The following is a 288358-nucleotide window of genomic DNA, read 5'->3' as shown; positions in this document are numbered from 1 at the left end:
ACTGCTCCTTTAAATTTTTTATGCATTTGAGGGAAGGATCCATGTCTAATTAAACTTTATAAACTCCACAACCTTTAGCCTAGCCTTAATTGGGGCTCAAAAATATTTAATCTGAATTTTTAAATTTTTATCAGTAATATCAGTTACAGTGTCTACCCTAGAAACCTGTTGCTCGAAGTGGATCTGCAGATGACCTGAATCAGAATCAGCTGGAGCACTGATTAAAATGGATCCATCTCAGGTCTAGTGTATCACATTCTCTGCCTGGGGCCTGGAAATTCATCCTTAATACACCTGAGTACTTCTTATATACATTAAAGTTTAAGAATCACTGTCTTATTTCTCCAAAGAAGACATGCAGATGGATAACAAACACATGAAAAGATGCTCAAGATCACTAATCATTAGAGAAATGCAAGTCAAAGGCACAATGAGGTATCAGCTCACACTGGTCAGAATGGCCATCATCAAAACATCTAGAAACAATAAATGCTGGAGAGGATGTGGAGAAAAGGGAACCCCCCTGCACTGTTGGTAGGAATGTAAATTGGTACAGCCACTATGGAAGACAGTATGGAGGTTCCTTAAAAAACTAAAAATAGAACTACCATATGACCCAGCAATCCCACTACTGGGCATATACCCATAGAAAACCATAATCCTTAAAGAAACATGTACCACAATGTTCACTGCAGCACTATTTATAATAGCCAGGACATGGAAGCAACCTAAATGCCCATCAACAGATGAATGGATAAAGAGGATGTGGTACATACATACAATGGAATATTACTCAGCCATAAAAAGGAATGAAGTTGAGTTATTTGTAGTGAAGTGGATGGACCCAGAGTCTGTCATACAGGGCCAAATAAGCCAGAAAGAGAAAAACAAATGCCGTATGCCAACTCATATATATGGAATCTAAAAAAAAATGGTACTGATAAACCCAGTGACAGGGCAAGAATAAAGATGCAGATGTGGAGAACAGTCTTGAGGACACAGGGTGCAGGGCGAAGGGGAAGCTGGGACCAAGTGAGAGAGTAGCATTGATGTATATACACTACCAAATGTAAAACAGATAGCTAGTAGGAAGCTGCTGTATAACACAGGGAGGTCAACTCGATGATGGGTGATGACTTAGAGGGCTGGGATAGGCAGGGTGGGAAGGAGTTGCAGGAGGGAGGGGATATGGGCATATATGTATAAATGCAGCTGATTCACTTTGTTGTACAGCAAAAACTGTCACAACAGTGTAAAGCAATTATACTCCAATAAAGAGCTAAAAAAAAAAGAAGAAGGACAAGAGGGGAGGAAGATTGGGTTAGATACCTTTAAAAATTTCTTCCAAACTTTGTTTTAATAAAAAGCTGTAAGGTGTATGGAAAAAAAAAATCACTGTTTTAGTCATAGAGAAGGGGGAGGGGGAGGGATGGATTGAGAGTTTGGGGTTAGCAGATGAAAACTATTACATATAGGATGGATAAACAACAAGGTCCTACTGTACAGCACAGGGAACAAAATTCAATATCCTGTGACAAACTGTAATGGAAAAGATTATGAAAAAGAATGTATACATCTGTACAACTGAATTAATTTGCTATACAGCAGAAATTAACACAACATTGTAAGTCAACTATACTTCAATAAATTAAAAAAAAAATCACTGTCTTAGAGAAGTGGCTTTTACAACATTTTGACCTCTATCCAAGGTAATAATTTTTACATCCCAATTGCACACACACATACATACATGTACACAAAGACAGATGACTGAAAAGACTATTTTGAGGAGAAAATACCTTAAGTTCAATAGACATTGTCTAATCAAGTTTTCTAAATGCTGATCAGTGACTCAGATGTATTTCATGACCCAATAATGTGCAATGACCTGGCTTTTGAAAATCAGAACATGCTTATAGTACATTTATTCAAACATTTTTGTTTCTTCTCCCATCTATACATAGCAAATATGTAATGTTTGTCCCTCCATGCTTAATAAATGCCTCTTTTTTATATAACGGAAAAGATTCACTTTCTCTTATGCAGGTCTCCTCACTTCTGGCCCCATCCAGATGAAGGAGCACACAATGAAACTTGGTGGTTTCTGTGCTGGAGGGAAGCACCTCTGAATGTCATGAAATAGTCAACCCTATAGGGATACATGTGACTTCCCCTCACAACTCACTGGCCAAAACTAGTCACGTGGCGACCACAGTGGGGTCAGGAAGTGCAATCTCACCAGGATCCTGGGAGACTGAGAGATGGAAACATACAGTGAATAGCACTAATGGCCGGTACAGTTTTCAACTTATCAGCATCTGGTTTCTATCCCAACTATGCCATGGATTTGTCACCACCAATGACAAATCAAGTGAACTATATAAATGCCTCTTCATAACAATTCACCTGAGATACTTGTTAAATCACAACTTTCTGAGCCCCACCCCCAGAGTTTCTGATTCAGCAAGACTGGGACAAGGCTAAGAAACTGCACTGCTAACAAGCTGGCACACTGATGCTGCTCCTCCAGTGACCAAGTTTGAGAACCACCGCCCTATGTATTCCAGTCTCTTTTATTTGGTCCACGAGCCTTAAGAAATCCCCAAGTTCCCTGGCTGGTTTTTATTACTGCTTTCTAACCACATTTGCCCCATTTCCTGATTGTTTTTTTACTACTGCTTTCCAACGACATTTGCTTCAGCTGGGTTTCCACTTGCTCAGATTTTGCTTGCATTGTGTAATGAACATATTAGATTCAGCTGGCGTTTCCCTAAAGCCTGCCAAGTGCACTCCAACCATTGTCTTACTGGCACGTTTCCTGACTGCAATTCTAAAGCTGTTCTTTTAGTTCCTCCGTTTCTTCAGAATGCACTAAGATGGCTCAAGTCCCAGTCTAGTAGTGCTGTTTGTTCTGTAAAGTTAGATTATTGTTGTCTCAGAGATAGGATATCAGTCTCTCAAGGATGTCATTCTGATACTATTAATCATTTCTTCCTCCAAGGGTCTGCTAGGTCTCAGCCTGAGTCTACTGGCCTGTGTTTATTACTGTGCCTTGTGCTATTGGAAATTTCACTACAGCAAGCAGAGAATGAAACATTTTTGGAAATTCTATATGTTTGGTGGGAATTGGACAAAGGAGCAAGTTATTATATTACCTTCTCTCACTGCAATGCATGAGTGTCAGTTTTGTTCTAGCCATTCTATCCAGTTTATTTTTTGGCTGTGAAGAAAGAGGAATGGGGATACAGATAAGTCTAGACCTCCCTGAAAATTCTATATTACCCATGGTAAGAATGGACCAGCTTTGAATGTTTTAATACATGGGGATAGGGGACTCATTCCTATTTTAAGAACCCTGCATTCTGGCCCCACTATATGCAGTTACCATCTCTTGGTAATTATAAGCTGATTAACACCTATGTCATGAATGCTTTCAAGGGAAAGATATCATCACATGTTTTCTCTCCCTCACCTGTGACCCAGACATTCCTCAGAGCCAGAAGGGTGCTATGATGCTCATGGCAGTTGACCCTAACACCTCCCTGTAAAACTTCCAAGGTCAAAATATCTCTCCTATATCCTATAATCTGTTTATTTGTGGAGTGGGTGGGATCTCTGAGTTCTCATGCAGGACTTAGAGCAGATTTTAAGTTCTTTTCTGAGAAAAACTTGGACTCTGTGTTCAAGACCATCTGAGGCCCATTTCCATTTAAAGGTAGGATGAAATGAATTTATTTACAAAACAGTCACAGATGTAGAAAACAATCTTATGGTTACGGGTGGGGGAGAGGAGGGAATGGGGGGAGGGATAAATTGGGAGATTGGGATTGACACATACACACTACTATATATAAAATAGGTAACTAATAAGAACCCGCTGTAGAGCACAGGGAACTCTACTCAGTGCTCTGTAATGGCCTATATGGGTAAAGAATCTAAAAAAGAGTGGGTATATGTGTATGTATAACAGATTTGCTTTGCTGTACACCTGAAACTAATACAACATTGCACATCAACTACACCCAATAAAAATTAAAAACAATAAAGGTATAATGACTTTTTAATCTAAGTGAGAATACAAACCAGGTTCTTTAATTTTCAAAAAAAAAGACATTTATTTAAACTTTCCACATAGTAATCTGAAAGCAAGAACATATGGGTCTTGAGCCACAGCTGCCCCCCACCTCTGCAGGCAATGCTCCAACACCAGCAGACTTAGTATTTGTTTAACCCAACACTCGGACATTAGTCTGGGTCTTGGATAGTCTTCTATAAACCCCTCTATCGCCGGGACAAGCAACCCCAGAAGTTTGGACAACCATGAGGAAACAAAGAAACACCATGCAGGCAAAGGAGCAGGAAAAAAACCCACAAGACCAAATAAATGAGGAGGAAATAGGAAAAATGCCTGAAAAAGAATTCAGAGTAATGATAGTAAAAATGATACAAAATCTCGATAACAAAATAGAGAAAGTACAAGAAACAGTTCATAAGAACTCAGAAAAACAAACAGCAATGGATAACAAAATAACTGAAATTAAAAATACTCTAGATGCTATAACCAGCAGAATGACTGAGGCAGAAGAATGAATAAGTGAGTTGGAAGATAGAATGGGGGAAATAACTGCCACAGAGCAGGAAAAAGAAAAAAGAATAAAAAGAATGGAAGACAGTCTCAGAGACCTCAGTGATAACATTAAGCATACCAACATTCACATTATAGGCATCCCAGAAGGAGAAGAAAACAAGAAAGGGTCTGAGAAAATATTTGAAGGGGTTATAGTGGAAAACTTCCCCAACATGGGAAAGGAAATAATTAACCAAGTCCAAGAAGCACAGAGAGTCCCATACAGAATAAACCCAAGGAGAAATACACCAAGACACATATTAATCAAACTAATGACAATTAAACACAAAGAAAAAATATTAAAAGCAGCAAGAGAAAAGCAACAAACAACATATAAGGGAAAACCCATCAGGATAACAGCTGACCTTTCTACAGAAACTCTGCAGGCCAGAAGGGAATGGCAGGATATACTGAAAGTCCTGAAAGAGAGAAACCTACAGCCAAGAATCCTCTACCCAGCAAGAAACTCATTCAGATTTGAGGGAGAAATCAAAAGCTTTCCAGACAAGCAAAAGTTAAGAGAATTCAGCACCACCAAACCAGCCTTACAACAAGTGCTTAAGGAACATCTCTAAGTAGGAAACACAAGAAAAGGAAAACACCTACAAATACAAACCCAAAACAATTAAGAAAATGGTAATAGAAACACACATGTCAATAATCACCTTAAATGTAAATGGATTAAATGCTCCAACCAAAAGACACAGACTGGCTGAATGGATCCAAAAACAAGACCCTTCTATATGCTGCCTACAAGAAACCCACTTCAGACCAAGGGATACATATAGACTGAAAGTAAAGGGATGGAAAAAGATATTCCATGCAAATGGAAGTCAAAAGAAAGCTGGAGTAGCAATACTCATATCAGACAAATTAGACTTGAAAGTAAAGATTATTAAAAGAGACAAGGAAGGACACTACATAATGATCAAGGGATCCATCCAAGAAGAACATATCACAATGGTAAATATCTATGCCCCCAACATAGGAGCACCTCAATACATAAGGCAAATGCTAACAGCCATAAAAGGGGACATCGACAGTAACACAATAATAGTGGGAGACTTGAACACCCCACTTATATCAATGGACAGATCATCCAAACAGAAAATAAAGACACACAAGCTTTAAATGACACATTAGACCATCTCGACTTAATTGATATTTATAGGACACTCCATCCAAAAACGACAGAATACACTCTCTTCTCAAGTGCACATGGAACATTTTCCAGGATAGATCATATCTTGGGTCACAAATCAAACCTCAGCAAATTCAAGAAAATTGAAATCATATCAAGCATCTTCTCAGACCACAATGCCATGAGACTAGATATCAATTACAGGAAAGAAACTGCAAAAAATACAAACACATGGAGGCTAAACAATTCACTCTTAAACAACCAAGAAATCACTAAAGAAATCAAAGAGGAAATCAAAAAATATCTAGAAACAAATGACAATGAAAACACAACAACCCAAAGCCTATGGGATGCATCAAAAGCAGTTCTAAGAGGGAAGTTTATAGCAATACAGTCCTACCCTAAGAAACAAGAAAAATATCGAACAAACAACCTAACCTTACACCTAAAACGACTAGAGAAAGAAGAACAAAGAAACCCCCAAGTGAGCATAAGGAAAGAAATCATAAAGATCAGAGCAGAAATAAATGAAAAAGAAAGGAAGGAAGCAATAGCAAAAATAAATAAAACTAAAAGCTGGTTCTTTGAGAAGATTAACAAAATTGATAAACCATTAGCCAGACTCATCAAGAAAAAAAGGGAGAAGATGCAAATCAACAGAATTAGAAATGAAAAAGGAGAAGTAACAACGGACACCTCAGAAATACAAAAGATCATGAGAGACTACTACAAGCAACTATATGCCAATCAATTGGATAACCTGGAAGAAATGGATACATTCTTAGAAAAATACAATCTTCCTAGACTGAACCAGGAAGAAATAGAAACTATGAACAGACCAATCACAAGTATGGAAATTGAGGCAGTGATTAAAAATCTCCCAACAAACAAAAGCCCAGGACCAGATGGGTTCACAGGCGAATTCTATCAAACATTTCGAGAAGAGCTAACACCCATCCTTCTCAAACTCTTCCAAAATATTGCAGAAGGAGGAACACTCCCAAACTCATTCTACGAGGCCACCCTGATACCAAAACCAGACAAAGATGTCACAAAAAAAGAAAACTACAGACCAATATCACTGATGAATATAGATGCAAAAATCCTCAACAAAATACTAGCTAACAGACTCCAACAGCACATTAAAAAAAATCATACACCATGATCAAGTGGGGTTTATCCCTGGGATGCAAGGATTCTTCAATATACGCAAATCAATCAATGTGATACATCATATCAACAAATTGAAGGATAAAAACTAGACGATAATCTCAATAGATGCAGAAAAAGCTTTTGACAAGGTTCAACATCCATTTATGATAAAAGCTCTCCAGAAAGTGGGCATAGAAGGAAATTACCTCAACATAATGAAAGCCGTATATGAGAAACCAAAAGCCAACATCGTTCTAAATGGGGAAAAGCTGAAAAAATTCCCTCTTAGAACAGGAACAAGACAAGGGTGTCCACTCTCACCATTATTATTCAACATAGTTTTGGAAGTTTTAGCCACAGCAATCAGAGAAGGAAAAGAAATAAAAGGAATCCAAATTGGAAAAGAAGAAGGAAAATTGTCACTCTTCGCAGATGACATGATATTATACATAGAAAACCCTAAGGACTCTACCAGAAAACTGCTAGCACTAATTGATGAGTTTAGTAAAGTAGCAGGATACAAAATTAATGCACAGAAATCTCTTGCATTCCTATACACGAACAACGGAAGAGCAGAAAGAGAAATTAAGGAAACTCTCCCATTCACCATTGCAACCAAAAGAATAAAATACCTAGGAATAAACTTGCCTAAGGAGGCAAAAGATCTGTATGCAGAAAACTTTAAGACATTGATGAAAGAAATCAAAGATGACACAAACAGATGGAGGGACATACCATGTTCCTGGATTGGAAGAATCAACATAGTGAAAATGACTGTACTACCCAAAGCAATTTACAGATTCAATGCAATCCCGATCAAATTACCAATGGCATTTTTCACAGAAGTAGAGCAAGAAACCTTACAATTTGTATGGAAATGCAAAAGACCCCAAATAGCCAAAGCAATCTTGAGAAGGAAAAATGGAGTTGGTGGAATCAGGCTTCCTGACTTCAAACTATACTACAAGGCCATAGTGATCAAAACAGTATGGTACTGGCACAAAAACAGAAAGGAAGATCAATGGAATAGAATAGAGAACTCAGAAGTAAGCCCAAACACATGTGGGCACCTTATCTTTGACAAAGGAGGCACGAATATACAATGGAAAAAAGACAGCCTCTTTAATAAGTGGTGCTGGGAAAATTGGACAGCTACATGTCAAAGAATGAAATTAGAACACTTCCAAACACCATTCACAAAAATAAACTCCAAATGGATTAAAGACCTACATGTAAGGCCAGACACTATAAAACTCCTAGAGGAAAACATAGGCAGAACACTCTATGACATCCATCAAAGCAACATCCTTGTTGACCCACCTCCTAGAATCATGGAAATAAAATCAAGAATAAACAAATGAGGCCTAATGAAATTTAAAAGCTTTTGCACAGCAAAAGAAACCATAAATAAGACAAGAAGGCAACCTTCAGAATGGGAAAAAATAGTTGCCAACGAAACAATGGACAAAGGATTAACCTCAAAAATAAACAAGCAGCTGCTGCAGCTTAATACCAAAAAAGGAAATGACCCAATCCACAAATGGGCAGAAGACCTAAATAGACGTCTCCAAAGAAGACATACAGATGGCCAAGAAGCACACGAAAAGATGTTCAACATCACTAATCACCAGAGAAATGCAAGTCAAAGCCACAATGAGATATCACCTCACACCAATCAGAATGGCCATCATCACAAAATCTGGAAACCACAAATGTTGGAGAGGGTGTGGAGAAAAGGGAACTCTCCTGCACTGTTGGTGGGAATGTAAGTTGGTACAGCCACTATGGAAAACAGTTTGGAAGTTCCTTAAAAAAATAAAAATAGAACTACCATATGATCCAGTCATCCCACTACTGGGCATATACCCAGAGAAAACCATAATCCCAAAAGAAACATGTACCATAATGTTCACTGCAGCACTATTTACAATAGCCAGGACATGGAAGCAACCTAAATGCCCATCAACAAATGAATGGATAAAGAAGATGTGGCATATATATACACAATGGAATATTACTCAGCTATAAAAAGGAATGAGATGGAGCTATATGTAATGAGGTGGATAGACGTAGAGTCTGTCATACAGAGGGAAGTAAGTCAGAAAGAGAAAGACAAATATTGTATGCTAACTCATATATATGGAATCTAAAAATGGTACTGATGAACTCAGTGACAAGACAAGAACTAGGACGCAGATGCAGAGAATGGACTGGAGAGCTCGAGGTTTGGGGGGGGTGGGGGGTGAAGAGGAAGCTGAGATGAAGTGAGAGAGTAGCATAGACATATATATACTACCAACTGTAAAATAGCCAGTGGGAAGTTGCTGTATAACAAAGGGAGTTCAAGTCGAGGATGGATGATGCCTTAGAGGACTGGGACTGCGAGGGTTGGGGGGAGTCGAGGGAGGGAGGCAATATGGGGATATGTGTATAAATACAGAAGATTGAACTTGGTGTACCTCAAAAAATTAATTAATTATTTAAACAAAGAACATATGGGTCTCATTTCTCTCAACAACATAAAGTATAAACATATCAGATGCCCATCGGAAAGTTTTTTTTTTACTGATATGCAGCTTTTGCCAAAATCATGATTGGGAAGAGTTAAACTTGCAAGAGATGGTCTAGGTTGTCCGCCAATAATTCTAGGATCTCTTGCTTCTAGCCTTGTGTTAAGTGTTAGATCCCCCGAAACCAATGAATTCAATAATATTATCTTCGCTACAGTAGAAATCCTTCTTCAGGACATCACCCCGCTCCCACTCAAAAGGTAAGAGCAGTCCCCCGGTAACCATTCTTTGTGATGTGGCCTTGGCTTCCTTTGCACAGTTGATTGGTTCAGACTTGAATCTGTGACTCAGAACTTCCCTGAAAATTTAGAATTGGGATTGAGATTCCAGTTTCCACCAGGACTGCTTATTTAAAATGAGGCAATATAAAACCATGAGTGTGGTGTGATCCTGTTTTACTCCATGTGGATTAAAGAGCAGGGAATTCCAGGGGGAGAAGAGAGAGACAGAAACTCAGAGAAAAAGAGAAAGAAATGAGGAAGACTTGTAGAGTGATGCAGAGATGAGAAAGAGACAGAATGCAGATGGTGTCTTAAGCCCTCATTCTAATCTATTCCCAAGACCTTTGGGGTCCATGTTATTGTATCTTAATAAATGGTGGCTTTTTAGTTTATACTAGTTTGCGTCCACTTGAGTCCATTTCTGCTATATATAGCCAAAGTTATTGTAAGTAGGACTAAAGCCTTCTCTGAACTACTGTCTCATGTTATCTCTCAACTTGTATCAGAATCCTTACAGAAAAGATATCCGTATTTTGTACAGAGATGTGGTTGAAGTAGCCTCTATTGTATTGCTAGTTGAGTGAAAAATACAGAGACATAACTTATTTGTGTGAATGTGTTTCTGTGTGCACATAATGTTACATTTTCTACATGAAACTGTTTACCTTCTTTCAGTCATCTGACAAATGTTTATTGAGTACCTACTATGTGTCAAGCGTTATGATAAGATCTGGTTTTTAAAAATGACAATTTCTTCTGTTAGGTGGTGACAGTTTTATGATCTATAATGTTTCCCTAACTATCTTGCCTACCAGGTAAAGTTACATGTCAGTTACGGTGACTATTTCATTATTTTATTTCTGTTATAGTCTCATGTTCCTTATATGATTCCTGACCACAATTTAAATTCTTTTGACTAGCCTGGATTCAACTGTCTATGCATTTTTATTTTAAGTTGACTCCAGTACTTTTTTGAGAAGGTGGGGCACAGGTTATTTGGAATTCGTACTGAGAAATTTCGTTCTATTTGGGTTGGACTTTGCCATAGAGATGATATTAACTCAGGAGTTGTCATGATATGGTTGTGTCACATGGACGAGGGAGGAGAGGATATCAGGAGAGAAAGATACAGACAGACAGAGAGAGACAGAGAGAGAGACAGAGAGAGAGAACATAAGAGAGAAGATAGAAGTTGGTATACAGGAAAACAGAGAGGCAAAGCGGAGGATGTAACAGTAAACTGGGCTTTCGACATTCACATTCATTCTTTCAATTATCCTCCAGAGATTTATCGGGTGCTTAGAAGGAAGTGTGCCGAGTGCTGAATATCAGAGACAGTTTGCTCTCAGTTTTTACACCACTGAGGGATCATCATTTAAAACCTTCTTTAAATGAATCAGATTTAATATTGCTATACCCAGGATGGCTTTTTTTGTTTGTTTCCAGACTAGTTTCTAACGGGTCTTCTGGCTTTATCTCTGATCTATGTTGCTGCATTCCACTTTTCACCTACTGGCCTAATTAATGCCGGGGTGGCCTCTCCTAGCCTTCACTAAGCCCTTGGTATTTACTGCACACTCCAAAGCCAGGGATAAGTCAGTATGAGGCCCACACCTGATGGTTTATCTCACTGAGGTCAATGGCAAGGCATGAGACGGGGACGAGCACTTGGTGTTGGCTGCTGGCAGTGCATGCAAGCTAGCAATTAGAGGGAAACTCCAGCTGCCTGGCCCCTGAGCTCCTTCACATTTTAACAATGCAGGTTTACTTGCCTGGGGAAGTGAGGCCTATGCAGAAAGATTAAAAGATAGAAAATCATCCAATCTTCATTATTAAAATTAAAGCTATGTTACTTCTCCCCACTGTATACTCTAATATGTTGATCTGGAGAGATTTTCCTTCATACTGTGACTGTAAATGAATTACATGAGATCCACAAAAATATCCTTATCATTTCAGGGCCTGAAGAATGATTACAATGTATGGGCATAAAAACAACACACACATACACATCCTCTTAGTGGTGAATTTTTCTTCCAATTCAATGAAATTTGGCCATATTTATAAGTCTGTGTTTTAGCCTACTCTCACATCTAAGAATGCACTGTAAATATTGCTTTGGAAAGCTGAAAGAAAAAAAAAGCAACTGTTTCCATTTTATAGAATTGAATACAATTAAAATGCTTATATATGCACACAATAGCAAGTAGGACTAACCATTTGGTTTAATTATACATTCCAGATTTTTTAAAATGTGCTTTAACTTTCAATTAGTATTCTAAAATCTGAGAGTATACTTCCTGTGAGAGTGAATGGGAGGAATTCCAGAATCCGAAGAAGCGTTTCTTGATGTCTCATCTCTAATCACAAAGAATACATAATGCTCAGTGAACACAATTATAAATTAATTTAGATAAAGAATGCCTAGGGAATTATTTATTGAAATTCAGTGTGCCCGGTTACAGTGGACAATACAGATTAGAAGTAGATGTATGTGTAATGAATTAGGTGAGATATTCCATTCACAGGCAACATTATCACACTATTTCTTTCGTCTCTGGAAATTTTCTAATCTGTTCACAAGATCGTTCAGAATCATGTTCTGCAAATTCTAATGTTCAGGCAACTGGGGTCTGGGGGCGGAGTGGGGGTGGTTAAGGAACGTTCATCTAAGCAAAAATCCTCTCAGTTTTGCTCATCAACTCTGGTTATAGGGCAATTGGCAAACATTTCTTTCAAATGCTTTTATAAGATCTCAGAGAGATGGCAAAGATAAAGCATGTAGAAGTCAGTAATGGACCATAGAAGAACTCACTGAAGGATAATTTCTAATTACAAAGATTATATTCATAAGTATAAAACACAGAACATCTCAGCTAAGTGTCCTAAAATTTAAGTTTCTAAAACTGATCATGCCATCAGCAGAGAGGGTTTTATCATCACCACCACCACCACCACCATCATTATCAGCGTTGTCATTACCATGGAGCATTTTTTTCTGTGCCAGGCATAAAGCTAAGCATTTTACTCTCAATAGCTCACTGAATACTTACAAAGACCCTATAAGGTAGATATTATTATTCTCCTTTTACATGGGAACAAACTAAGTCTTAGAGCAGCTAAATATATATCATTAAGTCCAAATTCTGCTCTCCATCCAGTTATCTGCCACTATGGAGTCAGCAATCTTAAATGCTTTTAATTTGGCATACTTCCTAAGATAACACATTTAAAGTTTGAAGCATGCAATAAACATTTGTAGACTGATGGGCAACCCTCTTCCAATATGGAGCATGAAAGAGACAGCCGAACATGACTTAAGATCCTTGTACCATTACGTGACTAGTCAAGAAGCAGCTATTTTTACATTATCATGACTCCTACTTTCCAAATTTGTAAAAGTGGTGCACAGACAGACCAGGGCATGAAATTAAAAAGTTCTCTCTTTTAACCCACCCTTTGTTACTACAATAAGTGGTAAAGTTGATTTTCCCACCTAGACATCAGAATGGCAGAAAAATGCAGAGGTTATAATGCAGATTCTGAAGCAGGACTGTTTGGATTCTTCCAGATCCTGGCTGTACCACTTGCTACCTGTATGCCTTGGGGAAGTTACTTAACCTGACTGTACCTTAACTTCCCTGACTGTAAAACAGTGATAAAAATAACACTCTGCTTCACAGGTTTGTAGTAAAGATGAGATGAGATGTTACATGGAACACACTTAGAACTATGCAAAAAATCTGAACTCGTATTATTATCTGGCTATAGCATTCATCTCTTATTCACTACCAAACTGTCCCCTGGAAGTGATCATTGGGCTTTTGCTGTTTTTAAAACTATTGGCTTCTAACTCTATCTCCCCATGATAATAAACTCCTTAATGGTGGGGGCCATTTTTTATCTCTTTATTCCTCCTAGTGCCTGGCACAATTGCTTTTTTATGAGTAGGAACTCCATAATGTCTTACTGCATCAAAAAAAAAGTGTGGGTGACAGGGAAGACCTTTTATTTTGTATCCTGATCTATCTTTACACTAGTTTTACAAGTTTCAAAAGCTAGAGTCATGACGGTATAAAAATAACTGCTGTACTTGACTGATGATGCAAATGGAAAAGGATCTTCAAATCACATTAAAGCATCTCTTACATACTTTGCATTACCTTGAAGGAAAGGTTTTGTTTCAACCTAGTCAATGTTTACCACTGATTAATGCCCTGTATTTTTTTATGTCTTAAAAAGAACACCAAGTCAAGAATACTTAAGGTTGCTGACCTTACGTTAGCAATTAACCCAACTGAATGTAGAGTAGAATTTGGGCATAATTGTATGAGCCCACAGGGATATGAGTGATGTTAGGTACAGAAGGCATCAGAGTGGCCCAGAGGGATGCAGTTCTTGACCAAGTCTTTTGGTTAGACATCTATTCTAAACCTCTCTTGGAGAGGAGAAAGCACGGTTTCTGTAGCAACCACACATTAATTTGGTGTTCATAATGTTAACCTGAAAACCAGTGTCTAGTCCTGACTTTGCAGACTGAGGTGTGGGGAGATACTGTGTCATGTTGGTCACAGGGTCTTTCATTTCTGAAACTCACCTAGTCAACGAGGTCATATCAAGACATCCATCTTAAAGGGCTGATGCAATCAGAAAAGCATTTGGAAAGCATCTCACTGGTCAGCAGCAGCAGCACAAAATGATGGTCAACTTGGTAAAAACCTAAGCTTTCTTCCAAGGAGCTCAAATGTTCTATTTATATCCAGATAACACAGAAATCTCAAAGCTCTCTACTGTAAACATTCACCCTCAGGCTTGTGCTAAAATAGCACTTAGTCTTAAAAAAATATCCTCTTGGAAGCCACATCGTTACAGCTACTCTTGTTTACTCTGATTATTTCCCAAGATGGGCATCATTGTCAGTGCCTATCAGATGCCAAAGAATCAAGGCTTATAGACAACACTCTTCCATCTCCACTCCATTATCAGGCAAGCATCGTCCAGGGTCACCACTTGAGTGTGAGGGTATCACTAGCTTTAAGGAACTATAGGATCTTAGAATCTGAACTGGGTTGTCCTTTATATCCATGTCCCATGAGGGAGACAGAGGCAGTATTTATTAAAGACATATACATACCAGGTCCCAAACCTGTACTAGGCACTATGCGTGTGTGTGTGTACTTTACATATATTCTGTGTATGTGAAATATACCTTGTACATGTACTGGACACTACATAATCTATCCTTATGATTGCTCAGCCAAAAGTCTTAATGTAACATTCTTTTTTTAAAACTGAAGTATACTTAATTTATAATGCACCAGTTTCAACTGTACAGCAAAGTGATTCAGTTATACATATATATATTTATATTGAACGTATATATATTCTCTTTCAGATTCTTTTCCATTATAGGTTATTACAAGATATTGAGTATAGTTCCCTGTGCTATACAGTAGGTCCCTGTTGTTTACCTACTTTATATATAGCAGTATGTATATGTTAATCCCAAATTCCTAATCTATCTCTCCCCACCTCCCCTTTGGTAACCACAAGTTTGTTTTCTAAGTCCAAGAGTCTTTTTGGTAAATAAGTTCATTTGTATCATTTTAAGAGTCCACATATAAGCAATATCATATGATATTTGTCTTTCTCTGACTTACTTCACTTAGTATGAGCATCTCTAGTTAATGCAAATGTTCATCTATCCATGTTGCTGCAAATGGCATTATTTCATTATTTTTTATTAATGTATCATTCTTGATACCTCTTTTCTTCTTTTGATGCCTCCTCTTCTGCCTCACAATGAATTCATCAGCAACTATGATCAGCTTGGTCTTCATAATATACCTGGAATCCGACCATATGCCACTACTTTTACTGCCTCCTCTCTGGTCTCACTTGCCATCTTCTCTCACCTGTTGCATTGCTCTCCCTGCTTCCACTCTTGCCTCACAAAAGTCTATTCTCAATTAAGCTCCAGAGCGATACTTTGAAGACATAAGCCAGGTCATGTCACTCCTTTGCTGAAAATCTTCCAGGGGCTTCCATCTCACTCCATGATCTGCCCCAGCAAGTACTTCTATGATTTCATCTCCTGCTCTTCTTTATGCCTCACTGGAGAGAATGTGAAGCATTCTGCTTTGAGTTTTAAAGTAAATGGAAGCAGGACTTCCCCGGTGGTCCAGTGGGTAAGACTCTGAGCTCCCAATGCAGGGGGCCTGGGTTCAATGCCTGGTCTGAGAACTAGATCCACATGCTGCAACTAAGAAGTCTGCATGCTGCAACTAAAGGTCCTGCATGCCACAATAAAGATCCCTCGTGCCACAACTAAGACCCAGCTCAGCCAAAAATAAATGTTAATAAATAAATAAAGTAAATGGAAGCATAGATAAATTATTATTTTCTGTCTGGCTGCTTTATTTCAACATTATAGTAATTAAGAGATGGCAGTATTGTCTCAGGGTTAGACAAACAGACTAAAGGAACAGAAGGGAGGGTCTGGAATTGTGCCCACAAATACACAGAGAGATGAAAAGATACTTGAAAAGATGAAGAGAGATGAAAGATACATGAAAAGAGAGGGCCTAGAACTGGCCAGCCTAAACAAGAGTTGGCATGGGAGATCAGTGAGTAAATAACCCATCTATTCAATAACTAATACTAGAATGAAGAGTTATAGCTATGGAAAGAAACGAATTTGTATCCCCATTTTATATCATAAACAAAATTAACTACAGATGAATAAAAGACTTAAAGGCAAACAAAACTAAAACATATAAGAGAAAGATGTTATAACCTCTGAGTGGGAAGGATTTGTTTTTTAAAGATAACACACGCACAAGTAAAGGAAATGTATACTAAATTTAAGTACATTAAAATTAAGAATTTCTGTTTAATAAATAGACCATAAAATAAAATGACAAGCCACAAATAGGGAGAAGATATTTGCAGTACACATGACTGGCAAAGGATTCATATCCAGAATATTTTTAAGATCCCACAAATCAATGAAAAAAAGAAAATAAGCAGGCATTTCAAAAGAAAAGCTATGAGAATGAAAATATCCCTGATCCCATTAATAATCTGGGTATGCTACTTAAGGATACAATGAAATGGTATTTTATGCCTACCAGATAAACAAAAATGAAAATGTCTGACAAAGATGATTATTGCCAAAATATGGACAACCAAGCACTTTTTGAACTACTGGTGGGTGTATAAATTGGTGCAGCCACTTTGCAAAACAACTTGGGATGACCTCGTAAAGCAAAAATATGTGTACTGTTCTTACCTAGCAGTTTGACTCCCAGGCATGTACCCTAAAGAGAGTCTTTCTTATCTGATCCTAGAAACCTGTGAAAAATATTCTAAGTATTTGTAACAGCAAGAAAATAGAAACAACACTATAACCATAGACTGGAGAAACTATAGTATATTAATACACTGGAGCACAGCACAAAAGAATACCTATTCTGTGCTTCCATTAAAGTGTGTCATTATAGTAATAAGAGCAGTGAAAATGACAGACAGCTCTATGCATGAAAAATGGGTGACTGATAAATATAATATTGTTTAAAAAAGCAGTCACCAAAGAATGCACTGTTTATCAAATGTCCAAAAACATGGGAAGTGAAACAAAATTTTGTTTAGGAATGCACAAAAATTTTGGTAAAAACATACCAAAAAACTAAGGAATGATGAACATAAAACTTAGGATAGTAATTACCTTTGGGGGTGGGATGGGTTACAAAGGGATCAGGCAGGGGCACTTGGGGAACTTCAGAGGTTTGGTAATATTCTTTCTTAGGAAGGGTTGAAGGTATGTGAATTATTTTAATATCATCTAAACTGTATATATTATGTATTCTTTTATGTCTATGATATATTTAATAAAAACACAGCAGCCATGAATGAAACAGTTCTTCTAGAACTGTGCTTTCCAATATGGTAGTCTAGACATATGTGGCTATTTATTTATTTATTTATTTTTAATTTATTATTTTTTTTGGGGGTACACCAAGTTCAATCATCTGTTTTTATACACATATCCCCGTATTCCCTCCCTTCCTTGACTCCCCCCCGTCGAGTCCCCCCCACCCTCCCCGCCCCAGTCCTCTAAGGCATCTTCCATCCTCGAGTTGGACTCCCTTTGTTATACAACAACTTCCCACTGACTATCTATTTTACAGTTGGTAGTATATATATGTCTGTGCTACTCTCTCGCTTCGTCTCAGACGTGTGGCTATTTAAAATTAAATTATTTAAAATGAAATAAAATTAAACATTCAATGCCTCAGCCATACTGTCACATTTCAAATGTTCAATAACCACATGTGGCTGCTAGCTACCATACTGGAAAGTACAGATTATTGGGCAGTGCTGTTCTAGATCATTCTTGTCTCCTTAGAGTTAGATACTGCTTTTATCCACTTTTTATAAAATCAAGCAATTCGTTGGTTTTCTGCAAAAAAAAAGAAAAAGCCTCCATAATTCTTTCAATAACAGCAGTAGGAGATGAAGCAAAGATTTACTTCCTATAGATTTTGTTTCTCCTCGTGATTGAAGGAAATTCCATGAACAAATTTGTCAGACTTCATACTTCAGTTCACTTAACTCATCAAATGCCAGCATGAGCCTGATTATTCTTCTGCTTCAGGAAGTCAAACTGTTTCCATGCAGTTTCTTGTGCCAATAGGAATGTGAGCAGAATTTCATCTGCCAAAAAATTTCATTGTGTGAAGATTTCCAAAGTTCTGTATCCTCCAGGGTAGAGTTCATCAGTCGACAGTGTTCTTCTAGTACTATTGGTACTATAGAGAAAGGAGATCTTTTTCTTCTTCCCATCTACTTTCTACGTTCTCCCCAAAGCATGTGTTGCTAATCTGAGTGGTTCAGGCTCTAATACTTTAGTGTGTGTTTCACCCTGTGTGTTAGAAGTTCAAATACAGGGGTGTATTTCTCTGTCTTGCCTCCGTGGAGCTGAATCTGGCCTTGGGCTCTGACTTCCTTTCCTTCTTTTCTATCTCACATACACTTGGATGTTCTAAATCTTAACCTTATATTTCTAATACAGTTTCCATAAGGGTGGTAAAATTTGAAAGTGGGCTTTGGGATTAGAGGAGGGTTGAGCTCTCACTCCTGCCCTGGGTCTAACCCATGGATTCTTTTCCAGTTGCCTAGAAAGGTCTGCACTGGAGTTTCAGGCACAGGCTCACTGAAAAGAAATAAAGCCTTTCTTCCCTTGACATTGTCCATTGTGGGCACAGTGACCTTGAGGACTTCAAGAAGAGAAGGGATGAACCAAGATAAGATTCAGGTGATGCTTTATCCTTAGCTAAAAATTCCATTTAATGGTACTTGAAGCCCCATCATCACTCCCAGAGATCCCAGGTGGGGATTCGTGATTCAGAGTTGAACGGGAAGGTAGAGAAGCAGCAGTCATGAGCCTGCTCTTAGCTGTAACACCACTCTGTGAGCAGCTGACATCTCTCTTTAAATAGGTGTTTCCCTCACCTTATAGGTGATCATTATTCCATCAACACTAGAGGTGGTATGAGAGGAGGCATCAAGTTACCTTCCATCCTTGTGCAGGGCACTTGGGACATTCCTATCCATCCTGGCAATGTTACGTCGCAAAGCCATGAATGTCTGCATGGCTTGTAGTCCTGAATCCCTGAAGACAGAACCATCTTTAAAAGCCATTTTAATAGCTAAAATCTACTTCTGAAGAAGACATTTCATCTGATTGCTCTACTAACACAGTTTACCCCAAAGCAACAAGTACCCCTAAATTCATCACAGATGTTCAGAGCAGTAACAAGAATTATCATAAAATAATTTCCCATTTACCAACCAAAGTAATTGTAACTTCAGACTCAGCAAAGAGATCTGTTTCTTTCTGTTTTACCAGTAAGTCCAGGTTTGTTTTTTCCCCCAATTATTTATTTTTTGGTATTTATTCATTTGCTTGTTTTTTTTAAAATAGCATTTATTGTCTAAGTCATTGGCTTCAAATCTATGCACTGCGGACACTCAGGAACTCTGAGCTCTATGTGAAAGGAGCTTTAAACCCTCTGCTCACCAAGTACTGGCTGCAAAATGTATAAAAATAGATCTTCCTATTTATGGACTGCTACTTTCAAATGTCTTCAGGTCTTGGGATTGATCAAATCATCATTTAAAATTGTTTTTGAAATGATAGTCACTTCTTTTCCTAGTACAAGTATTTGCTCAATCAACTAATACTAGAAACTTAGGTAAAATTATATGATGACTTAGAAATTTTCCTGCTGGTATAAAGGGGTCCTCAAACTCATAAGGATTAGGAAACTCTGGTCTAAGACATGCAAAGCCTGGCTCCCCCCACCCTGCATCGTGAATTAATGTTTGCAGACGGGCTTTCCAAATCCTTGAGCAACAGGAGCCACTGCTGATGCCTGACTACATTACAATATTGCTGGAGCAGAACCAGGACAGACGTATGGGACGTTAAAGGAAAATGAACAAAACCCTCTCACAACCAAAGAAAAAACCCTTGTGCTGATATTAAGTGATTGTTTCCTTCCGCTTTCTGAAAAAATCCTTTCACACCACAATTTCTTTCCAAACATAAGGTAAGAATAGCACCTAGAGGGAACATGATGAGAAATCAAGGGATCCCAGGCACCTGGCCATTGAGTCTCTCCCCGAGGCATGACTTCCCTAGGTGTTCCTGGATGGAGGCAGTGCCCGGTTAATGCATTAGTCAGCACCCTCACTTTTCAGATAATCTTCTACCTCCTTCTCAGGCTACTCATCTGCCTGAAATGCAAGCTGTAGGAAGATGAGTAGTTAGCTACGATTCCTCCAGAGGCAGCATGTGCAATGTGCCAAATATCTCTGTGGTTCTGGTTAAACAGTCAATATTCTTTAATAAGCTGCAATTGAAGTCCAGGTGGGGCAGAGTGAGGACTAAAACCAGTGATGCACCTGAGCTCCAGTCCCAAGATCAAGAGAGATGCGATGACTAATTCACTTCTACTGAATTTTTTCATAGAGAAATTAATTGGAAACACAGATACAAGTATATATGTCTTTTGCTTAAAATTTGAACAGCAGGGACAGACAATTCTCCAAAAAATAGATTCCTTCTGGATAATATCTTTTAGCTCATGTCCACACTTTACCCCTCAGATTTCAGTTCATCAGCTTGCAAAATGCGTGGTTTTTTTTGTATTAACTGAGAGGGGGGAGGATGAATCTTCATGGCCGGATGAAACAAAAAAACAAGGAAAGTTCTGTGTCCCTGATGCTAAATCTGTACTATCAGCTTCCTGTGGAAGAAAATATACCTTGATAAGGGGTGGGAAGATTGCAGAGGAGTAGAAGGAAAGTACAGGGGGAAAGAAGAAAACCTCATCATCTTCTATTGCCTACATGGGTTTTGGTGGACATTTTATAAGGCTAGCTTAGAATATTTCCAAATTGGTATAATGATGGCCGGCTTCAGCATGAAGCACACATTCTGCACATAATAAGCACCCAATAAATATTTATTAACAGCATCTGACCAATTCGAGACCAATTTAGAAGACTGCTTCTGTCTTTTTTGCCAGCTTCCTGGGCCACCTCTACTTGATTTGGCTCTCAGAATTCCTTTAACAAGGCTCAAGACTGAGAAGATAGTCCGAATTACTGTAAAACTTGCTCACTTTGCCCTGTCTTGTGCTCAGAAAATAACTTCTTTTTTGAGGGAAATACACCACCAATAGCTTTGCCTGTTTTTTCCTATTTTCTGAATATTATTTTTTAAAGTATGAATCATAAGGGAAATAAACTTTAAAAATTACTTTATGGTGGACATTTCCTCTAAAATTCTTCAAAAATACTTTACCTGCACTTCACAATAATATTTTGCCACCTATAACTGGAAAAGGAGGGCCACACACTCTCCTGTAAGCTGGCAGTTTTGTTCACTGCTATTATTGAAGTCATTTTAGTTCTTGTTTTAGGTTTAGGGAAGTCTGGTCCTAAAAGAGTACCAAATCAACACTCAGAAATTTGAAAATATTGGGAGAGGCATCTCATTTCCTCTTCTCGATTTTTAAATTCAGCTTTGTGATAAGCATAAATGAGTAAGCAGTGGTTCCTGAACTTCAGAATGCATGAGAATCCCGTGGAAAGCTTGTTAAGGTCCAGATTCTTGTGCCCACCACCAGAGATCTGATTCAGAAGGGGTTGCCTGAACACAGGAATTTCTAACAGCCTCCCAGGTGATGCTGATGCTGTTGGTCTGCAGACCATGCTTTGAATAGCACTATCCTCATGGCCTGGATGAGTTCATGGAGCCATTTGAAACACCTGACACCCTCCTAGAGGATTACATGTCGTTCACGTAATCCTGCCTAATAAGTGAGAATGGATATCAATATTTGGGCATCTTAAGACTTAAGCTTTGGCTATATTAGAAATAGTATGTTTTGAGACCAGCTCCAGTTTGACAAATAAGTTGTTGCCATATGACCCATGCCTACCAATTCTGTTGTTAAGGCAGCCTAACTGAGAAGTAGGGGAAAGCCTCCTTCCCTACCTTGAGAACCACTGGGTCAAATCAAACTTGAGGTCATTACAATAGAACTGTGAAAAGGAGAAAGCATCCAAGCAGATCCAGTTACTTTCTATGACAGCAGTTTAAAATACCATAGCCCAAGAGGAATGGGTGAACTTGCTTCTGTGGGAAGCAAAATGGGGGTGACAGTCACACAAGTGTGGGGTGTATTTTCAATGAACTCACACCAGTTCTTTTGCCCACTTGAATTTTGTAGGAGCTTATCATACAGAACAGCAGACTCTCAACAAACTGGCAGACATGATTCAAAACATGAGGTGTCCTTGAGTGTCGTTGTGATGCATTTATATCATCTGGAGTCCTCATGCTGTTAATGCTCCATTTATTTGCTGTGCTGGCTGTGAGACCAACAGAAAGCACATTCTCTGAGGCATATAATAAATTCAAAAGATATTGAGGACTTCTGGATCTGGATGAGATGGAGGAAGCACAATTCACCCTATCTTCCCACTAATTACAACTAAAAACCCCAGGACAAAATACAGAAAGTGACTATCTGAGAATTGCAAGTAAACACACAAAAGTACGTTCAACAACATTAGTCATTAGGGAAATGTACATGAAAACCACAATAAGAAATCACTACACAAGTATCAGAATGGCTTATAAAATAACCTGACAATACTAACTGCTGATGAGGATGCAGAGCAACTGGAACTCTAGTACATTCTGGATGGGAACTCAAAATGGAACAGTTATTCCAGAAAACAAATTTGCAGTTTCTTATAAAGGCCAACAAAACACCAAATAAACCAACATTCCCAAGTGATTATTCTAGAGAAATGAAACTTACATTCACACACAAACCTGTATGTAAATGTTTATAGTATCCTTAAAGAGAAAAAAAAGTCTTTCAACAGATGGATGAACTAACAAATTGTGATCCAAATAATGGAAAGCTACTCAGTAATAAAAAAGATTGAACTAAGTATACATAAACAACATAAATGAATCTCAAATATGTTGTGCTAAATAAATCAATCTAAAAGGGGTTACATACTGCATAATTCTGTTTATTAAAAAGAAACAAAAAGCAAAACTATAGAGAGTGATCAGTGGTTTGTCAGGGAAAAGTGTAGGTTAGGGTTTGACTATAAAGGGGCAGCAGGAGGGAATCTGGGGGGATTTTTTGCTGTTTAATACTGATTGTGGTGGTGGTTACAAAACTTTGCATTTGTCAAGATGCACAGAACTTCACACCAAAATAAAGGTGAATTTCACTGTATGCAAACTTAAAAATAAACAAAAAACAGTATCTACTAAGGTTGAACATATGCATATTCCAGGACCCAGCCATTCTATTTTTTTGGTTTATGTCCAACAGAAATGCACACATTTGTTCACCCAAAGACATGCATGAAAATGTTTGTAGTAATACTATTCACAATAGTCCAAATCTAAAAAAAAGACATAAATGAATTTATTTACAAAATAGATTCACAGACAAAGAAAACAAACTTACGGTTACCAAAGGGGAAAGAGAGGAGAGGAGGGATAAATTAGGAGTTTGGGATTAACATATACACACTGATATATATATATATATACACACACACACTGAGAGAGAGATATATATATGTATAAAATAGATACCCAACAAGGATCTACTGTATAGCACAAGAAACTATATTCAAAATCTCATAATAACCTATGATGGAAAAGAATCTGAAAAAGCATAGATTTTTATAGATATACACACACATAACTGAATCACTTTGCTGTACACCTGAAACTAACACAACATTATAAATCAACTATACTTCAAATTAATTAATTAATTTAAAAAAAGACCCAACAATGCAACGGATAAATAAAATGTGGTATGTTAATCTGGTGGGAATTAATGAACTGCAACTACACATAATAATGTGGTCTACTCTCAGAAAAATAATGTTGAATTTTAAAAAGTCAAATATTAAAGTGTGCATACTAGATGATTTCATTTATATGAAATTCAAAAGCAGGCAAACACTAAGGTGTTAGAAGTTGCAGTAACATTTGCCCTTGGTGGGCTAGTGACTGATAGGGGAAACAGAGGTCCTATGGGGGTGATGGTAATGCCCTATTTTTTTTTTTTTTTTTTTTGGTAATGCTCTGTTTTTGATCTGGGTGCTGTTGATATGGGTCTGTTCAGCTTGTTAAAATTTATCAAGCTATGACCTTTTGATTAGTATGCTTTATCTATGTTATACTTCAATATAATGTGAATATACCTAGATTTTTCTGGAAAGAGGTTCCACAGCTTTCATCAGTTTTCCAAAGGGGTTCCTGCCTCAAAAATTAAGTGTAACTATCAAATTGCAGAACAAAGAACAGATCTTGGATGTCATTAGGATTGTGGGTTAACTGCAAGTTTTTTCTGGATTTTCCTAAATTGAATGAGTCAGAGTCTTTGTTCTCCTTAAAGAAGTTGGTGGTCATGTGACATTTCCCACCCCTGGCTATATTTATTAGAAAGCTTGCGCTGTGCTTTCCCGGGAAAACTGCAGGGTTTCCCAGGACTAAGGACTTTCCCTGCTAAGCTGGGAAAGTCCTGGTAGTGGAAGAGACTGCTATTCTGCTTTTTTTTTTTTTTTTTGGAAAGAATAAATCTTAAAAGTCATTGGAGTCATGGGGCTTCGGGAATCACCTACTCCCATAGAAGCACCCAGGTGGATTTTTAGGGGAAACGGAGTGGAATTTCCAGCAGTTCCTGTGTTAGAAGAAAACTAACACGGGTCAGGGCAGCGTTTAGAATTTCCCTGGTATTCTGAGGACGAGGGCCGTCATAGCACCTGGTCTTTAATCAACGCTCTGTATGATTTCTCCTTTCATCTCTCACGCTAAGTGCGGGGACTTCGTTTCCTGTGTCACTTCGGCTGGGGCAATTTCAGCAGTGGTTTCAGGACAAGTGATTAAATCAATGTCTTTCGGAGCCCTTGCTGGTGGATCAGATTTAGCCATGGCAATCATGTGTCTCCATACAATGTGTTCCCTAAGCCCAGAGAGAAGACACAAATGGCTCAGGAGCCCTTGAGGGTTTTCAGTGTGCTGGTGTCTCTCTCCAGGATTGTGGGGTTTGATGTTTTTCTCATTTAACAGGTAAACACCGCTTAAAAATATTCTCTCTAAGACAATCAAAACTTGTCCCCTGAAGAGAGGACCAAGACTGACCTCCTTTTTTTTTTTAATAGATGGTTTCTTCGCCTTATTTCATAATCATGCTTTTTGCACTTGTGATTAACAAACGATCTCTGCATGGAGTGGAGAACAGACAAAGTGGCTGGATTCACTAAACGTTGTAGAAAATTATAATGTAGGCTAGTGGACATGTTTCACTTTTTAACATGGTTTTAAATCTCCTCTAAAGGAATACATCTACACATGGATTTTGTTAGGTGATATAGGGTCCAATTCTAGCCTCTAGAAAAGCTGCCATGATTGCTATGGGAGCTAGAAATAGGGCAGAGAGAGAATATAATCGATAACAAGCTTACTGAGCACTGAGTACTTATGAAATTTCTGACTGTGTATCTATATAGATATCTGACCATATACGTCTATTTCCATGTCTATACCTATATTATCCTTATGCCTATATACATGTATAAGGATATATGTGTACACACTTATTACACACATATATCCTTATTTAATCTTCTCAACAACCTTTGAGTATATTATGATCTGTTTTATAAATGATAATCTAAGAGAGATGAAGTAATTAGCCTTAAGTATGCACAGAAAACCACAGAGAAAGGATGTGAAGCCAGTTCTTATTGATGCCTGGTGATATATCAGGGGCTTTATGACCAATGTGTGCCTGGGAAATAAAACAAGCATTGATGTTTGCAGCTGTGAAGACTTCAGTGTGTTTGGGAGGAGAAGAAATAAACCAGCATGAGCAAAATGCAAGTTCTGCTTGGGGTAATGGTGAGGGGGAGAAAAGGAGATGCCCAGATTCCAGGAGGAGGAGAGCAGCTTGAGCCCCAGGTAAAGCAGGTTGGCTCAGGTGACACAATACGCCCCCTTGGCACTGAGCGAGGTGACTGAAACGCAAATGACACCATTTTACATTCTCTTGATGGTGCTATACACCTTTATCCTCAGTTTCTATTCTTTGAAGTGACAGACTTCTTTAAGATTAGCCAAATTAAATATGAGTAAATCCCACATTTGTGCATCGACCTCAGACATCATAACTCAGGTTGTTTCTGAACACTTGGATACGTTTTCCCTCAGTTTTCAATGTATTTATCACTACTTTCCATCCTTGAGATGTGTCCAAACAGTCATCTCAGCTAGAAGGCAAACAGGGAGGCTGATAATACTGTATTTGCTTTAGAATCTTGGAAATCAGTGTTTGAGCTGATCCTGCTTCCCAACATTATCTGCGTGGGAGCACCAAATTATTATAAGTCTAACATATTTCCCAAGTGCATTTAGTCTGAAGGATTCAAACTGTTTTCTGGATTCTTTATTAATCTTCACAGTATGTGCCAGAGGGACCTGCTGTCAAATGTCAAGCCCATTTTACAGATGGAGGATTTGAGCAGCTTAACCAATGATGTATCAGCCACATCCTCAAAGGAGTGTGGATCCAGCCCAGCCATGACCCTGGACCTGCTCATTCCTGGCTGTTGCTCTTCTTTATTACAGAATGTGGCTTCTCTGGGTTTCACTCTGGTGCTGGTCTTTGGCTGGTTACTAGGCAACTTGAGCTGTCACAGCCTTGCTGGTTCAAAATACCAGACCATCAAAGTCCTATAAAAATGAGGTGAAATCTTCTCATTGTACCCATGTTAAATTTAGTTTAGTGCAATGCCATTCCAGTGAGGACTGGCCAGGAAAAACAGAAAGCTTTGAGGGGCAACCAAACAGTGTGATTCTGATGGATTGGGTTAATTTTAGGCTGATAATTATTACAGGTGTCTTAGTGCACAGAAGAGAAAGAAAGTACAGCTGCTTGCTCAGGAGAGCATTGAGCCCAAGGCACTCAAATAAATACTTGTACCACATGGGAAGATGATGTAAAGGGGATGATGAGGGGTCAAGATGGAAGAGAGAAATCATCCGATAACCAGGGCAACTTGATCTTGGCTGCTTTGAGCTTGCCCAGTGATTTTAAAACAGGGAAGCAAAAAGGTGAAGGTGAAGGGAACAGCACTCCAGCTATTTATTTCTAAAGCATTAAAAAGAATGCCTCGTAAGAGTAAGAGGAGGAAAACGAGCTCTGTGCAGTCATTTACAATTCTCAGTGTGTGGATCCACATGGGCCCGGTTATAGGAAGCAGGTTTTGTCTTTGAGGAAAGAGGAGGGTATGAGATATGGTCCTGGGCCTTGTAAACAACAGTGCAGCCACAGGTCTGCAGCACAGTCCTTACACATAGGGAGGGAGGGGCTGACTGAGCCTCCGGCTTGCATCGGCCCCACATATGTTGCTGGGAGTGTTTTCACTCCATTCTGTTTAAAGAGGGGGCATTTTGACCAGACCTAACAAGTACAAAGTTCAAATTTCCTTAGTTTTTAAAAGTGTGGCCACTCAAGTCTTATTATAAAACTACACTAATCAAGACAATGTGATATGAGCAAAAACACAAAAAAACTATCAATGAAAAAGAATATAGATTCAAGAAATATACTTCAGACATGTATAGACAACTGATTTTCAACAGAGCAGCAAAAGCAATTCAGCAGAAAAAGGTAATCTTTTTCAACAAAAGCTGCTGAAACAATTGGATATCCAAATGCACATACATGAACTTTGAACCATGCCTCACACCATACCCCTAAATTCACACCAAATAGAGCATAGAGCTAAATGAAGAATCTAAAACTATGGAAGTGCTAGAAGAAAATATACAAGAAACATCTATGTGAGCATAGGTTCAACAAAGATTTCATAGATATGACACCAAAAACACAATTCTTAAAATAAAAATTAAATTTGACTACCAAAATTAAAAACTTCTGCTCTTATCATATGTCAACTATATCTCAATAAAGCTGTTTAAAATCATTTTTTAAAAAGCCAATTGTGTGGGACAATCTACCACTGGGATGTACTTCACACCCTGCCCCATGTGCTCCCTTCCTCTGCCCCACTCAACCTCACAGCTAGGCAGAAGAACTCTGTCAAAACATGTCCCTTAAAACCCCTCTGATTCCATGTGGTTCTGCCCGGGGAGGTGCTCTGACTTTGCAATATCATCCTGAATATGACAGACTGTAGAAGGGATTACAAAGTACCTGCTGTCACAATTACAACTCTAACATAAACACCAGCCAGTAGCTTATGCTCGCTCAAGAAAGAGATGCTGCTATTTTCACTTCCAAGTTCTAGCTAATGCAATACACCTTAAAAAGTAAAGAAGCTATGTAAATATTGGAAGAGAGTCATATTATCCTGATTTTCAAATGATACTATGGTTTCCTAGAAAAACGTTCAGGCACAATTAAAAGTAAATTATTAGATTACAAGTAAAATAATTTAGTAAGGTACCGGTTAACAGGAAAAATATTTTAAAGGTCAATTTATTTACTAGTAGAAACCAGATAGAGATGAAAATGGGGAAAAAAACCCCATACACATCCCATTAACAATAGAGACAAAAGCTACAAAATATATAGGGAAAAATTTAACAAAGAAAGTGTAAGATTTATTGGAGAGAGCTATAAATTTTATTGAGCAACATAAAACAAGACCTGAATAAATGTAGAGACATACCATGCTCCTCGATAGAAAGTTGTAATATAATAAAAATGTTAATCCTTTCCAAATAAATATTTCAATTTCATACAATTTCTATCAGAAACAAAACAGGCTTTCTTTTTAAATTTAAAATGATTTAAGGATGCATATAAGAAAAACAAAGCATGCAAAATTGCCAAGAATGTTTTTGAGAAGGTAGAAAATAAGGAGAGTAAAACTACTGTGTTCCAGAATCTTCCTCTCAGCGTCTGCTTCTGGGGAACCCAACATGACACAGTTATGAACAGTCTGTCATTCAACCATATTTTAATTCTGGGGATGCCAGAATTCAATTTCAACATTGGCTTTTATACAGAGAAAAGAGCATGAAAGGAAAGTGAGTTTAAGCTTTTAAAGCTATACATTATGGCCAATTGGGCCTCAGGTGGGCTATAGTTCCAGAAAGCAGTCCTCAAGATCACTTTCCCATTGTCTTCTGCCTGGGCTTTGCTTTTAAAACATTTGCCTTTGTGACCTGGTCCTCTTTCTTGGCTGGATCATTTGGCTTGTTTCTCATCCAGCACAACTCCTCCCCATTTTGCTTGTAATTCTGTGAGTTGGCACCCCTCCCGGTGCTTTGTTCTGGCTTGGCCACCTTTATGTTCCACTTGGCTTTGGCCCAAGATCCAGCATTTTTTCTCCCTTGCCCCATTCTTGCAGGCAGTTCCAGAATTCCAGATTTAGTCATAGCCTCGTTCCCAATTATACTGCTCCCTCCGTGGAGAAAACTGCCTCCAGTGGATTCTGACAAGTGGCTAGATTCTGAGGGATTTGGACTCTGAGGCCATGTCTTATTTAGCAGTCAGGCACTGATACTGTAGTTGTATTAGTTCGTTAGTACCACAGTCTAAGTGGCTTAAATAACGGAAATTTATTTTCTCACATTTTTGAAAGGTAGAAGTCTAAGATCAAGCTGTCAGATGGGATGGTTTCTTCGGAGGGCCTCGCTCCTTGGCTTGTAGATGGCCATCTTCTCGCTTTGTCTTCACATGGTCTTTCCTCTGTGCATGTCAGTGTCCTAATCTTCTCTTCTTATAAGGACACCAGTCATATTGGACTATGGCCAACCCCAATGATCTCATTTAGCCTTAATTACCTCTTTAAAGACGCTATCTCCAAATACAGTCCCATTCATAGTTTCTTCAGTAATGCTTACTGTCTAGCAGGTAGAGAGTGGTAGGGCGGTAAAAGAGGGGCTTAATGAATGACCTGCTGACTTAAGCAGTTGACAGGAATGCTCTGATTCCTTGAATCCTCTGGAAAGGAGAAGGATTCCAAGCATCTGCCTCCTAAAGGAGCTCCACCATCACTCCATTTGCTGAATGATTAGTATCATTTTCCAGAGGGTACCACAATCAGGGTAAGACCCTACTGAAGTCCAAGCTGAGCTATGTAGCACGTTAGAATGTCCTTGTGTGTCTTATGGCTCCCAGGAAATGCTTGCAGTTGACTTACATGGAACTAGCATTCTCCCTCTTACTCAATTCCTGGCTGCAACCCTTTCCCTCTCCTGTGTGGCTATAGCTCACTTACTTTCAGTGTTCTCTGCAATGCCAACAGCCAGCATTCTGCAAGGTGGCAGTAGAGGGGAGTGGACCCATCTCTGATCTGGGACTCACCTGGCCTTGCTCTACTCCATTCTGCCACTGAACTTTAAAACAGGGATTCTGGACATTGGCTGTGTGTGAAAACCACCTGGGGTGGGGGGGGAGGCTTTTTAGAAAACCATCAGTGTGATTCAATATCCACAAATCAATCAATGCAGCATACCACATTAGCAAAATGAAGGATGAAAATCATTTGATCAACTCAGATGCAGAAAAAGCATTTGACAAAATTCAACATCCATTTATGATAAAAACTATCAAAAAAGCGAACATAAAGGGAACACACCCCAACCTAATATAGGCCATATACGACAAACCCACAGCTAACGTAATACTCAAATATGAAAATCTTTTCCTCTAAGATCAGGAACAAGACAAAAACATCCACTATCGCCACTTTTATTCAACATAGTATTGGAAGACCTAGCCACAGCAATCAGACAGAGAGAGAGAGAGAAGGCATCCAAATTGGAAAGGAAGAAGTAAAATTGTCACTATTTGCAGATGACATTATACTTTATATAGAAAATCCTAAAGACTCCACCAAAAAGCTATCAGAACTAATAAATGAATTCAGTAAATCCAAATCAATATACAGAAATCTACTGCATTTCTATACACTAATAACAAACTATCAGAAATTAAGAAAACAATCACTTTTACAATTGCATCAAAAAGAACAAAATACCTAATAACTAGGGATAAGATATTTGCAAATGATATGTCCAATAAGGGGTTAATATCAAAAACATATAGAGAACTCATACAACTCAAAATCAAAAACCCAAACAATTCAATTAAAAATGGGCAGAGGACCTGAATAAACATTTTTCCAAGGAAGACATACAGACAGCCAACAGACACACAGAAAACATTCTTAACATCAGCAATCATCAGGAAAATGCAAATCAAAACCACAATGAGATATCATCTCACACCTGTGAGAATGGCTATTATAAAAAAGCCAAGAAATAACAAGTGTTGGAGAGGATGTGGAGAAAAGGGAACCCTCATGACCTGTTCCTGGGAATGTAAATTGGTGCAGCCGCTATAGAAAACAGTACGGTAGTTCCTCAAAAAATTAAAAATAGAACTACCATACAATCCAGCAGTTCCACTTCTGGGTATTTATCTGAAGAAAATGAAAACTATAATTCAAAAAGATGCAGGCACCCCTATATTCATAGCAGCACTATTTACAATAGCCAAGACATGGAAACAACCTAAATGTCCATCGACAGATGAGTGGATAAAGAAGATGTGGTGTATATATACAATGGAATACTACTCAGCCACAAAAAAGAATGAAATCTGGCCATTTGCAACAACATGGACTGACCTGGAGAGTATTACACTAAGTGAAATAATTCAGACATAAAAAAAACAAACATTGTGTGATTTCACTTAGATGTGGAATCTAAAAAACAAATAAACAAAGCAAAATAGAAACAGACTCACAGATACAGAGAACAAACTGGTGGTTTCCAGAGGGGAAGGGGGTGGGGGTTGGGCAAAATAGGCAAAGAGGCTTATGAGGTACAAACTTTCAGTTACAAAATAAGTCACAAGGATGTAATGTACAACAAAAGGAATATAGTCAATAATACTGTAATAACTTTGCATGGTGACAGATGGTTACTGGACCTATTGTGATCAATTTATAATGTATTTAAATGTCAAAATGCTATGTTGTACACCTGAAACGAATATAATATTGTATGTCAACTATACTTCAATCAAGTTTTTAAATTAATAATAAAAAATCATCAATGCCAAGCTCCATCCCTGACCAATGAGGTTGGCTCTGGAGGTGGGGCCCAGGCATCCCTATTTTCTAAAGCTCCCAGATAGATTTCATGTGCAGCAGCGTGGAGAACCATCACTTTGATCTGAGTCTCACTTTCCTCATCTATAGAAAAAGATGTTGGTATCTGATGAGTCCCAAGGCAGTGTGCTATGAACTACAATCCTAAATTCTATTTCAAAATTACCAGCGCACTTCCCCTCCAATATTTCTTCCATTGATGCAGCTACTAAGATTTTCTTCCCAATAGCATATTTACAACATCACTGATCTCTGTCTCACTATTTAAGTTTGGTAGGGAGTAAAGTGATTTTTCCCCTCCAAAGCAACTAAAAATGAAGGAGCAAAAATATAACTCAGTGTTTACTGAATGGAAAGAAAACTACCATGATCTTTCCCATGCTAGCTGAACTTGAACACTCTATGGCATGAATTTCAATGCCATTTCATGTCTCTAGTCGCATCCTTTGAGCACAGAGGTCTGAATACCATCACTGCAGCTGGACAGAGCAGGAGAGACATCGAGTTGAGCAAAATTGGTTTTTTGTTTTTGAAGAAGAACATGTCTGGGACTCAGAAAAATAGTTCATATCAGAATCTACCATGTACGCCTGGAATAGATTTGAGTGGGCAGATGAGCAGAGCAGAGGCCACAAGGTCTCCCCACAGGCCAAATGCCGAGTGAAGTAACAGGAGCACTGGCAGAGTTCTCATCAAATAAAATGCTAAAATTCCATGCTTGAGTTACTTAATAAAACCGTCCTTGGATGATATGCACCAGATCTTCTTAAGGTAAAACTAAGTGGTGAGAATAATTAAGATCTACTGATCAACAGTGGTCTAAATAGACTCTCTTCAGCTGTTTGATAAATGGAGTTTAAAAAAAATTATCCCCTGCTAATCTGATAGGTCCAGGCATTCAGGTCATGGACTGCATGAGGGATAAAATATATAGCTGACCTCTACCAGCCAAAATACAGTGTTTTCCAAAACTGTCAGTAGTGAAGAGAAAAGCTGATGGAAAGAAGCTCTGACGAAAGTCCAAATTTGGGTCTAGGACCTTCCAGAATGTACAAGAAGTTTGACAGGACTGATGAGGAAAATAGCTAGCAGTTGTTGCAATTTCCAAGGACAGCAAGTGACACTCAATGACAGCTTCAATGATTCCATGTGATCAGATCCCAGAGGAAAAAAAATCAAGCCTGGATAGAGGGTATTGTCCATGACACACAGAAGCAAGCAGACAGCAGGTAAGAATCAGAAACTTTGGGGTCAGAAGGCAGATTTGAGAAAGCCAAGCTCAAAGACTGGGCTCCAAAGGTTGAAGGACTCCGTGAGACTCTCAAGTGAGACAGAAACTTACTCAGGATTCCAGCAACAAAAACAGAGTGGTTAGTAAAGAAACATCTGGGAATCAGGGGCTTTCTGACAAGGTGACTGGGACTTTCTCAGTTTTAGCACTCAAAGTCCTACATCCAGGGCAACCTCTCAGACCTGGGAAAACAGGGACGGTAGAGTACCATATTGCTGTATAGTCCTGAGCCAAGAGCAGAGGTTTTCTGAGTGAGAGGACACCTATTCTAAAGGAGATTATAGAAGTACACAGCTGATTTCAAGGTGAATGCCATAGAGGGGCCAGGGAATCAAGAATGCTCCTTATAGCTACCATACCTGGCCAAGAGATCTTCTAAATGTCCTTTCACCTCTGGATTTCAGTTTCTTTATCTGCAAAATGATTACTTGGCGTTCAATCATTTTTATTTTCCTCTTTTAAGAGCAGGAGAATCCTTTCTTCAAATGAAATCTTAGCCAGAAAGGAATATATCCAGGAGCTAAAGCAGAGCCACTGGGTGGAAACCAGGTTGGGGGCCTATAGCCCAACCACTTTGCTCTACACTCAACCCTTCCCCATTCTGCCCCAGACAGCCCCTGAGACATCTGAACCTATACAGCTCTGAAGAACGGACTTTCAAAACCATCAACTGGATGAGCTTCAAGTTCTCTCTGGGTCAGAAATCCCATGATGCCTTGGCCATCTGCAGCACTATCACTATTTTTCAGAACTGGATTAGCTGCCCCTATTTTCAGAGTCCTGGCCTCAATATCTCTCTGTCTTTCCAACACATACACTACTCAAAACACAGTAAAGGAACCAGCTTGACTGGGCTTTGCTTACTCTCCAAGTCAAATAATGTATAGAAAACATACTGAAATAATCATCTCTGGATTGTGGGAATATGGGCGACTGATTTCTTGTTATGTGTGTGTGTGTGTGTGTGTTTATGAGTGCCTTTCTGTATTTTCTATAATTTGAATGTAATACTTATCTCTGGGGCTTGGACATGCTTTGGCCTCATCTATTACATTTGACCTACTACCTCCCTCTGCTTAGAGACTCTTTTCCCTTGGCTCCTCCCCTTTGTCTTGCATCCCTACTTTGACAGTGCACTTTCTTCAGTTTCTCCTGTATCATTTTCCATCTTGCATTTCTTCTTCCTACTTTAGCTTGCAATGTGAGTTTCTATTACTAGCTTTAATGTCCCTTGCTCTCAGGGGACTGATCCAGTCCTAAGACACCACATTTTGCTTCCAGTAGGTCTCCCTAGGTGCTAATTCCCTGGTGAAGTCCTCTTGTTTCCCTGCAAATAGCTTAGTAATCACTCTGTGGCCACCTACCAGCCTTAGGGGGTGACCTACTCCCAGTTCTGTTGTGCTTCCCTGTAAAGAGGATGTTCTGATGAAGAGGAGACAAGTTTTGAATTTGTTGACCCTGGATAGTACACTATGTGGTCTCCCTAAGGATAAAGAGCCTCCAATTGAGCCTCAAGTGGCACCAAAGGATGTGTCCTTCCCTTTGCCATGTACAGTATTACAGATAGATGTTGATGACCTTATCACCTTGAAAGAATCAGGACCACTGAGTTTTAGTGAGATCCAGATAGTACATTGGAAGGTGGTGGAAGAATCAGGTGACAGCTGTTAATAAGAATATCTTTGGTTGCTTTAGGAAAAAAAAGGATGCTTAAAAAAAGGAAAATCCTTTTTTCCAGTCTTTTACTGAGATAGTTGCTTATGAAGAACACTCCATAGCCTGGCAGCCAACTCAGTTTCAACCATTCTTATCTTCAATTACCTAGTACTTGACTCATGCCTGACCTGGTTCTCCTGGTCTTTTGCTTCCAGTATTAACTTATGACCTTGGCCTGTCAGATCCGATCTTTCCAGGTGTCATTATCTGTCAATAACCCTGCATATTACAAACTATCCAACCTTGCTACATGCTGATCCTTAAGGAGAGATGGTGGTGGACAGATGTGAGTCAGGAAGAAACATTCCACCAATGATTGATTTTGTGACTTTCAGCCTACAACCTAAACTTTCTAAACCTCATTTTCAATCTGCAAAACAAAAAGCAGAATTGCCTCACAGGATTATTGTGAAGACTAAATTATGATATTTATAAAATATTTGGCATAATGTCTGCCCATTAAAGGTGCTGCCTATTCTTTATATAAAACAAGGCTAATCAAAGTGCAGTTTATGGACCAGGTCTAGTTTTCCATTACTGGTCTGTGATGGAAAAAAGACTATAGAAATTGAGAGTAGCATTCAGAAACTTTTAGACTACAAATTTCCTTTTAAAAAATGAGTCAATCCCCCTACAATGAGGTATCACCTCACACCAGTTAGAATAGACATCATCAGAAAATCTACAAAAAATAAATGCTGGAGAGGGTGTGGAGAAAAGGGAACCCTCTTGCACTGTTGGTGGGAATGTAAATTGATACAGCCACTAGGGAGAACAGTATGGAGGTTTCTTGAAAAACTAAAGAGAGAGTTACCATATGACCCAGCAATCCCACTACTGGGCATATACCCAGAGAAGATCATAATTCAAAAAGACACATGCACCCCCATGGTCATTGCAGCACTATTTACAATAGCCAGGTCATGGAAGTAACCGAAATGTCAATCAACAGATGAATGGATAAACAAGATGTGGTACATATACACACTGGAATATTACTCAGCCATAAAAAGGAATGAAATTGGGACATTTGTAGAGACATGGATGGACCTAAAGACTGTCATACAGAGTAAAGAAAGTCAGAAAGAGAAAAACAAATATCATATATTAATGCATATATGCGGAATATAGAAAAATGCTACAGATCAACCAGTATGCAAGGCAGAAATAGAGACACAGATGTAGAGAACAAACATATGGACACCAAGGGGGAAAAGCGGTGGGAGGGGCAGGCGGGGGGTTGGGGTGGGATGAACTGGGAGATTGGGATTGCCATATATACATTACTAACAAGAAAAAAATATCAAATTGTACACTTTAAATATATGCAGTCTATTGTATGTCAATTACATCTCAATATAATTTCTTAAAAAAATATGAGTCAATACCCAAATATACCTAGAGAAGCACTGATATAAATGGGACTTCAGTTGAGGACATGTCTGATGTACAGCTTAGCATATGTCACCTGGAAAGACATTCTTAAGAAATATTACATGACCTCTCCCCTTTCTGCTGCCCAATTACCTTCATCGTATTGTTGACCCTTGAAAATCCTCCTGTCACACCATCATATTTGGGAAGGACCCTTTTCCCTTTTCTGCTCATCTGCTGGTGTCTGTCAAGAAAACACAAATGAATGTTAACATTTGTTCAAAACATAACTCAGGAAATCTGTTTCAAAAGCATGCAGGATGCACTCCAAGGCCAACTGGCATTTCTGATTTGTGTTACCCATGCCATTTTACAAAGCTGTCAGGGGATAATTAAAAGTCAGAGGGGAAAATTTAATTCTTTTCATGTTAAGGTATAGTGGCTGTAGTAGAGAGAAAGCATTAACATTTTCAGGGGAGGAGCACTTGATTAAATCCAAAGAAAACAATCAATTCTAGGCGTATGCTATGGTCACTTTATCCATTAGCTTCAGGACAAGAGCGGCATTTGGAGCACAGTCTTTTCAAGGCATTGGCACCAGGCCATTCCTGAAGCACACAGTCATTATGGAGACATTTAATTAGTGCATTTTGCATGGTTGCTTATGGACACGGGCAGGACAATGTGCCATCTAGCCCTTTTAGGGTCAATTGATGGCTGGAGAGGAGACCAGTCCACAAAGTCATGGTAAATTCAATGAGGTTAGGAACTCTGTATTATTTCCATTTTTAATATCCCCCATGCCCAGAATAGAGCCTGGAACATAGTAGGCACTCAGTAAAATATGAATGAATGAACTGATTGAATGAATACATGATTTCAAGGTCACCAAACCTAGAATCCCTCCAGAAACCTGGTGCCATCCAGCATGCCTGGTTCTTGTAAAGCACCAAACCAGGATTCGAACACAGCTCTGGAGTTCAAGATTCATTCTACTACAGCATGCTGCAGAGATGACATCAGAAACTATTGCCATGCCCTCCATAATTAGAGTGGCCCCAGAATGCCCCCCTCCCCAGACTCCATGGGGCTGAGGTACCCCTCACTGCTCTCACTCCTCCCTAAAAAGGGGTATAGAGTGATGCCTCTTAAACTTATCACCAGGAAAATAGAATTGGATCCTTCCACCATGAGCAAAGAAGCCCTCCCTCTCTCTATCATCCTCTACAGGATGTGTTCTGGCCATATCTTGAAGAACATAAGCTGGCCCTCGGAGGTACAAAAGGAGTCATCACTGTAATAGATTGAAGTACAAAGCCAAAGTGGAATCTGGTTCTAAAAATCCATTCCAGTCTCATCTTTATCCTCCCTGGTCCAACAGCCTTATGTACTATATGACCCTTGAGCATCTTTCACTTGAATTTTTAAAAATACAGTAAAAGAACTAACAACAGTGTTTAGTTTAAGTAAACATGAAAGCACTTTCCAAGTAAATTGACCTCCTTTCTTTGATCAGCCAAAAAAAAATGTTTAAGGTGAGCTCTGTGTTGTGCCCTGAAGGGTGAAAAATTCAGACTTTGTTACATTGAGAGAGCAAAGGACTTTCAGACTCATAAACTCAGTCCTTTGGTTTGTCATCACTAATCTAATTTAGTGGCTTTATAAAGGGATGCTCAGGACCTAAAGGGTTATAAGAATTGGGTCCAGGAGAAAAATAGGGATGAAGGCATGGGTTAAGCCTGGAAGAAAATAAGAAAGGCTGGAGAGGAAGAGAAGCAAATCAAGAAATAATGAGTTGAAATTTCAAATCTTGCTCCTAACTACTGACTCTTCCTGGACTAAAAGCTATGAGAAGTATAAAGAATGGATTTCTGTGTCATCTTTAGGTGAAGTATGTTTTACACTTAACTAAATAATTACATATGAATTTAAACCAAGTGCAAAATCATAATAGAGCATAGAAAATATGTGCTAGAGCTGATAAGGAAGAAGAGAAAGTAAAGTTGAATCACACCTTGCAAAACAGAGGTAAAGAAGAAAAGGAAAAGGGAGTTAAAGGTCAGAGAGAAGAGTTTGGACTTGATCTCATGGGCAATGCTGGCTTGTATGGGAAAGCATCCTGGCTGGGAACAGAGGGTGTACTCAAATGGGTTAACTGAAGAGGGTTTACTAAAAGGACTATTTACAAAGGCCTGTGGTCAGGATTAAAGGAAGCCAATTAGAAGCCAACAACAGCAGGTAGCTGTTACCATCTTAGGCCTGAAGGCACAAGGGGGGATTCATTACTAGAAACTGGAAAGAACTGTAGCTGTAAGAGAGTCCCACCTTCTAGGAACTCTGAGTGTGGTTGTGTGTGTGTGTGTGTGTGTGTGTGTGTGTGTGTGTGTGTCTTTTCTGTCTATGTACTTTAATTGATATAAATGATACATTTTTCATTTTTATTTTTTATGTTACAATTTTAGCTTTTAGTGTTTCTTTCCTTTTTTGTTTATCCATATTTTTTGTGTTTTGCTACAAGTTTGGTTTGCAACTTTTCTATCCATTTTCTATTGAGGTATACTTAACATACAACTATATTAGTTTCAGGTGTCCAACATCATGTTTCAATATTTGTGTACATTGAAATGGTCACCACAAGTCTAGTTAACATCTGTTACCATACATAGTTATAACTTTTTTTCTTGAGATTAAAATTTTTAAGATCTACTCCCTTAGCAACTTGCAATACAGTATTATTAGCAAATATGCAATACACTATTGTTAACTACAGTCACCATGCTGTACATTATGTCCCCGTGACTTCTTTATTTTATAACTGGAAGTTTGAACCTTTTGACCCCCTTCACCCATTTTGCCCCCCTTGTCTAGCAACCACCAATTCTCTGTATCCATGAGCTTGTTTTTTTTTAATTCCACATATAAGTGAGATCAGATGGCATTTGTCTTTCTCTGTCTGATTTATTTCACGTAGCATAATGCCCTCAAGGTCCATACATGTTGTTGTAAATGGTAAGATTTCATTCTTCTTTATGGCTGAATAATATTCCATTGTATATTTTCTATCCATTTTAAATTGAGATATAATTCACACATCATAAAACTCACCCTTTTGATATGCACAATTAAATGGTCTTAATATATTTGCAAAGTTTTGCAACTATCACCACTATCCAACTCAAGAGTATTTTTATCACTCACCAAAGCCCCATATGCATTAGCAATCTCTCCCCATTTTCCTCTCTCCCAAGTAGCTGGAAACCACCCATCTATTTTCTGTCTCCTTGAATTTGGCTTTCAACAGGAAAAAAAAGCCACTAGCAAATTTCTGCTCAGCTGGGAGGGAGATGATGGAATAAATATTCCAACTCTCTTTCCTCCCCAACTCTGATCTCCTGCTGGTGCCTCCTATTGGCTGAAGTCAACTGGAAATCAACTGGTTAATAAAGCCTAATTTGTGTGGCTCATTGACATCAGTCTCCAGAGGCTGGAGAGATGTACAGGGAAAAAAGAGTGCCCAAGGGCCGTACAGATTCTTGAGAAGATGCTAGGAAGGGAACGGATTGCCAGACAGAACTGGAAAGTAGAAGGGGTATGCAATCCTGGTGTAAGAAGCTGTGACTGCATGGTGAAAGGACATGTCCCTGGGGATAATGGGTCTATTCAACATAATGGAATCAAGGGGTCTGAAGACCACACTAAGATTGTTTTCATTGTCCTTATGTAACAAAAGATTAACCATGGCATCCTTTCATTTTAATTTTTAAGTGGCTTCTGGAGAAAATGATTCATCATCCATTATTCATATTTCATTTTCATTCTTACCTGTATCAGTGTGACTTTGTATACATGACATTGAGAATTGCATTTACCATTTCTTTATGGTATCCTGTAAATAAATAGAAAAGCTTATTTTCTAATTATATGATGGGAGCCTGTGCAACTAGATTTGTCTAGTATTTACTTAAAAACTTGTTTAGTTTTACAATATAATTTGGCCTTATCTTGAAAGCATTGCAAACCATAATAAAAATAGTTTTCCTTAAAAGGAGAAAGATGAATGGTTACTCAATTGTTTCCATCTCTTTAGTTGATTACATTTCTTGGTGCGCTAGTCAAGAAGCAAACACAACTCAATATTTTCCACAGAGTCACTCTTATGGTTACATTGAATTATCTCCAGCTCCCTTCAAGAATTTTTCTCTGACAAAAAAACCTTCCCTTTGTGTCAATTTAATTCTCCCCTCATTCATATTTCGCAATTTATCCAAGTCATTTTGCGTGATTATTCAACATACTTTTCATTATTAAAGTTAGGAACTTAAAAGTTGAATTAGGTTTTCTTTCCAGAATCTCATATGATAGTTTCCCATCTGAAAAATAATAGGATCTTGTTTTCTTCAACCATATATGTTTTGCATATACTATCCATCATCACTGAAAAATATATCTCTGATTTTTTTTTCATAAATTAATGTGAAATGTTGAATACAAATTATAATCCTCTCTGTAGAATTAAGTAAATGATTAAGGAAGCTATTATATAAATGGCCTCATGTGACTGTGATAATGAAAGCATTTATTCAAGAATAACAATAGCTTACATTTACTGGAGTCCTTGAAGTTTATATAGCCCTCTAATCCATGTCATTGGATCCTTGCTACAACCAGGGGTGGTAGACAAGGAAGGTGATGCATCTCCCATTTTATTGAAGGGAAACTGGAGCTCAGAGACTTAGTAATTTGTCTATGATTGCACAGCTAGTAAGCAGGAAATAGAACTTGGACATATTGATGCATCTCCTCAATTCTCAATATCATGATGCACAAGCCTGGAGGGAGATAAGTAGGTTTATGACAGACCCATATGTTTTTTTTTTTAAAGGCTCTCTTCATGGAAATTCCATTCATTTTTTCCTTGCCTGGTACAATAGTCAACCATTTGTCAGGAATTCCCACCATTTATGTATCCTAGACCCATGGCCCTTATATGGCTGTCCTGAAAGATGGAGATATGCATCTCTGGCATATTTTAGAAAATGGGCTTTATATTCTTGGGGGCAACAATTACATTGTCCTTTAACATTCTTATATGGAGTGAACTAATTCCACATCTTGGTCTCTGAGAACCTGGAGTTAAGGAGGGGAGGGGGAGGAAGAGAGAAGAAGGACGAGAAGGAGGGGGAAGGGGACAGGGAAAGGGGAAGGATAAGGAAGACAAGGAGTATGGGTTGTTTTCTATGTCTTACACCATATGTGGTTGCATAGAAATTTGTTTTATCATTATTATGTATATTTTATAAATATTTCCCATACATATTTTTATAAATATGTAATATTTCATAATAGACCATTTTCAAAAGGCAATTTAAGGTATTAATTACCAGTAGAGTTGATTAGAAATAGAGCATCAAAAAGAGAAGTCTGAGAGCTAAATCAAGTCCCAATCCAATGAATCAGTAATAAGAACAGATAATATAAATGTTCAGTTTCGCAAATGGGTATTATGAAGCTGGACATGGCTCTATCAGTCTATTTGAGATAGGTTCTACTCAACTTTTTCACATTTCAACTATACAGGCAGATCCTATAACTCTGATTTCATGTTTATCATGAAACCTTCCCAGGCAGAGTGCACCCAAGATGCTTACACATCACTCAGTCCACAGGGTTACTTGGCAGTGTGATAACTACATTTTCATTCTGGTTTATATGTCGTATAGTTAGTATGTCATATCCTTGATTGGTAACATATTTGGGGCACGGACAAGATTAATTTTGTGAACCTGCCAAGCTAAGAACCAGAGTTTAAACTGTGAAGAATCCATAGGTGAATGCCACATTTTGATGCTCTTTGGTGTCAGTAAGCTGATCTCCCCAGATGACACCCTGACCTAGAGTCCTGATTCCATAATATTTATTTTTCTTACCTTCACATATAGATCATAAGTCCTTAGAGGGCAGAAATAATGTCATATTACTTTGCCTCATCTTCAGAGAAATACACAGTACTGTGTAGATAGTAAATGTTCAATTAATGTTTGTTGACTGGTTGATTGACAGGACTGTTGATTACCTATGTCCTTTTCCGTTAGTATCTATGCTATGCTTTACAACAATAATAAAAATGCTGTCATTGAATATAATGAATGGAGCTCCACTTCAACTACCAAGCACTAGCTTACTTGCAAATGTAAAACTATTGCTATTGTCCAACTTAAAATAATTCACTTTCAAAATCAGCTTCTTTTTAGTCTTCTGTGAGCCAAGAAGAGACATTTCAAATGGAGAGAGCAGGGGCAAACATTATCAAGTCAATAATAAAAATTTAAAATCTGAGAACTCTCCAAAAGAAAATTTCAGCAAGAATATCATGATAACTAAAGTGATGTCGAGGCAATTTTCGTTTGCGTGTCAGTTGCAGAACCAAACCTAGGAGATTCTAAGACAAATGATGCTGTAGCAGTCAATGTTATTGTTATTCATTATTTTCATTTTGAGAATTGTAGCAAAGAAGGAACCTTTCCAATACATTCGAGTGGGATTATATTTGATTTATCCTCCAAATTATTGTTTGCCTACTTGATGTTTATGAAAAGAAATGCTGCATTTCTCACATTAGCCAACAGAGAAGCAATCACTTGTATGAATCATCACTGGAAATAGAAATTGTTTCAAGTGCTGGACGCATTTGTGGTCTGTGAACATTGAACACTAATAAGCAGATGAATTCCAATCCTAAAATGATTTTTCTGACTTCTAAGTCATTTAATCCAGAAATGCTCTGGACAGACATCCAACTGTCTGCATGGAACCTGGAAGAGCAGTGATTTCACATTTACACTTCATGGCCTTGAAACCTGCCTTTCTGCATGCGGAGCACCTTTATTCATTTTGCAAGATAAAGAAGAGAGAAGCAAGCTGGATTTCTAAAAATTTAAGAGAATAAATGCAGGGTGACGTCAGCTCTTTAGGCATCCTTGCTCTGTGGACAATGCTGGCCATTGAAAATAGCTTTAAATTCATTAGTACTAGTGCAGCCTGCACTTGCACAAATCAACATGCAGGAACTATGCCTCATTTTTTTACCTTCCTTTTAAACTTCCTGTCTTCCTATCAACTTATTTAATCCAATGGAGTGGGCTCCATAGTGCGCCTTTTATTTCTAATATAGCTACTGCAAGGAGATAAAGGACATATGGACCAGTGAGTGGCCTTGAAAGTTGAGAGCCAATTGTTGACTCTGCAGTGGTAAGCTTGCTTAGAGATCTGGGATTTAGGAAACAGACTCTCTACCTGATCCCTGAGATAGTCAAAAATGGCAATCACTAATCATTAATCTCACAAGCTACAGATTTTAACAATGTGTAAATGTTAATGAGGCCATGCAGCCTCATGTCAAAAGGTTTTCTCACCCAGAAATCCATTCTAACGTAGGGCCCTATAGTGAAAAGAGGGTCTGTTGGAGGCAAGAGAATTTCTCCTAAAATTCAGAAGGTGCATTTTGTCAAGATGAAATTGGCTTTATCGTTCTCTGTGAAGAAACATTCTCAAGCAACTGAAGATTTGGTAAAAACTTCTTGCCCTCTCTAAATTACCTCAAACCTCTACTACTCAGTTGGGGTCAATTATAAATTAATAAGTCCTTTCTTAATCTCTACTTCATCTTTTCAATGGAAGAAAGAATGCCCATATTTGAGGAGGACCATCTCTCTTCAGGAAGACCCATAAAAGTTCATGAGGAGACCTGATGCAGGATATTAGACATCTTTCAACTCTTTTCCTAAGGAAATTGACTTTGAGACTCTTAATAATGGGCTTTCCATTTGTCATTTGTGTGTATGAATTTAATGGAGACCAAAATTCCATCAAGAAAAGGGCACTTACTGCAATGGACTCATAAACATAGTTGTTAAAAATAGTTGTGGATATATAGTAGCTTCTCAGTGACTTGAAAAATATCAGCCACACATATGACAAGAAATAAGTCTGTTCCCTGGATAGGAAATACAGAAAGTATGACTTTGTCACTTAATAATCATGTGGACTTGGGAGAATTGATCAACTTACATGAGCTTTAAATTCCTCACTGGAAAAAATATAGTGATTAATCACTGTTCTGCCTACCACATAGTATGGGTATTCTGAAAACTACAAAGCATTATGTATATGTTAGAGATTTATCAGTGTCAGTAAATAATACTGATGTTCAGATGATACTGATGTTCATAAGAAATGTCTACTTGTTTACATCTATTTAGATTTTTTTAATCTGTAGCATAATATAGACCAAATATTGTGTATTGATCCTTACGATGTGATAGGATAGGTCAGAATCTTCTCATTTCTCTGATAAGAGTACAAAACGAGGGTGCCACACACCTCAGCTAGCTGTGATTTAGTGAATTAGAATCTTAGGTGAATTCAACTTCAGGATTCCATTGCATTGCAAATAAGACCTTTCCCAAGCTCCCGAGACTTACTGTCCTTGAAAGTGGAACTGCCCAAGGGACAGAATGAAAATATGAATTTTAGCAGTCAATAGATGCTAAGAGCTGAGATTAAGAGCCTAAAACAGTCAGCTATGATTTCATAAGACTTTCAAGAGTATTCCGTATTTTATGTAGCAACATTATCATCTGTATTTTATATATTATGACATTGGGGCTCAGTGGAATTAAATGACTTGCCCAAGCTCATATAATTGATCAGTGTTACATGTGGTACCTGAATTAAGGACATCAGATTAATAGTCTCCTACTTGTATTTTCACCTCATGGCATAGACTCTGAGCCACTGAGCTGGGTTTCCTTTCAAATAATCACAGTTCTTAACTTGTTAATTCCTTAACAAGTAATTTTTGGCAGAATGATACATATTTAAGTATATTAGTTTTTTTAAGCAGCACTTCTGGGTGCATTCAAAAAATTACATTCTAAACACCATCAATACCATTATGATTCCTGTCATTAACATTGAATGGATGGATATACCATGGTAGACAAAACCAGATGCTGTCCCTGTCCATTACAAAGCTCATTATCTAAGCAATTAATCATACACATGTACACTTACAATGGTGACAAACTCTTTGAATCAAAGTTGCTGAGTAGTAAGGGAGCCTGTAACAGACAGAGTCATGCAGGTCAGGGAAGTCCTTCTTGAGAAAAAAAAACACTTGAGAAGAGATTTGAAAAAGAAGCTGATGTTAACAAGACAAAATGGGAGGCATGAGCACTCTCTGGGATTAAGCGATATGGTAAGCATGAGGGACTAAAAAAAAGCCAGTATGGCTAGAGGAAAAGAAATGAGATGAGTAGGGAATGAGATGAAGGACAATGTAAGCATGGGCCAGACCATGTGGAACTTTTAGATCATGCTAAGTAGTTCCCTTGTTCTACCTAAAGATCAGCGGAGAGTCATCATGTTAATCAGAAGGTATGACAATCAGAATTTGAATTTTGAACAATCATTCTGGCTGCAGTGTAATAATGAGGTGGAGGAGGATCTGCTGTTGGTGCAGGTAGAGGAATTGCTGCCGTACAAACAAGAGAGCAGGAGAGCTCAGCTAGGGTCATGGAGGCTGAGAGGGAGAGGAGTGGACAGGCTTGGTAAATATTTGAGAGAGAAAATCAATAGGGCTTGGTAGAGAACTGAATATGATAGGTGAGGGAGAGGGAGTCTTAGAGTTGATGCTTTGGCTTTTGGCTGGTGATAATGAAACAGGCACAGCAGAACAGAATCGGGATTTACAGGAAGTAGTAAAAGTTTGGTTTTGCCTGTGGACTTTGTGGAGCCTTTGACACATTCAACAGGAATTGTTTAGGAAGCAGTTGGATGTGCAGGTCTGGATAGAAGTATATATTTGTGTGTTACTTGCATAAAAGGAAAATGCAAGTTATAGATGTGTATAATATTCTCTAAGAGAGTGTAGTATCAGAAGATAAGAGGACCTAGAATACAGACTTTAGAAAATCCAACTTTTATAGGCCAGGTAGAGGAAGATCTGCCTGCAAAGGAGACAGACTAGGAGGCAAGCCAGGAGGGTATTGTGTCACAGGGTCAAGGGAAGGAAGCCCTTCAAAGGAGCAGAATAGTGGCTGCTAGGGAGAAAGGACAGGGGGAAACGAGGAGCTGCTAATCAGTGCATATAGTTTCAGTGACGCAAGATGAATAAGTTCTAGAAATGCACTGTATGATATCAAGCTGATAGTTAACAACATTGTATTTTACACTTAAAAATCTGTTGAGAGAGTACATTTCAAGTTAAGTGTTCTTTCCACGATAAGACAAAAATAAATTTAAATAAAAGAAGGGAAAAGAGATCGATGATGTTAAGTGCCATGGAAATGTCAAGTAAGATGACAACAGCTAAAATATCCTTTGGACTCAGTTACGAGGAATTCATTGGCAGACAGTGAGAGCTGTTTCTGTAGATTGACAGAGCTGGAATCCAAATTGAGGAGAGCGAGAAGCAAAATGAGGAGGTTACACTACATCCTCTCTAAAGTTCCTTCCAGCTCTAAAATAATACATGCTTTGATTTCATGCTGCTAGCCAGAGCCTCCTTTTGTCACAGGTTTCCCTACTCATCCTACTCTTCGTTAATAACAAAACTCTGCTGTTGAAAGAAATGACTTGCAAAGACTATTATTTTAAGCATTATTACAACCTCAAAAGATTTTAGGACAAATCATTTTCATATACTTTTACATATATATTTTCTCTTTTGGAAAGAATCTTGAGCACAAAAAAATCTTGTATGAGTTTTCCATAGCACCAATTGAAGAAATATATTTCCAAGAATTGATTTTATTTTTTGGGTCAGGACTGCAGGGATAAAATCAGGTGTAGAGTTTCCATGTGGATGAATCTGGAAGTGAACAGATTCAAAGCTGCAGTCCAGGGATGCCTCACCCTACACTATACTGTTTTCCTTTTAAATTGAATCACTTTTTCTGGGCTTTGAGAGTTAAGAGAACACTTCCAAAGAATTGATTTTGTATGTAAGCAGAATGCTTGGGCACTGCTATTTTTCATCTAAAGAAAGGTGCTATATTCTCACTGTCTTGGTGGGATAGAAATCTGATAAAAGGGCATCCAGACCATTGCTACCCAAAATGTGATCACTGGACCAGCAGCATCAACCTCAGCTAGGAACTCGTTAGAAATGCAGAATCTCAGGCACCACCTCAGACCTACCAGATCAGAATCTGCATTTCAACAAAATCCTCAGGTGATTTATGTTAAGATTAAAAGGTGAAAAGAACGTGCATTTTTTTCTCAGAATCTACTTTTTAAAAGCATAGATTTCTCTGTTACTCTGCCATGATATTTAAACGTATCCATGGGCATATTAGTCATTTATGGACTAAAGATTAATCGTTTTGTTTTGTTTTAAAATTAAGACCTTCAGTGGAGTGCCAAGGTGACAAACAAGGTATATTTTATAGACAAAAAGTAGGTTACTCACCCAGCTCATGGCAGAACATGCATTTTTCATCTCCCCTTGCCAGAAGCTGATAATTACTTAGATTGAACTATTTACCCTTTCTCTTTTCTATTAATAACAACATTTGTATGGTTAATTTGAAAGAGCAAGGTTACCTGTCATGCTTTTGTACAGGATTTGTAAACTTTCACTATTTTCTGCCTCTCTAGCCAATTTAGGAGAAGAACATTTACACTTTATTACATGACCCCTCCCTGGTGATTAACATCTGGAATGGGCAGATGAAACTCAACCCGCAGTCTCACTCTTCCTTGCTTCAGCTCTTACTCGGAGCCCTACTCTAACCTTTAACCAGGCCAGGAAAAGATTGCTACTGCCCCCTGCCGGCCCATTGTATTTTTCATCTTCTACAAATCCGTGACTTGAAGAAGATGCCCAAGGATTTTTGAGTCGCTGAAGAAAGCTCAGCGAAGGGGCTTTCCCTAGTAAAGAAGTAGAGAGATCCTTTGGGAACAGGCAGGTAAAATCAAACGAAAACACTCAAGGGGCGAGGAAGGTATAGACGGCTTCTAAATTAAATCATCGATCCTCATCAACCATTTTCTGCATATGCGCTTCTCTACGCCAAGGAAATGCCCCTTCCTCTTCAGCACAGGATTCCTCTTTTGCCTCTAGGTTCCACTGATAAGCAGCAGACTACCGACTCCCCTATTATAATTTCAATTCTCTGGATCCTGTTCTCTGCTTCGTCCAATTTTCTTTTCCCACGCCTAGACCTTATTCCCTTCTCTTTTCTGCTTCAAACTCCCGTCCCGCCCACCCACCGACAGACTAGCATTTCCAGGAGCTCAGACCCTAGCCTCCTTCACCTTCTCCATTTACCCTGACCTCTGCTCTTCCCCGGTCATCACCGCACCCCTTCAGTACCCCTTCGCTGAACGGCCAGTCACTCTTTTCCTTCGAATAGCAGGCATGTCCGCTCTGGAATGCCTCTCCCCGACCCCCGCCCCAAGCGACTGAAAAAGGAAACATGCGCACTTCAGAGCTAGGAGCTGTCCGAGTGCTGAAATTTATAGGCTGGGTAAGATCACGTCTCCGTCTCTTTCTGTAGCCCTCATTCCAGCACAGGATCTCAGCAATTTTGCCCTCTTCTCCCTACCCACTCCAGCACGCAGAGTCCTTTCTTCTCCCTCATTTACAACTTCTTTTAAAAAGAGAACATTTTCTACAGAAATGAGATTTGCTAAATAGAAAGGACATAAAACAAAAGCCACAGCAACCTGACTTCTAGCATGGCATTGTCACCAGCCCCCTTTGCCTGGTGATGCGATTAAGGTAGCAGCATTTTTATTATTCAGGAAAATCAGCTGGGGGATCCATCAGTTCTAAGGCTTTGTCTTTCCTGGGCTAACTGATGGTCCTAAGCCCCCGTTTGACCTGACCATGATGCCTAGTACTGGCACTTTTTGCTTTTTCTCAGCAAACTATACAAACCCAAATCTCTTTTTGATTTTCAAGGAAACTAGATTCCTGCCAGATTTTGAGTCTGGACAATAAATAGATACTTTGTCCTAGCTTCTTTCTGGAATCATTTCGGGAATATTTTCCACAAGCATCACAGATACAGGAATGAACCGGCAGCTAGTGAACATTTTGACAGCCTTGTTTGCATTTTTCTTAGAGACAAACCACTTCAGGTAGGTGAAACGACTTTGCATGCTGATATTTTCCACATGAAAACTGTTTGAAAGAGAACGTGTCATGCAATTTTTATCTATTTTTCTATGCCCTAGACCATATTATGTTAATTTCATAAAGGAGAGTTAGAGTTCTTTTGTTCTTTTAAAAAGCTTTATTATGGTGGGAAGGTGGTAAATTTTCACAAAGGCAAGTTTTATGATGCATAACCCCACTCTATGCATTTCAATGCATTTTCACAGCCAATGTGATATTAAGATACTCTGATGAGTTTCATGCTCTTTACATTTCTATATAATGGTGATTTTTTTTTTTTTTTTTGCTTTCAAATTCTTCTGGAAGTCATTTAAAGGGATTATTGAATGCAATGCTTTTCCTATGGTGGAAGTGATTGAATTAATTTGCCAGGAGCATGCTCATTTTATATAAAATAAAAAAGAACTTAAATTCTTAGCCAAGTTGGGACTTCTATTGTATTTCAGCAACTAGATGCATACTATGAGAACTACAATTCAGGAGATTTCTTGAAACATCAAAAACATTTAAAATCTCATTTTACCACTGCAGTCTACCATTCAATACATTTAGAAATGTATTGCCTATCAAAACTGAATTAATAAGACATCCTTGAATTTATTCATGCATGAGAAATGGACTATACATAATTAAAATAAGTGAGAAATCATTATTTGCATGCTTGCATTTTCTACTTAATTTACAAATCATCTAATCAATTGATACTTCAAAATATCAGATTATTACCAGTAAGTGAAATAGCCATCCTAATGGCTAAGAGGTTTTAAGGCAAGATAAAGATAAGAGATGTTCATACAACAAAGTGTAGGACTCTTCATTTAATTTTCACCAAATTTTATGGTATTTTTTCACAGAACCAAGAGAAACGGAACATATAGCAATAATGCTATGAGTACTGGGAAAACCCACAATGTTCCTTTCAGGCTCATCCCTCCTACTACGATTAAGAAAAATTGTAGGCTGGGTTTTTTTAGAATCATCATCATAATCATCATCATCTTCATCACCACCACCATCACCATTATAATCAAATAACACTTGATTAATCAGATGAATCTGCATATGGGAATGTGAGTATTTCTAGGTGATTGTATTAATTTTTAACTCTTACCAAATGTTTATATCATCTTTGCACTTATATTTAATATTACTTCTTTGAAAAACTGGCAAGAATGTGGTATTTTTCTAGTGATAAGAATTAACAAGATTATTTGTTAAACTATTGAAAAGAAAGCTTGTAAAATACATACTTTATGGAAGAAATCAACATTCAGTCAACCACTGTGTATTGTGAAAGAATTCATTTCACTACAAACCAAATATGCTCTTTTTATAAGCCCTTTAAGGAAAATGAAAATCTGAGAAATTTTCCAATTACCATTTAGTGTTTTTGATAATGCAAAAGACAAAATGATTTAGAAGTTCTTTTTCATGAATACTTTACTGGAGAGTCAACAATTTAAATGCTAATATATAAATAACTACTGGTAAAATAATAGAAATACAGACATGCTCATTGTTGACCTATTTTAGAATGAAGTTAAATTTCCAAGTGAAGATTTTCTTTTAGACAACACATTGAAAATTATCAATAGCTGAAAGCTGGAAGAGAATCCAGCAGGTGACAAAATAAACAATGGGATACTTAGGTCATGATTAACTTTATTCTGCCCATCTTATTATATACATTTTTATAAAAAGTAGAGGGCTTATATTAAGGGCTGAAATACTGGAAGAATGTTTTGAAAGTCATGGGGAAATAATTTAAGACAATCACATAAATTTTAGAAATTATCTTCATTTCTCTGATGACACTAGAAAGAAATAGCTTTACATACCCATAAAACCTACAACCTAAAGCTATGCATGTTGTATCATCTTAAACATCTATGGCAAACTTTGGTACTTAGGAGATAGGACTCAGGATTTACACCTTTCATCAGTTAAAGTTAACTCTAGACCATGTGCAAGTTAGGAAGTTGACCAAAGAGTTTATAATTTTCTTTTCCTTCTTCTTAACATATCATATATTTACAAAACATGATGTCAAACATTCTGTGAGAATTAGTTAGTTCTCAGGTGATAAGAATGGAATTGTTGCTAAAAGAGTTAATGATGTGTTTAGGGCGGCTTTCTGCAAAGACCATGACTCCAGGTCTGGAAAACAACCTTCACAGACCCTATCTCCTTCAGACTTCTTGGACAAATTAATGGGAAGGACATCAGGATATGATGCAAGAATCAGGCCAAATTTTAAAGGTAGGTTCCACTTAAACTTATGTTAATTAAGCCTGTGGGAAACCTAGATGTTTGAATACTCTGAAAAAAAATTTTCAGGGCTTTTAATTATAAAATGAAAACAACAGGTATAGTATTCATATCATTTTGGCACTCTTCTGAACTAGTTGATTTAATAGCTAAAATTTTACATGTTGCTTGCCACTTTCAAAAACTTTCCTCATTTGTGTTATATTCCATAAAGAAAACTAACGTCAAAGATTATTGCCACATTCCCTGTGTTATCTTAAGTGGGAGTGTGACTGGAAATGAATGCAAGAGCAAATGATGGACTTGATTTGTATGAATGGTAACACCAAAATCTTTGGTTTGGGTTTTAAATACTTACTCCCAAAATGAAAGTTAAATCTCAATATACAACATGCCATTTTATACACTCTCAGGCCTCTCTCATTTTTAAACCTTCTGAGAAAAGTCTCTAATTGAACATATTACAAAGTTTTGGTTTCTTCTTCTTTAAACACTCTAATTCTTTATTTGAAGTTATTTATCTGAAATTAACAAAGAAGATCATAGAATTGTAAAGTGCATATGTCAAAGATGGTGGATACTTTCTTTGCTTAATTAGAAACAAACCAAAAAGTTTGGTGTTTTCTTATGTTTAACATTACAAAAATGTAATTAATAAAAATTACTTTTTATCTATTTGATTTATTTTTATTCTGATCCAGAAAAATACTGAAATAAAAAAGAACCAATTATTAATTGAATTATTTTTGGTTTTAATTTTTAAATACATATTTTAAATAAGTGCATTTTATCTTGTAATTTAATTTAAAATAATGCATTGTGAAGTGCTTAAAATGTTTTATAAAAGGATAAATCTATAATATTCTAGGAATTATGTCATAATTCATGCATTGCTTTGGTTTTGCTTATTAGCTATTTAATTGCATTGCTTTCCTTGAAGTTTGATTAATTTTTATTATTGGCAAATATGAGCATGAAAACTAAATTCTAAATTCCTTTCTTCTTTAAATGATGCACCTCTGAATATACCCAGCTAAGGGCACATTTCGTAAAGAATTTTGACCAAAGAGATGTTTTTGATTTATAGAGTATTTCCAAAAGAGACAACAAAACAGTTCAAAGCTCGATTTTCCTAAAAACAATTTTCATGTTCACCCCACCTCATGTTAATTTTGTGGTCATTGGAAGTCAGTATTTGAAATAAAATCCTATGAGTAACTAGTGGAGAATCAGATTTTTCAATGGGACTGCTCACTCATTCATTTATTCACTGAGCCATGCAATAACTTTTCAGTCTGAACTACATGCAAAATACTAACTCCTGCATGCTTTGAAAACTTCAGAGATGAAACAGATTTGGATGGTACCATCAAAAATTTCAGTGGAGAGAGTAGATGTTACATGAATAATTACATAGTGATACATAATACTAGATAGAAAAATGTTAAGTAGTTAATAGTTAAGTAACATTAGGAAGTACAGATAAAATACTACAGGATACCAATAAAAGGAGAAATGATTTCCTATTGAGCTATTCATGGAAAGCTTCATAGAGAAGGACCAGAAATGGAAAATTGTTTCAAGTGTGTGAACATCTCGTTTAATAGCAACTATTATTCATTACTTTCTAGAAATAATTTTTTAAAGGGAAGAAGAGTACAAAGAATAATAAAACACCCATGTTGCCAATGCTATTTTAAGTGACCACATAGAATGAGCAATAATTTCCACATATAGTTTTTTTTTTCTGGTTCTTCTGGGGGTGTCACCCTTTGGAAATGACATTTCTCATGATTCTAAAGACTAAATAAATGAGAAGAATATCAAGAATAGCAAAGCATGGCCATGTTTTTGAGATTGGTCCTAAAGACCTGAGTACAGGATGTTTTACAGATTTATAAAAGGGAAATGGGTGAATATAATTTAAGACTCTAACATTAATGAACTTTACTGACTTTTGTCTCCCTCTGGCTCTAACTCTCCACTTCAATGAACCCCGATATTTTTCATAAATTTTACTTACATGGGCCATTTATATCAGATCAATTACCTAACAGCTCTCACAATTCTCTTTACTGTGAGGGTCTTGGCTTTTCCTGGATGTAAAACATTCCCCATTACTTTAGACAAAAATGATTTTTCCTCCTTGGTGTTCCTATGGAACTTTGTATGTCTGATATAGTTCTTTTGCATATTTATGTTTTTTTAACTCACCCCCACACCACATCTGAGAGGACAGGGAGGTACCTTGTTTTTATATATATATTACACATATATATGTGTGTGTCTGTATATATATATCAGGGAAAAGAAGTCATTCTTTTCTCCAGAATAAGGAAATAAGGACCAAGAAAGAAAGGAAAATGCATATCAATTATGAAGATTAGTGCTTCCAATTAGTTGTAGTAGAAATTGAGAGTGGGAACTTTTTTTAAATTGAAGTATAGTTCATTTACAATATTGTGTTAGTTTCAGGTGTACAGCATAGTGATTCAGGGTTTTTTTTGCAGATTATATTTCATTACAGGTTATTACAAGATATTGGGAAGGGGTGGGAACTTATAAGGGACGAACCCGTGGTTAGAGTGGCTAGCAAAGATGATTTTAGCTGAGCTGAGGAGAAAGAAATAAAAGAAAGAGATAATAGGGAACTTGTAACAGCAAGGAGTGACTATAGTACTCACTGCAGTTGATTAACAATGTATCAATGAGAAGTTTTATATACTAGGTAGAAATGAAAGGTGATTAGGAAATGTGAGTGTAGCTGGAGCAGTGATAGGCTCCCTGTAAATGCCGAAAACCGAACTGACTGTGATAAAAATAAACTTGGTGATGATGATAATGATGCCAGAAACAACAATAACGGTGAGTAATAGGAAGACAAGAGGGCAAAATTTGACCACAAGATTATAAGCAAGAGACAAATATGGGCTGTTGAGATAAAGGGAATGGCTTTTCTAGAAGTCTTATTAAATATTAGCACATTTCTCTGTTTTCCTTAATGCCACGCATTGGCAAGGGAAAAGAAATGTATATGCACAACTTTTCTTACTGGAAGGAATTCTTCCTGCATACTTTCAAGTCAGTAAAATATTTCATGTGTATTCTATATGCCTGATGGGCTCTGAAAGATGTCATAATGGGCATATATACAAGAAGGAAGATGGATGTAGGCTAGAAAATGGAACCAGAAATGATTCAGACTTAGACTCTGTAATTGAGAGCCATTCTTAGAAACTATAGAAAAAAATAGCTTTTCTGATGTGCTGAAGCACAAGTGTATAAACAAAGCCATGAGTCAGAGTTGCCAATTGCATTCCATCTATGAGATCCATAGAGACTTGGGTCAGATCTCGTCAAAACATAAATTTTCAAAATCCTCAGTTCAGACAAAAACACAAGCTATACCCATTCACAATTACCTGTTTCTGAAACCATGGTAAATGTTGATTCTATGTCAACAGAGAAGCCTCTTTCCCCACTTGGGTGATTTGTCTCGTTGTCAGTTGATTTATCATGGTGTTACTCCATCATCCTATCAGATATTCCTTAGTCAGTATTATTGTATCTTGAAAATGCTACTTTAAACATTAAACTTTTAAAGAAGCCAAATGAAATGCTCAAACCTGGGCAAAATGCATTAGTTCTGATTCTCTCTCTTTGAAACAAAGCCTTTATCCATTTTAATGAAATTTTCTTTGAAAAGAAAATTAACTTAGAGTTATATCCTGTTTCATCCCAATGTGAATAAATACATTTCACCAGAACATTCATTTTGAGATAGGATCTGGAATAGATAATGCCAGGAGATAATTATTCCCTCCACTTCTTTGTGCATGCCATGCACACTCATTTTTTTTCCATATCTAGAGACCTAAATTTGAAAGTGTGATGTGTGACATTAAAACCTATATTTACATGCAATATGGCTTCCTTTATTTTCCAAGGACTTATCAGCTCAAAAGGTGTTTCAGATATAAATAAGAAACAGATCCACTTCCAAAAAACTAGAGGTCTTCAGGTTTCTCCCCTTAGAAAGTTTCTTGTCTATAGCCAAGCAGAGATCAAGCTCATGTGTTGTGCTTACCAGTCCCTTTAGGGGATGACTTGAGCACAGATGTCCAGCAGGGACACTTGGAAAGAGTGATTCTCTCAGTTGGTGATAATGCAGTCCTAGCAGGATCATTTCTTTGATCACCCTGGTAGAGGCAGGCATCAGATATTACCATGGATTCTGAGAAGAAGAATAGAATGCTTACAAGTATCAGAAGTATTTTTTTTCAGAAGTATTTGACTTGAGTGCAGGAAGTAGCAGAAACCTTCAGGCACCTGAAAGGGTACAGCCATTTTAGAACCAGACAATAGGAGATAAAGAGGGGGAAATTGTTACTGAAAGGAAAGGCTGAGTGTAACAAAGAGAAATTTATATATGACAGTTTTGTTCAGGGATGATGTTGATGAAGATTTTTAAATATCCAAAATCCACAGGCTGTGTCACAATTTATTTTAACTTTTGTGCGCTGTATGTATACCAACCAACACATTTGTGTATACTAGTCTGCTACGATGGGCCTGCAAGGTGCTTGTCAAAGATCTGAGGTAACATCAAGAAGGAGGCATCTACATCATTCTAACACACTCTGGCAAAGTCTGTTCCATAGTATAAGTTCATTTATTGGAGTATGTCTTCCATTCTATGGTGACAGAGTAATAGAGTGGGAGGGGCCTTGGACTTGGATCCAGAAAACCCAGGTTCATGTCCTTGTTCAGCCACTTTGGAGAAAAAATGTCTCCACCTCTCCATGACTCAGGTCTTCTTCTAACTTTGCCCACCTCATTTGGGTTTTTCTGAGCATCAGATGAGATCACACATCTGAATGATTTGCTTCCAACTATTAAAGTTATTACATATAATTTGAATTATTATTACTAGTCTTCCATTTCTCTTTGATAACTGACACTGGCTGCATATTCTCAAAGGTTACCCTTTATGGTGATTGGGTCCTTATAGTTGTTTGAATTTTTTTTAATGGAAAAAAACGAGTCAAAGAAGTTTTAGCATTTTAGAGTCCTACCACAGTAACCAGGATGTAGATGTCATATGTCTCAGCTGGTTCTCCTTTTATTAGTTCTGTGGGAAGCTTTCCAACCTGAAAGGGCTATGTCATATTCCTAAATATGAAACAGAGGGAGCCATTTGTGGGAAGGATTTATCTTTATCCATTCAAATCTTATCCTTGATTATTTTCGTAGACTCATTTTTTAAATGAACCAAGTAAAAGACATAGAACCAATTTCGCTTGGTCCTAGAAAGGACTAAATTTAATGGAAGATATGACTGTCATTTCTGATGTATTTTCTTGTCCAGTTACTGCAGTTGTAAGGGTCATTGCACAAACATGCTGAATTGATTTCTTATTTTAGAATAAGTATTTTAAAGAGAACATTTAGTCTCTACAACATGGCAGGTTAAAAGCACTGGAAATGGAAGCCCAAAATTTAGTTTTTGAGAATGTATTGCTCCTTGGTTGATTCTGGGTGACTTCATATTCTTAATTTTCATTATTCAAAGAGCCTAGACATCTTATCCTGAGTTCTATAGTGCTTTCTGTTACTCCCCATGCTGAAGAACAATTCAGTCCATTTTGCTGATAATCTGAGACTTCATTTAAAAAAATAATGGCATATATATCAGGGTATCTCAGTGCTTAGAGAGTGGACATTATAACGTGCCCAGTTGGTGTGATCAGGCTTAGAGAAAAAATAGTTATTAGCTTGTTCGTGGTGGTGTTGGATATTTTTCTTCATGTGCTGGATCAGACACGTTTGGAACAGGGTCTTAAAAATGAAAATATAGTTGATTAAGCCTCATAACAAGGTCTTTGAAAGCATTCTGTGTTCTCCTTGGAGTTAACACCTAAGAGTCTGTCTCAACTGTAGGATGCAGCATTTTCTCATTGACTTCTTTCTTGAGAGGGCTACTCCGAACACTTGTGACTGATTGCAGGTGCTTTTAGTCATGTGAAGCCCAGTAAAGGAAGGACATGAGCAAAAGGGATAGGTCTCTAACTGGTATCCTTAAGTGTGAAGGACCTGTAAGAATAAAGTCACTAGATTTCCATTTTGGAGTCTAGTCTGGCTAGCCAACCAAACATGGTCCGGGGGCAAATATAAGAGGGAAACTGGACACTCTCTCTGACTCATGCCCTGGCTTATGCATCCACCACTTCTGTTTTATTAACAAATCCAACCAACAGGGAAAAATAAAATCCTGCATCGAGTCAAAATGTGGAAACTCAATAGGCAGTTATCATGAATGTGACTGGATAAGTCTTATTTACTATTTTTCTATTTCTTCTTCTTCTTTTTTTTTCCTGTCGGGAGGTGGCTCATACTTTCTTGAGGAAAAATAAGCTACACTTACCCATGCATTGTCAAAGCAACAGAATAAATTTGCAGCAGGGGAGCATGTACGTGAGCACAAAAAAAATGTATAAACATGTAAAAGTTTTCCATCTTTATATTTGAATCTAAACACACAATTCAGTTGTTTATTCCTTTAATAAATAAGTAGTGAGAAGTGTCTATGTGCCAGACTCCATGTTCCTTGCTAAGTATACAGCGGTAAACAGAAATTTAAGCTTTTAAATGTCAGTTCTCACTTCGGTAAAAACTGGAATATAATTTGTAAGCTTAATGCTGTACCATCCAGGATCTTTGCAGGAAAGAAATGGCACACTCCAACAGGGTGTGGGAGGGTTTGGAAAAAACCAGTCCCTAAAGGGAGAACATAGTACTCCAGAACTGTCAACAGTAGACCTAAAGAGGCAAGGGAGGGAGTAGCTGCCAGAACCTAGTGAAAGTGGCTCTATAGAGAGGCCACCTCATGAGATTTATGGAGCAATGGAGTCAATCTGTGCTGGCCTAGCAGGGAGGAAGCTAGCAAATAAATATTCTGTACTCATTTTCCTCCTGCTTTCCATTCTCTTATGGGAACGTCTCATTGTCCAAATCCAACTGGAAGTTTGAGGGCAAGGGAGCTCAATGATGCAAACCTGGAAGGTCAGCGTCCCAGAGCACAGAGAAGAACAGAAAAGAGAAGAGGGAGTCTCTGGGGGGAAATGGGAGATAATCAGCACAGAGTCAATTTATGAGCAAAGCCACTCAGCCTTTGGCTGGTCGAGCAGACAGCTCCCAAACAGACGATCCGTTTAGTAAGCCTTCCTTTATCAGTCTCAGGAAAGCAGGGAAGTGGGAATGCAATATCCTCTGGATATGTTATCCCAATAGATAAAGGATACCTCCAAAAGCAGAGAAGAGAGAGGAAGATAGTGGAACGTGATAGTTCTGCTTCTTAAACAGACAAGTGAAAAAGGTGCAACCAATGGATGGGGGTAGGGGCAGGGAGGGAGGTAGAGAAAGGAGGAGGAAGAGATCTTCCTGTGGAATATACAAAAATAATTACTATAGTTTCATTTCTATCTGATTTAATATGTTTATATGTTTGCTAATATCATGCTTACCCCTCAGTAATCCCCTCCAGGGTCCCCATGCTGGGATGGGTTATGGGCTTAGATTTGAGCACAAGACTTAATGCCAAGTCTCTTGGGATAGCATTTCTGCGACACAGTCTTTCCTCCATGCTCTTCTGTCTATACAGAGCTGAAGAAGTGATAGAAGAAAAAGCCTGGGTGGGGGGTTAGAAGAGCATGAAGCCAAGGGGCAGAGTAGTGTGCGTTTTGAGGAAATGGCAGGTCTAAGGGATAGTTGCTTGTTTTCCATTCCTTGGTTGGTTTGATTACTGCACCTAAAATACAGCTACTCATCACGGCAATTCTGCTACTTTAGGAAAACCTCAGAACCATTTTACCACCTAATTTTTCTTTCACTTTTAAAACACAAGTGTACACAGAAGATAATATAATCTATCTTCTTCTGATTTATTTACATTTAAATACTTCAAGATGTTGATTTCTAAAAACCAATTCATGCCCAACAAGGCAGCTGAGATTTCTTTTATCAGGCTTTCTCTTAGAAATAGCATTCTTTACGCCCCTCCCCCTCAAATGAATTCAGAAAACAAGGGGTCTGTTTATTTAGCTTTGAACCTCCAAGTCTCTGAAAAGTGAAGGATACACACGTTTGGCAAACCACACTGTAACAACTCCAGTTAGATGATATGATTCAGGATAATTTACACATATACTGCAGTGCTCACAATGGATTTCTCATATTCTACTTTTTCCTTTGAATTAGTTGTAGTTTTCATACTTAAACGTTGTATAGAGTACGCCAAGTCAAAGGACTTAGGATTTAATGCTAAACCAAATTGGCAACCAACCAGGCATGTTTCTCAAACTATGCTTTTCAGAACAGCTGCTTTAGAGCCACCTGAGTCCTGTTAAAAAAGCATATATCTGGGTCCCACATTCCTCCCGCTCTATCTCTCCAGGATAGCTGAATGATGGGATCTTGAAATACTCACTTTAACAATCTCATTACCCCCTATACCTTAAGAACTACAGGACTAGAATGACAAATTTTTGCTCCTGTATCTGAAGAATAATATCTTCCTTATAGTATTTTTCCCAAGAAACTGTGGGCCAGTATTGCCTTACCAAATAAAGGCAGGGGAACATCCTACGAGAAAACAAGTCTAAACTGAGACTCATGAAGCCTTGTTTTAACTACAGTTTTCCCAGCTCTGACCTAGAGCATGCCACCTAACCTCTCTTGGATTAATTCTTTTCGTTTTCTTAATAAATTTATTTATTGGCTATGTTGGGTCTGTTGCTGTGTGAGGGCTTTCTCTAGTTGTGGTGAGTGGGGGCTACTCTGTTGTGGTGCGCAGGCTTCTCATTGTTGTGGCTTCTCTTGTTGCAGAGCACGGGCTCTAGTCGTGCAGGCTTCAGTAGTTGTGGCACACAGGCTCAACAGTTGTGGCCCACAGGCTCTAGAGCACAGGCTCAATAGTTGTGGCACATGGACTTAGTTGCTCCATGGCATGTGGAATCTTCCTGGCCCAGGGCTCGAACCTGAGTCCCCTGCATTGGCAGGCGAATTCTTAACCACTGCACCACCAGGGAAGTCCTTGGGATTAATTCTTGTCATCTCCAAAATAAAGGACTAGACCAAGATGTCTATGTCCAACTTTGATAGTCTCTAGTCTTTATAGTCTAAGTTAATATCTTTGAGTATGTCCTTTTGTAAATTACTGATTCACCCACAGAAGAGCTTGGATGCATCCAATCTTCCTAAAGAATTGGTCTCTGAGAAATTATTAATTCTGTCTAGAATTCTTTGCAGTTGCTTATATCTTATTTCGACTCCCAATATTTCAAGGATGATCATTTTTCTCTGGAAGACTCTGGAAACTTATGAGAGGATTACTGAAGAAAGCAGCCATTCACAACTTTTGTCTTGCTTTCAAAAGGTTTGGAGGTAGCAAATTCACGTACAGAGGCTGCTCTTAGGAAAAGTAGCTACCATGTTTCTTTAGTTCAGCATCTGGCTAAAGGTGTTTCTCAAAATGCTAGTCCCATGAAATGTTCTCAGATATAAGGTTTAAAATATGAAATAAGAATGGAAATTCTGCAGAACATCCTCTAAGAGACTCCCAATATTCATTAGCATATTAAAATGTTTTGAGAAAATCTGCAGTAAAAATATACAAATAACTAAATATTTTAAAAACATTTTTTACACAGGGGCTTATTCTCTACTTATTTAATCATAGATTCCTTAAATGAGTAACATTCTGGAGAACTGGTGTTTTATGAAATACACTTTGGAAAATGTGGTCTTGGTAAAATCCATAAATCTAAAAAAATTTTTTGCCATGAAAATAGGTGATGATGATGGGAAACCTACATAAACATGAAATAGAATGATCTGCTAGAAAGCTAACGTTCATGAGAGTGGGAAGGCCCCAGCATTCAGGAAATGTGGCTTTCATGTTGATACATGGTCAACATTAGCATTTTGATGCCACAAGAGAATTACTCTACAAGTTAGATTATTATCGCAGGCTATTTATCTCCTGCTTCATTTACATGAATAAATAAGCAAACAGTGGCATTTTGAAAAAACAAACATTGAAGACAAAAGAAAAGGCATTAGTCAGTACAGCAAAATACTTTGATGCGATAATCACCTTCCGTTTTAGTCTTTACAATTCTTGGATGCTGAGTGACAAATATACACTTAAACAAGTGACCTTTAACCTTTGAACTAAAGACATTTTTTCAGCAGAATATGACAAAATTTCATGCTTGTATGGAAAATTTCCTTTTGGATTGCTATTCTCTTTCAGGCAGTTTTCAAAGATGGATAAATCTCATACAATTTCATTCAACTGTTAGTTGAGAATGTTTCTCCCAAATACTTCCTTAAAATTTTAAAAAATTTGAATCCATACTGAAAAAAAAAACTTCATTTAACAATTGAAATTATACAATATTTATTTCAAATAACGTGTGGAGATTCAAGGTTAAAGTCTTCACTTATTAGTATTAAGATATATTCAAAGTTGATCTGCTCAAAATTGATGTTTCATATTGTTAGACATATAAATTCCCAGGAAAAACTATTGAAAATTGTTTTCAGTGAAGATGGAAGCAGAAAGAGAAATGTCTTTGAAATATCACTAAATGTCTTGGGAAAAGAGTTATCTATATATAAAACTTGTTCATTACTAGTTCTTGCTTCATATTTTCTCTGAGTTTGTTAAATAAGCAAATACGATTTTTTCTTCCTGTTTCTTACTCCAGGGTCTTAGTAAAATATAGAGAACAAAGTAGAGGCTGGGGAAATACTAAAGCTACCTTAGCCTTAGTGGCTCCTGATCCACGTCATTTACAGCTGACCCTTGAACAATGTGTGTGTTAGGGCACCGAATCCCAGCAGTTGAAAATCCACGTGTAACTTTACAATGGGCCTTCTGGTATTCACAGTTCTGCATGGGTGGATTCAACCACAGAGCAGACTGTATAGCACTAGTAGGTATTTACTGAAAAAATATTGCATATAAGTGACTTGTATAGTTCAAACCCATGTTGTTCAAGGGTCAACTGTATCTCATACAGTAGATGACACATTGATGATGAAGCCACTACACATTCTGTATCAAACAAGTCCTTTATTTGAAACATTGCTTTAAGGTATCCATGTGATGGCACTGGCGTTGCTGATATTCCACTGTACAACCCACAGATAATGGAATACCATTTTTTAAGCTTTTCTTGTAATTGAGGGTTGGCATACACTGGACCTTGAAGAGGAACTGCGTGAAGATTAACTATAAAGAAGTGATTTGGCATGTACACAGTTTGCTTACTCTGTCTTCAGATTTTGTATCATATAGCCCGGGTGCCTGACTCAGATTCCTTGTTATCATTTGCTTCCAGTATCACTGTGGCTTCTCCATTTCTAGGAGGCAGACAGTGGCATCATAGTGGGGGTTGGGGAGATGGCTTTGCTGAATCCTTAGTCATAGAAGTCATGGAATATGAACAAAAGGATAACATTTTCCCCAGCGTTTTCTGAGATTTGATTTTAAAATGAAGTATATGGTGTCTTCTCAAAATATAAAAATTTAAGAAAAGATCATCTCTGTTTGAAAAGAAATATCACACAGGCCCAATGCCATGCCTTGTGAAAACAAAAACCTGGCACCAAAATTTCTATTTTTTTCAGGAAGATTTTTTATACATAAAATGCCACTCTGCTTGTTCTAAGATTTGAGGTCATAGCTTATTAGCAACAAGGTTGCTATACTATTCAGTATTTACTTTCTCTGGAATATTCCTATGTTATTTTCTAGAGTTAGTGACCTCTCTGTGGCCAGTGTCATACTCGACCTGACCCTTGCCAGACTAATCCTATATTATTAGACATGTTTTCTCTAGTTCTCCAAAAATAGGAGGAATTATCCACAGTCTGGGATATGTATTCCTTTTATTTTCCCCAAGCACCTACATTTCCAATATTCACATTTGTTTATCGTACACATATGCCTCATTTAAGCTCATCCTTTATTCAAATCTTCGGAGCAAATATTCCCACTTAAAACTCAGCAGGCGGCTTCCTGTTCCATAGATCTCCTGATGCCAACCAAGTTTGTAACATGCAGGGCTTTCAGCAAAACATAAATTTCTGAGTTGGGGCAAATATCCCAAAGCCCATTAAAAAAAGGATTTCCTCAGCAAGAGAATACATTTATCTCAAGGAACAAATTCCACATTTCTACTTGTCAACAAGACTCTGCAAATAGCATAATCACAGGCACACTTTTTATTTCCTTTCTACTGGAAACTGGGCTTCTGTGAGCCCCTGGGTGAAAGGTCTTGTATAGCACCCACTTGTCCCAACTGAGTTCATTTAAGAGATGTCAGTGTACAATTAACAGCAATATAGCTTGTGTGAAGGAATCTTTGCGGAACTCAGTAGAAGTGGATGAACATGTGAAGCGTCCATGATTGAGCTGTTTGCCCTTCACCATGGGACCTTTCTTACTCCCCTATACATTGGAGGAGCATAAATATTATATACGAATCTGGAACCAGGTGTTAATAATATGTGCCATGATAACTGCATATGTAAAGTCTCAAGTAAGCAGGTATTCCCTCAGTGTCTAACTTTCCATATAAATGTCAGAATAAACTAACTGTTTCAGAGATGAGGGTATTAACAAAAAGTGTCCATCAGTGACATAGTGCAAAATGCCATATAAATCACAGAATAACGCCTCTGAAAACAGTTATTGACTTCTGAGGGGGGATGTGGCAGGTGCAAGCAAAGCAAAGAAATATAGCGTGGATAATAAATAGATCCTTAAGGAAAGCTAAGATCAGAAATAGACTCCTATACTTTTTTTAGAAAATCCATAGTGCAGCTGCTCTGGGGTGCCTGATTGGTTATGTCTTTATCTGAATGTGCAGGAAAATCAAGCTGAGCTGTCACCCAAGGGAGTGAAGAGCTCAAAATACTAGTATCCTTGAATTTCTAGACCCCCTCATGACTCTTGAAACTCTCCTGGGACTTCTCATCACTTTGGGATAAAGTCTATACACCTGTACGTGGCTTGCTGGGGTTTTCATGGTTAGGCTTTTGACTATATCTGTCTGAGGTTGGGTTTCTGAGAAGCAGATGTTATGTGGAAGTGATTTATTAAGGATAAGTGAGCAACGGAGACATAAGAGAGTGATGAAATCAGACAAGGACCGGGGGAAAGCCCAGTAAGGGTGTGATCTCAAGCAAAGTCCAACAGTGGGTGAGTTTGACCTGACTGCTCCGGGGAACCCTGCAAAGTAAGATACACCCCAGAATTGTCCTGACTGGAGGCAAGAGAGCTGACTTTTCATATCCCCCTCTGTTAGTTATTGGGTAAAGATGGCCCTCAGGGTGTGTATGGGGAGGTGGTGGGGAGAGTAAGTTCCCACATGCTTCTATCTCTTCCCAGGTAGGAAAAGTGAGCTCCAGTAGCTCTGGGCCAGTCCTCTGTGAAAAATCACATGTTCTGGCTATTGGAAGCAAAAGCGTGAAATGTTGCCATATGCAGCAACATGGATCCACTTGGAAGGTATTGTGCTAATTGAGATAAGTCATGAGATCACTTATATATGGAATCTAAAAAATACGACAAACTAGGGAATATAACAGAAAAAAAGCAGACTCAGATCTAGAGAACAAACTCGTCATTGCCAGTGTGAGGAGGGAAGGGGGGAGGGGCAATATAGGGGGAGGGGATTAAGAGGTAAAGACTATTATGTATAAAATAAGTTACAAGGATATATTGTACAACATGAGGAATACAGCCAATCTTTTATAACAACTATAGAGTATAAACTTTAAAAATTGTGGATCCCTATATTGTATACGTGTAACATATAATATTTTACGTCAACTATACTTCAATTAAAAAAAAGCATACTGAGGTAAGAGGCACAAAATGGTAAATGAGATCCAAGGAACTTGGGGGGAGCATGAGTATCGTCCTCTTCAACATTACCATTCCACATGTCCAGCCACACCCTCCCACTCTGTTCCAACCTCAATGCCTTGTTTCCTGTTCCTCAAGCCTTTTATTCTGGTACTTTGCACTTTCACTTCCTTTCACCATGCCTTCCTTTTCACCAGCCTAATTCCTGCTCATTCTACAGGCTTCAGCATCAATACCATTTCCTCTAGAAAGCTTCCCTTAAACTACTAAGTCCATCCTCTCCTACATGCTCTGTCTACTATCTCTCTTGTGATTGGCTGCTTCCCTGTCCCTTTCCCTCCTAGACCAGTTCCAGGAGGCCAGAGACTGGGCTTATTTCATTCTTCATTATACTTCCAACACCTGACAGTAGGTAGGGAGCCAATAAACACATATCAAATGAATATAAAAATGTGTAACACCAATCATTAATCCCAGAATCTGTACTAATGCAAAGGTGGGTGTGAGCAATTGAATTAAAATAATAAATTATTATCTAATATTTGTGATTCTTTCAAAATGCATGAAGTCTTTTCCCATGTATAATCTCATTTCACTCCTTATGCATTTTTCATAATGGAAAACAGCTGTAATTTTGCTTACCATTCTTGTTATTCAGGGGGGAGAGAAAGTTATCTTGTTGCCAGACAGGACTTAGACCAACACCAGCTCTCCAGATACATAAAGCCTAAGATGGAGAGGAGTGTAGGTCATCACTTAGAGAATGATGACAATGGCACTCATTCTCGATCTGCAATACTTTAACGAATGTGTTTTTAACATAGATGTCCCCCCTTTCTATTACAGGATGATTCTGATTCATCTTCAAAGTTGTGGGTTTTTGTGTACTTCCTGTCTTTGTAGGAGCTTAATAAAAATTTAATGTTGAATGAGATACAGATATATATCGAGCATTTATTATGCACATGGCACTGTGCTAGGCACCAAGTAGACGAGAATTAAAAGGCTAATGTTAATGTAATGTACCAGCATTCTAACCTCCAACCTTTCTATCCCACGCCCTCTACTTTACCACTATTCCAGGACCAACATCCCATATATAAAAAGCTTTATCTTCTCTGCCCAATACTGAACAGAGATTATGGTGGCATTAAGGATACCCAAATAGAATCCACTGGCCTGAGGCAACTCTCCTCTTCAGTGCTTGAAATGTTTGGTAAATAAAACCAATACACCTTAATGTTAATTTTGGATATACCCGAATTATCAGTAATTTCCAACTGCTAAAGTAATATCAGATTTACTTCATGGTTATAGCATTTAACTCCTTCCAACCAGTGAGCCTGCAGTTGATTCTCCTCTAGAACTCTCCTTTCGAGCCTTATCTTCCTTCTTCATAAAAAATTGAAAAGTGGTTCTCAAGCTACAGGATTCTCCCAGATTATAAATCAATGGACCAAAAATCTTTATAAAGCCTAGAAGGCCCAACTAAGGTAGCTACTACTAATAATAATGTTTATATTTCTCTGGAGGCCTTTACATGTGAAAGCTCAATCTACAGAGCAGTAAAAAAGTAGCTCTAGGCTTCATATAAAAGGTGATGTTTTAATTGGGTCTTGAGAGACACGTAGGTGTCCAAGGAATGGAAAAGGGAACTTCAGGTACGGAATTCTCATGTCTGGAAAGAATTTAGCTTGTTTGTGGGGTAACCAAAAATGCGTATACCTGAAGGCAGTAAAAGGATGTAAGTCATAAAAAATGAGGCTAGAGAGTAAAGTAAGTTAGGGCTAAAGTGCTAAGTTGATTATTAAGACATTAAGATCTAACCATAGGTAACAGGAAGGCAAATCAAAAATTTTAAGCAGAGAAGGGACATGATTAGATGCGGATTCTGAGAAGATAACTCCAGATGCCTTTAGAAGGATATACTAGAAAGATGAGGGATCAGGGTATCATGACAATCACTCACAAGAGAGCAATGATGAAGGTTTGGGCTTAGGCTCTGGGATTAGAAAGAAGAGGCTAAATTAACAAGATAAATTCAAGTCAAATTGCATTAGACAAGATCTAGAGGGTACAAGAGAAAGAATAATGTTTGACTTGAGATTCCAGGTTAGGCAAGTGAGCAGACGATGTTCTCATTTACTCAAAAAGGAGATGTTAGAGGAAGAAGGTGCTGAGAGAGGTGATGAGTTCAGCTTTGAGCATGCTTCTGAGATGACTGCCACAAATCCACATAGAGATGTCTAATCTGCTGTTGAAAATGTTAATCAGGAGCCAAAAAGAGATATCAGGGCTAGAAATGATGGTAGTATTCATTAAGATCACAGTGTAAAAGTGCAGAATGAAGAGAGGAGTAAGGATGAGAGTCCCACGAACATGAACATTAATGGAATGAGGGGAGAGAAGGACCCGACAAGGAATACAAAGGAGTGGTCAGAACATCTGGAAGAGAACCAGGAAAAGATGCAGTCATTGATGTCAAGGGAAGAGAGAGCTTTGTGAATGACAAAATCAAACCTGCCAAGTGCATCAGGGATGTTGAATAAAAAGAGGCAAAGACATTGAGGCATTTGGATTTGGTCAGTGGGACATTTTTGACCTTAGTGAGGGCCATGTCTCTAGAGCAGTGAAACCAAAGCCCAGATTGTAACTGACTGTAGAGTGAAGTGGGGGAAAGTGAGTATGTAGACTTCTCATTTAAAAGACTAATGCCAGGGAGAGAAAGGGAGATCAGATATTAGTTCACAAAGTTTGAGGGAATGGAGGTTTTTTGTTTTGTTTTTGTTTTTTATATTAAAATGGCCTCCATTCTCTTGGTGAAGTAGTGCCCTGTCATCTGCCACAGAGGGGCCACCGCCACCGCCTGGGCTACTCCTGGGTATAGTCACCATGAAGCTGGAAAAGAGCATTAGGATCTTGATGTTTTGTCTTGATGGCCTTCTTTACCATCAGGACAGACCACCCAGACACTCAGGAAAGATTTGTAAAATTTAAATACATCATAAAACAGAGTTTTCTACTAAAATACACTTCTCAGTAGGCTTATTGAGTAGGGAGAATTTCTTTTAATGCATTTTAAATGTAAGACCTAGAAGATGAAGCCAGATGCAATACTCAAACAGAAGATGAGGGGAAGTAAAGGGGCTCAAGGTCCAAGTTATCCATCATTTGCCTTCTTGGCCAACTCTTTATTCCTCACTGCATCCATCCACATATTTCACACCATTTTAATTGTAGCAGTTCAGAAAGCGTTAATAATGATAACATTATTTGTTTATATTATGAGTCCTTACCGTGTGTCAAGCATTCTTCTAAGTATTTCGCATATTAATTTATTTAATCCTCCCAATAACCTTACAGAGAAGTACATGCATGTTATTATTATCCCTATTTTACAGATAAAGAAACTGAGAAAAGAGGCCTGATGTGTTTGCTCATGGTTATATGGGTAGTAAGGGTGCAGAGCTAGCTTTCAATGCCAGGCAGTCTGGCAGGAGTCCATCCCGTTACCAATAGTAAACACCTAGAAGATTTGCGTTGATTTGCGTTGATTTGCGTTGTTGTACACCAAGTTCATGAGTTAGATTGTATCTGTTTCTTATTTACAGAGCTATGCTAGGGGTTGCAAGTCTGGAGGCCTGCAAGAGCCTTTGGAGCATTTTGCTTCAGAATCTGTTTATTATTCAAATTTGCATCCTCAGACTCTAGCACATTATTAATCCTCCATAAATGCTTGATGAATAATTAAATGAATGAGCAAAGCTGATTTCTCTCCAATCACCCAACAGCTTTCTGTTGGAAAGTATTGGAACCAGCTTGAAGATCATTTGCGGGGGTTGCGGGGGGCGGGGTTTGTGCAGGCAGTTAGTGACTGAGGAAAGGAGATGGGACACAGCAACTGCTACCTTCATGGGTTACAAATTCTGTGATTTTGTCTCTGACTAACAGCATTTTGTAGTCTTTTTTTTTTTAATTTTTTTTACGTTTTCTTTCAGTACAAATGTGTGATGTGTTTAAATATATTCCAGGAAAATGCTGACTATGACATACCAAAAGCATGCACTTCCATCTGGCATTTTCTCTAGTCCTATAGTCTGCTTCCTAGTGCAGTTTACTATCTGGGCTCCGGGAACATTTTCATTTAATAATCTCAGTCATTTGGGCGTAGTGGGAGAAAACGCTAAGTCTGAGACCCGAAATTTGCAATCTGATTCTCCTTATGATTACTTTCCAGCATATATGAGGAGCCCAAGCCTGCCAAGGGAACAGGGGAGGGAAGGTTTCGAGTGCTGCTTGCTTGTTGGGGTAGCATTCTTTAAGAATTGAGACTGCTCTCTGAAATAATGTATGTGGTGGTCGTTTCTTAAACAGAGGAAGTACTTAGTGCTTAGGTACAAAGTCAAGTTTACTTTGCAGCAAGGTACAAATGAGTCACAAAGTATTTGAGAGAAACTGATGTACTTAACTTATAGGGCCTTTGGGAACTTACTGAAAGCAAAATCAGACAACCCCTGTCCTTTAGCAATGCGACATCTTGCAGAGCAAATGAAATCTCCCATAGAAAACAAGTCTGAGCAACACAAGCTAACTCTTGTCTATGTAAACATGCAGCTACATAGGGAATGATGTCATGGAAACTAGGAGTTCTGAGTAAGGGGAGTTGATGATGGCTAAAGTATAAGGAAGAGGCAGAAAACAAGTGAGGACATGAAGTATAGGTGGGGTTTACAGAGACAATGCGTGCCTCATGACGTGCCAAGTAACATGTGAAGTGTGTTACATGCATAATCTCATTTATTCCCGACAAAATTGATAAGTACTCCTGTTACCAATTCCCTTTTTCTAAAACTAATGTTCAGAATCCTTACAGCAGCACAGCCGTGAAAGGCAGAGCAGCTGGTCAGATCCAGGCTATCTGGGGCTGGAGCCTCCACACTTACCCACCACACTGCTCCTTGCGGTGGTCCAGGCGAGCTACCAGTGTCTGTGTTTGCAAATGCACAGCACATCTGCCTGGAGGGAACATGTGGAGAGGTATCCGTTGACCGAGGCTAATCCCCAGAAAGAACTCTCTTAGCAAGATTCTTGCCTTTTAACTTGAAGGACGTGCTCCCCCTATTCCCTGAGAGTTTGAGAATGGGGCCATTTCTCCTCGAAGCATCTTCTGTGCTACAACGCTGCTCTATTGTGCTTGGTACTACACACAAAATTAGAGCCTTTTTAAAGCTTCAATGAGTCCTGTCTGTGGTGTGAAAGGATTATGAGTACAAACCGCATTCTGTTTGTACCCCATTCAAACTCCCATGTCCTCAAATTGCAAGCCTCTCAAGGTCCCAAGGTGATGATGCTGCCCCTTGTCATGAGCCCACAAGAAGTGACAGTGTCTCACAGGAGACGGGCATTCCCCACTTTAAGTATAAACTCAGCTGTGCTAAATGTGAGGAGGCCACTTAGCTTCTTGACTCTTGGAAGAACAGCTCTACTCAGCTCAGCATCAGAGATCCTGTCACAAAAAGATGGTGGTGGAAACATACGATATTCAAATACAGACATAGGAAAGTTTCTCCACAACTTTAAAAAATCTCTAACAATGGAAAATTGGGGGGACCTTCGAATTTCAAGGAAGATATGCAATACAAAGATCAATAATGCAGGTATAACTTTCAATTGCTGATTACACTTTGCCTAGTGATATGCACTTCTATAAAATAGAGCCATATCTCTCCCTTCCTCTGTATGTAAAGAAATACATCAATACTCCTACAAAGAATCTCTCCTCTCCTTTCCCTTTCTCCTTTTCCCAGGCACAATTCATTGCCTCCTCTGTTACATTCCCTTAAATTGTTAGACTTATCGTCATGTTACATTATAATTAGTCTAATTCATGTCTTTCTGCCATGATGAATTGTGAGTTTATTGAATTCAAGGATCGGGTACATTTTGGTATTCCCAGAGATGCCACCATCGGCATCCAACCCATACCCCCAATCCCTTACCACATCACTGCACCATTTGACTTCCAAACACCAGCACCTGCGTTTCTTTGCCTGAGGGCTTTCTCTGACCTGAGCCACTTTGCCCATCCTTGTGGCCGATCAGAAGTGAAGATGAATTAATGTCCCCTGAGAATACTCCCATCTAATGACTGCTGGGTGTTGATGCAGAACAGCTCAGAAGAGTGTGTCTTCCAGAGTTGCTACGGGATAAAGCTTCATGTGCCTTTGGGGGATAATGGAGTTGCTAAAGCACCTTTTCTTGGCTTCCTTCCCTACCCTGTACCTCTTCCCCACTTCCTAACTGGTGTATTATTCACCTTCTTAATAGACTACTTTCACCTGAACCTTTGATTCGAGGGTAACCCAAACTAAGTAAGCATCTAATATACAGAAGAAGTCCAATAAATGTCCTTTAATTAAACTGAGTTACAAAGTGGCTAGTGTAGCATAAGAGAGAGAAGATAAGATGAGATAAGGCCCCATAAATGCAAGGGGCCTATCAGTCAGACATGAGCACATGGAAACACAACAAGCACCATGATTTCAGGGTTTCCCTCTGCAGTAGGGAAGTGGCTGTCCTGGTTGTTAGTAGAGAAGAGTGCATGTCAGGAACGCTGGTTTCTATTTTTAGATATCTTGCTGACATAGAAAACTTCTGTTTCCTCCCAGTACACTGGTGACCTTCCTACCTTCTGAGAAATGGTGCAGAATGACTAATGAGGAAACAAGTTCCCACTTGTCGAAGCCACAGACGAACAGAGGAGGAATGTGAGAGCTTAGGTACTACTCACTGGCAGACATGGTGTTCTAAGATCTCTTTTGACTGTGGAACAGGAAGTGCTGGGTTGCCCAGCACTGTCATGGCCTTGAACAGGATGTAGGTCTTTAAGCTTCCACAGCCTGGCTCTGAGTCTAACAATTCCAAAGGGTAATAATTTCTTCTGAAAACTAGCATTAAAAGATAATTTTCAAAAAAAAAGATAAAATCACGACTCTCATGAAGATATAAAATGAATACGTGTTAAAGATTTTATTTAACTCATTAATCAATGAGGGAACCAGGCAGATGCCATAACAAGTTGAAAAGAAAATCTAAGAAACAGACACATTTATAGATCAAGAATATTGGCCTGAATGTGGAAATAGAGGCAAAACCAGCCTCTTCCACAGTGGGGAAGGGCAATCACGAACCTCTGTAGGACAGGACAAGACAGGATTTGTGTGTCTCTAAGCAAGAGATATTTCCCATTGCTATCAGTTATACAATTTAAGAGTTGTAAAACACCTCCCACAGAGTGAGAATCAGATGACATGGAGGGGTGTACTATAGACAATCCGGAGTTTTTTCTTGAAGCACAATTTTTCCCTACACTCATGATAGTTAGATTCAGTAATACACTCCTTCTCCAACAAGGAGATCTCTTTCTTTTTTGCTATAGCCTATTTAAAATCCAGGTATTTTTCTTAATACTGTGAGTAGGGGTGAGCATAATAAAATGTAGAGCAGAAATATGTTGCTTGAAAAAAGTATATCTGATTGTTAAGGGGAAAATCTCAAGCTTTAGGAGGAAGATTCTTCCTTGATAAAGGAAGGAGATGGTAAGAGAAAAGAAATAGGTGGCATTTCACACACACTATCACATTCAGTCCTCCCAATGAACCTGTGAATTGGGCAAAGATATTTCTTCTTTTGTAGATGAGGAAGCTAGAGCCTAGAGTGATTAAATAGCCTACAGAGAGTTACACAAACAGTACAAAGCAGAGCCAAGTTTTAAATCCAGTTCCAGCTCTGAAGTTTATGATTTTGTTCCCATTGTTCCATGCTGCACTGGTGAGGGATAATGTCAGGAGGGTGGGCAACATTCAAGAAGTTTCCCAACCCCCATCTCAAGCATGGCAGCTCAATAGCAGTTACAAAGGGCCATGTTGTAATGCTGCTCATTGGTAACTGTCATGTTCTTGTCATAACTTCTCATTCTGTTGAGTCCTTTGTATGGAGAGCAAACAGAATTCACTTTCTATTTCACAGGCTGAGATGAAATAATTGATTTAAATGAAGGACCTTTTGAATGAACTCCTCTTTGAAGCTGAAGGGATGGAGGCCAACTGATGGGGTTAAAATTCCTTGTATTTTTTCTAAGTACTTTTATTGAGATACAGTTAACATACAATAAACAGCATATATTGAGTGTACAATTTGGTATCCCAATCTCCCAATCCATTCCCCCCCAACCCTCCCTGCTTTCCCCGCTTGGTGTTCATATGTTTGTTCTCTAATCTGTGTCTCTATTTCCGCCTTGCAAACCAGTTGATTTGTACTGTTTATCTATAGTCCACATATATGTGTTAATATACGATATTTGTTTTTCTCTTTCTGACTCACTTCACTCTGTACGACAGTCTTTAGGTCCATCCATGTCTCTAGAAATGTCCCAGTTTCATTGCTTGTTACAGCTGAGTAATATTCCATTGTACATATGTACCACATCTTTTTTATCCATTCATCTGTTGACGGACATTTAGGTTGCTTCCATGTCCTGGCTATTGTAAACAGTGCTGCAATGAACATTAGAGTGCATGTGTCTTTTTGAATTATGGGGTTTTCTGGGTATATGCCCAGCAGTGGGATTGCTGGGTCATATGGTAACTTTATTTTTAGTTTTGCAAGGAACCTTCATACTGTTCTCCATAGTGGCCGTATCAATTTACATTCCCACCAAAAGTGCAAGAGCATTCCCTTTTCTCCACACCCTCTCCAGCATTTACTGTTTGTAGATTTTCTGATGATGCCCATTCTAAGCGGTGTGAGGTGATACCTCATTGCCGTTTGATTTGCATTTCTCTAATAATGACTGATGTTGAGCAGCTTTTCATGTGCCTCTTGGCCATCCGTATGTCGTCTTTGGAGAAATGCCTACTTAGGTCTTCTGCCCATTTTTTGATTGGGTTGCTTGTTTTTTGATATTGAGCTGGATGAACTGTTTATATATTTTGGAGATTAATCCTTTGTCTGTTGATTCATTTGCAAATATTTTCTCCCATTCTGAGGGTTGTCTTTTCGTCTTGCTTATAGTTTCCTTTGCTGCGCAGAAGATTTGAAGTTTCATTAGGTCCCACTTATTTATTTTTGTTTTTATTTCCATTATTCTAAGGGGTGGATCAAAAAAGATCTTGCTGTGATTTACGTCGAAGAGTGTTCTTCCTATGTTTTCCTCTAGGAGTTGTAAAGTGACTGGCCTTACATTTAGGTCTTTAATCCATTTGGAGTTTATTTTTGTGTATGGTGTTAAGGAGTGCTCTAATTGCATTCTTTTACATGTAGCTGTCCAGTTTTCCCAGGACAACTTACTGAAGAGGCTGTCTTTTCTCCATTGTATATCCTTGCCTCCTTTGTCATAGATTAGTTGACCATAGTCTATCTCTGGGCTTTCTATCCTGTTCCATTGATCTATATTTCTGTTTTTGTGCCAGTACCATACTGTCTTGATCACTGTAGCCTTGTAGTATAGCCTGAAGTCAGGAAGCCTGATTCCCCCAACTCCGTCTTTCCTTCTCAGGATTGCTTTGGCTATTCGGGGTCTTTTGCGTTTCCATACAAATCATAAGGTTTCTTGTTCTAGTTCTGTGAAAAATGCCATCGGTAATTTGATCAGGATTGCATTGAATCTGCAAATTACTTTGGATAGTAGAGTCATTTTCACAATGTTGATTCTTCCAATCCAAGAACATGGTATGTCCCTCCATCTGTTTGTGTCATCTTTGATTTCTTTCATTAGTGTCTTATAGTTTTCTGAGTACAGGTCTTTTACCTCCTTGGTTAGGTTTATTCCTAGGTATTTTATTCCTTTTGTTGCAATGGTGAATGGGATTGTTTCCTTAATTTCTCTTTCTGATCTTTCATTGTTAGTGTATAGAAATGCAAGAGATTTCTGTGTGTTAATTTTGTACCCTGCAACTTTACCAAATTAACTGATTAGCTCAAGCAGTTTTCTGGTGGCATCTTTAGGATTTTCTATGTATAATATCATGTCATCTGTGAACAGTGACAGTTTTACTTCTTCTTTTCCAATTTGGATTCCTTTTATTTCTTTTTCTTCTCTGATTGCTGTGGCAAGGACTTCCAAAACTATGTTGAATAGTAGTGGCGAGAGTGGACATCTCTGTCTTGTTGCTGATCTTAGAGGAAATGCTTCCAGTTTTTCACCATTGAGAATGATGTTTGCTGTGCGTTTGTCGTATATGGCCTTTATTATGTTGAGGTAGGTTCCCTCTATGCCCACCTTCTGGAGAGTTTTTATCATAAATGGGTGTTGAATTTTGTCAAAAGCTTTTCTGCATCTATTGAGATGATCATGTGGTTTTTATCCTTCAGTTTGGTAATATGGTGTATCACATTGATTGATTTGCATATATTGAAGAATCCTTGCATTCCAGGGATAAACCCCACTTGATCATGGAGTATGATCCTTTTAATGTGTTGTTGGATTCTGTTGGCTAGTATTTTGTTGAGGGTTTTTGGATCTAAATTCGTCAGTGATATTGGTCTGTAATTTTCTTTTTTTGTAGTATCTTTGTCTGGTTTTGGTATCAGGGTGATGGTGGCCTCGTAAAATGAGTTTGGGAGTGCTCCCTCCTCTGCAATGTCTTGGAAGAGCTTGAGAAGGATGGGTGTTAGCTCTTCTTTAAATGTTTGATAAAATTCACCTGTGAATCCATCTGGTCCTGGACTTTTGTTTGTTGGGAGATTTGTAATCACAGTTTCAATTTCATTACTTGTGATTGGTCTGCTCATATTTCCTATTTCTTCCTGATTCAGTCTTGGAAGGTTATACCTTTCTAAGAATCTGTCCATTTCATCCCGGTTGCCCATTTATTGGCATATAGTTGCTTGTAGTAGTCTCTTATGGTGCTTTTTATTTCTGCAGTGTCTGTTGCAACTTCTCCTGTTTCATTTCTAATTTTATTGATTTGAGTCCTCTCCCTCTTTTTCTTGATGAGTCTTGCTAGAGGTTTATCAATTGTATTTATCTTCTCAAAGAACCAGCTTTTAGTTTTAGTGATTTTTGCTATTGTTTCCTTTGTCTCTATTTCATTTCATTTCATTTCTTTCTTTCTTTCTTTCTTTCTTCCTTTCTTTCTTTATTTATTTTTTTTATTTATTTTATTTTATTTTATTTTTTTTGGGGGGTACATCAGGTTCAATCATCTGTTTTTATACACATATCCCCGTATTCCCTCCCTTCCTTGACTCCCCCCCCTCGAGTCCCCGCCACCCTCCCTGCCCCAGTCCTCTAAGGCATCTTCCATCCTCGAGTTGGACTCCCTTTGTTATACAACAACTTCCCACTGACTATTTTACAGTTGGTAGTATATATATGTCTGTGCTACTCTCTCGCTTCGTCTCAGCTTCCCCTTCACCCCCTGCCCCCTCCCATACCTCGAGTTCTCCAGTCCATTCTCTGTATCTGCATCCTTGTTCTTGTCACTGAGTTCATCAGTCCCATTTTTAGATTCCGTATATGTGAGTTAGCATACAATATTTGTCCTTCTCTTTCTGACTTACTTCACTATGTATGACAGATTGTAGTTCTATCCACCTCATTACATATAGCTCCATCTCATTCCTTTTTATAGCTGAGTAATATTCCATTGTATATATATGCCACATCTTCTGTATCCATTCATTTGTTGATGGGCATTTAGGTTGCTTCCATGTCCTGGCTATTGTAAATAGTGCTGCAATAAACATTATGGTACATGTTTCTTTTGGGATTATGGTTTTCTTTGGATATATGCCCAGGAGCAGGATGACTGGATCATATGGTAGTTCTATTTGTAGTTTTTTAAGGAACCTCCAAATTGTTTTCCATAGTGGCTGTACCAACTTACATTCCCACCAACAGTGCAGGAGAGTTCCCTTTTCTCCACACCCTCTCCAACATTTGTGGTTTCCAGACTTTGTGATGATGGCCATTCTGACTGGTGTGAGGTGATACCTCATTGTGGCTTTGACTTGCATTTCTCTGATGATTAGTTATGTTGAGCATCTTTTCATGTGTGTGTTGGCCATCTGTATGTCTTCTTTGGAGAAATGTCTATTTAGGTCTTCTGCCCATTTGTGGATTGGGTTATTTGCTTTTTTGGTGTTAAGCTTCATGAGCTGCTTGTATATTTTGGAGGTTAATCCTTTGTCCGTTGTTTCATAGGCAATTATTTTTTCCCATTCTGAGGGTTGCCTTTTAGTCTTGTTTATGGTTTCTTTCGCTGTGCAAAAGCTTTGAAGTTTCATGAGGTCCCATTCGTTTATTCTTGATTTTATTTCCATGATTCTAGGAGGTGGGTCAAAAAGGATGTTGCTTTGATGTATGTCATAGAATGTTCTGCCTATGTTTTCCTCTAGGAGTTTGATAGTGTCTGGCCTTACATGTAGGTCTTGAATCCATTTGGAGTTTATTTTTGTGTATGGTGTTAGGAAGTGTTCTAATTTCATTCTTTTGCATGTTGCTGCCCAGTTCTCCCAGCACCACTTATGGAAGAGGCTGTCTTTTTTCCATTGTATATTCTTGCCTCCTTTGTCAAAGATAAGGTGCCCATATGTGTTTGGGCTTACTTCTGAGTTCTCTATTCTATTCCATTGATCTTCCTTTCTATTTTTGTGCCAGTACCATACTGTCTTGATCACTATGGCCTTGTAGTATAGTTTGAAGTCAGGAAGCCTGATTCCACCAACTCCATTTTTCCTTCTCAAGATTGCTTTGGCTATTCGGGGTCTTTTGCGTTTCCATACAAATCGTAAGATTTCTTGCTCTAGTTCTGTGAAAAATGCCATTGGTAATTTGATCGGGATTGCATTGAATCTGTAAATTGCTTTGGGTAGTACAGACATTTTCACGATGTTGATTCTTCCAATCCAGGAACATGGTATGTCCCTCCATCTGTTTGTGTCGTCTTTGATTTCTTTCATCAATGTCTTAAAGTTTTCTGCATACAGATCTGTTGCCTCCTTAGGCAGGTTTATTCCTAGGTATTTTATTCTTTTGGTTGCAATGGTGAATGGGATTGTTTCCTTAATTTCTCTTTCTGCTCTTCCGTTGTTCGTGTATAGGAATGCAAGAGATTTCTGTGCATTAATTTTGTATCCTGCTACTTTACTAAACTCATCAATGAGTGCTAGCAGTTTTCTGGTAGAGTCTTTAGGGTTTTCTATATATAATATCATGTCATCTGCAAAGAGTGACAATTTTCCTTATTCTTTTCCAATTTGGATTCCTTTGATTTCTTTATCTTCTCTGATTGCTGTGGCTAAAACTTCCAAAACTATGTTGAATAATAGTGGTGAGAGTGGACACCCTTGTCTTGTTCCTGTTCTTAGAGGGAATTCTTCCAGTTTTTCCCCATTGAGAACGATGTTGGCTTTTGGTTTTTCATATATGGCTTTTATTATGTTGAGGTAATTTCCTTCTATGCCCATTTTCTGGAGAGCTTTTGTCATAAATGAATGTTGAACTTTGTCAAAAGCTTTTTCTGCATCTATTGGGATGATCATATGGTTTTTATCCTTCAATTTGTTGATATGATGTATCACGTTGATTGATTTGCGTATATTGAAGAATCCTTGCATCCCAGGGATAAACCCCACTTGATCATGGTGTATGATCTTTTTAATGTGCTGTTGCAGTCTGTTAGCTAGTATTTTGTTGAGGATTTTTGCATCTATATTCATCAGTGATATTGGTCTGTAGTTTTCTTTTTTTGTGACATCTTTGCCTGGTTTTGGTATCAGGGTGATGGTGGCCTCGTAGAATGAGTTTGGGAGTGTTCCGCCTTCTGCAATATTTTGGAAGAGTTTGAGAAGGATAGGTGTTAACTCTTCTCGAAATGTTTGATAGAATTCGCCCGTGAACCCATCTGGTCCTGGGCTTTTGTGTGTTGGGAGATTTTTAATCACTGCCTCAATTTCCGTACTTGTGATTGGTCTGTTCATGGTTTCTATTTCTTCCTGGTTCAGTCTTGGAAGATTGTATTTTTCTAAGAATGTATCCATTTCTTCCAGGTTATCCAATTGATTGGCATATAGTTGCTTGTAGTAGTCTCTCATGATCTTTTGTATTTCTGAGGTGTCCGTTGTGACTTCTCCTTTTTCATTTCTAATTCTGTTGATTTGCATCTTTTCCCTTTTTTTCTTGATGAATCTGGCTAATGGTTTATCAATTTTGTTAATCTTCTCAAAGAACCAACTTTTAGTTTTATTTATTTTTCTTATGGTTTCTTTCCTTTCTTTTTCATTTATTTCTGCTCTGATCTTTATGATTTCTCTCCGTCTACTCACTTTGGGTTTTGTTTGCTCTTCTTTCTGTAGTTTCTTTAGGTGTAAGGTTAGATTGTTTATTTGGGATTTTTCTTGTTTCCTGAGGTAGCATTGTATCGCTGTAAACTTCCCTCTTAGAACTGCTTTTGCTGCATCCCATAGGTTTTGGATCATTGTGTTTTCATTGTCATTTGTCTCTAGGTATTTTTTGATTTCCTCTTTGATTTCTTCAGTGATCTCTTGGTTATTTAGTAGCGTATTGTTTAGCCTCCATGTGTTTGTGTTTTTTACAGTTTTTTTTCCAGTAATTGATTTCTAGTCTCATAGCGTTGTGGTCAGAAAAGATGCTTGATATGATTTCAATTTTCTTGAATTTACCAAGGCTTGATTTGTGACCCAAGATGTGATCTATCCTGGAGAATGTTCCATGTGTACTTGAGAAGAATGTGTAATCTGCTGTTTTTGGATGTAATGTCCTATAGATATCTATTAAATCAAGCTGATTTATTGTGTCATTTAAAGCTTGTGTTTCCTTATTAATTTTCTGTGTGGATGATCTGTCCATTGGTGTAAGTGGGGTGTTAAAGTCCCCCACTATGATTGTGTTACTGTCGATTTCCTCTTTCATAAGTGTTAGCATTTGCCTCATGTATTGAGGTGCTCCTATATTGGGTGCATAGATATTTATAATTGTTATCTCTTCCTCTTGGATTGATCCCTTGATCTTTATGTAGTGTCCTTTCTTGTCCTTTGTAACATTTTTTATAAAATCCCTTGTATTGAAAGTTGCTCTGAAATGGAGTGGAAATGTGCAGATTTCTTGGCATGCCACTGGCATTTCCTTACACAAAAAGGGTTATATTCTGATCAATAGCATTCACTGAGCATTTATTGAATGCCTACTATGTGCTTACTACTATACAAATGCCTTGGGAAACATTACAGTGAATCAGGTCTGTATCATACCCCTGTCTATACCGTAGTAGAAAGAATTGGACAAACATGAAAAAAATGACTATTCTTCAACATGGCAAGGGTTATGGGGCTCTGGAAGTTCCAAGAAATATGATATTAAAGTGGAAAGAATCATGGGAAAATTCACTGAGTAGGTATTATTTGAAGAATGAGAAGATTTGAACATGGAAACATATACGTATATGTGTGTGAGTTGCACCCACCAATTTCATTATTATAACCTCAACCACAGCATAGTTCCTTCTTTAAAAATTACTAATGCAAAACAAATCTATTTTCAATTTGTCAGGCCCTAACAAGTTGATGAACTTGTTATTCATTTCATAAAGTAGTAGAGGATTCAATTAACATGAGAGAAAATCATCTTTAATTCTATTTTTGTTACTTGCTAAAATGAAAGGAAATATCATTTGGGTTCATGAGAAATTTTCAGATCTCTTCATTTCAAAACTAATTCCAAATGGCCTTTAAAATTGTCTTCTAAGGCTAAGTTGGCCTTTCTTTATTATCCACCCCAATCCCAAGATAGCAAGAATCTCATGTTTTCCAGCAATTCTCCATCCGATGACATTTTATTATAGCATAAATAAAAATATATGTAGATTACACTTACAAATTATTCCCAACACGAAGGTTTCCACTTAGTCTCAGAGATCTTTAAAATAGGAAATGAACCTTGTCACCACAAGCAAAGTGCCCTAAATCTCCCAGAACATAAACTGCTAGCTTTAAGGTCACTATGATCCTGCAAAGAACAAAAAAGCAGCAGTTCGCTTGTATTAGAAAGAGGCTCAACAAAAATGCCCTCTCCATGATGTTTGGTTGGGCAAACACTTTTTGTTTCATCTGACATTTCTTGTAGAATGACTCAAGGGCTTTTCAGCAAATTGTTTCTGACTTGTCCTTAATGCCTGATTTTCTTATATTTTATCCCACAATTCACCATCTAACTGTAAATGATAATTAATACAAGACCAGGCACATAATGGGTACTCAATAAATGTTTGCTGACTGAATGAATGACTGAAGATGTATAAGATGAAATGCACAGAATTCAGCAAATGCCTGCAAAGAGGCACCAAATTTAATTTCTTGACGAACAAACCCAACAAAGGAGTACAAGTTCCATAATACTGCCATGTATACATCCAAAGTATGTTTACATATTTTTAAAAATCCACATTCTTTGCTGAAACACATGAGAGAGATGACTTTCTTATCAGAAAGTCACATGACCAAAAATATTTTAACATGACCCTAGCATTTGTTTGGCTAAGCAGAAGAATACTCTGAAGCTCATTTCACTGTTACATAACATGTGATCCTTATTAAGTAGCCTTTCTACTCATCCTGCATTTTTACCTGCTTTTCTATAATTTAGTAGTTCTAAACCAGGAGTGATTTTTGTCCCCTGGGGGGGCATTTGGCAAGGTCTGGACATGTTTTTGGTTGTCACAGCAGGGTCTGTGGGAGGTGGGGTGCTACTGGTATCTAGTGACTAGAGACCAAGGATGCCACTCAGTATCCTACAATGCACAGGACAAACGCCCACAACACAGAATGATCTGACCCCAAATGCCAATAGTCCTTAGGCTGAGAAACCCTATTTTAAATAAAGAAACTAGCAGCAGTTATCTCAAACCCATGGTGCTACGTGGTGGTCCAGACATGAAGAATGTTTATGCGTAATTCCTGGAAGCAAGAAAGTTATACAAGATGGTTGGATCCTCCTAAAAATGTCTACAGAGCTGAGGAAAAAAACAGTTTATGGAGAGAAGAGAAAGGAAATTGGATGAGATGCGCATTATTTCAGGTAAAGCACAGCATAGAAAAAGTTAGGAAATCTAAGTTGTAGTCGCAACATTTCAGTTTACTCTATATTAAAATGGGTTTAACGATGTCCCTTCTGCAGAGGCATACTTTGACAACCCACTGAACTTGTACTAATGATAGTAATACTCCTACTATTACTATAAATAAGCTTCAATTTATTAAACAACTATTATGGGCTTTCCATACACTGCTACTAATTCTCACAACTAACATCAAGGCAAGCATCATTATTCCCATTCTATAGAGAGTTTCTATAATCTGTTTAAAATTCACAGGTGATAATAAGCAGAGGTAGTGGCAAAATTAAGACAGACTGGTAGTTACCATACTTCAAATATATCTTTGAGTAGCATGACCCCAAATCCAGGTTTCTCAGGACAGTACTGGTTTATACCTGGTGTTCTTATGTAATTATTAATAGCACCCACTTTCTCTCTTAAAAGTGATCATCTTGTATAAGATAATAGCCCCTGTCTTAGCCCTTCTTTTTGAATTATGGAGAAATCCACAGTATGCAAAGATAGAAAGTGGCCACCATTCTTGAAGCCCTCTGACATGGATCTGAGCCGTGTGCACATGTGTCCATTTGCTCATCCTTGTGTGAGAGCAGTTGACAACTGGTAGCCATTAATGGGAAGGACTCACAGAATCTGCTAATTGGTTCTCTATATTCAAGCTACCTTAGTTGCTAATTAATTGCTTTGTCTGGCAGTTTTATCATTTTATCAACATGGTGGTCCAAAGTGAATGGTTTCTCATCAGGCTGTGGGAATCAGTAAATATTCAACTTTTACTTATTGAATAGTTTGCCCTCTGCACAGACCTGCATGTCAGCAACTAAACTGAATGTTGTAGGACTGATAAAATCATTCTGACCATGTGTTGAGCAGAAGAATCAATAGCATATAATTTATTAGTGGTGAGTTTTCAAGAAGGTTTTTAAAAATGCAATAGGTTAGTTTGTGTGACCATTTCTAATTAATACCATGACATTAAAAAAAACTTTCTCCATTCTTTAAGATTAGATGCTTCAAATCACCCCTCACAAAGCAAGTGCCACCATGAAAAGCCATTCTCTCCCTTTGCAACCCTCTCATCCTCCAAGACTCTCTTTTATGGGCATCAAAGCACCATGCAACACAGGAAGCCATCATAAGAAACAGTGCTTCCCTATGTTCAAACAGCAAATCTCTGACCCTTAACTATACATCTTTTTCTCTATGTGCTTTATTTTTTCCCTTTATCTCTTGAGCTAATGGTGAGAATCTTTCTGCTAGATAAAAATCTTCTTATTCCAAAAGAAATATAATTTCTATATAAATTAAGCACATATAGTTACTATTCCATTCCCATCCAGGGGCCCCACACTAAATGAATTGTGATACTTGAGGACACATTAAATTATTGACAAGGAATAAAATGCAAAATCAAAATGTCATTCTTGTCTTTTTGTGACAAGGGAGAAAAAAACAACATTTTCATCTTAGAACTTAAAGAATGCCCTCTGCTCCCAAGTCTTTTGCCCTAAAATGATGCTTGAAAATAACATAACTGAGGCAAAACTAATGAATAGTGACTAGTTGTTTTGATGTTACATAGATCCTCTTCTCTTTACTAGTGCTTACTTTTATCTTTGCTTTGGCCCTCATTTAAATTTTTTCAAGGTTTATTGAGATATAATTGGCATATAACACTGTGTAAATCCAAGGTGTACAATGTGCTGAGCTACACACATATATTGCAACATTATTACCATGTAGCATTAGCTAACATCTCTATCGTGTCACATAATTACAATTTCTTTTTTTGTGGTAAGAACATTTAAGATTCATTCAGCAACTTTCAAGTATCTAATACAATAGTGTTAACTACAGTCACCATGCCATAGGTTAGATCCCCAGAACTTATTCAGCTTATAACTATAAGTATGTACCCTTTGACCAACACCCCATTTCCCCCATCCTCCAGTCCCTGGTAACTACCACTCTAATCTCTGTTTCTATGAGTTTGGCTCTTTTAGATTTTACAGATAAGTGACATCATACAGTATTGGTGTCTGGTGATTATTTTTAAATAGAATCCATCATGGAGCTTTAAAAATAGTATTTATTATTAATTTAGAAAGCTTTGGTCAATACAAACATATATAAGCTTGTTTTAATACAGCCACTATGAATAACAGATAAAATTTTCATCACCATGGTAGAAGTTATAAAAATCAGTTCCTTGTTTTAAATATGCAAGATACAGAATGCTTGTACCACTGATTCATTTTTATGAGCAAGCCTGAGTCATATTATTTGTTGTCCACGTTATCTGTCCTGGCCCCAGTTTTCTTCCATACTGCCTCCTAGCTCTTGTGATAGCATAGTGTGTGGATAGCACCACTAGGTGAAACCATCAAGTTTTCACCTGGGCCCACTACAGTGCAGCTGGCCCAAACGATATCATTTCCCATCCACCCTTTCTGCTGAAGTGGATTTTATTCATGCGACAAGGCACGGTATCAAACTCATTATAGGTAGTCCTACAGATAGTCCCTATGCTCCTCCATGTCCATGGCCAGTCCTCACTTTCACGTATGGCAAGATTATAGAATTCCAGAACAATTTCTGTTGTTCTCCAACCTCCAACTCTAAAAGTCCAGAGCAGGGCCCAGCAAACTTGACCCATGGCCAAATCTAGTCCACCACCTGTTTTGTAAATAAAGTTTTACAGTAACACAGCCACACTCATTTATTTACATACTGTCTATGGCTACTTTCACTACAAAGAATTGAACAATGTAACAGAGACCTTGTGGTCCACAAAGCCTAAAATATTTTCCGTCTGGCCCTTCACAAAAAATGTTGCTGACCTGTCATCTAGGCCACTGAGCTTTTAAGAGAACTCATCTAGGAATTAACACATTTATCAAATCTGATTACAAGCAGAGTTTGTGACTTGCATCCCTGAATTACATTCCTAGACTACAGGATCATTACATAATTTGAGAGTCTTAGACAAATAACTGGGAAAGGTTAAGCTGATCTTTATTGACTCTTTGTTCCTCTTCCATTACCTCCTCATCTCAGGTACCTACCCTGCAGCCCCCAATAAAACATTCCCTCCTTGGCAGGGTCACAGGGTTTGATAATACCATTATAATAGCCTTTAGTCATATTACTGTCATCTAATATATTTCTTGTTCAATAAGAACTTGTCAATTGAATTAATAAATGAATTAATGTAGATCAGCATTTTCAAAACTATGTTTTGAAGAATGCCTGCTATCTTTGAAATGTGCTCCATGAAAAGGATGGTCTATTTTACATAGAGAACACACTTGTGGTTGCCAAAGAGGAAGTGGGGCAGGGGAGGGTTGGATTAGGAGTTTGGCACTAGCAGATATAAACTATAATATAGAGAATGGATAAACAACAAGATGCTATTGTATAGCACAAGGAATTATATTCAATATCTTCTAGTAAACCATAATGGAAAAGAATATGAAAAAGAATATTTATGTATAACTGAATCACTTTGCTGTACAGCAGAAATAAACACAACATTGTAAAACAACTCTACTTCGTTTCTTTTTTAAAGGATGGTCTATTTCAAAAAACAAAACCAAAAAATTTCCTATGGTCAAATAAAGTTGGGAAACAACAACACATACTTTGTTCTCCTTTAGAAGCACCATAGTTCACATGACTATATTAAAGGTTTGGGGAGGAAAAGGTTGACATCAACAAAACAGCAGAGTAGGCAGCTCCAAGCTCTTATTCTCCCACCAAAACATCAAAGAGTAAATATAAACTGTCAGAACTAAGTTTGTCAGAATTCTGGAAAATATTCATAAGTCTACAGCAACCAAGAAACTACTGAATCAAGAAAAAGCTAACTTCAAAATGGCAGGAAAGTTTTGTGGTGTTTTTAATTGTCTTTGTTCCATCCCTCCCCTGTAGTGATTTTGGTTTTGAATCAGTGGCAGCCTACATCCCCAGTGTGGAACCCTGGTTCCTCATTCTGGAGGGGTCAAAGCAAACATTATTTACAAATTATTTTGTCTGTCTATTCTAACTTGTCTGTGTGTTACCAAAAGGACAGATGCAAAGCACTTGTATTAGTTTGCTAGGACTGTCATAACAAAATACCACAGACTAGGTGACTTAAGCAATAGAAATTTACTTTCTCACAATTCTTTAGGCTAGAAGTCCAAGATCTACATGATAACAGTATTGGTTTCTTCCAAGGACTCTCTCCCTGGCTTGCAGATGGCCACCTTCTCACTGTGTCCTCATATGGTCTTTCCTCTGCACACACAAATCCCTGATGTCTTCTTTCCCCTCATCTTTTAAGGACCCCATTTGTGTAAGATTAGGAACTACATTTATGACCTCATTTAACCTTAATCACATCTTTAAAGATCTTCTCTCCAAATACAGTTACATTCTGAGGTACTAGTGGTTAGCACTTCAACATAAATTCAACCCGTAACAGCACTCATCTTTGTTCCACCTAACCTGGTGGGACTCAGGATTTAAAAAGCAGTAGGTATTGATCAAAAACACTGCAAGAAACAGTAAAAACTTTCAGATGCCTGGGGTAAAAGACTACAGTTGAAATATACAGTAGACCATCTAAGGCCTGAGAATAAAAGCTGAGGAGAGTTTCTTATGGAAATTAGGAAATTCAAAATCAGCCATACATGCAGGAAAATTGAGAAAGCCTTATGCATTCTCAGGGCAAGATGCATGCTCAGAAAGGAGCTGAGCAGATCCTAAGATGTCACCTTGGGCTGATCCCTGGGTTCAGTTCAAGAGAGGCTAAGTATTGAAGGAGTACCCCAGAACAGAGACAATCCATAAAAACTGGGAGAGGTAGTGTTTGTTTGTTTGGTTGATTTTTTTTAGCCCTTGGTGTTCAAGAAAATTTCTGTCCAAACCCTAGTTGAACACAAGCTGAGAAACAGAGTCTATAATGGTCACACACAAGAAGGAAAATAAACTTTCCAAAAACAGTGTGGGAAAGTTACCAAACAGATGGCCCACAGTAGCTTTCAACAATAAAATCATCCAGCAAACTCTGGGCGAAGGGAGAGAATCTAATTACCCTCTTTCCCCTTACTTTCCCCCTGAGTTATCAGTTATAACAGTCAAATGTCTAATTATCAACAAAAATCACAAAGCATACAAAGAAACAGGAAAGTATGTCCTATTTGAAGGTAAAAAATAAATTTTCCCTCAGGAAGTCCAGACATTGCATTTACTAGATAAATCCTTTAAAATGACTGTCTTAAATATGCTTAAATTTCTAAAGGAGAACAAGGACAAACAATAAAAGGAAATCAAGAAATTGATGTATGAATAAAATGAGAGTATCAATAAAGAGCTAGAAATTATAAAAAGAAACCAAACAGAAGTTCTGGAGCTGAAGAGTGAAAAAACAGAAATGGAAAATTCACTAGAGGAGTTTAATAATAGATTTGAGCAGGGAGAAGAAAGAATCAGTGAACATGAAAATGGGGCAAGTGAATTACTGAGACTGAGGAGCATAAAAGAAAAAGAATAAAGAAAACTGAACAGAGTCTAAAAGACCAATGGGACACCATCAAAGAGACCAACATACACATTCTGAGAGTGAGAAAGGGGTGGGAAGAATCTTTGAATATTGGAATAGAATATTTGAAGAAATAATGGTGTCTCAAATTTGATGAAAGATATAAATCTACAAATCTAATACCTTCAATGAACTCCAAGTAGGAAAACCCAAAGAGATTCACACTGAGAAACTTTACATTCAAACTGTTGAAAGCCAAAGACAATGAGAGAATTTTTAAAACAGCAAGACAAAAGCAACTCATTACTTACATGAGATGCCCAATAACATCATTAGCCAGTCTCTCAGAAGAAGCCTTGGAGGCCAGAAGGCAAGGGATGATATATTTAAAGTGCTGAAAGAAAAAAAAATGTAGCTGAGAATTTACATCCAACAAAACTAACTTTCACAAATGAAAGATAAGTTAAGACATTCCCAGATAAACAAAAGCTGAGAGAGTTCATTACAACTAGACTTGCCCTACAGGAAATGATAAAGGGAGTCTTTCAAGTTGAAATGCAAGTATGCTAGACAGTAACTGAAAGCCTAATGAAGAAAAAAGATCTCTGCTAAAGGTAAATACACTGGCAAATATAAAAACAGTATTATGGTATTTTTGGTTTGTAACTCCACTTTTTATCTCCTACATGACTTAAAAGACAAATTCTTTAAAAAGTTATTAATCTATGCTATTGGATGTACAATAAATATATTATTTGTGATAAGAAAAACATAAAGGGAGGAGGATGTAGCTGTATAGGAGTGGAGTTTTTGTATGTTATAGACATTAAGTTGGTATCAATTCAAACTAGATGGTTATAAATTTAGGATGTTAAATGTAATCCCTACAATAACCACAAAGAAAATATCTAAAAAGTACACCTCTTTGAAATAAAAGAGAATCAAAATGGTTCACTACAAAAAAAATCAACTCAATAAAAAAGAGGGTAGTAATAGACAAAAGGAAAAACAAAGAAGCTGTAAAATATACAGAGATCAAATACCAAATGGCAGAAGTCATTCCTTATCAGTAATTACTTAAAGTGTAAATGAACTAAACTCTTCAATCAAAAGACATAGATAGGAAGAATGGATAAAACAAACTATGATCCAACTACATGCTGTCTACAAGAGATTCACTTTAGCTCCAAAGACACAAGTAGATTGACTGTGAAAGGATGGAAAAAGATAGTCTATGCAAATATTAACCAAAAGAGAGCTGAGATGGCTATCATAATGTAAGTCAAAATCTCTTAAAAGAGGCAAAGAATGACAATATATACTGATAAAAGAATCAAATCATCAGGATGATATAACAATCCTAAAAATACAAGCACCAAACAACAGAGCCCCCAAATATATGAAGCAAACCTTGATAAAATTAATGGAAGAAATAATACTTCTACAGTAATAGTTGGAGACTTTAATACACCATTCTCAGTAACAGAATATCAATACAGAGATCAGTAAGGAAATATAGGATATGAACAACACTGTAAACCAACTAGACCTAACAAACATAAAGAATGCTCCACCCAACAACAGCAGAATACATATTCTTCTCAAACGTACATGCAACATTCTCTAGGATAGACAATACATCAAGCTACAAAATAAATCTTAATAAAATTTAAAAGGTAAAAATTATAAAAAGTATCTTTTCCAAACATAGTAGAATGAAGCTAAAAATCAATAATTAAAGGGAAACCAGAAAATTCACAAATATTTGGAAAATAGCACACTCTTATACAACCAATGGGTCAAAGAAGAAATCATAAGGGAAATTAAAGAAGAATGAATACAAAAATACAACATACCAAAACTCATGGGATGTAGCGATAGCAGTGTTCAGAGGGAAATTTACAATGTAAATGCCTGCATTAAAAAAGAAGAAAGATCTCAAATCAATAATCTAGTATTACACCTTGAGGAACTAGAAAAAGAAGAGCAAACTAAACCCAAAGCTTGCAGAGGAAATAAATAATAAAGATCAAAGTAGAGAAAAATAAAAAAGAAAAGCAATTAGAGAATCAACAAAACCAAAAGCTGGCTCTCTTAAAAAATCAACCAAAATTACAAATCTTTAGCTAGACTGACAAAGAAAAGAAGAAGACTCAAATAACTAAAATCAGAAATGAAAGTGGGGACATTACTGCTGAACTTACAGAAGTAAAAAGAATTTTAAGAGAAGATTGTAAACAAATTAGATAATTTAGATAAAATGGACAAATACCTAGAAATACATAAATTACCTAAACTGACTCAAGATGAAATAGAAAAATCTTGGACCTGTAACAAGTAAAGAAATTGATTGAATAATCAAAAACCTTCCAATGAAGTTCAGGACTAGATGGCTTCACTGGTGAATTCTTACAAACATGTAAGGACGAATTAACACCAATCCTTCTCAAACTCTTCCAAGAAATAAAAGAGGAAAGAATACTTCCTAACTCATTCTACAAGGCCAACATTACCTTGACACCAAAGGCAGATAAATACACCACAAGAAAACAAGATCACAGACAAATAACCTTAGTGGATATAGATGCAAAAATCCACAACAAAATAATATCAGAACAAATCTAACAGTATAGTAAAAGGATTATATATCACGGCCAACTGAGATTTATCCCAGGAGTGCAAAGGCAGTTCAATATAACGAAACTGACCAGAGCAATACACTACATTAATAGAATGAAGGAAAGAAAACACATGATCATCTCATTTGATGCTGAAAAAGCAATTGACAAAGTCCAACATCTTTTCACAATAAACAAAGAAAACCACAAAGAAAGCTAGGAATAAAAGGGAATTTCTTCAACACGACAAAGGGTATTTATGAAAAATTCCCAGCTAACAACATAATCCGACTATATGCCTTCTACAACAGGCATACTAAATGGTGAAAGACAAAGCTCTCTGCCTAAGAGCAGGAACAAGACAAGGATGCCTGCTCGCACCACTGCTATTCAACGTTTTATTGTCAGTTTTTTCCAGAGCAATTAGATAAGAAATAATAGGCATCTAAATTTGAAAGGAAGAAGTAAAACTATCTCTATTTGCAGATGACATGGTCCTATATATTTAAAACCCAAATAATCCAAAAGAAAACTGCTAGAGCTAATAAATGAACTCAGTAAAATTGCAGCATACAAGATCAACACACAAAAATCAGTTGTGTTTCTGCACAACTGCAATGAAAACTCTGAAAATGAAGTGAATAAAACAATTCAATTTACAATATCATCTAAAAGAATAAAATACCTAGGAATAAATTAAACCAAGGAGTGAAAGATCTGTACAAAGAAAATCACAAAATGTGGCTGAAAGAAATTAAAGAAGCCTTTAAAAATTGGAAAGTCACACTATGTTCATGGGTAGAAGTACTTAATATTGACAAGGTGTCAATACTACACAAAGAAATCTATAATTCAATATAACTCCTATAATAATTCCAACAGCCTTTTTTTGTAGAATTTAAAAAGCCAATCCTCAAACTCATATGAAATTGCAAGAGGCCCTGGATAGCCAAAACAATATTGAAAGAGAAGAACAAAGAAGAAGGGTTCACAATTCCCGATTTCATAAATTACAACAAAGTTACAGTAATCAAAACACTGTTATACTGCCATTAGCATAAACATGTTGACCAATGGAATAGAACTGTGGGTCCATATACATCTATGGCCAATTGATTTTGACAAGGGTAGCAAGTCCATTCAATGAGGGAAATACCAGTCTTCAACAAATAGGGCTGGGACATCCGGATTTCTACATGCAAAAGAATGAAGTTGGACCTCTATCTCACACCATATATAAAAATTATCTCAAAATGAATCAATGGCTTAAATATAGGGGCTCAAACCATAAATCTCTTAAAAGAAAACAGGGGTAAATCTTTATGACCATGGATTTGGCAGTTGATTGTTTTTGATGACACAAAAGCATGAGCAACAAAGAAAAAATAGGTAAGTTGGACTTCATCAAAACTAAAACTTTTGGGTATCAAAGGACAGTATCAGGAAAGAGTAGAGACAATCTACAGAATGGGAGAAAATATTTACAAATTATATGTCTGATAAGGATTTAACATCCAGAATATATAAAGAACTCCTGCAATTCAACAACAGAAAGACAACCCACTCAATACAAAAATAGACTTTTCTCCAAAGAAGATAGCAAATAATCACATGAAAAGATGCTCAATGTCATTAGTCGTTAGGGAAATGAAATTCAAAACCACTTCACACCTACTAGGATAGCAATTATCAAAAAATGGAAAGTAAGCATAGGTGAAGACGTGGAAAAACTTGTGCCAATGTAAAATGGTGTAGCCAATGTGGAAAACAGCATGGCAGTTCCTTAAAAAGCTAAACATAGAATTAGCATATGACCCAGCAATTTCACTCCTAGGTATATACTCAAAAGAATTGAAAGCAGAACCTCAAATAAGTCATTGCAGCATTACTGACAATAGCTAAAAGTTGAAAACAACTCAAGTGTCCACCAACAGGAAAATAAAAAAACATGTAGTATATACATACAATGGGTTATTATTGAGCCATAAAAAAGAAGTTTTGATACATGCTACAACATGGATGAAACCTGAAAACATTATGCTAAGTGAAAGAAGCCAGACACAAAGGACAAATATTGTATGATTCTACTTATATGAAATATCTTGAATAGACAAATTCATAGAGACGCAAAGTAGATTAAAAGTTACCAGGGGCTGGAGAGAGGGGAGTATGGGGAGCTATTGCTTAATGGTTACAAAGTTTCTGTTTGAAGTGATGGAAAAGTTTTGGAAATAGATAGTGGTGATGGTTGCACAACTTTGGGGACACCTACATTAAAGAAATTTGCCTAACATTATTCAACAGAGTTTTCCAAACTTGTTTGACCTTATAAGATTTATTAATGGACTATAGTTAACATTTCAAGGAACACTCATGAAAGGCTGAATGAAACAAAGAAATGTTCTTGATCTTGAAAGGGAGAAAAAATGATCTGCAGGAACAAATACCCCTTGTTAAAGTGCAGACAACTTCAGCAGGACTTGAATGGGGCCTGAGTTTCTGGGACCAACAAGGTCCCGGGGGTGCTGATTCTGCTGATCTTCGAGCCCCAGTTTGAGTAGCAGGGATACAATAGTTAGTTGCACTATTTACAGTGATCCTGTTCCCTCCACAGCCAATTTGATCAATTGATCCAAAACTGAAGATGTTAATGAGCAATAATTAATAACTCTATTATCCCTCTCAAGTAGCATAACTGTAATTTTACTTGGGTTACCAAAACAAATGCCTTACTCCAAAGAAGATAATCTGAGAGAGATATATAGCAACAAAGAGGATCACTATGGGATGAGACTTATACTTTGTTATACTTTGTGCTGGGGGTCAGGGAGAGGAGCCATTTTTCCAAATACATATGAAGTATTCCAAATATACTTTTTACTTCCACTTATATATGAGTTACATACTTGAGTTATGGCAAGATTGTTCTTTCTCATAAGAATAAGGCAAAAATAAAGGGAGAGAGAGTGAGAAAGAAAGGGAAAGGGAGGGAGAGGGGGTGACGGGAGACAGGAAACAAGGAAGAAAGGGTGGGTGGGAGGGAGGAAGGGAGGGGAGGATAGTGATATGAGAGATTAGATGTCTACATAATTATTCTTCCCAGTCAAATTCTCAATCAATTCACTTTGGAATATCTTTGCTGATAAACCAATTTTTAGATGAGGTTAACTAGTGTTAACTCTTTCTGCGGTTTATAACACACATTCATTTGCTGGTGATCATATCTAAGAATGTGTCCTTGTTAATTAGAACACCTTAGTAGATTATTGGGCTAAAACACAGAGGGATGGTTGTGCTGGCACATGTCAGGATAACTCTTAAAAGTGGAAAACAATTCTATCATTCAACCCAAGGAACTTGCAGCCATAGTCCCATATTTAGGTAACTTCTATCCTTATGATAATTCTGTTGGCCTCAGGCATCTTATCCCTGTAGTTTAAAAAGGTGTCCCTAAAGCTAGGCAGTTTCTGCCTCTTACAAACTCTGTGACCTTGGGAAGATTAATGAATTTCCTTTGTGCCGCAGTTTCCTCATCTATAAAATGTGGGGCATGGTAACGTAATTACTGAAGAATGAAATAAGGCACTCATCGGCATGCAGCAAGGTTTTGATATATGTGGGCTCTCATGAGCATGTGCCAATCCTTTATCAAAAAAAGTTATGTTTTTTCTTTCCAAGGTTTTATATCCAAATGCAAATCAACCTCCAGGCAATACCCAAGATTGAAGCGATCAGATGTAAAGGATCAAATTATCCTAGAAATGTACAAACCAATGGGAAAAACCATGATTGGCAGGTCAGAGGATATTATGCAATGAATCCAGTGCCGCAACGTGGTTGAAAATTTAGGTTTTTGCAGTTAGAGTGATGAGACATTGAGTCTCAGCTTCTCTAATTACTGTGGCATGACTTTAAGCAAGTTACTTAACCTTTCAAACCCCCAGTTTCCTCATCTGAAAATATTTACTGGAGCAGCAAAACAATTTCTCTTTTGTGAGGATTAAACGAGATAATTTTTTTAAATGTGCTTAGTACAGTATATCAATTTTGTGGTAGCTTAAAAAAATATTTTGAATTCTAGCAATTTACTCACACTGCCATTTACTGGGAAGGATAAAAACAGACATATGATGGTATGACCAAGCCTTCTAATTGGTTCCAAACCAGTTGGAGAGGCCAGACAATCAGATAATATACAGTACAAGACAAACTACATTTGGATTTTCAAATTCTTCCTGTTAAGATGACATTTCTCTCTTTCCTGTTTCTTTTCCCACATCATTCATTTTCTATCTTGCATATAAAAATTCTTGAAAGTTTTCCATACTGAATTGGACCATCTAAAAGGAAATATTTTATTGTGAAGAGAGGAACGAAAGCAAAGATACACAATTTCTCATGAGTTGCCTCTACCTTGTCTAATTTCTTACTAGCAGAAAATATATTTGTTATAGAATAAAATTCTAAGGCCAAGAAAGAGACTCTTTTTTGTTTTTTGTTTTGCTTTGTTTTCATTGGTTTGTTTTGAGTAACCAAAACAGAAAAACAAAGAAATCAGAGTAGGAAGTGACCATGGAGAAGTCATCTTGGCAGATGCTGAATAACGGGATTAACTAAAAGACATGGAATATTTCAAAGATTCACATTGAAAAATGTGGTAATATGGTGGTGACTCTGATTCCATGCCTGCAAACACTTTTTAAAAAATAAACATAATTATTTTTTCATTAAAAACAGAAAAGTTAGTTATGTTAAAAAAAAAAAAAAAAGCTTAAACTCTTTTACCCAAACTCCTTGCTCCTTCTTTTACCAAAAGGCCTTGCCTGGGGATTTACATTAGTTTTTGAGCCCTTTTCCTTTCCTCACTTTGAGAACTCGACGTGGACTTGTAGAAGTAAACACATGGTGCTGAAGTGTGGCCACAGCTGTGTTTTACTACCAGCCTTTGAGGTAGGCCTCAGGCCAAAATCCTCCTCATTCAGATCCCCCTCGCTTGTTGGGTACAGAGCCAACTGAGGGGTAGCTTGCACCAGGGTGCTGAGCCTTTGTCGAGTGAAAAGAGACAAATTTCCATAATGGAAAGCAGTGAGTGATTAGATGGTTCATGGCAGTATGAACCATTTCTTATCTCAGAAAGCATTATGGGGAAACTACATGAGGGCAATAAACATATTGCCCAGCAAAACATGAAACTGGAACTCATCAGAAAGTGATTTATCTCTTGTCAAAGGGCAAAGAGTCTGTGGCCATACTCCTCGAACAGACCTAATTTTACCTGATCTCTGAAGCTAAGCAGAGTCAGGCCTGGTTAATGCTTGCATGAGAGACAAAGGGCAAGAGGAAAAGAGAGTTAGTCACTACGTCTCTGGAGGAAAAAGCAGGCTCTTTGTTCAAAGCACATCTACGATTAATAAAACTTGCTTTACATTATATTTATTGAGGCAACAATCTGGACGTTAAGTGATACAGCTGTGTTTATTTCTTTTTTTTTAAAGAACTTTTATTGAGATACAGTTAACATACAATAAACAGCATATATTTAGAGTGTACAATTTGGTATCCCAATCGCACAGTTCATTCCCCCCCAACCCTCCCCCTGCTTTCCCCACTTGGTATCCATATGCTTGTTCTCTACATCTGTGTCTCTATTTCTGCCTTGCAAACCAGTTGATTTGTACCATTTTTCTATACTCCACGTATGTGTGTTAATATACGATATTTGTTTTTCTCTTTCTGACTCACTTCACTCTGTATGACAGTCTCCAAGTCCATCCATGTCTCTACAAATGTCCCAGTTTCATTGCTTGTTACAGCTGAGTAATATTCCATTGTACATATGTACCACATCTTTTTTATCCATTCATCTGTTGATGGACATTTAGGTTGCTTCCATGTCCTGGCTATTGTAAATAGTGCTGCGGTGAACATTGGAGTGCATGTGTCTTTTTGAATTATGGTGTTCTCTGGGTATATGCCCAGCAGTGGGATTGCTGGGTCATATGGTAACTTTATTTTTAGTTTTGCAAGGAACCTTCATACTGTTCTCCATAGTGGCCGTATCAATTTACATTCCCACCAACAGTGCAAGAGCGTTCCCTTTTCTCCACACCCTCTCCAGCATTTACTGTTTGTAGATTTTCTGATGATGCCCATTCTAAGCGGTGTGAGGTGATACCTCATTGCCGTTTGATTTGCATTTCTCTAATAATGACTGATGTTGAGCAGCTTTTCATGTGCCTCTTGGCCATCCGTATGTCGTCTTTGGAGAAATGCCTACTTAGGTCTTCTGCCCATTTTTTGATTGGGTTGCTTGTTTTTTTGATATTGAGCTGGATGAACGGTTTATATATTTTGGAGATTAATCCTTTGTCTGTTGATTCATTTGCAAATATTTTCTCCCATTCTGAGGGTTGTCTTTTTGTCTTGCTTATAGTTTCCTTTGCTGCGCAGAAGATTTGAAGTTTCATTAGGTCCCACTTATTTATTTTTGTTTTTATTTCCATTATTCTAAGGGGTGGATCAAAAAAGATCTTGCTGTGATTTACGTCGAAGAGTGTTCTTCCTATGTTTTCCTCTAGGAGTTGTAAAGTGACTGGCCTTACATTTAGGTCTTTAATCCATTTGGAGTTTATTTTTGTGTATGGTGTTAAGGAGTGTTCTAATTGCATTCTTTTACATGTAGCTGTCCAGTTTTCCCAGGACAACTTACTGAAGAGGCTGTCTTTTCTCCATTGTATATCCTTGCCTCCTTTGTCATAGATTAGTTGACCATAGTCTATCTCTGGGCTTTCTATCCTGTTCCATTGATCTATATTTCTGTTTTTGTGCCAGTACCATACTGTCTTGATCACTGTAGCCTTGTAGTATAGCCTGAAGTCAGGAAGCCTGATTCCCCCAACTCCGTCTTTCCTTCTCAGGATTGCTTTGGCTATTCGGGGTCTTTTGCGTTTCCATACAAATCATAAGGTTTCTTGTTCTAGTTCTGTGAAAAATGCCATCGGTAATTTGATCAGGATTGCATTGAATCTGCAAATTACTTTGGATAGTAGAGTCATTTTCACAATGTTGATTCTTCCAATCCAAGAACATGGTATGTCCCTCCATCTGTTTGTGTCATCTTTGATTTCTTTCATTAGTGTCATAGTTTTCTGAGTACAGGTCTTTTACCTCCTTGGTTAGGTTTATTCCTAGGTATTTTATTCCTTTTGTTGCAATGGTGAATGGGATTGTTTCCTTAATTTCTCTTTCTGATCTTTCATTGTTAGTGTATAGAAATGCAAGAGATTTCTGTGTGTTAATTTTGTACCCTGCAACTTTACCAAATTAACTGATTAGCTCAAGCAGTTTTCTGGTGGCATCGTTAGGATTTTCTATGTATAATATCATGTCATCTGTGAACAGTGACAGTTTTACTTCTTCTTTTCCAATTTGGATTCCTTTTATTTCTTTTTCTTCTCTGATTGCTGTGGCAAGGACTTCCAAAACTATGTTGAATAGTAGTGGCGAGAGTGGACATCTCTGTCTTGTTGCTGATCTTAGAGGAAATGCTTCCAGTTTTTCACCATTGAGAATGATGTTTGCTGTGCGTTTGTCGTATATGGCCTTTATTATGTTGAGGTAGGTTCCCTCTATGCCCACCTTCTGGAGAGTTTTTATCATAAATGGGTGTTGAATTTTGTCAAAAGCTTTTCTGCATCTATTGAGATGATCATGTGGTTTTTATCCTTCAGTTTGGTAATATGGTGTATCACATTGATTGATTTGCATATATTGAAGAATCCTTGCATTCCAGGGATAAACCCCACTTGATCATGGAGTATGATCCTTTTAATGTGTTGTTGGATTCTGTTGGCTAGTATTTTGTTGAGGGTTTTTGGATCTAAATTCGTCAGTGATATTGGTCTGTAATTTTCTTTTTTTGTAGTATCTTTGTCTGGTTTTGGTATCAGGGTGATGGTGGCCTCGTAAAATGAGTTTGGGAGTGCTCCCTCCTCTGCAATGTCTTGGAAGAGCTTGAGAAGGATGGGTGTTAGCTCTTCTTTAAATGTTTGATAAAATTCACCTGTGAATCCATCTGGTCCTGGACTTTTGTTTGTTGGGAGATTTGTAATCACAGTTTCAATTTCATTACTTGTGATTGGTCTGCTCATATTTCCTATTTCTTCCTGATTCAGTCTTCGAAGGTTATACCTTTCTAAGAATCTGTCCATTTCATCCCGGTTGCCCATTTTATTGGCATATAGTTGCTTGTAGTAGTCTCTTATGGTGCTTTTTATTTCTGCAGTGTCTGTTGCAACTTCTCCTGTTTCATTTCTAATTTTATTGATTTGAGTCCTCTCCCTCTTTTTCTTGATGAGTTTTGCTAGAGGTTTATCAATTGTATTTATCTTCTCAAAGAACCAGCTTTTAGTTTTAGTGATTTTTGCTATTGTTTCCTTTGTCTCTATTTCATTTATTTCTGCTCTGATCTTTATGATTTCTCTCCGTCTACTCACTTTGGGTTTTGTTTGCTCTTCTTTCTGTAGTTTCTTTAGGTGTAAGGTTAGATTGTTTATTTGGGATTTTTCTTGTTTCCTGAGGTAGCATTGTATCGCTGTAAACTTCCCTCTTAGAACTGCTTTTGCTGCATCCCATAGGTTTTGGATCATTGTGTTTTCATTGTCATTTGTCTCTAGGTATTTTTTGATTTCCTCTTTGATTTCTTCAGTGATCTCTTGGTTATTTAGTAGCGTATTGTTTAGCCTCCATGTGTTTGTGTTTTTTACAGTTTTTTTCCAGTAATTGATTTCTAGTCTCATAGCGTTGTGGTCGGAAAAGATGCTTGATACAATTTCAATTTTCTTGAATTTACCAAGGCTTGATTTGTGACCCAAGATGTGATCTATCCTGGAGAAGGTTCCATGTGCACTTGAGAAAAACGTGTAACCTGCTGTTTTTGGATGTAATGTCCTATAGATATCTATTAAATCAAGCTGATTTATTGTGTCATTTAAAGCTTGTGTTTCCTTATTAATTTTCTGTGTGGATGATCTGTCCATTGGTGTAAGTGGGGTGTTAAAGTCCCCCACTATGATTGTGTTACTGTCAATTCCCTCTTTCATAGCTGTGAGCATTTACCTTATGTACTGAGGTGCTCATATATTGGGTGCATAGATATTTATAATTGTTATCTCTTCTTCTTGGATTGATCCCTTGATCTTTATGTAGTGTCCTTTCTTGTCTCTTGTAACATGTTTTATTTTAAAGTCTATTTTATCTGATATGAGTATCGCTACTCCAGCTTTCTTTTGATTTCCATTTGCATGGAATATCTTTTTCCATCCCCTCACTTTCTGTCTGTATGTGTCCCTAGGTCTGAAGTGGGTCTCTTGTAGACAGCATACATATGGGTCTTGTTTTTGTATCCATTCAGCCAGTCTGTGTCTTTTGGTTGGTGCATTTAGTCCATTTACATTCAAGGTAATTATTGATATGTATGTTCCTGTTACCATTTTCTTAATTGTTTTGTTTTTGTTTCTGTAGGTCCTTTTCTTCTCTTATGTTTCCCGCTTGGAGAAGTCTCTTTAGCATTTGTTGTAGGGCTGGTTTGGTGGTGCTGAATTGTCTTACCTCTTGCTTGTCTGTAAAGCTTTTGATTTCTCCATCAAATCTGAATAAGATCCTTGCTGGGTAGAGTATTCTTGGTTGTAGGTTCTTTCCTTTCATCACTTGAAATATATCATGCCACTCCCTTCTGGCTTGCAGAGTTTCTGCTGAGAAATCAACTATTAACCTTATGGGGGTTCCCTTGTATGTTATTGGTCGCTTTTCCCTTGTTGCTTTTAACAACTTTCCTCTGTCCTTAATTTTTGTGAATTTGACTACTCTGTGTCTTGGTGTGTTTCTCCTTGGGTTTATCCTGCCTGGGACTCTCTGCACTTCCAGCACTTGGGTAGCTATTTCCTTTCCCATGTTAGGGAAGTTTTCAACTATAATCTCTTCCAATATTTTCTTGGGTCCTTTCTCTCTCTATTCTCCTTCTGGGACCCCTATAATGCAAATGTTGGTGCGTTTAACATTGTCCCAGAGGTCTCTTAGGCTGTCTTCAGTTCTTTTCATTCTTTTTTCTTTATTCTTTTCCACATCAGTGATTATCACCATTCTGTCTTCCAGGTCACTTATTCACCCTTCTGCTTCAGTTAATCTGCTATTGGTTCCTTCTAATGTATTTTTCATTTTAGTTATTGTGTTGCATATCTCTATTTACTCTTTAATTCTTCTAGGTCTTTGGTAAACTCTTCGATCTTTGCATCCAGTCTTTTTTCAAAGTCCTGGATCATCTTCATCATCATTATTCTGAATTCTTTTTCTGGAAGGGTGCCTATCTCCTGTTCATTTAGTTGTTTTTCTGGGGTTTTAGCTTGTCTCTTCATCTGGTACAAAGTCTTTTGCCTTTTCATTTTTTCTATCTTTCTGTGGCTGTGGTTTTCAGTTCCACAAGATGAAATACAGCTGATACTGCTTGACGCTGCTGTCTGACCTCTTGTGGAGGAAGCTATCCAGGAGACTTGTGCATGCTTCCTGATAGGAGGGACTGATGGTGGGCAGGGCTCGGTGGGCAGAGCTCAGTAAGATTTTATTCCAATTCGGTGAGCAGAGCTCAGTAAAACTTTAATCTGCTTGTCTGCAAGTGGGTGGGGCTGTGTTCCCACCTTGTTGGATGTTTGGCCTGAGGCTACCTAGCACTGGAGCTTACAGGCTCTTTGGTGGGGCTAATGGTGGACTGACTCTGTGAAGGCTCACACCAATGAGCACTTCCCAGAACCCCTGCCGCCAGTGCCCCCATCTCTTTGGTGAGCCACAGCTGCCCCCCACCCCTGCAGGCAACCCCCCAACACCAGCAGGTAGGTCTGGTTCAGTCTCCTATGGGGTCACGCTCCTTCCCCCAGGGTCCTGGTGAGCACACTTTTTTGGATGCCCTCCAAGAGTGGAGTCTCTGTTTCCCCCAGTCCTGTGGAGGTCCTGCAATGAAATCCCGCTGGCTTTCAATGTCTGATCCTCTGGGGATTCCTCCTTCTGTTGCTGGACTCCCAGGTTGGGAAGCCTGATGTAGGGATCAGAACCCTCACTTTAGTGGATGGACTTCTGTGGTATAACTGTTCTCCAGTTTGTGAGTCACCCACCCAGCATTTATAGGATTTGATTTTTATGCGATTGCGCCCCTCCTACCATCTCATTGTGGCTTCTCCTTTGTCTCTGGATGTGGGGTGTCTTTCTTGGTGAGTTCCAGTGTCTTTCTGTCAATGATTGTTCAGCAGTTAGTTGTAATTCCGGTGCTCTTGCAAGAGGGAGTGAGCGCATGTCCCCCTAGTCCGCCATCTTGATCCTCTCTCTATTTCTTAAAATGAGCTGATTTTCTTTGGTTTTGCATCATTTTTCATTGGGGGGGTCACAGGTTATAAAGAAGGAATGGGGTAAATTCAGAGGTATCAAGAGAATCAGACTAGACCCACTGATTTGAAGGGTATCACACAAAAGGAGGTGGATATTCCTGACCCACCCACAGTTCAAAATGCAGCTCAATATGAACTCATGACCTGGACTATTTCATCACCATGGGCACCCACCATTGATAGCTATAATGTCGATGAGCCTAAGGTCAAAGAAAGCCACCCACCCAAAAGGCAATTTTGATAACAACTATTGACAATGAATTCTGTTTAATAGTCTTCAGCTTATATTTTCCAAATCCAAAACTCTTCAGGGTAAGTTATCATATTGCTTAACTGTCATTATTTAAAATGCTAGTGGGAATGTTATCACTGTGAACCTCTCTGGGGAAAACTTTTTTTTTTTTTTTGCAATCTCACCATCATTTTAATTTTGTTTACATCTCTAGTCTTTTGCACAGATGTTGATGGAGCTGTATTTTTGCTTCAATGTCTATTGCAACATTCTTATTGCGTTCTGCAGGTCCTCCAGTAAACGTTACTTGCAATATTTTTATCAACAGTTTTGGATCAGTCACAGAAACCACCATGGTAAGTGCTACAATGCCACCGGCAAGAGAAAAACGTGATTTAATTATGCTATGAACACAACCTGTCAATTTTTCTATTTATTGTTCAACTTGCAGGGCCTCCTGTAAATGTTACCTGCAACATATTTATCAACAGCTTTGGGTCAATAGCAGAAACTACAATGGTGAGTGGGACTGAGCATTGAAGCCATCGTGTGAAGGAATGGGCTATGCAATCAAAGAGCACAGTTGTATATTTGTGGGACATTTACTGAGTGCCAACTTCCAAGTTCATTCACCTCTGGAAAGCAATTAGTTATGCTCTTTCACCTTAGAAAGTCATTAGTCAAATATTCATTTACTTAAAATTCAACAATCTTTTATTCATCATGCCAGAGGAATTTTGGAAACACTTGGTGTTTGGTTAGATTTAGGTAGAATTATCAGTAATAAGCATGGTGTACAGTTAAGGATATTTAAATATTTGCATCTCCAGTGTTTCAGAAGTACAAATTTCAAAGTTTGGGAAATATTTTTCATTTAATGGGAAGTCTTAACATAATTAATTCTTGGATATGCTACATTTAAGATATAAGCCAAGGAGCTGACCTTACAATAAACACACACACACACACACAATTTGGTGGCAATATAAAGTTGTTCCAAGTTCACAGCAATTACATCACATGCATGGCTTTTCCAAAAAAAAGAAAATACCATAAACATAAAACTAATTAAAACCCATCATGCTCTAAGTGCAGACATGTTTCATGTACATGAAAAAGATTTCACATACTGTAAAATACACCAAGATTCCTTATCAATGTCAAGATGGTGTTGTTGCCTGTGATATAGCCTATTAGATCAGTAGCCTTATGGTGCTAGGCTATAGTGTGGAGAGTACATTTTGGGTGAAATATTTTCTTGGCCCCCATACAACTTAATTCCTACATCAATTGGCTGGTTCTAATTTTCATCACTATGTAAAGTATACAGCCATATGTATACTTTGGATGAGATCGAAATAAAATATAGTTGAGCTTGACTAAGTACTGTGATGGCTGATGTCCTACAAACACTCAAGAAGTGAAATAATGAGCATAATGCCATTGAGAAGTTGCCCTGTGTTTATGAATTCTCTCTTTTAGGCTACTAGGATTGCATTTAACAAATTACTGTATTTTGGTGTCCTTGATATTAGAAAAGAATAATTTACCTCTTACCACTCCTTTCCACTGGCAAGTTACATAATGCAACTCCAATACTATTTTAATATTATTCTTACAAAGCATTGTCCAGAAATGAGACTTTTGGGGCTTTGACAGTTTGTAGTGCATTAAGAATTTTACCCAACCAGGATAATTTTGATAGGGTTATTAAATGACTCATAAGAAAAGCTGAACATGGAAAGAAGGCTCCAACTCTGCACTTGGCATTCAGTTTCTGTCTCTCCCCTCTTGGTTTTATCCTGATAACAGAGGGGCAAATCTTCCAAGCTGCCCAAATCACTATCACCAGCTTTACACGATGGCATTCAATGACAATATTTGCACGACCTAATGCTGATTGCATTAATTAGACCCCTAAGTTGCTTTGATTAAATCTCCTCATTGCATTTTACCCTCAATCAAAAATGTTAATGTGCACCTTTTTGATGTTCATTAACGCAAGAAAAAGCTAAACATTTAAGGAGCTGAAAATGGAAACGATGGATATCCTTGTTTTCCTGTGTCTTTAAGAGCTACTAAAGGTGTTTAATAAATGGGCTGCTTAGGTGCTTCTTGGCAACTTATTAAGGTATCCTTTGCCATGTTTCCTATGAGAAAATTTGGAAATTGTTCCCCAAGTGTAATATCAACAGCCTGTCTATTCTGCTGTATGAGACGTACTGAATCGCATGATCAGAAGAATGATGCGTATTATGCTCCTTTTATTTTATTTCTTAGCTTCTGATGTAATGACAAACTGAATTTGGCTTTTAAAAAGTATCTTTTATTTTCTTCAATTATGGCTTTTGTGTAAAACTAAAAAAAAAATTTTGTTTTGAAACTCTACCATGCTTAAATCAAAGAATAAACCCTCATGTCATGTAGGGTAGGGACTGGCAAAATTTTTCTCTAAAAAGCCAGACAGTAAATACTTAAGATTTTGAAGACCAGAGAGTCTCTGTCACAACTACTTAATTCTGCCCTTTTGGCATAAAAGCAGCCATAAACAATAGTAAGCAAATGGGTGTGGTTGTATTTCAAAAAAACTTTACTTGTAAACATGGGCTGTGGCCAAATTTGGCCCAAAGTCCATAGGTTGCCAACTCCGGGATCTACGGCAACATTATTTAAATGGACATTATTCAGATGATCATAAGAACATGAGCACTGCTCCCACTTGAAAAGGTCTTACCTTCCCAGACCCCTTAGGCCCTGCCTGGGAATCTACCTGATGCACCCACAGAGTGTCATCACAGCCTGGGCTTCCCTTACCAAAACCCTGAGATTCTACTATCCATGAATATTCTAAAAAAAATGTGACTGCAAAAAACAGTCAAAAAAGTTAAATAGAAGCAGATTCTTCCTTGAACTGTCTTTAGTTGGAGTCAAGACATCAGACCCTTAGGTTTTATGCACAGTAATATATGTAGTCATTGGGGACGTTGATTAGTGCTATGGTGGGGGTGTTAATGGTTTTGCTTTCTCTATGTTTTCTGGATGTTTTTTCCCAAGAATGTCTCATAATTTTGAGTTTCTGAACATGTTGATTTCCCTCTCTTTCCTCATGTCCCACTCTTATCCCATGACCCTTGATAGCATTATTGAAGAATTTAGTTTGGATGTTTGTTTCTGCATAAGAGGCCATAATTATCCGTTTTAAGACTCAATATGACTTTCTTTTGGTGCTATCCAGTCTGGCCTCTTATGTTTGATAAGTCCCACTAAATTACTGTTGGACCTAACTTCCCACAAAGATTAGGCTCACTTACAGACCCAATATGGCCTCTTATTCCTTTGGTATGTTAGTGTTGAAGATGTGTGCTCACAGGACAACATATTTGTGTTACTCTAAGGAATATTTTTATGCATCATTATGATCATACACATTATTTCAAAATATATAGTTCTGTTCATTAAGAGTCACAGGGATCTGTTGATGGTCATTACTAGTTGACCCTGTGTTAAGAGTATTCAGTGGAACAATTTTTTTTTTTAATGATTCCAAAAGACTCAGAAGACCAGTAAGGAATGTATGATGAGACAGGTTATTTTTTGGTTTTGGAATGTCAGTTTACCATGTCCTTTTCTTTCTTTCCCCTTTTCTTTAGTTAGTTATAACAATTGAGTTTACAGGATGAGGAGTGTATTTGCAACCCCCCCCCCCAATATAAAGTCATAGTTTGGGAATATCAATAATGTCAGTAAAAGTCAAGAGTATTAGCATGTCATCTGCATACAGCTGTCCCCAAGGCTGGGCCATCAGAAAATGGAGAATAGATAGTCTCTTCGAAGCTTCCAAATGAGTGCCTGGAAGGATGTGGATGAACAGAGTATGATTTGGACCTGTCGGTGCCAGAACACTCCCCATGCCACCCTCATTTAATAGATTGCAACGGGGGTTGGGGGGGTAGAAAGTGCTGAAAGTGTGGACAAAATGTGTCCACTCAGAGAGCATCTCCAGAATATGATTCCAGCTCCCAAAATTCTTCTCCAAATTCCACATGCTCTGCTGGTTACCGCTGCAGGGTGAAGAGTTGTTTTATCTCCAATCTGAAATCATGTTCCTGAGAACTGGATAAGATGTAGGTAGCCCCTTAGGAGAATGCATGCTGTGCTGTAACTGCTGGAATGACATTACGGGCTCCCTTTCATTCTATAGCTGCATAAGCAACTCATAAGGAGATGCTAACTTACCAGGAATAGCAGGGAGCTACATTCCTTATTTCTGACCTCTTGAAGGAGAAACATGAATCTACCTAACGTTTTGTTAATCTGAGATATAAGGTGACCTTGGTCTCTAAATTAACAATACAATGTTAAAACCTGAATTCATCATAAAGCAACTGCCACTCCCCATAATTTCAAATTCAAAGCTAAATTCCCATATTCAAAGCTAGCACAGACTCAAGATGATGAAAACTTTACTTCAGTGTAGCTAGAAGTTACAACCAAAGTGCCATATAGGTCTGTGGGAAATCCACAAAGCATATCTGTGTCTCTGATAACTTTATAACATAATTGGATTGAAAAATATATACATTTAAAACTAAAAAGAGAACAGTAGTAAAGTTTAATAAGAATACGTATGAGACAGAGTGGCAATCTCTATGTACAAATGCTAGACTAAATATAATAGTATCAAAATAATTCAATTTAAGGAAACAATCTTAAGGCACCAAAAAAAGTAAAACTTTAGAAATTCTAAATTTGATATGAATTAATAGTATGGAAAATAGGTACTTGTATTTCCTGTGTTAAGAATATAATAAATACTCTATGACTTACACACAGCTTTTGAAAAAATAAAAGATATGTGTATGAATTTACATGCATACACATGTGCACACACGCACAAATATATATATACATACACACATTTTTTAATTTGAATGTGTCTGTTACCTAATCTAGTACCCAGAGAGTCAATCATAGGAAAACAAATTTTAATACAAGGAAATATGTCATTTATTTGAAGTAATATCTGTCTCTGGAGAGAGAAGGCAGTATAAAAGAAAATTCAGTCTGTGCTTAAACATGTCTCTCAATATTTACTTCTCTTTTAATATTTCATTAAACCTAGAAGCAAAAATAAAGACAAATAAAGGCTACAGAGCAATATAACTATCTCCCGTGGTTTGGAATATCTTGAGAGAACAAACCTATCTGTAAATAAACAGAGGTGATGCACAGATAAATCATGTCAAATTTGTACCCTACATTGAAAATGATAGTGAACTGAAGGAATGACAGAGACACAGCCCCAGAAAATCTTTTCTTTGGCTCTCTACTTCTCTATATCCTTGCATGTCCTTTTCTATTCTTAAAGGTTTTAAGGGTTGCCATTTATTTTGGAATAATGTATATTATCATGAACAAAATTATGGAAAATTTTAATTCCTATACATTATAAAGAACAAATACTTCCAAAAGATCTAATAAAAGTCTTATTTCATATAATTCCTGTCATTGTGGTATAAAATATACTTTCTCCTCCAACTCTTCCACTTATCCTTGTTTACGAATAGGCTGATTAATTTATTTTAAATTAACTCAGACATTTCATGGTTCTATCGTAATAAGACAGATTCATTGCTCTTTTTGAATTTCTGATATTGGGAGAATCTATTTTATATACATAAAATTCAAAATAGAAAAGCAGAAAACACTGGAGAAGAATACTTGTGGGAAAGACTTTAAAAAGATGTACATTAGCTGTGAACATTTTATTCAAAATTTTTTTAAAAAGTGTTTTCATATTGTATGTCACTAATGTAATATTCTCTAGAGTCTCTCAAAATGCATCTTTAGATCACTCTCAGCTTCAAAGGAGGACTGCAACGATGCTCTCCTGGTGATGCTTCTGCCCAATGCTCGCTATCTGGGTTTTCATGGCCTCAATGGCCTCCCAATGGCCTAAGAAATTTAACCAACTCACCACTGTTATTTCCAGCTGTCATTACTTCCTATACTTAGAGTTTCTCTACCTCCAGAACTGGCTAAGAGATGACATCCTCTTCTCTCCTACCTCCTACAGAAACAAGCTCATAGACCCCCCCACAAAAAAAATTTGTTAAGGATAACTGGTTCCCATCCTAAGGGAAATAAAAGGGGTAGATGTCACACAGTGGAGATACTACATTTTTTTCCTTCAGGAAATCTTAAGAAAATCTCATAGTTGATCTGTCTAGTGCCTATTTATATGTAAATTGAATTATTATATTTTCCAATATATATTGGATTATATATATTATAATATATTTAATATAATATATATATTATATAGTGCCCTGTTTTGATTTTCTACAAATCACACATTCCCACTCCTAACTCACACAAAACTCCAAAGCTTCCAGTCATTCTTGTTGTCAATGAAACACTGAACTGGTAATCTCTTTCCAGTTACCACCCTCTGGTCCCTTTGGACAATTCCAAAAATGCAAAATACGTGATGGGGAGAACTTTGAGGTTCTGCCATTCTCTTGGTTCACTCATGGAGAGGGGGGGCAGCCAGTGAGCAAATAGAATGGGATGGAAGCCTGGCTGGGCCCACAACAGCACCTTCTTAGGTTTGGGAATTTGCTGTGCAATCCTGGTATAATCCCAAATAAAAGTCAGCTGATAAAAATTTTCCAAGTCAGAAAGTCCTTATGTTGTACAATGGAGAAACATATGGTTATTTTTTTTAATATTTCAGCTTTTCCTAATAAGCTGGGTTTTGATGACTGACTTTCAGAAGTTAGTATCTATTTGATTATTAGCATTCTTTAAACCCACATTGGGCACTCTTTCTAAGACCTGCCACTTCCAAAATACTCTATCAGCCTGATCATCAGGATGGCTGTATTTGTGGAAAACAGTCATGGGAATTTGGGGAGTTCAGTAATAAGTAGGAGGAACTGGACTGAAGCTCTCTTTCATACACCCTCATCTTTATAACTTGGTTACAATTTTTCTCTTGGCTCTAAAGGGATTAACCTAAACTGACCATCCCAAGGTCTCCATTGTACCAGATAGAGTAACCAACCCTCCTAGGACTGAGTGGGTTTCCTGAATGTGGGACTTCTGAGGCTAAAACAGGAAAGTTCTCAGGCAAACCAGGACATGTTAGTTGTCATTAGAGAAAAGTAAACATTGATCCAAAATCCAGGTGCCAAAACAAACATGTGGAGACAAAGCAAATGAAGGTGAAAAAGGTAAAGGAAAGACAGTAAGATGGGATGAGTATATCTCACCCTTAAATGACCACAAGTGGTGGATGTGGACAACTGTTAGCTCTGAACCACAGTCCCACTTGACTAGGGAATACTGTTGAAGGCTTTATTGGGTCTGCTCTGTCAAGCAAAGCAACAGTTACCATGAACCTAAAGACCTTTGAGTAGAAATCCTCTGAAGAGAAGTTACTGCCCCAAGCTGATTCATTAGCACAGAAGAAAATTCCCAGGCCAAGTGGGAATGACAGGGTGTACCTAAGGCTCCTACTGGGATGAACACCTTTATCAAAAGGTGCTCAGATTAGGAAAACATGAAAAAGATTTCTGTTTTGATGAAGCATCAAGTTGACTACTGTAGATACAACCGATTCAGAGAAATGACAAAATATTTAAGAATTTCAAAAGTAAGTAGCTATAAGGGAATTATCTTGTCAACATGAACCATCTTAATATTTATGTTGATGAATTTAAAAAATATTGCCCCATCATGTCAGAGTTTTTTAATAAGATTTCCACTACCAAAATTACAGAGTATGTTTTCTTCTGCCCAGAGCATCTGAGCAGATTGAAAATAGAGATCATGTCATTTCTGATTTGGAAAATGAATCAGTTTTATTTGACAATCTGCTATCACAGACTGACTTCTGTACTTATCATTACCTTTTTCTACAGCAAAATCAGATTGAGTTAGTATTACTTTCTTCCAGAATAATTAAATTAAGCAAAAATTCAACCAACTCAACGTGTTCCATTAGTCTTCTGATTTGGTCCCCTCTGTTCCCACTCCTAATAGAATTGAGTGGTTTATTTTGACCAAGATATACACAGCCTGGTTTACTCAGATATCAACATTGCATGCATCAAATAAGGGGGAAGAGTGAGGGGAAAATACACCAGAGTGGGCGACACATAACTCTTATGCATGGCGTTTCTGTAGGACTACCGAGTGAATATTTTTCTGAGACAACAGTGGAATGATTCACGGCTGGCATATAGCGAGTACCCTGATGATTCTCTGGACTTGGACCCATCAATGCTGGACTCCATTTGGAAACCAGATTTGTTCTTTGCCAATGAGAAGGGGGCCAACTTCCATGATGTCACCACTGACAACAAATTGCTTCGCATTTCGAAAAATGGCAAAGTGCTCTACAGTATCAGGTAAGCTTCCTTTGGCTGCACCCTGCTCCCTTCTCCATTTTCTTCCTGACCTAGAGCTGCCTGATTCTGCAGGGCAAAAGATGTATATGAATATTATCCTTTGTGGTCTCTTGTTTATTATTTGAACTTAAAGTTGGTGAGAGTGCCAGTGGTTCCCATGGTCTCAGAAATGTAATTCTCCACAACGAAAATGTATTTGGTAGGATGGTGGATAGGTGATGGTATCATATAAATATCTGCACAAATATGTTTTTGATTGGTTCAATAAAGGAAGTGCAGGCCATTTAGCTCAATTACCATTGAGCATAACATACAAATTCTCATTTCAAATAAGTATGCCATTCTATAGCATTTAAGTGCGCACGCGCACACACACACAAAGATTTAGTGGCTCAGTACAGTCACTGACAGCATACTTTGAGCTCAGTGAATGGAAAGCTGGTTCTAATTCCAGCTCTACTTCTAACTAAACATGTGACCTTGATCTGTTAACTTTTCTTGGCTAGAGCTTGGGATAGAAAATTCCTCAGATGCTTTTGTATTAAAATATGATCTCCAGAATCTTTATCAGACTACGATCAAAATAATCTCTCTCTTTTCTGAACTCTAATAATAGTTTCTCTGTGAATCCCTAAGGCTCTGACTTCTTCCTACCTCATATTTTGGCTGTTTCTATACACAAATATAGCATAAGAACATAGATTTCTGGAATCAGACAAACCTAGAATCAAATCCAAGCTTTGACACTTGCTAAGTTACATAAGCTATAACTGTGTAATTTGGTTACCTTAATTGGAAAATGGGAAACACCATATTTATCTCTTTTCTTGTGAGAATGAATTATATACAGCAGAGGTCTGTAAATATTTTCTGTGAAGGGCAGATAGAAAGTATTTTAGCTTTCCAAGTCAGACCGTCTCAACTCTGTCACAGCTACTCAACTCTGCCACTATAGCACAAAACAGCCATAGACAATACTCAAACAATTAGGTGTGTCTGTGTTTCAATAAAACTTTATTTACAAAAACAGGTGATGGACTAGATTAAGCCCTTTGGCTATAGTTTGCCAACCCGTGATATAGAGTATATAAAAATACTTGCCACAGTTCCTGACACAGAGTATGTTCTCAATAAGTGAAATGATGGCTGTTTGTATTTTAAAGTTAACATTCTTTCTAAATAATAAGCTCTTTAAAGCCAAGATATTTGGATTTTGCATCTTTCATAACCCCTCCCAAAGGGCCAAGACAGTGTATTATATACGAGAGATATAGAATATATTGAATAAATATTAACATTGTAAAGATCCTTTATAGAATTCCCCCTTTCTCTCCAATCTTATTACCAAAAAAAAAAAAAAAAAAAAAGTGTACTAGTGTCTTTGCAAATGATTTTCACAAGTTTGCAGATTCCCACCACCAAAACCTTCTTTCACAACTCTATATAATATTTAGGTCTGTACTGTATATTTCATGCTTAACCTAGTAATTTCATAGCTTGCTAATGGCAGGTAGCTGTGACGTCTTTTGGAAGGAAAGAGGCTGCTCATCTGTGAAAAGTGGCAAAGTCACTGCTTCCACAAAGAGCCAGGGAAACTTCTCCCACTTTATTGTTAAGGAACTTTTATTTTTATAAAAACTTTTTAAGGAAACACAGAATATTCCACATGGTGATGTGTTTGGTGTAAGATATAGTATTGGGCACAACCTACGGTGACGTGACCTGATGAAATGGGACATATGTAGAGCATGGCGCTGGGAAGGAGAGTTATAAAAAGCAGCTCAGGTTATCAGCTGCTCCAGCTAACCCTCTGGGCCTTGGGTGGCATTTGCTCTAGTAAATACCTGGCATCGTGCACTGCTGAAATAAAACCAGGGTTTGTTTGTTTTTTTCCCTTCTATTCTATAAAGGGCCCTCCATTCTGGAACCATGAAGAATATATTGTTCCCTAGACTAGATCCAGAGGCAATTCTTCTATCTCTGGTTCCCAGTAGGCTCTGAAATATCCCTTCAATTGTTTTGGGTTGCATGGAGTTTCTCCTGTGGCAGGCTGGTTTAGAACGTTTCCTTCATTGTGGGTATTCTATGAAAACAGAGGAAAGACCCTTGGTGTAGGAGAACTGGGCATGCCCTTTTAGGGAAACACAGCTCTTGGCAGATTTGAACTGCAGGAATCTAATTATTTGCCTGGAAGAGTTTTCAATGAGCCAGACACTGTGCTAGGCCTAGAGATCTAGAGCCGAGTAAAATGTGGTCTCTGTCCTGAAAGGGCTCCAGTCTAACAAGGCAGGCAGACATAAGATAAATTAAGTAATAGGAATAAATAGGAACAAGGGAAACATAAGTGGCTCTAACTTTGCAAATGAATTCTGTGACTCAAATATTGTTAGAATTTAGGGATTGGCACCCACACTCTTGTTTACTTGAGTCACTGGACTCAATCTAACTAGAGGGTAAGGAGCAATTAGTGCTAATACACGCCCAGCTGCAGGTCCAACTCAAGTTTAAAATACAGTTTCTGGTGTCTTAAAGGTGCTGGGAAGTCCTTGCTGATATTCTATTAGGAAGGACTTTCCCTCAACTCTCAGGTTTACAATGCAAATACCCCAGGAGAGGGAATATGTTGTCCTCAAGTCATACTAAGCTATAAAGAGCTGATATGAAATTTTCTTTGATAGTAGGTTTAATGTCTGTGAAGAATAGTGAGAATGAGCATTCTGGATGCCTGAGAGGAAAAATCAGATAGGATGAAGAGAGTTAAGAAAGATACAAGGAAAGGATACAACAGAAGTATCAAAGATAAACTCATGAACTGCCTCCACCTGACACATTTTAATAAGTACTTCAACAGCGGTCCATATTAAAACAATAATGTTCTATGGTTATGTTTTGTATTTGAATTTTCCTGAAACCTAAAGCAAATGGATAGTAGCATTTCAGTCAGGAAAAATTCTATGCTTTCTTAGCTTTGTAGGAGCAGAGTAGACTTAACTCTGCATGGAAACCAAAGCCCAAGGCTTTGATGGCCAAACAAAACACAAAGAGAACTATGCAGCCTATTGACTTCAATAACAAGCAAGATCACACTTTCCAAAATGTAATATATATGTTTTCCAGAAGACAAAGGTTTTAAAAAAGGGAGTGACAGTAGACCAAAAATTCATAAGTGTCCTGCAGACTCAAACACCTGGGGTACTTGAGTAAAATTTAAACAAACCTTTTAAATAGGAACCAAAGGTCTTAGCTCAGTGTTAGAAAATTTCTATCCAGTGATGCAGGATGTAGTCTCTGCTGATGAAAAAGTGTCAAATCTATTTCTGCCCACTTATCCTCTGATTTCTTTTTTTAAAGTTATTCACTTCCCTTACATGTTTGATCTTACTCTTTTTTATCAAGTTTTTTGTTGACCTGCCCCATTAAGTATTGACCATCCTTGACCAAAGTGTAAACAAGGACACACATCTTGCTTTGTACACCCTCTTCAGAGACGGTCAAATTTTAAATTCATATTACTTACAAAGGCCTGAATCCACAGTGGAATAATGAGATGAGCCTAGAGTATCACACATACGTGTATTATTGCTCAAATAATATTTACTGAATCAAGTATAATGAATTGTAGTAGAAGTCAGGACATCATGGCATATGGTGTGCAATATAAAAGGAAAAATGAGAGGGTGAACATTTCTAAAGAGGAACAGCTGGTCTCAAATGTCCACAATGTCTTTGCTAATATTTGTTTTCTTCCCTACCTTCCCATTGCTTCTGAGAATTTTCTGCCAGAACTCTGACTTTTATAGAAACATAGGATTTTTTTTTTAATTTGAAGGTATTACCTTGAAAAATATCCTTGTTTTACTGATGAGGAAGTGACTTCTTTCAAAAGTTAGATGAGCTAAAATAATGGAGCCCATAAATAGGAAAGCTGGGACAAGAATCAAAGCTCTTGACTTCTATTTCAGAGCTATCATATCCTACCCCATATTAATTCTTCCTTTACTCCAACTCAAATCCAAAGACACAAACAAATACAATTCCAAAGACGTCATTTTGAGCCAACCTTTTGGGGATTCAATTTTCAAAGGACTATTGGAGGAAGAAGGTAAGATTTAAGATGAGAATATAAAGTATCTTCAAATTTTGCAAATGTCTAAAAAGACTGTTTAAATTCAAGATGCCACAATTGACTTTCAAACAGGAGGCTCATCTGATAGTTTAATATAGCATATATAGCTTATATAGCATATTTACTTTCTGAAAAATTTTACTATTCCAGGGATCAAAGGGCTGAAAAGACCCATTAAAGTTATTAAGTCAACTCCTTATGTTCAGGGAACCTGTTGAGAACTTACTCTATTTGTAAAGACCTTCAGAGAAGGAGATTTTATATTCTCTCCTTGGATCCTCTAATAAGTTACTCTAACATTGTGCAGAAACTTTTCCTTATATAATTTAAATCATACTTGCTACAACTTAAATCAGTCACTTTTTCCTACATTTGTTAACATGACAAACAAATGGCTACCATTTTTAGAAGGATGGAGGGATTACCTCACTGTTTTTGTTTCATTTTTGAAAATGAAATACATTTTCATCCCACCAGAGTTAGTGGACATATGTTTGGTCACCAACACTCTGTTGCTGGTTTAATTTTACAGTATGTAAAATCAGCACCAAGACATTCTTCATCTTGCAGTCTTCAGTTTGCTGCACTGTTTGGGGAGCCTACTCTGAACCTCATAATGTTGAATGTTATCCTGGTTACTTCTGATATTATACTAGACAGGGGTTTTAGAGTCAAACACCCTTGGGCTAGGGTCTCTGGCCTCAGAACTAGCTGTGTGGCCTAGGGAAAATTTGTTCTCTCCCTGAACCTCTATTTCCTCAGCTTAGGAAAAGAGATGATTTGATTAAGAGCTTTGGTAGAATACACTATGTGCTATATGCATAGACAGTCAAAAGTGGCATTGCCCTGTACTCTAGGGCCCTTGGGTATCTTCTTGCAATTTCATGATTGTGCTTTCTGTCCCAGTCTTTAAGACAAAGAGTAAACTGCCCAGGATAGATCCCTACAATCTCTGGACATTATTGTCTGCCTTCAGTGTCTTTTTATTTGACTGACCAGGTACCTGGGGGCCCTTTGCTACCTTGCCAACTGCACAGAGTTCTCCAAACAATAAATAGTTATGGGACTGGTCCTCCACAACAGCACCCCACATCACCAAGACATTTGTGTCCCTCATCATCAAACTTTAATCCGACCTGAAACAGATTCCTTTATGGCGTTAGAGGTGATTTGCTTGTTAATTCCTTTTGATTCAATTCACAATTGCAGGTGGTGATGATTCAGTATTCACCATCCCAGTAGTATCTGAGTTATCATAGAGAACTCTTGGGGGTTGACATGCCTTCTCCCTCTGATGACAGATTACAGGTACCACTGAGAGTAGATGGAGTGTAGATTCTAGATAGACCTCCAACAGGGCTCCTCAAATAATCCTGTCTAATGACCAACTCAGTCCATACACATAAAAGGCCAACTTTTCTAACATCGCCTCCCACCCTTGACTCATCCTACAGCCTGATGCAAGAACTTCAAAGATTCTAACTTTACTTATAGAATGATGTTTATGGCATAGGAAAAAAAGAACTTTCTTTATTTAGATGTCAGAGCTGAAAATAGAATGCACAGTGAACTAAGACCTGCCTAAATGTTGCCCGTGGTGATACTTTGATTATCTTACTCTCAGTTTTGATGAGACACGTAAGCCCATATTTTCTATTAGAAGACAGCTATGCAAAGCTGTGATTTCTTTTCTCTGTGCATATTTGGACCATGTTTATCTTTATATCCTATAATCCAGGCAAAATTACATTCTCATTTTCCAACTGTGTGTCCAAATCCTCATTAGTTTTGTGACTTGACTTAATGCAGTAATTAATGACTGTAACATAAGCGCCCACATCAGAATTAAGCAGTGAGGCTTCAGAGAAGTGCTGGGAAATACCATGGAAACCACGATTCCCTTCTTCCTAGAGGCAAGTAAGGTTGGGAGGGTGGGAGGCACTGGCATGCATATACGCTGGTGGCTTCAGCTGGAGCTGAGCTAAGTGGTGCAGAGGGGGCACTTTTGGAGAGTGCTCCTCAAGAAAAGGTGCGGCTAAGGATAGATGCATTGAGGTCTAGAAGGTGTGTTCTGTACATGACAGACTCCCTTAAAGCACTGGAAAGCTCTGTCGAGCTCCTGATTGGGTTCAGAAATACACACTCAGGGGCATAATACTGGTTCAAACACAACAGAGTAAGGATCTCACCCTTGTTTGAAGGAAAAGAGGGAATTATGCAATGAAATATACATGGCAGGTGGCATGACCACTTGTCCTTGACTGTTTACCTGATTGGACTAGCAATAGCAACCAGTAGGTTTTTCTCCTTTTGGAGGTAACTTTCCACTGCATTAACATTCATTAGAGTTTGCTCTGAAGGCGATGGTGCAAAGAACAGAATACCAAGAAGGTAGCTTAGGGTATCAGGAGCACCACACTTCCTTCCATCATTTACTGTATACTCTAGGCTCAAAGACCAGTCTCTCTAACCCCATCAATTTATCATTCTGAGTCTTGGTTTCCTTACTATAAAATGAAATTGAACCAGGAGATTACATGAAGTCTGAGGCTTCTTCTAGCTCTGTCATAAGTCTATAATAAGTCTCAAAATGATCTCCTCCTTCCCAAACCCCAAAATTCCTACTAGATGAAGAAATAAGAGTGGGTCCTTAATGTCCCTTAGGGCTTGGAAGTCAGCAAGAGGAGATTCTGAATTGTAAGGTGCCTATCTCAAACTACTTTTGGATCTTTGAACCTCTTTCTCCCAAACTGAATATCTGAGGAGAGGAACCTGATTTTGGAGTGGGGTAGGGAAGGTTGGACTACCTGAATAGAAGAGGCAGCCTTCTATTCAACATATAGTTTACACAGTGATGAATACTTAATACTGAGCTCCCTATTGAGAAATTCCCTAATCGCAAATTAGATCATTTGTACCCTCTGATTCAACCAGCAGGAGTATCCATGAGACATTATTTTACAATGTGTTCATGAATTATGGGTTTATATACTTTCAGACAATTATACAAAGATGGTTGGCTGGGATAATTATAAACTGGATATGTAGACTGAAGGAAATCACCTGGTAGATTTGAGCCAGCAGAGTTCAAGGGCTAGCCTGCCATTATTCATCACCTGAATTTTCTTGTGGCAGGAAGCCAAAGGAAATTCAGAGGTCCCAGTGAGCCTGCTCAACTTATGTTGACGTGGGCTTCTGCCTGGTCCATAGTGCTGCTTTTCAAAGGCTCCCTGGATGGCATTAATCCCAAAATAAACAACCATAATATCACCAAGGCTCTTATGAGACACATGAATTACTTTAGTGCATTCTCATAGCACATAATCCAAAGGAAAGTCGCTCCACTTTAAAATGGGAAAAAAATTGTCTATCCTTAAAGCCCAACAGTTTTTCCAATAAGTCTATCCTTGCTTGCAGCATTTAAAATTACAAACCAACATCTGATACAACATTTATCATTGGATAGTCATTGAAAGACAATTAAGGACATATATAACCATGTGAAGTTCTACACGTGACACATACTCAAAGCAAGGCCATCCCATATGGGATTGATCATCCCTTTCCAAGGACAACAGAACAAATGTTTTATTTGATGTTTCATTTTAGTAGGGATAGATATTTTGCTAAATTTGAGCAGTTGGATGAAAGAAAGCAAGAAGTGAGCTAAGGGATTAAAGACAGAATGCTGTGGGGGTGGGGCAATGTCAGTGCTGAAGTTCAGGAGGACTTGGGTTCAAGTCCAATCTTACTAAGTGACCATGAGAAGTCATTTAATCTTTCTTTGGTCTGCAGTTTTTCTCAGTCCCAGATTCATACTAAATGTTCAGTGAATGTCATAAACACCCTGGGTTGGCTGTAGGGTAAGGGGAGCGAATTGGGGACACAGTTCTCCCCATTCTTCCTAACCCATACATACGGACATTTCCTTACTCAGTACCTGTTACTCTCAGGCTCCACTCACCTTCCACAAGTCCCAAGCAGATGAATAGTCTCTATGCCTTGGGTTTCCTTCCTTTGGGAGCTATATAGCTGCTAACAGAAGTGACAACTGCATCATTTTTCAGATAATGGCTTGGGCCCCCTCTTTAGCTGTTTGTTAAGAGTCAACTAAGGGGATATGTGTATAAAAAACAGATGCTTGAACTTGGTGTACCCCCCAAAAAAATAATAATTAAAAAAAAAAGAATATGTAAACGAAAAAAAAAAATTCACATGTACTAATTAAGTTTTGCTGCTTAATAATACTCAGTTGGGTTTCTAAAAATAAAAAGTCTTTATTAAATGTTAAAAAAAAAAGAGTCAACTAAGGAACTGTGCTTGGTTTCGAAGTGTTATCTAATCAAGAATGGACCATCCTACCATCTGACCAAGACGCTGTTCTCTCTCCAAACTTTGCCACCAGAAACAGTGGCCGGCAACCCTCCACCAGTTACTACAACAGAAGTCTTAATGCAGCAAAATACCAGCAAAGTAATACAATTTCTCAGCTGTCAGCAGATGAAAAGTTACTTTGGTTTTCTTAAAAGCATATCTGCAGTTCACAAGCCCTTGTTCTTTTTCTCTTTCACCAAAAGTAAAATAATCCCAAATAACATATGAAGAGAATTGCTATACAGTGCTATTCCCTCGTTTTTCACCTCAGCATCACCATTAAATAGCTCTGAACTCAGACAATAGAGCGACCATGGACAAGTCAGTTCTCATTATTTTAATGTGCAAGCTAATGACCATTTATCTTCATGAATATTTGGGTGTATAAATAAATACTAGCTGTGAAATGACTGAAATTTAAAATGTAACTAAACTGTGGGCAGAATTGGTTATTTGAATCTTTGATAATTTGAGCCCTTCTTTCTGATGGTGTTCGATTTAGCCCTCTCCCATTCAACACCTTCAAAACATTCTCATTCAGGAAATATCAAATCATTTGGAAAAGTTTTAGCTGCAGATTTATCAGTCGCTCTCCAAGTTGAATCCAATCCATATCTGGACTTAATTCACATGGGCCCACCATATGCGTGCACATCTTCTGAAGGGACCAGGCACAGATGGGAGCAGATATTGTATTTTTGTCCTTCGCAGCTAGTATTGCTCAATGCATATGGGCATTTTCTGTGATGTCTTTATAATGTTTGGTAAACATGGACCTTCCTAGTCAGCCACTGGCAATTTAGTCAGGGGAGAGGAGTAGAACAGCTGATGAACCAGCAGTGTTGCCATTCATCTCCTGAAAATCCCAAGGTCAACATGTAAAAACAGGTCTTATACTTATTTGGAATTAACTAAGAGGATAGAGTCTAACCGCACAGCTTACGACCAACCTGGGATTTAGTTTCAGCCCTAGACAGTATTGAAAAATGATTTGTCTCTTGTGTCCTAGCCACATGGTTCTGAGCCCTGTTATCTATCTAGGTTCAACTTTCCGTTTGATACTCTCAGTATTAAAGTCTGCTCTTGGGGATATCAGTAGGGAACCTGAGAATCTATCAACTCATATACACAAAGGAGGAAATGACCAACAGTACTTGAAACACTATATTCTCCCTAGATTTGCATCTTAATAGTCATGGACGCCTTTAGCTAAATGTCTATTAGCTCATTATACTTGGCAGCTAAGAGTTGGAAGGTGTTTGAGCAAGAGCATGCATTAGGATCTTTCCAGAATTCCTAATAATTTCCACACCATGAATTTTCAACCTTTACTTATATAAAAAGCCTTCCCAGGCACAGCCACATCTGTGCCTGCCCATGGACCAGGGGAGCAGCTTAGGGCTGGAGTGAGCAGGACCATCTCTATGCTTTATTCGATGAGCAAGTTCAAAGCAGCCATTTAATTACAGAGCTTTCAGAAGGTGAATGTAAAAATTTCATGCCTTGCCTGCCTAGTCAAACTTGGACCAATTACTTTTGTTCTCTGTGGACAAAGATCTTTTCGTGGGTACCCTGCATTTTGATTCAGGATCATCAAATGATTATTGCAAGTCATACTTCCCTGACAGATCCAAAGGGCCCTCTCAGGATCCAGGTCTGTAAGGTTATCTGCTCTACCCAATCAGTGTGAGTGCTTATCTAGGCCCCAAGGGAGTAATGAAAAGCCTTTAACTTGATTTTTTTCAGCTATGTCTGATTTACCTACTCTGGAAGGGTTCTTTAAATGAGAATTTGAAAACCACTTTAAAAAGTTGAATAATAAATACACGACTATTGGGATAGACTCCATTAAAAGAATACATACACGTACACACACACACACACATACATATATTAATAATATATTAGTAATATTAAACTATGATCTCCTTCAAGAGAGAACCTGTTATTTCAAGTGTCTGATAAACGTGATTGCCCAACAAATGCTTGCCCCAAATTGCTGAATGGACATACTAGATTACAACCCAGATGCACTTCTGTTTAACACGGGTCGCTCCTCACTAAAGACCTGGAGGAAGCTGCTCTTTCTCCACACTCTGTCCTCATCCCTGACCAGTACCAGGAACTTTTGTAAATCTTTAGTTGGGGTTCAGCCAGTGCATGTTGCAGCCACCACCTCAACTTTCTTTGATATTTCTCAGTGGCTGATTTTCTAGGCAGAGACCAGAGACAGAGCCGTGATACACTGCTACCACCCTGAGGAGAGTTCCACTGCCTACCTGCGTACACTTGTGTGTATTAACAAGCATCTGGTTTGGGTTCCTCCCTGCTGTACCTTCTGCCCCTCTTAGCAGCTATCCCAGTTTTCTAGCCACACCTACCATACGTTTCGTTGTCAGTGAAGTGACCTTGTTTTCACTGCCTTGACCTTACCAGCATGCCTCTCCGTGGTGACTGAGGCTTGTGATTAACTCCCCTTGTATCACTATCCCTGGCCCAAACACTTAGAAGCCTGGTCATTGTCCAGACCTGGTTTTGAGTGGAAAGTCATTTTTTCCAAAGAGAGTCCTAGTGCTACTGAAAAATTGCAGACCCCTTTCTCAATCCCTTCCCATTTCCCTTTCAGATTTTTCTCCTTTTAGTCCATCACATGGATAGTAACTAAAGTCCTCCCTTGGGACATGCTGAAGTAGCACTTCTTAAAATGTGCTCCACAAGACCAGCATCAGTATTACCTGAGCTGCTTCTCAGGAGGGCCTGAGAATCTGCATTCCTACCAAGCCCCTCAGATGACACTTACACCCACTAGAGTTTGAAACCCACTGTGTTAAAGGAGATCTTGATCAAACAACCAGCCTGATGGTGTCTTTTAATCCAATGACCCCTCTGACTCTTCCCTCCCTCTCCCCATATGTGTGAGTTGCATAAATGATGCATGTTTAACTTGACTTCTAACTTGCCCCAGGCTAATTTCAGTTAAGGTGTAGGTAGGTTAGGAGGACACTCTTGTTTAATACATGATGCATTTGGAGATTGGGACTGCCATATATACATTACTAAGGAGAAAAAAAAATATCAAATTGTACACTTTAAATATATGCAATTTATTGTATGTCAATTGTATCTCAATAAAAGTTCTTAAAGAAAAAAAATACATGATGCATCCTGTCAAGTCTCCCTGACATTATTTTATCACATGGTTCAGAAATTTCTGGGTACACCTGAGAGGAAAGAGTCAACAGACCTACATTGTACACTAAGTCTGTCCTTATGTTCTTGGAGAAAGAGTGGATAGCGTTCTAGGATCTTGGATGACAAAGCCCTATGAGGGCAACAAATATTTCATCTATATACCCAGACTGTCAGAAAATTCCAATTTTAAGAAGCATTATTATTTGGAATTAAGGCTTTCATCATTTTCAAGAGTGGAAATTCACCTATAAGAGGAAATCTTTCAAGCTAGTCACCTTCACTTACAGTTTAGAATCCCAGAAATTTTGAGCAGGATGGGGTTGCGGGTGAGGAATGAGGCCCAGAGATATAGTTAAGGTCAAATTGCCCTTTCTCTGTAAGCCTGGTCCACCACCCAGGTCCCTAGATCCGCAGTCAATGATGCTTCTACTCTGTGAGGTGGCCAGGGGAGGCTGGAGGAGTTTTTAAAAGGAAAAGTCATGGGAAGTCTGGATGCCTGCAGAAAAAATGAGAGGGGTATCCCTCAGCAGGTACAAGGCAACTGAGATGTCTATGACCTATTCTGCTAACTTCACAGACAAAAGAGGATGATAAGCTTGCAAGAGACTCTTTTTCTAAGGAGGAAACATGGTAGAGTAGAAAATAATAAATAGATTTTGACATCAATTAAAGTTGGGCTCAGATCTGACTTTGGTTGCTTACTGGTTTTGTGACTTTGGGAAAAAAGGCTTAACCTCTCTGAGCTCCTATGTGCTTATCTCAAAGACAGAGAGAATGCTGTCTGCCTCGTGGGATGGTACTCTATGACTGCAAAATAATGCGAGCACCTGACCTACAGCAGGTGCTCAGAGAATGATTATCAATACTATCAAAATCCCTTGAATTTTTATGTTTCCTTATTAAGTATTTTAATCCTAAAAGAACACCATAGGTTCTATCCCCTCTGATATTTCCATGTACTGCTGAGGGTTTGCAGTGTGCTACACAGAGAGTGCTAAGTATGCTCCCTGACAGAGGGACAGCAGCAATATCCCTGAAATTCTTACTTTTCCTGAAACACAGAAGCATCCCCTTACCCTTCCTTTCCAAACAAGACAGGCTACTATAACTTTCAGAATTAACTCTCTCAAAATAGGATGTTGGCAATCTTTGCTTTAGGCAAGAAGATCCCTCATGACAATCTGTAATTCCACCTGGAAATTTGTTTTCTCTTTAGATGGCATTTTTTTCGCCTCAAGAATCTTTTACTGGGAATGGACTTCCACTTCTAATGCTGAGTTCCTTATAAACGAGTAGTTGCTTTATTAGTTAAGGAATCTTCTGTCCACCATGACGTTGTAAAGTTAAGTGATTAATTTGCATGCTTCTAGCAATATGAGTACAGTCCTAGCCATGGACCTAGCTACCTAAGTCTTAATGACAGGTGGACAGGGCTTCTGGGCTTTCTTTCAGCTTGATTTGCCTTATTTCTATAGTTCCCACTAGAAATGCTAGCAACTTACAGAAAGGGTGAGGCCAGCTTTCTGATTTCCTTTGCCAGTCTTGGAATTTGGCAACAACCTGTAGGCTCTGATGCCCCTCCTTCTCTTCTAAATCCTTTGTCCTTTCCCATTTCTGCTGAATAAAAGCCTTAAGTTCTCCCACAGAGCTTGAGGACACTGATTCATTCATTTGTTCAACAAATGTTTATTGAATACCTACTCTGTTCAAGGCATTATTTTAGATGGTAAAAAAGAAAGTTCTAGCCTTCGTGGTTCTTGCATAAGGGAAGAACATTGTGTAGGAGAGAAATAAGTAAATTAAAAAAATATTTGATTTTAAAAACTGTAACATTAACTCAGTTTACAATGTCTGCATCTATCAGTCATTCAAACTTTAAGTAAGGTATAAACCCAAGAGCTGGTTTGATGAGCAACGTGAACCGAATAGGAGAGTAGTAAGGAAGGGAAGGGAGGTTTGGAGGAAGCTGACTTCCTGTGCTTTGTCGTATCCTTTTGCCTTTAAAAGTGAAATGTTTGCTCAGCCTTCTTACTCTCTATAAAGAAGCAGGGCCTCTGTAAGGGAACTTTACTCTTCCCCTTGTGCAAACAGGAGCAGGAGTGCCCCGAACGTGTGCATGTTGCCACAACGACAGTGGGGGATGTGTGATAAGGCTTCAGGAAATGAGTTCTTTAAGAAAAATCAAATGGAAGATGGTCAGCCTCAGCTCACTGCCTTCAGATGCAGTGGCCTTAATATTTTAGATGGTGAGGAAGAGGAAAGCAAATTTGACATGCTGTAGGGAGTGTCTGCCAGCAAAAAGTATGACTTTCAATTAAAATACTTAATTCTCTGAGAGCCACCGAAAAAGATGGAGAGCCAGAGTAAAGGAGATAAAAATTGTTCACGTTTTAGTATATGTTGTATGTGTCAGTCCTATTTGGTGCAATTTCTGCATCCCTTATGTTTTTAAATGAAAAAACAGCTTTAAAAAAAAGCAGTGGTGGCTACTTTTGAAAGTTCTTGACTGAGAACAGAGCACAAGGGAATGTCCTGGGGTGATGGGAATATTCTAAATCTGAATCTGGATGCTTGTTAAACAGATGGATATAGACTTAAAAAGGTATCACGCTGTAACTTAAGATTTGCGTCTTTTTACTGTGTTTAATACATACTTCAATGAAAAAGGATAAAAATAATTAAAAGGCAAGTCTGAGTTTTAGGCCTGCAGATGTGTGGTAAACTAGACATCGTAAATTATGGGCTCTGTAGCCCATGAAAGAACTGATTAGGTCTTTCCAATCGCTTCCCATTTGCTCAGCCGATGACATGATTTAGCAAAGTGGGGAGCTGTTAACTTGCCTCCTTGTTATTGGCACCCATTGGGTTTCCAAGCAAAACCTACCTAGAAAGGAAATTAGAAAAACAACAATGACAGGAAATACCCACTGAGTTCTCAGCTGAGACAAAATTCAGAGAGAGTTTCATGTTGGGAATTTCTCTCAGTGGGGTTTTCCATGCTGTTAATAGTTCTGACCCCAAGAATTCTAGGTCCCTGTAGGATTGTTAGATCTGTCACACAGGCAGAAATATCGTGTCTGAAGCCTCTTCTCCCTAAATAAATGTGAAAAGTTCACTGCACAAAAGAATCGCATTCAGCAAACCTATGATTAAGAATAAATTGGGTTGTTTCCAATAGCAAACAAAATACAGCTGAATTCCTTGTTGCATGTTTTTAAGCTGTATTCATGTCTGCTATTATTATTTTCTAATTTCTCAAAAGTAAACTTTTCAAAACCATAATGGAATTTCCAAGTTTTCTGGTTTTAAGTCACTTAAACTATGCACATGACCTCTGATTATTTTATATGATGGACACTTTTTTTGATGAAAATGTTTCCTCTTTAAAAAATAGAAAATAGTAAATAGATTCTTACTGTGTTAATAACAATTTTAAACCCACCAATCCTTTTGAGATTGCCCCTCTTAATAAAGTGTCAAATTTTTTAAAATTTCTGATTACTAGAGATTTTCATTTTGATTATTTTACTCTTCCCTTACTTTAAAGAGTTCATTGATCTGAATAAAATAAAATCTCAAAAAATAGAGTCTTTATGTTGGGAAGAAATTTAAATATCTTTATATTGATATTTCTAAATGAGCTCCACAACTGATAAAACTTATTATTCCTGTCTAAGATGTTATTTTAACTCAGATATTTGGAACTCAAAACTATTGTTTTTCCTTTAGAAACACAGTATTTGTGTTCTCAGAATAGTTCACAGAAGGTAGGTAATTTATTTAGCAATGAAGGTGAAATACTGTACGTTCATGGCAAAATTTTAATAATATAATTATAATAATAGCAAAACATTACTGAATAAAATATAATTTAATAATTTCACCTTTCAGCTATTGTTTGAAGAAAGGCATGTTTAATTATATAAAGATGGACATCTTCAAATAGCCTATACTTTTCAACAGAGATAATGCAGAATGAATAAAGAGTAAAAACAAAATATGAATCATCTCACCAACCAGAAATATCTACTCTTAATATAGTGTTGTGTTTACTTCCAATATTGAAAACATTTTTACATAATTGAGCTAACACCGCACTGTTTTATATCTTGCTTTTCCCAGTTATTATTGTATTTTAATGATTTTGAAGACTGTCAGCATGGATTCTTTGTCTAATCTCACTTCAAATCCCAAATCTTTTCTTCCTTTAAGATAACTGGGCCACTCTTTTTTTTGTTTTGTCTTGGCTTGTATAGAAGATATGACAAGAAGCTGAGAAAGGAAAGAGAAGGGATTCAGGAGGGGAGAGCATGACAAAAAGAGAGAGTTTAGGTAACAGTGCAAGAATCAGAAGGCTCTATGGATAGAAAAGATGTTTGAGAGAAAATGAATAGAACTTCAGAATAACATGGACTCTAGTATTAGAGCTAAATGGTAATAAGCATCATTTGATCCTACCCCATCATCTGATAAGGATGCATGTTTATTGAGTTTAAGTTCTTGCTTAAGGGACAAAGACAGCTTGAGGCAATACTTGAAAGGAAACACAGATCTGCTGATTCTCAATCTTAATTTCCTTCCTTGAATCTCTGAGGTATAAAAAAATCGAAGAGCAAGAGGTGTGTACCATTTCCTTGAGGACTAAAGAAGGAAATGATGGAAAAGAGTTGGTGGCTTAATCAATATCCTGATAAAAGGCTTGATCAGAACTGGCTAGAGCTTGGAAAGTTAAGGAAAGGGGGAGCATCGTAGTCCCTCCAGGGTGCAGAGAGGCGGAGACTATGTACAAGCCACCATCCTCAAATGGTTTTCTTAGATCAAAGATTACCTGCTCCAGATTTGTCAAAATTCTAGAATGAATGCTACAATATACAATTGACCTATCCATGTAGTTAGCAAATGAGAAGATAGTGAAGTATTTGCCCACTTGATGGAAGGAGAACCAATACTTATCACAACCAATTATGCTTATTACATCATTTACTGTCCTTGAAGCAAAGCCCACCTGTCCAATTCTAAAGCAGTATAAACTTTACCTCTCTTGGACATCCATGTGCGTAAGAACTCACTGCTCTTGTTACATTATTTCTCAGTGCTCTTCTTGATTCTAGAATAAACTTGAGACCAGTACCACTGGGGAGGTGAGAGTCAGTAGCTGGAAGATGGGAAATGGAGAGTAAGCGGTTATAGCAGAATTCTATAGTATTTTAAAATGTTACCTATGACCACTGTTCATTTGAAAATTAAAAATAATTGTTCTGAGTGAGAGCTGAGATTTCATTATTTGAATCAGTGTCACTTTGCTTAATGCCAAATGTGTTTTTGGTTTGCTTCTCAAGAATCAGACCTCACAAATTAAAAAACTTGTTTTTAAAATGTTTTTCCTTTGCTAAGGCTCACTTTGACCTTGTCCTGTCCCATGGACTTGAAGAATTTTCCAATGGATGTCCAGACTTGTACAATGCAGCTGGAGAGTTGTAAGTCACTACCACTTAAATGACCACCTACTTCTTTTAACCAATGACCTGGTCCTTTTAGTGTGTCAGTAAGGAGAAAAAACCCATAAGACTCATTCTCTACCTACTTAACAACCCAAGGTCCTAATGGAAGGACAAGCAAAAGTGTGTGTGCATGTCTTATACCCAATAGAGTGAAGACCATTTTTCAAAGTAAAATGCCAAATAACTTGCCCTTCCTCAAGAAATAATTGACTTAGTAAGCTTTTCTTTGAAATGAAAACATCTCCTGCGAAAATTAAGATTATTAGTCATTTAACCTCTACAATGAATCACTCTCTAGTCAGAAAACTGTATTTCCTTCTACCTCATATTTGTATAGACCTTCACTCCAAAGGAATTTTGGCAGGAAGGGATAACTGATGTGAGGACAAGACACAGGGTCCTTAGCCAGAGGAGGAGCCAAAAATGAGGAACATGAGATGATATGGAATAAAGGCATTTCCCTGCAGTGGATATACAAAGGCATGGTAAAGGAAGCAGACAAATGCTGCTACTTTGTCCCCTTTATGCCCTGGCCCTGATGCCATTGAAATCCTTGACATGTGCCATAAGTTGCTGATGCCTCCAAGGTAATGAGATTTTCAGTCGGGAGACATGAAATTTTTTCTGGCTTGCTCTGTCAGTTTCTCTGTTTGTAAAATGCAGAGGATAATAAGTGCTACTGACCTACAGGGATGTTAGGAGATTTAATGAGGCAGGGGCAAGAAAATACTTTTAACTTTTTGGTTTAGAAAAATAATAAATGTAAAAAGACACATCAACTATTATTTAAAAAGAGGCAGTGACAGGGTTTCCTTCTGATCATTTAAAATCACTGTAGATTTCCCTTGAAACTTCCTACAGAAATAAACAAAATAATGAAACGTCTTTGTTTGAAGAGCTGTCAGGGATAAAATGAGAATTTCTGATTTATAATAGGCTTTACGTATTCATTTTTTCCCTATCGCCCCTTTTCTTGAGAAGACAGTTAAGAAAAACTTTTTCTTATATAATGATTCCTTCTTTGTGTCTTCTCTATTGCTCCAAACTCCGCCCCTCCCCCACTCAACCCAACACTTAGTTTCTCTATAAAACAGCAACCACAGCTGTCATCTGAGGCTCCTCCAAGGCTTAAAAACTCCAATTAGTAAATATGCTTGGTCCTTGCAAGACCTGGAAGTAATGAAATCAAAGAAGCAGTGATGTGTTAACCACTAACTTTGACTGTGGAAGATGGGAATTGCTCTTTACTTTTCTACCCTCATATTATGTCCACCTTCCCCACATCTTTACCTCTTCCGTTTTCCCCAAGCTTGGGTTTCCAGGTGGTTGACAAAGACTATTATTGTAGTGGTCAGCAAGAAGCTGGCCAGACAAGAATACAGGGTGTTTAGCGAGCTTCTAGTGTTTGGTGGAGATAGCCAAGAAGGCCTCATACAACACAAATGTGGAAGAGATAGGGTTGGCCATTCTCTTTGTAGACCATCCATGCTTGTACAAAGTCATTTCTCTGTGATTCCTTGCTTGTTTTTATTTTCTGGCTTTGAATAGAAAAGGTGGTCCAAAGAAAGAGGAAAGTAGATTCCAATGAGCTTTGCCATTGACTTCTGGGTAGCTTTGGTGAGTTACTACCTTGTGGTAAACAAGAATCTATAAACTTAATAAACATACTGAGGTTACTGGCCAGCCAAAACCTCATATAATAACCCTTGTCCTCCTCACTCTCATTTTAGAGTTCACATATCACAAATAAAGGAAGAGGGGAGAAAACTGATGCCTGAAAAAAAGAGTAGCCTTCATTTCCGGGATGTAAAAAGATCCAGAAGCACTTGACATAATGACCTACTCAGCAGGAGCTTGGAGCCTAAGAGCTAACTTTGGTTTACTAAAATGATAACAATCTTACTTGGGATGGTTCAAAACTTATATAACAATGTGACTTTATATAACAGAGAATCTGTTTTACTTCATTTTAATCATTGTGATGAGTAGGCCCCTTGAGCAAGACACTAGCACAAATGAATATGCTTGATTTGCATATTCCACAACTTCCTCATCAGTTACCTGCCTATAGCCTTCCCCAATTGCTAAAGTAACTGAGGATTGACCATAAAGACTTGAATATCAAATTTCTCAAAACAAAGCTAATAGACCCTAGGAGAGGGGCCAAGTTTGCAATGGAACTATTTTAAGCAAGCCTGTGATAAATCCATTCTCATTTTTTTTAAAAAAGAATGCTTTTCATTTGAATTACTAAGACTGGTGCCATGAACTGCGTTGTCTTAAAGAATATCCACAGACACAGCTCTTTCAAGTAAAGACAATCTTCAAAGGATTTTTGTTTGTTCTTCAGAAAGATTTAGTGAATAAAGAGGGCAGAAGAAAAATGGACTTTATAAATTCCACTTTCCCATTACACAGAAAAGAATCATTCAGAAATAGCTTGCTGTCTTCCATTTCTTTATCTCCAATGACATGTAGTTGTCATGATAATTGCAGCTCTTTTATTAAAAAATGCTCTTGAATTGATTGAGCATGTCTGCTTTAGATGACTTCCTTGTTTGGTTCTTTATATGGCTAGACTTTCAAGCTTTCTTGGTAAGACACATTCAATTTTTCACTATGATTTCTTTACTCCAGTTGGGTACACAATGAATGACCTGATATTTGAGTGGTTAAGTGATGGTCCAGTTCAAGTTGCTGAAGGATTGACCCTGCCTCAGTTTATTTTGAAAGAAGAGAAGGAACTCGGCTACTGCACAAAGCACTACAATACTGGTAAGTTTCCTTTCAGCTGCTAAACCCAAGTGGGCTCCATCTACAGCTTGGAGTATATATATCCCATCACCTTAATTGCTGCATATTTACCAAGAAAGTGGAGCTACAAGGCATTGTCCTGGGCTTGGCTCAAAATCCCCTCAACACATAATTTTTCCAAAAGAGAGAGAGAAGAAAAGAGATTTGGGAATCTTTTGCTGTTCTCTTGCTTACCATCTACTATGAGTCTGAGGAAAAGTGTATGAGACCTTGTAAATGGTGTAGAAAGTGTATAAATTCTGGCCCAGTCCCAGCATCCACTCTTGACATTGACTCCTCAGGTTAATTTGCACTCTCTGCCTTAGTGGAAGAGAGGAATAATAACACAGGTCTTTGCAAACCCAGAAATACAGCTGTCGTACTCTCAAGTCCTGGATAGCATGCATGAAAATCAGCTGGTGGGAAGTCAGCTGGCTCTAAAGTCATGCATTGTCAGACACATGGGGCAGGGGGAGAATCTGAGGTAGTAGCAATAAGTGGGCATCTGTTGTTACCTGGAAGATTATGCCCACCCAGTTAAGATGATGGCTTTTCCTATGAAGGTCCTGGTCTTTGATAGCACACAAGCTGATAAAGGAGAGGCAATCGAGACATGATGGTTTGTTCAGTGACTGCTCCAGGAGTCACTGCTGAGTAGAATGGTCCATGAACATTTGTTTCAGAAGTCAACAATGCTGCCTATGAAATAACTAAAACCTAATTCTAAGGTGCTCTTCCTGACCAAGAAGAAACCAACCCTACCTCTCATATTATGTGAACTAAGCCAAATTACCTTCTGGGTTTCTAACTCCAAGCCAATTAAAGAGGAAGGAAAGTGGTACGGGGCAGGAACATCTGTCTCTTAATAGTATATTAAAAGTTTTAATATCTTTATATGCACTCTATTTTATAGGCAATGCAACACTGTAAACAGATTCTAGGAATATTCTAAATGTTCTCAAGCAATTACCCAGGAGGTTATGAAATTTTTACGACTAGGTTATATTCATGGCTTCTACAAATGTATATTTTTCTCTTGCTATTGGTAACACAAAGATAGATACACAGTTGTCCAAATCCTTTAGGAACCCCATGTGAACTTTACTACTTAGGAAGAAATGGTTTCAACTATTTCATATTATATATTATATACGAGGGTGAGTCAAAAATTATCCGCACTCTGGCTGTAGAATTTATTTTAATTAACTTTGAGAAAAGACAAATACATCATTTTTTGACATAATCTCCTTGCTTTTCAATACACTTTGCCCATCTGTCAACAAGCTTTTATATTCCCTCATTAAAAAATGTTTTAGGCTGAACTGCGAGCCACGAATGCACCGCTGTCTTCTCCATCAGAAGTGAATCTTCTTCTTTGTAGGGCTGCTTTCAGGGGACCAAACAGGTGAAAGTCTGATGGAGCAAGATCAGGACTATAGGGAGGATGCGTTAACACCTCAAAATGAAGTTTATGCAGAGTGTTGACAGTGTGGGCAGAGCTGAAGCCTAAACTTTGGGTTAAACACAGAAGACTGCTATCCAAGGGCAGTGTGATCTTGCATGACAATGCACGTCTGCACACTTCTGCCCACACTGTAGACACTCTGCAAAAACTTTGTTTTGAGGTGTTAAAGCATCCTCCCTATAGTCCTGATCTTGCTCCATCAGACTTTCACCTGTTTGGTCCCCTGAAAGCAGCCTTATGAGGACAAAGATTCACTTCTAATGCAGAAGTGAAGACAGCGGTGCATTCGTGGCTTGCATTTCAGCCTAAAATATTTTTTAATGAGGGAATACAAAAGCTTGTTGACAGATGGACAAAGTGTATTGAAAAGCAAGGAGATAATGTTGAAAATGATGTATTTGTCTTTTTAAAGTTAATTAAAATAAATTCTACAGTCAAAGTGTGGATAATTTTTGACTCACCCTCATATTTTATGCTGTATAGTATATGCTATACATTTTTGCTGTAGGTTATATATTGTATGTTACATATTACATACTATAACCCCACAAAATGTGAATACTAGCTTTCTGCTGGACAATCTAGAAAATTCCAAAGCTCTATCTAAATAATCAGGCTGCAACAAGCACAGATTTGAAAATTAAATATGCCACATGGTTTTGGTCCAAGGACTCTTTAGATCACTCATTCTCACAGTATTTCTATTACTGGTTGATATGGAAAAGAGCTGAATTGGGTATGTAGGGTCAGCATTTTGTACAGCCTTTCAAATCCATTTGTAATGCTCTTTTTAAAAAAATAATAAAGTGGGAGACTGGAATGGGAAAGATAAATTCAAATTGGATTTTAAATCATCATTTCCTATTTCCAGGAAAGTTTACCTGCATCGAGGTTAAGTTTCACCTGGAACGCCAGATGGGATATTATTTGATCCAGATGTACATCCCTAGTCTGTTAATAGTCATTTTGTCCTGGGTCTCTTTTTGGATAAACATGGATGCAGCCCCTGCCAGAGTTGCACTGGGCATCACAACAGTCTTAACGATGACCACCCAGAGTTCAGGCTCCAGAGCGTCTTTGCCAAAGGTAAGAAATCTTCTCACTTGATAACAAGTGACCTGAGAGGTCTGTCAAAGGTCTTACAGGCTGGAGAATTCTGTGAAGACAGAAATGTTTGCTACCCTGCGGCACTGTTGGAGATGCAAACGCAGTAAGAGAATGGAAAGCTGAATTTGAGCGTTAGAGCTCTGAGGACATGGGGGATCTTCATAATCAGATCAATTAGGGGAAAGGGGATTCAGGGTTGAGAGAGAAGAGGAATGAGTGGAGACAGAAACATGTCTCAGGAATTCTAAGAAGCCCTTGAGTACTTTTGACCTCATATTGTTTATGAGGCATGAAGCTTACAGGAATTGGAGCAAGATTGATGCAACTTATGTTGTATTGTCAAGTATTTATTAGGGAGGCTATTGTGATTCATATGCTCAGTGAAGTCATTTACAGTAACAAAAGACTGAATTAAGCTCCTGCAAATTTACACAGAAAAGCCATATGCAATGAGTATACATAAGGAATGAAAGTATAGTATTTGGGTGCAGCAAAGCAGATACATGGATATTTGCTATACCTTAATTTACCTTTATGGCTAATTACACTACTATTTTGAATGACATAGTTAACTAGAGAAGAACAGTGGAGTCATTGAAGATGGTGAAAATTCTGGCCACTGTGGTGGCAGGTTGACACAGAAGTGTGGAGTGGATGTTGGGACAAAATGATATTTTGTAGCACCTTGAATAATAAATCATAATGGCTGCATAATCTATTTTTAAGTAAGAGTGGCCCACTGCATTTGTAAATATTGCTTAAGCAAGTAATGATAAATGTCCTGCTTGTGAAATGCCCCAGCACCCCAGAATGTGCCTGTGTGTATTTCCCCCTTTCACTGAGTACATTGAGTCATTAGCCTTAATTTTCCAGGAGTGTGAGTTAAATTTGGTATTCAGTATACACTGTCTCATACTGGTTTAGCAGTCCCTCCAAAACCCAGTTCCAGAAAATAACTGAGATGTAATCCCCTATCTTGGCTGGCTTGGGCTTATGTTCAGTTGTGCTGCAACTGACATGATGAGAAATGTTATATCATGTTCCACACTATCTCCTATGTTGGAAGATTAAATGACATATGGAAGAGGTCTGTGGCTATAATGGATTTGGGTTGAATAGTGAGAAAATAGTTATTCAAATTTTTCAATTTCCATGCCTCCAAAGATAAATATTAGATTTTATAATCTAATAGAGAAAGGAATAGATCTGTCTCTGATACTTTTTTACTTTCTAAAATAACAAATAGCACAAAATACCTGTGTCATTTTCTATTGAAATACAGATATCAGAATTGGTAACAGCTTTTTTTTTCAGCCACATAATCGCAAATCAATATCGCCTAATAGAAATTCTTATCCACTCTATGCCTCCTCACTAACAGACTCACTTGATTATTTCCTGTTATTTATTACTTACTGTCATCACGGTATGCCATGCCATTAAACCCTAGGACACACAGATACATTTTACATTTTAATAGATAGCTAATGTATTGGTGGCACACTGCAAGCAGATAATGTCAAAACATAAGACATTTAGCCTCCAACTACTCATTGCTACAAAGAGTCATTTATTTTCAAAATGGGAGCTTGAGTTTTTATAAATTTTTTATTCATTCTTATTAGCCATTTTGATTTTATAGCTCCTTTTAAAAAGGAGCTCGATCTACCAGTAATCCCACTACTGGGCATATACCCAAAGAAAACCATAATCCCAAAAGAAACTTGTACCATAATGTTTATTGCAGCACTATTTACAATAGCCAGGACATGGAAGCAACCTAAATGCCCATCAACAAATGAATGGATAAAGAAGATGTGGCATATATACACAATGGAATATTACTCAGCTATAAAAAGGGATGAGATGGAGCTATATGTAATCAGGTGGATAGAACTACAATCTGTCATACAGAGTGAAGTAAGTCAGAAAGAGAAGGACAAATATTGTATGCTAACTCACATATACGGAATCTAAAAATGGTACTGATGAACTCAGTGACAAGAACAAGGATGCAGATACAGAGAATGGACTGGAGAACTCGAGGTATGGGAGGGGGCGGGGGGTGAAGGGGAAACTGAGACAAAGCGAGAGAGTAGCACAGACATATATATACTACCAACTGTTAAATAGATAGTCAGTGGGAAGTTGTTGTATAACAAAGGGAGTCCAACTCGAGGATGGAAGATGCCTTAGAAGACTGGGGTGGGGAGGGTGGGGGGGACTCAAGGGTGGGGGAGTCAAGGAAGGGAGGGAATACGGGGATATGTGTATAAAAACAGATGATTGAACCTGGTGTACCCCCAAAAAATAATAAAAAAATAAAAAATAAATAAATAAAAAAAAAAGCATCACCAAAAAAAAAAAAAAAAAGGAGCTCAATCTAGATGGTAGAATAGGAGGACATGGAAGTCATCTCCCCCCATGAACATATCAAAAATTCTATCTACAAGTGGAACAATTCTCATTGAAAACTAACTGGAAACTGGCAGAAAGACTCCTGTGACAAGGCTGTAAGAAACATGTATATGGAACCAGGTAGGAAGGGAAGAAAAGCAATCAGCTCAGGGGACTTCCCTGGTGGCTCAGTGGTTAAGAATCTGCCTGCCAATGCCAGGGACACAGGTTTGAGCCCTGCTCTGGGAAGATCCCACATGTTGTGGAGCAACTAAGCCCGTGTGCCACAACTACTGAGCCTGTGCTCTAGAGCCTGTGAGCCACAGCTACAGAGCCCATGTGCTGCAACTACTGAAGCCCACATGCCTAGAGCCTGTGCTCTGCAACAAGAGAAGCCACCACACTGAGAAGCCCACAAACTGCAACAAAGACTAGCCCCCACTCGCCACAACTAGAGAAAGCCCATGCACAGCAACCAAGACCCAATGCAGCCAATAAATAAATAAATAAATAAATAAAATAATTTAAAATAGTAAAGACAAGCAATCTGGTCACCCCTGGGAGGGGACTCAGAGGAAAAGGGAGAATACACAAAAGGACACCCACCTTGGGGAGTAAGCAGTGAGAACCAGAGATTGGAAGCCCCAGTCTGGGGTCCTACACAGGGAAGGTGAGCCCCCTCAGCTGCTTTGAGGACCACTGGGCCTAACAGGAGGACTGTGGGAAGCCTGGACTCTGCTCCTGAGGAGCATGCATATGCACCAGTGCTTGTGCACTGGCTTGCCCCTGGGGCAGGACAGAGAGGGTGGTTAGAGCAGCAGTCCCCAAACTTTTTGGCACCAGGGACTGGTTTCATGGAAGATAATTTTTCCACCGACCAGGGTGGGGGATGGTTCAGGCAGTAATGTGAGCAATGGTTCAGATGGTAATGTGAGTAATGGGGAGCAATGGGGAGTGGCAGATGAAGCTTCACTTGCTCGCTTGCCCACAGCTCACCTCCTGCGGTGCAGCCTGGTTCCTAACAGGCCGTGGACCAGTACCAGTCCACAGCCAGGGGGCTGGGGACCCCTGGGTTAGAGGACTGCTTCAGCAACTGCCAAGTTTCCCACAACTGCCCCGGTGCATGCTCTAGCAAAGCTTACTCCATGTTACAGTGTGGTATGGGATCTAGGGCTGCCACAATCAGGCAAAAAACTTAGCCATGGGATGCAGAGATGACCGGGTCCCAGGGCAGAGCCTGGGTAAGGTGGCAGCAGCCACTGTTGGCACTTATTCAAGCATCATATCAGAAGCAGCCCAGAACTATGATGATGGCCACTCCACCACAGCTCACCCCAATACACAAAGAGAGTCCTTGCCTGTCCTGCAGTGCAGCTTCACAAATGGGCAGGGGTGGCAGAGACTGGGGGACGTGATCAGCAGTGAGGGACAAAGGGGACTTGGACCGGAGGCTGCATCCGAGCAGATCAAGGGAAATAATTGCTGACACCTGCACAGGCAGCACATCAGAGACAGCTCAGACTTCTGTCATTGGCCAAAATAAGCCGAGAACCCACACTGCTTCAGCAATCCCCACCTCTGGGGCAAAGGTCCCAGTGCTGGGAGAGGGGAAGGCAGACACTTAAAGGGAACAGAGCTAGCTCAGGCCCAACCCTCAGGGCTTCTATTCCAGCAACTTGGAGAGTGGTGATGGCCACTGAGCAGAAGGGAAGACCCACTCCACACCCAGCTACAGCTCTAGTCCCTCCATCTCCAGCCTCATGTCCTAACAAGGTGATAGCTACCAGCATACCCTGAGGAAAGACCTGGGTTATGTCCATGTCAAATCTGCTCTCCCACCAAAGGCATCAGGTGCACACAGTCTGCATAGGGATGCTCCCACATATGAATACCCCTTCCAGACTGGAATAGATAACTGTTTCACTTAAATTCATAGAGGCAAAAAAAGTTTAGCAAAATAATAAGGCAGAGGAACTACTCGCAATTGAAACAGCAAGAGAAAACTACTGAAAAATACATAATTAAACAGAAATAAATAATTTACCAGATAAAGAATGCAAAGCATTGCTAATAAGAATGTTAATTCAATTAGGGAAAAGAATAGATGAACACAGTGAGAATGTTAACAAGGAACAAGAAAAGATCAAAAAGACCCAATCAGAAATAAAGAATTCAATAACACAAAATAAAAAACAGAGTAGAAGGAATGAATAACAGACTAAGTGACATAGAAGAACACAATAAGTAATCTGGAAAACAGAGTAATGGAAACCACCCAATCAGAAGAGAAAAAAGAAAAACAATTTTTTTAAATGAGAACAGTTTATGAGATCTCTGGCATAACATTAAGTGTACCAATATTTAAATTATAGGGGTCCCAGAGGAGAAGAGAGAGAGAAGGGGATTGAAAGTGTATTTGAGAAGATTATGACTAAAGACTTCCCAAACCAGTGAAAAAAGAAACAGATATCCAGGTACAGGAAGCACAATGAGTCCCAAACAGTATAAACCCATAATTAAAATGGCAAAACTTAAAGAGAATTTTAAAGGCAGCAAGATAAAAACTGAGTCATATACAAGGGAACCCCCATAAGGATATCAGCTGATTTTTCTACAGAAATTTTGCAGGTCAGGAGGGAGTGGCATGATATATTCAAAGTGCTAAAAGGGAAAAACCTGCAACCTAGGATACTCTATCCAGCAAGACTGTCATTTAGAATTGAAGGAGAGATAAAAACTTCTCAGAAAAGCAAAAACTAAAAGAGTTTGTCAATACTAAACCTACCCTAAAAGAAATGTTAAAGGGTCTTCTCTAAGTGGAAAAAAGTAAGAATCTATAGGAAATGGAAAATCAAAAAAGGAAAGGCAAATATATAGTAAGGACTGAGGATCTACCACTTAAATAAACCAGTACAAATATTAAAGGACAAAAAATTGTAAAAGCAACTATAACTACAATAAATAGTTAAGCGATAAACATAAAGATGTAAAATATGACATTAAAAACACAAAATGTCAGGGAGGGGTATAAAAATATGTACATCTTTTAAAATGTGTTTGAACTTAAATGACTATCAGTTTAAAACAAGTAGATATAGTTATAGGTCAACATATACGAACCCCATGATAACCACAAATCAAAAACCTACAATAGATACACAAAAACCAAAAAGAAAGAAATATGAGCATACTACTAAAGAAAATCATCAAATCACAAGGGAAGAAACAAAAAGAATAAACAGAGAAAACCTATAAAAACAACTGGAAAACAAGTAATAAAATGGCAATCAGTACATATCTATCAATAATTACTTTAAATGTCAGTAGCCTAAATGCTTCAATCAAAAGACATAGGGTGGCTGATTATATTAAAAAAAAAATAAGACCCATCTATTTGCTGCCTACAAGACTCACTTCAGAACTAAAGACACACACAGACTGAAAGAGAGGGAATGGAAAAAGATATTTCATGCCAATGGAAATGACAAGAAAGCAGGAGATAGCAATACTCATATCAGACCAAGTAGACTTTAAAACAAAGCCCGTAACAAAAGACAAAGAAGGGCATTATATAACAATAAAGGGATCAATACAAGAAGAAGATATTACACTCATTAACATATATGCATCCAATAAAGGAGCATCTAAACATATAAAGCAAATAGTAACAGAAATAAAGGGAAAAACTGACAATAACACAATAATAGTAGTGAACTTAAATGCCCTGCTTACATCAATGGACAGATCATCCAGACAGAAAGTCAATAAGGCAACAGTGGTCTTAAATGACATGATAGACCAGTTGGACTTAATAAATACCTATAGGAAATTCCATCCCCAAACAGCAGAATACATATTCTTTACAAGTGCACATGGAACGTTTTCCAGGACAGATCACAAGCTAGGCCACAAAACAAGTCTCAGCAAATTTAAAAGGATAGAAATTATTTCATCTTTTCTGACCACAGCAGTATGAAGCTGGAAATCAGTTACAGAAAGAAAAATGAGAAAGAAAAACAAAACAAAACACGTGGAGACTAAAAGACATGCTACTAAAAAACCAATGGGTCTGTGAAGGAATCAAAGAGGAAATAAGAAAATACCTCGAGACAAATGAAAATGGAAATGCAATTTTCCACCACAACTTTCCAAAATCTATGGGATGTAGCAAAAGCAGTTTTAAGAAGGAAGTTTATAGCAATACAAGCCTTCCTCAAGAAACAAGAAAAATCTCAAATAAACAACATAATCTACCACCTAAAGGAATTAGAAAAAGGACAAAAAAGCCCAAGGTCAGCACAAGGAAGGAAATAATAAGGATCAAAGAGTAAATAAAAATAGAGACCAAAAGAAAGAAAACAAAAGATCAATGAAAGCAAGAGCTGGTTTTTTGAAAGGATAAACAAACTTGATAAACCTTTAGCCTGGTTCACCAAGAAGAAAAGAGAGAGGACCCAAATAAACAACATAATAAGTGAAAGAAGAGAAATAACAACCAATACCACACAGACACAAAAATCATAAGAGAATACTACAAACAGTATTTGCCAATAAATTCGACAACCTCAAAGAAATGGACAAATTTCTAGAAGCATACACCTGCCAAGACTGAATCAAGAAGCAACAGACAATTTGAAAAGACCAATCACTAGCAGTGAAATTAAATTTGTAATTAAAAAACTCCCAGCAAACAAAATTCCAGGACCAGATAGCTTCACAGGAAAATTCTACCAAACATATAAAGAAGAGCTAATACCTATCCTTCTCAAACTATTCCAAAAAGCTGAAGTGTACAGAACATTCTGAATTCAGTCTATGAAGCCACCATTACCCTGATATCAAAAGCAGAAAAAGACACTACAAAGAAAGAAAAATACAGGCCAATATCACTGATGAATATAGATACAAAAATCCTCAATAAAATGTTAGCAAACTAAATCCAACAATATATAAAAAGGATCATACAGTATGATCAAGTGGGATTTATTCTAGGGACTCAAAGATAGTTCAATATTCACAAATTAATCAATGTGATATACCACATTAGCAAAAGGAAGGATAAAAAACCACATGATCATCTCAATAGACTGAAAAGAAAGCATTTGACAAAATTCAACATTCATTCATGATAAAAACTCTCATTAAAGTGGATATAGAGGAAACATATTTCAATATAATAAAGACCATTTATGACAAACCCACAGCTAAAAACATACTCAACAGTGAAAATCAGGAACAAGACAAGGATGCCCACGCTCTCCACTTTTTTAAACATAGTATTGGAAATCCTAGCAACAGCAAACAGACAAAAAAACAAAGAAAGAAATAACAAACATCCAAATTGGAAGGGAAGAAGTAAAATTGTCCCTATTTGCAGATAACATGATACTTTATATAGAATATCCTAAAGTTTCCACCAAAAACTACTAGAACCAATAAATGAATTCAGAAAAGTTGTAGGATACAAGGTTAGTATATAGAAATCTGTTGTTTTTCTATACACTAATGATGAACTATAAGAAAGAGAAAGAAAAAAATCCTGTTTAAATCACATCAAGAAGAATAAAATATCTAGAAATAAAACTTAACAAAGGAGGTAAAAGACCTATACTATGAAAACTATAAAACATTGATGATGGAAACTGAGGATGATACAAAGAAATGGAAAGATATCCCATGCTCTTGGATTGGGAAAATTAAAATGGCCATACTACTCAAAGCAATCTAGATTTAATGTAATCCCTATCAAAATGCCCATGATAGTTGTCACAGATCTAGAACTAATAACCCTAAAACTTATATGGAATCACGAAAGACCCTAAATTGCCAAAGCAATCTGGTGATAAAAACAAAGCTATGGTATCACCCTCCTTGACTTCAGATAATATGACAAAGCTACAGTAACCAAAACAGTGTGGCACTTGCACAAAAACAGACACATAGATCAATGGAACAGATTAGAGGGCCCAGAAATAAATCCATACACCTATGGTCAATTAATCTATGACAAAGTAGGCAAGAATATACAATGGAGAAAAGACAGTTTCTTCAATAAGTGGTGGTGGGAAAACTGGACAGCTACACGTAAAAGAATGAGATTAGATCATTTCATCGCATCATATGTAGAAATAAACTCAAAATGGATTAAAGTCCTAAATATAAGACCTGAAACCATAAAACTCCTAGAAGAGAACATAGGCAGAACACTCTTCAACAAAGTGTAGCAATATTTTTTTGGATCTGTCTCCCAAGGCAAAAGAAATAAAAGCAAAAATATACAAGTAGAACCTAATTAAGCTTAAATCTTTTGCACAGCAAAAGAAACCACCAACACAACGAAAATAAAATTTACTGAATAGGAGAAAATATTTGCAAGTGATATGATTGACAAAGGGTTAATATCCAAAATAAATAAATAGCTCATACAACTCAACATCAAAAAAAAAAAAAAAAAAAACAATCCAATCAAAAAGTAGGCAAAAGACCTAAATAGACATTTTTCTAAAGAGAAAATGCAGATGGCCACCAGGCACATGAAAAGTTTCTCAACATCACTAATTATCAGGGAAATGCAAATCAAAACCACAATAACCTCACACCTGTCAGAATGGCTAGCATCAAAAAGTCTACAAATAACAAATGTTGGTTGGTGAGGATGTGGGAAAAAGGGAACCCTCATACATTGTTGGTAGGAATGTAAATTTGTGCAGCCACTAGGGAAAACAATATAGGGATTCTTCAAAAAGCTAAAAATAGAACTACCATATGATCCAGCAATTCCATTCTTGGGTATATATATGGAAAAAATCAAAGACACTAATTCAGAAAGATATGTGCACCCCAATGTTCATAGCAGCACTATTTAGAATAGGCAAGATATGGAAGCAACCCAAATGTCCACCAATAGACAAATGGATAAAAAAGATGTGGTATAAATATACAATGAAATAGTACTCAGCCACATAAAAATGAAATTCTGCCATCTGCAGCAATGTGAATGGAACTAGAGAATATTATGCCCAGTGAAATAAGTCAGAGAAAGACAAATACTGTATGATATCACTTAAATGTGGAATCTTAAAGTAAAATGAATATATAGAGAAAAACAGAAACAGTCTCACAAATATAGAGAACAAATTAGTGGTTACCAGTGGGGAGAGGGAAGCAGGTAGGGAAAGACAGCGGTATGGGATTAAGATATACAAACTACTATGTATAAAACAGATAAGCAACAAGGATATATTGTACAGCACAGGGAATTATAGCCATTATTTTGTAATAACTTTTAATGGAGTATAATCTATAAAAATATTGAATCACTATGCTGTACACCTGAAACTAATATATTATAAATCAACTACAATTTTAAGAAACCACTGCTAAATAAATGGTCACTGATTAGTGATCTTTGTATGAGAGGTAATTAGGAACTCAGATTAACCAAAAGAGGGTATAATAAAAAATCATTTTATATTTGGCTCTGAACTCATCACAGTTACCCTTTTGCCATCACAGGTTTATCTTCCTATGTGTATTTTTCCTAGGCTATTATTAAACAGGGTTGGCTCTCAACTGACTGTGGGGAGTTGTGACTCATATGGATGACAATAAGAAAGGAAAATGGGATGCAAAATGAGTCACGGAAAACAAAGAATTACACACACACACACACACACACACTCATTCTAATTTATAAACGTGGCACTCTCTGAGAAGGCGCTTCACTACATTGATTGCACAGGTGCTCCAGGGCCTATGGCAATGCCCTTTACAGAGTAGGCATGCACAACGCATTTTCTTATCTATAACAAATAAGACATACTTCTAATATATATGATAGAAAACACAGAAAATATCATTAACATTAACCAACCAGTATATAACTGTTGTTAAGACTTAGATTTATTTCGAGTGTTTTTTTCCACGTACATTTGTAAGCAAACCCACACACATGCGCACACAGAAAATTTAGATCAAACTTTTATACGTTTCTATACTATGTGCCACTTCATGTGGCATTAAAATATCTATCATGCCTATAATTTGCAGTAACTTAATAGTCTATTTGATGTATTAAGCATCATTTATTTTACCATTTTGGATATTTTGGATTTCCTTTTTTGCATTTTTGATTATGTTCATTATAAATATATCCATATATGAGTGTTGTATCTTTGTTCTAGAAGACAAATGCTTACATTTTCTTAAATATTATTTTGCAGTGGAAAAAACAAGGAACTGAAGATGGGTAGAGTAAATGGGAGACGATCTATGGGAATTTGTTCAATGGGATGTATGTTCCATTCAGGGAGAAATTTTGTCTTGTTCAAGATGTTAACTTCAGCACCTAGAAGAGTGTGTGACCTAGACTCATTGATCAATAAATCCTCATCAGATGGATAAATAAATAAAATAAATTAATTAATGAAGAACCATGTTCCCCCATGTGACACCATGTAGAAAATGTAGGCTTGAAGCAGAATCTATGGATAAAGGTTTTACAGAAAAATATTAGAGCTCTAATATATGGAAGAATATCATAATACTATGACACATACTAGAGAAGAAAGGAATTTCTCTAAAGGAGTATGTCTTCCTTTTCAGAAGTTCTCAAGTAGACTTTGGGAAGTTAAGAATATATTCACGATGATATATTAATATTTTGAAACACAGGCAGGCCTGTACCTAAATCTTAGAAACTTCACTTCACTCAACCTTTCTAAGCCTGTTTCCTCATTTCTGAAATGAACGTAATATTATCTACTCCTTTCATAAATTAAATGAGGATGAGATAGGGCATTATCTGCATACATTGTTGAGCCCAGTTTTTTTTTACAGAGTAAGCAGACAATTCCTTCTGGTTATTTGGTTATTTTTCCCTGTCCATAAAGTCACAGAAAAGACTGCTCCATGGGATGGGAGGTTGTATTAGAAGACTCATACAGGGCCTTATGAATAGAAGATACCATGTTCTTTGGATGGCCCATTATTTGCTTATAGTCATGCTGCCAATGGGATGAACCAAAGTTTACCATATGCGTGCATGTACATGCACGTGTGTATTTTTCATAGGTAGGCAGTTTATTGAATGGGTTAAGCTCTAGAGGGTCTGAATAAGCAATGGCTGTTTTTCTCCAGTCACTGCCATTAAACAGTTGGTTCTGTTTTCCCTGCCCCTGGGGGACACTTCAGGAAGATTCCATAGATTCTCAGTCACTACATATTGTCATTAGACCCAGAATGAACAAATGTGTGTTTTACAATTTAATAGACACCTAAAATACTGGTGATAGATACTTTATGATAGTCCACTACCAGATTTTTAAAAAGTCATCTAGCCTGAAGCAAAACTTCAGTCTCACACCCAACTTCATGTTCTTTTTCTTTTTTTTAGCTGCATTGGGTCTTCGTTGCTGCACGTGGGCTTTGTCTAGTTGTGGTGAGCAGGGGCTACTCTTCATTGTGGTGTTGGGTTTCACAGTGCAGTGGCTTCTCTTGTTGCAGAGTACAGGCTCTAGGCATGTGGGCTTCAGTAGTTATGGCGTGCGGGCTCAGTAGTTATGGCACACGGGTCCTAGGGTGCATGGGCTTAGTAGTTGTGATGCATGGGCTTAGTTGCTCCATAGCATGTAGGATCTTCCCTGACCAGGGACTGAACACATTTCCCCTGCATTGGCAGGTGAATTCTTAACCACTGCACCACTAGGGAAGTCCCCAACTTCATGTTCTTTTGCTCCCTTGCCCCTAGCTCAGGCTTGCCCTTTGGCTTGAAGATATGCAGTGAGGCAGGCACACTGTCTGTTCCTTCACAGTTCCTCCCCTTGCTTTTCCAATTCTCTTCCCCACTCTTGTTGCTGACTTCACCAGGCTGAGGGTGAAAGGGTGGATGGAAGAAAGTTGTGTGTGACTCACACTGTTGTATTCTAATGCTTGTCTTCTCTAATGGCGAGCCTTCGAATGCCAGGTTTCTTGTGAATTGAACCTCATTTCTTTGGAGATTTCTGGGGGTCCTACATTCCATGCCATACCTGGATGGATAATGCACTCTGGCTGGTGTCTTACAGTCTCCTCTTAGCTATTGTCTCCTAGCAGCATATTCCATATAGCTTTTTACTCGCAGGGTCTCCTTACTCAAGTAGACAGCCCTTCTGGTTGGCATGTTTACAAAATTCACATCTGGTTACCTCCTACACCATTTATTTGGCCCACCAAGAACATGTGTTCTTGCCAAGCTAAATAGTGGAAATGCAACTTAATTGTTAACCCTTCTGCTTTCACCCCATCATCTTGGGTATTCCAGCTATCTAATGCCTTTGGAATTTATCCAGGTAAGAAAAAAGTACTTATTTTCATACAAAACCGAACCTGCTGAGGATACATGACAGGTTCTCCTAAGGGCCCTTTTACGGTCCAATCCCAGGGCAATTTGTTGAAATTTCAGCAGCTCAACAGGTATGACATGTGGAGGAGAAGCCAATCTCTTCTCTTACTGTGGTGGGGGTAAACCACCTTCCCCCCAACCCACTTTAGAAGAGTAGGGAAAATGCCGCAGCACTGTCAACATCCACAAATTCCATTACTTCAATTAATTATTTTCAAATGTCTAGTCTTCCACAATAACAGGTGTCGGGTATAATGGTCTCTAGATAGCATTACTTCTAGAAAGTTCTGCATCTTGCATGCATATGTGTAGATTCTCCCTTCACAGTGAGGCTTTAGTCGAAATTCTGAGACAAGAGTACTCCATTCCCATACAATTATACTTATAAAATAAATTAATATACTTAATTTTAAAGTTTTAGCCCAAGAGGGCAAGGACTCTGTTGATTTTGTCCATATTTACATATCCACCACTTAGTACAACACCTGGCCCACAGGAGGTGCTTGGTAAAGAGTTGGTTAGTGAATGAATAAACAGTGTTGAAAAGACTGTAGTCAAGTGGTATTCCAGGTATATTTTAATTGTTGGTTCATTCATCCATTCATGTATTCAACTAACATTTAGTGAACGTCTCCTCTGTGCTATTGTGCTAAGGGCTGGGGAAATCAAAGATAAAGAAAACATAGTCCCTGCCCCTGACCTCAGGGGCTTGTAATCTGGTATTCCACAGACAGATACATGGAATGGTGGTTATTAAACAATGTGGAATATAAGGACACTGATGAGGATGCCAAACCTATTAAAAGAGGAGGGAGAAACGGAGGAGGAGGAGGGAAGGAGGAGAGGAGAAGGGAGCCAGAGAAGGAAGGAGCAGGGCTAGGAACATGGCCTGAAGGAGGAAGCCTGAGCTTAATCTATGAAGCCAACTAAATAGGTGAAGTAGGAGGAGGTAAAGGTCATTCCAGGCAATGAGGACTTTGCTATTCATAATATTTGGGCTACACTTATAAAACAAGTTTTTCTAGAGACAATCTGGGCAGGTTTCCAACATGCTTCACAAATTTGAAACATATTTCAAGTAAGAAACTTGTGTTTACTGATTCCAAGTTAATTTCCTGCCTCCCTGCCAACCAAAGCTTTTTGTGTTTTTGTTTGGTTTGGTCTGGTTTTGTTTGGTTTGGTGTTCAGAAGTTCCGTCTCTTCCCTCAACACAGAAAAATGAAATATCAGCATGATACCTGTTCCATTGGTACTTTCCCATTTGAAGCTATAAAATTGTTTTTTTTAAATATACATCTTTACCAATCTCCAAGAAGCTGTTCTGCTGGTAATGTTCTAACAGTTTGGAGCATAAAACCCCTAGTGGCAGACTAAAGGCTGGGTGTATTGTTGTCTTTCTGACCCACAGGAAAATATCAGGATGAATTGAACAGAAGGCTGTGAGACATCAGGCAGGCTTTGAGTATGGCCAAATGGAATTGAACAATTCTTTTCCTTTACACTGCGTTTGTTATTATAGCTAAATGATTTGCGGCCACTCCTAAGTGTGTCTTGAGTTCCATATGTGACTACAGCCCAGAGGCTGTAGAGGTGAGAGCCAGCACTGATAGGGGACAGCTGGGATGCAGTGTGCAGGTGACTCTGACGGGTCCATAACCATCTCCTTGGAGCAAAGATCCAGAGGCATTATCTTTAGCCATTATTAATTGAGATGGCCTATTTCCTATATAAGGAAATTTTGCCTTACTTTTCAGCCATCTGGTCAACTAAGACCAGCTGGGCCATTTCAAGAAGCTGCCAAATCAGGACAGCTTGGAATTTAAAACAAAAGAGTCCTGCCATGTTTGAGCTTGCTTTATTCCCCATGAGAATGTTTCTATCTAGAGACTGCAGCAAGAGAAACTATGAAAGCAGTAAGACTAATACCTACAAAAGTTTGGAAATAAGGATTTTTTTGGATGTCTGTTTTAACACTAAAAAATAAAGATGAATGCTCCTTGAATAAAGTACGTTCCCAGCTAATTGGAATGAATTTCCTAGGTCAGACTGGTATTTCTGAAAGAGGTAGGGAGCAATTCTGTTTTATGAAATCAGGATTTTACTGAGTTCTTGGATAAAAGAATGAAAAGTAAGAAAGCCAAGCTTTGGCAAATTGATCTGCAGGCCTGCTTGCTTCAGCCAGATGTCTGCATACGTGGGTGACTTCACAAACTTGACATTTCCTGAGCCACAGCAAACTGAAAAGTCGTTGATGTAGTGAGTGTGTGATAAAAATATGCAAAGCAATGACGTATGCAAATTCTCTTGGGACAGAGCTGGAGCACTATTGGCACTTCAGTTCAAGAATGTTGTTGGCAGCCTTTACAAGGAGCTGACAGTGGGAGAAGCTACCCAGTCTGTGCTTCTGCTCGCCTCCTGGTGAGGCTTATAAATATTTGGGGGATAGCATTTTGAGGTTCAGGATTATTTTGAACTCTCCATTTCACTAAAATGGGGAGCTCTATCTGGGTCATATAGCCTACATGTCTTCAGTTCTTGTAACTGCCACACAGTGAGGAAAAAATGAACTATTATGGAGCATGTACTACATACTCAGAATATAGACATGAAGAAACAGAATGACATATACATAAAATTGGAGTTATAATTCAGTAAAGTAAGGGCAATGGGGTAGACTTTTAACAAAAATGGTTGTAATAATTCCCCTCTCTGTATCCATAGCCCCTTCCCACATTGACTGTCAACTTGACCATGTGACTTGCCTCAGCCAAAGGAACAATGGCAAATGTGACATAAGCAGAGACTTAAAAAATGTTTGTACATTGTAGCTAGCTTTCTCTTGCTGCTCTTGGGACCCTATGAACACCACCACATGAAAAAAAAAACAGGCTAGCCTGTTGAATGATGAGAAACATATGACCCAGTTATTCAATTACCACGATGACAGCCAGCTAACCACCACTTTCCTGCTCACTACTCCAGCCTCACTGGCCTCCTTGCTGTTTTCCGAATATGCCAGGTATATGCTGGGCCTTTGCAATGACTTTTCATTATGCCTGGAACGCTCTACCCCCAGATACTCACATGAATAACTTCTCTACCTTGTCCAAGTCTTTATTCAAATCTTATCTTCTCAATAATGCCTGTTCTAGCCATTATCAGTTCACCCATGTCCTCATCAACACCTTAACCCAACTCAACTTTCTGATTTGTTTCTCCACTGTATTTTGTCACCTTAGAGCAACACTGATTCATATGAAATTCTGTTATGGGTAGTCCTCATTGTATATTGTCTGTTTCCTGTAGCTTGAATAGGAGATCCATAAAGCAGTGATCTTCATCTGGCTTGCTCCCTATAACAGCACCTAGCCTATAGTATATGCTCAATAAATGTTTGATTGAATTCATGAATATATACATCTCTAACGTTTAGTCACTGAGAAAAATCCAACTAACCTTTCTCTAGGAGATAGAACAAATAAAAGGGAAACCATATAGCCAGGGGCCCATCTTTCCTTAACTGGCTATTCTTTACCACCGAAAATCCTGGCTACCTACATTATGTCACTCTAATGTAATAACATTTTTATAAAGTTTTACTTCTCTGATGGATTGTATCAAGTAGTATTATATTCATTTTTCTTTGCTAGCTACTTCTGAAAGAGTAATATAACCAAAGAAACAACAATAAAGCAGCAATGGTTTAGACGAGAGGGCATCCAGACAGGCTGTTTTTATCTCAGTTTTGCTTCCTCAGCACTATCACAACCTATTTGGAGGTTTCTCAATGTGCCAATGCAAGTGCCCATTTCTGCTTCCAGCTCCTCCAGTTTGTTTGGATGCATATATATTCTTTGAATTCTGATAAAGGCCACGGGTCTCCTCAGCTGAACTCGCTACAGCCACTCTTGGCCAGAGGTGCTGCCCCCATACTCTTCCATAGGGGCCCAATGATCAGAAAATACTCCCTTTTCTTTGCATAACAAGAACCAAGTGAGTTTTTGTTTTCCTCTGATTTTAGTGTGTCATTAAAGAGTATCTGTGCATCTGAACTTAAGGATTGCTTTGGACTGCATCATCATCTAGGACTTGAGAGGCCATGAGCTCCAATCTGAAGCAAACTGCATGATATGCCTAAAGCAAACCATTTTCCATCCCTAATGAAAAAAAGGGGTGACCTCAGTTTGCTTTCCAAAACTGACTATACCTTAACGAAACTGGAATATCCAAATATTTTCCAAACTACACAGGAACTGATAAAATCTTAAACTTTTGTGCTGTTAGCAAAAGGGGCCCCAGCAATCCTGTTAGGGATGGCAAAACTGATGACTAGGAGATTAATTCACTTTCCATCTTTCAAGATCTGCTTGAAGTAGACGCCACTTCTTACATGAAGCCCTCGTGGATCTCCATCAAATATAAACAGCCTCTCTCTTTTCCTTGCCTCCATGGTACTTTGTATCTTGTATCAATCATTGCATTCATACTTGTGGCTTAGTGATTAGGACCCTATGTACTTGCTCTAATGTTTTGTAGACTCTTTGCAGAGAGGATCAAGTATTGTTCAACTCTGCATGACCTGAGTGACTTACGTAGAAGAGGCCCTCAGTAGTTATTATTACAAGGGGACTGTGTCCAATGGTTCCTGATGTTCTGTATTCAGAGTAAGAATTAGCGCAAGAGCTTAACTGGCCTGATAAAGAAGTGTCAGTAAAGCAGGAGGTCATAACCTTTGCTGCACATTTGAATCAGCAGAGATTTTAAAGCTTTCCCAGACTCCACCAAAGATAAATTAAATCAAACCATGTGGCAGTAGGGTCCAGGCATCAGCAGTTTTTAAAGCTACCCAGGTGATTTTAATGTGTAGCCAGGGTTGAGAACCGTGGCTCTAAATTTTGTTGTCTTGGAAACTGTTTTCACCGTGTTTATCATTTGCCAGAATATAGATGCGTTTAAAATTCACGACAACACTATGAACTACCTATTATTATCATCCCCACTTTAGAGGAGGATACTAAGGCACAGAGTGGTTAAGTAAGTTGTTCAAGTTCCCACAGAGCTAGACTTGAATCTGGGCAGTTGAGTCTGAGTTGGTATGATTCATCATTAGGCCACAGCACCTCTCATTGTTAACAGTTACTGAGTTTCTTCAACATGCTCGGCACTGTGCTAAAACCTTCACATAGGTTATCTCAGCAAACACGTAAGTATAGATACTACTTCGCATCTCCAATTTACAGATAGGAAAACTGAGACATCAAGAGGTTAAGCAATTTGCCCACAGTTATGTTGCTAGCAAGTGAAGACCCAAGATTCAAACCAATGGTCAATTTAAATCCTCCCAGAGGAAGAACTAAGAATTTTAAGTTTCATCACATTGTCCGTATCATGCTAATTACAAGTGGAAGCTTTGGAGTGTGAGAGAAGTTATTTTCCAGATTCTGTAATCCCTGTCTTTTGGCTGTGCAGACTGCATTCACTGTGTATTACATGCAGTTGGCAACTTTGTTCATCATTTTGATGAAGAAACGATGTTTGCCTGATTGCCCTTTCTCTTTCGTATTAAGAATAACTTAGAATGATTCCTGAGGCTTCCGTTACACATTCATCCTCAGCAGACTTTCTAACTGAACTCAGTTGCTGTTTGTGGCTTGTATCAGCTGTAGCCATTTGAAGCATTATTTTCATCAGTGTGCTTGCTTAAGAGCCCAACCTAGTAGAAGCTATTATCTACCATTTAATAGCAACTAAAAGGTTGAACGAAAGCAGACTGGATGACCATGAACAATAAAATGGTTAAATAAATTGTGGCCTGTTCATACCATGAACCACTAGACAGAGAGAAAAATGTAAGAACTGCAATCACACATAACAACAGAGATGAACCTCTCAAATCTAACGTCGAGGAAAAGTTAACAATCACAAAAAAAATATTCACAGGCAAAATTCATCTATGCTGTTCAAACTAGACTTCTGGATGGATCTGGGAAGTAGAGTGGAACTAGTGATGTGGAGGGACCATGAGGGGCTGAGCTTCAGGGGGCAAGAAATGTTCTATTTCTTGACCTGGGTGGCAATTAGATAGGTGTGTTAATTTTGTGGTGATTCGCTGAATTGGACAGTTGTGATCCTGGTACTTTTTTTCCCAATATGAATGGGACATTTTGTTTATAAAAAGATGAATAGGGGTTGTTTGGTAAAGCAAAGAAATACAGGTTCCCCAAATAAGCTTAGAGGAACATTTTAGCATGAGCCCATTCTTTCTTTCTCTTTCTCTCTTTTTTCTTTTTTTTTTTTTTGATCCTGGTATTTTTAAATATTTTTAAAAAGTTTAAAAAAAACAGGTTGCACCAATAATGAATAAATAATAGAGGATACTCATACACTTTAGGCAGTTTCCTCCTCTTCCTTTTTCAAAATGAAAATAAAAGCTGATACTAATTGACTCTAGGTTCCAGACCTGCAACTAAGTGCTTTTCATTCATGTATTATTTAATCTTCTCAACAACCCTATGAGCTAGATATTATTGGTCCTATTTTCTAGATAAGTAAATTGAGACTCACGGTTATACAACTAATAAGTACCAAAGCCAGAATTCAAACTTAATTGGACCCTCATCTCTATTCTTGCCTTACTATGCTACTCTCCTTCTCACCTTATAATCACTCATGTCCCTTCAGCCTTTAGAATGGATGTCCTTCATGCCTCTTGCAGCTTATATGTTTGAGAGTTGATTGATGGTGCTCAAAGAATTCAGTAACCTAGAGATTCCTTCCATATTCTTAAATTATGTTTGGAGTAAGCATAGTGAATCTTCTATTCAGTTCTGACTTCTCCCTGGAACAGTCCCACACTTTATTTTGCATTCCACTGCTGTTTTCTGTTCACTTCCTAAATAATCTTTCCTTATGGAAAGGGAAATTAGCACCTTTCTGTCATCGGAGAGAATCTGAAGGTGCAAGATACTAAACAGAAATTGGTATCTAGTAATGTTTCTTGCCCCATGTAACCCTAATTAAAAGAGGAATTGAAAAAGGAATTAACATTTGTAATTGGCTCATGTAGAAGACCATTCCCCATAAACCATAAATTTTATTGTTGGTTCTAAATCATATGCATGGATTTCTCTTTTGGGGGAACTCCAAAGAAAGTATGCTCTGCAACGATGGAAATATGTATTATAGGATTAGTTTGTACTCATTCCTTCAGTTTATTTACTATTCACGATATATACTCTTTCCTAAGACACTTTCTTTTCCTATTTTCACAGCTCTGAGTTTGGGTTGTAGCTTAAAATTGAAGAGAAATCAGAGTTTAATTGGAGATGCTTTTCTTTCTTAGTAGTGTGTAAAATAATAGTGCATCTTATAGTCACTGGCATCTTAGATTTAATGAACTACTATCCTGAACTTCAAGAGCCAACCATTATGCTTGGCACTGGGCATACAGAAGTGAGTAAAATAGGCATGCTCCCCGCCCTCATATCCCACTGGAGTGACAAATATTGAGCATGTAATTAGCTGACAATGCTTGTTAAGAAGTAATCCTGGGTAGCACGGGAGCATGTAACAAGAAAACGGGTGCTTGTCCAAGTGTCAGAGAAGACTTTTCCCAAAGAAGTAAAGTCTGAGTGGGACATGAAGGCTAAGTAAGAGGTGCCTAGATGAAGGTGACCAAGGATGATCCCAGAAGAGGAAAGAGCTGGTCTGCAGGATTTGAGGTTGGAAAGAGCCAGTGAACTTCAGGGAATTAGAAAGAAAGAAAACCTGACTAGAATGTTTAGGGGATGTGACAAACACAAAGCCACCCAGGTCACACAGGGCCTTGTAGGCCTCAGTAAGATGTTTGAGTTTTCTGACCGTAAGGATATTACATGATCTATCTTTTTAAAAGGGCCATGATGACCACTCTGTGGAGTAAGATTTGAGAGGGGCCAGAGTGGATTCAGGGAGACTAGTTGGGGAACTACATCAATAACAAGGGAGAGGTGGCTTGGATAGGGTGTTGGCTGTGAAAATAAGGAGAAATGGATACATTTGAGATAAATTTTGGAGGTAGAATTGGACATAGTAAGAAACATATAACTATATGTAAGGAATTGGTGAAGATAGAAATGGAGCCAAAGTCAATGACTGAAGGAAAACTCATCCTAAGGGAATTAAAAATGAGAGCCTAGAGGCCTGAGCCAAGGAAAACATCTCAGGATAAGAAGAAGTGGGTGTTTTCAGTACAGCCTGGGATTTGTAACTCAAACATGAGTACTGGGGAAGGAAGGCTGTGAGAAACCATGGAAGGCCTCCTCCACAAAGCGCTGGGAGCACAAGCAGCACTGACTCGTAGCTTACATATCAAAGAGTAATGTCATAGTGTGCCAAACCATACTTCCCAATTCAGGGTTATCATCAGAGCACAGTGGATTGCGTAGTGCTCGTCTGAACCAGAGAAGTAGTGGAAGAGTCCATGGCCTATGGCTGGCATCAACAGGAAACAGTAACTGCATCCCCATTTCTGTGACACCACCAAACTGTCAGGTTCATGACCATTAGCACTTAGCAGAAAACCCCACCCAAGGGTTTCTTAATTGGGATGTTTAGAATATTCACATTTAATATGATTATTGATAGGTTAGATTTAAATCTATCATTTTACTATTTGTCTTCTATTTGTCATAGCTGTTCTTTAACCTTTTTCCTCTTTCACTCCCTTCTTTTGGATATAGTACCTTAGAGTGTTGTATGTGACATCTTTTGTTGGCCTGTTGTCCATGCTCTTTTTGTATGATTTTTGTGGTTGCTTTAAGGTTTATAACATAAATCTCTAACTCATCAAAGTCTACCCTCAACTAATATTATATCCCTTCTCATATAGCACAAGAGCCCTACAAAGTAAACTTCCATTCTGTCTCTCACAACTTTTGTGCTACTGCTGTCATATTTTTTATTTCAAAATATATTATAAACCCTATATTAGTTTTGTCTACAATCAATTGTATTTTGCATCATTCTAATAATTTTTAAAATAAATAAATTTATTTATTTATTTATTTATTTATTTATTTATCTTTTATTGCCTGTGTTGGGTCTTCATTGCTGCACATGGCTTTCTCTAGTTGTGGTGAGCGGGGGCTACTCTTCATTGTGGTGTGTGGGCTCCTCATTGTGGTAGCTTCTCTTGTTGCAGAGCATGGGCTCTAGGCACATGGGCTTCAGTAGTTGCAGCACATGGGCTCAGTAGTTGTGGCTCACGGGCTCTATAGCACAGGCTCAATAGTTGTGGCACACGGGCTTAGTTGCCTAATTCTAATAATTTGAAAAATATCTTCTATAGTTGCCTGTAGAGTTACCATTCCCAGTGTGCTTCATTCCTTGGGTAGATACATAATTCTATCCAGTATCATTTTTCTTTTGCCTGTGGGACTTTTTGACATTTCTTGTAGTGCAAATCTGCTGGTGATGAATTCTTTCAGCTTTTGTATGTCTGGAAAGTCTTTTGTTTCATATTTGTTTCAGAAAGATATTTTTACTAAACATAAAATACTAGGCTTTTTTTCCAATCAGTACTTTAAAGATGTTGCTGCATTGTCTTCTTACTTGCACTGTTTCTAATTTAAAAATCTGCTGTAATCCTATCCTTTCCTGCGTACATAATGTGCCTTTTATCCTCTGATCATCTTAACTATTTTCTTTCAATCCCTACTTTTGAGCAATTTGATTATGATGTGCTTCAATGTCATTTTCTTAATTTTCCTTGTGCTTGGGATTTATTAAGCTTCCCAGATTTGTAGGTTCATAGTTTTCACCAAATTTGGAAAAATTTTATCTATTAGTTTTTTTAATTTTATTTATTTATTTATTATTTTTGGGGGGCTACACCAAGTTCAATCATCTGTTTTTATACACATATCCCCGTATTCCCTCCCTCCCTTGACTCCCCCTCCACCCTCCCTCGAGTCCCCCCCACCCTCCCCATCCCAGTCCTCTAAGGCATCTTCCATCCTCATATTAGTTTTTAACATAATTTTTCTGTGCCCCTCCCTGTCTCCTCCTCTTCAGAGAATTAAATTACATATATATTAGGCCACTTGACCTTGTTCCACAGCTCACTGAGCCTCTGTTCTTTTGGTGAGCTTTTCTCTATTTCATTTTAGTTTCTATTGTCTTATTTTTAAAGTCATTAATCTTTTCTTCTGCAAAGTAGCATCTGCCATTAATCCTAATCCAATATATTGTTTATATCAGACATTATATTTTTCATCTCTAAAAGTTTGATTTGGGTCTTTTTTTTTTTTACCTCTTTGATGTCTCTTACTACCCTGTTCAGTCTTTTCTCCAGCTTTCTGAATAGACTGAATACAATTACAATGACTTTTAACATTCTTATCTGCTAATTCTAACATCTGTGTCAATTCCAGATTGGTTTCAATTGGCTTATTTTTCTCCCAGTTATGTATCTCTTTGTGCTTCTTTGAGTGCCTAGTAATTTTGTATTAGATGCCAGGCATTGTGATTTTTACTTTGTTGGGTGCTGGATTTTCTTTCTCTATAAAAATCATTGAGATGCTCTGAGACACAGTTAAGTTACTTGGAAACAACTTGGTCCTTTTGATCTTACTTTTAAGATTTTTTAGGTAGGCTGAGAACAGCAATCTAGTTAAGGCAAGGCCCTTCTGAATACACAGCCTAATGCCCCGTGAATAATCAGGTGTTCTGCTCTGGCTTGTGGGAACAACAAGCACTATTCTCAGCCCTGTGAGAATGCCAAGTACTTTTTCCTCTAGTTTGTTTGCTGTTGTTGTTGTCATTGTTGTTTCCTTGGCCTCAGCTACCTTCTTCATATGTATGCACTTATCACTACTTTGCTGACCTCTCCAAAGGAGCCCTCTTCAGACTTCTGAAGTTCTCTCTCTCTGCAATTCTCTCCATTCTTGTACTCTATCCTGTCAACTCTAGCTACTGTGGACTGTCCAGACCCTCAGCTCCATTTCTTTAATTTTGGGAGTTCGTTGGGCTCTGCTTAGGTTCTCTGTATCATGACCTGGAAACTTTCTCAGGACAGTAAGCTAGAGCAATAGCAGGACTGACCTCACTTGCTTTCCACCTTTCAGGGATTACTGTCCTTTTTTGCCTAATGTCTAGTCCCTTAAAAACCACTTTTTCATGTTTTGTCCAGATTTCTTAGTTGATTCAGAATGGAGGGTCAATCTGGTCCCTGTTACTCTATCTTGGCCTTAAGTAGAAGTCACTGCCAAGGTTTTGAATCTTTTATTTATTTTTGAAATTAGACACAGAATGTAAATAGAGTGTGACAATTTAGATAATTGAAATAATTCTCAGAACCAGCATTAGATTGTAAGTGCTAAGAGTACAATTGTTCTAATCAATGAAGTCTGCATTATGAAATACATGGTCTATGAACTCTAAGACTGAGAACAAATGTTTTTCAAATAAACAAATGTTTTGCAAAAATATTAATATCCTGATGGGAAAATCGATTTTGTTCCACAACATATTTCATCAAAAAATTTGCTTCAAAGTGATATATTCCAATATAGTTAGGCTTATAACTGACTGGTTATTCTTACTTCTCTCTCACTCTTTTTTTTTTAAAATAACACACTCTGGACTGCTTTGGGAAGAAAGGACCTTCTCTCTCATACAGCAACTCCTCTTTACATGTCAATTTCTCTTAATGGTTCCTGCTTGCCCCCATGAATGTAGTCACTAAATCACATAGTTATTTAATTAAGTTCAACTCAATTCAATAAGCATTCAAGATATACCTACTATTTTAGGCATTAAGTAGGTTTAAAAATAGTAAGATAGTCCCTGCCCTTGAGGAATTTATAATCTAGTATAACAGTCAGCAAATATTGTCTGTAAAGGGCCAGATAGTAAATATTTTAGGTATTGTGGGCCATAAAGTCTCTGTCACAACTACTCAACTCTGGAGATGCAGCACAAAGGCAGTGGTAGATAATGCATAGACAAATGAGCGTGGCTGCATTCTAATAAAACCACTGATCTAGCAGGAAGAAGTTAGGAAGTACATCAAAAAATACATGTATTACAAAGATGACCAGAAACAAGTCCTATGAGATGTCAAAGAAGGGAGATTCATGTCTTAATAGGTGGTTTGTAAAAACAATAAATGATTTAATAAAAGACAGCAATATTTGAAGATATGTATGAAGATTACACAGAATTACAATAAGCAGAAGTGATAGGGGAAGATCTGAAATAAATATTAGAGATGAGTAAGCACTGAAGATTTGAAGGAAGAAGTAAGTAGTCCTGTTTATCTGGAATGCTAATTATACTCAGGAGTGATGTAGAAAAATAAGGAAATATAAGGCCTTTGGATCCCTCAGACAGAAAGAATGTCTTCCTCCTCTAGATGAGTTTAGCTCCTCTCTTTCATCCATGATCTCATTCTGCCTTACGGTGTGGTGGTTTGGGACTTCTCTTTGTTCCTCTACTAGACAGTCTGCACCTTCAGGGTGAGAGTTATATATTGCTCCTAATTACATGCTGCTCATCTTTGAATCTCCACTGATTCTAGCACAGAGATGGAACCCAGCAGCAGAGCAAAAATGTCTGTGGGATTAATAAAAGAAACCATCCACTTCAACCCAAACCATTTGGACTTACTAGGCACTGAGGCCCTGCAGAAAGAGTTTAAAAACTAGGTGACTGACAAGGAGTGAAAATGTTCACTCATTACCACACAGCGCCTTTATTTTTCAACAAGGGTATTGGTAAGAGATCTTGCAATTGTGCATGCGTTAATTCCTTTAATTCCTCCATCATGTAGATTTGACCATAATTAGTAGCCACTTGAAATACAGCTTCTAAGTTGCAATTCTCCACAGTCTATTTCAAAGGAAAAATCCATATAGATAAGTACTGGGGTTTTATTTTTTAATCAAAAGTTTAATTAAGTGAATTAATCTTTATGTTTGAATACATTTTTGCATGGAATTTGGAATGATTTAAATGGGTTAAAATCAAATCAGTGTAGTATTAAAATGAATAATAAAGCTAAGGGAATGAGTAAAAATCTTATGTGTTCTATTAATTATGCAACAGCAGACAAAATTGCCTCTGGCAAGTTAACCCTGAAAAGACAGGAAAGCTGATAAAGATTCTCAAATCCCCTTGCAATGGCTAGTATCCCCATAGAAATTATTTTGTAAAGTGTACAGTGTTTCACAAAGACATACCTTGTGAGCAGTTCTTTAAAGAAAAACACCAAGCGGTTAGCATTAAAATGAACCTTCTGAACTGTACTGAGAGTAAATAACTGCAATTATAAATAGGCTTTGTCATGTCCACTGAGAAAATGAAGACAGACAGCAAAAATGGAATCTGACTATGCACGGGTGGCTGAGAGAAGAGGAGGCCCAGAGTCATGTACGGAAGATTTTTCTAGGAGCAGTGACACCATCCATCAGCAGGATCTGTTTATATAATGCCTGTGTGTCTGTGAGAGTATGTAGGTGGTAGCTTATGAGTGGGAACCTTCTTTTGTTAGTAAATGTCACCAAATAAGCAAATAAATTAAGAGAAATATGAGGGCTGCAGTCTGTGTCACTATTCAGAATGAAATGGAAGGATACATGTATAAGAAGGATGTAATGTACACTTCACACACTTCACAATATGAGAATGTAAGACAATTTCTGTCATGATCTTTGGGGGCTTCCAGAGAATTGTTAATTTGTTCTTTATGTGAAATTAATGCAGTCATGCGAGATCTCTATCTCATGCTCTCTACTGGAAACAAATCCTAGGGAGGAGTTTTGGGTACTGTGTATGTCTCATAGCCCCAAATCATGGGGATCAAATATTGCAGCTTGAATTCAGAGCAAAGAGATAGTCCCCCTCACGCCCAAGTAGAATCACTGCTTCTGGGCTTCCCTGGCCATACTGAGATTGGGTAAAAGGAAAAAGAAAAAAAAAAAGAAAAGGAAAGAAAAACCCCTAATAGTAGAGGCATGTCAAAGGGACATAGGAGCCAACTGAATGAATTCCCAATGGCCAAAGCTGTAACAATTTAAAGCAACAAAAGAAAGTAGTATTGGATTATAACCCATATTATAAAATAAATATCCAGGAATCCATACTGATATAAATCAATGACTGGATAAAAGTAGTTGAGGGATAGTAGACAAACCTCCAACACAGAAGAATTCCAAATAAGTTATGTAGATATTCTACCCTCAAGGAGGTGCAGCATAATTCCCCACTTCTTTAGTGTGGGCTCTGTATAGTGACTTCCTTCCGAAGAGGACAATATGGAAAAGGAAAAAAAGAGGAGAGGAGAGACCAGGCAAACACTACCTCAGCCAGATGATCAAGGTCAACATCAACAGTGAGAAGTCATGTTGATAGAATGTACCCTCGATATGATGTGATGAGAAGGGAACTTTGCCTCTGTTGTCTTCCTTCCCCAAACTCATAACCCTGGGCTTAACATGAGAAAAACATCGGACAGTTCCCAATTGAGGGGCATTCCACAAAATGCCTAACCAGCACTCTTCAAAACTGTCAAGGTCATAAAAAATAAGAAAAGGCTGAGAAACTGTCAAAGCCAAAAGGAGCCTAAGGAGAGACAAGAGCTAAATATTATATGGTACCCTGGATCGGATCCTTGAACAACAACAACAAAAATTAGGCAAAAACTAAGGTATCCATTTGGTTTGTTAGGTGCAACAAATATACTGTACCAAAGTAAGATGTTAACATTAGGGAAAACTAGGTGTAGGGTATATGGAACCTTATCTTTGCAACTTCCTAGAAATCTAAAATTATTCTAAACTTCTTAAAGTTTAATTTGAAACAACTGAAATACCTTTTGTAATCTAAGAATTGACATGCACCTGGGCATCCAAACTGGACTGAAGGGATGAAAAGGATTAGGGGATCTTCTTTGTCTGTCTCTAAATAAGAGATGTGATTTGTTCTATTCTCTCTCTCCCTCTCTCTCCTTTCCCTGTTCCCTCCCTCCCTCCCTCCCTTTCTCTCTGTGTGTCTCTCTCTCTCCCTCTCTCCCTTGTCTCTTATTTGCACAGGGTACAGAGCCTGGCTGTAGACTGTGCCAGGATGTTCATTTGTGTAATTCTAGGCACCTGAAGACAGACTATTCTTTCTTTCTGGTCCAGTTCCAAATTCCCAAAGGAAAGGGTCATCTGCTTTGGGACAGGAATCCACCCCTGTTTCCACCAGCTGTGATAGGCAGAGTCAGGGAAAGGACTCTGATTACCTGAGCTCAGGTTATCTGTTCACCCTGGACAAATCAATTACCATCAAGGAAATAGTTACATGCGTGTAAATGGTCGCCCAGAGACCCTCCCCTGTGGATGGTAGGGAGCCATGGGGGAGGTATGACAAGAAAGAGGAGTTTCTCCCAGGGTGGAGAGCAGTGGGGATGGCAAGGACGCTCCCACCAAATAAAAGAATGACCATAAAGCATTTAAGATTGGGGGTGGTGGGGAGCAGACTTAATATAAAATGTAAATAGCACTTCTGAAAATGTACAGGTCCAAAATCCTTTATCCACACCTCTGAAATCCCCAAAGCTCTGAAAACCAAAAGGTTTTCTGTAGCTCATTTGGCAGCAAACCTGTCCTGAACTGATGGGAGGCTAATTATAGGCTCTACAGATCCCATTTAGTGTGAATATTCATACTGCTTGCCAAAGAAATATTAATGTGTTTGATTACAGGGTTGTCCCTAAGCCCTACTAGAAGTAATATGTAATAAATTGTATATGTTACAGTATTACCTTAATAAAAATCTAAAAAACTCTGAATTACAGTGCTTAATTGCTCCCATGAGCGTCATATCAAGGATACACATATAATAGTACATATGTTGAAGAACATAAATGTCAATTGCCATGGAGCTCCAAAACTAAGAGCCACAAAAATAAAAACCATAGAAGAAAACAAAGAAAAAACTTTAAACAGTGAAAGAAAATTACAAAATATCTATGCTGGATTTGGAGGACAGGCTAACTCTATTAATAAGAATACATTTTCACATAATGCTTAGTTTTCAAATCTGTTGTTTTTTTTAATCATCAAAAAATGGACATCAGCAGGGCAGATACTATTATTGCCTTTTATGGATAAGAGTGGTACCTAGAGAAGATTTTACTATAAAAAAGGGTAGGGTCTCAGTTGCATGTCTTCTGATCACTAATCCAGTGCCCTTGAATTCTAGCACTCTGTGTCTCAGATGGAAGGGAGTTATTGAATTGGCATTTTCAGCATGTAGGTAAAAGTGTACCAAAGCTACTTAATATGTGGTTTCTTTGATGTTTGAGGACTATGAAAAGAAAGGTTTGTCAAGGATCCTTGGGCAGGGTGGTGGTGGGGCAGCCTTCTCTAGTAGGATAAAATATCCAGGGTTCAGTTTTCCTTGGATTTGAATCCCTTATCAGCCACAAGTGCCCTTGGTCAAGCCAGTTATTATAATAGCTAACTTAGGGCTGCTATGGGGTCTCTCATGACATTCTATAAATAAACGTTGCATGGTGTATTCCATAAAAGGTAGTTCTTTTCTCCTTCAAACTTCTTTCTCAGGAAGTCACCCAAACTTCCTTTCCTGGGTGAATCTTAATGGGAATCACATCCCCAATGCTGAGAAATAGGACCCTGTAGACCATACACTTCATGAAGGCAGAGACCCATTTTGTACCCAGCATAACACAGAGCTTGGTATGAAGCAGGTGCTCAATTTGTATTTGTCAAATGAATAACTAGAGGAAGATTGGGAATTTCCCATTGGAGGAAATCTCACATCAGAGTCAAGGAAGTTCTCAACAGTTAATTGGTTAAATTAGGTGATTTAACACTCTTAGAATAAATTCCCTCCTGCACTGCAATTACTTATGGTTTTCGCTATTCGGTGACAAGGCATTTCTATTTCGGTGTCCGTACGGGAACCCCAAGCATGGTTGCTGAAGCCAGCTCTCCAGTTCTGGGCCCTATGCCCCTCTGCTTTCCACTCCTCAAATGCTGCCCATCATTAGCAATTCTGAGACTTGTGTTGTCTTTGTAAGATTCTAAACTCTTGTAAATGCCTGAAAAATCCACAAAAAGGACTGAAATCTATCTAAATCTGAGAATTTTATTTTATTTAAATAATCCCCCATTTGTTTGCTATATTTGCTCTTTTTATTTTTAATGGAAATGTTTTCATACAAGTGTTTTTGTAAAACTTGTATTATTTAGCAGAATATTTGTAATAATAAAGAGAACTACTATAACAAATGTCAAAATAGCCATAGTAAAAAAAAAAAGTTTTTGTATGATGTATAGAACAAGTATATCTTACATGCGAATTTCACATATTTGGTGATCCAATCAGCATTTTAATATTGAAATTCAATTTTAATTCCTAATTGGAAGAATATTTTACAATTCTTTTTCCATACCATTGCATAGTTTCTTCCTCTTTGCATGGCCATAGTATAGTGACACCCAACCCAGACTGTAGCATGTGGGTATACATTTTAAATGGACAAAAATTCTAAATGTTTGCTTTCCTTAAAGATTTGTGTTTGTGGTCAAAAAAGAAAAAGAAAAAAAGAAAAGCAGCCCATTGCTTTACCAAGACATAGGCAAAATATAGCAGGCGTTAAGGAAGAAAAAGTGTAATGCCTCAACAGTTTTTCTTGGAACATGCCTAGAATTATATGGCAAACACATCATAAGAAAAATAATCAACAAGTATTGTACCATGAGGAAAGGAGTATTATGCAAATAGAAATGAAATGAAAAAGCGCTAAAATGTCCTATTCAACTACATGTAAAAAAAATCTCCCAGGCACAAATCGTTTCCTTTTTTCTGGAGTTGAAAAAATACATACATTAAAATGCCCTAATGTTCAGTGTACTGCCCAATGAATTTTAACATGTATATATATTTCAAATCAAGATATAGAATATTTCCAGTATTCCAGATAGTTTTAGCTCCCCTTCATGGTCCACACCTCCCCCGAGAAGGAACCATTGTTCTGACTTATTTAACTATTGATTAGTTTTGCCTCTTCTTGAATTTCATATTAATGGTATTTTACAGTATGTATTCTTTTATAACTGGCTTCTTTTGCAGAACGTAATATCTGTGGGATGTATCCATGTTTGTATAGCTGTAATTTGTTCCGTTTTGTTGTCCATTTTCCCGTTGATGGGCATCACTTCCAGGTTTTAGTTTATTATGTGTTAAATCTGCTATGAACACTTGATATATAACTTCTGATGGATATACACATTCATTTACCGTAACAATATATCTATGAATGGAATTGTTGGCCACAGGGTATGAATATGCTTGGCTCCAGTATATATTGACAGTTTTACCAATTAGTTGTAACAATTTACACTTCTCCAGTAATGTATGAGAGAGAGTTCCAGTTGTTCCACATCTATGTCAATACTCATTATTGTGTCTTTTTCATTTTGGCCACTCAGATGGTATTTAGAGGTACTTCACTGTAGTTTTAACTTGCGTGCCACTGATGACTAATGATCATAAGCACCTTTTCATATACTTAGTGGTCATTTAATTATCTTCTTTCGTGAAGTGCTTGTTCCAAGTTTTTGTATGTTATGTTATTGCCCAAGCACAATTTTTGAGTTTAACTCGATTATCTGAGTAGAATACGTTGAGTTCTATGTAATTTTAGTAAACCAATCTAATAAGGTTTTTCAGGGGTAACAACTTTTACCTTTTTAAAAAAAATAAATTTATTTATTTATTTATTTATTTATTTATTTATTTATTTATTTATTTATGGCATTGGGTCTTCATTGCCACACGCGGGCTTTCTCCAGTTTTGGTGAGTGGAGGCTACTCTTCATTGCGGTGCACAGGCATCTCATTGTGGTAGCTTCTCTTGTTGAGGAGCACGGGCTCTAGGTGCATGGGCTTCAATAGTTGTGGCAAGTGGGCTCAGTAGCTGTGGCTCATGGGCTCTAGAGCGCAGGCTCAGTAGTTGTGGCACATGGGCTTAGTTGCTCCGTGGCATGTGGGATCCTCCCTGACCAGGGATCGAACCCATGTCCCCTGCATTGGTCGGTGGATTCTTAACCACTGCACCACTAGGGAAGTCCCACTTTTACCTTTTAAGAAGCCCTCTGTGGTGGTTTTCAAAAAGTGATTTCAAAACGACCATTTTGTAAAGTGTAAAATTCTACATGATAGGATTCTTATCCTGTATATATTATCAGAAGTGAGATAAAATCCTTCCCTGTTTAGTAGTTCAGAGCATAGACTCTGAAGCCAAGATGCCTGGGTTCAAGCCATATAATGTTGGTTGTATTTATATATGCTTCTGACACCTCATCTGTATAATGGGTATCATGACAGGACTCACCTCATAATGGAGATAACTGGGGTTAACCTATATAAAGCTCTTACAGTATGCACAGTGTACAGCAAGCCCTTGATAGCATTATTGATAACATTACTTCAGAGGTCAGATTATTATGCCCTCATCATGTCTGTTCAATCAAAAGAAGGCTAAAACATTATCCAAAATGAATTGAAGAAGTATTCACATATGAATCTGGACCACTCAAACAAAAACTGTGAGATTGGATGTGAATCTACAGAACTGGTTGTGTGAAATGATCACTGAAGCCTGTTGAAAATGTTCTTTCTGGCCCATTTGGCTTTGAGGACCCAACATATGCCTAATGGCTCTGCTGCTGTATGAGTTAGGAGGGCCCAGGCCAAATTATACATATTCATGACTTGTAAATTTTTCAGTCTGGCTCCGAATAGGAACTAAAAGATTTAGGAGAAAAAGAACAGCTCCCCTTCCAGGCAGCACAAGATACAGGAGCACTTTAACAAAATGAGAACTTGGGTTCCACAAGAATCAATTTCTAACATCTACAATATACTCCCCTAAAGGTTATATATTCAAGGATATCCAAGTGGCCAGAGAGCACAAGTCAAATGTGGTAGGGGAGAAACTGCCTAAGTAAGAGCACTTCCTCTCTGTCAATAACGTAAAGGGGCCATGAGCTTTTCCTCTCATTAAGTCCATCTGTCTAGGCTAGGTGCCTGGCAGTTCTTCTGCTAATGAGAATCTGCCCTTCCCAATACTGGAAGAAATGTCTTCATCTCTACTCCTTTGCATGTGCCAGCATCATGTCAGGAACAATTTTTCAGGAAAGAGACATTTCAAGGTACAGCCAGATATGATCATTCAGTGACCAAGCTCTTCAGTCATTTGATGTAATGTGGAGAGAGGACAGTGCTGATTGACTGTCCTTCCTCTGCTGACTCATTAGATTCAGAGGGGAATCACACCATTTATTATCCAATGTCATCAGGATGTTAGCTTCCCATAAATGCTCATGTAACAATGTGCAATGATTTTCACTTGGTCATAATTTTCTTCTTTTGCATAATTCAAGTTATAACTACATGGATTTCTTGCTATTAATATGTCCACTGAGCAGATATTTTTATTTTGCTCAGGTTTTTTTAAGCTTTCTACTTCATGGATTTTAATAAAATGACTCGAGAATTATTTGGCTCAGAGGAAAGACAGTCCTGGGACCCTTTTCCATATGCTCCTTGACCTGGTGTGGTAGTCAGAATTCTAAAAATACCCCATGTCCCCTTCCCCCAAAATCTGTGAATGTGATGAGATATCACTGCTGTGACTGTGTTATGCTTTATGGCACAGTTGACCCTAACATAGGGAGATGATCTTGGTGGGCCAGATCCAGTCACATGAGCCCTTAAAAGCAGAAACCTTTCTCTGGCTGGTTGCAGAAGAGGAAGTCAGAGAAATTTGAAGAACAAGGAAGATTCAACTCTGACTTAAAAATAGATGAGGTCACAAGAGAAGGAGTGTGGGCAGCTTTAAGGAGCTGAGAGAGTCCCCTGCTAACAGTGATCAAGGAAACAGGTACTTCAGTCCTACAACTACAAGGAATTGAATTATACCAATAATAGGAATGAGCTTGGAAGAGGACACCAAGCTCCAGATGAGAACAAAGCCGACTGACACCTTGACTTCAGCCTTGTGAGACCCTAAGCAGAGAACCCAGCCAGGCTGAGCCTGACTTCCAACCTACAGAAATCAGCTAATAAATGGGTGTTATTTAAAAGCCACTGAATTTGTGGTAGTATGTTACACAGCAGTTAGAAAACTATTAATTCTGGTTTCTTCTCTTTGGATTCTTTTAAAAGGCCAAGCAAAGATTGGGTAGAGAAAATTAAAAGGCTGGGGAGAAACATGCAAGGATTAATTCAGGTTATTAGAGATCATGGGGTCATCTCAAGAAGAGAAGGCTCCAATTTACACCATTTTGATAGTAATTATCACAATACAATTAGGGCAAGGAAAAGAATATTGAGTCTTCTAGTGGGAGTATAAGAGAGTTCACCAGGTGCTGGGTTTGGCGGTCATTCTTCCTCAAATTTGAATCATACCAGGAATGTCATCTTGCTTTTTGTGCTTCCCTTTCTTCCTTGACTTCAAAGGGCTCTATCTCATTCCTTTAGCAACAGAGCCAAGATCAGGAGTGCCTTGACAGCTCCATCAATGAAATGGGAACATGCTAACATCATACATCATTGCCAAGAAATCCATTATTAACGCCTACACAGCATAGGTGTCACAAGGTGTTAGAAAAATGGAAGGTGGGAAGTGGTGATAAAAAATTACTTTCCAGAATTACAAGAAAATATAAAATGTAGATTCAGGGATCTTCTTGGAAGAGAAAGAGGTTAGGAGCATGGGTCCTATATGTGTTTAACACAGAGCAAAAGTAGGAAGTCACTAAGAGAGCAATACACTTCTCCACCCCCTACAGCTTCTAGAAACAGCTCTGCAGCCCCTCTACTCTCCTGCAGATCACCCTCACTGGGTTCTGCTTACCCAGGTGTGCCACCAAAATACTGTATTTTCTCTGCACTCCTGACCTCCTCTGCCCTTCTCTTTCTGTGGCCAGTGGGACAGCCCTTCCAGTTCTTAGATTTTTTCCAAATAGTTTCTTCATGATCATGCCCAAGTGGCACTCTTCTCTCTGATTTTCAGGGCCATCTCCTCATCAGAGCTCACATCTCTTGCTTTATTTGATGGAAAACTGGAGTTTAGACAGACTAGTGAGATACTCAAAGAAAGGAAGTGCTACGTATAACAAAGGGAGTCCAACTCGAGGATGGAAGATGCCTTAGAGGACTGGGGCAGGGAGGGTGGGGGGGACTCGAGGGGGGGGAGTCAAGGAAGGGAGGGAATACGGGGATATGTGTATAAAAACAGATGATTGAACCTGGTGTACCCCCAAAAAAATAAAAAATAATAAAAAAAAAAGAAAGAAAGGAAGTGAATTTTAATAAATTAATGGGGTAATCTAGACACTTGGAAAACACTTCTTTCAAACAATATTCCAAACTTTCTAAAAAAAAATAGAGAATTCTGTAAGGGAAAACAAATGTGAATTCAAAGCCTGTTAGTTCAAGCAAGGTAAAGAGTTATGGCATTCCCCAGAGCCAAAATCTCATAAGGAAAATCCCATGACATCAAATCAGGGTAAATTAATTTTATAATCCTAACTTACAGTGTTTCTTTTGCTGATATAAGGTTTCAGAGGATGGATTTTGTCTTTTTAATTACTATGTTTAAAAAAACCCATACACTAGAAGGTTCCTTGGTCTACCAAACAATAAACTTTATTTCCTATTTTAGTGGTTCTAAATTGTTTAAAGTATTACTCTGTCCTTAAACATTCTTACTAGTCAAATTAAATGCTGATTTGAGGGAAAGGAACTAACAGGAGAAGATAATTCAGTTCAGTATTGGCTTTTGGCTTTACAGTTTGATAAAAGCAATTTCCTGCTTGCTTGTTTACCCTACACCTTTCTAGTACTAACCTCTAGTACTAATCACAGCACTTTAATGGGTGTTGTAAATTGTGTTCATTGTTCAATCTCCAAAAACATATTAATGCTTAAGCCTTCATCTTCATGTGAAGAATTTTGTCAGAGGCATAAATAAAAATGGCCTGAACAACTTTCTTCTATGGGTATTAATGAGAAATATCAATTTTATACAACTGATATGACTTCTGTGATCCACAGTAATTGCATAGGCAGGTAAAGGTGAGCAGCAAATTCCATGCTTGCTCTGCCCATGGTTTGATTACCTGCCTTGGGTAGATGAAAGATAATTGCAAGGTGGAAGATGTATATTTTCCTTGGTGTGAGCCATAGACTCTTTCTACCTATAGATCAAAGTGTCTAATAAATACTCTTCCTTTTCTTGCACTAGAGTAAATGTGGCACTTAATTGACGCCTTCATTTTTCTCTTCTCTGTTCCTGATGGCTATACATGCTTCATTTTCTTATTGGGTTATATTTCCCAGTCTCTTCCTCTGGGATAGGAATTAAATTATACTCTTAGCAATAGAAAACTTAGAAAAACGTGGAGAAATAACCATAAACTCTATTTTTTTTCTTTTCTTCTTTGAGCCCATAATTAGATACTGTGCACAAATGTGTGCAAATGTCAGAGTCATTTTTCAAAGAAAAAAGCTTTGAACAGAGATCCAAACAAAATGCAGCTCTCAATCCATTATCTTGCCCCTTTGTAATTAACCTAAAGGAAAGGCTAGAAGAAGAACTCATCACAGCTTTTGGAACAGAGTCCACCTGGGGCTTGCCGAACTTGGTGCAATATTAGGTGGCTGGTTTTCCCACAGTGTGAGATGATAGATGTGCTTTGAAAAATAATTAAAGGGCTTTTATCTGTTGGGTTAATTAAAACTGTCCATTTGCTTGCCTGTTCCCTTGCTTGCCTTCTGTGTACAACACCTCCGTTGATCCTCTGTAAGTTGAGAAGTATCGCAAATCTAGTCTATGCAAAAATAGTTCTTCTACCTTCTGACCTGACTTTACGAATATACCATGAAAGCCATCCCTCTGGAATAAGTGGAGACATTTGGACAATGCTCCAGAAGACTATGATTAAACCATTAGGAAGGGGAATTCTAGTCATCTAAGAAGTAAAAGTACCCAATTCAAATACATGCTTATTATGCACCAAGCACCGTGATTTAATACATACATTATTTAATGGTTAACACAACCCTATATAGTAAAGGTACTATTATTACAGATGAAGAAATTCAGCCTACAAAGATTAATTACCTAGACTTAAATCGTGTGACCAAGAAATGGCAGAAACAAGATTAGAAACTAGACAGTTAAAGGTGTGAAGCCATGTGCTTTATGGCTCTGTTCTAGGTTCTTTCAATTCAATTAACTGGCACACAGCACTTCTATTGACTGCTTACTTGGTATTGGGCACTGTAATGAATTCCTTATGTGATTAACTCATTAAACCCTTTAACTGACTCATTTAATCCAACAAGGAATGAGGTAGGAACTCTCAGTAGCCCATTTTACAGTTTTATAGACTGAGGCAAGAGAAGTTCAATAACTTGCAATCATTAGAAAGAAAGTATGGCAGAGCTAGAATTTGAGTTCAGAAAATCTTGTGCCAGAGGCTATGCTTTTAACCATGGCCTCTCCTTGTGTCATTAAATAACTAATTTGAACCTTCTCCATGAGAGGAAGTGGGGAAAGTTGAGTTTGGGGAACCAGACTCAACATCAGACCAATCCAGAGGGCTTGGAAGAAGAAAACTGGGATGTGCAGTCTGACATGTGACAAAGACGATTGAGAGTGATAACAGTCCAGAGGGGAAGGTTTAGCAAAAGTGGGGAGGGCCGATTAGTCAAGGAAGGTGGACAGCCCAGTTGCGATAACCTCATAGTTTTCTCCGGGGAGGCACGATCCTTTGATGGGCTTCAGCTTTCCCTTACTGCAATCTGGATCCTTGGCCATCATAAAAGACAGTGACAGCCACATTCGGGCCATGGTTTCACAACTACAACAACCTGAGTAAATCAGGGAAAATAAGTCATCATTCCCCTTCACATTAGCTATAGAAAGCCTGTCAGGAGGAAGTGTGCACAGATGTTGAGCATCTCACAGAGGGATCCAAAAGCGTCTAATTAAACATAAAGCAAAAGGCAGGGAGGAACAAGAAGGTGGTGTTCAGGGCTCACCTTGGCCACAGAGAGCCTCAGGAGTTAAGGGCCATTTTGAGGAAATGCCATAAATACACCTGTGCTAAAACATTCCTGCCAAACACATCTGTCTTCAACTGTGGGGCTTGAGAGATACATGGAGTCAAACTAAACATTGATTTCAATAATGGTTATAATAGTTTATATTTGTGTGGCATGGTAAATTTACAAGTGACTTTCCCATCCATTGTATTATTTAATTTCCAGAGCAGTCTTCAAAGGGAGGCAGGACTAGATCTCCTTTGCAAAGGAGACAATTAAGGGCCCAAGTGCCACAGCCAGTACCTGACAGAGCTAGAGTTGGAATTCAGATCTCCTGACTCTTGGTCTGAGGATATATAAGGCCAAAGAGGGCAACTTGAGGGAGGAGCATCAGGGGAGCAAGGGGAACCCATGAATCGAAGAGAGCATGCCACAGCCAGGAGATGGGTACCAAGGGGAAAATGGTCTAAAGCGAAGGACAAACCATTTACTTAAGAAAGGTAGAGGTGTGCGGTTGTGTCAGTGAAGGAGCAGTCCTGTTTAGCTGCTTGTTTACCTGCTCAGATCATGGGAAGGTACATCAAAGTATTGGCTTTTGAGATGAGTAGGATATTCTCAAGCAGAGATGGGGTGGAGGGAATTCTAAGGTGGAAGAGACAACGTGAATGAATGTGAAGAGGCAGAACTCAAGGGCATAGATGAAGAATAGTAAATTGCCCAGCACGACTGTTCCATTGGCTATGTGAAAGGGGATAGCAGCAAACAAAGCTGGAAATGATGGGAGAATAATATTATAGACAGTTTTGAATATCAAGCTAAATTGTTCGGTCTTAATGTATTAGGCTTTGGAGAACCAATAATAGTTTATAAACATTATAGAGGTAACATAATCTCTGTCTCACAGGTTTCTTGCGAGCTGTTAATGAAGCGCTGATGCAAAAGTGCTTTTGTAAAAACATTATTTAAGGAATCAATGTTATATAATTGCATTCTTTCATTTATCCATTCATCTATTCATTTCACAAGTATTATTTGAAGGCCTAGTACATACCAGGCATGGTCTAGGCATTTGGTATTCATAAATGAGTAAGACTTATCACTATGCACTGAAGCTCACAGTCTAGTGGGAAAATAAACATTTAAATAATTGCAATTAACTACTCTGAAGTAAATGTACATATGGTGCTATGAAAGTACAGAAGGACGGTTTGATAAACTCTTCCTGGAAGAGTCACAAGGAAAATGACACGAACTGAATCTTGAATAACCATAGATCTAAAAATGTAGAAGTTAAAATTATTAAACTTTAACAAAACACAGGAGAAAATCTGAGATATTGGATTAGACAAAGTTCTCTCAGACAAATCACAGAAAGCACAAACCATAAAATAAAAAATGCTAACATGGACCTTATTAAACTTAAATCGGCATTTAAGCAAATGAAAAAAGCAAGCCATAGACTGGGAGAAAATATTTGCAAGACATATAACTGAAGAGAAAGCTTATATCTGAAATATAAAAAGAGTGGTACAGGTCAATAATAACAAGAGAAACAACCCCATAAAATGATGGGCCAAAAAGTTTTAATGGACACTACACAGAAGATATACAAATGGCCAACAATCACAAGAAAAGATGCTTGACATCGTAAACCATTATGGTGATGCAAAATCAAATCACAATGAGATACCATTATACAGCTACCAGAATGGTTAAAGTTAACAAGACTGATTATACCTAATGTTGTGAGAGTGTGGAGCAACTGAAATCCTCCTGTATTGCTGGTAGGAATGCAAAATGTGAAAGCCTATTTGACAATAATATGGCAGTGTATGATAAAGTTAAAGAGACACTTATCATATAACACACAATCCCACTCCTAGGCAGTTACCCAAGAGAATAAGACATACGTCCACCTAGAGATGTGTCGGTTAGTGTTCACAGTCCATCAATAGTTGAATGAATAAGCTCACTGTAGTATATCTATACCATGAATTTTAAGAGTATAAGGATTGGTGGTCCTTACTTATCTGCAGAACCAAAACCAAATTAAGGCTATAAAGGAGAAAACATAGCACATAATGGCTTTATGCTTTGAACGTACGTATAGCACAGCTTGCAAAAATTAGAGGACAATAAGTTCACTGCCTAATAATTTTAAAATATTTAAGCAACTTTAAATAAACTTTATTTTTAATGCTGAGGAATTAAAATAACTTTTAAAGTAACTAAAGTTCAAGATGCAATATGTCATCTTTCTCCCTAATATTTAAGTTCTCTGACCTGCCTCATCCAAACATTCCAAATATATATTCCTGTCTAAGTCTTCTCTATCTCATCAGGGATACATGGATTTTGATGACTTATTCTTAAAAGAAAAAGTAGAGCTAAAAAACGTTATCCAAAACATTTGGATAACTGTTTGGATAACTAGATAACTTTTTGGTGATTTCCAAAAAGTTGATCTTCAAAATTCTTTATTGTTGTTTTGAACTAATTAGTTGCCAAATATGTAATGACTGTTCAATGCAAGAATTCTACATAAGCCAAATAAAACACCAAGTTATAGATTCATATGAAACATAATCTTCCAACCCAGGTAATGTTATATTACACATATTAAAGCATAATAGGAATATTTTAGTCTCTGATTATCACAGGACTCCTGCACTAATCATTTTCAAGAACTAATCAAACATTGATGCAAGGAAAACAAATCTAAACACACCATAATGACTATAGGGAAATCTCTGATGAAATATTATTATATATAATAAATGACAATTTTGAAGCCTTTCTCAAACTGTGTTCTAATCATGTTTGTCTCCATTAAGCCTCTAAGTTAATTAAACAGGCAAACCAACTTGAGACAAGGAAATTGATTTTCTGCATAGGACACTCTCAACAGAGTAGCAGACGTAAGAAAAGGTTCAATTTTTCTTCATGGTGTGCAAATTAAGCTCCATTCAGAAAAAAAAATTAACAAAATCCCTGTTGCCTTGTTCCCTTCTGTTCTTTTGTTCTTTAGTGACATGTTAACCAAGTAAATATGGCAAGAGGGGAAAATACATCTGAATGTTCTTGTACCTTTCACCTTTGGGAAAACAAAGAAGTAAGTCTCCTGCCTCATTAGAGAGTGCCTCCAACCACTCCTCCCAGCCTCCTCCCTAATGAAGCCTGGGCATTGAAACCTAGATCCTAGTTCCTTTCCACCCACCAAGGAATTCTAGTAGCCATCTATTCAGCGTGGACCAAAAAGAAGAAAATGTGGCTTGTATATCACATTTTTTAACACTATAATAGAGACAACTCACTCCTTTGCCTTCTATTTCATCACAATCTCACCTTTACCCCAATGCCCCCAAGTGCACAAGGGTCTCATTTGCATTTGCATCCTCAAAAGGGACACCAGGAAGACCCACATTTACCTGTATTTGTAAGGCTAGGGAGAGCTTAGCTGTGACATCCCAAACTTAAGCTCCTTGATAGGGGACTTTATCGTTTTAGTGACTTCATCAACATCCACTTATAATCTGGAATAAGTGCTATGCTGCTTAACTAAAAATCAAAAGAATATGCTTTTTGTGAATGCTGGTGCTGAGAAGTGTGTTCTTGGATGGAAGGTAGAAGGAAGGATTTTTCCTATATCCTTTTGATTATCCTCATAATGATACTAGTAAAACTCTCTGTATTCCAGAAGATGTGTGTCAACAGTTCAACTATCATAGCGGCCTAGTCACTGTAGAACATGTCATCTCTGAGATGACTGAATGCAAATTTGAATATATCCTTTATTCTTCTCCTCTTGAATTTGAATAACACCTAAACTTTAATCATTTGTGAAAGTTGTATTGTTTCATGAGGGAAGAATTTGCCTATAAATGAAGTTTAAGCAGTAGCTTTTAAATTCAGTTGATCTTTGAACAACTTGGGTTTGAACCTCACAGGTCCACTTATACGTGGCTTTTTTCCAGTAGTAAATACTGAAGTACTACATGATGTGTGGCTGGTTGAATCTGCAGATGCGGAAGTGGTACTCGGATTTTGGACTGCATGGAGGGTCGGCACCCCTAACTCCCAATGTTGTTCAAGGGTCAACTGTAATTCCAGAAAACTGTTTTTCCCATACATTGTAATTGCAAACCTGTGGATAGGGAGCAATGTGCTTTTTTAGATGTGAAGATTTGAGTATTGAGAGATTTCAAAGTAAAACGATGCCTGATATTATATTGTATATTATAATATAAAATTATATTATATAATTTAGAATATAAAATAGTATATTATACAATAGTAAAATATACATTTATATTATATATATATATCTCACACAATAATAGCTTAACTCCATGTTATTGTATTCAGATATCCCACAGTAAAATCAGGTTTGTTGAAACGTAAAGCTCTAAAGAGCCAACCTAACTTAGAACACAGGCAACTACCTTCGCTTAGTGTGCTTTCTCAAGACTGTCATCTAGTCACTGCTTTGCCTGCCTGAGCAGAAATCGAATCAGGGATGTAAATGAGGGCAAAGAGTCATCCAGACATCCTTGAGGTGGGAGAAGAACACTGCTCTGGTCTCCTTCACCAAGTTCTCTCTCCACACATAGTTAGCACATGGGCGTTTCTATCCCTAATGCATTTGTAGTCTCTGAAATCAGCATCCACCTCTGGTGAGCTTACATTTATACTCAGTGTCCTAAGCATGATAGATACTGAACATAGTGGGAAATGAAGGATGTAGTACTTTGGATTTTCAAGGTATTTCAAGATGTAGGGGAGAGAGAGAGCTGTTTGGATAGACACCAATAAGCCAGATGTGATATCTACACTGAGCTGGGCCTTCCTGCAGGGTGGGAATTCTCTAAAGATGGAAGTAAGTGCCCACTTAGGTAAATTCCAGAATCTTGAAGTTTCATTTTGGAAATAGGAGAGGCTGGGTAAAAACAAACCAGGAGAGATCAGAGCCAGGCTGGGCTGTGTGGAGCGTCTGTGAGCAGGGAGGGGAGTGCCTGCCAGGGCTGCCTATTACTCTCACAGTTGTAGGTACTCCTTCTCCCTCTGCACTCTGGCCAAGGACACCTGGACTGAGCCTCACTTCATTTTTCTCTTCAGCCACCCCTGATCTACCCCCTGCTGTAGACAGGAAAAGGTAATGACCAGATCAGATTCCCATGAGACGTCTGTTATTTTTGGTGAAAATAATCCAAACTGAGGGTTCCTTTATAAACCCCTCCTGACTCTTCAATGGCTACTAGTCCATGGAGGAATCTGCAGTCAGCTTTTGCAACTGCACTTTTGGATTTGTTCTATTCCCAGAATCCATCCAGAAGGTTTCCATAGCTTGGTACTAATTTTCCATTCTTAGGATATTTTTAAAAATTTTTTTAAATTGAACTATAGTTGATTTACAATAAAGTGTTAGTTTCAGGTGTACAGCAAAGTGATTCAGATATATATGTGTGTGTATATATATATTCTTCTTTTCCATTATAGTTTATTATAAAATACTGAATACAGTTCCCTGTGCTATACAGTAAATCCTTGTCGTTTAGGATATTTTCTTAATTGCTTCCCTCTACATGTTCCCACTACTTGTGGGGTATGTTTTACAATGGGCTGAGTTGGTTGCATTTGTACACTATTGTTTTCCAATTTTTTTCCCAAATATAAGGGAATCTAACTCTGAAATATGGAGTCCACGCCATGTATCCACCTGTCATAGCATGGTTCTCTGCATATCTATTTCATAACCATACAAAGACTTTATTTTCTAACACAGATCACTTCCTACACTCAAGAACCTCCCCACTGTGGTCAAGGACCAGCAGTACCAGCATCACCTGGGAGCTTGTTAGAAATGTAGGCTCTCAGGCCCTGCCCCAGACCTACTGCATGACCATCTGCAATTTAACAAGGTCCCCAGGTGATTCATGTGCACATTAGCACTTGAGATGCACTGGGCTATAGCAGTGGCTTTTGAAGCAGGGACTATACATTAGTCACACAGAGAACTTAAAAAAAAGAAAAACACCAAAGTTGTGTCCTACTCCTAAAGATTCTAATTCTAATTAGTTTGAGGCATAGCCCCAATATGGAGTTTAAGTTTATTTTTTAAGTTTCACATTTAATTTAAAGGACAGTCACAGCTGAGAAACACTTCTCTAGAACAAGCAACATTAGGTAAAATTTGTACAGCTAAAGGCTGTGCATGTTGTGTATTCAATGTTAGACTGGAAGATCCTTGAGGGTCAAGTCCACCTCTTCTAGTTTTTATGTGTCTTCCAAATTTCCCTTTGTACAGTGCTTAACATATGGTGGTGACTCAATTACATGTTCATCCTTGATGGGGTCCTAAAGCAAAAGACTAGGGTTTGTGTCCTGGCTCTGCAAGATATGACGTCTTTGACCCTGGGCAGCCCCCTGAACTTGTTGGGAAGTCAATTTCTTTGTCAGTCAAATATGAATGACCTTATATTAAAGTAGTTGTTAGTCATTCATTCATTTGCCAAATATTTATGAGCATCTATTCTGTTCTGGGTACTGTTCCAGGCATTGAGGATACAGGAATAAATAACAAAGATAGGAAAAGCTCTTGTCCTCATAGAACTTACATTATAATGAGAGATATGAATAACAAGCAAATAAAAAACAGAAAGCAGGATAGAGGCATAGACAGCCGTAAGCATGAAGAAAGTGAAGCATAGTAAAGTATTGGAGAGTGGTAAATTGTTAGATGAGAGTGGGGAAAGCTAACTCAGCTGGGTAATCAGAGAAGACCTCTCTGAGGAGGGGACATTTGAGCAGAGACTTGAATAATGGAAGAAGCCAGCCAGGCAAAGAGGCTGAGATCCTGCAAGAATAAAACCCCTGAGGCAGAAACAAGCTAGGAGTCATCAAGGGGTAGACAGAGGGCAAGGGTAGTTGTAGCAGGATCCTTTGTAAATGTCTCTTGTCTATAACTTAAAGACTCAGGTAGATTTATTTGTCTTGAAACTATCAAAATTTTAGTGCATTTATGGGAAACATAAATTACCTGAAGGTAAAAATATCTAATACTTGGGGCAGCACAAAAATAACAGAAAAGCAGAGTGTCATCATTGGCTCAACTTCTCTACTCAATATAATATTCTACTTTGGAATCTGCAGGAGTAGGCTCCCAACACATAAAGAGATAATATCACTGCTCTAGGCAGTGGCTTGAATTCAGTGGATTTACTGCTGCTCTCTTGGGTGATGAAAATGTCCATTGAGGCACTCTCCTGCTTCTGTCTCTTCCCCTTTGATTAATCAAAGCTCTGTGAATGGCTCAGAAAACCAGGATCAGGAGAAAGCCAGCCCTCTGGGCCTGGGAGTCCATGGCTCTGGTTCCAGGCTTCAAGAGTCTCTGGTTCCAGCCAAGATGCAGAACATTATTATTTTGTTGCTAGCTTGTTTCTTCAACCACTTCGCCCCACCCCCAGATGTCATGGTTTTATTTCTGCAGTTCAACTGCCAAAAGCCATTTAGGGTTTTGTGTCCCAATTATAGTAGTCTTAATTGCAAAATCTTGAAGTTAGAATATAAGCCCACAAAGAAACAATGCTTGATGATGATGACTCGTGATGATAGCGATTAATGTATCCATGACAGGTCTCCCCTTTTCCACATGCTATTTGGCACCAGTAGTGCAGGTTAAATGTTCATCATTACAACAGCATTGACTAACATAAGATAAACTTAATTCTGTTTCATCTTTCTTCTAAGTGCCTCACGTGTGCTATCAAACTTGAACCCCACAATCTCCTTATGCATTAGTTCCCATCATCTTCATTCCCAGAAACCTGAGTCACATAGAGATGGGGCAACTTGTCCAAAGGCAGCAAGAAGCAACTGAACCAGGCCTGAAACTCCAGACTTTCTCATCATACCGCTTACCTGCCTGACAAACATCTACTTAGCTTACAAAATTCAACTTGAGTCTACTCTCTACGTAGCTTTCCCTTCTCTCCCCCTCATCAGGTATTAGTACTATAACAAAAACTACATAATTCCAATTTTAAATTCTTATTCTGTGTCAGGCTCTGTGCTTATACTTATGTAACCCTTATAAAGTTAGTTTGCCTCCTTGGCCAGGCAATAATATGGTTGTATTTCAAGCCCTATGCTGTAGTTTTAGACTTTACTGCATACTCTAAAAACTCCAGAAGGAGAATTATATTCATAACACAGATCAACACTCAGAATCCTTCTCTCCCTCCTTCCCCACTCCCCATGCACCTCCCCCATGCACCCTCCAGCCTACAAAGCAGTGCATGAGAGCTGCCTCCAATAACCCACTTCTTCCAAACTTCTAAAACTCTCCCCTTGAAATCCATCCCAGTATAACTTTCATTCTCTCTTTCCCCATCCCTCCTCGTCCTTTCCACATCCAGTTTTTTCTCTCTCAAGTAGCCTTGTATCCTTTCCAATATAAACCAGCCTACTATGTTTTAGGCTTCTTTTGCCTTGACCTTGGTTCTACAGAGCCAATAGGGTGAATGCTGAATCAACTGACCTCACCACAGAGGCAGAAGTGCTAACAACAACAACAACAACAAACCTTCCTCTTAGGAGAAAAGGAGAAAACACAATGGCCATTCATATGTTTATATTTTGCCCTTGTCATATATACTTTCTCAATTTATCCTCATCACTCTGAGATGGGTTTAAATTTTTGCCATTTTAAGATTTTTCAAAATGAGAGTTGTTAACTCATTTACCCAATGTGATAGGTTAAATTAATGCAGATCCAGATTTGAATCTAGTCTGAGTAGATAAAAATGCTTGAGTTTAGCCACAAAAGACATTGGGTATGCGACCTAATCCCTTTAACCTCCCTTAAGAGCTCCAGTGTCCTCTAGAACTGAGGTCAGCAAGGGATGGTCCATGGGCCAAATCCACTTACTCTTTTTGTAAATAAGGTTTTACTGGAACATAGTCACAGTCATTCATTTACATAGTAAATGTAAATTACATTTGAAATTTACAAATGTAAATTACAAATGAAATTACATTCATTTATAGCTGCTTTTGCACTACAGAAGCAGAATTGAGTAGTTTTAATACAGAATGTATGGCCCATAATACCTATAATAATTACCATGTGGCCCTTTACAGAAAAAGTTTGCTGACTCCTGCTCTAGTAGATGACCCTCATAGCATGTCTAACAATTAACTGGAAAAAGGGCAATTCATCAGAAATAGTTTTTAAATAATCTGATAATTTGATAAGTTTGTTAAATATGGTAAATTGGTCATTTGCAACATTGGTCTTGTTGCAAATTAGGTTCTGGCAAATTTTTTCAGCCAACAAATTCACTCAAGAAATGTTTATGGAGTATCTACTCTGTGCCAGGTTCTCTTGGGATTTATGAATGAAAAGGACCCTCCATACTCTTACAGGTTACATTCCAGCAGGGGGAGCAGATAACAAACAATACATATAATAAATAAGTAAACTATATGGTACTTTAGAGAGAGATATGTACTTTGAGAAAAGGGGAGGCAAAGTCAACGCGCGATTGAGAGGACAATGGCAGGATGAAATTTTAGATACTGCGGTCAGAGTAGACCTCATTGAGAAGATGATATTGAGCAAGGACTAAATGGAGTGAAGAGAAAGGCACATAGATATCTAGGAAAGAACATTCCAGACAGAGAGAACAGTCGGTGCAAAGACTCTAAGGAGGGAACAACAAAGAAGACAGTGCCTCTGGAGTAGAGTGAAGGGGAAAATAGTAGATGAGGTCAAAGTAATTACTGTGGATGGACCATGTAGGTCCTTGTTGAGCACTGGAAGGATTCCAGCTTATATTCTAAGTGAAATATGGACCATGGAAGGTTTTGAACAGAGAAGCAATGTGATATGATTTGTGTTTTAAAAAGGTTACTACATCTGCTTTGTTGATTATAGACTCTGGAAGAACAAGGAAGGGAGCAGGGATACTAGTGAGGAGTCTGTTACATCATTCAAATGAGATGATAGAGAGTGGGACCAGTGGCTGGCAGTGAGGAGATGAAAAATGGCCACATTCTTGTGGATGTATATTGAAGTAAAACCAACAGAACTTCCTGATGGATTGGATATGGAATTTAAATGAAAGAAAGTAGTCAAACTTTTTAGTATAGCCTCTAGAATGATGGAGTTACCAACCAACATGACCGTGAGAAAGCTTGCAGGTAGAGCAGGTTAGCACAGATGTCCATTAGACATCAAAGTAGAGTTGTTCAATTGGCATTGGATATACAAGTACAGAGTTAATGGAAGGTTCTGGCTAAAGATACAAATTTCATTGATTGTAATGAAATGAAAAACTCATGGCATTTCTTTGTTTCTTTTCCTAGACTATAAATTCTTTGATGGCAGGACCCTGTCTCATTCATTTTTTTTTTATCTCTAACCCTTCATATGGTGCCAGGAGCACAGTGGATAACATTGTATTTTATTGATGTTCAAAAATGCTACAGGAATGAATGAATGAATGAATGAATGGACAGATACTTTCATGAGACCGATTTACATACTTTGAGAAAGGAGCATTTTCCATCTATGGGAGAAAAAAGACCTCAAATTGTCTCATTTACCTTTAATCATATTTAGGAAGGCATGTTCAAATAGGTGTCATGGTAAGGGATCAAATATGACCTTCAAACTTGGCAGTATACTGTCATTCCCATAATCTTAGTTGTATTAAGAGATGATAGGGACTTCCCTAGTGGTGCAGTGGTTAAGAATATGCCTGCCAACGCAGGGAACACGGGTTCGATCCCTGGTCCAGGAAGATCCCACATGCCATGGAACAACTAAGCCCGTGCACCACAACTACTGAATCTGCGCTCTAGAGCCTGTGTGCCACAACTACTGAAGCCCGTGCACCTAGAACCCATGCTCTGCAATGAGAGAAGCCACCGCAATGAGAAGCACATGCACCACAACAAAGAGTAGCCCCTGCTCACCACAACTAGAGAAAACCCGCACACAGCAACGAAGACCCGAAGCAACCAAAAAAGAAAGAGAGGGAGAGAGAGAGAGAGAGATTTCCGATATGTTAAATGAAAGAGCAAGTTATAGAATATCTGACAATAAAAATCTCAATTTAAAAAATGAGATGATAAATACATTGACAGTCCTAGTTCTTATTATTCTTGATATAAGAGAATGGCTCATGTTGAGCAAAGAAAAGTTGTCAATTTCTGGACAAGCTGGATGATCAGAGAAATTGAATCACCAAAAAAAGGAAGGGGGGCAGAAAAATTAATTCATCTTGGAAAAACTCTATAGTTGGAAATTACGCCAAGAGAAAAATAATAAATTCTAGGAAGTATTTAGCTCTGCTAAAACTTAATTTTAAAATAGAAAAGACTTATCAATATCATCCAATCTAAGAATTAAGTACATTTTCAGAGATTACTAATAATTTTTGAGCTGAATAATATTAAGCCTATGATTTATTAAAATTTACAACTCTGTCCAAAGAACTGTAATAGTAATATAAATAGTTTATCACTTTTAATTTCCATATCATATCTGAGAAAGGGGGTAGGTGGAAAGAAATGAAGCGCCAGGACATCTGGGATTTATTACTTTCCTGGATACTCGCTAGTTTGTCACTATAATTCCATTTGGTGACTTGTGATAAATGAGGGTGAATTATACATCCTAAGATCTATCTCTTTAAAATTCATGAAGCAGAACAAAACATACACTTGTGCATGCATACACACATGTACACACACAGACACTCCCTCACACACACAGACCTATTAATGAAAATTCATGATCAACAAAACAATTTTACTTAAAGGGAGAGATTTAACTTGATTTCAGAGTTCCAGAAAATGCAGCTCAGATTTTTTCATGTTAACTTCAAGTTATATATTACTGCACAGAAAGATGAACAGCACAATTCACTTTAATTCAGTTTCAAAACTGTATTTTAGATGTGAATAATGATTTAAAAATAGAGAAATTATCCTGGTAAGAATTTCAGGCACCAAACAAAATATATACTAATGTTCAAGCTTTAGATGTTTAGTTGCACCTGATCTATAAAAATATTTAATGTTTTGAACAGGTAATATATTTGCATGAATGCCCACATAAGGTAATAAAAAAGTCTCCCCTGACCCCATCTTCCACAGGCCCAGGTCTTAAGTTTGTATCCCTCTCAGCAGGTCAACATTTCATCTTTTTATCAGGAACACATTATAGTTACAAATTTAATCCATAAAAGGATTAAAACTTAAATGATATTGTACCATCCTACATAAGTCCATGGAATGTTTTTTCATTTGTTCAAATCAACTTTTGCCTTCTTACATATTTCCTTTTAAGTTTACGCAGATATTTTATTCTTTTTCTATTGCAAACATTTTATTTTATATGAATAAAAGTTTCTGATTTCTATATATTAATTTTGTACTTTGCTACCTTGCTGAATTCTCTTAATTCTTATAGATTTATCAGTTGATTCCCTTGTGTTTTCCAGGTAGATGATTCTATCATTCACAGGTAGTTATATTACCACCATCGTTGCAATTTTTATATCTCTAGTTAAGTTCTTTTGCCTAATTGCTTTAGTGTCAACCTCTAGTACAATGTTGCATGATAATGGCAATGCTGGCATCCCTGTTTTGTTCCTAACACTAGTTGTAATTCTACCAATGTTTCCTCATTAAACATAGTTCTGGCTTTTGCATACATATTTTCTATAAATTATTAGTATTAAATATTTTGTCAAGAATTTATGTTGAATTTTACAAATATCTGTTTAGCATATCAGTAGATGACCTCATAGTTTTTTGTATTAGATTTCACAGGTCCAGATGGTTTCACAGAGGACTTCTAGTATACCTTGAAAGAGTAAATAATTCTAATCTCTTTTGTCTATTGCAGAACCTAGTGCATAAAAGAAAAACTTCTAAATCATAAAGCAAACCTAACAGTGATAACCAAAATTCCCCCGAAAGATCACACACACACACAAACACACACACACTAAAGATAACTGCAAGATGAGTCTTACTTAGGAAAATGGATGCAATAATTCTGTGTGGCAAACAATTCAGTAAGGCGTTAAGAATAATAAGTTATGACCAAGTGGGATTTATTCAAGAATGCAGTAATTTGCTATAAGAAAATCTAATACTAAAATACTTCATATATATTTATCGTATGGTTATCTATATGCTGAAAAATGTAGCCCTTGAAGAAATGTCTCTATTTCTTCCAGTGAAATGGTATACTTGATTTTTAAAAAAAATTTCTTCTGGGATCACTTTCAGTTAACTGTATTTTTCTACAATATTGCCCATTGCATCCAGGTTTTGAAATATATATGTTTAGTAGTCTCTTAGGAGTCTTAATTTTCTTTCTTTTTAATTAGTATAAATATTCTGAGTACAGCTCTAGATACGTCTTATAAATTGTAATACATAGTTTTACTACAATTTTCTAGATACTATGCAAGTTTAGTTTGTATTTCCTCTTTGATTCAAGGATCAAGAGAAATTCCTTTTCCCCCAGAAAGTAAGGACTTTTTATTTTCTGAGGTCTGTTGTTCTTGTTTCTGTTATTTCTAGTTTTGCCATATTATCATGAGAAATGTTTCCTGTACTATTTACAATTTTTGCAATTTATTCATATCGTCTATGTAGTCTAACACATGGTTGATTTTTGTGAATATTCTGTGGGTATTTGCAAAAAAGGCATATTCTCTAGAGAGTTCAGAAAATATCAGTTAGATCTTCCTCATTAATTACGGCATGAGGTCTTCCATTTGTGCTCACTTCAAGTCTCAACTTACTGGACATTTCCTCTGAGACATGTTTTCAAACTAGGCACACCCTAAGCCCAGATAAGCTCTTTGCCTATCTACTCCTCTAGCACCTGTACTTCCTGGTATTTTAACAATTCTTGCACTGTATTATAATTGTTTATTTACTTGTCAACGCATTCAAGGTCCTTAAGAACAGAGAGCATGTCTCGTTCACTGTTGTATTCTCAGGACCTGACAGCTCTTGGCACAGAGAAGGGCCTCATAATCATTTGTTGAATGGATGGATGAATATCGCCATGACTTGCCCTTCTTTAGAATTCCTCTTAGAGAAGAAGACTGGAGAGAGGGGGTGAGTCACTGGGAAGAAAATATTAAGGATAGACTGGAGGTGTCTGGCAAGTAGGTAGCCTTTCAAACAAGTCCTATGATTCCCATCCAGACATTAGCGGTCTACCACACTGGTACTCAGATGTGGTCAGCAGGACACTATCAGCCCAAGTGAACCAGGAAAAATGGCAAAGTGGCCAGTGTTTATCACCAGCATTTTCTACCTCCCTCATTCTGTACCTTGCCCCTGAAGAAGCCACTAATCTCACATCACTGCTCTGGTTCCAACATTCAGAAACCTCCTCAGTCCTTTTTTCCCTTCTGCAATGGGAATTCCAGGCAATTAGGCCAGTCTAAGTTGAGTATTGGTTTTATTAAAGTAATTTGCTATGAGTTGTGACTGACTCTATCAACTTAATTTTTCAGTACATATGTTCATCCCCAAATGGGAGCCTGCTAATCTGTATCTTGAGTTAGTGGCTACTTATCTCTCCTGAATACCCCCTCTCCCACCATGCTTAATTATGTTTGCGAAATGCATGGAATCTGCACAGTTTAAAGTTTACAATCTTGCCCTTTTCCTTCCCTTTCCTTATCTGAAAAATGACAGAATTCGATTAGTTAATCTAGAAAGTTGTCTCAGCTCTTAACTTCTATGATTAGTGTTCTGTCACCTACCCTTTGCAAATTACTCTAAATAGATTCAATCACCATTGGAGAATTAGTAAGGACAAGTAGGCAAATATTGAATTCAACAGATACTCAAATTAGGGGAGGGGGTTGTAGAGTCAGTCTTTGACCATCCACAGCACTGATGGATGGCAAAAATCATCTTAACAGTGAATAACACAGACATCTGTTATCAATTATCAAAGACAAACAAAAGAATAGGGAAGGGTCTAAAAGAACATCTGGTTCAAACCCTTTCCTGAGGCATGAATTTCCTGGAAATAGGTATTGTAGGAAGCATTCTGGTTAATCAAATATTCCAATTAATGGTTAGATTTAAGACACTAGGAAATAAAATGTTGAAAGAATTATAATACAATAAAAATATTTCAAGTGTTAAAACTAGAATGAATATGTGACATTACAGTGGAAATAAGATTAGACCAAGAATCCTGTTCCAGGTCTAGCTTTGTTCTTAACTGGTGTTTTGACATTAGGAAAATCTTTCAAGTTCTCTGAACTCAGTATCTGCACAACTGTAGTATGTGGAGACAGAATGAATTATATATTGAAATATTTTTGAAAGATCAATGTACCCTACATGATATACATAATACTAATTGTTCTGATGACAACACTCTTCAGAATGTTAGAGAAAATTGGGCAAAGTTATGCAAAATTATTATTTTCATAATGTTACTCATAAACAAAATGACTTCAATATTACCACCATGAGTCATAATATTGGATAAAGCTCAACCAAAGTTTATGGAAAAGATCAAGTTCAATTATGAATTATAAAAACATCAATGATTCTCTAAATAGCATTTAAGAGAATATAGTTTGCATCCTGTTTATCTAAAATTCCACAGGAATAATTTTTCCCAGTTCTCAGAAAGTTCAGTTTGGAATTTAAAGGTAAAATCAAAAATTTCAGGCCAAAGGGTAATTTTAAAACAAGAACAGTAGCAGGAAAATCAGCCCCTCACTGATAGCATTGATTTCAAGATACAGCAGTTGTTCAAAATCTCTCAAGTGCTTCCATCCAGAAAGAAGTCACACGAGACTGACTCCCACATTTAACTTTAATGAAGATCCTAAACTGGATGAAACTATTAATTAATCTAACTAATTTGCAGTACTCAAGGCACTGACTCTAATGGCAAGACGTGAGTCCAAGAGGTCAACTCTACCATGATGATGAGAGCTGACATGTTTGAGCATTTGCAAGGTACCAGGCTCAGTTCTAAGCACTACATGCTTGTTATTTCATGTGTATCTCAATCTTCACAGCAAATCTGTGAGATGGGCTCCATTACTGTCCCCATTTTTCAGCTGAGAAGTCTGAGGCACAGAAAGATTAAGTATCTTGCCCAAAGTGTACAGCTAGGAAGAGGCAAGACCTGATTTGGACCCTCAAAGTCAAACGCTGGTGCTAATGGGTTTTACCACCATGCCAACTGAGGATTGCTAGAGTGCATGGCCATCATCTATTTTCTTGACTCTTTCCCTCTATAAAGCAGGTTTCTGAAAGGAAGGCACCAAATATTAATTATCTTTGTGTATCTCTCAGCGTCTTACACATGGGGAACAGTTTTCAATCATTTGTTGATGACTGCTAAAAATACACAATTCATTTTGGGACCCTATATCTGTATTGGCAACGCAAAATTGAGAGAGAATGTACTTGATTCCAGAAATAAAAACCCAACAGTGGAATGCTTTGGATTATGAACTATCCAGCTTTATTTTCTATGTTAACCAAAATATGGAGAAAATTTATTAATTCAGACTACCTTGGATAGTAGTTACTTTGAATTATAATATATGATTAGATCGGGAGTTCGTTAAAAAATATTCTGTAAAGAGCTAGGTGGTAAATATACGAGGCTTTCTGGGCTGTAAGATCCCTGTTGTAACTGCTCAACTCTACCACTTTAAGTAGAGAATAGAGAGCGACAGACAATATGTAAAAGAAAGGGCATGGCTTTATTTATGAAAGAAGGTAGCAAGACTGACTTAACCCATGGGCAATAGTTGGCCAACCCCTGGACTCCAGCATAGGTAAATTGATTTTGAATAGCTACTTGATACATGTTTAAGCAGGGATCTTATTTGAATGAATAGATTAAAAAATATATTATGATTCTTGTTCTCTTATAATTATTCTCGCAGGAATCTTACTAGTTTTCTTAACTAAAATTTCCTCTTTAAAAAGTCCAAAAATAAGCCATCAAATCTTACCAAATTCTAGATTCATGAGGCCCAAAGTAAACAACTTCTCTCTCTCTTCCCTCATTCTCCTAAAGACACCATATATGAGTTATCTACCATTGCCTAACAAATTTCCACCCACCCCAACTTAGTGGCTTAAACAGCAACATTTTAATCTCACGGTTTCTATGGGTCAGGAGTCTGGGCACAACTGAGTTGAGACCTCTGTTTCAGGGTCTCTAAGGAGGCTAAAATCAAGGTGTCGGCTAGGACTATAGTCTCACATGAAGACCCAACTGGAAAAGGATCCACTTTCAAGCTCACTCAAGTAGTTGCTGGCAAGATTCAGTTCCTCCTGTGCTGTTGGACTGAGGCCTTAGTTCCTCACTGACTGTTGACCGAATGCCACACTCAGTTCCTTGCCAGGCAGCCCTCTCCACCAAGGCAAGCAGTGAGGAGAGCCAGAGAGAATGCCAGCAAGAAAGAAAGCGCAAGCAAGACAGAGCTCCATCCTTTATAACCTCATCATGAAAGTAACCTCCAGTCACTTTTGCCAGATTGTATGTTAGAAGCAAGTTGCTAGGTCCAGCGTACAGTCAAGTGTAGGGGCTTATCCAAGAATATGAATACCAAGAGGCAAGAATCACTGGGGTCCATTTTAGAAGTCTGCCTGCTACACATTAGTAAAACAAAGTCCTCGTTGGTCTTCTAGTGTAATGCCATTAACATTTTTAATTGATGTCCTGTCAACAGGAGTGTGTGGCTGTTCACACAACTGAGGCCATCTCGGGCCCTTACAGTTTCTCCTGTCTTTTCACTGACCCTACCTAGGAATATACTGTGCAGTAAAGCCCTTCTCTGTCAAGGGCTTTGTAGCCAATAGATACTGTTTAATAATCATCAGGACCAGGTGGCCTCTATGCTCTGTTAGTCCCCAAATAATGATGAAAATCTTTGCTCACATATTCCCAGCGCCCACCAGACTAGTTACATTCATGAATTTTGACTTAGGAATGCACGTCCCATTTCCAAGCACCCACCCCCATATCCTAGGTTCACTATAAAATTGTCCCAGTGGTCCCTGGGCTGTGTGGAGTGTAGCGACAAATGCTTCGGGATTGTTGCCTGCCTGATCCCGATCCCACCCTGTGAGTATGTTACCCTATAATAAACTGATTCATTAACAATATAGAGCTACCTTCCTCATTTTTCGGTTTCAAGATGCCTTCTCAGTTCGGTAGGCACTTTTCATTCCCTCCGTCCTCCAACAAGGAGTAATTTGAAACTTCATAATAGCTACATCCTTTTAGGCTCAAAATATAAGTGTGATTCAATCTTCCTAACAAACTTCATACCTAGCATGGAACAGTTTCTATGACGTTTCTACAAATAAGCTGCTCCCGTCATTTCCCTGACCCCAGGAGGGTTGGTATATGTGGAATAACTCTTGCTTAGTATTAGATTGGAAATTAGTTTTTGTTATAGTTACACAATTCTAATTTTGTCAATTTAAAACTAGCTGTGCAGAGCAAAAAAGGAAGTAATGGGTGTTAATTTACATGGGTAATATAGATCCCAAATGGATTTGATGCTTACGTCTCCAGATTGCTTTTTGAACTGTGTTGACATTCCATTCTCATTGATGGTGAGCAAACCAGCCAGATACAGGGCTTTTGTCAAAAGGAAAGGAATTTTCAGGAGGACCTGTGGTTTGTTTGCTATCCTGGTTCTAAACAGTGTATGATGTGACAGGCACCACTTTTTTGTCAGAGTTCCATGATCTAATTTTAGGTTTGGGCCATTTGCTTCAGTAAACTACAGATCCCATAACAAGTATTTGGATGCACATAGTTCCTTTGGAAGGTGGTCTCAGGAAGGACAAGTGAGAGAGTATGGAGTGTAAACAAGGAAAGGAGAAAAGCCAATAAGTTACCATGGACAGCAAGTATGGTTCAATCCTGCTGGGAATCCTCTGAAAAACCATACAGAATTCTTATCAGATTTATCCCACCAAGTAACCGGAAATCCGGGGTCTTTATCCACCAACTCCCATCCCTCCATGGTTGAGAGCTGTCCCGCTGGAGTGTTCTAAGCTTCCTCATGTGCAAGTTGAGAAAGTTATTAAAGTGCCACACACACACACAAAAAAGTCTTCGGCAGAAAAGCAGCAAGGTTCAGGAGCTTGAGGTGAGTTGATGACTTACAGGAGATTTTCTCACTAAATTTGCAGGTGAATTTACAGTACATCTGTTACACATAGTCTTATGCAGGTAAATGTTTTCATCAATACAATTTGTTTCTAAGCAAGGAATTCACCATTTTAAGCAGGTGCTGGCTGGCACACAGAGGTGCTCAATGAATACGCATTACACTGAAGGTTGTAAGAAGGCAGAGCAGAGAGCCAGAAGGCTGCTTCTGGTACTCACAGTCCTGATCACCTTGAGATTGGACCCCATCCCGCTACTTGGTTTCCTCTCTCATCACTTTCTCTCTCCCTTGAGTTATAGATTATCAGAAATCTTAGAGATGATCATCCAACCCTTTTATATGTCCAAGAAGGAACCTGAGGCCCAGAAGGGTCAAATAATGTGGCCACGTTTGCAAAGTCAGCCAGTGGCAAAACTAAAACCCACATCCCTGGCATCTTCTCACTGTTCTCTCCATCACAGCCCTGCCACCTTCCCTTAGCTTCTATAATGCTACAGAATTGATTTCCATCAAGAGACTGGGATTTAACTCTCTGAAGCAGGTATATGCAACCAATGTGTTAGAAACTGATGTGCTCAATAAGCTAAAACCAAATCTTTCCACGTTCACAATTTCTCTTTTTCTCTTTTTTTAGCAGTCTTTACACTTTCATATTGAAATATAAAAATGCCTCCTGATAGCACAGCCTTTTTAATTTCTCCAAAGACCTTGCTTATCTATTTGTGTCATTTTACTCAAGAGACTAGGATTTCTTTTTAATTACGAACAGACTCCTGCAGGCTCGTATCTAGTGCAAATAAGTAATTATCAGTGAGTGGTTTGTGCTTCTGGTTTTTGTGGTGAGAAAGGCATGGAACTGACTTGCATCAAAATGCTGCTCAGGTACAGGAAATGCACACAGTGGAGGCCAGCTCTTTGGTAATTTACAGTAACAAAAAGTGAGATCACCAGCCCAGCCAGAGTACCACGTTAATGCCCAGCCTCTGATTGACCTGGAGCTCTTTTTCTTGTTTTCTTCTCCCCACATGTAACCTTGAACATGAAGAGGGCCTGGAATTTTTCCATTTCGGGTTCACTCTGGATGCTATGAGACAGTACGTAGCTGATTCACTTCAGGAGCTTGAGGTTGCCATGCCCCAGGCATGAATGCCCAGGGTCTCCAGCCAAGAAGGGAAGGTTTCTGTCAAGGTGGCTCCCATGGAGGCCTCCTCACTGACCTGCTGCCTCCACCATGAGCTCACGTTAAAGTGCAGAGCTGATGCTAAACCAGGTCACATGCCAGGGGGTGGGTAGTAAATCTTCTTAGCTACCACTGACTGCCATTCAACTGATATTAATATCGCAGTTGTGAAACACTCTGGCCCTCCACCAAGGGAACACCTGTCCTCCTCCCCAGGCGGTGGCATCCCAGTGCTCAGAGGACTCAGGTGCATTGTGGGGAAGCTTGGCACCTAGAGAAGCCTCTTTGTACCCCAGAGTCATCGTAAGATCCCAGGCACTCTCGAGGAAATGGCTTCTCCATCACTGCAAGTTGGAATGGGCTTCTAAGCCTGCCATCACTCTGTGCTCCAGAATCGTCCATTGCCCACCTATCTCACCCACCCCACTGAGCATCTCTGAAGTCCGCTTGCATCAGAGGTCTGCCATCGTGATTGCTCTGGGATGACGAAGAGCCTGCCCATACCCAACATTGGCCCAGCTGCCCACTCTGCAAAGGTTAGGGTTTCAGATATGGTTGGGGGTGAGAGATTTTGCCCGTGCTGTCTTCCTGATCCAGCCTCCTTATCCGACTCCAGGGAGCACAGCCAACTTGTAAATCATATGCCAACGAGCCCAGTCTAGGAGGTGGAGACCGCTCAGCTTCTCCAGATTTCCCCTCCCATCCAGCCCCCTCTGGGGAGCACCGGATGGAGGGCAGGAGAAAACCTTTGTCATCGCTACAAACCCTAGCCGCTCTTCCCAGGCTTTTCCCTCAGCCTTGGTCCAAAGAACAAGACCGGACAGATTTTACTAACCTTCCCTCCTCTGCTTCCTTGTTCACAAGTATGAAATTTGAACGTGGGTGAGGTAGGTGGGGGAGTAAATAAAGAAGTGGAAATGGCACTCGTGGCTGAGAAAGAAAATGAAGAACAATGTGGTTCTGTGTCATCTTCCAACATTTCTTTTCATAGTAGCTCCATGGCTGCAGGTGTGACTGTGCTGTTTCGTGCTCGCCCAGCCCACTGCCTGCACTCTCTCACCTCTTTCACTTCAGATGTTGTCATCTGGAGAAACCACAGTCTATGAGTAATTCTCCTGACTCACTCCCTGGAGACAGTTTCCACAGGGGTCAGGGAGCCAGGGAAGTGTGGAGGGTGGAGTCAAGCCAGAGTAGATGTGAAGAGCAGCTCACCCACTCTTCTGTCATGTGATCTTGGTAAAGTTAATGAGCAAACTCAGTTTTCTTATCTTCATCACAGAGATAACTCGTAGAGTTGTGTGCTTGCAAGCTTTTCACTGATGATGGTGGTGGGAGTTTGTTGCTCTGTTTTTGTAACAGCGCATCTCAGGCCCCCCTGACATATAGGAGTGCTCACTACAATGAGGTGCCATTTTATGTGAACTTAGCTTATGTGAATTTGAAATAGGGCAATATAAAAATATGAACAAAGTCTTAATGCATGCTCAGAACATGAGATACAACAAATTCTACTTTTCATTTATTCCTCTAGGGAAAATTGCCTTGAATTATGCAAGTTTTGAATTATGTAATATCTTCAGGAGCTCATTCTTGGCAAACCAACGTGACTGAGGGTCTACAATCTGCCAAATGAGTGTTAAGGTTTACCTAAAGTGTCTTACACAATCCTTCAATGACCCCATGACACTGGAATCCTTGGGTCATTTCCTTCCTTCTTTTCCCATCTTCATATTCTCCCCAATTCCCTCTCCCCTCCGCCCCCACACACACTCACTCACACACACTCACACACACTCACTCACATACATTCACACAACACACTCTCACACACACTCACACACACTCACACAACACACTCACACTCACACACTCACACACTCTCACACACACTCACTCACACTCTCTCACACATACACTCACACACTCTGACTACACAGATATCTATTAAGTGGAGCATCATCTCATTATCCACCAAAAGCCCGTGGTTGTCTTTCTAAACCTGAGATCATCCAGTTGGCTCTTTTCTTCATTGTGGTTGTTCTTACACTGTTGGGAAATTTGCTCCTGACTCCCAGCTCCCTCCTCATTCCTGCCCTTGCCTAAGAAGCAATATACTGCACTTCTTTTGTCATTGAAGGTGCAGCCACAGGAAGCAGACTATGGAAGGAATCAGTATTCCTGCTTATCAGCTGAGAATATGGTAATACACGTGGAAGACACAGCATGGGGAAGAAGATCCCCCCTAGTCCTGCTTCCTCCCCTTCCTCCAGATGCCACTCCTTCCCCACCTTGTCTCCATCCCCAGATGTTTACATTGGCGGAAAGCTGAGCCTTGGGGGTGCCTTTCTCTAGGGTGTCCCTATGATGCCTCTAACAGTGGCTGTCACCTAGGATTACTCGTGCATTCTGGGGCTGGCAGTTCTACCCTTCTCCTACCTCTCCACTCACAAAACTCACATGGAGAGTGTGCTTTGGCAAGCTACTTTGAACAGTTTTCTGACCACCATAGTGGAAAGAAATTTATTCATCTTAAGAAATAATATGAGCTAAGCAGAACTGTGTGCCACCCAACACCCAAATTATTTGGTCCCTGAAGGTTGTTCAGGTCCTGTCCTGAAGAAAGCTTAGTGATCTAAGGAGTACCACTGGTAACTAGTTGGTTCCTGCAGATACCAGGCTTGGAGGCACTGCCACCCAATGGCTGTTTCTACAAACAGCACCTGCACAAGAGTTGTGTTTACTCAGTATTCTACCCAGAACCCAACAAGAGTGTAAGACATGGAGAGAAAATGGGGTGGGGGTGGTTACACTGGGACAGGCCACGTAATCAGTGCTGTCACCATCCTTCTCTGCCAAGGAAATCTGATTTTCCTGGCATTAAACAGCAGATCTGAGCTCTTTAATTAGGCAATAAAAATGGCAACTTGGCAGTGAAATTGTAAAGATAAAATTGTACAACACAATGAATCTTTGGCACTAGGATTAATTCAACTGTCTGTATTTTTTCTGATGATATTTTTACCGCGACTGGATATAGGTAAGAGACAAAACAGCAGGTCAAAGCCAGAATTCTCATTTCCAACTTTGTTGATTACTACCCGTATAAGATTTAGACATGCATTTAATAAACATATTTTTATCCCCCACAAAATGAGGATGGAGAGGGTGGTGGTGTACTTCATAGCACTCAATAAAAGACAAATTGATTGGAGCTACCAAAGGCTTCTGTTCCACGTAATGGAAGCACAAGTCAGGCTACAGTGACCAGCAGGGATCCATTTCAACAGCTGCACTAATCAGGGTTAATTAAAATTTTTCCCTCTAAATTGGATAAAAAGAAACTGTACTGTACAGAGCAGAAAAGTTTCTATTCTGGTTTAGCAATGGTTTGTATGCATACTTTGAGAATAATTAAACATTGATTCAAACAAGTGGGTGTGAGACATCATTCCACTTAAAGCAAGAAAAAATCTTAGTATTCTGAGATTGTCCTATAAATTCCATTTTGTCTCTTTTCTATTAAAAAAAATACTTGGTTTATCACAGTCTTTCGTGATTTTTCTCTACTGTAGAGAACTCCTCTCCATACATATTCATAACCTATCCCCCCTGACTGGCTGCAGGAGGAATGTTGCAGCTCTCTGGGGTCAGCCTAGGGCTGGGAATGTGGATATATTTTAGTTGGCACATTGTCAAATGGGAGCGCCTTGCCCATGAAAGATGGAAAGGGTGCCCAAGCTGTAAGGACATTCAGGGAATCCATATACAATGATGAGCTACTCTTCTATGATGGGGATAGACATTGGGTAGAAAATGGTCCAAGCCATGAACAACTGGCTTCATGATACAGGAAATGGTGTAGTCTTTGAATGTACACAAAACAAATTATGGGACTAAAGGAAATAAATTCACGGCTTGATTTTCCATTTTTAAACTGATCTAAGTATGTAATTAATGAAAAAATTTCCTCAAGAAAAACTGCCAATGTTTTCAAAAATACCTAGATAGTGTTGAAAAAAAAAGTAATGAAAAATATCTCTAAGAAATGTCAACCTGATGCCAAAGTAACTGAGCGTTGAGCTAAACTCCACCAACTAACTGATCTGTTCAAATATCAGATAAACATCTATCTAGTACCACAAAAACCTAAACAACTTGACTAGCTCTACTGTTTCACCAGATATGTTTGTAAACTACAGGAATCATAAATTCAACAGAATAAGTATTCTTCTTTCTGTTAGTGAAAATAAATCTAGAGTAATTCTAATATCATCAGCAACTGTCTTTAAAAGACGTAAGCTAAATTTTCTCCCTCTAGTGATTGTGAAAGGAATTTGAATTTATATGCAGCTTGAATAACTTATCACTCAACAGAAACTATGGGGCATTTACTCAATGCACAATGACTTGTTCTTGATGGTATAGATACAAAAGACATCTCTGGGTCTTTATTCTCCAAGCATCCTATACTTTAGTTGGGCAGATAAAACGTGCAAACATGAAGCAAACACTCAACTGTCTGATCCCAACTATAAGTGTATGACAAATCCTAAAGATGGGTAAGACCATTGTGGGCTAGAATAGGCAGAGGAAGCATCACTCTGGAGATGGAATTTGAGTACTCTTTGAGGAATTACCTGGAAAGAAACAGGTAGAGAAAGCAAAAAAAAAAAAGAAAAAAAAAAGGAGGAAGAATTTCTATGCTGGGAGAAGAGTGTAGACCAAGATTTCTCAACCTTAACAGTCTTAACATTTGGGGCTGGATAATTCTTTGTCACGGGGGCTGTCTTGCGCATTATTGGGCAATTAGCAGTATCCCTGGCCTCTATTCACTAGAAGCCAGTGGCAAAACCTCACTGCTCAGTTGGGATAACCAAAGCCATCTTCAGACATTGCCAAATGTCCTCTGGGGACAACGTCACCCCCAGCTGAGGGCCACTGAACTAGACATAGATACCTGGGTTGGGGGGGTGCTTTCTCTATCTCAGAGTTTATAAGTCTCCGAATTATTGACATTTTGGGCTGGATAACTATTCATTGTGGGGGCTGTCCTGTGCATTATAGGATGCTTGGCAGCACCCCTGACCTCAACCTACTAGACACCAGTAGCACCTCCCCCTGGTTGTGACAACCAAAAATATCTCCAGACATTACCAAATATCTCCTGGGGTGCAAAATCACACCCATTTGAGAATGACTGGGATTCTCAGTAGAAATAGACTTGGCTTCCTCAGGGTAAGTAGAATTGCTTAAACAAAGCACGAAGTTCGTGTTAGGAAAGAGTTGAATAAGATTGAATAACTAGGGTGGACACATGCTGTGTGAGATCTTGGATACTCACTACTAGGCAGCCACAGTAGTTCTTAAGCAGATGTGTTGCAAAATTAATTGGTGTTTAAATTTACTCTGGCAGAAGCAAAAGGATAAAGTGCCATGAGGAGGAACTGAGTACAGGGGGATCAGTTGGGAAGTTGTTATAATAACTAGGTCTTGTGCATTATTGGGCATTTAGCAGCATGGCCAGGGTTGTAGTGACATCTTTGGAATGCAGAGAAAAGAGTAAACCTAAGGGTGCTTTGCAGAAGTCAGTGTTGAGCTTTTGCAACAGATTGAATATTAGAGGTGAAGGCAAAGAAAGAACGAGTGGTGAAACTAGTGTTGCCAGTGGGAAGCAAGATTCAAATGAGGTGAAGGGGAAGGAGGGGCATTTAATGACTTTGATTTTGCAAATCCTAACTTCAGGACTTTATTTATTTTTGGCTGTACTGCACAGCATGTGGAATCTTAGTTCCCCAACCGGGGATCAAATCCACGCCCCCAGCAGTGGAAGCGTGGATTCCTAACCACTGGACCAGGCCTTTTTGGAATTAGCACAAGAATGCCGGTGGGAGGTCAGGGCTGAGTGATGGGTTTGGAAGTGTTGGAAACACAAAACCTTGAAATCTCCATGGCTTAATACAATAAAAATTTATTTCTCACATTACATTCCACTGTGAAGTGGATGGCCTTGCATCTTTTAGGGATCCAGGCTTCTTCCTTCATATGGCACTGCCATCTTAAATGAGTGACAACTCAAGGTGGCTGCAGAGGGTTAAGTTCTAAGGACCTCTTGGGAGATTTTATAGGCCCTGAAGCAGTGTATATTACTTCTGCCCACATTCCACTGGGGATCCAGCTGAACTGGAAAATCTAGTTTACTGGTGTCCCAGGAAGAGGAAATGGGATTCCAAGAACTTGGCCAGTCTTTGCTATGGGACACACACACACACACAGAGGGGTTGGGGGAGAACTACAGGAGTGGATGAATTTATTGAGGACCTGAAGATATAGGGAAAATTGAAAAGAAAAGAGTTCAAGGAACACAAATAAGATATGGAAGAAGAAGATTCAGCAAAGGAGTCAGAGATGTTGTTAGAAAACTTGGGAGAGAACCAGCCCTATGTAGAGTTGGCAGCGTCAAGAGAAGGGAAGGTAAATTTCTATAAGGAGGGAAAATGTCTACTTTTGCTGAGACTCTTGCTTTTGAGACAAAGAAAGTCAAGCTAATTAGAAAAGGATTTATACACCTATACCCCACCTCAAAACCATCATTAGCTTATCTTTACAAGCAGTCTGAAACCCAGATGCCTCTGCCTGGTTGTCAATGTGCTGGCCCAGCCTATCTGTCCACACCTCACCATGCACTTCCCAGGTACCCAATACATCCCAGTCACCGGATTTTTCACCATCCTTAGGCCCACCTATTCTCTCCCATCTTCATGGTTTTGCTTTCACAGCTTCTTCCAACCATCAAAGTCCTGGCTTTCCTCAAGCCCTAGGTCAAATGCCACACCATCCAGGAACAAAGCCTTTTCTGATTTTCCCTGTCAACACTGAACTCCTCATCTTCCAGCCACCTTTTAGTTTTTGCTCTCCTTTGGCACATGACACCATCTGCTTTGTATCAGTTTTATGTTCGCTTGACTGTCTCCCTCAGTAGACCACGGTTTTCTCAAGCACCAAGCAGGGCCACCAAGATGTACATCCCCAAGGCAAACCATACAACACTACAGTCTATGTCAGGGGCTGGTAAACATTTTCTGTAAAGGGCCACATAGTATTTTAGGGTTTCCAGACCGTATGGTCTGTGTCACAACTACTCAACTGTGCCATTTTAGTGTAAAAGCAGTTGTGGACAATACATAAATGAATGAGTATGGCTGTATTCCAATAAAAGTATTTATAAAACTTGTGGTGAGGCAGATCTGATTCATAGGCCCTAATTTGCTGCTCCCTGACCTATGTGAATGACGCTTTCTGGAGCACAGTGCGAACAGGTTCCCCTGGAGTATCACCTGGGAAGTCCTGGGAAGAATCAATGTGCATTTTAGTTATTCTTGTATCTTCTGGCCCACCTCCCACCAGCACGCTACAGTGCCTTCCACATAGTAGGCCGTCAATGTTTATGCTTCTGAATTAAATAGCCCTGGAAAGATAACAACTCAATGAATCATAATAGCATTTTGAGAGCTTCATTAGCTTGAAAACTATTTTGCAAGACTGTAGTAAAGTAGTTCAGGAAGGGCTCATGTAAGCCCAAGAATCATAAAAAGAATGTGACAGGGAAAAACATGAGCTAAAAACATCTAAGGATTAGCAGCCAAAGAGAGAGAATCTGACATCAGAGCTGTATAAAAGTAACAAAAAGGTATTTCAATCCTGAGAGACCAGCACTGAAGGACATCCCATCATATGTAATAGATGTCTCCCAACACCGCCTAAATCCCTGTGAATAATGCTTTTAATACCAGCACTTCAATGCTGGAAAGATGATCACAATTTGGAAGAAACTCGGAGACCAACCAAAATGATTAAGAGACAAAGGATTCATTTATGAGCAGCTATAAAAGAAGCTAAATATGTGCCTGGTCTGCTGATGGCTAGAAGGAGAGAGGGGAAAGGTTTACAAATGACTGAATGCTGTAAACACGAGGAAGGGAACGAATGATGGTGAGTTCTACTGGACTTAGCTCTTGGTATGGACATCTATCAGGCATTGACAAATTCTTCTCATTATTAGGTCTTAAAACATTTAAAGGCCATCTGAATAATATATAACCGGGAATGCTATGATTCGTAATGTTCTATTATTACAGGAGAATAGGACTGCTTCAGAACAGCAAATACAAGAAAATTATTGCTTATTAAGGAAAAAAAGATTCCAGGAATGCACTAATAGTCCACTCTCAGAAATATTTCAGAAATATCCAATATATGCAATTGTGGGTAATGTTATATAGTAAAGAATTGTTGAAGTTAAAGTACAAAAATGGAAAGACAGCCAGGTATTGCCTTCATTCCTTCCTTCTGTCATTCAATCATCCATTTACCCATCCATCCCACATATCTAACGTTTACTCACTACTTGCCAGGTCCTGTGCTGGTGATGCAAAGAGTAATACTCCACAGGAACTTTCTTAGGAAAAAAAAAAAGTTTACAGTCTAGTGAGTCTAGTGGTGGGATCAGGGAAGCTAATGGACTAAGAACAAACAGACAGGCTCAATAGACAGTTATAAGGGAGCAAAGAAAAATGGCCCCCAACCCAGATGAGACAAAAGTAGGAAGGTTAGAGATGCTTCCCAGAGAAGCTGGTATTCAAGCCAAGTCATGAAGGATTCTGAGTCATCTGTTAATCAGAAAGACTGAGAATAAGCATGCCAGGTGCTGTACCACTTTGTCACAACATATGTGGGACTGACAAGTAGTTCAGATTGATGGAGACAAATAGTATAAGGCAGGTGGTAACCTTAAAAATAATAATTGGAATATATTAGGACTGTGGATGATCTTTATTTTCCTTGTTGATTTTCTGTCTCTTCCAAGATTTTTCCATTAACAAAATCATACCCTTATGTAGTCAAATAATTGCAAACATTTATATAGCACTTACTCTGTGCCAAACACTATTCTAAGAACTTTTCATACGTCAAGTGATTTTATCCACATAACTGTACGTAATAGCTACTACCATTTTCCTCTATACAGATGAGGAGGGGAGGTAAAGAGAGGGTAAACAATTTGGCAAAGTTAGAGTCAAGAACAGAGCAGTGTTTCTTACTTCGGGCATCTCATGCTAGAGTCTGTGCTTTTACATCCTCTTTGTGCCTACTAACTTTTGAAGTCAGGAGCATATTTTCTTATAATTTACTCCCATAATCCAAGTCTAAAAATTGACCTAACAAGTAATCAGAGATACAGTCAAACATTTGGGGAAGGAGAATATTCATAGCCCCCAAACTCATAGTAGCATAAAGTAAGATTAAAAACCACCTAAATAACCTATCATACAGAATGATTAATGATGGTATAGACAATTATAAAAGCATTGGAAATTATGATTTAGAAGAAAGTTAAATTACACGGAAAATGCTGACTATAAAGTTCAAAGGATAATGCAAGATACAAAAAGTATAATCCTAGTAGTATGTTTGTGTGTGTCCAGAAAGAAGATTCACTAGTCAGACTGGGTTCCAATTCCAATCTTAGCTCTGCCACCTTTTAGCTTTCTGACTTTGGGTAATAATTTAACCTCTCTGTACCCCAGTTTCCTCACCAGAAATGGGGGTAATTACAGTTGTTATAATGGTTAGAAAATTAATATATGTAAAATGCATAAATTCTGAATGGCAAACACTCGGTGTCAGCTATGAAAAAGCAGAAAACCCTATTTAAAAATTAGAACTTGATAGTACACATTCACATAGGCAGTTTGAATAAGAATCCTTTGTAGTCTGTGGTCCAATATGTTACAGCTTTATCTAGTTATTTTCCCCCTCATATTTTAAAAAATAATTGGAAGCTGAGTGAGATCAGGGGAACTTTGCATTGCAAGTAAAAAGTATTTGCTTTCAGAATATGCTTTATCAAATAAGATGTACAAAACACTCAACCAATCACTGAAGGGTTATAAAAGTTTCCTTTTTAACCAGATACCTTCCCAAGGCTAGAGCCCTGATATTTTATTTTGGTTGAATATTCTTGAATTGTGATAGTTTAAAACTATTTAATCTCAACATAATAAAAGCCATATATGACAAACCCACAGCTAACATCATACTCAAGGGTGAAAAGCTGAAAGCATTTCCTCTAAGGTGAGGAACAAGACAATGATGCCCACTCTCGCCACTTTAATTCAACATGGTATTGGAAGTCCTAGCCACAGCAATCAGACAAGAAGAAATAAAAGGAATCCAAATTGGAAAAGAAGAAGTAAAACCATCACTGTTTGCAGATGACATGATACTAAACATAGAAAATCCTAAAGATGCCACCTGATACTACTAGAGCTCATCAATGAATCTGGTAAAGTCACTGGATACAAAAATTAATATACAGAAATCTCTTGCATTTCTACACACTAACAATGAACAATCAGAAAGAGAAATTAAGGAAACAATCCCATCTACTATTATATCAAAAAGGATAAAATACCTAGGACTAAACCTACCTAAGGAGGTAAAAGACCTGTATTTGGAAAATATAAAATACTGATAAAAGAAATTGAAGATGACGCAAACAGATGGACAGGTATACCATGTTTTGGATTGGAAGAATTATTGTTAAAATGATCATACCACCCAAGGCAATCTACAGATTCAATGAAATCCCTATCAAAATACCAATGGCATTTTTCACAGAACAAGAATAATTTTAAAATTTGTATGGAAATACAAAGGACCCCAAATAGCCAAAACAACCTTGAGAAAGAAGAACAGAGCTGAAGGAATCATGCTCCCTGACTTCAGACTATAGTACAAAGCTATAATAATCAAAACAGTATGTTATTGGCACAAAAATAGACACACAGATAAATGGAACAGGAGAGAGAGCCCAGAAATAAACCTACACATTTATGGTCCATTCATCTTTGAGAAAGGAGGCGAGAATATACAATGTAGAAAAGACAGTCTCTTCGATAAGTGGTGCTGGGAAAACTGGACAGTTACATGTAAAAGAATGAAATTAGAACATTCTCTTACACCATGTACAAAAATAAACTCAAATGGGTTAAAGACCTAAATATAAGATCAGAAACCATAAAACTCCTAGAGGAAAACATAGGCAGAACACTGTTTGACATAAATTACATCAATTTTTTTTTTGGATCTGTCTCCTAAAGCAAAGGAAATAAAAGCAAAAATAAAGAAGTAGGGCCTAATCAAACAAAATTTTTTGCACAGCAAAGGAAACCATCAACAAAATGAAAAGAAAACCTATGGAATGGGATAAAGTAATTGCAAATGATATGATCGATAAGGGGTTAATATCCAAAATATATAAACAGCTCACACAACTCAACATCAAAAAAAAGAAAAAACTCAATTAAAAAGTGCAAAGACCTAAATAGACATTTCTCCAAAGAGGACATGCAGATGGCCAACAGGTACTTGAAAAGATGTTCAGCATCACTAATCACCAGGGAAATGCAAATCAAAACCACAATAAGATATCACCTCACACCTGTCTGTATGGCTACCATCAAATAGAACACAAATAACAAATGTGGGCGAGGATGTGGAGAAAAGGGGTGCAGCCACTAGGAAAAACGGTATGGAGGATTCTCAAACTAAAAATAGAACTACCATGTGACCCAGTAATTCCACTACTGGGTGTATATCAGGGGAAAAAAAACACTAATTTGAAAAGATACATGCACCCCAATGTTCATAGCAGTGTTATTTAGAATTGCCAAGAGATGGAAGCAACCTAAGTGTCCATCAATAGATGTATGGATAAAGAAGATGTAGTGTGTATATACACGCACACACACACACACACACACACACACACAATGGAATGCTACTCAGCCATAAAAAAGAATGAAACTTTGCCATTTGCAACAACATGGATGGTCTTGAAGGGCATATGCTAAGTGAAATGTTGGACAGAGAAAGATACATACTGTATGATATCACTTATATGTGGGATCTAAAAAATACAGCAAACTAGTGAATATAAAAAAGAAGATTCACAGATGTAGAAAACAAACTAGTGGTTACCAGTGGGGCAAGGGAAGAAGGGAGAGGCAATTCAGGGGTAGGGAATTAAGAGGTACAAACTATTATGTATAAAATAAGCTACAAGGATATATTGTATAACACAGGGAATACATCCAATATTTTATAATAAGTACCAATGGCATACAACCTTTAAAAGTTGTGAATGACTATATTGTACACCTGTAACTTGTATAACATTGCATACTTCAATGGAAAAAAAAAAGAAGAAACATGTTTCCACGTCAGTTAGGATCAAAAGCTGAAGAGAAATTACAAATTGGTTTTTGCAGGACCCAAGGCCCTATATAGTTTATTTCTCATCCAAGTTTTGGAATTATCTTAATGAGTCTTTAGATGTTAAGGAAAAATAGAAGGAAATGAGATGTTTCCAAAGTAGTGCCCACTCTGTTTTACCTCAAAGTTTTGTTTTTCTTTCTTTTTTTTTATGAAGGCAATTTTTATAGTCATCTTTGGAGCTGGTCTCAGGGACGAGGCTACTTGAGCAGATGGGCTATACTGACAGAGACGGAACAAGGGCCTGGGACGGGGAGCATGTAACTTTCAGTGCTCTGCCCAGAATCTGCAAAGTGAGTTGGAAAACTCTTAAGCAAAGCCTAGAAAATAATCCTTGATGAAGGGAAATGAGGTTATTCTGCTGCTCACACCATAAGGAACCCGGTTTCCCCACAAGTTTTCATGGTGTCTCTGTCTCTCCCTCTCTTTCAGGTCTCCTACGTAAAAGCTATTGACATCTGGATGGCAGTGTGCCTCCTGTTTGTGTTTGCAGCCTTACTGGAATATGCAGCAGTGAACTTTGTCTCCAGGCAGCACAAGGAGTTTCTGCGGCTCCGGAGAAGACAGAAGAGGCAGAATAAGGTACAGTTGACCCTGAGTGCAGACAAAGTCAGGTAGAGCTTGAGATGGTTAATCAGGCAACATAATTTAGAAAATAGAACAATACATAGTGAGCATGAAGCTGAAGTTAATTTTTGTCCTGATTTATACTACTATACTGAATTACTGCTCAGCCTAGTCCTTTAACACTGGGACAGAGTTGTCACATTTAGCAATTAAAATTCATTGAGAGATGAATGGATAAAACAGATGCGGTATGTATATATAATGGAATATTACTCAGCCATAGAAAAGAATGGAATAATGTCATTTGGCGCAACATGGATGGACCTAGAGATTATCATACTAAGTGAAGTAAGATGGAGAAAGACAAACATCATATGATATCACTTACATGTGGAATCTAAAAAAATGATTCAAATGAACTTATTTACAAAACAGAAATAGACTCAGACATAGAAAACAAATTTATAGTTAGCAAAGGGGAAAAAGGGAAGAGGGATAAATTAGGAGATTGGGATTAACATATACACACTACTATATATAAAATAGGTAAACAACAAGGACCTACTGTATAGCACAGGGAACTATACTCAATACCTTGTAATAACCTATAATGGAAAGGAATGTGAAAAAGAATATATCTATATATATGTGCACACACACATATATACATATAATCTGAATCACTTTGCCGTACACCTGAAACTAACACAACATTGTAAATCAACTATACTTCAATTAAAAATATATAGGGCACACAGTTAAGCCTGAATTTCAGATAAATAATAAACAATGTTTAGTATAAGTACATCCCAGATGTTGCATGAAACAGACATATTAATAAATTATTCATTGTTTATCTGAAATTCAAATGTAACTGGGAGCCCCGTGTTTTATCTAGCAACTGTAGTTGGAGATATATATTGTTTGACAAAATTACTTTAAAATCCTGTTGTTTCGAAAGTTGATAATTTGTGTCTTTGCTCACAAAACTGCTTTGATTGACTTTTTTATGAATTGCTAGGCTTTATGTAAATAAGGTCCCTACTCATGTTGATTTCAACCTGATAAATGCAATTAGACTGAATTCATTGCCTCAACTTAAATTTTAATGCAGAAACCCAAAATTTACATTATCTAGAAGTTTGAGGTTGGAAATACATGGCTCGAAATCTCCAGTTCAGTGGTTCCCATATTTGTCTGCACATTAGAATATCCTGAAGAGCTTTCCAAAATCCCAAATCTTGGCCATACCCCATACCCTTTAATCCCAGTCTTGGAATGCGACACAGGAGTGTCTTCTGAAGCTCCCCAGGTAATTCCAGTGTGCAGACACATTTGGGAAGCAGTGCCCTGGTTTAAAATTCAGTTTCATATAGGACTCCAGAAGCCTTGCACTTGTTTTCAGTTTCAGATTATGGGAGAGAAACATGCTCTTTGATACAGAGAACGCCAGTGCCTGTAACAATATCACTAGAGAACTGATGTTAAAATTTTACATACAGGAGACGAGAGACAGTTTTCAAAATCTGTTCCCTCTAAAAACTGATAAATTAAACCTGGTATAAAGCCATAGTTACATACTACTCTGTCAGAGTGAAAACAGAAATATTTCATTGTCAATTTTAATGCTTCCAAATACCTAGATGTAAAGCTGAACATTTGCTGTGATTTAGATGTTGCTTACGTTGAGGAGTTATATGTGTATGAGCTGAGTCCTAACAGAACCTGCCAAAATGTTTCCTGCACATACTCTGGGCTGGTATCCTGCTGGCTGCCCTCTTTCTCTTTCCCTTCTCTCAGGAAACACTTTGTCCTGCCATAGCCTAAGGACACATATGCGCATGCGCATGCCCTTTGTGGTACATTGTTCAATATCAAACCTCTTTCAATTTTTACCTCCCTGTCGGTGATAACCGTTTCTTTAACCTCCGCCACAGGTGTCTAGCACAAAGTGGCAGAAGTCTGAGGTCACTTGTGCCACTCAGGAAATATTACTGGAATGTAAGAGTACATAAACTGCATTCTCAGAATTCCCTGGCTTAGCATAGTAAGTAGCCACTGACTGCACGGTCTCCCAGACCACAGATGGAAAAGGAGATTCATTTTGCTTCCCAATTCTGAATAACTGGTAGGACTTTCATAGAATGCTGTGTGGAGGGTTCTTAAGCTGTATCTGTATCTTATCATAAAAGCCACCCAGAGTTCTTGTTAAGAGTATAGATTGTGTTTCACCCCAAATCTTATGAAATAGAGCCTGTTGGGAGGTCACTGAGAATTAGTACTTTTCACAAGTGTCCCAGGTGAGTCTCACAAGTTAGTTTGAGGAAACCTGGGCAGTATTACAGCAGGTGGTAGAGACTGAGGAAGACAAAGTAGTAGGAAATGAAGTTGGAGGAATAGGTAATTTCAGGTTCATATAGGACTTTGCAGGCCTGTATGAAGGAATGGACTTATTCTGATTGGAATCTACTGGTTAGTTTCAACATAGCAAATATCAGGCTATTGAGTGGACATTTCATGGGATCGAGAGTAGCAGCAGCAGATCAGTCAGGAGGCTACTGTAGAAATGTAGCTGAGATGTTGGTGGCTTAGACTGTGGCATTGCTCACGGAAATGGAAGAAAGTGGTCAGAGTCAAGATTCATTCATTCACTCAAAAATATTTGCTTCATATGGTGTGCCAAGAGCTGTGTACATCCTTAGAATACATTGTTTAACAGTACAGACAAAATGCAGTCCCTTGATGAAACTTACATTCTAGTGATTACCCTTTTGAGGTAAAACCAACAGGTCATGCTGACGCATTTAATGTGGGGAGGTGAGGAAAAGAGGAATATGTCTCAGATTTTTGGCTTCAACAACTGGGTGGGTGGTGTTACTAATTATTAAGATGGGACTATTGTGAAAGAAGTAGATTTGGGGTGGAATTCAAGTCATTTTGATGCCATTGAATTTAGATGCCTATAACACGTCAGTAGGGTTGGCAAGTAGTTTTATAGATATATGCACCCCAGGGAAAGAGGAAATCTAAAAAGCATATTTGAGAGTGACCAGCAAACAGAATGTTTTAAATCCATAAAACCGGATAAGATCACCTCCTAAGTTTAAATTTGTAAAGAAGGTAACTATGTGAGGTGATGGATATTAGCTTGATTGTGGTAATCATTTCACAGTGTACACATATATCAAAACCTCACATCTTAAATAGACACAACTGTTATTTGTCACTTATAAAGCTGGCGGCGGGCCTTAATTACGACACTAAGTAATGAAATCATTCCAAAAAAAAAAAAAAAAAAGCTCTGAGAATGGAACTCTCCACCATTTAAAAAGCCTGTCTAGAATAAAGGAAATGGTGGCAGAGTTTAGACATCACTTCCATTTGCCTTTGCTGTGCAGGGGAGCCTAGAAGATAGCATGGAAGAAAATGCAGGATCATGGGAGGAACCTTTTTTCAAAATGGAAGATAAAAGAACATGCTTGACAATGGGAATACTGTAGCAAAAAGGGAGAAATCAACACTGCAGTGAAAGAACAACATAATTTCAAGAAAGAAAAAAATCACCTTGAGAAGATGAGAAAGGTGAAATCCTGCACCAAGGGTCAGGGTTGGCCTTACATGGGGACAGATATTTCACTCATTTTAATAAAGACTTAAATTAGTGTTAGTTCATTGATGAGGATACCAAAGCACAGTTAAACAATTTGCCCATGCTCATGAGCCATGAAGTAGCAAAGCAACACCTGAGGTGTGATGCTGTGTCTCCAGAGCCAATGTGCTCCACCACTGTACAGGCAAACTGCAAGAATGACAATGGGTGCTGATCCACTGGTAGTTTGATGATGGTACGATGTAGGAGCTCCTAATTACTCCTATCATTTCCAAGGCTTATGAGGCAGGTTATTAGCTAAAAATGGGATGCAAAGAAGGAATGTAGACGGTTTAAGGAGGAAAGAGATATAGTATTAGATAGTAGTTTGGGAAAGTAAAAAACCATTGTTCTAAGGAGAAAGATGGGGTCAGAATGCTGAGGCAGAGGTAGTGGGAGAGCCCATCTGAGGTCTGTGGTTATGAATTTAAAGTTTAAAATGAAATTTAAAACTTTAATTAAAACAATCAGCAGGTCTGTGCCCCTTTGCAGTCAAGGTTCTTACTATCATTGACAATTGAATTTTCGGGAAAAAAAAAAAGGAGGGGGAGGAATTTCCAATTATTTGTCCCTTAGGAAATGGCATCTTTCCAAGGCAGCACTTTTCAAATTTTTTGAGTCTGAATTATGCTTAGAAAAAGTGGTAACAAGACCTCACAGGGATTGAGGGGTTACTATAAGCTGTATTTTGCATACAGGAATTAATTTAATCCCCACAACTATGAGTACTGTGATCATACAGCCCAGTTTACTGCAGAAAGTCCTGTTTCTGCCTATTTTCCTGATGCCCTGTGTGATTTAGCATTTGTCTTGGATTATTTGTTTTAAAACAAAACACATTAATAGTTGCATTAAAATAAACTGAGATGGGTTTGATGGACCTCCACTCTGTACATCTGCTTTCTGCCATGGTGTGATCTTCTCGGGTGGGGGTGTACAGGTTCAGTACACAAGTTCTCACTGTAACATGTGCTGAAATCTAAAAAATAACCATCACCATCCCTGGACTCCATTCTTGACCCTTTACAGAAGCGATGTCATAACTAACACTCTCTTTCCAGGATAGCTGGAAGGATGCTTGCTGATAACATGAAGTGCACTCAGACACAAGAGGCTGGGGATAAATAAATGTTTCTTTTGGTCTGTCAGTGGTGAGATACTACTGTCCTGCTGGCCATTTGGGGCACCAGCCTTGGCCCATGACATGGCATGCAAAACCCATGAAGCCACTAGGCCCACCACTTGGTGGGGTCAGTGGAAAACATGGGAAAATCATAGGTTCAGTGAACATGAGACCAACAAAACAGGGCTGAGCAGTCTTGCTGTGGGCATCTGAATGCTCATGATTGAATGGCTTTGTCATTTCTTGATGATTTAAATCTGTAATTGTCTTACTGTTTGATAATTACTCTAAAATAAAAAAGCATCAACATCACAGAGCTGGATTGTCCGTGCCACTTTGCACTATCAAAACTGTCCTTGTTGGGATAAATTAAGTAGTCATCCTGCCAATAATGAAGGCAGGGTTCTTATCTCCATCATACAGATGAGGAGAGGAAAGCACCAAGAGGTTAAGTAAAATGCCCAAAGCCACACATGCAGGCAGCCTGGCTCCAGCGTCCCTGACCTCAGCTGCTGCTGCACAGAGTTCACGTTTTACATCTTATTTTCTGATCCAGTAACTCTCTCCCACTCACAAAGTTGAAACAAACATCTCTAATGTACCCTAATATTTTCTATTCTGTTTTTTTAATGCTGGTCCATCAGGGATGAGATTGGGGTGAGGCAAGTGAGATTACTCACACAAGTACAGGGTCAGATCTTGTTTTTATTTAAATTTGGTATTTTTCCACCATGGATTTTTACATTAAGAAGGCATTTTTCAAATATTCCATTAAAATACTGATCTGAAGTACTGGGGTTTTAGGCACCGCCTTACATTTTGCACCTGAGGCCTTACTTTGCCCTACTTCCAGCCCAGCTGGTCTTGAACCATTAAATTTTCACAGACCCTAAAAAGTTGTGGCCAGAGTTTAAAAACAAAAACAAGCCACCATTTTAAAATGTTCAATATTCTCAACGAAAAAAGTTATCTCTTTAATTTCCCACTGGGAAACTGACCTCCCCCACACAATACAGGCTGATTCTTTAGATGATGTAAGAAAATCCGAGAGATTACTTCGCAAAGCGACGTTGGCATGATGATTTATTCAAGGAAGGTGGAGAGAGCCCCTGAGATTACAGTTACTTACACAGGAAGAGTGCCTGGTGTTTACTGAACAACCAAGTTATGAAATAGGGTCATTTTCAAGGAGGGGGCCAGGCCACTAGGTGTTATTTGCCACTAGGTGTTATTTGCTTTACCTTTTCTATATCTCAAAAAGCAGCCAATTTTATCAAAGCAGAGTTTCTCAGCAACCATCAAGCCGAGATCTTCACTGACAGAACTTGCAAATCCCTATGGTTGGGCCAACCCCAGTCTATGTAGTAAAATCCTACTTTTATGTTATGTCCTCATCTCCAGTAAGCTTTCACACCATGTGATGGTTTAACAACTTTGCCGTAAGAACTTTAAAGCCTCACCTGTGCTTTTCTCGCCCTCTTTTTATATCTGGCCAAACCACTCCTGACTTTGGCATTGTGCCTAATTTCAGAGGTTTCAAGTTACCCATGGAGCCCTTACTTCTTTATTTTCAGTGACTAAACAGAACAGTGGCTAAACAGCTGCTTGGGAACATGGTTATGGCTTCTAGGCCACCTAAGAATGAGCCGCCTTTTAAAGGGAATGTGAACACACTGTTTAGACTTCAGCCTCCCCAGAAGAAAAGATGGAGCCTCAACCTAATTAGACAACAGGGTGAGCACGTGAGGCCCTGAACAAAATGTCTCACATGACAGTAACCTGGGAAGGTACTCATTTTTTACAATTTTCTCTTTCCCTCCCTTCATTTACCTGTCCTTTAATTCTTAGATAAATTGCCAATTTCCCAAAGGATAATTTCCTAGTAACATGAAACATATATACATATAACTGAATCACTTTGCTGTACATCTGAAACTAACACAATATTGTAAATCAAAACTATACTTCAATTAAAAAATAATAATTTCCTGATCCTACAGGGCTGAAATGATGCCACTCTTTCAAGTATCCATTGTTTTAATTTGTTCCTTTTCACCAGGTGTCACTTTCTACCCATTTGTTATACGTTTTACAGAAGAATATAAAATTGAAATGTATTGGGAGGTATTACTTAGGACACTTTACCTAGAAATACCTGAATCCTGCTCTCAACCAATCATCTTCCCATTGACCTACTGGAGGGGAATAAACCTACAAGAACAGTAACTATTTTATTGTTATCCAGGCTTTAGCCTCAAATCCCAGTGCAATGTCCCAGGAGGGGAATAACTTAGAAGAAGCCCCATTCCTCCACTTGGTAGGTCCAGAAGCCCTGCACTATTTTCTCCCCAATGTTCCAAGGCCCTTAGATCTTCCCACTCCAATGGGATACAAGCCCCACTGGTGAAGGCCAGAAGACAATGACCCACAGCAAATGTTCACCTGGGAGTGGCTTTTTCACACCCATGGGGTCCTGGAATGTCCCCAGTCAGACCAACACTCCTCCTCCTTAAGGACCAAAGTCTCCTTCCTCTCCTCCTGGAGACATCCCTTCAAACACTTAAGGATGGTGAGCTGACAGGTCTTCTCAAAGCTTCTGAGTTAAATTGACCTAGTCCTTCCTATGATACAGCTTACAGCCCCTCAAAACACTGGTCACCCTTTCTCTAGTTCGCTAGTGACATCTTGAGGTATGAGTCACAGAATGTGACAGTCCAGGCATGATCAGTATGTAACACAAAAAAGCAGTAATATCCCCTCTCTTTATCTGCACTTTTTAATAAAGCATTAAATTATAGTAGTGCTTTTCAGTAGTCATATTCCACGATTGGCTCATTTTGACATTGCTAATGCTTGTTCATTTCCCAAGTCTTTTTTTTTTTTTCTGATTAATACAAACAGCTATTCCAATAAAGAGCTTAAAAAAATACAAATAGCTGTCAGGTTGTCTGTTCTTGATTATGTGCTTGACTTTTTTCAAACCTAAACAAAAGGACTTTATATTTATTGCTATAAATTTTCACCTCATTGGATTTGGCCCATATTTTAGAGTGTATTAATCTTCTTGATAGTGATTTAGTCATCTGGAAAATTAGTTGCCACTTCTAGCTTTTTAATGCTGACAAATAAGTGTCAATGCCCTTCAAGCAAAGGCCACCAGGAACAAGCCAGTAGTTAAGTTGGGTTTACAAATCTTTGCAGTGAGGAAGAAAATGTACCACAGAAAGGGCTCTAATCTGGACGATTTGGGAGGAAAGCCTAAGGAAGCAGAGGTTTGCTCTAGACTGGATGATGTCAGAAAGCAGGGGAAATTCTATGATGAGGTATCTCAGTAAATCTTATTTATAGGAGGGCAGACTAGAGTGAGAATAAAACTATATTTGGTAAAGAAGCAGTAGTCACTCATTTTAACCAAAAGAAGTATGTTTAGTATTTTCTGGGTGTCATAGTGACCTTGTTTTCATCTGTGCTTAGATAACATTATGAAGTGGCCTTGTTTTGTCTCATGCTATCATGGTCTCAGAGTAATCTTGAGGTTGGTATCCTGTGAGAGGACTTGAACTGCCAACATTCAAATGGAGGCACTGTAGTTTACCAGTTCTGTGACCCTGGCACGTTACTTAAAAAAAAAAAAAAACTCTCTGTGCCTCAGTTTTCTCATCTGTAAATAGAATTAGTACGTATTCACCTCATAGGACTGTGGTGAGAATAAAATGAGTTTCCATGGGTAAAGCTCCTAAAATAGGCTCTGGCATGTGCTAAGTTTTATGTTTAGTGATTGCTTGTTTTAGTATCCACTTTCTCCACCACAAAGGTATGTGGTGGACTCAGGGTCATAAAGGTTTTGCTCAATTTATGGGGGAGCATATTCTATAGATTAAAATCAACTATCTTAGAATACAGCAATAGGCTGCTGACATGCCCCCTCTCCCATTTTTACTCCTCTTGTCTTTCCTCCACAAAGGGAAATTAGATTGCACAGCAAGATGCCACCCATGTACAGCTATTTTTATAATCATAAGGTTGAAATAATGAATTCGTGCTCTTACTCTACAGTGTCTAAACAAGAGTAGAAAGGTTAAGGGCAAGCTGAATTCTTCCATTTTACCTCCCACTGCTAAGATGTAGTTTAGCCACAGCCAGTCAGTACAAGGGCACTTTTCTCAAAGTTAGAGAGCCCATGAAGACCCTGCCAACCCAATTAGAATGTAAACAGACTTTGAAAGAAGGCTGCTGAAATGCTGATGTCACTACCACTAAGCCTAACCAACCAAATGAATCTAAGCAAATGGGGAACCCATTGAACTATATAGAGTAGGGTCAACCTTTGAGAATCTTGCTTTTAAAAATCTCTCACCTTTTTCTTCCTCTCCAAAGGAAGAAAAGCAGTGGTTCTCAACCTGGGCTGTCCTGCCCCCCCAAGGCACATTTGACAATGTCTGGAGATATGTTTGGTTGTCACACCCAAGGGAGGGGTGCTACTGACACCTAGTGGGTAGAGGCCAGGGATGCTGCTAAATATCCTACAGTGTACAGGAAGGTCCCCATGACAAAGGATTATCCAGCCCCAAATGTTGATAGTTCCACAGAGGAGAAAACCCTGGTTTAGAACATTGGTAGGTTACACTTCTCAATATGAAACAGTCTTGATTATTTTCTGTTTCTTGTATGTAAATCCTGTCTCCCTTGCAAACATCTGCCCACCAAGGCAGGAGAGCACTTTTGGTTCTGCTAACATCTGTCAGAGTCAATTCCTGCTTGATTCATATATACATGGGGTCCATTGGGTGATGGCCAGTTGTCTTTCCCTTATGTTAGAAAAAGGCAAATTCTATTCAGCAGCCTACCTTCAAAAAATGGATTTATTCAAATGCACATTCAACTGAGTAGGAAGGAAAACTCCATCTTATTGGCTTCATTCATTAAGACACAATTCATGTGAATGCCCCCCACCTCCAAAAAAGATCTATGATGCTATGCACAGCTTCATGCATTAAGTAAGGCAGGTCACCTCTGGAAAGTATTAGGTGCAGACTCTGAATTAGCATCCTGGTTCTGAGAGATGAAGATGTTTGTATGTGGGTAGGAAAAAAATTAAGTTCTTTATCACACCTATTTAGGGAATGCTCAGTGGTGTGAAGAGTCATAATGTAAACTTAGTCTTAGGATTAACGCCGGAACACGTGTAGTTCAACAGGCGCACACAACCACATTTGGTGTTAAAGAGAAAGGGAAGGCAGTGGGACAGCATTAAACAAACAGTTTCATTCATTCTAGAAAAAACCCAGTGGGGAACTCTTAAATTGGGTTTGTTACTGAAACTGGGAGAATGCATAGTAATCCTCACTCCTTAGACTAGCACAGGAATTGAGAATACCCAATAAAAAATGAACTTGTCCAGTTGCAGACTGCAATGAACAACTCACAGGTGGCGCTGGTGTATGGACTGCATCCTGACTGCCCTGCTCTAGATCAGTACTTCTTCAACCTTGGTGCACATGAGCATCACCTGAGGCCCAGGTAACACACAGATTCCTGGGCCCCAACCCAAGAGATGCTGACTCAGTAGGTCAGAGTCTGGGACTTTTCCAATAGTTGCGTGCCAGGTGATGCTGATACTGCTAGTCCAGAGACCCACACTTTGAGTAGTGAGACTCCAGAGAGCTCCTAAAATGGCTTTCAGTAATAAAATGCTGTGATTACCTCATACCTTGCTATTAATGTCATGTCATGTCATGTCAAGGACATTAACCCCAGAGATTCCATGTTGGGAAACTAGCCACTGAAAGATTAACAAAAATAAAATATAAAGATATTTTTAGATTGAAGATCCTTGCAGATCTCCTTTTTCCTTGTCCTTGGAAGGAAGCTTTTTTTTTTCTCTTTCAAGAAGAATACAGTGAAACAGTGTATGTTCTCTTTTGTCACTCAGCATTTTTTCCATATTCTGCCACATGTTTGCGCAAAGTGTTTAAAGAGGATTTCATAGATCATTAATTAAGGTAACAACTGCTTCCTTAGCAAGCAGGATGTTGAAGAGGTTGTAAATGCCTTCCCTGGGAGGCGGGAGGCATGTTTGTTTTTTGTCTTAAAGGTTGAGGGGTTTAGATGAGGCTTTAACAGACCGGTGTGGAATAGGAGTTTGGACTTAATTGTGAAAGCCAGCAAGAAAAAATAAATGTCATGGTACTTTGTAATTCCCCTATACCACCAAGGTAGAGAGTTAATGCTTGTCAGGGATATAGCAGCCTGAAGTATTTTTCAGGTGTTTCTTCTTCCAAGCTTCTTCCATTTTGTTAGGTATTATGACAGACTGTTCTTTTAGGGCGTGCAGTATGGAATTCCCTTTTGCAAGATGCAAAGTGACTTGCAAATTAAATCCCTGTCTTTTTAGTGTCTCCCTCCAATTCTTTCTTTCATCTCAGGCTATTTCCCATTATCTCTATTTTCTGTACTACCTTCCTCACTGCTAGGTCATATTTTTCTGACTCTGATTCTCTTCTCTGCAAAATTTTTGCTTTCCCTTACCTTCAGACTACTTTATTGATTCATTCATTCATAGATGTAGATTCAGTGTAGCTGTATTGCACACCTTCTACAAGCCATCCACAAATCTGCCCTTGGGATGCTCCCAGGCCAGGGAGAGACAGAAAAAGTGTCTGCTTATTAATCTCTGTACATATGGCATACTGTGATAGAGGCCCTATGGCAAACACTGTGGATGCCCAACCCATATCCCCACGGCACTCACTGCTTCTAAATACAATGATGGCTTCCTACTACAAGCTCTGCTCTGCCTTGCTGTGAAGAGAAGGATGGTGTCTTAGATCCCAGAAGTATGCTCAAGTTTGGCAGGGCAAGCTGGCAAAACTGAGGGCTTACTCCAAGAACAGCCTTCCATCAATAACAGCTGGGAGCGGGGGATAAATGTCCCAACTTCCTCGTCCCTCAGAGGCATGTTCTACACTTGCTCCCAGGGATTCCAAGTGGCACTGAGCCCCAGTTGCCCACACTGTAACCTGCTTACCAATGCACCATGAATTGACATTGTTTCTTTCCCCACCTCACTTTCCCACTCCTCCACTGGTGCCTCCTGAGATCGCCTCCCGAGATGACCTCCCATATAAACTATTTGTACTCAAATCTGTCTCAGAGCCTTCTAGAAAAAGCCAACTAAGACAAGTAACAAGCCAACACCTGGGCTCCCTCAGAGTTGAGTGACAAGACAGGAAGCTGGAGGGCTGAACAGGTGCTAGGCAAGGAAAGGCTCCACACTATGCTAAGAAGGTTGAACTTCCTTCTCAAGGCAATGGGGAGACTCTAAGTTTTTAAGTAAGGAGGGGATGGCATGGTCAAATCTGCATTGTGAAAAAGTCCAGTTGGGCAGTATGGAAAATGCTTCAAACAGAACAGGACAGGAGGCAAGAGGAACAGGAGGTTCTTGTTGTAATCAATACCAGAGATAATGAGGGCCTGAGAGGTAACAAGAAATTAAATAATTTCTAAAAAGTTAAGAAAGCAAAATCACCCACTCTTATCACTTTTATTCAATAGAGTGCTAGCCACAATAATTAGGCAAGAAAAAGAAAGAAAAAGCATCCAAACTGGAAAGGAAGAAGTAAAACTGTTACTTTCTAGAAAACCCTAAAGATTCCACCAAAAACCTGTTAGAATTAGTAAATGAATTCAGTAAAGTCACAGAATACAAATATCAACATACAGAAATCTGTGGCATTTCTATACACTAATGACAAACTATCAAAAATAAATTAAGAAAACTATCCCATTTACAGCTGCATTAAAAAGAATAAAATACCTAGAAATAAACTTAACCAAAGAGGTAAAACATCTGTATGCTGAAAACTTTGACAGTAATGAAAGAAATTGAAGACATAAATGGAAAGATATTCCATACTCATGGATTGAGAGAATAGGTAAAATGTCCATACTACCCAAAGCAGTCTACCGATCGCAGTCCCTATAAAAATTCCAACAGTATATTTCACCAAACTACAACAAATAATTATAAAACTTGTATGGAACCACAAAATATCCCAAGTAGCCAAAACAATCTTGAGAAAGAAGAAGAAAGCTGGAGGTATCACACTCTCTGGTTGCAAACCAAACAACAAAGCTATAGTCATCAAAACAGTATGGTACTGGCACAAAAACAGATCAATGGAACAGAAAGAGCACCCCAAAATAAACCCACACATATATGGACAATTAACTAACAAAGGAGCAAAGAACATATAATGGAAGAAGGACAATCTCTTCAATAAATGGTGTTAGAGAAACTGGATGACCACACACAAAAGAATGAAACTAGACCACTATCTTACACCATACACAAAACTTAACTCAAAAGCGATTAAAGATTTCAGTGTAACACCTGAATCCATAAAATTCCTGGAAGAAATCACAGGCGGTTATCTCCTTGACATCAGCCTTAGCAGGTTTTTTTGTGAATCCAAATCCAAAGCCAAGGGAAACAAAAGCAAACACAAATGAGATTACATCAAATTTAAAAGCTTCTACACAGCAAAGACAACTATCATCAAAACGAAAAGGACTCAAGCACATATGGGCACCTTATCTTTGACAAAGGAGGCAAGAATATACAATGGAAAAAAGACAGCCTCTTCAATAAGTGGTGCTGGGAAAATTGGACAGCAACATGTAAAAGAATGAAATTAGAACACTTCCTAACACCATACACAAAAAGAAACTCCAAATGGATTCAAGACCTACATGTAAGGCCAGACACTATAAAACTCCTAGAGGAAAACATGGGCAGAACACTCTATGACATACATCAAAGCAACATCCTTTTTGACCCACCTCCTAGAATCATGGAAATAAAATCAAGAATAAACAAATGGGACCTAGTAAAACTTAAAAGCTTTTGCACAGCGAAAGAAACCATAAACAAGACAAGAAGGCAACCCTCAGAATGGGAGAAAATACTTGCCAATGAAGCAACGGACAAAGGATTAATCCCCAAAATATACAGGCAGCTCATGCGGCTTAATATCAAAAAAGCAAATAACCCAATCCACAAACGGGCAGAAGACCTAAATAGACATTTCTCCCAAGAAGACATACAGATGGCCAACAAACACATGAAAAGATGTTCAACATCACTAATCATTAGAGAAATGCAAGTCAAAGCCACAATGAGGTATCACCTCACACCAATCAGAATGGCCATGATCACAAAATCTAGAAACAATAAATGTTGGAGAGGGTGTGGAGAAAAGGGAACTCTCCTGAACTGTTGGTGGGAATGTAAGTTGGTACAGCCACTATGGAAAACAGTTTAGAGGTTCCTTAAAAAACTAAAAACAGAACTATCATATGATCTAGTAATCCCACTCCTGGGCATATACCCAGAGAAAACTATAATCCCAAAAGAAACATGTACCATAATGTTCATTGCAGCACTATTTACAATAGCAGGACATGGAAGCAACCTAAACACCCATCAACAGATGAATGGATAAAGAAGATGGCACATATATACAATGGAATATTACTCAGCCATAAAAAGGAATGAAATGGAGCTATATGTAATGAGGTGGATAGACCTAGAGTCTGTCATACAGAGTGAAGTAAGCCAGAAAGAAAAACAAATACTGTATGCTAACTCATACATACGGAATCTAAAAACAAAAATAGTACCGATGAACCCAGTGACAGGGCAAGAATAAGGATGCAGGTGCAGAGAATGGACTGGAGGACAAGGAGTTGGGGAGGGGGGCGTGAAGGGGAAGCTGGGATGAAGTGAGAGAGTAGCATAGACATATATACACTACCAACTGTAAAATAGATAGCTAGTGGGAAGTTGCTGTATAACAAAGGGAGATCAACACGATGATGGGGGATGCCTTAGAGGGCCAGGACAGGGAGGGTGGGAGGGAGTCGCGGGAGGGAGGGGATATGGGGATATATGTATAAATACAGCTGATTCACTTTGGTGTACCTCAAAAGCTGGTATAAGAGTGTAAAGCAATCATATTCCAATAAAGAGGTTAAAAAAAAAAAAGAGTTGGGTCTCAAATACCACATGATATCACTTACATGTGGAATGTAAAATGTGACACAAATGAACTTGTTTACAAAACAGAAATAGACTCACAGACGTACAGAACAGACTTGTGGTTACCAAGGGGGTGGGGGAGGGATGCAGTGGGAGTTGAGGATTAGCAGATGTAAACTATTATATATAGGATGGATAAACAACCAGGTCCTACTGTATAGCTCAGGGAACTATATTCAATATCCTGTGATAAACCATAATGGAAAAGAATACGAAAAAGAATATATATATATATATATATATATATATATATATATATATACACACACATGTATAACTGAGTCACTGTGCTGTACAGCAGAAATTAACACAGCATTGAAAATCAACCAAACTTCAATTTAAAATATACTTTCATAAGTACAAAAGAGATAATGAACTTAAAGCAAAAAAAAAAAAAAGAGCTGGGTCTGGCAAAGTGTTGGGCACATGGCAGGATGAGGAAGAAAGATTACAGTTGCTCATGAAGTGGGAGCCACCAAAAGGTCCTAAAGATGCTATAATCAGAATAGAACTGTAGGAATATGGCTCCGTACGGAAAGACTCAGACTGGAATGAGGCACGGTATCAGGAAAAATGCTGCTTCGGCATTTCTACTTAAACACTTTTAATCATACAATTACTCTACACTTACCTAAAAGCCCCTCCCCAGAAGCATAGGTCATTATGAATACACATTTATCTTTTCGTAATTTTGCTGCAACTACCTTTCCAAATCTGACACACATACTATGACGTTAGCAAAGCTTGCCTTAAACAAGTGTAAATACGAAAATGCCTTTTGGTTTGAATTATTTGCAGTAACACATGCTTCTTATCGTTGCTATAACATCACCACAAATTAGTGGCTTGAAACAAGACAAATTTATTATCTGTAAGTCTGGAGGTCAGAAGTGCAATATGGGCCTCACTAGGTGAAAATCAAGGTGTCGGCAAAGTTGCATAGCTTCCGGAGGCTTGTGCGGGTTGTCAGGATTTGGGGGCTGATCAAGAGAAAAAATGTACAGCATCACAAGCTGTAGGGGATGGCCTTGGGCAGGATGGCATGAGGGGAAGTCCCTCACAGCAGGAGCCGGTCCAGAGGCTGACAACGAGGAGCTACCAACCAGAAGGGAAGAGGTCAAGGGGACTGCTGGGGGTGAGGAGATCAGAGAGGGGCCTTAGCTGTCTCGGTGGCGGCAGTCAGCAGCACGTAAGCAGGGTCCCTGTTGGAGAGCTCTGAAGGGCAGCAGCAGCTTGGGGTCTTCTAACCATAGGCTCTACCTTATCACTGGCCAGCAGACGCTGGGCATAGTTATATGAAGTGTGCAAAGCAGGCAGGCTCTAGGGGACTGACAATTGGCTTGCTTGGGCCATTAAAAGATTGTTCAATGTGTAAAATTTGCATTGGGTGCCAGCAGGCTTTTGAGCCAACAGGTCTCAGCCTACAACGGAGAAATAACCTACACGGTGGCCACCTTCATCTCTTTTATGTAACAAAGTTCTAGGGGAGAATCTGATTTCTTGCCTTTGCCAACTTCTAGAGGCCCCCCCACATGCCCTGACTTAGAGCCCTCTCTCTCCATCTTGAGAGCCAGCAATGCTGCATCTCTCTGACCCTCCTTCCATAGTCACATATTCCTCTGACCACAGCTGGGAAAGATTCTCCACTTTTAAGAGTCCTATGATTAAATTGGGCTCACCTAGAAAATTCAGGGCCCTCTCTCCATCTCTAAGGCATTGACAATCACACGTGCAAACTCTCTTTGCCCTGGAAAGTAACATATTCCCAGGTTCCAGGGATGAGGACGTGGACATTGTTGGTGGCCATTATTCTGACGACCGCACTTTGCAATGGTTTCCTGCGACTGTCCGAGAGCGTCCACAGACCACTCTAGCACTCTCCATGCATACCTGAGGCAGGCCAGGAGTGCCAGAGTGGCTCTCAACCAATGAGAGCTGGGGGGTTGGTGGCCAAATACTCAGTTTCCTCAGCCCTTGGTAGGCTCAAATCTAAGGCTGTGAGAGGTTTAAGCCCCACTTGCCAACAGTGGTGATGGCTGATCATTCACACCCCCTCTACTGACCTTCCCCCTTGCCCTGTCCTGCTTCCCCACTCCCTCACCACACTGCCTCCCAAATAAACTACTTGCACACAAATACCTTGTCTCAGGGTTGCTTTGGAGAAAACAAAAGCAATGCCTCCTGGGTCAGGGGCCTAATGACAATCAAGGTCCCATTTAATCCCATCTCTGCCTCTTCACCAGATACCAAACAGATCCCGGAGTACCTTTTGTGCCCAAAGTGTGAAAACAGAGAGCTAAGGATCTAGAAAGAGCAGTGAGTGGCAAAATAGTGGTTTCTCCAAATGACAGATAAACAATTGCATTTCATCTACTGCAAATTACAGTTGAAATTGCTAAAATATGTTTGTGCTACTGGTTTTTCCAAACAACCCGACAGGTTTCATAATACAATTCTATTTCTTTATGTTCCAGAAATCAAGCCCATGCCTTCAGCTCTGTTACTATCTGAGAAAGGCTATGATGGCAGATATCTTAAACCTTCTCCTTTTACTGGCTAGCTCTTAGTTGCTATAGAATTCTTTGTGATGATGCAAGCTATAGTTATTTCAACATAACTGGATTCTCATAAAAAGATCAAACTAAATGAGAGAGAAGTCTGGTGCTTCTCTGACATTAAAGAGATGTGAGTTTTACTAATCACAGTATTCATTTGTCTTCTCTCACTAGTGTTCTTGTTTGTAATAAACTCACTTGGGGACAAAACGCTTAAGTAAAGCTGGAGTTATTTCCCACCTGATTGATGAATGATCATCAAAAGCAAGTGTAACTATTTACAAAATAAATGATCCTGGCTCTGCGCTGAAGCTGGTATAAAGAAATGGGCCTTTTTTTCTTAGTTTCGCTCTAAACTGCTGGACAACACTAGAATTCATTTGATTAACAAATATTTTTTATAATGCTTGCTTTGTACAGAGTTATGCTTTAGGAAAGGGGGAGTGAGGCTATGAAAACTGCTTGAAACTGGTTCCATGCAGCTTTAGAGATCAATAAGAGAAAAATTAAATGCAAAATGTTTCTAATATGGAAGGAAATTGTTAAGAACCATAATATAGTTGGAGCTGTGGCAATTCCTAGGAAGGGAAAATACTCCCAGCTGATGAGGAGGGGCTGTTCTCAAGGAGGAAATGGTATTTGTAAACTTAATTTTGTCTTGGAATGTTAAATGTAAAGTATTCTAATACCATCTTGTTATTGTGAGTAAATAAAATAAAATTAGATACTTCAATAGGTAATGAAAATTCCACTCTTGAAGGTGATGTTCAATGCTCACCAGAAAATGGTCTCATCCTACCTTGCTGGTAGTATACCTCTCATTTGCATTAGATGAACCTGGAGAGCTTCCCACACTGAGACATTCAAGGTGAGAGCGAGAGTCAGTGACATGGAAACCTCCTTTAATCTAAAGCAGTGGTTCTCAAGCAGGGGCTAGTTCTCCTCTGCCCCAGGGGACATCTGGCAATGTCTGGAGGCATTCGTGGTTCTCACAGCTTGGTAGGGGTGAGGGGGAGAGACTGTGTGTGTCACTGACATCAAAGTGGGTAGAGACCGAGGATGCTGCTAAACATCCTACAAAGCACAGGACACAGCACTCACAGCAAAGAATCATCTGGTCCAAATGGCAACAGTACCGAGGTTAAGAAACCCTGATCTCAGGGACAGAGACACACAGAGGACTGAGGCTTTTGAGAGAAAAACAGTTTAGCTTCATAATTACAATCTGCTTATAAACACACTACTCAGGTGAGGAGTAATTAATTAGAACTGGTATAACCCGAAAGAAGACAGAGCCAGAAAAACCTTTTAATTAGGAGTTTCCTCTTTAGTAAGTTAGCTCTTTATTCTACATAAGCTTCTTCTATTTATATCAGATAGTTAAAAAAAGGGGGATCCAAAATACGGTTCTTTGCCCTGGTAACCAGAGTATGAATTTTGTTGGGCATATAATATAATTGCTTTTCAAAAACTTGACATGAGTGTAAACATAAGGAAGTTAAGTTATTGAATGTTCCTACTTCATTTCTGTCTGCTGCTGGATTTATTCAAGAGCAACAAAAGTCATATCAGAAATGAGTCCTTGTAGTTTCTAGAGACAAGGTAACCCAATGGAGCAAGGTTCTCAATCCTGGCTACACATCATAGTCACCTGGGAGTTTTTGGAGATGTCCCCATACCCAGACCACACCCCAGACCAATTAAGGCAATCTTTGGGGCGTGGGGAAAAAATTTGAAACATCTTGATTTTTTAAAGCTTTACCAGGTGATTCCATTGTGTAGCCAGGTTTGAGAACCACTTTGCTCGATCCTCACTTCTTAAAATGTCACTAGCAGCTCTAGCATCACCTGGAGAAGGTTAGAGATGCCAACTCTTAGGCCCCACCCCAGACCTAACACATCAGAATCTGTATTATAACAGGATCCCCCAGGGGATTCACAAGCACGCTGAAGGTTGAGAATTGCTGCTCTAGAACATCTTGCAAATAGTCCATTTATTTTAATGTAGACCTATTGCAATATGCACAGTCTAAAATAAGGCATGCTATTAAGGCATGGGAAAATGCCCCAAAGCGCTAAACAAAATTAATTTTCGTGTGATGAGCAATGCTAAGTTCATAACTATGACTGCTCTTTTTCAGTAAATTTTATTTATTTTTAATTATGAATGATTTCAATCATACAGAATAATTTAATCCTATGTTGCTTGTTGTTGTTGTCATTTGGTTTTGTTTTTCCTAAGAAGAGTAGCACTAGCTCTTCAGTGGCCGAGGATTATCACCTGGTATTGAGAGCCAAATGGGAACCCCACGCAACACCTTTTCCCATAACTGAGAAGGTGCCCTCTCTCAGCTCTGTGCTCACACCACGCGTGCGAGGAGGAGACGATGTGAAATGCCATCCAATAGAATCCACGCCAGGGTGAGAAGTCTCACCATGGTTAACAGGATTGAACTGCGCATGCATATGTGGTTGTAAAACAGTTGTTCTAAATAGTCATACGACTTTATTCTGGAAAGAACAAAAATATTTCAAATGATATCTCCATAGGGAGTTTCTGAGGTTTGCTAAATGTCGTACAGCCAGTTCCTGGCTGCCAGACTATAGATGCCTTAATTCATCATAGTATCAACAAACACTCTCTCACACTTCCAGTCTTCAGGGACAGATGGATGAAAAACAAATTTATAAAAATCCCTGTCATAAAGCCAGCTTTCTTCATACCAGTCAAATATCCTGTCAACATGTTTCATTATAGCACCCTTTTCTAGAATAAATCTGCCATGAGAATTCCTGTCCTCTATAAAAATACACACCTCTTCTCTTTAAATCATATAAATAAAGAGATGGGAGACAAACGTGGTGTAGTGAAATGAGCTTTGGCCAAGCATTCAGCAGGCTGAATTCAAATCCCAGCTGGTACTGTATCTGCTGAGTGATGTGGAACCGTGATCTAACACTCTGGATCTTAGTTTCTTTGTCTGTAAAAAGGGTCTAATAAACCCTTTGTCATGGGATTACCATTAGCAGGAAGCAAGATTATGCATGCGAACCACGGTGCCTTGCACACAGCCAACACTCATCAAATATTTCCTTTCTCTTCCCTTCATTTGTTTTTTAAAAACCCGCAGGAAAATGTCATCAGAAATCTTCTAAACAGCAGAGGCTATTATTCCTCTCTCAATCTGAAGAGCCTGTCACACTGTCTGGTACATACTAGGTACTTGAGAAATGTTGAATGAATTGCTGGTTTCTACTCAGAGCTCAGCGGCCTAAAGGTGGGAAACCAGCCAGCACTAAGTCATCAGAAGTCATGCCATTTCTTATATGGGGCACTTTAAACATGAAGACCTATGTCTTCTTAAGAATCCAGCCCACTGGCATCTGACTTGCAGCCCAACACACAAATATGGGGGGAAAGAAGTGGACAGCTACCTGGAATAGTGTAACTGAGCTCTTGATGTAAACGTATCTCCTTGTGTTCATGTAAAATGTCCTCTGACTCTTGAAAATGATCCTATATATTATTTTGATTAATTTCATTGCCCACTGTTTACTGCACAAAGAAACTCAACTATATTATTCAACTCCAACCTAATAAAGGCAAGCATTTAGGAGAGAATAGAAACACGGTGTGGCTACTGCTAAACAGAGGTGGCAGGAGGCAGCGCCTCCTGGAGGGAGCTATCATGTGAGCTAAGGATGGAAGGTTGAATTGTCATTCAACAGGCAGATGAGTCCAAGAGAATCGTTAGACGGGAAGAATAGGATATGGAAAGGCCCAGAGATGTGCAAAAGTTTGGGCCACTGAGGGAACAGAGTTTCTAAAGCACAGGCTGTGTTATGAGAAACAATGGAAAATGAAACTCGAACAGTCCGTTAGGGCCTGATTATAAAGGGCTTGGTAATCTGTGCCAACAGGATCTGCATGTTTATTTTGGAGGCAAAGGATCAGTTCATGGATAACCAGAAAAGAGAATTCAGAAACCTTGATCACTGGATCTTATTTCTTGTAACAGAAAGTTGCTTCTCCCAAGAAGTTCTTGAAGACTTGGAAGCATTTATTGCTACCTTACTGCTAAAATCAAACAAAAGCTGTATACATGTAGAGTCTAGGGCTTGGCAGGAAGTGTCAGGGCCTAGCACCATGCCTGGTCACAGTGGGCCGTTTCCCAGACTCCCTGTGAAATCCCAGTGCCTTCTCAAGCATGACAGATGACACTGGCCATGCTTGATGACTATGTGTGACTCTTGGTCAGGACTCTCCTGTGGATCTGAAAGCCTCTCTCTGAGATTTCCCCATGACGAGTACATGCCTATCATACGGCAGATGCACAGTAAAGATGTGATGAATGAATACTGACAGCAAAGAAACCAACCAAGGCCCTTAAACACAGTACTTTTCAAACTGCAGGCTGTGACTGACTTGTGGGTCAAGTCGGTTCAGTGGCTCACTATCAGCTTCTTTACAAAATAAAACTTAAGAAAAAACATTAGAAAATATCAGAGTGTATCCTGCTTTGGAATAGTAAAAACCACTTTTGGAACCTTTTCTTTTTCTATTAGATATATTCCTGTGTGTGGGAATGTGTGCGTGTCCTGGTTGGTAATGGAAAATATGTTTCCTACCTTGGGTCACTGCAAAGAAGTGACTTCAGGGAATAGCAGGTTAGGTAAACAAGTTCACCTGAGCTTTTATGGCTTAAACCTTCTCAAATACCCTTAAGAGTCAGTCACAGGTCCAGTAGTGGGAGGAGGGGGGGTTCTTTGCTTGCTTTGATGACAGGGACAGGAGGCCTACCTCGCACTATTATGCTTCACCACAACGCGCTGAGACCCCCCCCTTGACTTACCAGCCCCCACCCACACCCGACCTGAGGACTGTGGTGCCCATGACCTGTGGGCTCACCAGGAAGTAACCTGTGTCTGCAGCATGGAAGCTGTCACCCTCAGCTGTGCCTTATAAGGAGGCACGCACTGGGGAGAAAGAGACACCTACCCAGGACTTGAATCTGTTTTCTGTGAAAATGTATCTTCTTATCACCACTTTAAGTTCTTCTATTTGCCTCTGATTATAACTATTGCGTTGGCATCTTTGAAAAGGAAAAGGAGGCAGAGTCCCTATTACGAGCCACGTCCTGTGCTGCATACCTTCACGCACACTCTCTTAATCAGAAGCTCAATTGGTTGACAGTTATATCAACATATCCCGGTATTATTTTCGAATTGTGCCCAATCTTCGTCTTCTAGGTTTACTGCAATCAATCTTCCCTCTGGGCCTACAGGCAACTTTCTGTCTGACATCTTAAATCTGGTAACCATAGCAATAAAGCAGAAAGGAGGGGAGATCTTGGAAATGCAGTACAGGTACAAAAAAAAAAAAAAAAAAAACTCCATTATTTTCCATGTTCCTTTTCCTAATTTTCTTTTTTGCAAGAGTTGCTTACAAGAAGCTATAGTTGAAGTGCTAGTGAACAAATGGTTGCAGGGAAGGTAGAAGAGAGCTAGGGCATAGATGATCTGCAGAACTAAATAATAATCCAGAAGAATGGAGCATAGATTGTGTTTCTGGTTTACTTCGCTGCTTTGAATGTCCTTGGAAGAAGCAATAGGAAAGTGCTTCCTGATAGTTTACAGTCTTCATTTGCTGCTGATTTTAATAGAACCTACAGTCCATCCATATGCAACAGAGAAGACCTAGCTTATCAAGATCATTCAAATTCCAAAAGAAATATCATTAGCCAGAGAGAGCAGGTTTACAGTTTTTCACCTGGATAAAATGTATTTGTTCTGCAGCTGCGGAAAGCAATGGCGTTATGGCCCAGGGATGTCTCTTTCCTCAGGATACACCTCACTGCCCCTCTGTTAAACCTTCCTAAGGCTTCTCCAAGTCACACCTGGGTGATTTAATCATGATGTTAACCTGCCTCTTCAAAGTTGGGAGGAAGGGATCAAAGGCAAGACCAAATATAGATCCAATCCTGTGGATTGAGTTCTCAGTTCTAGAGTTTATTGAGCTCCCTGCAGAAACGAACAGCTAGCCAACATTTGACAGCCAACAGCATTGACTCCTCTCCCTATGAGCTCCTTTCAGCAGAAATTGAGCAGTGGGAGGGAAAAGGAGAAAGAAAGAAGTGGCTGTTTGCAACGGTGCTATTATGGCGTGGAGCCTGTAGGCTCTCAAAACTGGGTATGATAAGGATAGACCTCCACAAATATGTTGTGTAGACCTCTAAAAATACATCCATTCTGTGCCTAGTTTACATAATATGAGATTACACATTACTATTTGCAGTTTTTAAATTACTCTATATTATATATTTTATACATTCTATATTAGAGTCTTCAACATTAAAACAGCAAGGGACTTGCTGCTTAAATGAAACCCTTAAAATGATGACATAAAATAGTTTGCAAGTCAAAGATAATCGAAAGAGAAAATACACCTGAACCAAACGGTTGCTGTGGGTTGATTACATTAGAGCAGAATTTCTCAAAATGTGACCAGAATAACCAGAAACTTCCGGGAGGTCAAGGAGGGTCATAGCAGAGCACAGCTTACTAAATACACCTTTCCTGCACTTGGGCCAGCACCTTCAATGCGGTTTGCCCTCCTGGACCTCTTACCTTAGCAATTTTCATACACAACCAGAGACTCCCACAATTAGAAGGTTCATAAATGGTCATCTCGTCCCCTAATCCACGTTACATCAATACCCAACATTGCCAATGAATGATCAAACAGCTGACTATCTCTAGCAACAAGGAATCCATTACCTTCCAAGATGTTGTGCTCCATGTTCAGGCATAGAGTTGTTTATAAAGTTCTTCCACACGTTGAGTTGAATTCTGTTTCCCTGAAATGTCAACCAATTGTTTTTGATCAGCAACATTGGAATCATTAGTAGAGATGGTCTTCTGTCTTCTGAAAACACCTTTTGTATCAGCCAGGCTCATCTGTTTTCAAGGCCAGCCTCTCTCGTTCCTTCTATGGTTCCTCATGTGGGGGGCTTTCATAAACACTCAGAATGCTGGAAGGGTTCCCTTGCCCCCTAGCCTGAACTCAGGCTGTCCTGTTTGTATCTCCTACCCCTTTTCCTATCCAATGACTCAAGGACAACAGTCCATAACCTGGGATATCAATGACATTCTCTCTTTTAAGAATTTGAATGAAGAGTGCTCTAATTAGATGATAGTAAGGACTTGAGTTGAAAAGGTTCCCATAGGGTTGAGGTTGGGGTGGCCCAGTTGAAATATGTATAAGTAAAGGAAGCTAAAAGGAGAAAAGCAGAAATGGGGAAGAATGACAGCCCCGAGAGACTGTGAATAATCTCATTTCCTGACTTGCTCATTGGAGTTCCTGGACTGGTAGCCCTGCTTACACCACCATCAATATCATCATCGTTGCTAACATTTACTGAGTACATATATACTGGCACGGATCAAGCCCGTAGTGTGCACTAGCTCACTGAATCCTTTCAAAAACCCTAAAAGGAAGATTCCATTAGTCTCCTTTTTACTGCAGAGGAGACTGAAGCAGGTAGAGATCTGAGTGACTTATCCAGCTCCCACACTGGTTAGTGACAGAGCCAAGACTGGAAACCAGGAGTTCTGGATCTAGAATCCAGGCTTCTTACCTTTACAGGGCACTGCTTCTCTACCCTTGGAGATTCATTTCATAGTAACTTCCTAAAGAAATTCCCCATTTAAGCTGTCATGAGCAGATTTCCATCCTTTGTAACAAATCCTCCCTGATTAAGATACAGGGAGATTAAAAGATACTAACACCTGGCCAAATGGCATAGACAAGTGTCTTTGAGCTGCTCTGTAGTTGCACTAAAAAGCAGACTCAGTGAACCAAATGAGGCTGCCTTTACATTCACTTTTCTGTAACATATATGTAATATTCATGTATTCTTACAGAAGCAGTGTATTCCATGGTATTATTACAGAAAAAGAAGTGCCATCTAACTTTCCTTTAATGACTCTGGCCTGACATCACCTCTTCCATAGTATCCCATGGCCTGTACATTCCTTTATCATAGTAGATATCACATTATATTGGAGTCATTTGTCCATATCAGGATTTCCCAACTTCAGCACTATTGACAATTGAAGCTAGATAATTTATGCTTTGTTGTGAGGTGCTGTCCTGTGTATTATAGGATGTTTAGCAGTGTCCTGGCCTCTACCCACTAGATGCCAATAGCACCCTCTGGCCCACTGTGATAACCAAAAATGTCTCCAGACATTGCCCGATGTCCCCCGTGGGGCAAAATCACTCTTGGTTGAGAACCGCTGGTCTACGTATTTTAGACCCCCTCCACCAACCCCACACTGACTTCAAGGGCAGGACTCTGCCTTTTGTACTCTTATTTCTTTGTACATTATGATGCTCAATAAATCTTAATTGAAGAAAACTACAGTAACTTGCATTAAGATGCTGTTTTGTACTTTTAAGCCCAGATTACCTGTATATCTGTATCTGGCTGGGTTTTGTCAGGAAAATAGAGATACTATAATACTACTAGGATAAGGGGTTTATTTTAGAAATTACGGTTTATATAAACATGGGAGTAACTGGGGGAAGGAAGGTCTGGAAGGCTATAGTCAGAAGACAGAACTTTAAGCTGAAGCTCTGGGGGAAAAAGCAGGTATTCATGGGGAAATCTGAGAAGCTACCATATCTGGCATCCAAAGTGGGATCATAAAATGGGAGCCCACAGAAAAGTCTGGAATGCCACTGTATCCAACAAAGCAGCCTCATTTAACCACCAAAGACTCCCCAAAATAATGGCCTCTCCTTCCCTTGTATCTTTCAAATCTCCCAGTTCCTCTCACTGGCAAACCCTCACCTGGAACCAATCAAGGAGAGAGTTCTGGGAAATGCAGTTCTTCCCAGCCGTAGGCAGGCACTTCTACAGGAGTGGAATTGTCAGGTAAACAACAGATAATCTCACACAGTGCTTTTTGACACCAGGTGTGTATGTTATGTATATGGATCAAAGCATGATAATGGTCTGAAGAATTTGGCCGTCACACTCATCCACCTTAGAAAGGAAGTGAATGCTTGAGAGGACGGGTTGTTGCTGCTGTTGTTATTGCTTTTAGTTTGGCAGTGGGCTCACCCGCTGATCACCCATCCCCTCCAGTCTGCATTGTGTAGACAGTCTCAACATTCACTTTGAGCCCTGAACAGATGGCAAACTATGTTAATAATCGAACAGCTCATACTCCAGATGGAAGATGTTCACCTTCATGCTTCTTAGAATTTAGTGTGTTTTCTGAGCATTCTGGCCAGACCAGAATTGACAGAGACTACTAGGAAAGAATTTCCATATACAGGGCATTGCTTCCCTCTCGAGGCATCAAAACATCACAATCCTGTTATGATTTCTAAACTACTCTCTAAGACTGCAGCTGACATTGTGAAAACATTTCTGCTTTATAGATTTTGAGCAAAAGTCAAATAATTATTTTTAAATAATTACTTCCAGTCCATTAAAAAATAGGGTGCGAGAGAGTAGCACAGACATATATATACTACCAACTGTAAAATAGTCAGTGGGAAGTTGTTGTATAACAAAGGGAGCTCAACTCGAGGATGGAAGATGCCTTAGAGGACTGGGGCGGGGAGGGTGGGGGGGACTCGAGGAGGGGGGAGTCAAGGAAGGGAGGGAATACCGGGATATGTGTATAAAAACAGATGATTGAACCTGGTGTACCCCCCAAAAAATAAAAAAATAAAAAAATTAAAAAAAAAATAGGGTGCTGGAGGTGAGGTGTGGTCCAAAATAGAGTGAAGTATATATTTCACTTTAGAAAATTAGATTCAAAATACACATTAAAGGGACCTATACTTCAGGATGGCTCATGAAGTCTAAATTATTTACTACCTGGCCCTTTATAGAAAATGTCTGCTGACACCTGGGAGAACAAAAAAAGCTGAGTTCTGAGAGGTAAAGGGGACATCACAAGGACTTGTCTTTTACTGAGGTGAGAGTCACTGGAGGTTTGAGCTCATGAAGATCTGACCTGACTCACATTTTAACAGGATCCCCCTAGTTGCTGGATTGAGAATAGACATTCTTGTTGGGAGGGAAGGTCCAGAAGCCAGGGGATCAAGTCAAAGATGAACAGTATAATTCTGGTGGAAATGATTCTGATGAGCCACTGTCAGGTGGCTCAGACCAGCCTGGAGTGGAGGGGCTGGTAAGAAGTGCCTCGATTCTGGTTTGGAGACTGAGCTGGTTGGACTTCCTGCTACTAGAAGTGCTACATGGCCCCACACAGGTGCAGGGGAGGCTGGAAAATAGAGTCTCCCCAGGCACACATGTGACCAGCTAAAGCAGGGCTTCTTAAGTAGGGGCAATTTTGCCCCCCTCCAAGAGACACTGGGCAATGTCTGGAGACATTTTTCATTGCCACAACTGCGGGGGAAAGAGTGTTACTTGCTTCTAATGGGTAGAGGCCAGGGATGCTGCTAAATATCCTAAAATACACAACACAGTTCTGTACCACAAAAATAACTACCTGGCGCCAAATGTCAACAGTGCTATAGTTAAGCAAACTTGAGTTCAAGAAAGACCCACCACTGGAAGAGGAAAGACAGACGGGTTTTCATGGATAACTAGGAGTCTTAGCCCAGCTCAGCTCCCAATGCCCCAACCCCTGCAAGGCATTTGTGGGCTGTGGCAACTCCACAGTTCTGGAATCCCAGGCTCAAAAGAGCCCTGTTTGTCCTCTTTTGATCACGTATCTTCCCCCCATTATTGGAGGCGAGCTTTGTCCCAAATAAGGAACCCTGCTGGCTTTTTTCTTTTTATATATACAGAGAGGCTTGTAAAAATAACATGTGTGATTGAGGCAATGAAAGAGATTTTGTGTGATGACAGAGAAATGGTGCATAGCACCACAGTGCAGGTATTAATTTGTTTTAAGAGATTTGTGAAGAAAAATGTTCCATTAATTAAAATTTCAAGACTTAAGGCTGATGTTTGGCGAAGACTGTAGATTTATAGGAATTTTACTCTCTTCACCAAACCCAAATGGATGGCATATGAATTCAAATACCCTTAATGTTATGCAAATACTCCTTAGTCTTTGCTATGAGTAATAACTGATAAAGTCTCATTTATTTGGGGAAATACTTGCGTGTATATAATACATACTGGCCGATCATTTACCTAGCTTTATTATTTTGATTTGCGAATAGATGCATAAATGAAAAACTATTTCTGGTGTGTTCATCTATTCCATTTATTTTCTTTGCAAAGAAGTAGGCATTTTTTTTGCTAAGACTTAATAAGATGGATCTAATTTTACATATTTTCACACAATCTAGGCTGCTCACTAGCTTAACACTGGGCCAAAAGAAAAACGGACAGTGTTTCAAATATAGATCATAAATACCTCAGGCTCTTGAGTGGCATTGTCGAGTTTAGGTTTGCCCTAATTTTATATAACTTCAATATGCAAAAATAAGCCATACAATAAATACGCTAGGGAAGCATTTTTCATATCATGAAAGACTTTTTTCCAACATTCATTGAAGAAGCATTTACCTTATATATAGTAATCAATATATGCAGCTTTAGCCAAGTATTTGTTCTAGGTACTGGAGCAATCAAAATATGCAAAACTGGGTCCTTGCACTTGAAGGTCACATAAAAGAGGTCAACGTGTAAACAGCTGATTTTAAAGTATGATGCAGCAGATTCCATTATCGAGGCATGTAACCCGGTGCTATAGGAGCTGAAGAGAAACCCACAGCCCAGGCTCAGGGGTCAAGAAAAGGCATCCTGGATGGGATGAGTAGAGTCTTGAAGGACATGCAGGAGCTCGCCAGGTGGAGAGAGGTGAGGAGTATTCTATGCAAAGAATAAAGCCAAAGACCATGAAACCCCATGAGAAAAGTAGGTATAAGGCAGGACATAGGGGGTCCTTGAATGTCACAAAGGAGCTTGGGAGTGGTCACTAAGGAGATGAGAAACTCTTGAAAAGTATTAAGCCAGGAATGGAAGCAATGGGCCAATGGCATTCCTTCAATTCCACAAGAGCAGAAAGCAGGTCTGGCTTTAAAATCTGTGGGGCCCAGTGCAAAATGAAAACGTGGGGTGCTTGTTCGAAAATCATTATGAATTTCAAAATGGCTAGAGCAAAGCATTAAACCAAGTATAGGACCCTTCTAACCACTGGGGCGAGTGAGGGCACAGTATGCATGCCCACAAGGCCAACCCTAGCAGAAGGCATCAGGGCAGGGGGAGGAAGAACACTTCAAGATCCTTATTTACATACTGTCTAGTCTGCAGTTTGGAAGAATGTCTTAAACATATCAACCAGCTAGAGATTAGTCTCAAGGCAATATACTAGCCAACATTATAGTCCTATACTCAGACTCAGAAAATGGCCAAATGGCTAATCTCTTCATTTTAAAGAGGAAATAGAAGAGCAAAAATGTTTACGGGCTGAGGGAATTCAACCCGAGCCTTTTAGATTCTATCCCAGTGTTTCCTCTGCTCCTCTACAATGTCAAGGCTAGTGAGTCTGCAGTGAATGGGATAGAATGGAAGTTTTTTGGGGCAAGATTGATCCAGAGGCCACAGAAAGGACTGCGATTGGCAAAGAAAGAGAGATCAGCTAGGAGACAATTGCTGTCCCCTCTCTTCCCCCAGGGAGCACATCCTTTCTGAGATCTTTCTCAGAATCAAGAGGATCTTACCAAGCACAGTTTTTAATTACTCATAGGCCAGCATCGTGCCAGGGAAGAGGGCTACAGAGATGACTTGGACACATTCCTAGGAGCTTCCCCTTTGGTGAGTGAAGACAGTGATGGAAATCAGCTATCATAGTCCAGAGTTCCTGTCTACCTATTTTTTAATATGATTGGGAAGCAAAAATTTTAATAATAAAAAAAAATTGGAAATGAATTCTAAACACCAATAGGTAACTAGAGTCTTTTTCAGATTAGAGGGGTCATAGATAATTTGCACATTGCCTTGTATATCTCAGCAGTATTATCATCCATACCCTCACCAACTCTAAAGGCTTCAGGTTCACCTGAGCTCCAATAAACCTTTGTAGATATCTCAAGAATCTCTCTCATATCATTCTCTATTTGGTTCTCTATGATCCCCCCCAAATCCAAGATCTTATTCATCTTTTCCTTCCCTTGGTTCTTAGGATAAAGCTCCAAACTGAAACCATGGTTTGCAAGGCCCTAAGTAATCTAGCCCCTGGTCATTTCTGAAACTTTGTCTCACCCCACTTTCCTTCTGCATTCCATGAGCCATCCTACCATCTCTCAGTTGCAGCAAACCTTCCTATCTCAGACACCTCCCAACTCTGCTGTCCCCTCTTTAAGGCCTCTCATTTTTCAGATCTCTAATGAAAAATCACTTCCCCAGGGAAAAGCTTCTCCTATCTGCCAGATTAGACCAGGACCCCCATTATCAAGCTCTTAGCACCCTATAATTTTCCTTCAGAGCCCTTATCATAGTTAGTAATTCTGTGTTCATGAGATTCTTTCATGAATGTTCATCTTCACCTCAAGGGTGAGAACTACCTGAAGTCAAGAGTCTGATCTCTTTCGCTCACCACTGGATTCCTGGCAAATGGCACACTGCCTGGCATGTCCTTGGGACTTTTCTGACCACTCAATCTAAGACATCCATTTCTCTGCCACTTATCTCTCTTAACTGTCTTACCTTGATTGCTTTCCTTCAAAGCATCCATCATTATCTCTGTGTGTTTCTGTGCATGTACAAATGTGTGGGAGTGTTTTATCTGTGTATATATGTATAAATATGTGTTTGTATGTGTGTGTGCATATAATTTCTCTACTTTTTACTGTTTTCCACACTAGAATGTAAACTCCAAAAACGAAGAGACTTCATCTCCTTGTTCACTGCTGTATCCTCACCACATACCTGGCACATAAGAGGTGCTCAAGGAATTATTTGTTGGAAATATGAATACATAAATGGCAAGTGCTCAAGAAATGAACATCAGAAGTTCCGTCTTCTTCAAAAACCAATCATAATGATATCCTGCATTGAAAAAGAGATGATCCACTGATATGCTTTTCTTTTGGAAAAAGTGCTATTCACTGTCTGCCCCAAAATGACACTGTGACAATTTTAATTCATTTCAACACGTCATTAAGCAACAAGGGGTTATATTGGGTTTACTTTATTTCAGATCTGTTGTTCCACAAATTTCAGTCAGATTCTTCATTCATAATCTTGAATGGAAGCCATTTGGGGCTTGATAGGAACAAATTCATAAAAACTGAAGACTTCCAGAGTCTTTGGAATCAGTTTGGGGACCTGACAGATCTGATGTGAATTTGAGGTTCAACATTTATTACCAATATAACTTCAGGAAGCCACCTAACTTCTCTTGGTCTCAATTTCCCCTAAAACCATGTGATTTGTAGTGATGGTTTGGTGATAGGACTGACTGTAGTTTTAAGTGCATGGTATATAATTATAATCAATACATGATATCTATTTATTATTCATATCTACTCCCAAATCCCCATGATACAGAGGAGAAAACTGAGACCATAAGAACTGAGAATTTCTCAAGGCCATCCTTCTTCCCCAAGGCTAGGTGACCGCATCACCCAGCCTTCATTTGTTCAGGGGACATTTTGATGAAAACCTGCTTGTGTTTGGACTCACACTGTTTCCTAAGGAGGGCTGGAGACTCCATTATGTCCTTGCATTGATTGAAGCTCACTGCAACCTTCAGTTCCAACTGTGCCACTTCCTATTCCAAAAGAAGGGTGAAGAGTCAATCAAAGAATCTGGGTGAGAAATAGAATGGAAAGAGTTTTTTCTCCCACCCCACTCTGCAGGAGTCCTTTTATTTCCTCCTTTCTAGGACATAAAAGAAAAATTGGAAATATGGGTCCCGCTGAAATCTTTCATTGTATAAATCCCATATTATTTAATTATATTGAAATTATTTGCTTATAACAAACAATTCAGTACTATGCAATTCTTGTGAGCTTTAGGTTCAATTTCACATCTAGACAAGAGTTATTCAAAACACAGGAATGGGTAAATTTTGCAATAAGTAAAACTGATGGGTAGGATAAATAAAATAAGATGGTAAGTCTCCAACGAATTGCATAGTGCCATGGCAGTGCTTCCTACAGCAGGTAGGATTTAAGAAGATTTTATCAAAGTGGGATATAGAAATTGTATGCACTGACACTTTGACTGGATGATTCATTTTCTGTGGAAATTTAATCAGTGAATAACAAAACAGAATGAGCTAGAAGTATTTACTGCTCAAAGATACTGAAGATGGCGGGTCAGCAGCAATAATTAAGTAATTGGTTTTCTGGCTAATTAGAAGAAACAGAGAATATATGCCTGAAATTCCTTTCTCACTGAGAGGATCACACCGACTCTTCCCATGAATACATTCAACTAAGCTATGCCTACAGATTGTTCTTTATTTTAGCTTTAGTTTATCCATGACTCAAGCTCATCTCCATTTTGCCCTCATATAGGAATCTTGCCATATTACCACAACATTTTATTCTGAACCTGCTATAAAGGCAATTACTCATTCATTATAACACAAAAATTCAAATTGGTTGCAATTATGTTTTCTAAATCAAGACTATACCCTTTGACATGGGTAATTTAAGGTTCTATATTTAAAATGCATCGAATGAGTCATAATGGTAAACAAGAAGACCCTTAAACTGGCATTCATATCTCCTGTACATGAAAAATTAAATGGATAATTTCTACCTACGACACATTTATTTTTGTGATGGAGAATTTTAAAGAATTGATTTAACTAGTCATAACTATGCTCAGAAGCATAATTTGAAATACTGTTGAATGAATGGGGAAAGTATTTTCAAGCAGAGAGAAAACGCTCTTAAAATTCCCTTTGTTCATTATTTAACAAACGTTTATTAAGCACCCACAGTTTGCATGGCAATGTACAACATAATAATAACCTAACTTGGCATCATTCTATTCTAGTTCTGCTAGTTAATTGAATGAGTTAATCCCTTCAGCTGTCCATTCACAATCTGAGAAGAAAGACTACAGAAATTAAATGAATGAGTCAGTCTGAAAAGAAACATGGATGTGTGTATTTAGGTTTCCTTTTGTTTCATGTGCTAAAAACAGGTTACTAGCTAACTACTCTTTCTATTTCTTCAGGGGCCCAGGAATTTTAAAAGAATCTTATCTCACTCAGGCAGTGAACTATACACTTAATCATGACTTTCTAAGTGTTTAAAGAGGTGAGAACAGCAATTTATAAGATTCTACAGATGTGGAAAGGAAAAACAGCTCGGTAAATTTAGGCAGATAAGGGGAAATGTATTTTGAGGGGTTGTTTCCACTTGAAAAGTTATCTTAGACTTAATAACATAGACCAGGTTCAGCATTTTAGAGCTAGACTTAAGAGCTGACCTAGGCCACTGGTTTCCAACCTTTTGCATTAGAGTCACTGGATTTGTTTTTAATATGGATTCTCAGTTCTCATTCCCAGAGATTCTCATTCAGTTGATCTAGAAGAGGCTGGCAGGGGAGGCAGGCATACCTATACTTGTAAAAGTTCCCTAGCAGCCAAAGCTGAGACCCATGGACCTAGTACAGCCTCAACATTTTGGCATGAGGTCTCCAAGTCCTTGAAAGAATAAATATCTTGCCAATGTTAACACAGCTTATAATCCTTGGATCCAGGCCTAGAACCCAAATAGCCAAACTCCTAGTCTGGATCTATTTCCTAAATCAATTGACACCATTTCTACTTCTCTCACACAATGGTTAAGATCTAATTACCAGTTAGTAATAGGTAGGAGGAAAAAGACTGCTTATAACACATGTGACTAACAAGTCCCCTCCTCCTAGAGACCTGTGTGCTCCCTTTCCTGCTAACTAATAAGTCATCCAATGACACTGTAATGATTAATATCTGTTTATTCCACAGTTTTAAATATTTTACTTATTTGCAACTTTTGCACCCATAAAGTATATCATTCCCATTTTAAGACAAAAGAAAGCACATTTGCTAATTGAATCTGAGTCTAGTTGAAATCTTCATTCTAGAGCTTACAGAGCTGAGCGCATGGAAGTACTCTAATGTCCAGCTCAGTTTTATCAGCCAGCTTCCTTATATGAGAATGCCTTTAGGTTGGCCACTTCCACTGGGTTCTCAAAGCTCCATGCAGGTTGGGCTCTTGTCCAACTTCATCAACCATCTCCCAGCATCTAGCAAAATGTTCGCCATAGACTTAACACTCAACAATTAATTGCTGAATGAAAAATTCTTATCACATCTTGTTAAGAAATGAGACAGAGTATCCTGAACCAACTCGTGCAGGACAATCTCATATACATAAAAGTACTGGGAAGATGGTTTTATAAAGGAGTAGTTTTACAGTTACTTTATTAGAAGAGATTTGGCCTGATTTTCCTGACCTAAATTTGTCCTTGCTGTACCATTTGGATTAAAGTTGGGCTCTCTCCCATTAATATCATGTTAAAAGACCTTCATTCAAATAATACAAATGAACTAATTTATAAAAACAGAAACAGACTCACAGATTTCAAAAACAAACTTCTCATTACCAAAGGGGAAACATGGCGGGGGGGAGGGATAAATTAGGAGCTTGGGATTAACATACACACACTACTATATACGAAATAGATAAGTAACAATGACCTACTATATATATAGCACAGGGAACTCTATTCAATAATCTGTAATAACCTATGTGGGTAAAAAATCTAAAAAAGAATGAATACATGTATATGTATAACTCAATCACTTTGCTGTACACCTGAAACTAACACAACATTGTAAATCAACTATACTCCAATAAGATAAAATTAAAAAGTCCTTCATTCAGTATATCTTTTATATGTGTGATGGCACAACCAACATGCAATAAACATTGATGAAATAAAATTAATACCAAATTTTACTGTCTTTTGGAAAAATATAACCAAATTAATTAACATAATAATATTCTCTAGCAAGATAAAGAGTGCAGTGTCTTTGGTGACTCAAAGGGGTGGCACAGTATTGTAGAAAGCAGTAATCGAGTTGCAGAAGATGATTCAATTGATGGCTATTTAGAACTAAATTTTTATTAAGCAGGCCATTTCAATCCCACCTTTTCAACCCAACCACACACCCAAATTCCATACATTTGTCTCTATGAAGGGTCTTAACTCTTTATCGTGAGGTTACAATTTTTCAGTCTTTTATCTAATTCATGAAAAATAATACAAAATACCACTGACATCAGCTAAAATGACATATGTTTAAATATGGTAGAGATGAATAGTCAAAGAATCAATGTAAAAAACTGACACTAGAAAAATTAGCCATGGTAGAAATACTCAACATCAAACAATGAATATTTAATCTCTGCTACATGACTGAGGTAAACTAGAGGGCTGGAAGGGGAAAGGTATACATTTAAGGGGTTAATCTTAGATCTAACACTAACATTAAAGCCAATGTTAACAGAAGGAACTGGGCTATGAATGAGCCACAACACTAGAAGTTCCTAGCTCAGGGCCAGGTACAGGGCAGAGATTCAGTAAATGCTTTGTTGAATAAAAGAATGGGTAAATGAATGAATGAGTGAATGAACAAATAGTCCTCTTCATAGATTTAGAGTATAATACTGGGATTTGGAGACTTGGCTTTAAAACAGTCTATTCAAAGCTCTGGATTAATAAACTAGATTTTGGGAAAGTCAGTGCTGAATATAATGTAGGTGTTTCTGTTTGTTAATTAATTAAAATGACCACAGAGTCATTATTCTTACCCTTAATTTCTCAGCCTGAAAAGTTAATGAACTGTATCTGTTCCATGAATAATTGAGTTGAACTTGAAAGACAACTCCCCATTCCAAAAGCCTCCCACACTACCAGTTAACTGTGATTTATCCTTTTACTTCCGAAGAATTTTAAGCATCTTCCATCCGATTTGACTGACAACCAATCTGTGCTTCCTCTGTCTTTATTCTTCCAGGAAGAAGATGTTACTCGTGAAAGTCGTTTTAATTTCAGTGGTTATGGGATGGGTCACTGCCTTCAAGTGAAAGATGGAACAGCTGTCAAGGCCACACCTGCCAACCAGCTCCCACAGCCCCCGAAAGATGCAGATGCCATCAAGAAGAAGTTTGTGGACCGGGCAAAAAGGATTGACACGATTTCTCGAGCTGCCTTCCCATTGGCCTTCCTCATTTTCAATATCTTTTACTGGATCACATACAAGATTATTCGGCATGAAGATGTCCACAAGAAATAGATGTGCTCTTCAGACCCTGGGACCTTCTTGCCTAACTGTTGTGCTTGTAAATACACAGTGAAATTGTCTTTATATCACTTTGACAGAGGAGAAGACAGGGGGAGGGGGGAGGGAGGATCATGGGGGCGGGTTTCCTGGCACTTACATGGATAAAGATAAGTTATCTGGGCAATGAAAGAACATGTTTGCACAAAATTAAGGTGTTGCAGAATCACGTGAGCATAATTCCCTTCATAGTCTTTAGCACTGCTCTTTCAGATGATGCATTAATTAGACATGATATGCAAGGTCAAGTATTTGAGGGCTATTTATCTTTGGTTTGGTTTGGTTTTGACTCATTCTGGTACTGAAAAGATAGCTTAAACACATGCGTGCGCATACAAACACACACATACACACACACACGGAAAATGCTTACCATCTGACCATAGTGACTAGCCTATAGTGAATTGAGGACCAAACTTTTTCAGGAAAATGCTGCCTCATTTTAAAAAAAAAAAAGCCTCCTGAGCTACGTTCTTTACAATGTCTGTAATTGGTGTTTCACCTGAGAAATTCTTTTGTGGATCATAAAAAATTTCTATTTATCGAGAAAACAACAAAAAATAAATACCAATCACAAAAAACAGGTTTCTACTTTATTGTCTGTGTAGGTGTGCATTTTAATATTCTTTTTCTTTCCTAGATGTAATTCGGGGATTTGAATTGTGTATTGTGAAATCGATTTGATTGTATGCCCTCTTAAAAATAAATGCCCATGTTCTTTTAGATCCAAGTTAGCACACTACATTTTTTTTTTCACTTTGGCTATATTTACGTGCAATTAAGTGCTCAAGTGTGACGTAGCCATCGCAGCCTTTCAGCCACAGTATTTATGGAGATGATGTGTCCTGAACGGTGTAGCTCATATTAGCTTCAACTTCCCATTTCTGCTCTCACTGTAGGTATAACTATTAGTCCTAATGTCAACTGACCCATGATTTCTACTGTCAATCCAAGTGAATATTGTTTGAAACATCCTTAACTAACTTAAATAATTTTAAAATTGTACTGTGATTTTCATAACCCGTTGCCTTTTTGGTACCAGAGCTACATGGTTTGAATCCTGGCTACATGTTTTAAGTAAGAAAAAAAAAAAAGACGTATTTTTGCTTACTCAGATAAAAGACAACCTGTAAAAAATATAATGAAAAAATTAAATTTTACATGTGCTGTAAAAGGGGTTATTAAAAATATTTGTTCAATTTCAATAAAGCTAAGTGTGCCACAGAAGCCAAGAGTCTTTCCATTTTTGCATTACAATGTAAATAAGTTAGATGACAATGGTAACTTGGATTTTTGTTTCTGGTCTTCCTCATAAACTTGAAGCACTTATATAGCTGTTATACTTTTTGTAATATAATAGCAGCTTATAGTATCCCCACAAAGAAAGAAAAAAGTACATTATTCTCATTGTAGAAACAGGGAAATGGAGACATGGAAGTATTAATAGTCATTGTGAGCAGAATCTAACACTGGATACTTCATATGAGATATGGAAAAGTTCCAAGAGCACTGAGGAATCATAAAATACCAAGTGAAAAGAAATTTAAACAACCTGTCCACCTATCCATCCCGATTTTGTCAGGAATGGAGTTCCATGAAAAACAATTCTGAGAACCCCAGTGAAACAGAGGTAACTCATCTTGGCCCTTGTAGATTTTCCTCAACTAAAGGTATTCATCATAAAATTTCCAGGAAGATGTGGACTCCTAAGTAATCTTTATGGCCTTTTAAACCTATTCAAGTATTGAATCATTTCCATAGAGAGGAATATTGCAGAACGGCTAAAAGCATGAATTCTGGAGATAGAAAGACTAGCTTGGCCACCTATCTTGGATAAGTTATCTTGGATAAGTTACCCGACTTTTCTGAGTAGTTCCTATTTCATAGAGTTTTAAGAGGATGAACTGAGAAAAATGCTAGTAAAGCCATCAGCTTGGTGTCTAACACACAGTAAATTCTCAATAACATATCATAATAAAATCATTATTATTATGAACTGCACTACACTGGGCAAGAAGCTACACAGTTTCTGGCTTTGGCAAAATTTGTGCCATGCTTTGTCCCTCTTTCCTAAAACACTATTTCTGTCTTATTGCTCTCTCCTTTCCAAACAAAGAAGGCAAAGTCTTTAATTGGTCTCAATTCTCTTCCTCTAAAATTGAGGCTAAAATGCCTCCCAAAGATGGGCCTGACCCCGTAAGTGTCCTAGGAAGAGCCCTGATGCTACATATGGTGGGATGGGTGGTGCCTTGGGGGAAAATCCTAAGCTAAACGATCATGTCTAAGCAAAGTGTATACCCTATAATTTTCGGAGGTAGGGGGTGGTCCACAGATTAGAAAATTTTTTTAAATATTCACCTCTAAGCATATTTGCCAGCCACTCAAGTAAGTAAAGTTATCCTGGATGGCAAGAGGGGTTCTTGACTTTTCTCTAATTCTAGTCCACATTCAATGGAAATAACTGTTGAATTGGGGTTATATAAATAAAATCTCAGGGAAAAGATTTTGAGCACCACATACTCTGACAAAATAGATAATTCCCCTGTAATATTATTGGAGATTCTATCGAGAACGTTTCTTTCACAACAGTATTTGAAAGAAAATAGTTCAAGAGTAAAATCATGGCTCTGAGGAATAGAACTTACTACCAGTTTTCATTAGATTGGAAGCTTCTGGAAGAAAATGGTGTTTCCATGGGTTTTCTGCACTGCCTGCCAAAGCTCAAATGCTCACTGAATATTATTACTATCACTAGGGAAAAAAGTTGATGAAGGAGGCTATGCTGTACTTATTGACAAAGTTACATAAGTTTTTCCCCGTCAAGCAATGACAAGGAATAACCAACTACTGCTACCATTTTTCAGATAATGGATTACTGGGGGATTTGTCTTTTAAACATTTTTTTATTCATGCCACTTGGTTTTAAGAACAGATTGAGATGACTTAGGCTTAAGACTCTTTATGACATTCTCAAATACCTTGGTCCAAAACGGATGCTACAAACCAGACTGGCTGTAGATTTTTAAAAATCCTTCCAAACAGTATTAGCATTAAGCTCCTCATCTATGCCACAGAACATAACTGCCAAATTCTGAAAGCAAATTTTCCAATAAAGATTAAATGAATATGATTTTACATTTTGCTTACTCCATTAATAACAAATAAGTAGGTTCTAACCAAAACACAGCATAAAATTTCATAACATATGACTCACAGCTTTGGGAAAGAGAAAAAAAAAAACCTCTTCAGAATATTTTTTAGGATTTTTGCATCTCCTAGTTTAAGCCTGAAGCCAATTTGTTGAATGAATGTAATCCATATATCTGCCAAGTACTCTTTTTTAATCTTTTAACCTCTGCTTTTAACTTTTTCTTATTTCCACCAATTTGGGTTTGGTTTTTTTCTTTTCTCTTTTTTTTTTCAGTATAGATTGAATGAGTCAAGTAATGCATGCTCTTCGTAGATCACGAAGTAGAAGAATTAAAAATACCACATCTTCATATTCATATAAATGCTTTCGACATATCAACATGTTTTGATGTCTGCAACAGCATTCAATTCTAACAATCATCCAAGGCCACCAGATCACATAGTAAATAGATAAACAGAAGCCCCATGAATCAGACACCTCCTCGCCCAAGCCACCTATCATATTAGAGGTTGAAAATCTGGCATAATGTTTTCTAATTCCTCAGACTATATCCTTTCACTATATCCACACTGTCTAGGAAAATAAAAGCCTAGAAAGCAAAAAGTCATGGTACCACTGACACACCCTCATGGATAACAAAATAAATTGGTAAAGGACAGCATACAATAGAATATTTCTGTTGAAAATGCCTAAGAGAGGTAGCTCGAATGGTGCATATAGTACTAAGAACATCTGCACTCAGAGTAAATATCTTGTGTTATTAAAAGGCCCAAAAGATACTGGAGTTGGAAAAAAGACCAATGCAATTTAATTTAGAAGGTGTTTATTTCCATTTTTGAAGAAGGAAAAATGACCTTCACATTGTCATACATGTCCCCACATAAGAAAAGATGTAATATTCCTACTTTGGTGCAAATGCATCTCAAAAATAACAAGTAATATAGTTTCCTCCAAGCTGAGGGTAGTGTGTATCAGATGTTTTTAGACCGCAAGCCATCATTTAGAAAGTACATTATTACTTTGGCATAAATGACTCATAAATAGGTGAATGTGTCTTCAAAGAGGAGAGCAAAGCTCTGGGGTGCTCTTTGCCAAGCGTGTGCCACAGCTGGCCTTTTTCTGGTAGGTTGTGGAGTGGACAGCTCAGTCAGTCCTCACACACAGTGAAGCCTCATCAGAAGCTCCAGGTCCTCAAAAATGACAGAATCAAGAGCTAGGAGACCCTTCATGTGCAAAGAATAGAACTAACCAAGGCTTCATCACCTTCAATGGATAATAATTTCTTAAACTATCCCTGCTTTCTGAGGAGAAAGATTTAGGGGCACGGTAGTGAGAAAGGCAGAAGAAATAAAAGGAAAACAGTAGCGAGAAAGCTCCTTTCAAGGCATAAATCAGATCATGTCACTCTGCTTTAAACCTCCAATGGCTTCCCATCTTACAGAATAAGCCAGAACCTTCACTGTGGCCACATGATCTGACCTTCTTTCCCCCCTCCCCTTCTCCCATCCCCCCTCCATCCATCATACTCCCCAGTGCTTAAACATGCCAACCACACTTCTACCTTAGAGCCTTTACATGTGCTATTTCTTCTGCCTGGCACCCTCTTTCTCTAGACCAGGAGTTGTCAAACTTTTTAAGGCCAGATAGTAAATTGGTTAGGCTTTGCAGGCCATACTGTCTCTGCTGCAACTACTCAACTCTGCTCTTGTGGTATGAAAACAGTTATAGACAATATGTGCACAAATGGATGTGGCTGTGTTCCAACAAAACGTTATTTACAAAAGCAAGTGGCAGGCCAGATTTGCCCTGTGGGCTGTACTTTGCCAGCCCTTGCTCTAGACACATTCAGAGCTTCAATTAACTGATTTAATTAATACATTCACTGATTTAATTCAGGCCTCTGCTCCAATGTCTTCTTATCAGAGAAGCTTTCTCTGACCACCCTATATAAACTAGTAGCCTCTAACCATTATAATCATTGCTGCCTTATATTTTACATATCATTTGTCACTTTCCAATTGATGCTTTTATGTATTTATTGCCTCTCTCTCTCCCCACCCCCCACCACACACACACTTAAAGGACAGCTTCATGTAAGAAAGTAGAAACATAGGTTCAATGTTGTATTCCCAAGGTCTAGATCTATGCCTGGCACTTAGTAGTTGTGAAATCAGTATGGTATTTGTTCAGAGAATACTGAAGAGTTAATACTTTTTAAAGACTTAATTGAGTGTTGCACGAGAGACTCAGAGAACTAAGGAATCTAATACTAGCCAGTTAGATAAAAATTGCTGTCAAAACTTAAGCAGGTTTTGGGTCTGTAACAATGAAAGAATTGCACTAGATTAGGATTTTTCAGTGTGTTCTGAAAAACCCTAATTCTACAGATCCTTAAGGGTCTGGGACATTAGCAGTTCTGCCTGTATTAAGTTTCTGTAATAGTTTCCCATTGACCTTTTCCTTTCATTAATTTTTTTTTTTTTATCAGAAGACACGGGCCTTCTAAGACATGGAGCTCTGAGGTGGGGTCTCCTGCATTTCAGACATATTTACACACTTCCCTTTATTCCCATCATATAGTAGCAACTCAATTTCCTCTTGATTGTCAGGAGCAATCACCCCAGCTAGTACAGTAACCCCCTTCTTTGCCCACTGATTGCTGCAGGAGGAGCCCAGAGTGCCAGGTGACTGACTTGACTTCCAGTGCCATTGCTGTGTTACTTGGAGGAAGCAGAGGCAGAGATTCCAGAAAAGGTTGTAGATTTGAGGCTTCCCAGCTAAATACTCTTTCTTTCTTTTTATTTTCTTTTTTTTTAGCTAAATACTCTTAAACCATAATTTTCAAATCATGAATCTCATGCAAATATAAAATTAACACAAGTCAAAAATTGTATTTAACTTAGTTGATTTTTTTAAAAAAAGTAAAGTATTAAAACCAGTCCAAAGAGAATTTAAGAGGTCAGGTATTTATAAGTACTGTTAGAATAAAGTTTTCTGGCTTAGAAACAAAACTGATTGATGTCCAACAGACCACAAACAATAACCTTTGGGGTCATCCCTTCTTTGGACAGAAATTATTCGCATTTCTACTGAACAAAATTTTGCACATTCATCTCTGCCTCCACAGAGTGGTAAAATGTCCCAGATAATACAATGCCAAGCCCAGCACCACACCTAAAGAGCACTTGTAACATTTTTTTTTTCTTCTTTTTTTTGCCTATTTGCCTATTTCCAAGTTTCAGGTAATTCTTCTGAAAGACAATTGCAATTCAAATTTAGTGCTTAACTATTATCTGACTATTAATACCACACCTTATCAGGACCAAGACACACAGCATTAGAGTGACATGCCTCATACCACACAGCATGTTAATGTAACTGTGGGCTCAGAAACCAAAACCCCCTGAATGCTATCCTCGTTCCTTTCTAAATACTCCCATTAGCTTTTTCCATGTATCCCAGGCAGAAAGTTAGAAAGGGAAGTTTTTCTCCTTCAGGTTATTCTACCTCTATGTAATTATTTGCCCATTCCTCTGGAAGGCAAGTGGAATGGTTGTAAAGGCAGAGTTTGTGGAGTCAGATCTGAGTTCAAATTCTCCCTTGGTCTCATATTTGCAGGGTGTCCTTAGGCAAAGTTTTAATGCCCCAGTACTGAAGATATTGTAAAATACATATAACATAATAATATCTACTGTATACATTGTTGGTAAGGGCTAAATTGATTGGTACCTAAATAAATATTAGTTCTAATTTCCTTTCCAACCCACCTTTAATTAATAATGTTTTATTTCACTAAGGACATCATGCAGAATCTATCACCTAAGAAGTCTATTCTTGTGTGATCTACTGTAACTCCTACAATTTTAAATCATCATCTAAACATCAAAAAGCCTGACTGAAAGTGAAAGGACCCTATCTCTAGACAGTCTGAACAAACTTATTTGGTAAAAGGGGACAATAGAGTTATTGTTCCACTTTGACCTAATACAGAAAGGAAAACATTTTCCTGATTTAAGTGTTGAAAATGTTTAAGTTGCCATACCAGGGCCAGTGGGAGGAAGTTATTTGGAGGACTTTTGCTATACATAACTAACATCTGTACAGCACTAGGACAGTTTACAAACTGCTTTAACATAAATTCTGCCAGATCATCCTGTGATCACAGGAATGGTGGCCTTGGGCAAGTTTCTCTCACATTCTCAGTCTATTCTCCTATAAAATAGAGAAGAATGGTTTCCCATCAGAGACTCTAGCATGGAGTAAGCCTGCGGTGCGTGACAGCCATCGTCATCATCACCAGCAGCAACAGCATCACCACCATCATTACCATCACCATCACCGCCATCATCATTCTAGGGATAAGGAAACTAAAACATAGCACAGTTAAGGGACTGGTTCACTGTCACAGACGCAGATCCAGCCACTGTGTCCTAGTGTGTGACTCTAGTCATTGTCTACAGAATAAGGATAATGATATTTGCTCCACCTACCCACCTTTCAAGGCTGCTGTGAGACTAAAATGAAACCACAAATGTCAAAAGTATCTGAAAAGTCTTTTATGGATGAGGAAAGTAGGGCACAGGGAGGTAAAGTAACTTGCCAAGAGCTCACAGCTTATAAACGTCACAGCCGAGATTCAAACTCAGCCTTTCTGCATAATCCATGCTCTTAGTCACATTATATTGCTTCTTCAATATAAAAATGATCTTGATAGATACACATTTATATACAATTATACACACACACACACAGTATATCTTTTGGCAGATTCTATCATGTCGTTTAAAATTATTTATTTCCTTATCCATTTCTCTTACCAGCCCCTGAGACTTTCGAGGGCACTGTATTAGTTTCCTAGGGATGCTGTAACAAATTATCACAAACTAGGTGGCTTAAAACAACAGAAATTTATTATCTCACAATTCTGGAGGCCAGAAACATGAAATCAAGGTGTCAACGGGGCCACATTGCTTCTGAAAGCTATAGGGAAGAATCCTTCCATGCCTCGTGTCTCCTGGTGGCTGGCAATTCTTGGCGTTCCTTGGCTTGCAGCTGCATCACTCCAATTTCTGCCTCCATCTTCACATGGCCACCTTCCCTCTGTATAACTTCCTCTCTCCAAATCGCTCTCTCCTTATAACACTGTATAGGGGCCACCTTAATCCAGTATGACCTCATCTTTTTTATTTAAATTGAAGTATAGTCAATATACAATATTATGTTAGTTTCAGGTGTACAACATAGTGATTCTGTATTTTTATAGATTATACTCCATTAAAAGTTATTACAAAATAATGGATATAATTCCCTGTGCTGTACAATATATCCTTCTTGCTTATCTATTTTATACATACTAGTTTGCATCTCTTAATCCCATATCCCTATCTTGCCCCTCCCCTCTTACCTCTTCCCATTGGTAACCACTACTTCACTTTCTGTATCTGTGAGTCTGTTTCTGTTTTGCTACATACATTCATTTATTTTTTAGATTCTACACATAAGTGATATAATATTGTATTTGTCTTTGACATTTCATTAAGCATAATATTCTCTAGGTCCATCCATGTTGCTACAAATGACAGAATTTCATTCTTTTTATGGCTGAGTAATATTCCACTGTATGTATATACCACATCTTTTTTTATCCATTCATCTGTTTTCTGTTTTTTGTTTTTTAAGTGTTGCAAAACTACTCCTATTTATAGGATTTGTATAGGTCAGGATTACAAAAGTAGGAGCTTAGACCTTTTAGAAGGATAACTTGTCCCAGATTGTCATGAGAGAAAGTAAAAATTACTCATTCTAGAGGTCATCAAATCCTAATTCTGATCTTTGTTGTTGATTAAAGGATTGCCAATATCTTTTCCAACTGAAAGTGCAATTGAAATGTGTCCATGTTTTAAATAGCTGATGTTTTTAAATGTACAAGTCTAAAGTCATATTTCTATAATCATCTGTTGATAGACACTTAGGTTGTTTCCATATCTTGGCAATTGTAAATGATGCTGCTAGGAACATTGGGATGCATGCATCTTTTCAAAATAGTGTTTTCTTTTTTCCAGATATATGGTAGTTCTGTTTCTAGTTTTTTGAGGAACCTCCATACTGTTTTCCATAGTAGAGCACCAATTTACATTCCCACCAATAGTGTACAAGGGTTCCCTTTCTCCACATTCTCACCAACAAATATTATTTTGATGATAGATCCTGACAGGTGTGAGGTGATATCTCATTGTGGTTTTGATTTTCATTTCTTTAATAAATAGCAATGCTGAGCATCTTTTCATGTGCCTGTTAGCCATTTGTATGTATTCTTTGAAAAATGTCTATTCAGGTCTTCAGCCCATTTTTTTGATTGGATTGTTGTTTGTTTGGGGGGTATTTTTTTAATATTTTATTTATTTATTTGGTTGTGCTGGGTCTTAGTTGTGGCATGTGGGATCTAGTTCCCTGATCAGGGATTGAACCCAGGCCCCCTGGATTGGGAGCTTGGAGTCTCAACCGCTGCACCACCAGGGAAATCCCTGGGGGGTATTTTTTTGATGTTGAGTTGTACAAGCTGTTTATACATTTTGGATATTAACCCCTGTTGGTCATATCATTTGCAAATATTTTCTCTCATTCCGTAGATTGTCTTTCTGTTTCATCAATGGTTTCCTTTGATGTGCAAAAGCATTTAAGTTTAATTAGGTTCCATTTGTTTATTTTGCTTTTTCTTTTTGGCCTTAGGAGACGGCTCCAGAAAATATTGCTACGATTTATGTCAAAGAGAGTTCTGCTTATGTTCTCTTCTAGGAGTTTTAGGATTTTCCATTTTGAGTTTATTTTTGTACATGGTGTGAGAGAATGTTCTAATTTCATTCTTATACATGTAGCTGTCCAGTTTTCCCAGCACCACTGACTGAAGAAACTGTCTTTTCTCCATTGTATGTTCTTGCCTACTTTGTGGTAGATTAACTGACCCATGGGTGCCTGGCTTTATTTCTGGGCTCTATATTCTGTTTCATTGATCTATATGTCTGTTTCTGTGCCAATACCATACTGTTTTGATTACTGTAGCTTTGTAGTATAATCTAAAGTCAGGACAGGTGATACCGCCAGCTTTCTTCTTTTTCCTCAAATTGCTTTGGCGAGTTAGGATGTTTTGTGATTCCATATACATTTCAGGATTATTTGTTCTATTTCTGTGAAAAATGTTATGGGTATTTTGATAGGGATTGCATTAAATCTGTAGATTGCTTTGGGTAGTAAGGCTATTTTAGCAATATTAATTCTTCCAATCCAAGAGCACAGGATGTCTTTCCATTTCTTTGTATCATCTTCAATTTCCTTCATCAATGTTTTATAATTTTCAGAGTATAGTTCAGTATGACCTCATCTTACCTAATTATATCTACAAAGATCCAATTTCCAAACAAGGTCACAATCTGAGCTTCTGAGTGGATATGAATTTGGGGGGAACACTATTCAACCCAGTACAGGCACCAACTGTGTTCAATTTTTTACAGCCTTCTAGGCACATAGCCCAGTGTAAGGTACATACAGATTCAGCCAGATATAGCTTAGTGGTTGGGCATGCAGGTGCTGGAGAGAGATTGCCTGGGATCAAATCTTAGTTCTGCCTTTACTAGCTGTGAGCCTTTGGGCAAAGGTTCCAAACTCTCCATGCATTGGAGTCCTAATGTGAAAATAGTACTTATTTCACAGAGTTCTAATGAGATTTAAATTTGTCAATTCATGTCAGGTGTTTGGAACAACCATTAGGCTATAACAAGTGTTCAACAAATAGTATTAGCATTATTTTTAGAGGGAAAAAACCCACAATATTTGTTAAATAAAATAAAGAAATCAAGGACTGTCAGAAAGCACTGAAAACAGCTTATGTTCAAGCTGTTGATATTATAAAATATTTTTACATCAGCCCTTTCTCTGTGCATAGTCTTTTTAGAGCATGAATGAACATTCAATTTAAAAGAGAAAAGGGCTATAGGAGCAAAGAAGGTGAAAAGGAAAAGCTTGCTTTTCCTTCTCCCTCAGGAAAAAAAAATTCAACAGAGTCATGGAGAAGCAGTATTATTTCTAAAAGACCAATGCTAGGAAAATGGAATTGCTTTTCTGAAAGAAAGGAGATTAATACCTGGAGGGTCTAAAATGTAATTATGGTATTGATCTCAGGAAAGCCTTGGATGGATTTTTTTTTCCTTTTTTGTTCTCCAGTGTCATTAAAATGGGCTCATATGTGAGGGTCTATAGACTGCAAATATCAGAACATCACGTATCAAGACAGGTTTTAAAAAAAAAAGGCCTGTTAGTGGATCCAGGGAGGTTATCAAAGGGCCATTCAATACCGTGGTGCTCCCATTGGTTCCCTCTTACCAGGAATTTTCTTAATGGCTTTGGCAACTGGTTTAACAAGCTGTTAATTAAGCGGCAAGACAACACTGGGCTGCAAATCAACCAGAAGTTACAGTGTCCTGGCTCCATCCAGCCTGTGGGTTGACCCCAAACCTCAGATTAAAAATGAATTAAGGCTGACTTACATCTTTCCTTTCTGGACCCACTGAGGAGATGAACTTTCTTGATTCCAGCTATACCTTCTCAGGTTCTTTGCCTTCCAAGCTTTTCAGAATCCAACAACAACAGTCACCTTTCCCATGTGGTTGGACAAACACACAATCCAATAAGTTTTGCTGGGAGCCTCTGGTCACCTATAAACCCAATAAAAGCCTTGAGACTGATGACTGGGGACTCTGGGTTTTTAAGAAACAGTCTTAACTCATTATGAATATATGAGGGGTACTTTGGGGCAGTTGGTGGGCAAGTTGGAGATGTATTTGAGGCTTTTGAGGAATGTGAGTCTATGGTTATATTTTTACTAAATCATTCAGTGAAAACTCTTAGTGTTCCACATCCTCCTTCACAGAGAAACTAAGCCAGCTGCAGATAGTTTAAAATTTTATTCTGGAATGGGAATGAGAAATGAGGCTGGAGAGAAAAGCAGGGATGAAAAATATAAAGCCGCATGCCTGGTAAGGACATTGGGATTTCTCTTGTAAGTAATGGTATGCCATTATAAGCCTTTAAGCAGGGGAGGAACAAGATTGATTTTGCATTTCAGAACATAATTCTGGCTGCAGAGTATAAAGGAGATCAGACAAAGATGAAAGAGGGGTGATCTCTAAAGTTTTGAAATTAAATATTCCTGTTGTAACCTGACAAGATTCATCTACTGCTGAACATAACCTAAGCAAAGGAGGAAAACTTCTGGCCTAGACAAAAACAGAAACAAAGTGGACCCTAGAAACGTAGATAAAAGTTTTTACTAGTTTCACCACGTCAGCTAAAAATTCAGCAACATTCCACTTCCGCTTACAATCAAGACTTAAACATGGTAGGCAAAACAATACAGTATTATCACTCTGTGGTTAAGAACACAGGATTTAGCATCGGATAGGACTGGGTTCAAGTCTCAAATTATGTCACTCTCTGTCTCTTTTTGTTCCTGTTCCTTTGATGTGTTGCTTAACCTCTCACATTCTCAGTTTTCCCATCTATAATGGCAAAAATGATAGCAACACCTGATCTGCAACACCATTGTGAGATTCATGCACATAAAGTGTTAGAACCTACAACACAGGGTTTCTTGCAAGGGTCTTGCCTCCCAAACCCGGGGCTTTCTTTACACATGGAGGTAACTCACTAGGCCATTTCTTCTGGCTTCTCTCAGCCCCTCCCTGGAAAGGAAAAGTGACTGAACGCGATAAGTTCGAAGGTGATTTCCTGCCGCTCCCCCCTCCACCCCACACACACTCCTCTCCTTTCTCTTGGGGGATGGCTGATCTTCCAAAATTACATGTTCTGCTCTGGTCTTGCCATATGCTTTCAACCTAATGGAAATGTTTCCCATAAAGGAAATGTTTTCAACATTCCCCTTCAGGGAAAGCCCTTGGTTCTCCAGCACGATGTATGACTCAACAGGCAAGTCTGAATAATTCTACAGAGCAGAATTTTAGAGCTTGCACGCCCACAGATGTAAATCACATTTTCCAGTATCAGCACTATTTACAATAAAAGTGACACAGGTATATACCACACAGAATGTATCTTTAGTTAATGTTTTCCCAGGAAAATGTCTCTTGGTTTTTAATATCCAAACTTCAACTGAAAATACTTTTCAGGGGAATGAGGGTTGTATTAAAAAAAAATTACATTTATGCCTTAAAAAAATCAATACAACCTTTTTAACAAAAGAGCATGTGGGAAACGTCTCAAGTTTCACTCCTAATACAATTGGCATTTAGAATAAATCAAGTTTGGATGGATCAGAAGCATGCAGAGGTACTGTGAAGTTCTCCAGAGTGTCAACAGAGGGGATGTGTGGCTGGGGTGTTGCTGGCACTAAGAAAGACGTGACTAGAGACAAAGCAACTGCTTGTTAACAAGTATATTAACTATTTGGTGTCAAGAAAGCCATGTTTTAAGCATTTAACCTCATGATATGACAGTTTGTTCTTCACATATGGGCATTTTAATGTGTTTTAGTTGGTCGGGGGTGTGGGTTGACTTGTAATACCTAGTACTTTTTCCCATTTAAAATAATTGGAAAAGGGCTCCTTCAGAATTTTCATGCAGAACATCTAATTTTATTAACAGAGAACCAGTATTAAGCATGAGATGTCTGCATTTGGGCCTCCCATCTGACTCACCTGTCTGTCTGACTTTTCAATTAGTTCACAACTCAGTGGAAAAAGCAGATGGCTATTTGTTGGTCTCCATCAATAAAGAAAATATGGCAAAAGGGACAGGATGTTACTTCTGGGATCAGGTTACAAAAGACTGTGATTTCTGTCTTGCTCTCTCTGGCTCTTATTGCCTGCTTGCTCTGAAGAAGCAAGCCACCATGTTGTGAACTGCCCTATGGAGAGGCCTATGTGGCAAGGAACTGAGGGAGGCCTCTGGCCAACACCTAGCAAGAAACTGAGGCCCTTCAGACCTAGGAAGCCTGTGAGAAGCTGAAGGCTGCCACCAATCATATAAATGGCCTTGGAAACAAACCCTTCACCAGTTGAGCCTTGAGCTGATTGCAGTCTGGCCAACACTTTTGATTCCAGCCTTGTAAGAGACTCTGAGCCAGGGGACCCAGCTAAGCCCTGCACAGATTCCTCACCCACAGAAACTGTGCGATAATACATGTTAGTTGTATTAAGCTGCTACGTTCTAAGGCAATTTGTTGTGCAGCAATAGATAACTAATACATTCAGTAAATGTATGCTGAAGAAAGAATAAATGCATGACAAGTTATTCCCCAAAGAACTCAACTGATTTGGATCCTTAGGTACTTACTGCTAGGAAATGGACCAAGACTTTCTGAATCTGCTCTGATGTTTATGGAAAACTAAATAGGGCATGAGCCCCAAATTTGGCTGGATCCCATCAGTGTAAATCAAGCCTAAATTTAGAGAATTTCTGTCTGAAAAGGAACTTTGAGGTCATCAGCTAAATGCCTTTATTTTATAGAAATAGAAACTGAGACTCAGAAGCACTAAGTGACTTGCTCAGGGCCACAGGGTCCTTGGAAGTGTCAGATCAGATCCAGGACTTCTGGTTCCCTTTCCAGGGCTCCTCTGCAGCATCCCATGGTCGAGTGTTTAGAGGACAGGAATATCAGAAGAGCTGGGGAAACCCTGACTATAGAAAGTAAGGCTTGAGAATTCCTTGGTGGTCCAGTGGTTAGGATTCCATGCTTTCACTGCCGAGGGCCTGGGTTTGATCCCTGGTCTGGGAACTAAAATCCCTCAAGGTGTGTAGTGTGGCCAAAAAAAAAAAAAAAGAAAAGAAAGTAAGGTTCAAGCAGGGTTTGGAAAAGTGGGTAGGATGAGGTAAGGCATTACATACAAGGGGTGCATGAAAAGAAAACAGTGATGGGACTGCACCTCGGGAGAATCAAAATCTCCATGGTTTGATCAATTATCCTGAAGCTCATGTGAAAGCAAGGGTGGGGAGGCCTTGCAAAGATATGATACCTACAAGGAGGAGAAGTCAGCAGAGAAAAAAGGACAAATCTTGGTGGACAGGCAAAGCAAGGAAGGAATATTTTCATGAAACTTTATGGCAGGCAGCCAGAGTGAATCTGGAAGTAAGAAAAATGGTTAGGCAGGGGAGGGGGAACGCGATGAAGGCAGTCAAAAGGTACAAACTTCTAATTAGAAGATGAATAAGTACTAGGGATGTAACGTACAACATGATAAATATAATAAACACTGTTGTTATACACGAAAGTTAAGAGTAAATTCTAAGAGTTTTCATCACAAGGAAAATTTTCTATTTCTTTAATTTTGTATGAGATTATGGGTGTTCACTAAACTTGTAATCATTTCATGATATAAGTTAAATCATTATGCTGTACACCTTAAACCTATATGGTGGTATATGTCAACTATATCTCAATAAAATTGGGAGAGAAAGAAAAATGGCCAGGCAGGAAAAAAGAGTGAGCATCAGAATTTGAGAACCTTGCTAGTTTCACAGTCTTGAAGTAGAAAGAAAGAGGAAGGGCTTACACCTATAGACAGAGGGCTCAGATCTGTGCTAAGAATGTGCCAAAACCCTTACCTGGATCTTGCAGCAAATGCATCGTCATTGTACGACCATATGAGCTGCCAGATAATGGTTACGCAGTGCTCCATCAACACAGCCCTGTGATAGGCTAATAAGGCTTTGGGAACTAATATGCAAAATTAGCCCACAAGAAGCCAACTGTAAAGAAATTAAGAAATTGATTTCTTTAAGTTACTAATTCTTCAGACCCAGACTGAACAATCCCACCTGTAACAGCCGATCATAATGAGGTTTGGTAGATTCTGCCATAATTCCCCAATTCCTGACACAGACATGGGGGCATCAGAGAGGAGCCAAAAGAACAGTGGACTGAAGTCACTAGTCTGCTTTCTAGTTCAGCGTGACTGAACCTCGCTGCACTTCATTTTCTTCAACTGCCCACTGGAGATAATAAAAGCTGCCTGTCCTATGTCACAAAGCTCCTGTGAGGACTGAAGTTTGAAGAGCATAAAAGAGCTGTACAAATGCATGGCTGTATATAAAAAAGATTCCACTAAGTTTTCCATTGTGGCCACGAAAGGGCCTTCTTTTCATTCTGTAATGGCTTTCTTCACAAAGAACAAAGAGGTTCAAAGGCTAAATTACATTAAATTACATCACATTGTCACAGCACACACAATAAATAATGGGGCTTAAGATGATTCACAACGATAATCAGATCAGGGCCTTGCAAGAGCAAAGCATTTACTTCCTATGATTCTGGCCAGTAAGAAGAGGCATGGAATTAAGTCTTCAGAGTTTCAGTCACAGAAGAAGTACCAGAATCCAAATGATGGAAGCAGGAGGAAATGGTGAGATGAGCCTGGAAACTCCCCATATGTATCAGTTAAGGTAATGATAGCTGCTGTTAACAGACAAGCCCCCAAATCTCAGCGGCTTAACACAACAGAAGTTTATCGTTCTTCACTCCTGCAAAGTACAGATGGGCATTTCTGATTGGCAGGTAGCTTTCCTCTCTTCCAAGCTGTGCTTTGGGACTCAGGCTCCCTTGATGGCTTCAGCATCACCATGGACTTAAAGGACCACACTGAATTCTGTGTCTGTCTGGCATGCAGAAAAAGATAGGGAGAAGGAGGAACACCTGGTCTCAACTACTTATGCCTGGAGATGACACACATCACCATCACGCACAGTCCTGTAGTGAGAACTTGTCATGTGGTCCCACTAGATACCAGCAGGATAGGAAACGTAGTTCCTGTTTGCCTGCACCAACTCAATACTACAATAGGGGAGCTCAAATTTTGGGGAAACAGGTAATATCTCTGCCTCACCTGGGAACAGAGAGAACACAAATCTTTACCATTTTGCATCCTTTTCTATTCCCAGAATTTCTAGGCAATACATACATCAAAGGTTTTTATAGCTAGAAGCGTTACCAATAAAATAAATAGCATTGCTTGGAAAGAAACTACCATTTATCTGTAAATCATAAGAAAATAGTCTGGCATGGTTCTAAATCTGAGATCAGAAGCTTATGGGAGGGCATCATTTAAAACAACAACAGCAATAGGCTGCAAAGTCAAGTCAGGCTGGGTTCTAATCTCAGCTCCAGTCCAAATAATAAGGAACCTTGCACAATTTATTTAACCCTTCTAAACCTCAGTGTCTTCAACAGAAGCATAAGCTCAATAATAAGATCCTGAAAGGATTTTGTGAAGACTCACTGAGATGGCATGGCAAGTGCTTGGGCCATAAAAGGCATGTGCAAAATAATGCTTTCAACAGCATCTACCGAAGTTGAGCACATACATCTCCTAGGGGCTAGCAATTTCACTCCCAAATATACACCCAACACATACACATATTTGCCAAAAGTCGAGTACCAGAACATTCAGAGCAGCATTGTTCATAATAGCTAACACAAAAACAATACCTGCACTTCATTTTCTTCAACTGCCCACTGGAGATAATAAAAGCCAGAAAGCGATCCAAGCCTTACAATTGTCCAATAGCTCAGCTCAGGGCCAGTTGGTTAGAAATTCCTTTTTTCCCCCCTTCAGCCCACCAAGAATAGAATGGACAGATAGATTGTGGTATATCTCACATGCAATACTACACAGCAATGAAAGTGAACTACAACTACGTGCCCCAATGTGGATGAATCTCACATGCGTTGAGCCAAAGATACAAGAGTGTACCTACTGTGTGATTCCATTTGTATAAGGTTCCAAACAGACAAAAGTAATATGCTGTTAGAAGTCAGGATGATGGGGGACTTCCTAGGTGGTGCAGTGGTAAAGAATCCGCCTGCCAATAGAGGGGACACAGGTTCGAGACCTGCCCTGGGAAGATCCCACATGCCACAGAGCAACTAAGCCCGTGTGCCACAACTATTGAGCCTGTGCTCTAGAGTCCGTGAGCCACAACTACTGAGCCCATGTGCCGCAACTATTGCAGCCCACGTGCCTAGGGCCCATGCTCCACAACAAGAGAAGCCACTACAATGAGGAGTCTGCGCACCACAATGAAGAGTAGCCTCTGCTCTCAGCAACTAGAGAAAGCCCGTGTGCAGCAACGAAGACCCAGCACAGCCAATAGATAAATATAATTAATTAATTAATTAATTAAAAATAAAAAAGAAGTCAGGATGATGGTTACCCTTGGAGGGAACTATTTTTTTTTAAATATTTATTTATTTGGCTGAGTCAGCTCTCAGTTGCAGCATGCAGGATCTTTTAGTTGCAGCATGCAGGATCTTTAGTTGTGGCAAGTGGGATCTTTAGTTGCAGCATGCATGTGGGATCTAGTTCCCTGACCAGGGATCAAATCCAGGAGCCCTGCAATGGGAGCACAGGGTCTTAGCCACTGGACCATCAGGGAATTCTGGAAGGAACTACTGAATGGGAATAGAATGACAGTGGCTCGTGGGATGCAGGCAATGTTCTCTTGTGCAATGGGGGTGGGGCTGGTGCATTCAGTGTGTGAGAATTCATTAAGTGTTCTTACATCAATACAAAGTTTTTTTTTAGAAAATGGCATCCTTCCCCTTAGAGACTCCCAAAGTGCATAAATCTTGCTCATGAGTGCCTCCAGCCTTTGAAGGGGGTGGGGTGGGGGGAGTAAAAAGGAGCAGGAGGAGAGAAACATGAAAGTAAGCCATAAAGAGGGAGGAGAGAGGGTAGGATACATAATAAGGCTGCAGGGTACCAAGAGCTAGAGATATCCACCACTTTTCTAAAAACTGCCATCTTGTGTTATGTATCCCAAATCCTTGACAATAACAAAAGGGTCCAGGACACTTTTCCACAGTGACACTGGCATTCTTATTTGGGCTAAGTTTTAATGCTGCTAAAAATACAAGTCTTCCCTATGGGCAATCCACTACATGTCTTCCAGATTATAACCTGTCTTTCTGTTCCATATGCCACCCTGTCATTTCTGTCATTGTGATTCTTCTCTCCTGTGTCATTTTGGGGAGCTAGGGTTATATGTATGTGTGTACATTGAGGGGGAGGGGGGTGTCGATCCTCACTAATCCCAGGCCTTGCAATTTATATCACTTACACTGACCACCAGTGAGGGCCTCCGACACCATGATCATGCAAAAACATCATTCTCTGCTAATATCACCCCCCGATAACCTAGCTTCTACAGGGGCAACCATGTAATAACTCAAGCCTATGCCTACTATACTTCTACATATGTAATGAGGTACCCATCTACAACCATAAATATATGCCATGTGTAGTTATCACATAGTAACAAAGGGTCACTAAGATTACAACACTAGAAGTCACTATTCAACACTTTTGGTTCCATTTTATAAGTATTGTATAAATGTTAGCATCAGCAGGAACCTTGAGAGATCACCTTCCCATGTAATCTAGAAAGAAAACTGAGGCCAAGAGAGTTGAATAACTTGCCTTAAAACTTAAAGATAGTTGTGGCAGAAACAAGACAAAAATCCAGATGTCTTGCTCCATGTCCACCAGCCTCTTCACTCCCCCTTAAAGGGATTCCGTTCATCTCCACAAATCTTGGGCATAAAACGAACATGATTCTAGCATCCTCCATTTCCCATTTCAATCATAAGCCCCTAGACCTGATGTCTACATAAATATGTATCTTGGCTTTTGCCTAAAACAAATGTATTGAGATAATGTTGTTAGGGGGTTTCTGAAGAAAGCTGCATCAGTTAATATTTTATTTCCTCAATTGTTGAGTTTTTCCATTTTACTTTTTTTGAAATATTTTTAAACTTAAAGATACAAGAATAGTATAAAGAACTCTATATAACTTAACCCAGACTGATCAATTTTTAACTTTTGCCACAGCTGCTTTATAATTCTCTCTTCCTCCCACCTTCCTCCTCTTCCTCTCCCCCCCCCCACACACACATATTATTATTATGTATTCTTTGAGAAGGAATATCATTATTGTTATTTTTCTCTGAGAGTAGGTTACATAAACCATGTCACTTTACCTCATAACACTCCACTGTATATTTTGAATGAGCAAAGACATTTTCTTACATAGTCACAGTATAATTACCAACTTTAAGAAAATTAATATTGTCACAATGGTATTATCTATTCTATTGCCTATATTTCAATTTTTTTCAATTTTTCCCATCAACGTCTTTTAGAGCATTTCCCTCACCCAGTCCAAGGCCCAATCCAGCATGCTGTATTTGATTTTCACGCCTCTTTACTCTTCTCCAACCTGGAACAGTTCTTTTCTTTCAGGATATTGACATTTTTGAAAAATGTAGGTCTTTTTTGGTAATAGAACATTCTTTGATTTAGGTTGTACCAGTTAGTTTTTGCTATATAAAAAACCATGCCTAAACTCAGAAGCTTAAAACAAAAATTTATTACAAGAAAAATTTATCATCTCTCACAATTCAGCAGGACAGCTAGACGATTCTTCTGCTTTGGGCCAGCTTGGCTGGGGCGGGGCGCCCTAGGATGCCCTCTCTCGTGTGTTTGGCAGTTGCCTGAGCACAAGCTGGGATGACAAGGATGACAACTACGTGTCTGTCATCGTCAGGCAGGTTAACACGCGCTCATCCATGTGATGATGCCCACAGTTCCTCAGCTCAGCAAGAGAGCAAACCCCAGTGCACAGATGGTTTCCGAGCCTCTCTTACATCATTGCTGTGACTGTCCCACAGGCCAAAGGAAGTCACAAAGCCAGCCTGGAGTCGGTGTGGGAGAGCGCTCCCCTAGATCATGTACAGAAGAAGTAGAATAATTGCGGCCATTTTCACAATCTACCACAGCAGCTAAATGCAGGAGATAAAATTGTTGTTGTTGTTTTTAAGGAAGAAGATAAATGGAAAAAATGAGAAAGCAAGGCAAAAGCCTCCAAAAAAGGGAGATATGAACACTTAAATTAATAACCTTGAAAGAATCATTTAATGCAAATGCCACACTGGTGAGGGAAAAGGGCCTATAACACAAGCTGACTGGGAAAGGGTCTATCACCAGCTTGTTTTTATTGGTCAAAGGGGTCACATTTAAAAGCCTGTAAATGAACTGGAATGCTTACCCTCTGCAGCTATAATGCACTTAATACAAACAACTGAATGACAGAGAGTTCTGTGCAGACTAATAGGTCCCTATTACAAGAAAAACAACAAGAAGAGAATGTTGATAAAGGGAAACTGACACTCCCCCTTCCCTGCGGGGCAATGCCAGGGAGTCCTGGGACTGCAGGACCAGCGGCAGCCACAGTTCCTCCATCACTGCTGAATGCTGCTAGACAGCAGTGAGGACCTGGAATATCAAGTTGACCTTTTTTTTTTTTTCTTTCAAGAAAATGCGGAAATCTAGACCTAACTATGAAATTTTCAGACTTCTAAATGTTGGTTTAAATATTTCTAAGAGCTCATTCGCAGGCTGAGTTAGGCCCAAAAGCCATATTTGAAATTTGAAAACTTGACTTTTCTAACCTAAAATAAAAAAAAACCAAACTATAGGAACAGAGAGGGTTTAAAAACTGAGTACATGAAATGCTTATCCAATCCCCTAAGAGAGATATAATACCTCTCTTAACCTGTGACTGTGTCAAATATACTTTGATTTGTGCTCAATAACTACAAGACTCAGCGTGGTGTATGTAGCATGGCTACACCTTTATGCTCAATAACTGTCATTTTTAGCATGATATATCATATATAGCATAGATGATAGAACTCTGTAATTCGGGCATAGGAAGACATTCAAGATGTAATGGAAAACTGACAAAGGATAAGACCGTCACACAATTTCTGAAACCAAAAGCCTGAATTTCTTTCTTACTTAAGTAAGGGAGAGTTTTACTGGTCAGGCAGGGTCTCCCTGAGCAAAACAAACTGCTGATTTAGGGGATGGGTTTGTTTTCAGGTTACATTTGTCAAAGAGACAGGAGTGGTTAGCCTTAGAAACATGCAGAATCAGCAACTTTCCATCAGCTGACTGTCAAAGTGTGAGGTTGTTGCTGATTGGCTGCCTTTCAGAAAGTCAACAGTGATGGATAAAACAGACCCTGTTCTGGGGTTTGACTGTTACCATGGCTAAAGAGTGGACTGTCTTTCTCTGGGAGTGTGAGGGCTTTTGTGAGTTAGCAGAACTGTGTAGAACAATGGGGGACACTGCAAGGGTTACACTGTCATGGCTTCACATGGGCATGGATGCTACTTCACAATGGGCTATGAGCTTATTACCACATGGCGTATGGCTCCACTGTGAAATCATGGCTGCCCAAGTATAAAGTCTGGGCCACTTCTCATCTCAATCTAAGAAGAGGTCTATCATTGTAAATGGGTAGATCTTGCTCCTCTGAAAGGAAACGTTCCCACCCTCATGAACTACAAAAACCATAAGTCCACAAAATGGTATTTTGTTGACAGCATAATCACTCTGATTTCCCCAATACTAGCACAAAAGGGGAGAATAAAAAAAAGTGTGAGATATTGAAGAGGAACAAAAGGAGAAAGAAAGAAACAAAGGTAAAGGTAGTCTTGTGTCTTATTATAATTATGTTTGGAATCAGAGAATAGATTAAAATTCAGGCAGCTGGATAGAACTCATTTTTTATACACTTCTGTGAAACAGTTCCTGAGTCCCATGACTGACTGTTTTTTCTTATTGATAGCATGTCCCTAGCTTTAAATAAAATAGGAAGTGGGGTATCTCTTTAAAAATATGAAGCATAGGTTAGATCTCATGTGAGATTTCCCTTGCCTGACTTCTCATACAAAGAGAGGCATAGGCGGCCTTAGAGAATTGGAAGGTCTCCAAAAAGGACCACAGGCAGTAGGTGAGCCAAGAAGAAACTTTCTGGGTATTCAGTGACAAATGACAATGTCATGTATTCAATCAGTCTTATATCTATCTAACTCTTGCAGTGGAAAATCTATCTCCCCTTTTCACAAAATGGATGGGATGTAAGGAATGGCTTTCAAATCTATATGACAAGAGAATGTGCTATTTCTCATAATTGCTCATTCATCCATTCATTCCACAAACACTGAGCATTTACTAAAGGCATGGAGTTCAGAGCACAACAAAATTCATCCCTGTGCTCAAAGCACCATAACCTTAAAAGGAAAAAAAAGACACAGAAAAATTTACATAACCAGGTGAGTACAGAGATAGGATCAGTCCCTGAAGGAGAGAGGTATTTGAATAAGTACCACTCCCTGTGGATATTGAGAATTCACTGAGGTGTTATTTGAATTGGATATTGCAGGAAAGGAAAAGGTTTTCCAGGTAAAGGAAACCGCAATGTCCAGGGACTCATTAGAGATTCATTTTGGGTAAACCACAGGATTAAGGTTCATGTGGGAAATGGAAATTTTAAAAGTAGGTCTGGCCTTGGATTTGGCAATAGATTCTTGTTATGACACCAAAAGCATAAGCAACAAAAGAAAAAATAGATTTATTGGACTTCATCAAAATTGAGAACTTTTGTTCAGCAAAGGGCATTATCAAGAAAGTGAAAAGACAACTTACAGAATGGGAGAAAATATTAGCAAATCATATATCTGATAAGAGTCTCATGTCCAGAATATATAGAGCACTCTTAAAACACAATTAACAAAAAAGACAAATCTATGGGTAAATGGGCAAAGGGCTTAAAGATACATTTCTTCAAAAAATAGATACAAAAAGCCAATAAGTGCATGAAAAAATGCTCAACGCCATCAGTCATTAAGGAAATGCAAGTCAAAACCACAATGAGATACCACTTCACATGCACTAGGATGGTTATAATAAAAAAATTTTTTAAAACAAAATACCAAGTATTGACAATGATGTGGAGATATTAGAAGCATCATACATTGCTGATGGGAATGTAAAGCGTTCCTCAAAAAGGTGAATACAGAGTTATTATACGACCCAGCAATTCCACTCCAAGGTATATACCCAAAAGAACTGAAAGCAGGTATTCAAATAAAAATCTGTGCACAAATATTTATAGCACCACTATTCCTAATCACCAAAAGCTAGAAACACTGAAATGTCATTCACTAATAAATGAATAAACAAAATGTAGTGTATCCATACAAGGGAATATTACTAAATAGCCATAAAATATATATATATATATATATATATCATTATAGAGGTAATCTTCAAAGGTTTCAAAGAGTAACATAGCAGTTTAGTATCTGAGGAAGAGTCTAGATAATTGTAAATAAATTACAGAATGGGGAATGGTGACAGGGAGGTCACCTGCAGATGATTTCAGAGACAACGAGGGTCTGAATTAGGGCACGGCAGAAGAAGTGAAGAGGCTGGCGTGAGATAAGCTTTTGAAACAAAATGGACAGCAGTTCATGATTGGGTACAGGGGTGAGAGATTAGAAGGAATTGGCGACACAGTGCAGGTAAAGATGATATTATTACCTAGGTTGAGTGGTAACACCAGGAACAGGTCTGAGTGGAGTCCTGGTACTTAAGCATCCACAGACCGGGGGAAGGTGTGTAGACAACGGATTAGCAGTGTGGTTGTGAGATCTGGGCAAAGACTGAACTTTTAGAGGGCTAAGAAACAACTGCCTCCTTTGACCAGCCCCAAGGAAAGTGGGTCCATTCTGGGTCCATTCATCCCATCACTTTTTAGAATAGTGATCAAAGGTTTTATAGAATGGGCAGCCACAATCTCAGAAACTCTAAAAGTGCATCCTGGGGAATTCCCTGGCTGTCCAGTGGTTAGGACTTGGAGCTTTCACTGTCGAGAGCCTGGGTTCAATCCCTGGTTGGGGAACTAAGATCTCATAAGCCATGTGGGTGTGGCCAAAAAAATAAAATTAAAAAAATAATAAATAAATAAATAAAAGTGAATCCTGATTGTGGTGTAGGTGGAAGGAAAGTGTCAAAAAGACACTACTTTCTGGACATATGAAAAAAATTGAAGTAGGGTAGGGAGCCTGAGCAAGGAGGTCAGCTGGACTCATTCTGTCAGAGTCATTCAAGAGATGCCGACAGCAGAGGAAACTACAAGCAAGAGGAAAAGACAACCCTCAGGATGGGAGAAAATATTTGCAAATGAATCAACAGACAAAGGATTAATCTCCAAAATATATAAACAGTTCATCCAGCTCAATATCAAAAATACAAGCAACCCAATCAAAAAAATGGGCAGAAGACCTAAATAGGCATTTGTCCAAAGAAGACATACGGATGGCCAAGAGGCACATGAAAAGCTGCTCAACATCACTAATTATTAGAGAAATGCAAATCAAAACTACAATGAGGTATCACCTCACTCCAGTTACAATGGGCATCATCAGAAAATCTACAAACAGTAAATGCTAGAGAGGGTGTGGAGAAAAGGGAACGCTCCTGCACTGCTGGTGGGAATGTAAATTGATACAGCCACTATGGAGAACAGTATGGAGGTTACCTGAAAAACTAAAAATAGAATTACCATATGACCCAGCAATCCCACTACTGGGCATATACCCAGAGAAAACCATAATTCAAAAAGACATATGCACCCCAATGGTCACTGCAGCACTGTTTACAACAGCCAGGTCATGGAAGCGACCTAAATGTCCATCAACAGATGAATGGATAAAGAAGATGTGGTACATATATACAATGGGATATTACTCAGCCATAAAAAGGAATGAAATTGGGACATTTGTAGAGATGTGGATGGACCTAGAGACTGTCATACGGAATGAAGTAAGTCAGAAAGAGAAAAACAAATATTTAATATTAAAGCATATATGCAGAATATAGAAAAATGGTACAGATCGACCGGTTTGCAAGGCAGAAATAGAGACACAAATGTAGAGAACAAACATATGGACACCAAGTGGGGAAAGTGGGGAGGGTTGGGGGGAAGTGAATTGGGAGATTGGGATTGCCATATATACACTGCTAATAAGAAAAAAATATCAAATTGTACACTTTAAATATATGCAGTTTATTGTACGTCAATTATATCTCAATAAAAGTTCTTAAAAAAAAAGAGAGAGAGATGCCAAGTGCCTGAAATAGGAGTAGAAAGTCAGCAGTAGGTGTGGGAAGGAAAAACTGGTCATGAAAGGGTTTTCTGAGATAGGATTTAGTGAATGGTGGTGAGAAAGACTATGACAGACTGGGAAAAACGAGTGGAAGGTGGATGGTGGATACACGGGGAACAGACATGACATGGGTTTCAGACAGGTACAGTCCTTGCTGGAGAGGACGGGCATATGCCTACTCACAGAGTGAGCTTTCTATAAAGAGAGTGAAGAAGGTATGCATGGTGTAGACATAATGGCTAAGCCTAGGTGGGTGTTTATAAAGATAGTGTGATGGCAGAAGCCTAGTCATCCATTCTGGATGGAACTGTCTCCATGTATGGGGAAAGTGGGGCTGACCACACATGTCTAACAGAGAGAATGGAGGATGCCCTCTTTGCCCAAGCATAGACCTGCATTTCCATTACTAAAGTATTGGAATCATGGTCGCAGGTGCTTGGACAGTGGCCCTTGGGCTTTTCCTGTGTTCTTTACAGTAGCATGTGCAGAGTCTCTGCCTACTATAGGAGTGTGTGATAGCCAATAAAAGCTAACCAGCAGCTCCACTAGCCTCCCCATTTTGTGAAAAATGCCACCTAAATCCTCTGGCTGATCCAGAAATAAACAATGATTAAATGCAAGTTCCTTTACCAGAACACATCAACACCAGACTCAATAAACCCTTACAAGCTCAAATATGTTTGTGATTCACAATTACTGAAATAGTCAATTTGTCTCCCCTCACCAGACTTGCTTCCTTTCAATTCATTCTCTAAAATTCAGCCAGGAAGACACATTTTAAATGAATTTTGAGCTTTTACTTACTTTAAGCCTTTAAATGGCTCCTTGGAATAAAGTCAAATTCAAACCTGGCTTGCAGGGCAGGAAGCAATCTAGCACTAGCCTACCCTTCTGACCTCTGTTTAGATTACCCTCTCCTCTGAACACTCATATTTTGGAGGGTGGTCTAAACCAAGCTTGGAAAAGTAGGCTGGTGCTAGATTGCTTTGTTCCCTGTAAGTCACATTAGATGCCCCACTCCTTGATTTCAAAAGTCCAATGCCTTTATCCTACGATCCAATTCCACTCCTGGGTATCTACTCAACAGATGTTGTTCACCAAAGTCCTGCGCAAGCACATTCATAGCAGCACTGTGTATACAACAGCTCCAAATGGGGAACAACATGAAGAAATGTGGTCTCTTCTTAAAGAGGGATACTCCGCAGCCATGAGACAAAAGTAGCTACAGCTACATGCAACAACAGGAATGAATCTCACAAGAATAACACTGGGGTGTAACCCAGGTACTGAAGAGCACATGCTATATTAGTCTAAGCACGTGAAGTACAAAACCAGTCAAAACTAACCTATGGTGAGTCAGGACAGGGTTACCCTGCGGAGAAGGAGGGCGGGTCACTCTCTGGAATGGGCCACAGTGGGGCTTCTGGGAGGCAGGTAGTACTGTTTGCTGATCTGAGCGATAGTTGCAGGCATGTTTGCTTTGTGAAAGTACGTCAAGCTGCACACAGGATTTAGGCATTTTTTCTGTCATACCACAATAGTTTACACTTTTGAAAAATTCTCTGCCTTCATATTCCACATCTCTTTTTGTGCTTAAATAACTTGCTCTTCCAAGCAAGTTATTCAAAATCACTTCCTCCAGAAGCCCTTCCCTGAATTCCTAGACTATTTTATTTTAGCTCACCCTTCTGTGTGTTCAAAGTCCCCTGTTGTTCACCTATCTTAACAACTCTCCACATTTAATTACAACTACTTGCTGAATCAAGTTTTTACAAATTGGCTTTCTATCTCTTTTCAGGCACATTGTGAGAGCGCACACAGTTTAATAGAGGGCATGTGATGGGAGTAAGATTTAATAATACTCTCCTGAAGGAAGAATGTCGGCCCCAATGCAGCACAAAAGATAGAAGGATGAACTAGTGATCTACTGCTTTGGAACAAATTACCACACGTTTAGCAGCTTAAAACAATACACATTTATTCTCTCAGACTTTTCATGTATCACAAGTCCAGGTACAGATTAGCCGGGTCCTCTGCTTTGGGGTCTCATGATCAAGGCTACAATCAAGGTGTCACCAGGGCTACATTCCTTCCAGGAGCCTCAGGATCTTCTCCCAAGCTCACATGGTCGTTGGGTGAATTTAGTCCCTTGACACTGTAGGGCTGAGATTCCTGCTTTCTTGTTGTCAGCCAAGGGCCACTCTCTCTCTACTCCTGGAGGCGACCCACTTTCCTTGTCATAGACCCTCTAGCCAACTTATCAACATGGCAGCTTCCTCAAGACCAGCGAGGGAGAGTTTCTTGCTCTAGTAGGCTAAGAGGGACTCAAACAATGTAAAAGAATTATGAAAATAAAATCCCATCGCCTTTGCCATATAACATAACCTAATTAAGGTAGTGACATCTCATTACCTTTGTCATATTCTCTTGGCTAGAAGAAAGTCCCAGCTTCTGCCCAGAGGAGGGTATGATACAAAGGCATAATTCATTAGGGGTTACCTTAGAATTTGGCCTACCACAACAGGGTAATAATTGGAGACTGAGGAAGATTTTACTAGCAGCCCTGAAATCCCACAATATAGATGTGGGAACCAGCCTCCATGATGGCACCCTATGATCAGACCCTTGGATAAACATCTCCCACACTGTATCAGAGTTGGTCTATGTGGCCAACAGAAATTGGTAGAAATGATGACATGTGACTTCTGAGGTTAGATCATAAAAGACGATGTAGTTTCTATCTCTCTGCCACTCGTTCTCAGGAAGGCTGGCCACCATGCCACGAGAACACTAAAGCAGCCCTGGAGAGAGGTTCACATAACAAGGAAGTGAGACCTACTGCCAGTAAGGTTGTCAGATGCAAAAATAATGCCAGTAAAATCTGAATTTCTGATACACTATGAATAACAGTTTGGTATAAGTATGTCCCAAATATTGCTTGTGACATACTACAGAATTATTTGTGGCTTATCGGAAATTCAAATTTAACTGGGCATCCTGGGTTTTGTTTTTGTGTTTGTTTTCCACAATATACTAACTTGACCTGCCAACAGCCACATAAGTGAAACAAGTTCCTCCACCCAGCTTCAATCAAATCTTCATCTGACTGCAGCCACAGATGACATCTCGATTGCAACCTTGGGAGAGACCCTGAACCAGAATCGCCTGACTAAGCTGCCTAAGCTGCTCCTGAATTCCTGACCCAGAGAAACCGAGATCATATATGCTTGTTATTTTAAACCGCTAAGTGTGGGGAATAATTTGTTACACAGTAAATGATGACTAATACGATAGATGACTGTCTACCCATTATCTTGGCCAGTCAGCCTGTCTCTTTTATGAGACAATAACAGAGAATGGTTCCATCATTTAAGAAGCAAACCCCCTTCTCTAGTTGAAGAGTAAGAAGATAGCTCAGAAATGACAGTTAAGTTTGTCATTTATTAATGAAACACTTCAGTATCTATGTGATTGAATTAAATCTGTCTAACAGGACCTCTTTGTTAGTGAAGTCAGAAGGCATTTTTTGTTGTTCTTGCTTACTGAAGTTGGCAACAGAAGCTTCAACATAACAAAGCCTGACAGCTTGATTCAGCCCGAAAATGCTGATGACAGGCGAGCAATGTCTGCTGTACATATGAGGTCCTGCAAGTCCTCAAGCAAAGATGGGAATAGCAAATGCACATTAGACAACTGAGAGACCCACCAGTATCCACCCAGCTGCTGGAGGAATGGAAAGACAGTTAAAAATGATTTACACATTATTAAACATGTAGCTGGAGAGAAGGGAGGAAATGTGGAACTGAAGGATCTTAAGAGCTGTGGTTCTCATCTGGGGTGATTTTGCCTCCCAGTGGACACTTGGAAATTTTTGGAGACATTTTTGGTTGTCACAATAGAGGGCAGAGGTGGTGGAAGCTAGCGTACCTAGTGAGTAGGGACCAGGGATTCTTCTAAACATCCTACAGTGCACAGGACAGGTCCCACATCAAAGAATTATCAGACCCCAAATGTCACCAATGCTGAGGCTGAGAAATCCTGCTCAAGAGAGATCTAAATGAACAATCTGTTATACTGACAAGTCAGATTGCTGTAATTCTCTGGTACTTAGAAAATCTCTCCTTTGTGATTGACATGTACACATTGCTATATTTAAAATAAAATGCCTTGCCATGAAAAGAAAAAGAAAAAAAAGTCTCCTTTGAGAACATTTAGTTCATTGATGTATTCTACACTCTTCCATTTATTCATTCCATAGTCGTTCATATACCCATACATTTATTTGTTCATTCAATAAATTTTTGAGGGCTTCACTATGCCAGGTGCTCTGGAAAAAACTAATGTGTATAAGACAATGCAGTCAACCATTAAATAAATTAGCAAGTGCCTGGAGGTAATGTGGGCGATGAATCAAGTTTGTGTTCTTCCCTAAAAAACATCAAAGTTTGAGTTAATACTGAATGCAAACAGAAAACAAAGCAGGAAAAAATAAAGGAAAACCCTGCTGACTTAACAATCAAAGCTTTGTGTACTTCCAGTAATGGGTAATTTTCTTCAGGCAAACATTTAATGAGCAGTTGTCACAAGTCTATAGGCTAAGCGAAGAATGCATCATTGGGCTTATGTGTGACACTAGCTGTTCATGCGTGTTTTCATTGATTCACCTTCAATTTTCTTTAATCTTATACAGTGTACAGCAATTTACGAAGAGGTTATTTTTAAAAGGTGTTTTCAAAAACAGCAGTCAAGTGAAACCCAACACTTCAATGATGATTGAAGAGCTAGCTCTAGGACATACACATGCCTTGCACAAAACTTCAGCTCAGAAGAAAGTCTGAACAAACATTTCCAGTTAGCAAAGGCGAGGGTCATGAGTGCTCTGAACATACTTCTTATGAAAGGTGAAGTATCATAATAATGCTATTCGAATCAGAAAATGAGAGGATCTGGGAGTCTTGCAAGAGGTTTCAAAGGCAAGAAAGGCAAAGGTGTAGTCATGAAGCAGTCTGGCTGACATGCAGGATGCAGGGAGGAACAGGAGAAAGAGATACCTGTGGAAAGGCCATGACTGCAGTTTAGAGGATACTCAACACTCAATAAGATCCTCACATGTAAACAAAGGGAGGGAGGGAAGGAGGGAAAATATCTCTTACATTGCTCAGTATTACTTTAAGAAAAACTATCTTTATATCATCTCACACCTGCTAGAATGGTGACTACCCAAAAGGTGACAAGTGTTGGCAACAGTGTGGAGAAAATAGAACCCTCCTACACTGTTGCTGGGAATATAAATTGGTGCAGCCACTATGGAAAACAGTTTGGAGGTTCCTTAAAAAATTAAAAAAAAAAAAAACACTATATGATCCAGCAACGTCACTTCTGGGTATTTATCCAAAGGAAATAAAATCAGTATCTTCAGATTTCTCAACTGCCATGTCAATTGCAGCATTATTCACAATAGCCAAGATATGGAGGCAACCTAAGTGTCCATAGACACAGGAATGAAGAAAATGTGTCATATATACACAATGTAATATTATCTAGCTATAAAAAAGAAGGAAATTCTGTCATTTGTGACAACATGGATGAACCTGGAGGACATTATGCTAAGTGAAATGAGTCAGACACAGAAAGAGAAATACTGTATATTCTCACTTATAGGTGAACTCTAAAAACGTCAAACTCAGAAACAGAGGGTAGAACAGTAGTTGCCAGGGGCTAACTAGAGGAGGAAATGGGGAGATGTTGGTCAAACGGTACAAGCTTTCAGTATAAGATGAATGAGTTCTAGGGATCTCGTACAGCATGGTGACTATAGTTAATAATGCTGTATCGTGTACTTGAAATTTGCTGAGAGTAGATTTTAAGTGTTCCCACCACACATGAAAAACTGGTAACTATGTGAGGTGATGGATGTGTTAATTAGATTGTGTTAATCATTTCACAATGTATATGTATATTAAATCATTATATTGTATATCCTAAATATATACAATTTTTGTCAATTATCCCTCAATAAAGCTGGGGGCGGGGAGAGATCTATGTTTAGCAAAATGGGATTTCTTGGCTCCCATAACCAGCAAGAGTGTGATTCTAGTTAGAGATACCTGAAGCTGGAGGTCCACGCCACCAGATACACAGTAGGTGTCAGCTTTCTTCTTTCTTGCAGTGTCCTCCATGAAGTGAAACCATCCTTGCTTACAATTCTGGGCTCACCACCTCACATCTCTAGATCCGATGAGATTCCCAATTCAAAGAGATCCCAGGGAAAGAGTCTGACCGGACTGTCCTGAGTCATCGATCCATCTATTGAACCAACTACCAGGGTGTGATGGTTCTTCGTTTAATGGCCCTCAACCAAATCACGCGATTAGACTGAGATAGGAGCAATTATCCAAAAGAAGGAAGGTAAATAAAGATCTGACAAAACAGTCAACAGCTACAACCTAAATGTCCAAAATAGCATAACTGTTTGATAAATGAGGGTTTATCAGTATGAAAGAATATTAAGCAGCCATTAAAATTTTTAATTTATGTTTTATAAATTTAATGAGATCCCACTGAATGCCAATATTTTTTGTCGAGAATTACGCAAGCTGATTATAAACTTAAATGAGAAATTAGATGAGAATAGCTAGGCAAACACCTGAAAAATAATAAAATCAATGAAGAATGACAAGTGCTATTAGAAATCAAAACATATCTATAATGGCACAATAATTTAAAAACATGGAACTGGTGTACAACTAGAAATGCCAAAATAACTGAATAGCCTAGAATTACAGGATAGAAATACACACGGGATTTAGTACATGATAGAGGGGGCATCTCTAACCTGTTGGGTAAAGTTGGACTTTTTAATCAATGCTGTAGGGACAATTGGGCAGCCTTGTGGAAAAAGATGAAGTTGGCTCCACACTTTATGTTGTGCACCAAAGTCAAGACCAAATGCATCAATGGTTTCAAGGTAAAATCTTGAAATCTTAAAAGTACCAGAGGGAAAAAATGGACAAATTTCTTTATAACCTGGGAATAAGGAAAACTTTCCTGTGATTCACGGGAGGTATACAACTCAGAGGAAAAGTACAAATGTTCCAATGCATATATTCTTTTCTATCCTTTCACAGGTAGCTAAGGATCAGATTCCTAAAGCCCTGGACATGTCTCTATATTATCTGTAAACTAGAACTCTGTTATTTCCAAGCATCTAACTCAATCTTTTTATTTTGGTATCATTTGGTACAAGCTTTTATAATCTGCTTCAAATGTTTTGAAAGAGGGTACATATTAGAAAATAAAGGAATGAATGAATGAATGAAAAAAAAGAAAAGAGAGGAAGGGGAGCTAGGAAGAATCCGAACAAAGAAAAGAGAGAAAGCATGCTAACTATAAAGTCTGCCATAAGCCTTAAATATTCATCACATTCGAATCTGAGGTTCCTAGAAGCCAGGGCATGAAGGGAAAAACGAGATTACATATATTTGGTTTTCATTAAGGAGCGTGAACATCAGTTCCTCTGAGGACATACAGCATTTTCCTGGCACTGTATTCTCAAAGAAATTAAAACCTTAGAAGGATAACAATGTCCAACACCCAGCATTGTTAAGTGACTTAAGTATATATATAAGCCTTTATCAATTGCAAACTGTTCTTTAACACTAATTAACATATCACTCTCTTTTTTATGCTTGCAGATTTTCCTCCTGCCCATCCTTCCCCCACCCTCCTTACTCTGTCCTTCAGTACAATCAACGTTTGGCCGGTCAGTGTGGATGGAAGAGGGGACCCTCAGAAGAATGAGGCTGAGTCAGAACCTGGCATGATGGGGACACTTGGGAAGCCTGGTGCTGATAGGAAGCAGCAAGGAAAGAAAGCTGTCTGCCGGGCCAGTTCAGTGGGCTCGAGAAGAGTCCAGCTCGTAGACAGATCCTAATCTGTGAGAATTACTTTTTACAGTGTAGTGGACTATCAGCTTGAGCTTCTCCTAGGTTACCAAGGGGATTGAGACTGTCTGGGCATGTCTGTGGGCCCAGTGGGTTGAGTCTGCCAGAAATCTCTTTTTTTGTTTGATTGTTTGTGGAACTAAGGGGCCTCCTAGGACAGAACTTATTAAAACAAAACAAAATTTCCTACACAACCAGATGATCCAGATACCCGGTTACAGTGATCAGAGGGTTGGGGCTATTTTGAATACCGCATGATAAATCGGTTATTTAGAGTTCTCTTTCTACCCAGCATCTACTATAGGACAAGTGTCTGTGCCCCTTATGGAGGGCTCCCAGTCACATTCATTAAAAGCTCTAAAAAAAAAATGGTACTAATGAACCCAGTGACAGGACAAGAATAAGGATGCAGATGCAGAGAATGGACTGGAGGACACGGGGTTGGGGGGGCGGGGGGCGGGGGGCGAAGGGGAAGCTGGGACAAAGTGAGAGAGTAGCATAGACATAGATACACTACCAACTGTAGAATAGCTAGTGGGAAGTTGCTGTATAACAAAGGGAGATCAACTCGATGATGGGTGATGCCTTAGAGGGCCAGGACAGGGAGAGCGGGAGGGAGTTGCGGGAGGGAGGGGATAAGGGGATATATGTATAAATACAGCTGATTCAGTTTGGTGTACCTCAAAAGCTGGTACAAGCGTGTAAAACAATTATATTCCAATAAAGAGCTAAAAAAAAAAAAAAGAAAGGGAAAAAAAAGCTCTGTAAAGCTCCTGGGCACAAGAAGCTGCTGTAGCGGATGACAGAGAAAAGAGATTCTCCATGCACTCCCCACCAAATCTCCAGGCAAAAGCAGCAGTGGACAGGCCACCAATGGCCACAAACTCAGCTGGGAGAAGGCAGAGCCTGAGATGAGCGGGCCGCTGGGGGTCAGGAGAATGGGAACACAATCGGAGATTTGTTTATGGGCACATTACCCCCTGGTAGCTCTCAAAACTATGGCCGGGGGCAGGGGAGAAGGGGCAGGGAGAGGTTTCCCCATGATGGGAGAAGCTACATATCATTAGCTTGGATGTAGTATCTTTTCAGAGCGCTTTTCAGCTCAACAGTGATAAGGCAAATAGTTCAGACGTCCGAGGGAAAATGCCTACCTGCTTCAAGTCAAGAACAGCTATGTGCTAGACATCTGGCCACAAGAGTTGGGAGGATCACTGTGGAAAGAGCATTGGGCCAGTTCAAATCTTGCCTCTATCAGAAACAAGCAATATAACTTTGAACTTGTGCCTCTAACTCTTGGAAACTAAATTCCTTATTTGTAAAATAAGGAGGTTGGACTAGACCAGTGATGTGCAAATGGTACTGAATGGAATGCTCCAGGCTAGGGAGTGCCTGAGCTGAGCTGAGAGAGCAGCCAAAGGACTAGAGAGAGATGACGCAGCGCCTGCCCCCCTCCTCCAAAAGCAATGCACAAGAGCCTTGTTTCACAAGTAGGGGCCTAGTTGTTTTTATTCGAGGGGAATACTTAGCTGCTAAAATAAAGTTTGACAACCACTTAACCAGACTAAATAGTCATTCATAAGAAAACATCAAAGTAAAGCTGTGAGTAGGGATGGACCTTAGCAAGAGAGGGGGGTGTTTATCTTGTTTGTAGGCTAGCCACTCTGAACTGAATAAGGATTTGGAGCGAAATGGGACCTGCTAATACAAGGGCCGAAGACCTGCCATCTGGGCCACAATGAGTAGACTTTAGGGCAGTCAGGGGGATGAAACTGGAGATGAGGTTGGAAAAAGAAGTAGAGAGAGGGAGAAAGGTAGGAGGACTCCTGGGTACCAACGTGAGGCGGGCTTGGGGTATCTAGAAGGTGCTTACAGGGGGGTGGGCAGCGACGCTGCCCTGTCGGCTGCTGTCTGCTTTCCCACAAGTGAGAACAGGTTGTTTCAGAAGCCTTGCCAGGCATTGCTGGGCCTAAAAGCAGGTTTACAAAAAGAAAACCAATCATTATAATGCTGAAATACTTAAAGGGTTACAAACCCAAATTCCGAAGATTCAAAAGCCTCTCTTAAATGAAGGTCTAGTGCAGTGTAAATTAGCTGGTTTTTCCCAGAGGTCTATCTATTAGGGCACCTGCTGGGAGCAGTTTCTCCGCAGTTACCCATCATCACTTTGGGAAAGCTTGAAAACAGCAAATTATTTTTCTAGGATGAGAAAGTAACGACTTTGTTCAAATTCCTGAGATTACAATTTGCAATACTCAATATTTTTTTTCAATTCTATCTGCTTCTAATAGAGATATAAATATTCAGTGGTGAAAACTGAATTAAGGGGATAATTACTGGATTAGGATAAAGTCCCAATTACAGTAATTTGATGATTTCAATTACTCTGGCTTTCTCTTTGACAAGGATGACTGAAACAAGCTGAAATTGGTACCCACAGGTCATATAAAGATAAGATTATTGGATGGCATTTCGTATGGAAAAACTCCTAAATACACCTCATGAGAATCACAGTCACAAAACATTGTCAATCTTTCCTTCTAAATAAGAGATTGGCACATCCTGTCTGACCCAGTAACACTCATTCTATTCCTCCTGTCCCCAATAAAATGCTACCTAGGAAACAATCAATCATTACCCAATATCATAGTCTGTCAATGGCTGCTTCTCAGACACTGGATGGAGCAAGGCAGTATGCATTCAAACCCTGCCTCCTTCACAGACTCGAAATATGATGTATGTGAGCTCCCTGGGTCTTTGAGACCCAGATGTTGCTGGAAGCATGGCTCCTCAAATTCTTGCATTTGAAATATGTGAAGTTCCTCCCTTTCACCTTCCCCAATGTGCAAAACAAAGCAGAGCAAAACAGCAACAACCAAAACACAAAAACAATGCATGAAAAAATTTATATTATTTAAAAAGAGAAAGGAGGAAAATATTTCTAACATTTAATAGGTACTGCTGTTATTCAACCTACATGGTTTCCAAGATTGAAATCAACTCTGCACATCTCCTAGAAATTCTTTAATCTGGTGGTTCTCAATCAGGAGTGATTTTGCTCCCTAGGGAATATTTGGCAATGTCTGGTGACATTTTTGGTTGTCACAACTTAAGGGAGGGCTACTAGGACGCACTGGGTAGAGGTCAAGAACGCTGCTAAATATCCCACAGTGCACAGGACAGCCCCCCACCATTACAAAGAATTATCCAGTGCAAAATGTCAATAGAGAAGTCCTGTTTAACCCAACTACAGATGATGCATCCTTGGTAATGGTTCTTAGCTGGACTAAATAGAGAAGCTCATAATTCATTCCATGTGTCATAGAATAGAGACTAATTCTAGATTACAGTCAGGAGAGCACAAGTTGCCAGAGACTGGCAAAGTGGGACAATTTCAGATCTGACTTGTATGGAAGACCTCTTGTGTGCTAGTTTCCTAGATATCTTCTTTAATCTGCAGAATAATCCTCTGAGGTATATAGAACTAAGCTCATTTAAAGAAGCCTAGTCTAAGAGACTAAGAGAAGTTTAGACATATGACCAAGGTCCCTTGGTTGGGTAGGGAGCCAAGATTTGTTCCTAGGGCTCTCTCCTTCCCATGGTATTTGGAGGTAGAAGGTGGTATCTGCCACATGGCAAGCACATACTACAGGAAATGATGTGATAGAAACTGAGCTCCCTTTTACCACTTTTGTGCACCCGTCCCTAGTTTCAGTGTGATTCTGCTTGTAACAGCTTGTACCTGTGACTTTGTTTAGAAGATGCCCTTAGATGCCTAGAGTCACTTTGCCCACCTGCATGGAAAGCCCACAGTGCCTGGGATTCTACTTGCCCCTGAGCAGCCCTTAGCCAGTTACTCAGGGCCATGAGAATATAAAAGGCTAGCTCCTGCTCCTCAAGGCAAGGCAAAGGCTGAGAAGTAATGCACACTCCGGAGTTCCCCTGTGGGATGAGGCTGAAGTACCCCGTGCGGGACCTCACTTGCAATCCCACTCTTCCCTATCCTGCGTGCCCCACTCTCTCACCCTTTTCTCCCAAGAGAACTTCCTTAAGAAATCACTTGCACACAAATCCTTGTCTCCAAGTCTGCTTCTGGGGGCACCTAATGCATAAGAAGAGAAAGTGCAGAGGCCAGGGTAGTTGGGTATGCTTCTCGGAGTAAGAGGACATTTAACTGGAGGATAATAGGACATAAGCTCAGCGAGGTAGGCTACAACCAGGATGAGTCTAACTAAGGAATGTGGATGCAACCTGTGAGCAATAGAAAACTATGGACATTTTTTTTCAGTAAGGGAGAGCATTCCACATGAAATAGAATCCGCTACATTAATAACCCTTAGTTGATACTAAACGTAAGTTAATGGATATTTTCCAAGTGCATTCCTAAGTAATGAGGAAGTTGCAAGTACAGCAAAATGTAATAAAGGGAAATGAAAGATTCTTAGGTGTTTATTACTTTCTGTGTACAAAGGGGCTTCATGTTCTAGATATACATGAATAGATCAAATGACTTTGAACCATGATTATGGCCAACCGTGAAAAGGAGGCTTGTTTCTCTGTGGCCTGGGACAATTTATTTTATAAGATGAAACACTTCTCTCTATAACAAGTTAATTTCTAACATGAAACAGGAGAACTACTTGGTCTCTCAGAAAAGTATGGTCATTTTTCATTTGTTTATTATTAAATATTCCCTACCTGCCTACTGTGTGCCAAGCATTCAGTAAGATTACTTAAGAAGTAAATATTAAGGTTAAATATTGACTGTTTTCTGGGTTTTTAAACCCTGTTCTATACATATAACCAGGAGAGAGTTTCCTACAACATTAATTCTTAGTCTGAGGTCTAAAAAGTTGTTAATGATAATTGGGTAGAAATTCGGCTAACCTTTTTAAATGTCTAAAATATTCTTTCAGAATAAATGATTTTGAAGTAACATAGAAGGTTTGATTTTAGCCTATACTTGATAATGTTACAATTCAATTTTAGTAGAACATGTATTGCCCAGATCCATGGGTCAGCAAGCTTTTACTGTAAAGAGTTAGATAGTAATTATTTGAGGTTTTGTAGGCCAGATGGTTTCTGTCACAACTACTCAACATGGCCCTGCAGTGCAAAAGCAGCCGTGGATAATACAAAAATTAATGGGCGTAGCTGTGTTCCAATAAAACTTTACAGACATTGAAATTTGATTCTCATATAATTCTCATGTGTCACAAAGTATTATATTGATTTTTTTTCAACCATTTAAAAATGTGAAAATCATTCTTAGCTCACGAGTGGGCTATATAAAAACAGGTAGTGGGGTGAGTTTGGTCCAAGAACCTGGTGTCCCAGTTTGGGGTTTCCCCAAAGCAGGGCTGAGGCAAGGGTTTGGGGGTGCAGGTAGTTTATTTGGGAGGTGACCCCAGGAAGCAGGAATGAAGGAGCATGGAGAGAGAGAGAGAGATTGGAAAAGAGAAAAAGCCAACACAGGATGTGGAATTGTATCCGTTACTGAGGGCAGCTGGATTCTGTCTCACTGGGGACCCTCAGAGAAACTGGTAGAATGTGCCCTAGACATTCCCCTCTGAAGGATGGGAGGCTGCTCCTGATGGCAGTGCTGACTTTAAAGTGTGGAGAACAAAAACCTCATCTGCCTAAGCTTTCACCTCGAGGCACAGATTAAAATCAAAGATTTTCTTTAACATGCTTTAAATCATTTTCTCTCTTACAGCAATAAAAATAAAATATCCAAAAATCTAACTCAGACTTTGAGTCTGATCAAATCCAAGTTTGCTTGCTGAATTACGATATCAGTTGGATTCATAGCCCTGCCACGACTTTGATGTGAGTGAAGGCAGTGCCCTGGAAAGAATGCAATTTTAGCAATTTGAATGGAAATATCCAGAACACTTTGAAGAATACCCTGAATCCCCAACTCCCCATGAAGGGCTTCCCACTGGGCCTCCTGATTCTGCAGAGCAGTTCTCCTACCCTTGCTTAGAGAAACTCCTACTTCCTGGCCTGAGTGTATGCCCTCATGGAGCAAAATTAATATTCTGTAGCCCACCAATCACTGTCACTCAGTCAATAACCATAATCAGATTCCAGCATACCCCGGGAGAGAGGCTGAGTGTGGCATCAAACTTGGGAAGAGAGGGCTTATATAATGGAAGATCTTTAGGAATTTGTTAAATTATAAGAGCAAAAATCAGAGGGATATTTTGGGGAACAGATCTTGAGATTTTGAACACAAAGGGAAGAATATATAAAGGAAGAATAAAAAAGAATGTAATTCACAATAAAAACAACACATTTCAGTATGGAAATGACAGGGCATAACTACAGGAAAAGATATTGTGGAGTAGTTGGACATTTGCCTCTACCACCATCAATGCAGCAGCTACAAATGCCCATGGATGCAGATGTGCTATGTTAGCAATACATGCCTGTGTTAGTATGTTTCCTATTACTGCTGTAACAACTACTACAAACTTAGTGGCTTTTAAAAACAACGCAAATCTATTCTCTTACAATTGTGGAGGTCAGAAGTCTGAAATTGGTCTCCTTGGGCTAAGATCAAGGTGCCAGCAAGGTTGCATTCCTTTCTGAAGGCTCCAGAGGAGAATTCACTTCCTTGCCTTTTCTAGCTTCTAGAGGCTGCCTGCATTCCTCAGCTCATGGCCCCCTTCTCCATCTTCAAAGCTAGCAATCTTACCACTTCAATCTGTGCTTAAGTCATCACATGTCCTCTTCAACTATCCTGCTTCCTTCTTTCCCTTATTAGGACCCTTGTGAATCAATGAAACAATAGAAAGACCAGCAATAAACCCATACACCTACGGTCAATTAATCTATGACAAAGGAAGCAAAAATATACAATGGAGAAAAGACAGTCTCTTCAGCAAGTGGTGTTGGAAAAGTTGGATAGCCACATGTAAATCAATGAGGTTAGAACACTCTCTCACATCATATACAAAAATATACTCAAAATGGCTTAAAGACTTAAATATAAGACACAACACCATAAAACTCCTAGTAGAGATCATAGGCAAAACATTCTCTGACATAAATTGTAGCAATGTTTCCTTAGGTCAGTCTCTCAAAGCAATAGAGATATAAGCAAAAATAAACAAATGGGACCTAATTAAACTTAAAATCTTTTGAATAGCAAAGGAAATCATAAATAAAAATAAAAGACAACCTATGTAATGGGAGAAAATATTTGCAAACGATACAACCGACAAGGGATTAATTTCCAAAATATATAAACAGCTCATATAGCTCAATATCAAAAAACAAAGAAACCCAATCAAAAAATGGGCAGAAGACCTAAACAGACATTCCTCCAAAGAAGACATACAGATGGCCAACAGGCACGTGAAAAGATGTTCAACATTGCTAATTACCAGAGAAATGCAAATCAAAACTACAATGTTGTATCGCCTCACACCAGCCAGAGTGGCCATTATTTTAAAAAGTCTACAGGGACTTCCCTAGTGGTCCAGTGGGTAAGACTCCGAGCTGCCAATGCAGGGGGCCCAGGTTCGATCCCTGGTTGGGGAACTAGATCCCGCATGCATGCTAAGAAGCCTGCATGCCACAACGAAGAAGTCTGCATGCCGCAATTAAGAAGTTTGTATGCTACAACTAAAGATCCCACATGCTTCAACAAAGATCCCACATGCTGCAACTAAAACTTGGTGCAGCCAAAATAAATAAAAAATAAATATTTAAAAATAAATAAGTAAAATAGATAAACAACAAGGTCCTACTGTATAGCACAGGGAACTATATACAATATCTTGTAATAAACCATAATGGAAAAGAATATGAAATAGAACATATATATGTGTGTATATAATTTTATATATATATACACGAATCACTTTGCTGTACACTAGAAACTAACACAACATTGTAAATCAACTCTACTTCAATTAAGAAAAAAAAAAGACCCTATGATTATATCAGGCCAACCCATGTAATCCAGGGTAATCACTCCAATTCAGAATCCTTAATGTAATCACACCTGCAAAGTTCCTTTTGCCACGTAAAGTAACATATTCACAGGTTCCAGGGATTAGGAGTATAATCAATTGTTGGCTTTTCCAGTTTCACACAGTATCCCCAGGCTAGAGTAGCTGTTTCTCTAAATCTTTTGGCTCCTTCTTACGCCATCTGCTGTAGCAATTCTGCCATTTTTACTTGACTAGGTATAGGCCATTGTTTTCTCCAAGCTTCCCAGAGAAATCATAATCATGTGCCAGCATGGTCTCCTTGCATCCTAGCCAGGATGTCCAACCCCGCATCACAGAAAAGTGCCCCCAAATCAATATACTCTCTTTGATCCAACATTTTGCTCCCTCCCCTGAATCCAGCACTCTCAAGTTCCAGTACCATAGTTCTCTTCTGGATCCTAACAGCATACGTTGGCTAGGTCCTGCAGCAACTTTGGGACATAGTCCCCTTTCTCCCTTGGAAGGTCAGCACTTCTCTGGCAGGGCTATGTTGTGATATCACCCTAATTTATCTTCTAGTTGGCTGCAGGAGCTAAAAGCGTTCTATCCTATTTTCCACCTTTGAAAGTTTTAACAATCCCACCTTCCATTTTAGAGCAAGCTTCCTCAGAGCATCCTGGCTCCAAATCTCTTAGGTGTAGGAGCGCTCTTGGGAACACATGTAAGGGGGTGAGGAAAGCAAGTTTAGGCACAGAGAGAAGTTAATCGCAATGTATCCACAACATTGGTCTCAACTGAGCCCATGTGGAGCGATCTGAAGCTGAGAAGGTCCTTTAAATTGTCCTGCCTTGAGGCAAGGGGGTCAGGGCTTTCTACTGCATCAGCTAGTCAATGGCTGTGGCTGTCCCTAGGAAGGGGTGTGACCCTTGTGAGGTGGCTGTCTTCAGACAAGGGCAATTCCCAAAGAGGGACTCCTGCACCCAGCAGATGGGGGGATTGGTGCTTCAGTCCTGAAGGAAACCTAGGTGATATATACTAGCATTTACTACAGGGCAATGGTTAAAAAAAAAAAAAAAGCCTTGCCCCAGCAGCTTTGATATGCTGAATGTTTCTTGGCCCCAGGGTGGAGGCTGTGGCATCTTGGACCTATCATCTAAAAGTGGTGGGGGGACTTCCCTGGTGGCACAGTGGTTAAGAATCCACAGGCCAATGCAGGGGACACGGGTTGGAGCCCTGGTTCAGGAAGATCCCACATGCCTCAGAGCAACTAAGCCCGTGCGCCACAACTACTGAGCCCGCATGCTGAAACTACTGAAGCCTGCGCCTAGGGCCTGTGCTCCGCAACAAGAGAAGCCACCGCACTGAGAAGCCCACACACTGCAACAAGAGTAGCCCCCCTGCTCGCCACAACTAAAGAAAGCCTACAAGCAGCAATGAAGATCCAATGCAGCCAAAATAAATTAATTTAAAAATAAATAAAATGGTCTTTCCTGCCAAAGGTAATAAAACATTAAAATAAATAAATAAATAAATAAAAGTGGTGGGCTCTGACAGATGTAGAGAACAAACACATGGACACCAAGTGCGGAAAGCCAGGGGCGGGGGTGGGATGAATTGAGAGATTGGGGTTGACATATATGTGCTAATATGTATAAAATAGATAACTAATAAAAATTTATTTTTGAAAAATAAAGATATAATAAAAAAATTAAAAATTAAAAACGGTGGGGTCTGTCCCTTCTCCTTGTCATTGGTTGCCAAGACTGGAACCCGACAAATCAAAGAACAGCCCCCAAAGGAAAGAAACTATTTTTAAATTCCTATTTGTGTTAATGCCTGTTTCACCTAGTCTCTCTTTGGCCCTTGTGGCAAGGGAAGGGAGCTGAGGAAAAGTGGCCTCGAATGAGCCTTACCATGTCCCTGATAAGAAAGAGAGGAGAAAGAGCCCCAAAATTAGTACGCAGGGAGCAGGCCGGGGTAAAATTGTCCAATAAGCAGCAATATAATTTTTTATTGGGCCTCTAGTGATATCATGAAGTTCATTACCACCTGAGGACACCATGAGTTCAGCATTGCCCTGGCTGCCACCTCCTTAGTGCCAAGCTGTCCATGTTTGTGATGCCAGAATAATTTGTCTGGAATCCAATGATAATATATTTCATAGACCACGGATTTAGAGCCCAGTGAGTTGAACGATATGAAATGTCAGCATGCAAAATGTTTCAGTGAAGAAAATGGGTCAAAGGCAAAATGAGGATTATGACTCTGAGGAGAGGTAACTTTTATATGGTCTTGGTCACTATACTGTGAATTTCTTGGGAGAACATGCCTCACCTAGGCTGGGGGATCCACTGAGGGAGTCAGAGAAGTAAATGCAAAGAAGTGAGAGGAAGGAAAACCTCCATTTTCCTCAGCATTTAAAGTATTCTCTCATCAGTGCCCTTTGAGACTCATTCAGTTCTTGCTTTCTTCATGAAAAGTCATTTAAAACATATATGATGTTTTAAAACATATATGATATACACCTATGTTCATAGAAGCATTATTCACAGTAGCTAAGATGTGGACGCAACCCATGTATCCACTGACAGATGAATGGATATACACACAATGTAATATTAGCCTTAAAAAAGAAGGAAATGCTGCAATATATTGCAACATGGATGAACCTTGAGGACATTATGCTAAGTGAAATAAATCAGTCCCCAAAACAATACTGCATGATTCCATTTATATGAGGTATTCAGAGTAGTCAAAATCATAAAGGTAGAAAGTATAATGGTGATTACTAGGAGCTGGGGGGAGGGGAAAATAGGAGATTATTGTTTAACGGGTATAGAGTTTCAGTTTTACAGGATGAAAAGAGTTACAAGGATAGGTGGTGGTGATGGTTGCACAACAATGTGAACATATTTAATACCATTGACCTGTACACTTAAAAATGGTTAAGGTAGTATATTTGATGTTATATGTATTTTATTATAATTTTCAAAAAAAAATTAAAGCATATAAAGAGAACAGAGAAAAAAGCAGACAAATTAATAAATTAAAAATAAAAATTAATTTGTTCATTTTAAAGTTTTTTTAATAAACCCACTCAGAATAAATAAAAGAAAGGATACATAAATGAAACAGATGAGACTTTAAGTGAAATCAAGAATAAGACAGGAGAAAACCAAAAAACAAAACAAAAATTGTCATAATTAAAAACCCAATTTAAAGAAAACAGAAAATTAATATGAGTAAAAAACTGAGATCCAGTGAGAAAAGCAACAGAAAGAGAAATTGAAGGTGGTATGGTTAAAACAAACCTTAAAACTTTTTGGTTAAAAGGTGAGGTTAAGAATTAGAAGAAAAAAAGGGAAAATCTGGCTAGATTGTGTCAGAGGTGAAGTTCTAGGTGAAGTCCTGGGCCTGGAGCTGCATTTGGCTGAAGTAGCAGGAATATGCCCCACGTGGACTGAGATCCCAGAAAGCCAGTATCAGGGTCCAGACAGAAAAGCAGACACCATGCCAGGTATTGTAATAGAAAAGATTTAACTGGAGAATTGATTTAACTGTTCTCAGAGAAACCGTAAGACAAAGGCAGGAAACTAAAGCAGCAACCTGTCCCTACATAAGAGGTTAGAGTTATTGGAATTTAAAGGTTTGGAGGAGGAGTCCTATGGAATTGGAAGCCAAATCTGGGGGTATGGGTGGAAGAGGCGGGCACTGCCCAGCTGGTCCAGTATCTCTGAGGGGTACAATGGGGCTAGTTCTGGGAGTGTGGCAAGTACTGAAACCAATTGCCACTGTCAGAGTGAAGAACCATTGCTGTGGTGACATTAACTGACAGGAACAAAAATGGACAGGAAGGAACAGGTCCCTTCTCCTCCCACTTTGAAGTCTTCCTCTAGTGCCCTCTACTGGCAGAGCCTAACAGGGCGTCAGCTGGCAAAGGTTTGCAAAGTCCCATCCCCAGCATGACAAAACACAGTGCTGTCCAGTCTGATTGTCACTAGCTACAAGTAGCTATTTAAGTTTCAACTTAAATACGTGAAAATTAAATAAAATTAAAAATTCAGTTCCTCACTTGGACTAGCTACCTTTGGAGTGCTCAAGAGCCACATGTGGCTAGTGGCTAC

General features: G+C 38.7%; 1 protein-coding gene across 3 annotated transcripts; it reads left to right on the top strand.

Moving 5' to 3' along the window:
* The first annotated feature begins 49569 nt into the window (after window positions 1-49569).
* GLRA2 (glycine receptor alpha 2) lies at window positions 49570-242189 on the top strand. 3 transcript variants are annotated; one of them, XM_057718622.1, is made up of 9 exons: window positions 49570-50008; window positions 52171-52304; window positions 103642-103709; window positions 111381-111604; window positions 128691-128773; window positions 131435-131572; window positions 133927-134141; window positions 205210-205359; window positions 241797-242189. In XM_057718622.1, the coding sequence occupies exons 1-9, from the start codon at window positions 49941-49943 to the stop codon at window positions 242073-242075; spliced, it is 1359 nt and encodes a 452-aa protein (XP_057574605.1). In that variant the 5' UTR covers window positions 49570-49940; the 3' UTR covers window positions 242076-242189. The 3 variants fall into 3 exon arrangements, with proteins under 3 accessions (XP_057574605.1, XP_057574606.1, XP_057574607.1); XM_057718623.1 differs by lacking the exon at window positions 103642-103709 and adding an exon at window positions 103479-103546 and having other exon boundaries at window positions 49941-50008; window positions 241797-242075; XM_057718624.1 differs by lacking the exons at window positions 49570-50008; window positions 103642-103709 and adding exons at window positions 51096-51115; window positions 103479-103546 and having other exon boundaries at window positions 241797-242075.
* The last annotated feature ends 46169 nt before the right edge of the window (window positions 242190-288358 follow it).

The sequence above is a fragment of the Hippopotamus amphibius genome, chromosome X (genome assembly GCF_030028045.1).
Source record: "Hippopotamus amphibius kiboko isolate mHipAmp2 chromosome X, mHipAmp2.hap2, whole genome shotgun sequence".
Classification (NCBI taxonomy): domain Eukaryota; kingdom Metazoa; phylum Chordata; class Mammalia; order Artiodactyla; family Hippopotamidae; genus Hippopotamus; species Hippopotamus amphibius.
Note: the sequence above shows the minus strand (reverse complement) of the source record. Positions and strands in the feature narration are given on the sequence as shown.

Coding starts and splice junctions, on each gene's coding strand:
- GLRA2 (XM_057718622.1), top strand. CDS start 49,941: ATGAACCGGCAGCTAGTGAACATTTTGACAGCCTTGTTTGCATTTTTC. Junction 50,009..52,170: donor TTAGAGACAAACCACTTCAG/GTAGGTGAAACG, acceptor TGATGTGTTTAG/GGCGGCTTTCTGCAAAGACC. Junction 111,605..128,690: donor AAAGTGCTCTACAGTATCAG/GTAAGCTTCCTT, acceptor TCCTTTGCTAAG/GCTCACTTTGACCTTGTCCT.